The 259,265-nt window shown below is 53.3% G+C and overlaps 79 protein-coding genes and 2 non-coding genes across 81 annotated transcripts; 43 read left to right on the top strand and 38 right to left on the bottom strand.

The window, feature by feature from the left end:
• Positions 1-2,480: 2,480 nt before the first annotated feature.
• On the top strand, positions 2,481-3,259 carry BDP81DRAFT_461451 (uncharacterized protein; the record flags this gene model as incomplete). Its single annotated transcript, XM_060593772.1, has 3 exons — positions 2,481-2,586; positions 2,672-2,760; positions 2,858-3,259. The coding sequence occupies 3 exons, from the start codon at positions 2,481-2,483 to the stop codon at positions 3,257-3,259; spliced, it is 597 nt and encodes a 198-aa protein (XP_060444711.1).
• A 2,615-nt stretch (positions 3,260-5,874) lies between these two features.
• On the top strand, positions 5,875-7,515 carry BDP81DRAFT_321142 (CDP-alcohol phosphatidyltransferase; the record flags this gene model as incomplete). The annotated part of the gene is made up of 4 exons (XM_060584586.1): positions 5,875-5,896; positions 6,065-6,174; positions 6,287-6,412; positions 6,472-7,515. 4 exons carry the CDS (start codon positions 5,875-5,877, stop codon positions 7,513-7,515), a joined length of 1,302 nt encoding a protein of 433 aa, XP_060444710.1.
• A 2,312-nt stretch (positions 7,516-9,827) lies between these two features.
• BDP81DRAFT_450045 (uncharacterized protein) lies at positions 9,828-10,750 on the top strand (the record flags this gene model as incomplete). Its single annotated transcript, XM_060592474.1, has 2 exons — positions 9,828-10,381; positions 10,444-10,750. The coding sequence occupies 2 exons, from the start codon at positions 9,828-9,830 to the stop codon at positions 10,748-10,750; spliced, it is 861 nt and encodes a 286-aa protein (XP_060444709.1).
• Positions 10,751-10,925: 175 nt separating this feature from the next.
• On the bottom strand, positions 10,926-11,904 carry BDP81DRAFT_320778 (peptidase S8/S53 domain-containing protein; the record flags this gene model as incomplete). The annotated part of the gene is made up of 2 exons (XM_060584549.1): positions 10,926-11,525; positions 11,575-11,904. Coding segments are annotated over 2 exons (930 nt in total), but the record flags the coding sequence as incomplete, so codon positions are not given.
• Positions 11,905-13,673: 1,769 nt separating this feature from the next.
• BDP81DRAFT_429036 (uncharacterized protein) lies at positions 13,674-14,677 on the top strand. Its single transcript, XM_060590481.1, has 2 exons — positions 13,674-14,022; positions 14,088-14,677. Exons 1-2 carry the CDS (start codon positions 13,966-13,968, stop codon positions 14,478-14,480), a joined length of 450 nt encoding a protein of 149 aa, XP_060444707.1. The 5' UTR covers positions 13,674-13,965; the 3' UTR covers positions 14,481-14,677.
• A 319-nt stretch (positions 14,678-14,996) lies between these two features.
• On the top strand, positions 14,997-17,692 carry BDP81DRAFT_33517 (von Willebrand factor type A domain-containing protein). The gene is made up of 2 exons (XM_060585832.1): positions 14,997-15,415; positions 15,553-17,692. The coding sequence occupies exons 1-2, from the start codon at positions 15,053-15,055 to the stop codon at positions 17,641-17,643; spliced, it is 2,454 nt and encodes an 817-aa protein (XP_060444706.1). The 5' UTR covers positions 14,997-15,052; the 3' UTR covers positions 17,644-17,692.
• Positions 17,693-21,967: 4,275 nt separating this feature from the next.
• BDP81DRAFT_33502 (something about silencing, SAS, complex subunit 4-domain-containing protein) lies at positions 21,968-23,986 on the top strand. Its single transcript, XM_060585815.1, has 2 exons — positions 21,968-22,792; positions 22,870-23,986. The coding sequence occupies exons 1-2, from the start codon at positions 22,090-22,092 to the stop codon at positions 23,892-23,894; spliced, it is 1,728 nt and encodes a 575-aa protein (XP_060444705.1). The 5' UTR covers positions 21,968-22,089; the 3' UTR covers positions 23,895-23,986.
• A 431-nt stretch (positions 23,987-24,417) lies between these two features.
• Positions 24,418-29,991, top strand: BDP81DRAFT_349812 (uncharacterized protein). Its single transcript, XM_060586186.1, has 2 exons — positions 24,418-28,542; positions 28,601-29,991. The coding sequence occupies exons 1-2, from the start codon at positions 24,841-24,843 to the stop codon at positions 29,570-29,572; spliced, it is 4,674 nt and encodes a 1,557-aa protein (XP_060444704.1). The 5' UTR covers positions 24,418-24,840; the 3' UTR covers positions 29,573-29,991.
• A 1,034-nt stretch (positions 29,992-31,025) lies between these two features.
• Positions 31,026-32,886, bottom strand: BDP81DRAFT_450040 (cation efflux protein; the record flags this gene model as incomplete). The annotated part of the gene is made up of 3 exons (XM_060592473.1): positions 31,026-32,558; positions 32,617-32,700; positions 32,761-32,886. The coding sequence occupies 3 exons, from the start codon at positions 32,884-32,886 to the stop codon at positions 31,026-31,028; spliced, it is 1,743 nt and encodes a 580-aa protein (XP_060444703.1).
• A 1,033-nt stretch (positions 32,887-33,919) lies between these two features.
• Positions 33,920-34,924, bottom strand: BDP81DRAFT_406866 (uncharacterized protein). Its single transcript, XM_060588992.1, has 2 exons — positions 34,406-34,924; positions 33,920-34,345 (listed from the first exon to the last, which is right to left on the bottom strand). The coding sequence occupies exons 1-2, from the start codon at positions 34,743-34,745 to the stop codon at positions 34,257-34,259; spliced, it is 429 nt and encodes a 142-aa protein (XP_060444702.1). The 5' UTR covers positions 34,746-34,924; the 3' UTR covers positions 33,920-34,256.
• Positions 34,925-35,662: 738 nt separating this feature from the next.
• Positions 35,663-36,827, top strand: BDP81DRAFT_406865 (uncharacterized protein). Its single transcript, XM_060588991.1, has 2 exons — positions 35,663-36,135; positions 36,198-36,827. Exons 1-2 carry the CDS (start codon positions 35,901-35,903, stop codon positions 36,365-36,367), a joined length of 405 nt encoding a protein of 134 aa, XP_060444701.1. The 5' UTR covers positions 35,663-35,900; the 3' UTR covers positions 36,368-36,827.
• Positions 36,828-37,251: 424 nt separating this feature from the next.
• BDP81DRAFT_33461 (SCA7, zinc-binding domain-containing protein) lies at positions 37,252-38,210 on the bottom strand. Its single transcript, XM_060585779.1, has 3 exons — positions 37,989-38,210; positions 37,721-37,914; positions 37,252-37,639 (listed from the first exon to the last, which is right to left on the bottom strand). The coding sequence occupies exons 2-3, from the start codon at positions 37,842-37,844 to the stop codon at positions 37,425-37,427; spliced, it is 339 nt and encodes a 112-aa protein (XP_060444700.1). The 5' UTR covers positions 37,845-37,914; positions 37,989-38,210; the 3' UTR covers positions 37,252-37,424.
• An 810-nt stretch (positions 38,211-39,020) lies between these two features.
• Positions 39,021-40,438, bottom strand: BDP81DRAFT_461445 (uncharacterized protein; the record flags this gene model as incomplete). The annotated part of the gene is made up of 3 exons (XM_060593771.1): positions 39,021-39,083; positions 39,161-39,414; positions 40,159-40,438. 3 exons carry the CDS (start codon positions 40,436-40,438, stop codon positions 39,021-39,023), a joined length of 597 nt encoding a protein of 198 aa, XP_060444699.1.
• A 1,135-nt stretch (positions 40,439-41,573) lies between these two features.
• Positions 41,574-42,259, bottom strand: BDP81DRAFT_429020 (uncharacterized protein). The gene has a single exon (XM_060590480.1). The coding sequence runs from the start codon at positions 42,163-42,165 to the stop codon at positions 41,677-41,679; it is 489 nt and encodes a 162-aa protein (XP_060444698.1). The 5' UTR covers positions 42,166-42,259; the 3' UTR covers positions 41,574-41,676.
• A 484-nt stretch (positions 42,260-42,743) lies between these two features.
• BDP81DRAFT_33395 (uncharacterized protein) lies at positions 42,744-43,859 on the top strand. The gene is made up of 2 exons (XM_060585716.1): positions 42,744-43,574; positions 43,638-43,859. The coding sequence occupies exon 1, from the start codon at positions 42,863-42,865 to the stop codon at positions 43,454-43,456; it is 594 nt and encodes a 197-aa protein (XP_060444697.1). The 5' UTR covers positions 42,744-42,862; the 3' UTR covers positions 43,457-43,574; positions 43,638-43,859.
• A 1,098-nt stretch (positions 43,860-44,957) lies between these two features.
• BDP81DRAFT_461444 (glycosyl hydrolase family 3 N terminal domain-containing protein) lies at positions 44,958-47,919 on the top strand (the record flags this gene model as incomplete). Its single annotated transcript, XM_060593770.1, has 7 exons — positions 44,958-45,155; positions 45,212-45,337; positions 45,389-45,647; positions 45,698-45,917; positions 45,976-47,278; positions 47,328-47,818; positions 47,871-47,919. 7 exons carry the CDS (start codon positions 44,958-44,960, stop codon positions 47,917-47,919), a joined length of 2,646 nt encoding a protein of 881 aa, XP_060444696.1.
• A 2,711-nt stretch (positions 47,920-50,630) lies between these two features.
• On the top strand, positions 50,631-52,805 carry BDP81DRAFT_450038 (calcineurin-like phosphoesterase; the record flags this gene model as incomplete). Its single annotated transcript, XM_060592472.1, has 2 exons — positions 50,631-51,005; positions 51,060-52,805. 2 exons carry the CDS (start codon positions 50,631-50,633, stop codon positions 52,803-52,805), a joined length of 2,121 nt encoding a protein of 706 aa, XP_060444695.1.
• Positions 52,806-53,786: 981 nt separating this feature from the next.
• BDP81DRAFT_472012 (uncharacterized protein) lies at positions 53,787-55,785 on the top strand. Its single transcript, XM_060594599.1, has 2 exons — positions 53,787-53,873; positions 53,932-55,785. The coding sequence occupies exon 2, from the start codon at positions 53,972-53,974 to the stop codon at positions 55,556-55,558; it is 1,587 nt and encodes a 528-aa protein (XP_060444694.1). The 5' UTR covers positions 53,787-53,873; positions 53,932-53,971; the 3' UTR covers positions 55,559-55,785.
• Positions 55,786-57,311: 1,526 nt separating this feature from the next.
• BDP81DRAFT_461441 (cytochrome P450) lies at positions 57,312-59,254 on the top strand (the record flags this gene model as incomplete). Its single annotated transcript, XM_060593769.1, has 6 exons — positions 57,312-57,362; positions 57,444-57,730; positions 57,760-58,348; positions 58,439-58,753; positions 58,871-59,037; positions 59,092-59,254. 6 exons carry the CDS (start codon positions 57,312-57,314, stop codon positions 59,252-59,254), a joined length of 1,572 nt encoding a protein of 523 aa, XP_060444693.1.
• Positions 59,255-59,497: 243 nt separating this feature from the next.
• On the bottom strand, positions 59,498-60,557 carry BDP81DRAFT_320974 (uncharacterized protein; the record flags this gene model as incomplete). Its single annotated transcript, XM_060584572.1, has 2 exons — positions 59,498-60,285; positions 60,338-60,557. 2 exons carry the CDS (start codon positions 60,555-60,557, stop codon positions 59,498-59,500), a joined length of 1,008 nt encoding a protein of 335 aa, XP_060444692.1.
• A 380-nt stretch (positions 60,558-60,937) lies between these two features.
• On the bottom strand, positions 60,938-62,322 carry BDP81DRAFT_33364 (methyltransferase domain-containing protein). Its single transcript, XM_060585685.1, has 2 exons — positions 62,255-62,322; positions 60,938-62,171 (listed from the first exon to the last, which is right to left on the bottom strand). The coding sequence occupies exon 2, from the start codon at positions 62,110-62,112 to the stop codon at positions 61,156-61,158; it is 957 nt and encodes a 318-aa protein (XP_060444691.1). The 5' UTR covers positions 62,113-62,171; positions 62,255-62,322; the 3' UTR covers positions 60,938-61,155.
• Positions 62,323-62,618: 296 nt separating this feature from the next.
• BDP81DRAFT_429010 (uncharacterized protein) lies at positions 62,619-64,525 on the top strand. Its single transcript, XM_060590479.1, has 5 exons — positions 62,619-62,818; positions 62,876-63,367; positions 63,416-63,559; positions 63,614-64,145; positions 64,200-64,525. Exons 1-5 carry the CDS (start codon positions 62,759-62,761, stop codon positions 64,349-64,351), a joined length of 1,380 nt encoding a protein of 459 aa, XP_060444690.1. The 5' UTR covers positions 62,619-62,758; the 3' UTR covers positions 64,352-64,525.
• A 684-nt stretch (positions 64,526-65,209) lies between these two features.
• BDP81DRAFT_489165 (vera protein) lies at positions 65,210-66,964 on the top strand (the record flags this gene model as incomplete). Its single annotated transcript, XM_060595254.1, has 4 exons — positions 65,210-65,359; positions 65,410-65,939; positions 65,990-66,787; positions 66,850-66,964. 4 exons carry the CDS (start codon positions 65,210-65,212, stop codon positions 66,962-66,964), a joined length of 1,593 nt encoding a protein of 530 aa, XP_060444689.1.
• Positions 66,965-70,582: 3,618 nt separating this feature from the next.
• Positions 70,583-71,534, bottom strand: BDP81DRAFT_320655 (short-chain dehydrogenase; the record flags this gene model as incomplete). The annotated part of the gene is made up of 4 exons (XM_060584537.1): positions 70,583-70,773; positions 70,823-71,139; positions 71,223-71,329; positions 71,379-71,534. Coding segments are annotated over 4 exons (771 nt in total), but the record flags the coding sequence as incomplete, so codon positions are not given.
• A 4,353-nt stretch (positions 71,535-75,887) lies between these two features.
• Positions 75,888-77,136, top strand: BDP81DRAFT_489145 (uncharacterized protein; the record flags this gene model as incomplete). The annotated part of the gene is made up of 2 exons (XM_060595253.1): positions 75,888-76,607; positions 76,668-77,136. The coding sequence occupies 2 exons, from the start codon at positions 75,888-75,890 to the stop codon at positions 77,004-77,006; spliced, it is 1,059 nt and encodes a 352-aa protein (XP_060444687.1). The 3' UTR covers positions 77,007-77,136.
• A 211-nt stretch (positions 77,137-77,347) lies between these two features.
• On the top strand, positions 77,348-78,789 carry BDP81DRAFT_429007 (uncharacterized protein). The gene is made up of 2 exons (XM_060590478.1): positions 77,348-77,759; positions 77,841-78,789. Exons 1-2 carry the CDS (start codon positions 77,531-77,533, stop codon positions 78,533-78,535), a joined length of 924 nt encoding a protein of 307 aa, XP_060444686.1. The 5' UTR covers positions 77,348-77,530; the 3' UTR covers positions 78,536-78,789.
• Positions 78,790-80,049: 1,260 nt separating this feature from the next.
• Positions 80,050-81,245, top strand: BDP81DRAFT_489139 (uncharacterized protein; the record flags this gene model as incomplete). The annotated part of the gene is made up of 2 exons (XM_060595252.1): positions 80,050-80,272; positions 80,339-81,245. The coding sequence occupies 2 exons, from the start codon at positions 80,050-80,052 to the stop codon at positions 81,145-81,147; spliced, it is 1,032 nt and encodes a 343-aa protein (XP_060444685.1). The 3' UTR covers positions 81,148-81,245.
• A 2,263-nt stretch (positions 81,246-83,508) lies between these two features.
• On the top strand, positions 83,509-85,891 carry BDP81DRAFT_375310 (major facilitator superfamily transporter). Its single transcript, XM_060586716.1, has 2 exons — positions 83,509-84,574; positions 84,632-85,891. Exons 1-2 carry the CDS (start codon positions 83,802-83,804, stop codon positions 85,767-85,769), a joined length of 1,911 nt encoding a protein of 636 aa, XP_060444684.1. The 5' UTR covers positions 83,509-83,801; the 3' UTR covers positions 85,770-85,891.
• A 94-nt stretch (positions 85,892-85,985) lies between these two features.
• Positions 85,986-87,773, bottom strand: BDP81DRAFT_429003 (acetylcholinesterase). Its single transcript, XM_060590477.1, has one exon. The coding sequence runs from the start codon at positions 87,473-87,475 to the stop codon at positions 86,141-86,143; it is 1,335 nt and encodes a 444-aa protein (XP_060444683.1). The 5' UTR covers positions 87,476-87,773; the 3' UTR covers positions 85,986-86,140.
• A 558-nt stretch (positions 87,774-88,331) lies between these two features.
• Positions 88,332-89,186, bottom strand: BDP81DRAFT_375306 (uncharacterized protein; the record flags this gene model as incomplete). The annotated part of the gene is made up of 2 exons (XM_060586715.1): positions 88,647-89,186; positions 88,332-88,526 (listed from the first exon to the last, which is right to left on the bottom strand). The coding sequence occupies exons 1-2, from the start codon at positions 88,857-88,859 to the stop codon at positions 88,332-88,334; spliced, it is 408 nt and encodes a 135-aa protein (XP_060444682.1). The 5' UTR covers positions 88,860-89,186.
• Positions 89,187-97,736: 8,550 nt separating this feature from the next.
• On the top strand, positions 97,737-98,165 carry BDP81DRAFT_33244 (uncharacterized protein). Its single transcript, XM_060585593.1, has one exon. It carries the CDS (start codon positions 97,781-97,783, stop codon positions 98,024-98,026), a length of 246 nt encoding a protein of 81 aa, XP_060444681.1. The 5' UTR covers positions 97,737-97,780; the 3' UTR covers positions 98,027-98,165.
• A 2,860-nt stretch (positions 98,166-101,025) lies between these two features.
• On the top strand, positions 101,026-103,404 carry BDP81DRAFT_394717 (fungal-specific transcription factor domain-containing protein; the record flags this gene model as incomplete). The annotated part of the gene is made up of 5 exons (XM_060587998.1): positions 101,026-101,320; positions 101,398-101,586; positions 101,688-101,956; positions 102,027-102,745; positions 102,801-103,404. 5 exons carry the CDS (start codon positions 101,026-101,028, stop codon positions 103,402-103,404), a joined length of 2,076 nt encoding a protein of 691 aa, XP_060444680.1.
• Positions 103,405-104,790: 1,386 nt separating this feature from the next.
• On the top strand, positions 104,791-106,659 carry BDP81DRAFT_450027 (platelet-activating factor acetylhydrolase; the record flags this gene model as incomplete). The annotated part of the gene is made up of 1 exon (XM_060592471.1): positions 104,791-106,659. The coding sequence occupies one exon, from the start codon at positions 104,791-104,793 to the stop codon at positions 106,657-106,659; it is 1,869 nt and encodes a 622-aa protein (XP_060444679.1).
• A 1,611-nt stretch (positions 106,660-108,270) lies between these two features.
• Positions 108,271-108,500, top strand: BDP81DRAFT_428987 (uncharacterized protein). Its single transcript, XM_060590476.1, has one exon. The coding sequence runs from the start codon at positions 108,290-108,292 to the stop codon at positions 108,470-108,472; it is 183 nt and encodes a 60-aa protein (XP_060444678.1). The 5' UTR covers positions 108,271-108,289; the 3' UTR covers positions 108,473-108,500.
• A 1,171-nt stretch (positions 108,501-109,671) lies between these two features.
• On the top strand, positions 109,672-113,241 carry BDP81DRAFT_33205 (uncharacterized protein). Its single transcript, XM_060585560.1, has 2 exons — positions 109,672-110,009; positions 110,110-113,241. The coding sequence occupies exons 1-2, from the start codon at positions 109,914-109,916 to the stop codon at positions 113,113-113,115; spliced, it is 3,102 nt and encodes a 1,033-aa protein (XP_060444677.1). The 5' UTR covers positions 109,672-109,913; the 3' UTR covers positions 113,116-113,241.
• A 443-nt stretch (positions 113,242-113,684) lies between these two features.
• On the bottom strand, positions 113,685-118,122 carry BDP81DRAFT_349772 (glycosyltransferase family 28 domain-containing protein). Its single transcript, XM_060586185.1, has 4 exons — positions 117,714-118,122; positions 115,977-117,651; positions 115,045-115,919; positions 113,685-114,995 (listed from the first exon to the last, which is right to left on the bottom strand). The coding sequence occupies exons 1-4, from the start codon at positions 117,955-117,957 to the stop codon at positions 113,818-113,820; spliced, it is 3,972 nt and encodes a 1,323-aa protein (XP_060444676.1). The 5' UTR covers positions 117,958-118,122; the 3' UTR covers positions 113,685-113,817.
• A 1,959-nt stretch (positions 118,123-120,081) lies between these two features.
• Positions 120,082-120,169, bottom strand: BDP81DRAFT_t179. Its single transcript has one exon. It is a non-coding gene; the product is annotated as a tRNA-Tyr (tRNA).
• A 1,112-nt stretch (positions 120,170-121,281) lies between these two features.
• Positions 121,282-122,066, bottom strand: BDP81DRAFT_450024 (Sec61beta family-domain-containing protein; the record flags this gene model as incomplete). The annotated part of the gene is made up of 4 exons (XM_060592470.1): positions 121,282-121,316; positions 121,383-121,478; positions 121,625-121,835; positions 122,064-122,066. 4 exons carry the CDS (start codon positions 122,064-122,066, stop codon positions 121,282-121,284), a joined length of 345 nt encoding a protein of 114 aa, XP_060444675.1.
• Positions 122,067-123,396: 1,330 nt separating this feature from the next.
• BDP81DRAFT_461429 (NLI interacting factor-like phosphatase) lies at positions 123,397-125,029 on the bottom strand (the record flags this gene model as incomplete). Its single annotated transcript, XM_060593768.1, has 3 exons — positions 123,397-123,708; positions 123,764-123,913; positions 123,971-125,029. The coding sequence occupies 3 exons, from the start codon at positions 125,027-125,029 to the stop codon at positions 123,397-123,399; spliced, it is 1,521 nt and encodes a 506-aa protein (XP_060444674.1).
• Positions 125,030-128,501: 3,472 nt separating this feature from the next.
• Positions 128,502-128,736, bottom strand: BDP81DRAFT_428972 (uncharacterized protein). The gene has a single exon (XM_060590475.1). It carries the CDS (start codon positions 128,710-128,712, stop codon positions 128,536-128,538), a length of 177 nt encoding a protein of 58 aa, XP_060444673.1. The 5' UTR covers positions 128,713-128,736; the 3' UTR covers positions 128,502-128,535.
• Positions 128,737-128,788: 52 nt separating this feature from the next.
• BDP81DRAFT_33131 (uncharacterized protein) lies at positions 128,789-129,429 on the top strand. Its single transcript, XM_060585493.1, has one exon. It carries the CDS (start codon positions 128,839-128,841, stop codon positions 129,292-129,294), a length of 456 nt encoding a protein of 151 aa, XP_060444672.1. The 5' UTR covers positions 128,789-128,838; the 3' UTR covers positions 129,295-129,429.
• A 911-nt stretch (positions 129,430-130,340) lies between these two features.
• BDP81DRAFT_349764 (uncharacterized protein) lies at positions 130,341-132,089 on the bottom strand. Its single transcript, XM_060586184.1, has 3 exons — positions 131,728-132,089; positions 130,953-131,669; positions 130,341-130,899 (listed from the first exon to the last, which is right to left on the bottom strand). Exons 1-3 carry the CDS (start codon positions 131,985-131,987, stop codon positions 130,710-130,712), a joined length of 1,167 nt encoding a protein of 388 aa, XP_060444671.1. The 5' UTR covers positions 131,988-132,089; the 3' UTR covers positions 130,341-130,709.
• A 1,386-nt stretch (positions 132,090-133,475) lies between these two features.
• On the top strand, positions 133,476-136,127 carry BDP81DRAFT_394711 (ABC transporter transmembrane region 2; the record flags this gene model as incomplete). Its single annotated transcript, XM_060587997.1, has 4 exons — positions 133,476-134,105; positions 134,167-135,222; positions 135,274-135,727; positions 135,778-136,127. The coding sequence occupies 4 exons, from the start codon at positions 133,476-133,478 to the stop codon at positions 136,125-136,127; spliced, it is 2,490 nt and encodes an 829-aa protein (XP_060444670.1).
• A 1,923-nt stretch (positions 136,128-138,050) lies between these two features.
• Positions 138,051-139,312, top strand: BDP81DRAFT_320720 (uncharacterized protein; the record flags this gene model as incomplete). The annotated part of the gene is made up of 2 exons (XM_060584541.1): positions 138,051-138,586; positions 138,643-139,312. The coding sequence occupies 2 exons, from the start codon at positions 138,051-138,053 to the stop codon at positions 139,310-139,312; spliced, it is 1,206 nt and encodes a 401-aa protein (XP_060444669.1).
• Positions 139,313-142,226: 2,914 nt separating this feature from the next.
• Positions 142,227-144,315, bottom strand: BDP81DRAFT_288001 (kinase-like domain-containing protein; the record flags this gene model as incomplete). Its single annotated transcript, XM_060583045.1, has 9 exons — positions 142,227-142,337; positions 142,380-142,769; positions 142,830-142,976; positions 143,038-143,092; positions 143,159-143,220; positions 143,272-143,321; positions 143,374-143,532; positions 143,635-143,890; positions 143,947-144,315. Coding segments are annotated over 9 exons (1,599 nt in total), but the record flags the coding sequence as incomplete, so codon positions are not given.
• A 2,267-nt stretch (positions 144,316-146,582) lies between these two features.
• Positions 146,583-148,841, top strand: BDP81DRAFT_375287 (NAD(P)H-dependent D-xylose reductase xyl1). The gene is made up of 3 exons (XM_060586714.1): positions 146,583-146,956; positions 147,543-148,333; positions 148,395-148,841. Exons 1-3 carry the CDS (start codon positions 146,812-146,814, stop codon positions 148,428-148,430), a joined length of 972 nt encoding a protein of 323 aa, XP_060444667.1. The 5' UTR covers positions 146,583-146,811; the 3' UTR covers positions 148,431-148,841.
• BDP81DRAFT_406843 (protein phosphatase 1 regulatory subunit SDS22) lies at positions 148,788-150,667 on the bottom strand. Its single transcript, XM_060588990.1, has 3 exons — positions 149,998-150,667; positions 149,031-149,909; positions 148,788-148,971 (listed from the first exon to the last, which is right to left on the bottom strand). Exons 1-3 carry the CDS (start codon positions 150,257-150,259, stop codon positions 148,952-148,954), a joined length of 1,161 nt encoding a protein of 386 aa, XP_060444666.1. The 5' UTR covers positions 150,260-150,667; the 3' UTR covers positions 148,788-148,951.
• On the bottom strand, positions 150,656-151,158 carry BDP81DRAFT_428961 (uncharacterized protein). Its single transcript, XM_060590474.1, has one exon. The coding sequence runs from the start codon at positions 151,098-151,100 to the stop codon at positions 150,942-150,944; it is 159 nt and encodes a 52-aa protein (XP_060444665.1). The 5' UTR covers positions 151,101-151,158; the 3' UTR covers positions 150,656-150,941.
• Positions 151,073-151,856, bottom strand: BDP81DRAFT_33061 (uncharacterized protein). The gene has a single exon (XM_060585418.1). It carries the CDS (start codon positions 151,740-151,742, stop codon positions 151,245-151,247), a length of 498 nt encoding a protein of 165 aa, XP_060444664.1. The 5' UTR covers positions 151,743-151,856; the 3' UTR covers positions 151,073-151,244.
• BDP81DRAFT_33077 (Alpha/Beta hydrolase protein) lies at positions 151,857-153,582 on the top strand. Its single transcript, XM_060585445.1, has 2 exons — positions 151,857-152,454; positions 152,551-153,582. Exons 1-2 carry the CDS (start codon positions 151,971-151,973, stop codon positions 153,249-153,251), a joined length of 1,185 nt encoding a protein of 394 aa, XP_060444663.1. The 5' UTR covers positions 151,857-151,970; the 3' UTR covers positions 153,252-153,582.
• A 1,192-nt stretch (positions 153,583-154,774) lies between these two features.
• BDP81DRAFT_33042 (uncharacterized protein) lies at positions 154,775-156,169 on the top strand. Its single transcript, XM_060585397.1, has 4 exons — positions 154,775-155,082; positions 155,186-155,652; positions 155,722-155,950; positions 156,004-156,169. The coding sequence occupies exons 1-4, from the start codon at positions 154,886-154,888 to the stop codon at positions 156,038-156,040; spliced, it is 930 nt and encodes a 309-aa protein (XP_060444662.1). The 5' UTR covers positions 154,775-154,885; the 3' UTR covers positions 156,041-156,169.
• A 2,000-nt stretch (positions 156,170-158,169) lies between these two features.
• BDP81DRAFT_428955 (PCI domain-containing protein) lies at positions 158,170-160,845 on the bottom strand. Its single transcript, XM_060590473.1, has 6 exons — positions 160,241-160,845; positions 159,885-160,174; positions 159,611-159,836; positions 159,496-159,557; positions 159,027-159,438; positions 158,170-158,683 (listed from the first exon to the last, which is right to left on the bottom strand). Exons 1-6 carry the CDS (start codon positions 160,544-160,546, stop codon positions 158,600-158,602), a joined length of 1,380 nt encoding a protein of 459 aa, XP_060444661.1. The 5' UTR covers positions 160,547-160,845; the 3' UTR covers positions 158,170-158,599.
• A 208-nt stretch (positions 160,846-161,053) lies between these two features.
• BDP81DRAFT_428951 (ribosomal L18ae protein family) lies at positions 161,054-162,750 on the top strand. The gene is made up of 4 exons (XM_060590472.1): positions 161,054-161,185; positions 161,631-161,815; positions 161,883-162,059; positions 162,137-162,750. The coding sequence occupies exons 1-4, from the start codon at positions 161,182-161,184 to the stop codon at positions 162,293-162,295; spliced, it is 525 nt and encodes a 174-aa protein (XP_060444660.1). The 5' UTR covers positions 161,054-161,181; the 3' UTR covers positions 162,296-162,750.
• Positions 162,751-163,226: 476 nt separating this feature from the next.
• Positions 163,227-166,048, bottom strand: BDP81DRAFT_394701 (fungal-specific transcription factor domain-containing protein; the record flags this gene model as incomplete). Its single annotated transcript, XM_060587996.1, has 2 exons — positions 163,227-164,888; positions 164,948-166,048. 2 exons carry the CDS (start codon positions 166,046-166,048, stop codon positions 163,227-163,229), a joined length of 2,763 nt encoding a protein of 920 aa, XP_060444659.1.
• Positions 166,049-167,527: 1,479 nt separating this feature from the next.
• Positions 167,528-168,256, top strand: BDP81DRAFT_321218 (acetyltransferase; the record flags this gene model as incomplete). Its single annotated transcript, XM_060584594.1, has 1 exon — positions 167,528-168,256. The coding sequence occupies one exon, from the start codon at positions 167,528-167,530 to the stop codon at positions 168,254-168,256; it is 729 nt and encodes a 242-aa protein (XP_060444658.1).
• A 606-nt stretch (positions 168,257-168,862) lies between these two features.
• On the top strand, positions 168,863-169,444 carry BDP81DRAFT_320463 (uncharacterized protein; the record flags this gene model as incomplete). Its single annotated transcript, XM_060584529.1, has 2 exons — positions 168,863-168,932; positions 169,026-169,444. The coding sequence occupies 2 exons, from the start codon at positions 168,863-168,865 to the stop codon at positions 169,442-169,444; spliced, it is 489 nt and encodes a 162-aa protein (XP_060444657.1).
• Positions 169,445-169,552: 108 nt separating this feature from the next.
• Positions 169,553-170,147, top strand: BDP81DRAFT_32951 (uncharacterized protein). The gene has a single exon (XM_060585319.1). It carries the CDS (start codon positions 169,661-169,663, stop codon positions 170,024-170,026), a length of 366 nt encoding a protein of 121 aa, XP_060444656.1. The 5' UTR covers positions 169,553-169,660; the 3' UTR covers positions 170,027-170,147.
• A 2,016-nt stretch (positions 170,148-172,163) lies between these two features.
• Positions 172,164-174,232, top strand: BDP81DRAFT_461417 (uncharacterized protein; the record flags this gene model as incomplete). Its single annotated transcript, XM_060593767.1, has 3 exons — positions 172,164-172,370; positions 172,472-172,559; positions 172,620-174,232. The coding sequence occupies 3 exons, from the start codon at positions 172,164-172,166 to the stop codon at positions 174,230-174,232; spliced, it is 1,908 nt and encodes a 635-aa protein (XP_060444655.1).
• Positions 174,233-174,605: 373 nt separating this feature from the next.
• On the bottom strand, positions 174,606-175,796 carry BDP81DRAFT_394697 (uncharacterized protein; the record flags this gene model as incomplete). The annotated part of the gene is made up of 1 exon (XM_060587995.1): positions 174,606-175,796. One exon carries the CDS (start codon positions 175,794-175,796, stop codon positions 174,606-174,608), a length of 1,191 nt encoding a protein of 396 aa, XP_060444654.1.
• Positions 175,797-176,447: 651 nt separating this feature from the next.
• BDP81DRAFT_375259 (major facilitator superfamily transporter) lies at positions 176,448-178,557 on the bottom strand. Its single transcript, XM_060586713.1, has 2 exons — positions 177,520-178,557; positions 176,448-177,455 (listed from the first exon to the last, which is right to left on the bottom strand). Exons 1-2 carry the CDS (start codon positions 178,472-178,474, stop codon positions 176,728-176,730), a joined length of 1,683 nt encoding a protein of 560 aa, XP_060444653.1. The 5' UTR covers positions 178,475-178,557; the 3' UTR covers positions 176,448-176,727.
• Positions 178,558-183,573: 5,016 nt separating this feature from the next.
• Positions 183,574-185,373, top strand: BDP81DRAFT_321005 (uncharacterized protein; the record flags this gene model as incomplete). The annotated part of the gene is made up of 3 exons (XM_060584575.1): positions 183,574-184,269; positions 184,320-185,219; positions 185,272-185,373. The coding sequence occupies 3 exons, from the start codon at positions 183,574-183,576 to the stop codon at positions 185,371-185,373; spliced, it is 1,698 nt and encodes a 565-aa protein (XP_060444652.1).
• A 2,531-nt stretch (positions 185,374-187,904) lies between these two features.
• BDP81DRAFT_32877 (uncharacterized protein) lies at positions 187,905-190,599 on the bottom strand. The gene is made up of 2 exons (XM_060585247.1): positions 190,577-190,599; positions 187,905-190,510 (listed from the first exon to the last, which is right to left on the bottom strand). Exon 2 carries the CDS (start codon positions 190,166-190,168, stop codon positions 188,006-188,008), a length of 2,163 nt encoding a protein of 720 aa, XP_060444651.1. The 5' UTR covers positions 190,169-190,510; positions 190,577-190,599; the 3' UTR covers positions 187,905-188,005.
• A 3,762-nt stretch (positions 190,600-194,361) lies between these two features.
• Positions 194,362-195,034, bottom strand: BDP81DRAFT_32857 (uncharacterized protein). Its single transcript, XM_060585229.1, has one exon. The coding sequence runs from the start codon at positions 194,899-194,901 to the stop codon at positions 194,536-194,538; it is 366 nt and encodes a 121-aa protein (XP_060444650.1). The 5' UTR covers positions 194,902-195,034; the 3' UTR covers positions 194,362-194,535.
• A 1,118-nt stretch (positions 195,035-196,152) lies between these two features.
• On the bottom strand, positions 196,153-197,798 carry BDP81DRAFT_375248 (DNA repair exonuclease rad1; the record flags this gene model as incomplete). Its single annotated transcript, XM_060586712.1, has 5 exons — positions 197,517-197,798; positions 197,407-197,461; positions 197,311-197,350; positions 196,993-197,153; positions 196,153-196,963 (listed from the first exon to the last, which is right to left on the bottom strand). Exons 1-5 carry the CDS (start codon positions 197,653-197,655, stop codon positions 196,153-196,155), a joined length of 1,206 nt encoding a protein of 401 aa, XP_060444649.1. The 5' UTR covers positions 197,656-197,798.
• A 249-nt stretch (positions 197,799-198,047) lies between these two features.
• On the top strand, positions 198,048-199,828 carry BDP81DRAFT_349716 (Bromodomain-containing protein). Its single transcript, XM_060586183.1, has 3 exons — positions 198,048-198,074; positions 198,136-198,257; positions 198,373-199,828. Exons 1-3 carry the CDS (start codon positions 198,062-198,064, stop codon positions 199,417-199,419), a joined length of 1,182 nt encoding a protein of 393 aa, XP_060444648.1. The 5' UTR covers positions 198,048-198,061; the 3' UTR covers positions 199,420-199,828.
• Positions 199,829-200,546: 718 nt separating this feature from the next.
• BDP81DRAFT_394688 (uncharacterized protein) lies at positions 200,547-201,566 on the bottom strand (the record flags this gene model as incomplete). Its single annotated transcript, XM_060587994.1, has 1 exon — positions 200,547-201,566. The coding sequence occupies one exon, from the start codon at positions 201,564-201,566 to the stop codon at positions 200,547-200,549; it is 1,020 nt and encodes a 339-aa protein (XP_060444647.1).
• A 4,837-nt stretch (positions 201,567-206,403) lies between these two features.
• Positions 206,404-209,482, bottom strand: BDP81DRAFT_428926 (YSIRK family gram-positive signal peptide). Its single transcript, XM_060590471.1, has one exon. It carries the CDS (start codon positions 209,168-209,170, stop codon positions 206,552-206,554), a length of 2,619 nt encoding a protein of 872 aa, XP_060444646.1. The 5' UTR covers positions 209,171-209,482; the 3' UTR covers positions 206,404-206,551.
• A 116-nt stretch (positions 209,483-209,598) lies between these two features.
• On the bottom strand, positions 209,599-212,296 carry BDP81DRAFT_428925 (Noc2p family protein). Its single transcript, XM_060590470.1, has one exon. The coding sequence runs from the start codon at positions 212,240-212,242 to the stop codon at positions 209,858-209,860; it is 2,385 nt and encodes a 794-aa protein (XP_060444645.1). The 5' UTR covers positions 212,243-212,296; the 3' UTR covers positions 209,599-209,857.
• A 328-nt stretch (positions 212,297-212,624) lies between these two features.
• On the top strand, positions 212,625-213,508 carry BDP81DRAFT_461407 (VPS28 protein; the record flags this gene model as incomplete). Its single annotated transcript, XM_060593766.1, has 3 exons — positions 212,625-212,708; positions 212,810-213,046; positions 213,119-213,508. 3 exons carry the CDS (start codon positions 212,625-212,627, stop codon positions 213,506-213,508), a joined length of 711 nt encoding a protein of 236 aa, XP_060444644.1.
• Positions 213,509-213,722: 214 nt separating this feature from the next.
• On the bottom strand, positions 213,723-215,030 carry BDP81DRAFT_375233 (uncharacterized protein; the record flags this gene model as incomplete). The annotated part of the gene is made up of 1 exon (XM_060586711.1): positions 213,723-215,030. Exon 1 carries the CDS (start codon positions 215,010-215,012, stop codon positions 213,723-213,725), a length of 1,290 nt encoding a protein of 429 aa, XP_060444643.1. The 5' UTR covers positions 215,013-215,030.
• A 592-nt stretch (positions 215,031-215,622) lies between these two features.
• Positions 215,623-223,279, bottom strand: BDP81DRAFT_320957 (phosphatidylinositol-4-phosphate 5-kinase; the record flags this gene model as incomplete). Its single annotated transcript, XM_060584569.1, has 4 exons — positions 215,623-215,722; positions 215,786-216,027; positions 216,078-216,440; positions 216,503-223,279. 4 exons carry the CDS (start codon positions 223,277-223,279, stop codon positions 215,623-215,625), a joined length of 7,482 nt encoding a protein of 2,493 aa, XP_060444642.1.
• Positions 223,280-224,397: 1,118 nt separating this feature from the next.
• BDP81DRAFT_461400 (uncharacterized protein) lies at positions 224,398-227,913 on the top strand (the record flags this gene model as incomplete). The annotated part of the gene is made up of 2 exons (XM_060593765.1): positions 224,398-224,453; positions 224,760-227,913. 2 exons carry the CDS (start codon positions 224,398-224,400, stop codon positions 227,911-227,913), a joined length of 3,210 nt encoding a protein of 1,069 aa, XP_060444641.1.
• Positions 227,914-228,721: 808 nt separating this feature from the next.
• Positions 228,722-229,257, bottom strand: BDP81DRAFT_461399 (bola-like protein; the record flags this gene model as incomplete). Its single annotated transcript, XM_060593764.1, has 3 exons — positions 228,722-228,920; positions 228,987-229,093; positions 229,162-229,257. The coding sequence occupies 3 exons, from the start codon at positions 229,255-229,257 to the stop codon at positions 228,722-228,724; spliced, it is 402 nt and encodes a 133-aa protein (XP_060444640.1).
• A 2,871-nt stretch (positions 229,258-232,128) lies between these two features.
• On the top strand, positions 232,129-234,113 carry BDP81DRAFT_461398 (AMP-binding enzyme; the record flags this gene model as incomplete). The annotated part of the gene is made up of 3 exons (XM_060593763.1): positions 232,129-232,357; positions 232,454-232,749; positions 232,815-234,113. The coding sequence occupies 3 exons, from the start codon at positions 232,129-232,131 to the stop codon at positions 234,111-234,113; spliced, it is 1,824 nt and encodes a 607-aa protein (XP_060444639.1).
• A 597-nt stretch (positions 234,114-234,710) lies between these two features.
• BDP81DRAFT_449993 (eukaryotic initiation factor 4E) lies at positions 234,711-235,593 on the bottom strand (the record flags this gene model as incomplete). The annotated part of the gene is made up of 3 exons (XM_060592469.1): positions 234,711-235,199; positions 235,256-235,327; positions 235,381-235,593. The coding sequence occupies 3 exons, from the start codon at positions 235,591-235,593 to the stop codon at positions 234,711-234,713; spliced, it is 774 nt and encodes a 257-aa protein (XP_060444638.1).
• A 3,022-nt stretch (positions 235,594-238,615) lies between these two features.
• On the top strand, positions 238,616-239,650 carry BDP81DRAFT_428914 (uncharacterized protein). The gene has a single exon (XM_060590469.1). The coding sequence runs from the start codon at positions 238,622-238,624 to the stop codon at positions 239,363-239,365; it is 744 nt and encodes a 247-aa protein (XP_060444637.1). The 5' UTR covers positions 238,616-238,621; the 3' UTR covers positions 239,366-239,650.
• Positions 239,651-239,749: 99 nt separating this feature from the next.
• Positions 239,750-239,830, bottom strand: BDP81DRAFT_t178. The gene has a single exon. It is a non-coding gene; the product is annotated as a tRNA-Gly (tRNA).
• A 1,915-nt stretch (positions 239,831-241,745) lies between these two features.
• On the top strand, positions 241,746-244,091 carry BDP81DRAFT_428911 (hsp70-like protein; the record flags this gene model as incomplete). Its single annotated transcript, XM_060590468.1, has 4 exons — positions 241,746-241,880; positions 242,107-242,214; positions 242,305-243,493; positions 243,549-244,091. Coding segments are annotated over 4 exons (1,701 nt in total), but the record flags the coding sequence as incomplete, so codon positions are not given.
• Positions 244,092-246,816: 2,725 nt separating this feature from the next.
• On the top strand, positions 246,817-248,007 carry BDP81DRAFT_428909 (uncharacterized protein). Its single transcript, XM_060590467.1, has one exon. The coding sequence runs from the start codon at positions 246,942-246,944 to the stop codon at positions 247,686-247,688; it is 747 nt and encodes a 248-aa protein (XP_060444635.1). The 5' UTR covers positions 246,817-246,941; the 3' UTR covers positions 247,689-248,007.
• A 6,024-nt stretch (positions 248,008-254,031) lies between these two features.
• BDP81DRAFT_461393 (uncharacterized protein) lies at positions 254,032-254,286 on the bottom strand (the record flags this gene model as incomplete). The annotated part of the gene is made up of 1 exon (XM_060593762.1): positions 254,032-254,286. One exon carries the CDS (start codon positions 254,284-254,286, stop codon positions 254,032-254,034), a length of 255 nt encoding a protein of 84 aa, XP_060444634.1.
• Positions 254,287-256,935: 2,649 nt separating this feature from the next.
• On the bottom strand, positions 256,936-257,492 carry BDP81DRAFT_32621 (uncharacterized protein). The gene has a single exon (XM_060585044.1). It carries the CDS (start codon positions 257,319-257,321, stop codon positions 256,995-256,997), a length of 327 nt encoding a protein of 108 aa, XP_060444633.1. The 5' UTR covers positions 257,322-257,492; the 3' UTR covers positions 256,936-256,994.
• Positions 257,493-259,265: the final 1,773 nt, after the last annotated feature.

Below are 259,265 nucleotides of genomic sequence, written 5' to 3'. Positions count from 1 at the left end.
GGCAACCTGCACAATACCAGCAGAGGTCGGGGCTGGAATTGAGCCAGGCAAGCCTCAGAGGAGGATTGCCGTGGGATCAGTAAAGATATGGCGAATGGCGATGGACGGACAGGCCGGGCCTTCCAATCTCAAACGGGTCCGGGGCTGCAAATTAACGAGCCAAAAGTCGAGAGAAGTCGTCACCACAACCTCGGCAAGGCTGCAAAGGCTTGTCGCTTGTTGACCATTCCCTGCTCACTTCTAGTACTGACATCTACGGATACACTACGGATACAGAGCATAGGATGGAATAATCAGACCGCTCGTTTCTTGCGGTAAGTTGTAACGATGGGAGATGGGCCCTGGACGGGTTTTCAGTGGGCTCTCGCGGTACGAAGTTGCAGTTTGTGGAGAGGAGATTCATCTCCGGGCAACAATGGACACCCGATCTCGTTAGCGGCATAGGTAAAGAGAGACTAACAATCATTTTAGTGCCATCGGTGCTGCAAGTGCAGACAGTACAGACTGCAGTGTTGCAGCGGCGCCGACGCAAAAAGCCAATTGCCCCGGGCCATGGAATGAATCCATGGATCCCTGCAGAGAGCGGCATGCTCCCACTGAACCCTTCCTCTGCTAAGCCTCAATATCCACCGAATAGAAACACAAGACCAAGACAGACCACGGGAGAGAGCCGCCACCAGAGTCACCCTCGAAGAAGCGTTCACACACCAACCCGCCCGTCAATCCTGCTGTGAACGATATCGACAGTCTACACAGAGAGCTCCTGACTTGCCTGGTTCTGAGGAAAAGACACCCTAGGGCTCCAGAGCCAACCACAACAACCATGCCTCCCTACCATTCAAGCGGGTCAATGGCAAGGGCGGCAAGAGACAGACATGCCAGACGGGCTGCGGCCCACGGCTCAGGCTGGGTTCCCCTCACGTTATCAATATCTGCCCATCAGCAACCCGTGATTTTCGGTCAGACAAAAGTGGTGACTCTTCGTTCTAGAAATGGTGGACTGTGGAGAGGAACGCCGGGCTCAGCGCAGCGATCGCGAGTATCCGTACAGAGTACACTACACAGTACTTGGGCATATTGGGAAGAGGATATTGAAAAGTGAGAAAAAACAAAAAGCCAATGATTCTCCATCCGATCCCCAAGAGCAGGGGAAGAGTTCATCCTGTGATTGGGCACCAGGGGGGGATGCCGATGAACAGACCCCAAACGAACCCTGGCAAATTCTTAGCTCCTTTTCTCGACCCTGGGACCTTTTCTCGAGAAACGGCAGGACCACCACACCATCACGACCACAACCACCAGCAGGAAATACGCCGGGTGGCTGGCGTGGAGAACGTGCTAAACCCAATTCCGCCCGTTTCTCTCCTCGGTCCTCTTCGACAGTCTACCGGCTCCTCTCTATAGACTCCCATGCAAATGCCTGCCTGTGGATTATCGCAAGAGAGCCAGCCCCATGGCGTTGTATATACCTGGGACCCCCGGGTCTCCTTTATTTTGTGCCGTATAGGATACCGCGGATACTTTGATGTGGATTTGCGAATACTTGGTAGAAGCTTCCCGACAAGGCCCTGGTCCGAATGAGCATGCTACCACCTCGAATGTGTGCTAGTCAACCTTAGTGTCCGCTTGGCAAAAGTCGTGCGTCCGGCTCGTCTGCTCCTTCTCGCCTTCCTCCCCACGGCTCTGTGCTCCCGGGGGGGGGTTGAATATGAACCGTCAACTTCTCTGACGACTTCCATTCCGTTTCTCCTCTCATCTCCTCTCTGCCTTTTCCACCTCCCACCTCCCTCCTGAATCCCTCCGCGCGTGTCTGTATCGTCTTGTCTCGGTCTGTCGTTACACAGTTGAATATCGTTTTTGCACATATATTCTCACCCGAACCTCTCATCATCCCCCCCCCCCCCCCCCCCCCGAACTCTTCACAACTCAGTCGCTCCAGCATCATCACTGCCTACATTATACACAAGGCACCAAACAAAACCGATTTTCCAGCCTCACTATCGCTACTAGTACCTTCTCAGTCAAATCAAGTCCACTTTCGTTAGCAACGAAAGGGCTCCATTTTATTATTAGTGCGTAAGTCAAAACCGTCCATTCCTCAACGCCTCGTTCATAACTCGCCCCCCTTGTGCCCGCCCGCCCGACCCAATCAACCTAAACTGGGCCAAAAAGCCATGTGTTGTTGGCCCGAACAGGCGTTGGATAAGTTGCCCCCCCTCGTAGCCTTGGGCTGGCTTGGGGAGAGTTTAGGAATGCAGCAAAAAGACTGAACGGACAGAAAAGGCTGTCCGTAAACATACACAAGACGGGTTGCTGACCAGGAAACGCACTGCAGTCGATATTAATATTTGAATCTTGTCGAATCTTTTCTTGGGAAGCTTTTTTCCTCTTCAACGACAAAAAAACAACTTTGTCCGTACATATACCAAACGGATCTTTCTCGACACCGGTTCTGCATATACACATCCCCGCAAATCACAATGCCTTCGTTCAAGAGCACCGCCTTCGCCGTTGCCGCGGCCTTTGTCGCCACGGCCCAGGCCGACTACTACGTCGATCCCTCAACTGTTCCTCTGGCCACAAGAAGTACGAAAATTTGCCCTCCCCTTCTCCCCCGGGAATACTTACCCGGGGGTTGCTGATTTGGCAGCATGCTAACGAAAACCTGCAGAGGCCTGGTGCGCCGACGAGAAGAACACATGCCCCATCATCTGCCAGCAAGTCGAGCCCCGGACGACCCTGGTGAACGACTGTGACCCTGTAAGTAGCCAATAGCACACACAACTCCAACATCGCAGAACAACCCCCAACCCAATGGAATAACCAGGAAAGCTGACCAGACCTCTTCTCCACACAGGAAACCCTTACCTACGGCTGCATCTGCGGCGACAAGAACCAGCCCAACATGACCGAGTTTTCCCTCACCCTGCCCTATCACGTCTGCCAGGAGTACGGCAACCAGTGCGTCAAGGCCTGCGGCCTCGGCGCCAACAACTGCGCGTCAAACTGCCGCCAAGACAACCCCTGCGGCGCCCAGAACCCCACCCGCCAGAACTCGACCTCCACCGCTGGCACGGCCACCGCCTCGGCCACGGCCAGCGAGACGAGCGGCGCCATCTACACCGGCCTCGGCGACTCCGGCTCCTCCAGCTCCGGCTCGTCTTCCGGCAGCGGCGCCGCGGCTCTGGAAATGGGTCGCAGCGCTGGGCTGGCTATCCTCGTTGGTAGCTTGATTGGCGGTGCTGCTCTCCTGCTTTAAGTGTGAGCACGATGTCCAACGAGTTTTCAGACGAAAGAAAAGAAAAGAAGGAAAGAAGTAGGAGAATAGTGGTGGGAGAAACGTCGTGTATTGCCGTGTGTTCTGTCTCGTCCGCTCTTTTGAATACCCTCTTGCACAAACTTTTTATCACATGCTCGGCGTTTATGGGCGAGGTGTTTGAATCATGGGCCTCTGGATCAACCAAACAAATAATGTCTTTTTAATATTTTCGGACAGAACACACGCAATGGAGCGGGATGATCTGGGTTGAGCAAACTGTCTCTAGCGTTTTGCGTCATCTTTCACGGGGGCAGAGAAGTAGCGGAAGAAAGATTGGAAGAAAAAATGGAATCAGAAGCGAAGCAGTTGAGCTTCATGAACATCAAAGCAGGTCCCGTCACCCATCTTGATATCTTGACTGCCATCCCAACTCGCTAGTGTGCCTGACGCCTCCGGTGAACCGCCATCGAATCCATCAGGTCTTATCTGATGGCTGAGCACGAGACCATCCACCCTATTCATCCCGACTGAGGATCGTTCCCGTGATGTGGATTGTGCTAGATTGCAAGTAACATCAGATTAGTCTGCATAGGCTACCACCGCTAGCAAGAGGCTCGGGATGGAGAACAGCGATATGCGAGCCGTGGCGAAGGCAACATCGGGAATGTACTGGTGCAATTGCATCGCGGGCACCAACCAGAGCCAGACAAACTCAAACACACATGTTCCGAACACCAGTGTGCGTGATTATCGACAAACCAAATCAGTCAGACAGGTAACCAGTAAGGCGCCGTTCAGCCGGCCTGTGCCACATGCAAGTCTGATGCCGCCATACGTACCGGGGCGGGGGTCACGGGGGCCAGCATTCGGTAAGGCGAGCGCAGGCCAGGCCGGCCCCGATCTCGACGGCCTCGATCTGAGGCTGAAGCTACCTGGGGCTGGTCGAGGAGAGGACGAGGCAAGGTTCCTCACATGTCATCGTGCAGGAGTTTCGACCAACCTTCCGGACAAATAGTAAGAGGGCTGCCCAGTGAGATTCCTTGGGGGCCGATAACCAGACGATCTGACACCAAGTTCAGTCAACATCGGCCGGTGCGAGTTCATGTCCTGGCGGGGAAAGTTTATGTGGAGGCGGGCGGGCAGGTTCGGTGTGTTAGTGGGCATGGCCCGGTGCTACCTCGCCGATGTGCGCCGTAACTCTTCCTGGGGCAGCTCCAGAATCCAGAGTCCAGACGGAACGGAGGTTGGTCACTCACATGCTAATTACCGGTCAATGCGCGTACGATGTCGAAACTAAGGTAGGCAGAGTGGGTAGCATCGAGTGCTTGGGTTCCAGAGTCGACTGGTCCAGTGACGGAACAAATAAGTCTGCATCGATTCGACGTCTGGAGGCGGATTTAGGGCCGTCGGAGGAGCCCCCGGATGGTGAATCAATGATATCGATCCAATGGTGTGCAAGGAAGGCGTGGTAAAAAGGCGGTAAACGCGAGGAGAATCCCTGCGTGACCAGGCGTTGATTGGATGTTTCTGTCTCGGGGCCTTTGTGAGCGAAGAAGCGGGTGAGGAGCTTGGGGCGTTTAGGAGCTGGTGTTTTAATAGGGTCCTTTTGAGAATTTTGTTGAACGCCGAGATGGGCGGGGCCGTATGAGCGCAAGTCGGTCGAAGTGGTGCGCTCGTCGCAGTCCGTCAGAGCTCCGATTTGTGCGTGTCGAGATGGGGTGGTCGGTCGCCCTGACCACTACCACAGCACCCATGTGATTTGCTGCAGGGGAAATATGGCGAGAGGACGTGTATGTCTCGGAATTGGGTGCTCTGTGGCTGCTGTAAATGATGTGGTCGCAGACTGATGTAAATGGTGTACGGAATAGTTGAATTGAAAGCGGTGATGGATGACGATGGTAGAGGTGAAGTTGAATGCGTCTTGAAGAATGGAAGGAGCAGACTGTGGTTGGAATCACGAGCTTCCCTTACCGGAGACTTGGGGTACGTATCCGCCGACGTGCTTCTTCCTGCTGCGGCGGTGGGCTGGAGACCTTGACTGACGCACGTCGACGGCCGCGTACCTACGGCAAACTGAGCCTCCCTCCTTCCGCCCCTCGCCCCGGCCGCCCCAGGCCTCTGGACAAAGTTGAGGTGCATCTGATTTGTTCCCGAAAGAGAAGCTTGTGCCTGCGCTGCGTGCCATTTGCTGCTGGTCGCAACCCCAAATCCACTTCATCTGCCTGACCCCGGCCACTTTTCACCCCTAATAGAAAAAAAGGATTAAAAAAAAGAAGAGAGTGGGAGACCTGGACGGGAGCCAACGGCACGGCCTGCCTTATGATGCGAACTCAATAGGTGCGCACACCTTCGATCCCAAGTCCAAAGTCTTTCCTCGCTGCACTTGCACTGCACGTCAACTTGCAGTGGAAGCCGAGCATCCTCTTGTGCCTTCTCCATTTACCTTTGGCCCTCTTCTTAATACCTCCTCCATCCCCTCCTTTCCCCACGGCCGCTGTTACATCCCACTCTCTTGCCTCTGGCACTTCACAACCTTCCCCCTCCATCTCTTTCCCCCCCGCCGCACCCTGAGATTCCAGAACCATTTTGTGTCTCTGACGCAATTCCTCACAGCCATGGGCGCCGCAACTTCAGACAGTAAGCACGAACCTCTTCCCCAATGACACACCTCCTCAAGTGCTAGGGCACCTGGATGGCCTCGGCGTCGCCTGCGAAGTGCGCGCATGCAAGTGATGGCGAGAGAGCTTGTCAAGGAGCTATGGTGGGACCTCAGACATGGGCAACAGCTAATAATCCATCCTACAGGGACGGCCGCTGCCGAATGCATCTCGGACGATGCCCTCATCCACCTCAAGTCCTACAAGTACTCGGCCGTCGACAAGTCGCCCATCTCCAACTACATCCTCCGACCCTACGTGCGTAGCCCTTCCGACCACCTCCCCCTCCTACCCGCCGCTGCCCCGCGCCGTCCGAGCGGCCTCGACCTCAGCATTTCCCCAACGCCTTGCTAACCAAGCCTCATTGTAGTGGAATGCTGCCGTTGAGCTGCTGCCGCTATGGCTGGCACCGAACATGGTCACCCTGCTGGGCTTCTTCATGATCCTTGGAAACATTGGCCTCCTGGTTGTTTTCATGCCTGACTTGGTTGGACCGGTAAGTCAAGATAGTTCCAGGGCAGATATGCGACACTCGGCTAATACACGTGTCAACAGGGCCCGTCATGGCTATACTACAGCTTCGCTTTCGGTCTCTTCATGTACCAGACGATGGACAACCTCGACGGCAAGCAAGCGCGACGCACCGGAACCTCGAGCGGACTCGGAGAGCTCTTCGACCACGGCATTGACTCTCTGAACTGCACCCTGGCCAGTCTTCTCGAGACTGCTGCCATGGGCCTCGGTACTTCCAAGTCTGGCGTCTTCACGGCTCTCGTTCCGTGCCTGCCCATGTTCTTCTCGACTTGGGAGACATACCACACCCACACTTTGTACCTGGGCAGGATCAACGGCCCGACCGAGGGTATCCTGATCGCCTGCAGCGTCATGGTCGTCTCTGGAATCTACGGCCCTGGCATCTGGACCGAGCCCATCATCAACATCCTCGGCGACAAGGCCGAGCAGCACCTCTATGGCTTCCACTACCTGCTGGGAGACTACTCGATTCGGGACATCTGGATTGCAATGATCGTCTTCTCGCTCTTTGCAACCCACATTCCTTTCTGCGTTCTCCACGTTATTCAGGCCCGTCGCTCGCGCGGTGAGCCCGTAGCCCCTGTTTTCCTCGAGTGGACGCCCATGACAGTGTACACCCTCGCTATTGGCGCCTGGGTCTACTCACCGTACTCGGCCATTCGCAGCGACAATCACCTTGTCCTCTTTTGCGTCACCATGGCCTTCGTGTTCGGTCGCTTGACTACCAAGATGATTCTCGCTCACCTCACGAAGCAGCCTTTCCCTTACTGGACCGTCATGCTCGTGCCCCTTGTTGGTGGTGCCGCGCTCGCCAACCTTCCGCGTCTGGGCCTCCCGGGCATCAGTGCTCAGACTGAGCTGTACTACCTGTACGGCTACTTTGTCTTCTCGGCCGTCGTCTACTTCCGCTGGGCATACCTGGTCATCACGAGCATTTGCAATTTCCTCGGCATCAATGCTCTGACTATTCCGAAGGAGAAGCAGCTCGCAAACAAGCAGGCGATTGCTGCCGCCAAGGCACCACCTCTGACCAATGGTCTGATGAACGGCATGAAGAAGGATTAGATCGGAGCAGCTTGAGGTAGCGGGTCATCCGCCCAAGACTTTCAACACCACAACAAAGCAAAGATGTCAAGAGGGCGATGGGTCATAGTCGCGACGTTGCGATGGAGTGAAATGACGGATTTCGAGTAAATGAATTACAGCAAGCCTGATTGCGGCTTTGATGGAAAGGCGCGCTTTTTTTGCATGGATGTCGGCGTTGCTAGAGGCTGATCCACTTTCAACATGGCATGCACTCATTACTGGCGCTTTTTGGGTGAGCAAAGCCATGGAAATCGGCCCGGCTCGATTGAGCCATAGGAACTTTTCTAGTCCAAGGACGTAAGCAGTCCGTTGCATAATATCAACTTCAACTTCATCAGTACGTGCTGATTAGCTTTTCATTGGGTAAAAGGTGACCGTGGAGAGTCGCACCTTGGACCTATTTCTGTCATAAGAACGGACAGTATTGAACATCTTTCGCTGGTCACTTGTCTTCGTTCTGATTATGACCATATCACTTGTGATCAAATAGACAATGCGGTTGAACTCATCCCTAGTCTATTTGTGATCTCAATAGGGTTCGATTCTTGGAGTCCCATCTAGACTTGGACCTCAGTCAATGGAGCTGAATTTAGGAGGTATCTGATGGAATGGTGATTGCTCTACTCTCTGCCCTTCATATAAAATTGGCGTCTTGAAAGATGGTTCTTTGTTCAATGTGCTTGTTCCATGCGGGATCGCCCGATTGTCTGCCTATGAAGCACCCGATGAGCACATGAAGGGTGATCCAAGGATCATGCTAATGTGAGACTTTCAGGACATGGCTCAAGAGGCATGCTTGCCATGGGGGTAACTCGGCCACAGCTTTCATATCGGTCAAGCTTTTATACCGGTCACGCTTTCATATCGGTTACGCTTTCTCAGCGATACCGTATTTCACTGCGAATACGTCCGTCACAACGAACAATGAGGCCCGTTACCAAGCGTATTTTGCCTCACTTCCTCTTTGTTATAGTTTTTGCTTTGGAGAGAACCTGGGACTACCCGACGAAGTGAGTTGGCAGACACAGCCCCACCTTCACTCCAGACTCTCGACTACATTCTACCGCTGACGTCTGGTAGGCATCCACGGCCATCGCCGTCATTTGTCGAAGGGGACTTTGGGTTGGCGCTTGAGAGGCTTTTTATAAGGAATGTTGAAATGACTGGTAGTGCCTAGACTGCTGACGTAATTGTGTACGTTCTGAGGCGGGAAGGGGATCAATGCCCCCATGACTGCTTATGTAAAAAGGCGGTTCATGAGCGTTATCTTGGCACATCAGAGCTGTGGTATATTATATTCGGTATCTGATGCCAATACTGATGCGCGGTGACGGTTTTGATTAAGCCAAAGTTAGACTAGGATCTCTCATGCTTAGTAGTGAACTTCAAGATAATCATATCGTCAATCATTACACTCCATGGGTGGTGCCGTATTAAACTGCGAATACGTTCGTGATGCGAAGTCGTTAGTGTAGATAGCGGACTTGAAAGGGGCTGATTGTTCTGTCGAAATTGCCTGAGGGTATCGGAGTAGCAAAGGGGCTTCACTTGCTCAAGGTTCAGCTCGCATGGGCACAGTTAGCATAACTAAGAGAATGACTCACGAGAAACTTGGCCGTGATATTGTGCTAGAAGAAACGTGAGGCTTGGGAGTGCTTTATACTCTTTGGTGGTTACTGTTGGTTCCACGGGGTCGTATACGACAAATAGTGGTAGCAATTAGCACTCGTCTGTTGGTGATCCTATTGCTTGTTCTTGTTTTTTCTATCTTACATTATAGGCAGGAGTCGGTCGAAGTAGGTAGTGACGGCCTGGGTGGTTGCCCCACCTTTATCCGGCCGTGATGACTAAGCCAGTTGTCCCACTTCGCCCAGGGCAGGTGCCAGCCAGCCCATGGTACCTGCCTATTACTCCTTATCAGCCTTTGCTGTTCCAACAGTTACCTTTACAGGGCGTCTGCGAACCAGATCGCCCTAGCAATGTTTAGGCTGCAGGATCAATTGTTACTTACTTAGCTGAAGTACTTAGCTGAGGTACTTGTATCTAAGTACACTTCAGCTCTCCCTCTCCCTAATTATTTTACTCGGGGCTGAACTTGAGGCAGGCTGTGCCTTGCTGTCAGCTGCTAGCAACGCGCTAGGTAGTTACCTATTAGAGGAGGGTTGCCTCCGATCACCGACCTCACTTGCATCTTCTGTTTTCTGTACACTCCATTGCTGCTTGCTCTTCTAAGGCTCTTAAGACATTGTTTCCATAACACTCAGCTCCTTTCATTGAAACGTACCTGAAAAATGGAAAAGGTTTGGTTCAAGCTCCGTCAGACAGACTACCCGCCTCCAGAAATAAAGTCGATGGGTACGGGGAGTGAGACGGCCCCGCTGTGCCTGGGTCACTTTGTTCCCAACCTGCGCCGCCTCGACTTCCCCATCAACCGCCACGACATCGAACCGTTTCCCCGGAGCATGCCCGTCTATTCCACAAACGCTCTGACATTTTCGTGGAAAGACGGTCGGGCTGTTGAGTACGGTGGTGTGCTCGGCGGGGGCGCCCCCGTCTTGGCTGCTGCGGGGGTACCGGTCACGGCCAAGGCCGATGTGAAGGCCATCTTCAAGGATTCTGTCTCCAACTGCGAGAAGTATGAGAGGCTGGATACGTATTTGATTCAGGTTACCAAGGCGTATATTGCAGATTGCTTGGAGAGAGACACGGTAGCAAAGTATGTGGAGGATAGTTCGACGTTGGGGGCATGGTCCGCATTTGTCATAACTGGGCTGAAGATTGCGCGGGCGGGCTCAAGGTCGACTTCTTCGTCTCATGGGATTGAATATGGTTTTGGTGTTGAAGCGTAAGTTATCCCCGTTCACATGTGCTATCGGAACGAGACAGAGTAGCTAATGTGGACTGCAGGGAACTACCCGCGATTGCATCCATCCGGGCCGAACCCAACGTAGCACGCAGCAAGGATATGACCACGGCGGCCGAAAAGCAGTCTGACTTTGTCTGGGCTATACGACTTGCCAAGGTCCGTAAGGGAATCCTGATGAAGGACTGGTCAGTTGGCCCGTACACGAACAAAGCGACGTTCAACGACCGCGAAGATGAGGTTGATGTTGAGCAAATCGTCTCAGCTGAGGGTGTAACGCCTACACGTGTACTAGAGGACGCCGTGCATGATGAGGCATTCGTTATACTGCCAGAACAGGACCAGTCATAAGAGAGCAATGGCGAGGACTGTGTGTTGGAATGCATTTGTCACGTAATTTAATAAACAAGAACAAAGAAAATTATCCGAATCAACTACATCCCCCCTAAACAGTCCCTCTAACCACTGCCCTTGACCATTGTTTCTGTCGATGACCAGAATCGGAACTCATGTACCCTAGCCATCTTCATTCTACGCGTGCAAGTGCGTCATAGAGGAAACGCCGAACATGAGTCCTACTATCTGCCAGGTCTGGCAAATCAGGGCCTGGAGGCAGCAAGAGTCTCGGCTGCACACAGTCGTATCCCGTACTCTTCCTGACCAGACTCCTGAAGATAGCCGTCATTCCTGCCTTTGACTGAACCATCCATGCTCCCTCGATCTCAGATTTTCTCTCTGTGTGCCGCACAAAGTCGAGTATTCGTGCCGCCATCCCTGCTGCAAGCGCAGTTGCAGCGGATGTTCCGCTCAGGGGCTCAGGATGGGGAGGTAGGTTGATATGTTGTCCAAGTAAGGCAAAGTTGTCGGCTGCCCGGCGTGGCTCAGGGTTGATCTCCGGGACAATCTTCAGAGCACCAGTTGTAGCAAACATGCAAAACACGTGATCCTTGATGCGAGCTGGAAAGGCGACTGAGTTTGTGTTGCCCCAGTTGGAAGCTGCAGCGAATATGAGTATGTTGGCGGCATGTGCGGCGTGGACGGCGGTTCTAAGGGGCTTCGGGCAGGTAGCGAAGCCGGCGGAGATACTGATGATTTCGACTTTCTCTTTGATGGCCCACTCGATAGCCTAGAGTAATGTGAGCATGATACATCGAGAAAAATAGGTAGGAATTCACCTCGGCCATCAAGTACGGCTCCCTCTTCTCATCCGCCTGGTCGTTCTCAAACACCCTTGCGACCACTATCTCGGCCTTGTCGTACATCTTGTAGATGAGATCCACAGACTGCGTTCCATGTTGTGACGTCTCTGGATTGATGCGCTGGTCGGAGTTGTGCTTGCCCGTTTGGACAAAGTCTTTGCAAACTAGGTTCCGACTTGGATCAACAGCGGTGTCTATTACGGCTATACGGATAGGCTTGTACTGGTTATTGTTCTTGGACAAGCTCTTTGGTGTCCGTAGGACAACTTCGACGTCTTCCCAGTCTCGAAACCACCTTGACGAAGACGTGAGACCCTCCCTATAGATCTCATATCTATATTAGCCATTTCGTACCGCGATGGACTATTCGGAATAGAATATTCGCGCATTGAGCGGGAGAGGGCGAGAGAGAGAGAGGTATGGAGTGCAAGAGGGAGGGAGCGGGAGAGTGAGAGAGACAGGCAGGGACCGAGGGAGGGAGGGAAAGGGCGGGGGGGCTTACCTTGCGGCGGCTGTTCCTGCTTGCATGTGGTCTGAGGCAGTCAATAGAGTCCGCGATGTTTGCTTCTCCTTGTTGAAATCTAATAGATCGTTCCACTTCTTGCGCATCATCAGGGAACGGCCTATATCATCATATTGTAAATGCCAGAATGTTTGCTGTGGAATGCCATAGGGTGGTCCCTGTCCTAGAACTTCCAGGAATGACAAGGGCACTACCGGTTGTCAGATTGAGATGCAATCGATCGCATCCGAAGACATCGGGTGGAAGCACGTACCTGAAAGAGAGAGAAAACTGCTACGGGATCGTCTGCGAGATAATAAGATGCGGAGTCCGGTAGTTGTGTTCATCTGCACCGGCGTCTGCACAAGGACCATCCGTAGCCTTGACTGCGGAGGAGTCTCTGAGAGCTGACATTCTCTAGTAGAGAACGACTTCAGTAGCCCTTGAACGGGTGTTTGGAACACAATGTTCTCGCCAGAAACCGGGCCTTGAATGCTCTGTTCAAGCAACATCTCCTTCATACGTTCGATGCATTCGATAAACTCAATCGCTGCTGGTCACAGTGTCAAATTCAAGAGTGTGAGATATCGCAGCGGGTTCACCTACCCTCTTTCTGCCTGAACCTAAACATCACCTCTGTGCACTGAGTCGCCTTCTGTGAACCGTCCTCGGAACATTCCACATCTTCGAGTGTGACTTGAAGGCCGTTCTCTGGAGGTTTGACTACTGTATCCCTGTAGACTTCATCCGATGTCAACGTTAGCTGTGTACGTTGCTCCATCAGATTGACTCACCTTTGACTGTGTAGCTCTGTGAGGCTGAATTGATCCGGTCAAAGAATGCTAGGCTGTCACTGACGAAAACGAGGAAATAGCTCTCTCTAGTGAACGATGAGTGACAAATAGAGCCACAGCCTGCGTCAATTGACTTCTTGTAGGCGTTGGAGCAATAGTGTAGAAGCTGTAGATATACCGGCTTCCACGGAAGATCGAATGACCTCGTTCCCAACGTAAACTTAACGCTGGAAAGGCTCTGTATATATCTGTTGGCATACCTGAGGTATTATTCTGGTATCAGCCTCGACACATCCTCAGGCTGGCAAGCCGATGTCGGCAAATGTCGGATGAAGCGTGGAAACTTACGCTCGTGTACTTAGAACAGATATGCTGTCGGGAGAAGCTCGAAAATATCCAGCAGCAGTGGAGGCCCGTTCCATGTTGTTACCTATTCCAAGAAAAGCACGAGCCAGTCGACTCCACAGCTCGTGAACCGCGGCGTAGTCTTTGCGACGTTGGGCACACAAGTAAGTTTCTAAAATTGCCTGGAGTAGATCGAGATATAATAATGAATACATACCTTGGTACCTCTTCTGGTCGAGACTGAGGCGGACTGATACGAAGTGATTGCGGGAATCCATCGCAATCATGTGCCAAACCCCGTACCGGCCTTTTCTGACCTCTTGAATTGGAAGACCTCGGGGGGAACGCACTTGGTAATACCGTTAGTTGGCCTTGCAGGAACTTGTATCAATACTGGAGTTGAACTTACGTTTAAACTTCAACGATTGAGTGTGGTCGGCATTCTCGCAATGACATTTAAATTCCACATCGAAGACATGTTCAGTCATAATTTCTGGTATGACTTCCGCTCTCCAGCAGATGATGTCATGAGGGAATATGTCCTCATTCATCGGACTGCTCCTTGTAGGGAATGCCAGGTCATGCATGCTCACCTGACACAACCCAGCGATCCTCTCGAGCCTTGGATGTGACAAGGAGGAGGAACCAACCTTGCCATACCTTGGATCTCTTTCGAGGTTCTCAGTAGAAGTGAAGTCGGGAAGAATCTCTTGGTCCAACAACCAAATGCCGAAGGCTTCCATCCTTCTTGACATAGATGTAACATCCTCAAGCTCGATATGCCTTGAAGGCACCCAGCACTCGTCAACGATTTTCTTTCATGCAGCGATATAAAGCCATTAACTTACAACTTAGACTCTAGAGATTGCGCTAAGAGAGCGACCTTGTTTGTGTCGACAGAAAGCTCAAAGAGCGCATTGTCGATGAACTCGATGAGCAGAGCTTCCTTCGATTCAGGTTGCGTTGCAGCTTGGACTCGATCGAATTTGGGACGAAAGACCTCATCAACAGAATCCTGTATTTTGGAAAGAGACTGGAGGCATTGCGAAAGAATCTGGCCAACTGATTCCAAGCTGCCAGAGAAGCCTTCGCGAATGTCCGGGAACGCCCACGTTGCACTCAAGTCCAGCGAGCCGATACGGCGCGATGCATCGTCAAGACGATACAGATCCTGCTCAAAGCTGTACGTATCGGTGCCTGTGAATCTTCTCAGCCGTTTCAAGTTCAACAGCAAAGCTTGAGACTTGGAGGTCAACTCGAGAAGACTGTTGGAAGGACCCTCGAGGTCTATGTCGCTCATGTCTCTGGGCCTACAGTTTCGCTCCCACAATGACTAGGCTCAGTGCTGTCTGCAGGGTTCCGGGCGATTTGATGTGTGTGAAGTTATGTGGCGAAATATCTGTTCAGTACATGCTCAGACACGGCTATCCTGCCAACAGTTCGTCTTCAGGCTACGGCTTAGGTACATGAATTCGACCATGAGAAATTGGGGCTGAACACCATGTCACCTTGTTCAGCTGAGCTTACTGCATCAGCCACCACCAATTGCAGGGCTTGGTATGTTTAGCTTGCTTCTCAGAGCGTCGGAGCCCAATCGTTACCTGCGGGGTTGGATGGCAGATAGATTTGATGCCTTTTGTATCAGCATGCTTCGGTTGCCTTATCTGGGCATGATTCGATGCCATGGCTAATGTGTCACAGTGTCTCTGAGCACCTTCTACATTGATGCTGACATTTATCCCTCTTCTTCCTCCTTCAACACCTTCTCATCCAAAATATCTCATGATATCGAGACTATTCCGTTGTTGCCGCCATGCCTCGATTCCACATCGAAAGAATACCGTCTGGCATCCACTATACAAGGGATTCAACCTCTCAATTCCACTCCGAGGAAACAACGTCCCATGTTCCTCCACAGACTCTGATCTTCACACCGTCAGCCGGAGTAGACCGGCGTCTGAGGGACGGTGGAAAATCGGCGACTAGTCTTCCTGCGCCCCCAATATTCGAAACCGCGTCGAATCACGAACGGAGTGCGTTTCCTGCTTCTCACACACATGTTTTCAACCTGGCAAGCGCGCCAACTGGTTTGCCGCCCGTCGCGAAGCATCAACCATCTCATGAGACCGTTGGTAATGGCCTATCCCATCAACCGCTAGATGGCGTCAATACAAATGTACGTACTTTTGCGTGGGGTAGCAACGAATTATATATTGACCCGACTCTATTTCCCTCTTATCCGTCTATGAATAATCTCAAAGTGAAGCAGAAATGGAGAAAGGCTGGAGACAGATGTACTGACGCCATTAGCAGTTGGTGGGAGATTGCTCTGGAGCGTTTCATCAACCGCAAATACCACCAGAGCCTGCTTTGTATGCAGAATCTGATACGCCGAATGATTGTCTTCCTCTCCTCAATGTAGACATCCAGGTCGCTGTTGACGGTACTGTCGCACGAACAAAGCTGTTTCAACGGTTTAGCAACCCGTCGAAGCAACAAATACCGGAGGCGCGATACACTTTTCCTCTGTATGATGGCTCCGCAGTCATAGCCTTTTCCTGCACTATCGGCGACGAAAGGGAACTGATAGGCACAGTACAGGAGAAGACAAAGGCTGCCAAGGAGTTCAAGAAGGCTGTAGAGAAGCAGCAAACGGCGGCTTTGCTCGAGGAGCACACGCCTGAGATCTTCGAGACGATCATTGGCAACGTTCCTGCCGAAACGGATGTTGTAATCCAGATTGAGTATGTTTGCGAGACCACAGCAATCGTCCTCGACGATGGCAAAGATGTTTTGGAAGTCATCATTCCAATGTCAATTGCGCCACGATATGGAGACATGGATTATCATGGACTACAGAAAAAACCCGACTCGGACGGTCTTCTGATTGAGGTCAGGATTGAAGACGGAGGTAGGATCAAGCAGGTGCATTGCAACCATCGAGCCGACGTTGTGAAGGATGCTCCGATGGACGTTGTCAAAGTCACCAGTCTTTCTGACCTTGACAACAACGTTGGGGAGGTCCGTGCAACTGCCTCACCAGTTCCAACTTATACCGTAGTGAAATACTCCACAGAAACAGCAATCATGGACGAAGATTTCATCGTGTCCATCGAAAGCAGTCTGGAATATCCTATTCGTTCTCGGGCCACCTTATCACCGCCCAATGAGGACGGCCTAGCAGCCCTCATGATCAATCTGAAGCCGGCAGAAATGTTCGAGGATGCGGGTCGTTTGGAAAGCTTTGATGGAGAGATCATCTTCCTCCTGGACCGCAGTGATTCAATGCACTGTTATACAACCAGAAACAAGAGAACCAAGATGTCGACTCTAAGAGAGTCGATGCCACTCTCTCTCGCTAGCTTACCAACGACATGCCATTTCAACATTGTGTCGTTCGGACATAACGCCGAGTTCCTGTGGGAAAGATCGCAGCCGTACAACCAAAACACCCTTGACGACGCCAGGAGTTATGTCCGTGGCCTGGAAGCGAACTTGGGCGGCACAGAATTGCTCCATGCATTGAGAAAAGTGGTCGAATCGAGAAGGCACACAGAGTCATCAACACAGATCGTCATTGTAACTGACGGAGAGGTCGCACCGGAGGAGGTCCTCACATTTGTCTGGGAAACTCGCCAAAAGCTGGGGGACAGTATCAGATTCTTCGCCCTGGGTATTGGCGAGAGAGTTCCTCACCGCATCATCAACAGAATTGGCGAGTTTGGAGGAGGCTATGGAGAGGTCATTGACATTGATGCCAACCCCGAGTGGACCGACAGGCTCAGTCTCATGCTTACATACGGACTCATGCCCAAGACATGGACCTGTAAGGTCGATCTAGGCCCTGGTTTTGCCAGACAGGACCTTTACACCGATGCATTCATGGATAAGCACATTGAAACGGAAATCAGAGACAGTCGGGCTGCTTCTTTTGTTCAAGCTCCTTTTCCAACGCCATGCTTGCACCCTTTTGCATTCTTATCAGTCTTCCTCTTGCTGGATCTACGCTCAAGGGCCGCCCCTACTAAGGTCACATTGAGGGCAGCCTCTCATGGCGGAGACATTGAGTTAAAGCATGAGCTCAACATCGACACAACGTCAAATGACACATCTACGGTCCAGCATCTTGCAGTCCGGGCAAGTCTACTTGATTTGGAAGCTCAGCTGAGCCGCCGAGTCGCAAGCCGAATTCAAGAAGACACTGCCAAAATGAACGCTGTATTACTTGGAAACAAGTTCAAAGTCACGAGCCGATGGACAAGCTTCGTTGCTCTTCAGGGCTCAGATAATGTGGTCGATGAGATAGAGCTATACAAAGCGGAGTTTGTTCAGGGAGCGGCGAAAGAGTTTTTGGGCTCTATGAGCTCTGCCAAGCATCAACCAACAGGAAACATGCCGACGTGACCATGTGATCCTTTTGAACCACGAACCTACGTGGAATCTCTTGGCATCATTTTACGAGCAGCTTACGCTCAAGGGCTGCCTGGCCGAGTAGGTCTCGCTTACCATGACCCTCCACCTAAAAATGTGGTTGGGCCGCCCTTCTGTGAAAAGCTGATGGTCCCGCATAAGTCAGCACACAACTCATCAATCAGAGCGGAAGTTCTTACTCCGATGCCAGATGGTGGTGACCACTCTTCACCATGGCTACACAATGCTTGCCGGGAAGCAGCTGATCTGCAAAGAGCCGATGGCCTCTTCATCCTTGACGACATCTTCAGGCAGAAAATGAGCGACTACTTCAGCAAGGACACGACTGCCTCGATCGAGCGTATCGTGGCAAGTACACCACCCGATACTCCGTACGGGTCCATCAAAATGTTTTGGTCGATCACGAGGATTGCCGAAACACTCATGGTCATCTACCTTTTGCGTACATACGTGGCGCAGAGGCGTGAGGTTTGGAGAATGATGGTCTACAAAGCCATATCAGCGGTACCAGCGACACTAAGGTCAATGAATGAAGACGATGTGAAGAAGCCGAGGTCGCTGAAAAAGTTCCTGGTCGCTTCTTCCATGCATTCGTATTATGGGAAGTGCGCGGAGTTCAAGAAGATGACGAGTGGTTTGCAGGTCTGTCCCTTTTGGCTAGCAGAAGAGCGTTCTACGAAGTGCCCTTACTGTCGTAAGAGAGGTCATTCCGAGGGTACAGGCTATGGAACGAGCAGTGATGGGACTGATGGAGCCAGTACACGCCTTTGTTGTGCCAAGGTTGGTTGTAGCTTCATGGTCGAAGGGTTAGAAAATTTTGGTCAGTTATGGACGCACAAGGTTGATGAAGAGCATCTGGATGGGACACCCACCTTTGCGGCATAATAGAGTCCTGGAGATGTAGTTTTCTCTCGTACTCTCCAAGGACAATCAGTTAATCAATTACGATCGACTGCGTCGTGCGCAGTTATTTAAAGTACCTTACGAGAAACTCGATATGCGTGCCTGAAATTGATCCATATTCAATGAGCCATCGATGCGTACAAAAGGATTTCTGTACAAATTTGAAACTCAATTCCATTCCCTCAATTGTGGAAATAACCCCAACATGAGACAAAGCGCATACGGTGAGTTCGACATCGCAGTCCCCGATCCCACCAGCCTCACGTCGCAGCTTATTTCGCGTTCCGAACAGCCAGCTGCCACTTGTTTCCATGACTTCAAAGCCTCCCTACTCAATGTAAGCTGTCATGTCGCTATCACGGTAAGCAACGGCGAGTCTTTCCGAACGTGATATCTGAGTATGAATCCCTCACCGGCGCCTGGGGCCCATATCTCCATCATCCTAAGTAATGGTATGCGCAACGCTGCCCGGCTCGCCTGAAGAAGCAGGCGTTCCAGCGCTGACGGGCTGGATACCAGGTCTCCAATACATGTCGTCAGGGCTAGGTACCTAAGGGCTGGCCAGGTACGAAGACTCTCTGAATGCTCAAAAGTATTCTCCGGTATATCCCTTGATGAATGCTGAAAAAAGTCTCTAGCATCAACTGCGTGACAGAGAGTCAAATACCGAAGACGATAGCTTGCATGGACCGCTGAAGAGACAAGGTCGTCATTGCAAACCCTAAGAAAACGTGGATTTCCATTCAGTGGAGACTGCGCTTCCCAAATATGGACTGATTTCATCGTGACAATTTCGCTTGCACGGTCGAGTAGCATAACCATCGCCTTATCGCGGGGCGGGGGGCTGTTTAGTTTGAGTAATCGCGTGCCATGGCTCGTAGCTGATGGTCTTGAGGCGGTAAAGGCTACGGAGACATTTCGCAATTAATGCCTTTGACAGAGTTCTGTAGCAATGTTGATTTACGAAAAGCCTCCTGACGACGGGCACCTGAGCAAGCTTAAGCGAGCCAGAGCTGATGCCCAGCAAGTTGCCAAGAAGACGCCGTTTCGAGTTTGAGGAATATATACGGCTCCGATCATGTTGACTTGCGTTGATGCGATGGTTCCAAGGGTGGTCTGAATCGCTCGGAGAGCTGGCGCTCAACCTTAATTTAACGCCATTTTTAGGCGTAGACCATGTTGAAAGAGAAATGAATAAACTTTTCAGCGCCTGGCTGAATATCTTGTTGTTTGTTTGAATCGTGTCTTGGGTTTCTCGTTCGTCAAACTTGTTGACATGATCGTATTCTTGAATGCTGATGTGAAGTGAGATCTCCTTGACGAGATCTCTTCGAGGACCGTAAAGAAAAGAGGTTAAACTGTCAATGTCGGAACCAGGGAACTGGAGCTTCAGGTGTTGAAAAATTGGCAAGTCGAAGAAGGCCTGCCATTCCCTTGAGACGCTTGCTCAGTTCGACAAATCATGCCCCTTTTTTTTCTATCTCAGCTTGTTCCAAAACCATCAGTCGAATCTCCGCAGGCAAGGCTGCCCAGCGAGGACGGCGGTTGTTAACGTCGTCAGACGAGTACGTGATTCCTGAGCGTAGCTTCATTTTACAGCTGGTTTGCTTAAAGACAGTCCGGGTTGTTGAGCTCTGGGATGCTGAAAGTGACAAGAAGAAGTGATAATGGGCTCATGTGTGGCGGGTAGCCTGGCATTATGTTATAGTTGGACATGAACTCTTTCTCCGAAATGCAAATGCGGAGACGCAAACTTAGTTGCCAGGGTTGCACGTTACCAGCGAGAGTTTCTCATTTCTTGAAAATCATTCAGAAGAGACGTGATTCGAAGTCGTGAGACTGCTGAGGCATTCAGGCTCATTCTCATGTTCACTCAACGGCCTCTTGCCCAAGGTATGGGCCTATGAAATCGACTTTGCTCCTGGAAACACAAGACGAGAGTTCGAGTCCTTCATCTTTGGAAGTACTTACTAGTTCAAAACCCCACCCCAGCAACCTTTGTCTAGCAGTTCTTTTGTTACACAAGACAGCTGTTAGTTTTACTATATTTCTTTGAAGAGGTTATGAATATATCTTGCTGGGACACATGAATCCAAACTGGTCTTTAGGTTTCTAGTGCACTGTCACAAAGAGCCGTTCCAATCATTCGTGTAGACAGACAGTTCTCTGACAGGTTCAACCGCTGGACATCAAATCTTACGAGATGCCGAGGCCTGTCGATGGATTCAAAGATGGATGGCGATGAGGCCGAATGTTTCGTCGGGTCAAGAAATCAAATATGAACAGTTTGGGAGGTTGCAGAGAATCAGTGATAGTGGCGTGTTACGACAAAACCTTCTCAAGTTGAAGCTTTGTTCAATGGTTGATTGACGTCGAAAATAATGCCTCATCAGAAGTTTACTTATTGAGACAATTCCAGTGTATTGTTGAGACGCAGTTTGGAATGACTTAACGGCCAAAGAGTTAACCAGCAGTTGCGGATTAGAGGCTGCGAAGTAATTGTTGGGTCCTTCATCGGGATGACGACTCGAAACAGTGGACAGGTTAAACGAAATTCTGTGTTAATTATGTACCTCTGCCAGGCCAACTGACCTCTGTAGGCTAGATCAAGTGCTTTGTACGATTTCCTATTTGAATTGAAACAAGCACATCTAAAGTAAACGAAAAAGTAATCGGAATGTTTACTGCAATTGCACGCCGTCCAACCTTCTTTTCGCTGATAAGCAATATGGACTCTTGAGAGATCAAGCTAATGTCAGAAGTCGTTTAATAAGATTCGGAATAAATACCGCGAAGAACGCGACTTTCTCATGTAAGGTATGATGTAATCGCGACGCGTTTGCTTGACATTAGGAAAGAATGCGTACACTGAATAACATGCTGTTGCCGGTGGTCTGGTAGATAGACTAGTGGCACCTGGCTTATCAATTATTGGATTTCTTTCACTCCAATGCATTGACATCTACGGCAAGGGGAGTCAGGGGTGACTTCTGGCAGGTGGAAAGTGGGAAAAGAGTCAAGGAGTTGGCTGATGTCAGGATCTCTGTTGCCTCCAAATGCGGGAGGGACGGTACATTTGTCTCGCCCAAAAGTTGGCCGACTTTAGATGTACCTCCACCAACGACTCCCGACTCCCCTCCTTCGGAACCGCCGATAGGGAGCCCACCCACAGCGGCCACAGCGGCTGCCCACTGCTTTCAGCAGAGGCAGGCATTCCCGTGGTGTACGCAAACACTGGGCAGGCACTTGCCAGCGTGAGATTCGCCCAGTAAAGGACAGTGCAGAAGGAGGCGACCAGACAGCCCAAGGAAAGCACCTTTGGAGCAAACCACCCGTGCCACACCCCCCTAAATCTAGGCCAGAAGACCACTGCCTGCCTGCCTGCCCTTCCCGCATCGCAATCGACGACGACGACACCCGACCGTGACTCTGCGACCGAGAGAGACCAAGCGGGAAAAAAATTCATCAATCGTCACCATCAATCGCCCTCGCGACGAATCGACCGGAGAACAATGAATGGCTATTCAATCGTCGCCAATGGCCTCCGTTACGCGCTCCACCCGGAGGACCGATACTGAAGGCCTCGTCCAGCAGCAGCTTCACCCCCATCCCCTTCACCATCCCGTCCAGGCCTTCGCCGCTGCCAACACGAACACTGTGACGCGCGCCGCTGCCACCCCCCAAAACATCTCCAGCTACCAGCACACGCTGTCCGGTCGCACCAAGCGGCAGCTCGACCAGACCGATCATATCGTCGATTTCGAACACCAGAAACCCAAGCGACCGCGGACGAGCATCGAAATCCTCATTCGCCCTGCCCTGTTACCGAACAAGCCTGCCGTCGCCAACGCGACACCCACGGCAAACGTCACCCCGACTCCGCATCCGACTACGACCGCGGCCACGAAGCCTCAGGCGGCCGCACCCCTAGCAAAACCCACGCCGAAACCCGCACCGCAACACGTCGCGACGGTGCATCCTCCGAATCCAGCCGCTGCTGCTGCGAATAACAATGCTGCCCAGTTGACCAAACACCAGGAAAAGGTCATTAATGGGATTAAACACGAGCTGGATCGCCTGCAGCCCCGCGAGGCCGATACCCACACAAAGGAGGGGGGCCGCAAACTGCGCTCTCAAGAGGCCACTCGTTTCAGGAGCGAGCTGTCTGCGTATTTTCCCGAGTATGACGAGGTCATTGGAAATGAACCCAAAGAACAGCGTACGCCTCCAATATGTTTTCTGCCCTAGGTTGAGCCAAACACATTGTTGTACACTTACTGACGACTGCCCTTTCAGAGCTTTTCACCCTCGATACCCCGATAGTCATTTTTGACTCGAACCCCACACGCCACCATCCAGTCCCGTGGCACCGAAGTCTAGGCGCGACGCCAGATCCCAGTGTAGTACTCGATGGCTCAGCAAACTCGCATGCCAGGCACAAGGTTCCCGTGCGTGGCTACGGCGATGCTCTATTTGACGAGCTTGTCGATGCCCAGCGGATAGACTTTGATTTCTTGGGCATTTCGCACAAGCGCGAGCCTGTAGAAGATCCTCTTCCCGACGTATCCTTTATATCGTCCCACAAGAGGGCGGAAAGGCTGGAAAAGTCCATCCGTAATACCGAACGGGGACGGGCCCAGCATGAAAAAGACCAGATTGCACGCCTCCTGGACGGTCTCCAGGGTCACGACTGGCTGCGAGTCATGGGTGTTAGTGGTATAACAGAGACAAGAAAAAAGCAGTTCGAGCCAGCGCGGCAGCACTTTGTCAAAGGCTGCCAAGCCATCCTCGACAAGTTCCGCCAGTGGAGCTTGGAGGAAAAGCGTCGCAAGGCTGAGAAGGACCGCGCTCTCGCCGAGAAGGCAGAAGCAGAAGAGTCATCAAGCGGAGATGAGAATTCATCCGCGGAATCCGAAAGCAGCGAGGACGACGTCGAAGGAGATGACGAGACTGGCGATATTAGTGACGGTGATCCACCAGGGTCCGACGACGACGATGATTCTGTGACCAAACAGCTTCGCGAAGAGGCTACGTCAAGAGGGTCGAAGAACAGCAAGAAACGTCCACGTGCGACACCACAGCCACGGCCTCCTCCAAAACCTGAACCCCCAAGGGAATTCAAGTCCTTCTTCAAGAAGAGATACGAGCGTGAGAGCGCTTTGCACCGGCACAGGCGTGCCGGCCGCAAGGTGGTGGCATGGGGACACCCGTTACCAGAGATACCCGAGATCGACTTTGATCTCCCTGAAGAGTTGCGTGACGAGGAGACGCTGAGGGTGCATGCGAGGAAAAGGCGCCGTGATCGCCGCGGCCGAACCTGATCAGAGGTGTTCGGCTGCAGGACTGGGCCATGGTTGTGTAATACCTGGTGTGCCGTGTCTGCTTCTTCTCTTGCATCGGGGTGGCGCGATGTCTAGTTGTAACAATATTATCTGTAGACTGCTGGGTTGGCATAGCTCAAGAATAAGCGTTCGAATTGTCCCATATCGTCGTTGCTGAGTGAATTATGACGCCTTCCGAATGATGTGTCTGAGGCTGAAGTAGGCAGTCGGCATTAAGCGGCACCGGTAGAGTGCTCTCGAAATCATTGCTTCCTTCCCAAAAGAGGGAATGGCGGCTCTGCTTTGAAGGACCTGGTCGGACTTGGGTGCTTGGGAAGGAGCTTCACGTTTGGTGGCTCAAGCAACAAAATGAGTGGAGTGCGTGCACCTTGGGAGTTGGTCTGCTTACATAATCGAGTCCTACCTTGGGTGGGTGTGAGTCGTGACCCGCCCAACGGCCAGGCGCAAGAGCCAAAGGTGGCTCCGGCAGCTCCATCTCAGTCGCGGCGAACCGTGGGACGCGCTGACCTTGGAAGGCCTGAACTGCACCAGCTGCTGCCGACCTCAGATTTTGTGTTTGGTCGCAGCAGAACCTCTCTCAACCTCCTACTTCTCAGCTGGTCGTACCGCCGTCCCGCTGGAGAACGGCATTATTAATATTCTCAGCTGTCGCCGGTCCTTTGCCTAGTCCATTTAATTTCCTCCGCCGCCCTCTCACGACCGATTTCCCCCCAACTTCGCGACGCCGACCGCAGCGACAGGATGATCGTGGCCCTCGTTGCATCCTGCACCTGAGAATCTCGCGCCGGCGCACCTTCTTTGGATCGTATCCGCCGGACCTCCAACCCATCAAAAACAAACGACTGGCCGTTCGACTCGAGCGACTCGAGCTTCTGCTTGATGCCAAACTGCGACATCATACTCTTGAGCGCAAACTGAGCCCACCATGAGCGCCATCGAGGCCGCTGCGGCCGCCCCCGCTGTTGACGAGGTTAACGGCAGCGATTCCGAAGACGATCTTCCCCCTATAAAAGACGAGCCGCCCTACCCGTACTTCGTCCTAAAACAAGATGTCGAGCTCGAGATCAACTTTCGGGCGAAGCGAATCCAAGGAAAATCCCACATCACGTTTGGCATGGTTGGAAATGCCCAGCTTGACGAGTTCGCCATCGATGCGCGGCAGTCCGAGATCGACGTTAAGAACATCACGATCACCGCTCTCAAGGACCAGAACCCCCTCGGCCCACCCAGAAAGGTGTCAGCTACGTACACGGATCCGTATAAGTTACTGGACTATCCGAAATACTATGACTGGAACGCCTCGCATCACGACCTTAGGAAGATCCGGATGCGCCCCCTCATGCACAATCGAAGGAGCGACGTGCCTGCCGAGAATAGAGAGCTGGTAGGCTGTACGCCCGCTGATGGTGCCTTGCGAGTCAGCCTGAGGGATCTTAAGAAGACCAAGGGAGTTGTCAAGGAGGAACTGGTACCCGGAGCGGGAATCACCAAACGGCCGACGCTCAAGATTCGCGTTTCGAGCGTGACGCCAAACTCTGCAGAGCTCCCCGAAAGCGAACTGACGGGCTCAAGGGAGTACCGTGTCACGATACCTTTCAAGACAAAGCTGGTGCGGGATGGCGTTCAGTTTGTTGGCGTTGATGCCGGCGATCTTCGATACCCACACGCATACACTCGACATTCTATCGAGCCGGGCACGGCTTCCTGTATATTCCCCTGCATCGATGACCCTGGCACGCTTCCGACGTGGACCATGGCTGTCAAATGTCCGAGGACGCTGGGCGACGCACTTTGGCAACCCCTGGCCACCCAGCACAGGAATGGAAATGCAAATGGCAACCGCGATCGCGGGGCAAACCAATCCAAGGCTGACAGAGACTTCGCTCTTACCGAGGAAGACAAGCTTCTGGAGATGACAGTCGTATGCTCCGGCATTCTGTCAGACGAGATCGTCGATCCTGAGGACGAGCAAAAGAAGATAATGACTTTTGAGATGGAGAAGCGGGTTGCCGTGCAGAAAATCGGCTTTGCGGTCGGTCCATTCGAGCACGTCGACTTATTCTCAGATTTTCGCACAGAAGAAAATGACGAGAAACTCGGCGCCAGTGCCCTCAAGATCCACGGCTACTGCCTCCCCGGGAGAGCTGCAGAGGTCCAGAACACGTGTGCAGCGCTCGCCGCCGCCGCCGACTTCTTCACCCTGACATTTGCTCGATATCCCTTTGACAACTACAAGATGTGCTTTCTCGATGACATGGTGGACGATACGGTGGCTCTCCAATCACTCTCCTTCGTCAGCACCCGCCTGTTGTTCCCCGAGGACATCATCGACCTAGAGGTAGACGTCACGAGGCAGTTGGTATACAGCCTGGCCTCGCAGTGGAGTGGGATCAACCTTTTCCCCAATACACGCAGAGATCTCTGGGTCGTCATCGGCATCGCCTACTACATGACCGACCTTTTCCTGAAAAAGCTATGCGGCAACAACGACTACAGGTTCAGGATGAAGACAATGTCAGACAAGCTGGTGACAGTTGACATCAAGCGGCCGTCACTGCACAAGCTTGGCCATCTCCTGCACATTGGAGATTTCGAGATGGAATTTATGGCCCTCAAGGCGCCCTTGGTGCTCTTCATTCTCGACAAGCGGTTGATGAAAGCACCTGCCCAGACCAACCTCACGCGCATCATTTCCCGAATTCTCTACAAGGCCAACATCGGAGACAGACAGAGCGAATGGATTATCAACACGGAGTCGTTCCAGAGGGTTTGCGAAAAGAACGCCAGGAACAAACTTGAGGCTTTCTGGAACCAATGGGTGTATGGCTCGGGCTGCCCCAGGTTCGACGTTTTCCAACGATTCAACAAGAAACGACTCTGCGTCGAGATGACAATTAGGCAAGTTCAGGACAAAGCCATGAGTGAAGCTGAGCTCCTGAAGAAGTCGGAATTTCTTCGCGCCATCAAGGAAAAGGCCCACGGCGTCAAGACAGACGAAAAGGCCGGCCTATTTACAGGCCCCATGACGATTAGAATTCACGAAGCCGACGGAACACCCTACGAGCACATAGTAGAAATTCGCGAGGATGCTGCAAAGGCCGCTAAGTTCGAGATCCCTTACAACACCAAGTACAAGCGATTGAAGAGAAAGAGGAGAGCAACGGAAAAGCTCAGCGCGCAGTCTGCTGCTGACCCTGACAATAACGAAGATGCACTCTTGTATTGCCTGGGTGACGTTCTGACCAACCCCGAAGACATGAGGAAGTGGGACTTTTCCGAATGGGAGCCCGAGATCGAAAAGGCCATGGACCAAGAGTCGTACGAGTGGATTCGCATGGACGCCGACTTTGAATGGGCCTGCGAGATGAAGACAAATCTCCAGAGCTACATGTACGTGTCCCAGCTCCAGCAAGATAGGGATGTCGTGGCGCAGCAGGATTCGATGCTGTATCTCAAGAAGAGTCCGCCCCATCCACTGGTGTCGACGTTCCTTACCAGAACCCTTGTCGACCGGCGATACTTCCACGGCATCAGAACAATGGCTGCAGAGATGCTATATCACCACGCCGCGGATAAGGTCTCGATGGCTGGTATGACCCATCTGCTAAAAGCCTTCACCGAGATGTTCTGCTACCCCGATACCTCCATGCCTCGGCCAAACGACTTTTCCGACAAGAAGCAGTACACCGTGCAGAGCGCGCTGCCCATGGCCATTGCAAAGATTCGCGACGCCAGCGGTAGATGTCCCGAAGCCGCACGACGCTTCCTCCTGAACCAAGTTCAATTCAACAACAATGCTAATAACCCGTACTCGGACCACTTCTACGTTGCCAAGCTTCTAGAGGCTCTCGCCCATAGCTTGATTCCAGAGAAGCGACGGGAATCCGATGATGCCATGGATGTGGACATGTCTGCCGAAGAGAAAGGTTTCCTCAAGGAGGCTATCGTTGAGATTGATCGCTTCCGCAGGATGGACGAATGGGCCAATTCTTACCAGAACATCTGGACAACCACCGCGCTCGAGTGCAGACGCAAGCTCATGAAAGCCGGGGTCATTCCTAAAAGTGCCGTGGCCTTTGTTCAGTACTTACAGGACGACACGTGCGACTTGGTTCGACTCAAGGCTTTCGAGGCTCTAGTGGATCTGGGTTATTTGATGGATCTGCCTGTCTTCCGCCTGATTCTTTCCGTTATGAGCACTGACCGGTCTCCATTCGTGCGGGATAAGCTCGTGAAGATCTTCTGTACAGGTCTGGCTAGTCTCGCCTTTGGAGAGCAGTCAAAGGCCAAGGTCGCGCCTGCTGTCCCTAACGGCGGACTCATGATCGTGGACAACACCGAGGCAGAGACGCAGAAGAGGCGGAAAGAATTTGCACGAAAGCAGGATATCAACGTCGCACTCGAGGCTCTGAGGACAGAAATGGAAGAGCAGTTTACAGAGCAAGAAGCGGCACTGGAGCGAGCGTTCTGGAAGGCTATCAATTCTAACCTGATCGGGCGTTCCGAAAAGATCACGCTGCTGGAGCTTTGCGGCACCATAGTCGATGCTGCTGACCGATGGACGATTACCCTGAAGTACCCTAAGCGATGGAGGGTCAATCGTCCCGTCCAGCGTCAACCTGGCAGAGTCAGTCTCTCACTCGGAGTGCCTATTTCTTCGTTCACTTTTGCTAACATACGCGCAGAACATCATCAACTTCAAGGCTTTCTTCAAGACGGGCATACCGCAAAAGATCGAAGAGCCCGAACCGCCAGCACCGGTTTCGGCACCGGTGCCTGCGCCCACGCCTGCTCCTGTGGTTGCACCGTCTCGGCCGCCCGAACCGAAACGACTAATCGTCAACATGAAGAGCGGCGTCGCCAGACCCAGCAAGCCTACGGTCTCCCTCCCACGCCCTGCGTCCACGGCTCCTCGCCCATCGCCGGTCTCTGCCACACAGTCCCCCGTACCGAGTGCGGCACCATCGCCCGTTCCGCGGGAAGCAGACTCTATCGTCGCGCACTCGAACGCCAAGGCGCCTACCCCGAAGCCGTCTTTCTCAAAGCTTCCCGGGTCCAGGCCGCCGAGTGTGAAGCCCGGTATCGTCAAGGCAGGTATCGCCCAATCCGTGGTGTCTTCGGCGTCATCGTCGTCGTCTATGCAGCAAAATGGCCGCTCTACTCCTCAACCCACGCCTGAGCCCGGCAGCAGCAAATCGCAGAAGCGACCTCGGCCCGACAAGGTCCCGGGAGTTGATGAGGCATCACCAGCGCTCAAGAAGGCCAAGCTGACTGTCCGGCCTGACGGCACTGTGGTTAAGAAGCGCAGGATGTTCAAGTTCCGGCACCCCAACCTCAAGAGGATCCTGAAGAAAGCCGGCGTCAAAAGTCAGATGCCCTACAGAGATCCGTCAAAGATACGGAGAACAGGAACACCAATGAGTGTTCGTGCCTCTCCCGCTGGATCACCGGCTCCTCCCCCATCTGAGAGCATCAACGCGAAGCCGGCTCGCAAACCTCTTCCCGGCGCACCGTCCGCAGGTAGTCCTCCACCAGTCCCAGCATCACTACCGCCAAAGCCTCCGCCGCAAGCATCGCCACCCCCTCTTGAGGGTCAGTCCGCTCCGAAGAAGGTGAAGCTTGTCATCAAGAAACCTTCCAGTTCGCTACCCAAATAAACAACCTCGAACCGCTTATTCATGAGATGAGGCGGGAGATATGGGTGGCCAGCAGAAAATTCATGCCCATGCGTCTCCAGGCCCTCGCAAATTGCTTTCTTTCTTCCATCTTCACGGTCATCGTATCATGCTTCCGAAACAGGGTTGCGTGAATTCACATTATTTTTCAGGCGTTCTTTTAGGGCTTGAGACAGCGGAGGCTAGGCGGGATTATACATCATCATTACAATCAGGTCCTAGGGGAAGCGAAACGTTGCAAACCACAGCGAGGGGTTAAAAAAGAATAGGGGCACGAAAGAGGATCGCGGCGAGCGTTCCCAGCGTGCCGTACTTTTTGTTGTATTAGTAAAAAAAAAGAAACACGTTCGGGCAGGAGGAGAGAGAGATGAGGAGAAGATAGTCTCCCCCCAAATCGTAATGATACCTCCTTCAGTCCAGTATGCCTTGCACCACTTATTTTTGCCCATCGGTCCTTTTGACGTTTTTAAGCTTTGGACTGCATGTGTGACTGCAAACACTTTCCTCAGGTGAACGCCGCCGCGGGGCCTTGGGTCCTGTTCACACTCGTCAATTTATGTATTCACACCCCCCCTCCCCCATATAGCTGAAGACGAAGCATGCGATGTAGACTTTTCGTGATGTCTCCCATGATTGAGAAACGGGTTTGCTGGTGGCGGTTGTGCAGCAGGCGGGGCTAGACAGCCACTTGAAGTGTAAGGTAGATATCCCATCGCCAGGGCAGGGTCACAAAGCCACAAAAGCTCGGAATCCCATCCTCATACTGTAATAACCTGAAGGGGAAACCGAGATTGGCGAGGCGGAAGCCCGGCGGAGGGTTCCTCGCAGGAGGTAGTATCGTGGTATTACGGTGCGGGGAGGACGTCAGGCCACCGCACCGGCAAACCGTGTGTACATCAACCAGTTAACATAGCGAATCCATGAGAGTTTAGTCCCCGTGCTTTGGAAGAGAGGATACAAGTCAGGAGATTTTACTGTGAAATTTGTATTTCTTGTTTGCAATGACTGTAAGTGGTTGTACACGCCCCACATCCTGACCGGATCGCGCCGTCTTTGATGATATTAGAGCTTACGGGATATTCTACAAAAGGAAGACGCAGCCGCTCCAAAATGACACAGAAAAGGAAATGAAGGATGGCAAGGGGCTACCGGGCTTTGCAAGTCGTGGCCAAGTTACCACTGCTACACCCGGATCTGGAGTCGCTGTCCCCTTCCTTCTTGGGTTCACGTGCTTGATAAACTTTCACCCTGTCCTCTGTCTTAACCCAGGCCCATAAACGCCAGTCTTTTTGGTAGTTCCAAGTAGCAGGATAAGAAAACAAAAAGCCTCGCCCTTGCGATGAAGAAAAAGGAAAACCCCCATGGATCCTATTCAAGATTTGCCGCGCTCTGTTGAGAAAAGGTGGTATTAGAGAGAGCTATGCCGCGGACCGAATTAATGAGAGTGTCCATGGTCGTCGTGGCTATGACCGTTGCCGTGGTCGTGATCGTGGCCGTGGCCATCATGGCTGTGGGTGGACTGGCTGCGGAGACTTCCGGCAGCTTTTGACTCGGTACAGCAGCCCCCTGCTTCGCAGTTGTCTACGCACTGCAACAAGCAGGTCTGCTTTGGCGAGCCAGCGATGGCAGTGCCATCGTATTGAGCAATGTGCTCGGGCTCGGTAGCATGGTGCTCGTCGTCTCCGCAGAACTCGGGTTGAATGGTGGCCGCGTGGATGCCAAATCCGTGGAGACATCTGCGGGCCGACTTTGCAAGCTTCATGTACTTCTCGCCGTTCTCGGCAGAGATTGGGAAGTTCACGTGGACGTGGAGAGAGGCAACAATCTTGGTATCGGAAAGTTGCCAGACGTGAACGTGGTGGCAGCTGATGACACCTTCCAACTTCTCGATATCCTCGCGGATCTCCTGGAGGTCGATGTTGTCGGGGGTAGCCTGGAGAAGGACCTTGGAGGTTGCCTTGGTGAGAGGAATGGCGGATTTGAGGATAATGAGAGTGATGAAGAGAGAAACCGCGGGATCGGCGTAGAAACGGCCAGGCCAGTCGGTCAGCCAGATGATGAGAGCGGTGACAATCACACCAACGTTGCCCAGAGCATCGCCAATGACGTGAAGAACCATGGCGTTCATTCCCATATCACCGTGGTCGTGGCCGTGGCCACCAGAGGCCTTCTTGCGCTCCTTGTTGTGGTTGTGGTCGACGTGAAGGCTGGACTCGCGTCTCGAGTGCTTGTGGGAGGATCGGCCGCGGGAGTTCTCAATCGTGTAGGAGTGGTCGTTGCCCTTAGACTTGAGCAGGGGCGACTGCTCATCAGGCTCGCCATCCTCGATAACAGTCTCCTCAACCTCGCTCTCGCTCGTGGTCGACCCCTGTCCGTCACGCTGAGAACGGCTGGCGTCGATGATTTCCTGGCGGAAGCTCGAAGGATAGATGCTAATGTCCTCAATGCTAGTGAGACGCGAGTGGTTTCGCGAGCTGTTTCTTCGGTTCTGGCTCTTGGAAGTGGCGGATGTGCGGCTCTGGGCTCGGCCCGACGGGTCGGATTCCCCATCGAACCGAATGCGACGAGGTGTCTCAGGGTTGGCACCGGCGGAGGCTCTAGCGACGATGGCTTCGGGGAGAACATCACCAACGTTACCACCATCGTTGTCGGTAGCGTGCGAGACGTGGGCGCGGCCCTCCTCGGCGGCGTGTTCTGCAGAGTGGGGATGGTCGTATCCGTGGTCGTGCTCGCCGTCGCCGTGATCGTGGTCGTGCTCGCCGCCGTGGGAATGACCGTGGCCGCCGAGAACAAAGAAGCCGACGAGGTTGGAGGTAAGGCCGAGAGCACCAACAATGAGAATGAGAACGGGGTTTTCGATTTCGGGAGGATCAAAGAATCGGGTAATGGCCTCGAGGATGATGGAGACGCAGAGGGCGATGAGGAAGACGGCGTTGAAGAAGGCGCCGAGAATCTCGGCTCGCAACCACTGCACACTCAAGTCAGCTCTACAATATCGTCGATCGAGTGGAAAGGGAAAGACCTACACCGTAAGAGTACTTGTCGGTAGTAGCCTTCCTTGCGACGGCAACGGCCCAGAGTCCGACACAGAGGGAAATGATGTCGTTGAGCTACTTGAGTTAGCGATACGTCGCAAGCGGCGCGGCAGGGTGGTATCGGGGCAAACGCACCATGTGGAAGGCATCGGCAGTCAGGGCCAGCGACTTGACGACCAAACCAACAATCAACTCGACGAGGAAGAAGACGACATCGATGGCCAGCATGATGCTGATCCGCGTCGACTTTGACCACGCCATGATGGGCAAACGTCGATTGACCGCGGACGATCGGAAGAAGAGGAAGAAAAGAGCTCTATAAGCCCTGGACTGTATTGGGTTGGCCCAGTAAGCAGGTTGTGGTGGAAGGTTACGTCGTTGTCGCTGTTGCCCGTTGGTGGTTGAAGATGCGCGGATCGGGGGACAAGGGGGGGGGAGGGGGAAAAGAAGTAAAAAGAGGGAAGGTGGAGGGGCGTTGCCGGAATGATATTTGAGGAAGTGGGAGGGTAAAACAAGATTGAGTTTTGGGGGAGGGTGCGGTAGTGGAGAGTGGCAGAATGAGGACGCGAGTTGAGTTTGGCGCTACGCTGTATCTTGACCTGACGGGGTGGGAATAATATCGCTCTCGCTCTACATTAATTGATTACTTGTTTCCTTTGCAGCTTTGCTAAGTCATGCTCTGCTTTGCTCGTCGGTGCTCAGTGCCCACTGCTCTTGCTGCAGCCACTCTCTGTCACGTTCTCGTCTTTCTCAGATGATGTACGGGATGCCGATAATTAATTGGGATGGGTCAGAGTCTGGGGGTTTAAAGAACTGGAGAAAAAAAGCCGGAACGCGGTCGGACGCGGCGATGGCACAATGCGCAAGCCAACAGCGAACGGTTTGCAGATGTATTGATGTATTCCTCAGTTGAGTGGGTAATATGACGGAATGGGGATTTCTTTCTTTTTTGCACCCCCTCGCCGTAGGTTGTCTCTCCTCTTCCTTCGCCTTATTAGGTGGTGTACGAAGTATTCGTACGAATTTGGATAGAATCCATTTCCCACCTCAGCAGGCGAATAACACGTGCTCGCTGTTGGCTGCTCGCAGCACGCAAAAATCAAACAGATGAGATGGATGCAAAGGGACCAGGGGGCGACTCCAACTGAACGGGAAGGGGAAAGAGCACGGGGCAAGGGGGGCAAATGGCATCTCAGGGCACCGTCACCTCAGACAGAAACATCAGCTCTGCCTTAGTCAGGTAGAAAGGGGACTTTCCAGGGAGATCTAGAGATCTAGTCCGGAGAGGCGTGATGGAAGCAAAGAGAAAGAAGCTCTATATTTCTGTGACGACTAGACTGCAGCTCCAGCTTCCACCAAAAGTGCCAAACGCAAGGTACCCGAGCTGAGGAACAAGTGTTGAAAGACCAGCCTGAGAAGCACCGAGTGCATCGGAAATGCATCGGTCCTCCGCTTCAGCACCGGCCCCATCCCAGCTACCGCCACCGCAACTCAGTGACAGAAAGACCGAGCTTCGGACATGTACAGATATATGCCCGGTGGCCCGTAAGCCTTACAGCCCGAGATCAGACGAGAGAAAGAGCGGTACTCCAAATCTGTCAGAGCTTACAGAGTGAAAGCCACGCTGCAGATTAGACCGTGAAATGCCTAGTCGCCTGCAATGCTCTTCCCTCAGGGCGATGCATAGAGGCTATCTCGCTCTGGAGTTTGAGCGTCTCATCTGCGTTCGCGTCAACTCACGTTCTGGCATTGCAGTATACTTTTTGGGGCAGAAGCTTACGATATTCCCTCAGCCTTGCTCTCAATTCTCGCACCGTCGCCATCATCTCGAGGGCTCTCGGCTCACCTTCATTGCACTGAATTACCAGCATTTCCCATTTTCTCGCAGATTCCTGCAGTGATGTGTCGGTGCTCCGATCAACTAGTCGATCAAGCTTCTCCAACTTCTCCTCCAGGGCTAACACCTCACACTGCAAGTACCAGATGTTGCGGGCGCTTAATCTGTTAAACTTTCGAAAGATGAAGCTTTCGGAATCAACATCGCTAGCCAGCAGCCGAGAAGCTTCCGCGAAGCCTAGGCCGTGGTCTATGATCTCTGTGGGCTTTTCGATGTCGTTCATGATGTCTTGCGTTCAGTCGAGAAGTTGCTGGACCATCTCCATGTCCATACTTGTCTCAATATTGTGCCAGGCAATGGCGAACGGCCTAGTATGAAAGGTTGAGCAGCACCGCTCCAGCCACCAGGAACCACGCGTCCAAAGCCACCCTACTCTGAAGCCTAGCGAGGTGAACGGCGCCCGGATGTGCCGGTCATAGCTAATGGTTTCTAACGAGGCATACTCGCTGTGAGACAGGCAGACTGTTGCGGGGTCGCACCTTTCAGTCTTGACGACGGATCTGTTCCATCCCGTGTCCATGTCTCTGACTTTCTGCTCTCCCTCACATTCAACCCCGGTTGACAGACAGCTTTCCTAATTTTCAAGGCCTTCAGGTTGTTCACGATTCCACCGATTGCTAGGTATACTTAAGAAGCGAATATGAAATCTCCAACATCTGATCTCACCCAGAGATTCATTCAATACCAACGCGCGCGGGAGTCGCAACGAAGGAGCTGTCCGTACTGTGGTGCGCGCGGCCACAGGACCTCCGACTGTAATGAGATCTCGACAAGAGTGTCGAAACCTACTAGCTGGCGTTCAGACAATATTAAGCCGAGAGTTGGGACAGAATACACAGAGGCCTTTCCCGATACAGGAGCACAGATCAACATCATCTCGACCGTCTTAGCTGAAAGGCTGCATCTTCGACCAAAACCCAAAACGGAGTGACTGATTCGACTGCCGACTGGGGGCAGCGTTGCGTCTCTAGGTCTAACGGTGGTACCCTTCAGATTCAAGGGGGAAGAGACAGTAATAGATCTCGACTGCTTCATTCTCCCGCTTAGTGGGCGTGACCTGATTCTATCAGGACCATTTCTTCATGCCACGGAAACGTTGACGAAGTACAAGAACAGGATTGTTACTGCATTTCGTCAAGGCAGCAGACGACTCGGTCTGTATCTCCTTGGTAGCGAGAAGCGACGCCTTCAAGGGCTCATCGACGGTGAGCCTATTGAGGCCCTGCCAGACACCGGTTCAGACGTCATGGTTCTCTCCGAAGAGTATGCTCTCTCTCGCAGGTTCTCGGTCGACAGAGCCCTCGAGCATCAAGTTGACCTTGAGCTAGCTGATGGCTCTGAAGTCTCTACGTGCGGCCTAGTTCGTGGGGTAGACTGAATGTTCGCTGCGTCGCGACGAAGGGTCAAGTGCGACTTCTACGTCCTCAAAGACTTGTGTACGGATGTTGTTCTCAGCAACGACTTTTTATTCGGATATGACGTGTTTTCCACGCAATTCGACTCACTGTCGGAGCCATCGTACAGCGAAGAGGATCCGGAGCTGCTACTTATCAGCCTGAAAAGGAACGGCCGGTCCGAATTGATGCAGCCGGAGAATCCTTCCAACATTGATTGTAAGCTCCACCAACCCCGTTCTCGTTGCAATGCCTCCACTGATATCAATTCTGCGTTGTAGACACCTCTGCGAATGCCTTTAGTCGCCAGCGAGTACTAGCTGAGCTCGATCGCCGTGATAAAATCGACGAGCGAATCACCGCGCGAGGTCCCGACGAGCAAGAAGCTGAGCGGAGAGTCGAACTTGAGAGACGACGGCTATGGGAAGAGCTTCGGCAGAGGCATCGATAACTCCAGGCCACTGCTCGTCTGAATGATGATACTTTTCCCACGCCTACGCCGGCTCCAAACATACACACGGCGACGGAGGCAAAGGTTAAGGGGCGTTTGGGATTCGCATACTTTTTTGCAAGGCTGCGAGTCAAGGCTGTCAGGAGCTAGAAGATGAAGTGTTTTTACTCTTTGCAGGTCTTGGACCTAGGCTTTTTGAAGCATGGCGTCTCAGGATGTCCAGCATTCACGTGCTGGGCGAGGCTTGGTAGTACTGCTCCAGCTCAGTGAACAGAGGCATCGACCACGCAAGGATCATGATAAGAGCAGGCGGAACACTGCAAGAAGGGAGCAGGGGTCCATAGGGAGATATACTACAATCTGGTGGCTTCAATTCTAGGTGAATTTTACGGGTTAACGGCTTAGTGGCATACGTTTCGATTACTGACGTACAAAGTCACACTGGAGGGATAGAGTTCGCAAAAGACTCAGTCAATTTGACATAGTAGATCTTTCAATTGATGTCCAGCTGGACATGGAGTCGTTATGAGTACCTACAAGCTACTTTCCCCACTTGGTGTCTTCGCAAACAATGTAGACGTGGCGTCTCGTAATCCTCGGTGCTACTCGGGCCACCTCCTTAACATGCATACCGGGCGTGAACGTAGTCGGTCGATTTAACAGCAGTCCTAGGCAGTAAAGGACGAAGGTCTCGGTACGAGAGTGTGGCATATCGCCACCAAGGAGTCCCTGACGTGCCCCTTCCTGCCTAATGATGGTCTTCTAAACTGCCCCGTATAGAGCATGTTTAGGCAAGCCTCGCAAGCAGACATGGTGCCATGATTAACCATGGTTTGTGCTTAGCTGCCATCTCAAACTGTGAGAGCTCGGCCCGGAAGGCAAGGCGGACGTTGTTCCTTTGGGCCACTTCCCAGTGGCAGCAAAATCATTGTCAGATCCACATGATTATCAACACCACGATCATCTCTCAACGGCCCGACTCGACCTCGCATATACCAGCAATAACTTAACATCGCACGAGCAACTTCTCGTACCACTCTCAAACTCCCTCTCAAACTCATCTACTAGCCTCTTCCAAGACCCTATTCTCAGCTCGTCTCCTCTCCATAAAGGCAGCAAGCAACTGATCATACGGCGCAGACCTCCCAGCCACCGCGCGTTTCGAGCTCACCGAGTGCCTCTTGCACGTCAGAGACCCCCCACACCGACGACCCTCGGGCAGCGGGACGCTACACTGGCGTTCGACGTCGATGGAACCTAGTGTCAAGAACCCTTAACATCAGCCACCGTGCATGAGGAGATAACGATACTCTTGTAATGCGCCGTGGGGGGTTAAGGTTTTGGATAACATACTTTCTGTTGCCTGGCGCCTCTGGGAAGTCTGAGGCGTCAGTGTGGGACCCGCGTGTTCTTGGAGCGGAGAAGGAGGCGCTCGATCACCTGCATCCGAGACTTCGCCTGAATGGACTGGATCCATGGGGAGTCGAGATGGGTGGAATAGTGCGGCGTTACAGTCGACCCCAAATACGTTGAACAACGACGAGAGACTGAAGATCCCAATATTAGCCTGCACGATATGGTGCTTTTGGTTATTGAGCCTAAGAATGCATATAGTAGGTACCCGCTGTCGCAGAAATATGGGCAATCAAAGGGAGTGGCACCGAGAGGCCGAACCAAAGAATGGTCGGTCCTCTTTGGGCGTTCAAGAATAAAAAGTTCCGAATGTTACGCAGATTGGAGGTGACTGGCGGCTGAGGGGCCTCTGATATTTCCGGATGAAGGCTATTTACGGATAGGAAAGCACGAAAGGTTGGATAAAGTAAGAAACAACTTAAACCCGGCAAGAATTGAGGTGCGCTTGGTCGGCACGTGAGCTTCTGCCTGGAGCGCGGCAGCTCGGACAGGGTACCGACGGAGAGGTATCCACTCAGCTCCGACTCGGTCGCGGGAGGCGTCAGCGGCGACCCACCCAAGGGGCCGATACGTACTGGCTTCAGGCAACCCAACCGGGCTCCGGGCTGCGAAGTAGATCATGCTTTCTCAAACACGATTTCCACAAGTTGTGCATTTAGAAATTGTGGTCTTCTTCTCTAGACTAATGTCCAGGTGCATATTTCGTTCGACCCGGATTGCTCATGATCGGTCACATATTGCATGTTCCAAGTATATCCTACAGTCTATCAAAGATTGGATTCTTCTGGTATCAAATGACATCGATGACCTTTCGATTGTTGGATCATCTGGGGCGAACGGCACTTGATCTTCGCCAAGACACGGCACGGCGGCTTCAATCCCCACTTGTCTGTCCTCATCCCGCGCTTCCAGCCCACAAAGTCTTGAATCTCTACCTCTATCACACTGAAACAGAGAAGCCATGTATCTCCGAGTGGACAGAGAAGACTGGTCAGTCTAGTTCCTGTGTCCATGGAGATCAGCGCGTTGACAATGAGCCGGGAGAATCAAGAACGGGAATCTCTGTATACCTACCCAGCTTGAACGTACTGATAAATCAAGGATGTAGTATCCTCCGGCTATGCAAGAAACTTTCTTATTGACAACCCCACGACGTTCGATTAGCAACGGCGCCAATTTCGCCCAATCGTTTCCCATGACTGCAACCCCCTGACGCACGCAGGTAACATCAAGATGTCAGCTACCCCGACGACTCTTTGACGACATCTAGAGCTATGAGAAAGCCAAAGAAAATGACCGACAGCTATTATAGAGTCAGTAAAAGAGTGCTCTTGCGCTGTCGGGTTACTGAAACGGCGTGATGGTGTCAGGGTAACGTACAGCCAAGAATCCCAACGCGAGCGTTATTAGTTCAAAACCTCCGGCTAATGCCTTTCCGGCAAACATGGCACGCTGGAGTCTCCAGGCTCGGAACGCCCCAAGCGAAACGATGCAGATCGAGAAGCTGTAGCACAGAGTAGCCAGAGGTTTGCCCACCGCCGTATACCCAAAGCCTGTGTCTGACGCCTGTAAAGCAAAGAGTTGCGCTACCACGGTCCCAAGGACTGCCGTGGCCACTGAAGTACGAAGATATCCTAGAAAGGTTCGCTCAATTGCTTTGAAGAACCGGAGAACTCCTGTTAGCTTTCGGCCTATCATCAATCTTCGGCAGCGAAGACGAAAAGCAAGGCTGGTAAAATGGAGATGACGGGACAGCTTCCGACCATGGCAGCCTTCTGGTAAGTGGCACTATGAGGTTATAAGAGCTCGTGTAGCAAGGTTGCAGTCCTGCTGTAGATCGATCCGAAATGACCAGGAGCCCATCAAGCACAACACCATGTATGGAATGCGACCGCTAGTAACCCGGAAAGGATTACTTCTTGGTGAGGGGAGATGTAATATTGAACACTCGCAGAAATGATGATGCCTACATGCAATTGTTGACCACGCAAGAATTGCCATGCAAAGAACGGAGGAAGGTAGACGAACACAGCCGCGACACAAATATCAAGGTTCAGGGTTCGAGCCTTGGTGACAAGGAAAGGAACTTTCGGGACGACCGGGACCATTAAGAAGGACGATCTCGAAGAGGTTCTGAGTACGTAGTAGAGAGGCGTCTGAGGTCACTAAACCATGCAGATTGCTGCTAAACTGACCATCCTGTGCAGAGACATCTGGAACAGTGACATCCCACCCTCTTGCCGTACAATCGGGACAGGATAGCAGAGCATCAGAGAGGATGCGGAGGGGGGTTTCCGGAGTCAAGTTTGAACGACGCTCAACGTGAAACCGTGCGTAAAGAGCAAAAAGACGGTCCTTTGGTTGCGCACAAAACGTACCTAGGTGGTCGCGGCAAGTCTCAAACTCCACTACTACGCTGACTTGCTCGCTCCAAAACCGCTTAATGGCACATTCTTTGCTAGACGACGGCGGGTTCTGGGCCGACGGTTCCGCACTCGACGCCTCGCTGTTGTCCTTGTCTTTTTCAGAAACATCCCGAGCTGTCTCTGGCTGATATTGGGTCGACTGATCGTCATTTTGCTTTTCGTGATGCTGTGTCGGCTCTTGCGATGTGATATCTATGGTGTCCCCCAATGACTGAGGCTCCTGTAACGGCATGTTGTGTTTCCCGTTCGGCAGTTCGCGTAAGGTATCCCGCCTGCTAGACGCTGGAAACAGTCCAGGCCCTGCCAAGTGCCAAGATAAAGCAACAAGCAGACTATTGAGTAGATACAGGCACTCCGACTTGGCTGCGTGATCTCAATGTCGATAAAACTCCGGCTGTGTTGCAGACTTGTTGTGTAAGTAGTGACCAGTATCGCCGCGGGATGTGGTTGGGTCGGCAGCTTGCAGGTGATCGAACAAGTTTAGGTATGATTAGACGAAGCTTCCGTTGTTAGAAGAACAAGAACGATTGTCAAACATCATCAAGGAGCCGAGAGACGAAGTTGCCTATTCTGATGTTCAACTGACCGGCAGCATGAGCTCGGCGACGAAGCCGGGCAGACGGCAGTCGGGAGCGGCAAACCCGCTCGACATAGAGACTAAATGCGGCTGCCGGCGATAGGAACGATGACTGGCGCAGACGTTGAGTTGCCGACAAAGATAGGGCAAATGGTCGCCGATGAAAACGAATGATCCACTAGATAGACAGGGATGGCTAAGTGGTCGGTGACTTGGTGGACGATTTGATGTTGGGGCCAGGAATGCTTGAATCAGTTTGTAAAGGAAGCCCGAAACCAGGACCTCCTCTCGAGTGGAAACTCGCTGCCGTATTCGGACTATTCGATTCTCCAGAGAATACCCGTAGAGCATTGAAAGATATGCTCCATTGGAACTCGCCGTTGTCCTTGGATGTTCCGGAAAGGTCATCGTAGTGTAAAACTGAACAAGGGAATGAGATGGAGACGATGCAGCTCCCAGCACTCCACTGTTCTCCAACTTCTAGATCTGCAACCTAGTGTTAGGAGGAGCATCCACATAGAAATGGCTAACCAGAACAGTGGAGAGCGTAAAAGCAGGTGGTTCCGGTCCGGCGGGTTTGATGGCTGTTGTTTGGGTTGAGGGGCTGAGATGTCGTGATGGGACAGGGAATGTACTAACGAGATTGAGGCCGGGACGAGGCTCAGGTACAGCCGCAATAAGAAAACCTCCGACGGGTGCTCCTGCGCTTTCTATTCCCGCCGGCGGTACGTCCACTCCACGGGTCGCAGATGCTTCCGAACCGAACTCAGGGTCGCATCTTGCCCTGCAACTGCATCTGCTCCGCGACTTCCGTGCCAAAATCATCTATTCTCAGGTAAGGTACCCGAGCTGACCTGCCTCTCGCGGCTCCCTTGACATCACATCGTTGCGTATCACGCGGGGAAGGCATATTGGATCATGGATGGGATCGATGTGACTGCCCGTGCTTGGTTCAACACCGTCCTGTCCAGAACCATCGCTGCTTTCCCACCTTGGCCAAGACAAAACAAAACACCCAACGACATCGTAAACTCCTTACACGATATGCAACCGCAAAGGCCCCCGGGAAGACTTCCACAACAGTCGGGCACCTCACGCCAAGCCCTGACTGTCGTCGATTTACATGTGAAGTCCCAGTGAGAATGGAGTCTTGACAGGCCATGTCGCCATTCCGTCCAGAGTCGCACTACATGAGACGAACGACGACCACTTGAGATGGACAGCCGAAAAAGTGTTGGATTGAATGAGCACTGCGCAAACTTTATCGCCTGATTTTCGAACCGTTGTTGTTCTACTCTAGGCGACGACGTGCCTCTGCAAGGTGCGGATGCAACGCAGCTGTGCACCGCACGCAAGCAAGTATTGTCCGAAAAGCCCTCCATTGGAACCCTTCACTGAATCCAGTCTCAATCTAGCGCAGAGGCCAATACTACACACTCGGTACATGGCAACCTGTGGCTGTAGTACGGCTTGCCCACGAACGCAATGGTCATCGGCAGGGCACGGCTGGTCTGCATCCGACTATACTGCAGTTCTTACACCGACGCAACCTTCCCCGATTATCGACAAATTTAACGGGCGTCTTACGAACCGGGATCTTCAAACCGAATGACAAAACCATATGGCTCGATATCCGGTTCATGGAAAGATGATTTCCCGCATCCCCTGGGGAGTACGGGTACATTCCGCATCGACAGCAGAAGTAACGGGGGGCTACGACACAATTGTGGCTTCTGATAACAGTCTACACCTTGCGACGTATCATTGCAGCCGTTACCTTGGGATTGACTTCAATGGACCAGCTCCGTCTTGCATCAACGACGCAGATATCGCATCTTAGCGTGAGCCCGTCTGACTCTAAGCTTGTCGTGTTCGACTACCTACCTACGAATAGGGCGAATGACCCAGCACGGATAGGGGAGCTTCTCAGGAGTAGCCGCAAGCAACCGGTCGACCAGGGATCTGTCGGTGGGACAGCAGAGACCCAGACGCCGTCCTGTTGGGACTCGGAACCGATCCCCACCTCCCCCAGTCTCGCCGTGCAATTTTGTCTTTCCGGCCAGCCAATCCGGCTCCCTGATGGGCAGGACGGGCCGCCCAGCCGTCGTTCGGTTCCTTCATCATGGATTCTCACCTCGGGTCGCCCTGGATCTCGATAACTTGTCGTCAGCTATGCAGGCTCTCGTCCGCCTTATCCTACTGGATGCTGCTTCGCCGAACGTTATTGCCACTGGGCAATATTCGAAGCGGACACATGCAACCTTTTATATTCCTTACGACCAACACGCTCAGGTTGCCGATCCTTTGCGGTATCGACAAGTTCACTGGGTATCGAACTTGCCCATCATCTCACAACCGACGATGGCATGCCCCTTGCGCTCCTTCGGCGAAGCAGGGGCCGCCGTCAGGCTAGCCCCATGCTCGAATACAGTTGGGGTTCCGTTCAGCGGGTGCACAGGGTGGCCAATTGGGGACGCTGTCGGTTCCGATACTCCGTCTGCACCACGGCGGGTTTCTTTCAATTGCCATGGGACATCGGCTTGCAGGTTCCCCGGACAAGTGCAACGAAGGCCAGTCTGTCCGTCGTCCCTGGATTCCTTGACCACGCGGCGACGACTTCCGATCTGCCGGGAAACTCTTTCTAGCGCTCATGGGCAGCCTTGTGTGGGATGACTTCAGTACTGGCCGGGATACGTGAGCTGGGATCTTGGTTCCTAAACCCGACGCAGCTGGTTCCTCCTCGAATCTCGAGTTCCATGCCATGGGTTTGTGATTGAGAACCTTGACATGCGTATGCAACCAGGCGGAACGTAACTCTCGGCAGCGATGCACCGAATGCTAACGAGATCGATAGCACGATGCTACTACAAAACTCGGGTGCCTGTTGATTGAGCAATGTACTACTTGCCGGCCACCGCCTTGCCATGTTTGGCTCAACTTTCTTGCTGATGCTTCGCGATGTTGCAGGAATGGTAGCCTGGACAATGGTTCGGAAGAAACGGTCTTGACCAGGGAGGGGACCTAACCAGAACAATGCCCCTATCCTCACACCCCTTGGGGAAGCTGACGTGAAGCAAAATAGGTAGCGCAACCCCGATTCTTCCCCACTTGGCCGTTTGCTAGCAGTCATTTGTCCACTAACTTGATGCACTCCCTCAAGAACTCCAACTGCTTTCCCCATAGCCCACCGCTCGAACGGTCCGTTCTTACCGAAGAGCCCATATCGCCCAGAAAGTATCAACGAACAGCAAAGTACGAAGAGCGCCTTTCATAAGCTATGCTTTTGCATGGTTTGGCATGGCACAGCAGCTTGACAGGGAGCTGAAGACCATCTGCTGGTCATGAAGTCAAGTGACTCGACTTGGAGCGCTCGAATCCCACGTTGGCCTTGCTTGTTATCGGCGGCGTTGCGGTGTCCCTCACTTGCAGACATTTGAACACCAATCCGCCTCGCCTGTCCGGGGTGGTGAGAAATCTCCCCATCCCGGCAGCCAATGTTGCCATGCACCACCGGGCTTTCCGTTTCCTATCGATGCTGGACGGAGGATTGCCCACAAACAGCTGACAAGTTGTCATTGAAGCTTCCGTTTAAAACACGTACGTGGGAAAGTCACCCTCCGTTTAGACGTACTAGACCCCATACGTCTGCCCAACTCTTCGGGTTCCCGCTACGTTGTACTTTGTTTCTCACCCCTTCCGTGGCTCTCGTTATCAATCCCGTTTCTTTGCTTCCTTCTGCAACTAGACCCATATTGCCTCATTTTCAGTGATCGTCTGTCATTTAGACGGATAAATGTCGGGCTCATGTGAGCATTCACGCTTGTGGTTTGCCTGCACTTTGAGTCTCATATAAGTCTTACATGCGTCCATCACCAATCTTCTACTTGGCGTGCGCTCTATCCCATAGCCGCTCGTTCTGCCATACCCTCCAAAAGTCAGCCTCTTTGAGAGAGGAACTTCCAAGAGGTTATAACGCCAGCTTTTGAGCCCTTTTGGATTCCCAAATTCGGCCAATCTCCCTTCCGCCAGACACGGCTATCGTCCCAGAAGCCTCCCTGCACCCCGTCCGACGCACTCCATCGCCACTTTGCGTGCTTCACATTGCAGACGTCGCCAGGAATCCGGAACAATAACTCTCTCAAGATAATCTGCTATGCTGGGGACGTTTATCAAGATGAGCACTTTGATAGACAGCCAAGCGGGGCGCGATATTGAGGCACCTGTCTCTCCACCCGAAACCGAGACGAGCAATTCGACGCCGAACACGGTGTTTTCTCCGCCATATAGTCCCCAACAAAAGGTCCAGCAACTTTTGAGAGATACAAGAGTTGCAGCAAGGAAGAAGTTGGATCAGCTAACGCTGGAGGAGAAGGTACGGCCAAAATAGTCACCGCCTCGGACCAGAGGGCTTCCACTAATAGTACGTAGGTCTCGCTGCTTACCGCCGCAGATTTCTGGAGAACAAAGGCTATTCCATCCAAGAACATACCGTCAGTAAAGACATCAGATGGACCCAACGGTGCCCGTGGTGGTATCTTTGTCGGCGGAACCAAGGTTGGTCGCACTAGACGACGATGTCCTCAATTAAGTAGCTAACCTTTGCAGGCTGCTCTTTTCCCCTGCGGAGTCTCCCTGGCGGCAACCTGGAACAAGGACCTGCTCTACGAGGTTGGCCAACACCTGGCCGATGAGGCTAAAGCAAGATCTGCGAACATTCTACTAGCGCCGACGGTCTGCATGCATCGGCATCCATTGGGCGGGCGTAACTTCGAGTCCTTCTCTGAGGACCCTCTTCTAACTGGCAAGCTGGCCGCCCAATATGTCCGTGGCTTGCAGGAGAAGGGCGTGGCCGCAACCATCAAGCGTTTGTGCATTCTGATCTCGAGAAAACTGTCTCTTTCTAACATTGAGTAGACTTCGTTGGCAATGAGCAAGAGACTCACAGGCTGACGATAGACTCTCTGATCCAAGAACGTCCCTTGCGCGAGATTTACCTGCGACCATTTGAGATTGCTGTCCGCGAGGCGAATCCATGGGCTCTTATGTCCTCATACAATCTCGTCAATGGCGTACATGCAGATATGCATAACTTGGTGCTGAGGGACATCCTTCGAGGCGAGTGGGGTTACGATGGGTGAGAAGAACTCGGCCAATACCTACTTTAGGGTTCCTGCATACTAACTTGCGTTTAGAACCGTCGTGTCTGACTGGGGTGGCACAAACTCGACAGCCGAGTCCATCCTCGCAGGGTGCGATGTCGAGTTCCCGTACTCTCCAAATTGGCGTTTCGACAAGGTGATTGAGGCCATGAATGAGGGCAAGGTGGCTCTAGAAGATATCAACCGCGCCGCTGAGAATGTCCTGACCCTTGTCGAGCGACTCAAAGGCGACGACATGTCAGCAGAACTGCCAGAGAGAGAAGACAATCGCGAGTCGACACGCAGTCTCATCCGCACTGCTGGAGCTGAGGGACTGACGCTTCTCAAAAACGATGGTGCAGTCCTTCCCCTGGACCGGAAAACAACCAAGGTTGCCGTCATTGGACCAAACGCAAACCGAGCTATTGCCGGTGGTGGAGGAAGTGCGAGCTTGAACCCCTACTACAGAACACTTCCACTAGACAGTATTCGCGCGACTTCTGAGCAAGAAGTTACTTTCGCCCAAGGCTGCCACATCTACAAATGGCTCCCAGTCGCGTCGCCGTACTGTACCGAGAAGTCAGGCAAGCCCGGCGTCAACATCGATTGGTACTCTGGCGATAAGTTTGAAGGCGAAGTGGTTGTGGTCCAGCGACGAGTGAATACGGATCTGTTTCTCTGGGATTCTGCACCCCTAGCCGAGATCGGCCCCGAATGGTCAGCGGTCGCAACGACTTACCTTACGCCAAAGAGTACAGGAAAGCATACGGTCAGCTTCATGAGCGTTGGTCCTGGCAAGTTGTACGTCGATGGCAAGCTTGCTCTGGATCTTTGGGATTGGACCGAGGAAGGAGAAGCCATGTTTGATGGGTCTGTGGACTACCTCGTCAAGGTCGACATGGAGGCCGGTAAGCCTGTGGAGCTGAAAGTCGAGATGACCAACGAGCTTCGCCCTGTGGCAAAGCAGAAACAGTTCGGCATAACGCACAAGTACGGAGGCTGCCGGATTGGGTTCAAGGAAGAAGACCAGGTCGATTTCCTTCAGGAGGCTGTCGGTGCGGCTAAGGCGGCTGACGTTGCAGTTGTCATTGTTGGTCTGGATGCGGAATGGGAATCGGAAGGATACGACAGACAGACTATGGATCTACCTTCCGACGGTAGTCAGGATCGACTCATCGAAGCAGTGGTCAAAGCGAACCCTCGTACCGTCGTCGTCAACCAGTCCGGCACACCCGTGACTATGCCTTGGGTCGACCAGGTTCCCGCCATTATTCAGGGTTGGTACCAGGGGCAAGAGGCCGGAAATGCCTTAGCCGATGTCTTGTTCGGCATCAAGTCCCCTAGTGGAAAGCTCCCGGTAGGTCATTTGCTCCTTGTATCTGCATGTATGCTGACAGTTGTGGAAGTCAACTTTCCCCAAGCGCATTCAGGACACTCCCGCTTACAACAACTGGCCTGGTGAGAACCTGAAGGTCAACTATGGCGAAGGTCTGTACATTGGGTACCGCCACTACGAGCGTGCCAAAATCGAGCCGCTGTTCCCCTTTGGTCACGGTCTTTCCTACACCACTTTCGAATACGGCCGTCCGTCAAGCAGCACAAAGACACTCACGTCTCGGGGCACAATCGAGGTGGTCTTTGCGATTAGCAACATTGGCTCGGTACATGGCTCCGAGGCTGTGCAGATCTATGTGCGCGATGAAAAGTCCAGGCTACCCCGCCCGGAGAAGGAGCTTGTCGCCTTTGAGAAGGTGTTCTTGGAAGCCGGGGAAACGAAGCACCTCACCATTCGCCTCGACAAGTATGCCGTGGGCTATTATGACACCTCGGTTCCGGGCTGGATCGCGGAGGAGGGTACCTTCAAGATCCTTATCGGCGCATCATCCGCTGATATCAAGTAAGTTGTCCAAATTTAAGCATGATGAAAAGAGACTAACACACCCCTCAAGACACTCCGTCCAGTTCGAAGTCAAAGAGTCATTTAACTGGGTCTTCTAATATGACCTTGATGCTGCTTGATACTCACTATACCATCTCATACCTTCTTTGTCTGTGTATCTGCTCGGAGTACATACTTTGCGTGATCGAGTAGAGAGACGCGTCTGAATGGGAAGGACGCTGATCTATCAAAGTCACGAATAAACTCTGTTTTGAACATAGCTACTTGTCTTGACATTAACTCATATACCTGAGCTTGCGGACAGAGAATGTCCTGTTGACATCGATAAGGACTTTGGGAAAGCTAGCGCGAGACTCAGCTGCAAGATTTCGTCAGCCATGACAGATGTGACTACTGAACCTAGGGTGCAGTGTTAATTCGTACTTCTGTCCATCGATGACCTCGGCTGTCTCTTCAAGACACGCCGGGAGGCTGTCGTTGGAACCAGTCGGCTGGATGATGTGTTGTCGACGGACGGTACGCACCTCCGCTGGCACCGTTTAAGATGGGCTACTGTTAGACGGTGGGGTCCAGAATCTCGGGAGGCTTCTTCCATATTTCCCAGAACGGCTTCGTGGGTGCGGGCTCTCCGAGCCTCTGCCTTACCTTATCTTGCATCGTGAGGCGGGGGAAGGGGGAACCTTGGTTTCACCCGCCTCGCGTGCTTAATCAATATCTCTCTTCCCCCCACGGATACGTGATGCCATACCATAGCTCTCGCAAAAGTCGTCATCAGGTACACCCTCTTCCTTGTCATGCTCACGCGTGACCTTACCCCTGGCCAGCTATCGAGGCCGTCCGAGATACACACGTGGACGCCCACGCCAACCTACAATGAACTGCAAAGTCTTCGAGCTGGAACATTGATGGAAACGTTCAAAACTATCGACCGAAAAGCCATCAGGACCTTGGGTCTTGGGGATAGAACTCAGTGCCATGGAGCTACCACACCCCCTTCGTTCCCCTTTATTACGAATAGGCGGTGTGTATCGGTGATTGCGTGTGGTCGCGTGTGAAGCGTCGTAACCATGGATCTCTTTTCGACGGGAGGGTCGTGTTCAGGAACCTTTGGCTTGGAGGGCTGGATGACTGGGAACGAATCGACGAGTCGTCATGTCACCAATGGCAGCGTCGTAGCAGTATGCAACGTTTCGGTAACCGGATGAATAAGCTGTGATGATCTGGATGGTCACGGGGGAAGGTATTATAGGTGCAACCCCCCTCGCTTGTCTCCGGGGCGTGGAGGTGAAGATGGATAGTTCGGAGACTTGCAAGGGAGAGGCGGGGGAGGTCTCGGGACGGCTAAGATGTTGTCGGAACACGGTATGGCACTTTTGGGTGTATTTGACTTGATGATGTGCCATCGAAAGCCGTAGTGGCATGTACAAGAGAGTGAGAGATTCAAACGTGTGACTGAGTGATGGGTAGGGATGGTGCTGATGGCTTCATCTACACGTCTCGCTGTACTACGTAGCCGGTGCCCGGAACCTCATAAAGGGCAGCATCGTCTGATGTGTCTAGATTTGATTGAGATTACATGATGAGACGAAATTATGACTGATGAGAAGCCTTGAGAAGTCCTAGAATTGGTGCAGTTGAGAACCTATTTGACGATCTCACTCGAGATGTTGCAACGCCACAGCGTCCTGGTTGTAGTGCCGACAACAGACGCCTTGAGAATTGATGCCCCCCGTCGTCGAAGTTCGATATGGGGCATGCTGCAAGATATGCTTCGAGAAGCTTTCCTGCTTGACTGAAGTTCAATTCCCCTGGCAGGGAAACCCTCCAAAGCCGCCCGAATCTCGAGTCTGTTTCTTCGGCTGACTAAGACGGGGAAGCACAAAGGCGCTGGCAGGCACGGCAGGGCAGCACGCGGTTGTCAGAAAAAGTGGCACATATACAAGCAGTTTTAGCTTATACACCGCAGAATATATATTACAATAGATATATAAAATCTAGAAAAACCGCTTAATATACCTTAGATATTTGAAATCTGTTGATATCTATATAAAAATATCTAAACAAAAATTGAATTTGTGAAGGATTTATGAACTTGGTGGTTAAAGTAGATAGCTACCTGAGTGTGCCATTTATTCTGACAACCGCGTGGGCAGGCAGGAAAGGGGGTGGGGCTTCCTCGAGCTGTCAAGGTGGGGCCGCTGTTCAGCGACGTTTCCAGTGCGTGCAAGTCTTCTGGGGCCTCTACAAATAGCAGTCTAGTGGGGGTGCTTTTCTTCTTTCCTGGGGGAAATTGCCGGGGCCATCCTGTTTGAATCCCGTCGTGATTCGTGAATTGATGCAATTGTCGCCACGCGTCGACTTCTCCTTTTCCTAATTGCGACGAGGCATCGCTTTTTCGTTTTGCGGCTTTTCGACAAAGGCGCCTGGTACTTTGTGTGTATTGCTCGTCCGTCAGCCTTCTTTCGAGTTATCTTAATTGGATATCGTTTCTGGAGAGTCTGAACTACAATCTCGTTTTCCCCGTTCATTCTTTCGTTGTACGGATAGTCAAGGCTCTATTATAACCTATTAATCCATCCCCAAACGAAGCTACCAACGACGATCGCGCGCGAGCTCCCGAAGAACCACTCACACGCCCACATACCAGACACTCGCATACGCAAGCCCGCCCACCTTGCACGTTTAGTCGGGATTGCGGCACTGATCCATTCCGGAGGGGGGCCCAGGGGAAGTGGGAAATCAGGTAAGGGATACAGACACGGGGCTGCAGGGGAATGGCAGCAGCCCGGGCTAGCCAAGCACCAGCAGCATGGCTCCGCCTTACAGCAACGGCAATGGCTACGCCTACAAGGGGTCCAAGAAGCCTGCATCCGCGTCTGCATCTCTTCCGTTCCAACATTACTACAATGACGACAGCTTCCGCGCCCGCCTGAGACCGTTGCTCGCGGCCCTACAACGACTACTGAGAACACTCTGGGCCTTTTGGCAAACCCGCGGCCGACGATTGGCGACCGGCATCATGTGGCAGGCTGGCAGGCGGTTGAGGCTGAACCTCACTTCGCGCCGCCTCCTGAGCTTTCCGCACCTGCTGGTGTGTTTCTGGGGCGTCGTGCTTCTCTGGGGTGAGGGCTGGGTTTTCAAGAGTCGAGTCGCAGAATGCAAATGGAGCAACTGGGAAAACTGGGTAGGTCAATTGCCGCGCTGTTGCTGTCAATCGACAATGCTGATTCTTTGGTAGCCGGCCGGATCGAGCCCACACCACCTCGTCTTCGTCGCTGATCCCCAAATAACCGATCCCAAATCCTACCCAGGTCGTCCCTGGCCCTTGGAAGACCTGACGGTCCTCATCACCGACAACTACATCCGCAGAGGCTACAAGCAGCTCCAATCGCAGCTGCGGCCCGACTCCCTCTTCTTCTTGGGCGACCTCTTCGACGGTGGGCGCGAGTGGAAGACTGCGCACAGCGACTTCAAGGACCCACAATGGGCTGTCAACCGACGACCGAAGAACGAGAAAGACCACGTCAAGGGATGGAATGATAACTATGGTCAGAAATACTGGTTGAAGGAATACGAGCGCTTTGGCGACATCTTCTTTGGAAGCTGGGGGCTAGGCGGCACCAAGGCCGGCGACTGGCAGAGGGGTCGCAAGTTGGTGGCGAGCTTGCCAGGGAACCACGACCTTGGCTTCGGAGACCAAGTCAAGGGGTCTGTGAGAGATCGCTTCAACACGTACTTTGGCGACGTGAACCGTGTCGATGTTATCGGCAATCACTCCATCGTCTCTGTCGATGCCTTGTCACTGAGCGCGGTCTCGTCGAAGCAAGCCGAGGTCGATTTGAAGGCGATCCATACGCCTACGGACGTCTTCCTGAAGGACGTTCAATTTACCAAGAGGAAAGTCGTCGAGCGAGAGTTGCGCTTCTGGAGGGGCGAAGTGGAAGTGGTGGCCCAGGACCACAAAGTGGAGGAGCTGGAAACAGCAGATGTCAAGGTGCCGACTATTGCGCCCGGTGAAGAAGGCCCCGACTTCCCTACGATTCTTCTCACCCACGTTCCCTTATATCGAGACCCAGGCACGCCTTGCGGACCCCAGCGAGAGCATTGGCCTCCTACGAAACCACCAAAGGGGGAGAAAGCGCCTATGATGGATCATCGAAATGCCATCTCTGTCTCGGGCGGCTATCAGTATCAGAATGTGCTGAACGAGGACGAGTCTGTCAGGCTCGTGAAGAGCGTTGGCAACATCGTTGGAGTGTTTTCCGGTGATGACCACGACTACTGTGAAGTCATTCACTCCGCGGAGAAGGACAACGTTCGCGAAATCACCGTCAAGAGCATGAGTATGGCCATGGGAGTACCTACACCTGGCTTCCTCATGGTCAGTCTGTACAACCCAATCGACGCCAACGGCAAGCCTCTTCCTGGTGCTCCAGAAAAGACGTTGCAGACTCACCTGTGCCTGCTTCCGAACCAGCTTGCGACTTACGCGAAATATGCCGGGCTTGCGTTTGTCACCCTCGTTGCGATTAGCATAAGATCATCCCTGGTGCCAGTACTGAACCTGACGCCCTTTGCTCTGCATGACGAACAGCCGCAGGGCGCTATACTGCCGACCATCAAGGACAAGGTCGAGGATGACGGCACTTACAGCATGCACTCGACATCGGTGAACTCCGGATCTCGATTCCTCACGGGTCAGTCATCCCGTACCAGGAGCGGATCCATCCGTTCCAACGGCGCTGCCCCCATGCCGCCGCCGAGAACCAAGTTGAAGAAGCAATGGGGAGCGCCACACCGTGCGCCGCGCATCGAAATTTTCGCAGACGAGTACGGAGCTGGGATGCCGCGGTTGACATGGAAGGCAGCATCTCAGCGGTCGAGGACGACAATCGGGCGTGTCGCCCGCGAGATTGGTGCCTCCATGTGGAGGGTTGTGTGGATGGTTGTCTTGTTTTGGGCCTATCTTGCATATAAGGGGTAGCAGGGCTGCGGTCTACTCCCCCTCAAGCGTGTACAATTATGGGAACATGGGGCGGCATTCGGAAAAAGGAGGGACCCCATCAGCATTCAGCGGTTTTGCATTGGTTTGGCTGTCTGACTGGAGGATGCTGGAGAGTTCTTTGGGTTATATAAAAGAAGGTCCGTCGTCTTTGTTCATTTGTGTATCATAGCCCGAGACGTCCGACCAGAGAGTATTGTATCGGTAGTCCAATTTTGATGGATGCTTCTGGAATAAAAAGGCTTTGAGAAATCAGTTGCCCAAGTTCCTGTACCGGTCGTCCCAGTTCCTGCCTCTTCGAATCTGTGACTCTGAGGTTCTAACAGCTGCGAGTTTACGGGTGTAGATACATCCCTTGAGTAGGCTGACTTTCCTTTCGTCTTGGTCTTTCCAACAAACTGAATCGGCTGTGATGAGAGGCCACATATGAAGAGCTTCACTTCATCAAGCCTCCCTGCTCCCCAGCAAGAACGCACTCGTCCACAATTACGATGCGTGGGGCAACGCGAGACCACCTAGGACAGACGAACGCCTGGCAGATATGACAGGACTGTAGTAAGATCGATTGGATTCCAACTCTCACTTAAAACACTACGGCTGGATCTGGTACGTGTCTGGTCGTTATTGGACCATATGATGGGTCGTTTGGTCTTTGCAATGTACTCGAGAATGAGTAACAGCCTTGTGTAGGGGCATGCGTTCAGGTCTCAGCCTTACTTAAGAGTAATCCCAAAGGCAGCACCGTCCCAGCGCCTGTGTCGGATTCAACATCATTGCAGATGCCTGAGGTGCTTCTCTGTCGGCCAGGGGCGGAAGGTACAATGCTGGCATGAGGAAGGAAGTAGCACTTTCCTTTTTCAGATCGTGATTCCTCCTGCCTTCTTGCCCATTCTATAATTCACCAAACCAACCCAGTCAACCCATTCTTTGAACTTTTCTCCCCTCTTCAATTGATGTGTTTGGAAGCTGCACCGAATATTCGCGTCTCACATCAAGACATCCCAACTTCAATCTTCTCGTCCTCCGCATCAGCGCCTGGCATTTTCCCACGTACGTCACCCAACCTCTCATTCTCCAGTCTTTACTAACCGAAGGGAACAAGAAATAGGGTCCATCGCGCCAGATCGGTGCCTGATAGCTGGCAAGCCATGCATCCAGTCGTCAACCTCCCGACCCCGGCTGCCGGCGATGTCTTCACCCACAACGGGAACCTGAACGTCACCAACGCCGCAGCGAACATCTTCGTTGTGTACGACTGCGATGCGAGGGACGCCGAACAACCTTCCTCGAGTCTCACCGTAGACTTTGTCATGGGAAACGTCTATCTCATCGACGCCTCGCTATTCGGCCACTGGGGAAGCAACCGTGTCTTTGGGAATCTCGTCAAAGGCCTCGGACTCCAACTCGAAGGGCGTCTTGAAGGCGATCGCTCTGTCGACACGGTCTACGATGACGTCGTATGCGTTGTTAATGGACAACTCCCTACGTCCTGCGCGATCGGCACCATTGCTGGCAATTTGGTCACCGTTTCTGACCTTACCAGTTCTAGTGGGAACGAGGCAAGCCAGGTTCACAGCGTCACAACCAACTACATTTACGGATGCCACCTCCTCGAATCCCATCTGTCATACGGCGGTGGCCTTCAAAGGGCTTACTCTGCCTGGGCTTCGATGACATTCCTTCCTGTCCGGCCATTCAGCTTGCCTGCGAATGGCATTCCATTCCCCGCCCAGAACAGTACTTCCTACACCAGCCATACTCTCAAGGCTAGCTTAGTGGATCACCATGATACTCTTGGACTTCGAAGTGCCGAACAGGAGGTCAAGCAATTGAGACGAGTCGTGGACGACTTGTTCTTGCGGATTACCTCAGGCCAAGCGACCGCCACGGCAGACCAAGGAAGTCTACAAGCAGGAAGCTCGTACACACAGCAGATATCCAGAGGCCGGACAACTCAGCGCGATGTCGTCTCTGGCTCAGGCTACCAACGCACCATAATGTGTGCAAATTGTTGCAGAGGAGGCCATGAGGTCAAGGACTGCATTGGTCCGGTGGATGTCGACGGCTTCATTTCCGCCTGCCCCATATGCAACGTACGCGATCATCCATTTTCCAGTTGCCACAAACTGAAGGAGACCAAGAAGAAGACCAAGAAAACCCTGGAATTCTTGTATCTCGTCCAGCGTCGACAGAACAAGCCTCCCATTCGATCGACTACTTGCTGGATATCCGTCTGGGCCGCAAGCGACTGCCCTCGAATGCAGCTGCCTCATACGAAGGATTTCGCCCAGAAGATCGGCCAAGGACTGATCCTACAGTACCCTGACTGGCGAACTTATGACTACTCCGCACCCTTGCCACAGCGCGACGCAACCAATGCCGCCTTACTTCGGGACCCAAGTACCGAGTATGAATCCGGAAGACCATGTAGTCTATTCCCAGGAACCCAAGGCATGTCCATAGGCGAAGGATACAACGTGGTCAGAGCCAAGATGCACAGGCTGGGTATCAATCTTTTACCGAATGCCCCGAACCCGGCAACGTTGCAGACCAAGAAGATGAAGAAGCAGGCCAAGCGGAATCAGACCGAAACGGCCTTGAGTCAAGGAGACGGCAGTCGCTTTGCAACAGGGGCAAACTGCACCATTGTTCAGAGGCCTCTTCCAGTCTTGCCACCAAAACCGGTCTTCACCCGCGCCCTGACCATCAATATCAAGCAAGAAGAGGTCGATTGATGTTCAGATCGTTGAGTCTTGTGGTCGATCACCTTGATTCAGGATCCCCTCATTGTGTCACAATCAAGCTCATGGAGAGATGTCACTCCGTGTGGTAACGGGGAGGTGGTCCATCGCACCTGTATTGGAGTTGGGGTATACTGCCTTAACCACGAGTAGCCTGATACGCGCGTGGCTACATCTGAGCATGGCTTAGATAGAGAATATCAAATATGTGCGCTATTCGATCATTCGCATGCTCTTGTACTGTCTCCCGGCCATCTCTTGATTGTCGTAGGGCGTGATCGGGAACCTTTATGCGAGTTTCCAAAAGACGCCGTGAGTTACAATCGTGGTCTTGATATTAGCGCGACCATTAAATGAGAGTGCTCAAAATAGGCTTGGCGACGTTCCTAGCGACGCGTAGCTTACGATGACGTCTAAGTCCAATCGCCTCACTCAGCTACCCACCTCAGAAAAGCTGCATTGGTCTCGTTGAAATGGCACTCTAGGTACATTACGGGCTCAGGTGAAAAAGCGGAAGGTAAAGAGCATTCACAAATCTTCTAGATCCAAACGCTCATTGAAAAAGATGTGTAGAGAAGGGTAATGAGAGCAGCTAGGACCATTGGCAGAAGAGGACTGCTTTCGATGGTAGGTCGGGGACAAAAAAGACGGCGGAAGATGGGTGAACCGAACCCAAGGCCTTTTCAGAGGTTAAGAATTTACCCTGACTTGGAGCAGGATCTATAGCTTCTCTTGGATTGAGCGGGTCCAATTGCATGCCCGAAGGCAATGAAGACTGCAGTCTTGGGACATTACCAAGTGTACGGCAGGCGGAGGGGGACCACAGAGCCTTCCGGGTTACGTAACCTGCCTCATCGTACCTGACTGTGGCACATCCAGGTGTATTCAAGGGCCTCTTGCCGCACTTCAGTCACGATAAAAAGGTACGTCGATACATCTTCATCTCCATGACTGCATTTCGGCTGACCTTATCTCAACAATACAGCCAGCAGGACCTTAGCCTACCAGCATAGCTATCAAAGTCAACCCCAAGACAACTCACTTTCGATCTACGACGCTGTGGCTCAAGCAGTCAAGGTAGATAGATGGTCCTGATGGATATCAAAGTAACGGCAGGCATCCGTTCCAAGATCAGCGAAGCTAATGAGCAATTGGCTAGATACACCAGAAGGCTTGAGTCGCAGGAGAGCACTTCTAGGTTAACATCTGAACAGCCACCATGAAAGGCACGATCCCTTGCGTGTTCGCATTCGTTCGGCACGACAACCGATTCGTGGGCCCTCGTATTGCGGACTGGAGAGACACGCCGATAGCAACGTCAACCCGGGACGACCGTCTGAAAGATAACGGCAGGAATAGACAGCTCTCCCCGGTCCCAGTGGTGTGGTCGCCTGCCGGACCCCTCACGACGTTGACTGCGGGAAGGTTCGTGCCCCTTTTTCGTCTGATTTTTTCAACGGAACCACGATATTATTCAGAGCTATGGCCAAGGTATTCTCGGCCATTGAAACGTTACACGATGGCTTCGACTCAGGGGTTCGTACTCGGCATGACGAACGTATTCAGGATCAGCTGGTTGGATACGCGAACGCGTGGCGCGGCTGGAGGGACAGTCTGCGTGGAGTGATGCTTGCCGAGAAGCTTTAATATCTGAGGCTACCTCGCAAGTATTTCGACATCTTGCTCTTGTTCTCAGTCTCTATCCTCCGCCCTGAACCGACTTGATTCGAAGTTCCGCTTTGGTGACATGGCTATCTTCAACCTCGTTATCCAGGCCTCGTGCCTTGGCTTCGTCTTTGTAAGTTATGTCTCAATTTACACTTGTGATTTGATCGACAGCAAAAGCGCTTGTCAAGTTCATTTCCCTAACGCTTGACAGACCACACTTTACATCGTCTCATACATCATCTACAACCTCTTCTTCCACCCCCTCCGCCGCTTTCCCGGCCCAATCCTTATGCGCACAACACGAGCGACATTCTGCTACCGACTCTGGCGCGGCACCCTCTCCTTCGACATGCTTGATCTCCACAGAAAGTACGGCGACGTGGTGCGCATCGCCCCGGACGAGCTGGCGTACGCGGACCCCGCGGCGTGGAAGGAGATCATGGGCCACCGCGCCGGGAGTGTTGCGAATGGTGGCCAGGCGCCGCTCGAGTTTGAGAAGTCGGAGACGTTTTACAGGCCGATTGCAGATCTGCCGAGGATATCATCACTGCGCCGGGGCCAGAGCACGCTAGGCTGAGGAGGACTTTGAGTCATGGGTTCAGCGATCGGAGTTTGAGGGAGCAGCAGCCTGTGATTATGAAGTATGTTGATATCTTTATCGCCAAACTGCGGGAGCTAGCAGAGGTTCCGGCCCAAAATGCGTACCGAGACGAAGAAGGTGGCGGTGGCTCGGCGGCGGATCTCAGAGAGAAGGGGACAACGGAGGTCGGGGAGCCAGTGAACCTGACGCTGTGGTACAATTACTGCACCTTTGACATCATTGGGGACCTGGCCTTTGGGGAACCGTTTGGGTGCTTGGAGGGAGGGGACCTGCACCCCTGGGTGCGGACGATGTTCGACATGATCCGACTGGGCGTCGCGCTGCAGACGGCGAACCTCTTTTCGGCGCTGAGGCGGTTGATCACGGCGGTGATGTCGACCAGGGCTATGAGAGAGAGGAGATTTGAGCACCAGGCCATGACGATGAATAAGTTGAAGAGGAGGATTGCGTTGGCGGAGAGGGAGGGGCCGAGGGCTGATTTGCTTGAGGGGCTATTGAAGAAGAAGCAGGAGTGGGTGAGTTTGGCCCCCTGAATATCGGCTTCTCTATGTCATCACATACTTGGGGAGAGTGTTTGGAAATAGCAGATGCTGACATGGGAGCAGAACCTTTCGCTGCAACAGCTCGAGGGCAACGCGAGCATCATCATTATCGCTGGATCGGAGACGACAGCGACGCTGCTTTCGGGGATGACGTACCTCCTCTTGAAGAACCCAGAAAAGATGAAGAAGTTGGTGAACGAAGTCAGAACGACGTTTGATAAGGAATCAGACGTCGATCTCACATCTGTGAATAAACTGACGTACATGCTCGCGTGCCTGGATGAGGCGCTGCGGGTGTATCCGCCCGTGCCGACGGGTCTTCCCAGGACGGTGCCAGAGGGTGGGGCTACGATCCGCGGAGAGTTCCTTCCAGAGAATGTGAGTTATTCCACTCAAATCATATCTAGCTTCAGCCTCAAGTTCTGTTCCACGGGCGATGTCTCCCATCTTTACGTCGGAGTATCCCCGCTAATGCGAGAACTCTTACTCACATAGACAACTGTTGCTGTCCACCAGTGGGCCATGTACCATAACGAGACCAATTTCAAGAACCCCTTCCTCTTCCACCCGGAGCGTTTCTTGGGAGACCCGGAGTATGCTTTAGATCGCAGAGAGGCATTCCAGCCCTTCCACATTGGACCTCGGAATTGCTTGGGACGGAAGTAAGTTCCTCCTGACTTCCCTCAGCCCAAACACCTGCTAACCTGGCGTCACAGCCTCGCGTACGTGGAGATGCGGATCATGCTAGCGAGGCTTCTTTGGAACTTTGACCTCGTTCTGGCGGAGGATAGCAAGGCTTGGGTGGAGACCCAGAAGATTTATACCCTGTGGGAAAAGGGGCCGCTGAATGTTTACTTGAAGCCTGTCATACGTGACTGAGGGTCTGAGGGAAGAGTTTCTCAGTTCAGTGCGTGAAGGCCATCGATGGCATGCCAGCTTCTTCTAGCATTGAACCTCTGTTACTGCATGCGCACTTGACTGGTGGTTCTCGTGATTCACATCCATGTCAAAAGTTAACACATCGGAAACTCTTCGTATTTCCTCTGGGAGCTTCCTTCAACCCTCCATATCCAGTCATAAATACATGTCATATCTGAAAATTTACATCACCAATGATCCCAGCTAAGTATCTTGAAAGTAACTACTCCTAGCCGGCTTCTTGGCCTCCACATAACTTTCAGAGGACATATCAGTCCACGGACGGCCTGATGATCCGCTAGAGGCACTAACGACATCGCCATGCAACGGTTGCAAGCCGATCTTCCTGTACGCTTCCCAAAGGCTCTTGGACACAGCTAGAGACTCGTCGTTGTATTCGTCGTCGTTCGCCTTCACCCAGCCCTTGAAGTGGTCGCTCAGCAGACCGGGGAGGGACTCAATGGCCCCTCCCGTCATCATCTCACCCACCCAGAGGAGCATGGCCGTATAGTAGCGCTTTGTCAAATTCATTATCCGAGTGTTTGTCAGCTCTTCGGGGGGAAAGGCAAGAATAGCTGAGCGGTGGGTAGATCCGACGGAGATGCCGAAGCGGATCTCGTGGCTCTGGGGATGTACGAGCCCGGCGCTATCCGCGATCTGGGACCCCTCTGGCCACGAGATGTGCGATAGCATCTCAGCTGCGTAGCCGAATGGTAATGGTACACTCCAGCTTTCGATATCGTGGGCCTCTTGGAACGTTTTGAGATACGGGTTGTACAACGTCCATGGCGCGTGTTGGCGTCCGTACGCTTCAACAACGAGGTGATCGAGGAAGCGGGTAATGGTGTTGTTCGCGTAGGTGAAGAGAAGTTGGGTTTCAGTTTCGAGACGTACCCAGTCTACAAATGGTGGTTGGTTCCAAGCATCCCGAGGATCAATTTGGCCAAGAAAAAGGTATGTTGAAGGAGTAACCTTGGATGTTGTGTCGAAACCTGCAGTATGTCAGCTGGAATACTTATCGTAATGATCACGAACTCCACCTACCAAGCTGTCTGCGGAGCGCATTCATAAGTCTGAACAGAGTCATATCCCAATTGAGAACAGGACCCTCGTCCGACATGGATGGCCTCGTCTGTTGAAAGAACTCGACAATCAACCTATCGATTATGTGGCCCTCCTTGGGGCGAGTGCGGAGTTTCTTGGCATCCCAGTAGAAGAACAGAAAAGCCTCCTTCCAATCAATCCGGCCAGTGTCCATAGCCATAACGCTTCTCCGGGCGGCAGATGTGGCGGCGCTCACATTCGGCTTTTGGGTCATGATTGCGAGTGGAGTTTGAGACCGAGAGGTACGCGATTGTGCAGGTAAGAAGTTGGAGAACATTTTGTTGTGTTTTCGAAGGCGCGCCTGCCTAGGCGGGAGTGGCATAAGTACTCCCCTCTTCCCACTCCACCCCCGGATGATTATCGATGGATTTAAATAGTTCTAGAAGCGGTACAGGCGGGCGAAGTGTCCGAAGGAATGCTGCTTGTTGGGAACCAACACGAAAACGTCCAATTCGGGTAGCCCAAAATCCCTACTCTCACGCAAGTCCCAAACCGGCCAATGAACAAAGAGTCGGCTGTCTATCGTTCGGCAAACAAACAATTAAGCAAACACTTGGAATGTCACCCAAACCGTTGTCCCCATTCAAGATAACAAGTCCGTTTGCTCCACACCGATCCAAGGGTTTGGGTAAAATTGCGTAAACGCTGAGCAGCCTGCCGCATCGCGATTCGACCAATGATTTATATCCCCCCGCAGACGGCCCAGAACCTTGGAATTGGATGAGACTGGACCCTCTACGCGCCTCGTCAGATTGCCATTATTCCTTCTTTTTAATCATGAGCAGGGCCCCTGAAACGCCAGTCGTGATGAGTTCTTTCCCTGGCTGCATCCCCGATTCGTGGAGCAAACTTGCGATCTTCCCAACGGCCATCTTGACCACATCGCGCTCCGTTCCGACGTCGTCAGGGTGCGCCTCACGCCACCTCGTCACCGGGCTGACCGTCTCCAGGAACCTTTCGACGTGGTCCAGGCCCAGCTGCTGCTGACCCAAGAAGAACTCCCCGTCCGGTCCGACTGTGCCGTCCTTGTTCCAGTCTTTGCGCAGGAAAGTGCTCTCGACGAATTCCGTCACCGGCGTTTCGAGGTCCCACGGTAACGGTAGTGTCTCGTACATCTTCTCTGCGATGATGTTACCCGGCGTCATATACGGCTGGATATAATCGTCGCGGAAATCGTGTAGGATCTGCTGCATGCCCGCGGCGTTGGGCATGGACGGGTGAATGTACTTTGAGCTGCTCGTCCAGATAGCAACTGAACCGCCCGGCTTGAGCACGCGGGCGGCGGCGGCCCAGAAGCCGGGCATATCGAACCAGTGCGCCGCCGTCGCGGCTGTGATGAGGTCAACGCTGGCGTCGGCGACGTGCGGGGAGAGGTTGGACCCGAGCTCCTCCGCGGTGGAGACATCGAAACGGATCGGCTCCGAGGCCCCGCCTAGAGCCCGGGCGGCGTCGATCATGCCCACGCTCGGGTCCAGGGCGATCGTCCGTGTAAAGCGTGGGCCGAGCTCGCGGGCAACGGTGCCGGGGCCGCAGCCGACGTCGAGGAGGGAGTCTGTTTGGCCGCCTGTTGAGACGTGGTGGTCGTAAATGTAGTCGTAGATTCTTTGGTGGTAACCTAGCCTGCCTTTGGCGTAAATCGTGCCTTGTTCTTTGGTGTAGGCCCGGAAGGTTTTCTCCACCGAGGCGGGAGTTGGGACGGTTGCGACGTCGGCCATTGTAAATCTAGTGGCGATTTTTTCGAAGCTAGTATCAATAAAATAATGGAAGTGTCTACCTGTTTTCCCACACAAGACGTCAATTTTGATACAAAATAAACAGCGGAAATTTGATGTGGCCAGCCTGATCTTTATAACTCACATGTGCTCGAGCCGAACTCAACATCTGAGGAGGGCGTTTGACGAACGAGCACCAAAGTCTATCGTGATTGGTGAAGGGCCACCGAGAACGGCCCACCAACTTCTTTCCAAAGAGGGATAACCAAGTCCAAGAGAGCCAATCAAAGACCCGAATTATCTCACACTAAACCCGATCCAGGCGACGACTGCGAAGCTGATGCGGTCCCCCGCCGACCCGCTGCCGGTCGGTCCATGACCTTTTGGTGGCTGTAAGCCTTCTCAAATCCTTCAGAATCCCGTGTCCGTGTCCGATCCCCCTTGAAAACCGGCCTACAGACAACGGCCAACGGGATTTCTGACATTTAGTTCGCTTAACCCCCCTCGGCTGGAACGCTCTTTTCGTTGACCGTCGACGAAGCTGACAGAAGGGTGTTTGCCTGCCTAGAAGCCTCTCATCTTACCTTACCTTAGGGCCGGGACCCGGACCCCGGAGAAGTCGTGTTGAGCCGAACTCCTTCATCGCAGCATGGTTTACTATGGTGCGCTGAGTAAGGGTTGTCAGCGCTGTCGTCAACGGAAAGTAAAGGCACGTGCTTTTGAAACCCGATGACCTTCTACTTGCAACTAACATGCATTGAGAAAGTGTGATCAACGCAGACCGGGATGTCTAAAGTGCGAGAAGGGGCAGAAGCCTTGCCCCGGCTATCGGAACTTAACAGACCTTGTCTTTCGGGACGAGCGCCAACGCATCAGAAGGAAGCTTGGTGTCGAAGGGACTTTGTCAAAGCCAAGAAAACTGCCAATCAACTACGCGTTGTGTCTAGACATTGAAGACAGGGCCGTCCCCTTTTTCTTCACCCACTACACCACTACTGGACCGCCGTTCTGCGACTCATACCAATCATGGCTTGCGGAGACGTATCGCGAAGAGTCTCCTCATAACCTAGTCCGACATAGCATCCAAGCAGTAGGCATGGCTGCCATCTCTAATGTTTCCAACGCCCCTGAAGTCGTGTTGCGAGCCAAAGAGCGATATGGGCAGGCCTTGAAAGCTACTAATATGGCTCTGCATGACCCTTCTCAAGCCACGGCAGATACGACTCTCATGGCAATCCTCTTGCTTGGTCTATTTGTTGTATGATTGAATCCCGCCTCTTTTCAAAACCACAGCTAACTTGTTCAGACAATCATGTTTGAAAGCTGGAATGATAGCCATGCGTGGACGGCACATATCGAGGGCGCAACAGCCCTGCTACACCTTCGCGGCAAAGACCAATTCACTAGAGAGCTTGGAATACAGCTTTACATACAATTCAGACAACAAATCGTAAGTCTGAGTGCAAAGTCTCTGAGTGGACCTCACTAAGTTAGTTCCCCGCAGCTCCAAGCCTGCATGCATCGAGGTGTACCCGTACCCCCAGCTTTGGTCGAGATAACCATGCAATTCGAGGCCAGCCGACAAGGAACAGAGTACAACAGTCTACCTCCCGGATCATTGGCAGTACTTGGCTTCAGACTCGTCAATCTCTCTGCAGCCATGAACGCTCAACAAATAACAGACGCCGACGCAATCTGCCGGATAGCCGTTGACATTGATAGTGATCTCAACGCCTGGGCTTCAAGGTCATCGCAGTCTGATCGGAAGTTTCACGAGGCTGAAGCAGATGCACCTGAGAGAGAAAATAGTTTCAACGGGAGACGCCATGTGTATAACAGCGTTTGGGGAGCTCAAGTCTGGAACAACTGGCGGTCGCTGAGCATAGTGACAAACCGCATTGTCCTTGACCATGTCGATAAGCAGAACTTTGACGATGGTGCACTGAAAGAGAGAATGCGCTTCGAAAGTATCTCGATCATCCAGCGTCTTTCGATGGATATATGCATATCCACATCTAGTCTATCGGGGACACCGCGTCAGTCCCACGCATAGTCCTGCAGATAGACCACAGAGCTAACAGTAATTCTAGGAGCACCTTCAATGATCTGGCCGCTGCACATCATCTCTCAAGAAGAAGTCAACTTACCGAATGTGCGATCGTGGGCAGTGGAGCAGCTAGTAGGTATCAGGAAGTCTATGGGCATCAAACAAGCGGCTGTTCTGGCAAACACCATGGGCTGAAACTTGAAAGTGTTGGTTTTAAGGGTATCTATCTTTGGATATTGATAGACAAGGCCCAGTTAGTATTTACAATTGAGCCAACCAAAGCTGCTTTTGAACTAGCAATGTCTTTGCAATAATCTGTCTAATTTATCATAGTTGCAACTCACAACAGCGAGTCACCAGATTAAGCAACTGTGAGAAATTACCACATGATGCATCATCCTGAATTGTCACTGAGTTACTCAAACGATGTTTCCCTGCTTCAACTATGATAACCAAAATAGTGCGGGTTAAAAGGACAAGGTTTGAGAGTGCATAAACTTCAGCTACGAAACAGTCTACAACAGTTTGTTCATGTTGTCAATGCAGAAATCTGTTGTTTGGCTAACGCACTAATTAACGCCGACAGATATTGATCACAACTAAGCTTATTCATAGTGCTTTCGCTTCCATGCACCTGCTATCCACTAGAATAGAGAATTCGGTTCTATCAGCATTGCATTCAGAATATCGGAGAGGACGTACGGTCAATGCTGTTAGTCTCTAACCATACCCCTCACAGCGACAGCTTCGGAGCTTGGGCACAAAGTCTAAACTGCACCACATGGGACCCCTGACTCGTCACCTTCATCCAACGAACCAATCCCCAAATCTTTGAATATTCGGCATAATCCCAAATAGGCGTGTGAGCAACTTACTCTTTTGGGACAGCCCGTGAAGCTCGGTGTGCTTGGTAAAGGGCGTGGCATATTTATAATGCGCGCCCTGGCTCTTCATGAAGCATAGCGTACTGTATTACTGATCATTGTCAGATGAACTTATCTAGCCAGTGAGGTCTTTCTATCAGGCAGTTTGTTACTTACCACTTCAACCAAGATGGGATATACGACGATGTGGACGCCGGCGGCACTCCTGCCACTGCTACTGAAGCTTGCCGTCGTCCTATTAGCGACTGGACTTATGAGAGTCGGCTGGAAGGCCTACACCATCAGGAGAAAGTTTAAAGAAGTAAAGGCATTAGGGATTGTACGTGCACCGCAGTAAAAGATCCTTCACATCAAGCTGACAGCTCACAGCCAATGCTCACCCACTCTTGGATCATGGGTCATCTTCCCGTCATGTTTGAGTTCCGCAAAGAGTACTCAGGAGACATCAACATTGGCAACTTCCACCCATGGATCATCAACAACTATCAAAGACACTTTCCAGAAATGGACCACTGCCCTCCAGTCATTTATCTGGATCTATGGCCTGTCCTAAAGGCACCCATTGTGGCCGCGTACAAGAACACCGTTGGAGCGCAGTTCACACAGATGAAGAATCTCGACAAGCATCAAATCTCACTCGATTTCATGAACCCGTTGACAAAGGGCTTGGACATCGCGACCCTTCAGGGTGACGAGTGGAAGAAATGGCGAGGCTGGTTCAACCCTGGCTTCAGCTCGAGGAATGTTTCGTCCATGGTTCCTGATCTCATTGAAGAGATCAAGGCCTTTGCGGATAACTTGCAACGAGAAACCGGTCCTAATGGATCGTGGGGTCGCATGTTCCAGCTCCACAACATGACGACGGCTCTTACTTTTGACATGATTGTCCGTGCAGTCTTGTAAGCAAGCCTCGTCTCCTCCGGGATTTACAAGGACTAAAGGCTTTCAGTTTCGGCTACTTGTTCCCTTGGCAGAACAAGGCCGTGGATCGTAACAATAGCATTGTCCAACACCAACTTCAACCCAACATTGTCCGATCCCTAGAAGCCGGCCTCAAGCCATCAAAGAAGAAGACGGTGCTCAATCTTGGTCTGATGCATTTGGCGGAAGAGGCGGGTGGACGCCCAATTGACCCGACTACCGACCCGCTCATGATGGACACCATCTTGGGCAACCTAAAGACCTTCCTCGTCGCAGGCCACGAGACAACCGCAAGTGCGCTTTGTTTCATGTTCAAAGTTCTGCAAGACAACCCAGACTGCATGGCCAAGGTCCGCGCCGAACACGACGAGGTACTGGGTCTGGATCCCGACCAAGCTGCTGATATCCTGAGCAAGTCGCCTCAGCTCCTCGGTTCCCTTCGCTATACACACGCCGTGATCAAGGAGACTCTCCGTCTGTATCAACTTGCCTCCACCATGCGAGGAGGGGAGCCGGGATTCTACCTCAGTGATGCCACTACCGGTCTGCAGTACCCGACCGAAGGGTTCCTCGTGTGGGACGGCGGTCCGGGCATGCAGCATGACCCGTCCCTGTGGCCGCACGTCGACAAGTTCATCCCGGACCGCTGGCTTGTTCCTGCCGAAGACCCGCTCCATCCTGTCAAGGACGTTTGGCGGGCATTTGCAAGAGGTCCTCGGGATTGTATCGGTCAAGAGATTGCCCTGGTTGAGATCAAGCTGGTTGCGGCCCTGATTATGAGGAAGTACGATGTCGAGGAGGCCTGGGATGAGTGGGATGCTATTCAGTAAGTTTGGCGATATGCTAGCCACTCCGTTGCCGCATTGTGCTGATCACCATGTTTTACAGAGGGCCCAAAGCTAAGAAGGACATGGTCAGGGGACAAAGACTGTATGTGGCTGGAGATGGAATTGGGCATCCCAAAGAAGGGATGCCTGTTCGCGTGCGCCTTCGACAGAAGTGAAGGATTGGGTAGAAGTCTGGTTTAAACAAAGGAATGGGCATGTTGTGGGTGTGTACAGAGCAACACCATGTTGTGGGTATGTACTTGATGCTTCCAGGAGCCTTGCTCTGCTACCGACTACCGCCTATTTAAGGACCTTCAGTAGTCAGTACATGGTCTCCAAGCCAGCGACGTCCAACTGCGGCTGGCACTTGACGATCTGGAAGATGAGCTCCTCTTCCATGGACCCGAAATTGAGGTCGCCGTCCGCTGGTCTCTGAATACTTTGCCCAGCGATGGGAGCATCCTTCTTCCCGGTTCTCCAACCTCTTCCTTCTATCCACAATCTCTCCTCGTCTTGGTGATATCTTCACTGAATACGCTGCTGCCAGGGGAGGGATAGGGAAGAGGTTGGAGAACCTTGGCCGTAGGGGTTGTTCATTATCAATCAGTTTGCTTTCCCACATTTCTGTTCTACACACTTTCATTCACAACCAGCCTTGCCCAACATCGTCTGTTCTGTCGAAGCCTTAACCATATGTTTCTCCACAACATGTGGGTGTACATCCTCGTCGTAGCTCTTCAGTATGTGTTAGAATATTGGCAGAAAAGGTGGATTTGGAAGGTGGTGTGGGCCGTGCAAACGGCCCCTTCCTACCTACACCCAACGGATAAATCGTGGGCACCAACTTCCTCCTTACACATACATACGCAAAAGATATTATAAGTAGGTATTATAAGTAAAGAAATACGGCATTGAGGTTATTATTTCTCTGAACTTCAGACAGTTTATGAAACGCATTAACTACTAGAAACATAATTTATTAAGACAGTAATTAGAACAGCATGACCTCAACGCCTCATGTTTACTAGCCTCCCTATCATTAGTTAAATCATTGCCCTCGAATTACTTCCAAAACTTCTGAGAGAAGTTTGCTTTGATCTGTTCAGCCTGCTTCTCCATCTCCTCTGTTGTCAAGAGCCTTTGCGAGGCGCCATCCCGATCGGCATTCCCCCAGAACTGATCCCTGTAGAATAGGAGCGGTAGTATGCTACCCTTCCATACGGCCAATTCGCCTCGATAGATAACTGTTAGACTTATCATCCATGAAAGGGCTGAGACTTCAAGGATGAGTAGTACTACAGGAAAGATGAGCCAGCATGGTTTGAAGGCGATGAAGGTAGCGAGTTGGAGAGCTTCACCGTTCACTTTCGACGTAGTTCCTTCTTTCATTCCCATACCAAATCTCATTTGATTGGTCAACGCAGTTGCGAAGTCCGTGAAGAGCTCCGTCAGACTGCTCGATGTTGAATTTCCGTGTGCCCAGAGCCTCGAAAGCCAGATGGCACTCCCACAATTGATCGACTCCCGCTGAGTGGAGTCCCAACTGCAAGTACCATTCAAAAACTCTTCCAAGAAATACTGTGACATCAGGAACTTGAAGGTGTTACCAATGCGGTAGACACACTCTTCAGGAGCCTGAAAAGCAGGGTCAAACTCTGAAGTTCTCCCCGCTTTTGCGTATTGTACCGTCGAAAGGTCGGGTCCTTGCGAGAGGTTTCGATCGGTGTAAATGTTTCCTTTGATGAGGCAAGGAAGCTGTACTGCAGAAAGATTCCGATCTTGTTTGGGTCCTGGTGATTCTTTATCACCCACGTCGTAACGCATCGGGGTCTCCATAACGAGAGTCTCGGCTAACACTCCTCGACTAATGATGGCGGTGTATGTCCGAATACAAGGGTACAGCGAGCAAGTGACGGCTATGGCGTGTTTGGGGTTGTCTGTGTTGATCTTTCCGTCCAGGACCGTACTTGTCAAGACAGTAACATTCGCGAATGAGATAAATGCCAGGTCGAGCGCCTTCGACGGTATAGTACCACCAGCCCACGAGAGATCACCTGATGCAACCCTCATCCCTCCTTCTCTGTCCGAATTGATTATTGACATCCCGTTTCTCAAGCTGTGGTTAGTAGTGTGAAAATTGTCATTCAAGCTCCAATAATCGATCGTTCCTCCAACATCAGTGCAGAAGTTGCAGATGCCAGCGGAAGCATGAGTGACATTGAATCCGGCATTGACGGAGACATTTGAGCCCATACCAATGAAAGTGCAATTTCCCGTTGAACAGATTGGCACAATAGCTGAATTAATGCCGTTGCGGTCCAAGGCGAGAGTCTGAATTGCACCCTTGGTATCTGACTTCAAAGTCATGCCGCCGTTATGACCAATAGGCATTATTATATTCAGGCCGTCGACATGTCGTGTCACCGGTAGTGTTCCAGTGCCGAGTCCAAGAGTTTCGTTTCTGTCGACATGCCCGATAGCTTGCTGGACAAAGGGGCCAATCGCGAACGACGAAACGAGGACAACCACAGCAACGAGGATTGATGGGCTGCGCCAAGTGACAATTCTCATCAGCTTCAACGCCCCCCAAACGCCACGAGTACCGTCATCGAAATGCTGTAGGTCACCCATCCGTCGGTGGGCAGACTTGTCGCACCAGAACCACGTCCATTTGGCTTGCGCAATGAGTTCGGTTGCAATAGATACTAGGATTCCTCGAAATATGGTGGAAAGCAAATTGATGAGAGAGTTCAGAGTAATGATCCGGTCCAGAGGCCAGTCTCGGAAGGGGTGGCCGTTTTGGCTGAAGATAACCGTGATGATCACCGCCAAGAGACATGCGGCAAGAAAAAGGGATAGAATCTCCCAAATCCATAGAAGAAAGACGGATCTGCGGGTTTGGCTGTGTTGTTGAGCCTCGTAAATATCTTCATCCCGAAATCGTTCTCGAGGTGTGCTAGGCCTTCTAAGGCTAGCTGGAACGCAAGGTGATGGGATTCCGGGAATCCCGTACTTGGCTGTGGTCCATTGCTCGAGCTCAGTGGACGCGGAGACTTGGTTGTTCAAGTCGCGGTGTTCTACGAGTGACTGGCTTGTAGAAGTTGCCATTGGCATGTTTTCACTGGCCCCTGTTGCAGAGAGCTCGTATATTTTGACAGTTATTTAGGTTGAAGATAGAAAAATAATTCAACTGATTGGGAAGAGGTATTCAGTTCACGCCATGGTTAATATAGCCATATGCCGCTGGCCATTTCGTGTTGCACCTATTGTGAATCAGGCCGATGAAGCCAGGCTTCCAGTACGACAAGGAACGTGAGGCTCAAAATCTACGTTCCTGCTGACCTGAGAGATGAACATGCGTTAGGTGTCATTTACTCATCCATATTGGACTCAATTCAAATACCCGAGTGGCCCATGCTTGAGCCATTTGTTGAGTTTGTAAGTTGCCTCGTGAGGCTGTGCCGTGTACATATGTCGCACCTGGGCAACAAAACACGGTCATATGAGACATAAGCCCACAATGGTACCACATAAGCTATCAAGACTTAAATCAAAAAGAAAAATAGCCGCATGATCGTCGTTAAATACCGTATGTTAGACTCATTCTTCCGAATGCTCACCGAACTCTGCACTGGGGTAAGTGAGAAGCCGCCTATCAGTAGTAGCTGGGCAAAGCAGTCTTCCACAACGTATCTGCAAGGCAGCTGCGAAGTGATAGCTCACATATTCTATATGCGAACCCGTAGATATCCGTTTGATCGGTGTTGCCGAGATATGGCTGCCTGACATATTCCTCAAATCCATTCTTTGTTTCCATGATGAGATACGAATGATCCACCAAAACCAGCCTCTATGCTGGCTTTGTAGATGACTGACAGCATTTCTTTCACCGAAGACTCTGCAGTCGACGGGCCGGTGAAATGCGGTGCGTAGTTTGCCATCTTGCCAAGCATTGCCATTCCCTTCTTCTTTTCTTCCTCGGTAGCTGCCAGAATGTTAGGTGTGGCGAGAATGAGGTCAGGCACAGTACTTACCGTTGTCATAGAGCCCTGTGTCAATCACCCCGGGGGATATGCTGAAGAAAAGAATGCCTTGACGGGAGTGTTCCGCACTGAATTTGGCCACAGCGGTGTTCAGAGCTGCTTTGCTGATCGAATAAGGGGCTCCGACCTCGATGCCTGACTTGGAGATGAAGTCCAAGTCCGCCATCCCGGATGAGACCGTGACCACTTTCTTCGCATTGCCTCTTAGGATGAGCGGCAGTGCGAGATTGAAGAGATGAACATTACCGACGACGTTCGTACGGAACGAATCGAGCAAGTCCTGTTCTAGCCGCTTCGGTTTCTCTCCCCTATTGATGTACGCTGTTAGCCCCTTGAACCGTACGTGTCGATCATGCTCGTACTGAGACTCCGTGGGTTTGTATTAGCTTACAGAATGCTGATGCCATCATAGGACGACCAGGTTGAAATGAAAGCCGCGTTTGCAATGACATAGTCGATGCTTCCACCAGTGATTTCGGATGCAGCATTTACAGCTTTCTGAAATCAGATATTAGTGCAGATCTTCAGGAGCATGCCCGGCGCTTACCTCTATCGTATCAAAATCATCAAGGTCAGCTTGCAGGACGTGGATATTCTTCCGCTGCAGCTCGGTGTCGACCTTCTGCTCGGTTACCTCGGCGTTTCGGACGATCCCTATGACGATGTTGTCTGGATCGGCGGATAGCTGCCGAAGAAATTCGAACTAGACCGAATCAACATTTTGTATGGCAATTCCTCATGCGATGGACCTACTCCAAGCCCCCGTGAAGCTCCGGTTACCAGGTATGAAGCCATGAGAAACTTAGTGAAGTATGTTCGGGATCACAGCTCTCTTTGCGTAGGAGGATTCAGCGTCAATTCACGAAACAGATTTTGAACGTGGGAGTAGCGATAATGCTGTCTGTATTAATATATCTTGGAGCATCGTTATATATAGGATCTTGATACAGCTATGGAGCGGAATTGAGTTCTGCCGCAAGACGGTAAAAGTAAATACGATTACTAAACTTCGTCCGCAACATTCGGCCGGATCGTCGCACGTTTTTGAACACTGACTTGATTATCAAGCATGAGAAATAGGGAATTTCGTCTGAACCACATCCCTTGGAACTCATTTCAGTAATTAAACGGAGGCGAGGGATCGGAACCTTGCCTTCAACTAATAAGACGCACTTTAGAAGGAAAGAGACTAAGGGCAACCCATTATCGAGTGGCTTCGAATAGAATTAAATAGTATATACCTACAATACCTACTTATAATACCCACTTATAATATCTATATATAATATTTAGCTCTAGGGTACTTGCTCTAAAGTGCTGTTACGACCCAACATGCATAACAAGGCCAGGGCGCCCGCCCTGCAGGCCTGCGGCGGCTATCTACCAGATATATGCAGAGAACCTGGGAACTCAGGTGACTCCTCACGGAACGGAAGAACTATGGAACAAGTTACGTGACGATAAGGAAAGTAAGCATATGATAAGGTGATCATAGTGATCACCTAAAGTGAGCGCTCACTAGTATCTACTTAGTGATCACTAACGAACATGGTGATTAGGCAAACAAAGGATATGTTCGGGATCAGGACTTGTATATAGGATGGACCCGAGCCGGGCTCTAGGACAGACTTCCCATAGCTTCTTTAGCAATTAACTTCGTATTAGATCTCACGATCACTTTTAGCTATCTTCCTTGAGAACCTCTTTGACAAAGACTACAATTGATTACCGAAGCCTTATCTATAGATATAAAGAACCTGAGACTACTTAACCGTATATAATAATCATTTAATTATTATATCTGATTAACTAACGTTAACTATTATATTCGATTATTACTGTTATGTTACGACCCAACATGCATGACCAAGAACAGGGCCTGCCCCGCAGGCTCGCGGCGGTTATAATACACCACATATGCAGGAGATAAGTGATGATGATGATGATGATGATGTATTTAACGTCTGGTAACAAAAGGACGTGCCGGGCGCTATGCCGACATGGTCTATGACTAATCTAAACTATATTACAGGCTACCGTCTTCACCTAACGTTCCTGTTCAATGACTCGGGCAAATTTCGGAAAAGAAATTGGTCTCCTCTATCCATTCGCATAGAAGAGAGGCTCCCTTAGCAGAACCTAACAAGAAATCAATACTTGCTTTGGCCATACGTTGGCGGAGGTAGCGCGGTGTAGCCTTGCGTCCACGCTTGCAGAAGTAGAAATGGACTGGTGTCTTGGGTTTCCCACAGCTGCAGTTGAGCAACGCATCTTGATGAGCGAATCTCTCGTGGTATGCTGCAAAGTCTCCATGATGGGATCTTGCTGCGTATAGCCTTCCTAGTAAGTGCCGAGGGAGGCGGAGTTCGGGCGGCTTGGGGTGAAGAATTATCTCGAGGTCGGCATATTGCCGAGGGCATTGGGACAGCCATTTTCTGGCAAAGGCTTGGAAGGCAGCTGCTTTAGCTTGCCTTTCTAGGTGCGCTAATGAGGGCTGTGGTTGTGATTTTGGGATTAGTTTGCAGGCTTCCTTGGCTAGAGCATCCGCTTCTTCATTTCCTGGTACTCCCGTGTGCCCAGGGCACCACCAAACATAAACCCTGCCGGGGGTTGTCCAGCTCTCTCTTTGTCTCCGAGTCCAGGAGGAAGAGAGCCTATTGAAGGCCCTAAATCTAGCCTGGCTGCTTCCTGTGCTCTGGGAGTATAGTCTAGCCGCGACTGCGAGGTTGTCGAGGCAGATGTGGACGTTATCTGCCATACGAGCCGTAGGAGCCCGGGTGGCTTCCATCAGGCCGTGATACGCAGCATGTGCCTCCGCGTCATACACCTCAGTTTGGGAGCCGAGTGGTTCGGATCCGCGGAAGATCTGCCGTGTAGCTTGGTACCCTACCCAGCCTGCTCCGGCGGAGGTGCTGCTGCCGTCCGACATCTGGGACCCGTCAGTATAGACTATGAGCGCTCATGGCCCCACCATGATCGCTAATGTCTTATCTTATCATCACGTGACTTGTACCATAGTTCTTCCGTTCCGTGAGAGGGTGCCTAGTGTCCCTTATCTCCTGCATATATGGTGTGTTATAACCGCCGCGAGCCTGCGGGGCAGGCCCTGTTCTTGGTCATGCATGTTGGGTCGTAACATCAGCTCTCCCTCTCAAAGGTCTAGTCCCGTAGACCTATAAGTGAGTGGTCGTGACCCAGGTTGGGGTTCGTCAAGTTTGTTGTTTCTTATGCTAACAACATAGGTGGAGAAGTTTCTGCCGACACACTGTCGGTTTCTCATCTGCGTCGCTTACGTCGTTCCTTAAAGATCGCTGACCAAGGTACCGAGGTCATGCCTTGTTCTCGTTGTCATTCTCGCGGTCTTCGTTGTAAGATTTTAGCAGATTCCGCTATCTGTGGGGAGTGCGTTTATTCGGGTAAAACGTCAAAGGAATGTGATGCGTCGAAAGATGCGATTTGTACTCGTAGGTTTTTCTTTTCCCTTTTTGGGTCCTCTGTTGATTTCGGATAGTTGAAAAAATGTTGAATGAATCTCGCCGTCTGGACGATGAAGAGGAGAAGTCTGAGGAGCTTTTTCATAAGCGTATGAAGGCTTTACAAAGGGCTCAGGCGGATGTGAATGAAGTTCTTGCTCGTTTGGAGCGTGTTCGGAAAGAGAAGAGGATGGTGTTTAAGAAAGGTCGTGTTGCCTCGGAGGTAGCCGACGAGGGTTCGCCAGTCGTTATCCCTGATGAATCGTCCTCTGTTCGGGAGGCAGAGTCTATTGGCGCGTTTGGTGTGGCTGACTGGGACGCTGTGATGGTTGGGAGGTCCGATTTTGACTTTGATTTCGGTACTCCTGGAGTAGTTCCCGAGAGTTCTGGAGGTTCGTAATGGGTTCCCATGTATTTTCCTCATGTCCGTAGTTTTTCCATTTGATCAGGAATTCTCGCGTCTCGTTCCTGACTCTGTGGTCGATGATTCGTTCGACTTCATATTCTGGTTGATTTGGTTCCACAACGATGTAATTATTCGTGTGCGAGCCTCGTGGTGCTGGCTCGAGGAGTGAAATGTGGAATACCGGGTGACACTTCATGGTGTCTGGGAGTCTCAGTTCGTAGTTGACTGGTGAGACTTTCTTGACGATTTCGAAGGGTCCAAGCTTTTTGTAGTCTAATTTGTCGCTTGGTCTTTTCGTCTTGATGTTGCGTCGAAGGAGATAGGCGCTATCCCCCTCTTCCAAGTTTGGTCCTCCAATCCTTGATCTGTCGGCGTTTTTCTTCATACGCTGCCGTACGAACTCGAGGTCCTGGGAAGCCTTCTTCTGGAGTTCTCTGAGTTTTGTCACGTCGGCCACGGCTTTTACGGCCTGTGGTCCCTGTCGTGCTTCTCCGTATGCTGTTGGCTAGAATCCGTAGTTAAGATAGAACGGGGATTCTCTCGTGCTTTCGCCAACTGCGCTATTATATACGAATTGGGCCATTGGTAGTAGCGATACCCAATTATTCTGGTCGTAGTTCACATAATAACGAAGGTATGTTTCGAGGATTTGATTAATCCTTTCTATCTATCCGTCGGTCTACGGGTGGAAAGAGGTTGACAGCTAATGGTCTGCACCGAGTTGCGAGATCAGGGATCTCCAAAACTTAGCGGTGAACAGCTTATCTCTGTCAGAGACAATTTCCTTGGGTAGACCGTGGTTGGCAACAATAGTCTTGAGGAAGGTATATGCCAGTTCCTCTGTATTGCTTACTTCTTTGTATGGTACGAAGTAGGCGAACTTGGTAAGTCGATCGACGATGACCAAGATACTGTCGTACAGTACGTTCGTGAGTGGCTCTCTGGACTTTGGTAGTTTGACGATAAAGTCCCATGAGATTGAGTGCCATGCTTCGGGTGGTATCGGAAGCGGTTATAGCTCTCCATAAGGCTTATGGGGGCTGTTCTTGCTTTTCTTACAGATGTCGCAATCCTTGATTGCCTCAGTGACTTCTGCTCGCGTAGCGGATTTATCGTAGTGCTGTCGAATCCGTTTCCATGTTTTTGTGACGCCTTGGTGACCGTGTGCCTTAGCGCTATGAATTTCCATGATGAGTCTTGCGATGAGCTGACGTTTCGTTCTGGCGGGTGGGGCCAGAACGTCACGCTCCGTAAGCTTCTCGATTGGAGCACCGATGTTGGTGTTGAAAGCGGATTCCCAGTCGCCATCTTGGCATCCTCCGCACTTGCTCACTGCACCCGAAGGCTTCTTCACGACCGCAATACCGATGAGACTCCCCCGTGGAACTCAAAGTCGGAGTTTGCATCAATCACGTCACTCCTTCTCCTCGTCGAGTCACGCCTACAAGTCGATCAGCATCCCATCAAGAGTGTTGTCGATACTTATAGGCTTGACGACGGTATCATAGACCACCCCGCGATGGGTCACGTCATCTTTGCACGTACAGGATTCCACGTTTGCTACTGCCTTCTGTACCACCCGTTTCTTGTGCGCGAGCAAGTACGGAAGGTCAAGTGTCAAATTCCATCAAGCTTCATGCGCCTCGCCTCACAGAAGAGCTACGAACATGCTCGAGATCTGGTCAAATTACTGCACGACGCCGAAGAAGTAGGGTGCCACCTGGGTGCGTCGTTCTACGCATATTCGGCGTGCCTAGCTGGCAGCATTCTCTCACTTCACATGCACGCCGAGAAGGATACCGACAGCCAGCGTCACTCGGAACTGTTGAGTGCTACCCAAGACAGCATATCCATACTTGAAGGAATGGCAAAATTTTGGGATCACGCATCCGAAATTGTAAGTTCCCAATTGCGAACGGAGTTGACGCACATGAGCTAACAGTGACATAGCACCGAGCTGCACCGTCGGCTGCTATCTTTCAATGCAAACGCGTATCTTTTCGATTCACTCCTTGACTCGCAGCTGAAATCAGGCATGGATCCAGAGTGGGAAAGGGCCCTCTGGTCGATGATTGACTACGGGGAGATGTGCCGCGAATCCAATCTTTCTATCCCGAGTCCGAAGATACCGGCGTCTTCAGACTCCCCGACGTTTCCGGGACTCGAACTAGGAAGTGAGCAGATGTTGGATTTGGGACTTGACTCACAACAAATACTCGGGGTCGACGACGACATGATGAATTTTGATACTCCGAACATCAAGTGTCTTCTTGAACTGGCTTCTGGTGGAGGCTAGCGTAGCCTTGACTCAATGCAACGGCTCGCCCTGCCTTGCGGACGAGTACCTCCCTAGTTCGGGTCGATGCAGCGTTTGCCATCCCACACATGCACCCCAGATAGCTATCACTGAACCATTTTAAGGAGGTGTTTCAAGCGATGATTGAGGTGATGTGTTCCAAGTCCAGTGATAACACAGCAAAGTGACTGGCTTAGTGATTCGGAAGGCATCAACAAGTAAATTGGCGCTGCAGGGAGAAACTATAATGAACTTCCAGAATGAAGCGCGCCTACCTGAGGTGCCTAGTACCAGGCAGTGGCTTCCTCGATCCACCTTCTTTTGTTTCATCCACCCTTGACTTTCTTCATTTATGCATGCCAACTGCTCCATACCTTCCTTCTCATGGGTGGGCAGGGTTCGAAAGACAGGCAGCATCTTTTTCCGCGAACAGTTAGTTACCTCAGTCAATTTAGCCCCCTTACCCGGCAGTGACTTTTCTTCCCTCCATCACGGCACACCCCATCCACGTCAGATCGCCCATCATGGACCCCAGCACAATCAACTGGAAGGATGCCTTCTGGTTCTTCTACTGGGATCTGCATGAAAAAAATCCGCCTTCTTTCCTCACAGGCGAACATGGCGAGAGCAAGTACGATGAGTTCATCATTGAATTCTTGAAAGGACAGCGTCTGCCTCGCGATACCCTTTGTCGTCCTCGTTCATGGAATCACCTGTTGTGGCATCTCATGAGATCCACCCTGTATCACACAGGTAAGTACACCATTTTACCTTGGAACGCAAGGTCTACCATTTTTTTCCAGTATTTCACTTTTTGACCGGTTGAATATTCAGGTCTACACCTCGACGAGTGTGATATGAGAAATTTCAGTTGGCTGCTCGAGCCTCCTCCCAAAAATGACAAGCCCTTGGTGAACTGGATGGAGCTCCTCGACATTCACAACCAAGAGGTGGACGACAACGTACGACTTAGATACAGCGATGAGCTCGGCGGCCTCTCTGACGACTATGACGGTATCTTCTGGTTTCTCCATTACTTGGAAGAACGCGCATTCGCAAATATTCCCTGTAAACCAACCATGACAGAGGCGTGGGTCAGCAACCCCTATCTCCTGCAATTCGAAGACTTTCAGGGTCATCAGCTTAATTGGGCGGTGTCGCTTCCCTTTAAGAAAGTTCCAACCATCAAACTAGGTTTGCCTTATCTTCTCGAACATGACTTTGTCATCGTACACGAGGTCGATTTCGATTTCGACGTCATTCGTCTTCTTTCTTATAAACACCAGCTGGGAAATCGAGACTTGCTCAGCGAAGCATACTTTCACTACACTACTATGCTTCGATGGGCTTACTGTATGATAAGCGAAGACAGAGTCTCGAGTATCGATGAATTCCTCCAAAGAACTTCTAGCTATCGCCATTTGTCGAAGCAGGCCAACGCCAGTGATAGATTGCGCATCACGAAGGAGCTGTGGGAGGCCATCAGAATGATAAGCCAAGAAAGCCACCAGAGAGCTTCAAAAGCTTAGCGGACTGCTTGGGGGGGAGAATAAGGCAGAGGTTGTTGAATGAGATGAGCCCCGAGATGGCGACTGCTCATAAGGTTTTGGGGAATCTTGGGCGAGACGATTGCTACATTTTTTTAGGGTTGGGATGCTATTCATTTCTGACGAGCACGGTAGCACTACAACGCAGTAGAATAGGAGAACCTTTCCTCATAGGAAGCCAAGCAGGACTTCATGACTATTTTGCCAGAGTGAAGTGTTGTCTCGGGAGTGTTGGCATTTCCTTTGTGGCACAGCTGTTTCCAAAGCGAAGTGAGAGTCCGGCTGGAAATGCATACCTTCCACATCCACGAGCAGCCCAGTGGAAGGCCCCCCAGGTTGTCGAGCACGTGGTCGCTAATTAAGGCAGGTGTGGTCAACGAGCGAGGCGCACTACCTACCCGGCCGTACCTTGCTGAGCGAGGTCTTTTGGATTCCATCTCTTTCCCTCCCGTGACCCGTCCCCAAAGGGCAGGTAACCTGAGGCGTACCTTCCGCACATGCCACAAGAAGCCCTCATATACCCCCACAAGTCCAATTCTGTCACCAGCACAGCAGGCGCCCTCTAGGTCGGGGGTCAGGTCAAACTGTGGCGTGGGTGGTGGAGTGGTTAATGGTCAACAATCACGCCAACCAGCCTACTCGACGACAGGCTTAGCGAGTACCCGAGTTCGAGTCCCAGCATGAGCACCAGAGATGTAGCCCCCAAATCGGCACCGGGGGGGTGAACTCTTTTGTTTTTTTGGTTTTTCATCTTTTGATATGCCTATATAATCGAGACATATAGTATATAGCTAGAGTCTGCGACCCTCCACGCCACATACCCTCCGGGAGGTCTGCCGCAAGGGCGGCTGCGCCCTTGCCGCCATGGCGTTAAATAGAACAACAACAACAAAATATAATCGAGACCTGTGCTATCTATGTATGGTACTCTACCGACGATGTATATCAGTCCCCTCGCACTTCCGTCGAAGATGAAGGAAGGGCCGTCGCTGGCTCGCAGAACAGGCCACCACGGAAACAAAACAACACAATGGAGCCGCGCTTTATATTCTCAACCAGAAGCGCGTCTTGTATGACAAAATGCAACCCCTTTCTCCCTTTCTTAGACGTGAAAGACTAAAGTGGTAGCGGGAAGTTTCAGCTGTGAAAGACAGAGCCGTCTCTGAGCCGACCTCGACGGTCGAAAGCAAATGAATCTTGGCATTAGAGTAGAAGTTCACGGAAACTCGACAATTTGACGGTTTCCCGCAGACCTACAGCTGCATCATGTACATAATCCCCTGTACGGGAAGCATCAAGACCAAGTTACTCCTGACATCAACCTTCGTACCACCCGAATCACTGCCATGCATCTGATGGCACTGGTGCACGTGGTTCTTCTATTCTGCTTTGCTCTTCATCAGGTGTTAAAAAGCATAGCAATTTTTCTAATAACTAACGACCGGCCCAATCTTTGGAGAATCCTCCCACATATCGCAGACGACGCCCTGTCTGACATGTCCGACCGCGAGTTCTCACTCAACTGGGGCGACGAGTTTTCCTTCCTCATCTTCGACTACACTCTCCTCTCCAATGACGAGACTTTGATTCAGCTCTTTCTAGCATGTGTGATGATCAGGCAACAGTCAATCGGAACAGGGGACGAAGAACAGAATGTTGATCCTTCTAACTGGGTGTACTACCCCTGGCGTGTCATCGAGGCCATCAAGCCGCGTTTCGGTATGTCACGGTAATCTCTCAACTTGCCGAGCTTCAGATCAGGCATCACTAATATGTTTGGTGTAGAAGTTCAAGATGAGGGTGGGTTTTCAATCGACCTGAACTCTGAAAGCGCACCGGCTAACCCGGTGCCTATCCCCGGCGCCGGTCATCACTTTGAGCAAGGCAAGTGGCTCACACACCCACCGCACGATGCCGACCTGCCCTCACCACAAGACGATGTGATGCTCGCCTACCTCCGTGAGGAGTTCGACAAGGGGAGCGCAATCACCGGAGAACCATTCAACGTCCGATACGAGCTGGGTCTGTTCCACCGGGACCTCTACCAGCAGCTCACTCTGTATCACTACCGCCGCCTGCACAGTATCGGCCCCATTACAAGACAAGTCGTCGCTGCGCGAGCCAACATCATGTGGGCGAAAAACCCATCCCTACGCCGCTTCGAGCAGCGGCACGAGACCGTGCCATGGGGTGTCCCCGTACCCTTTCTTACCTTTCAGTTCCTCAACTTCCTCCCGGCGCCCATCAGCCCAGACCCGGAACTCGAGCGGTCGTGGGTCAGTCAATTCCAGATCGTCTGTAGTCCCGTCGCCCGCATAGCCTACGTCCGGATCAGGCCGGGCCGTGATACCGTGAACGGGATGACGGTTCAGGAGGCGGAGTGGATGATTGGCGGGATGAGGTTGCTTCACGTGGAGATGCTGCGTGTATGGGGGCTGTGTCGACGTCAACCGATGTTCTGGTCGGGTGAGGATCTGGCCGCGTTTGCGCGGGACGTCTTTGATGGTGCTGCGGCGAGGGAGAGGATTCATTTGGATCCGATTTTGAGTGCCAAGGAGCATTGGAGGTTCATACGGGAGACGGGGGGTGTTTGACCGGCCGTTGTGGGCTTCTTGGGCGGACTGCGGGAGAGGGTCATGGGAGGCGTATTGTCATTTGTTGGTTTCTAAGATTTAGGTGCATTTCTTTTGGTTTGCTAGGTGGGACAGGCTATTTTGTCACCTACTCGGGTACCTTGGGTAGTGGTAGATGACAAACAGATGAATCGAACTGGAGGTTGAAATTCCAACATGGAATCGTTTTCAACCCCTGTCGCCAATGCCGGACGGATCGCTTTGGCATCGGTGATCGTCCGTCGGCCAAGGAGGTCAAGCTCCGGAACATCGAGAGTCGTCCGCTTGGCGAAACGGGGCCGACCGTCGTGGGGATCCCCTTTGCGACCAATCCGTTCAAAGTGAGCCGACCCGGACCGTAAGTCCGAAGGGCTGACAGGCCAAATGAAGCGGGCAAAGATTTAAGATGATTCTTTGCTCGAATTCCTGTCTGAAAGATTGAAAGACTCACCGCAACTACACACTTGCGATTGCTTTTGGGGGTCGTGCGAGATTGTTGTTCCTCTCCTTCGCGACGGATTACCTATTCAGGTTCTTTGCATTCGGCAGCTGGAGAACCAGTGGGTATGCCCGTACGATTGGCCGTTGCGACGAATTAGGACAGGAGAATCGTATTTTACATTCACGTGGACTCGTGGAGGTGGATAAAATGGAGGAAAAGGTGGAGGATGGGAAGACTGAAAAAAGTGTTACATAATCCCTCATCCAAATTCTCGGGCTCAATCGGAGGATTCAGGGCCCTCTCTACGGGACTGGATGCTTCATTGGCTCATCTTGCAGGATTATCTGGATCTGAAATACTGAACGACCATAATACTGGGGAGATTGAGGAGGGGAAAGGTAACGTTGACTACAGGCGTACGCGAGTCGTGAGGCGATGTCGTACGAGGCATCCACATGCAATGAACCTGAATGGCGGCTGCAATAACCTTGGTGAAAAGAGAGAAAATGAAGGGGTTGATTGAATGGTTGGTTGATAATGGGCTCGGAATGCTTCGGTTGACTGCGTTTCATCGACATTCGGGCTGTCAGGGGGGATCCGGATCTTGACAGCGTCCAGGCGCCGGTTGAGGCTGCGGGAGTGGCTGATCATCTGGTATTTTTTTGCTTCCCCTTAACTTGGCTGGCTGAGTAAGAGTCTCGTTGTGCATATGATGTCGTTAAAATACGAACAAAGCAAGGGTTAAGCTGGCATCGCTCATCCCAAAAACTGTTTTGTGTTTATCTTTCCTCATGCCATTGTCGCTGCATCGCTACCTTAGTATGGTAGTCGCGCATCAAACAGATGGTGTAGCGGGGAGTGACTGAATAACTGGAGATGGGATGGGCATGTGCGAGCGTCCCGTGGAGAGAGAAACAAAGGCTGGAGAGAAGCTGGAGAGAAGCTGGAGAGAAAAGACTGGAGATTCGATACACAGAACGGCTGGAGACGGCCTGCGAGGGCGAGTTCGGGCCCACCGGTCCAACGACGTCATACTGTGTGTCCGTTGGTGCTATGCATCCCGCTTTGCCCAGTTTGGTAGCCCGAAAAGGTGACTGCTTGCTGGTGTCATTGGGGAGACAAGAACAGAGAAATGGAGACTTCCCAGAGCAGCTAGGGTGACTGTTTTTAGTGGAAGACGGCAAAGGTGGGAAATAAGAACTCGGGGAGAAGGTAAAAGTTTACGACCATGGATCGTCATAACTAGAATCCTTGCGGGTCTTTCTTTCTTTTGATGTGCCAATCATGGTGTTCCTTGACTTTGCCAGGTACAGCTGAGGGTCGCCTGCCACTCGTGAACTGCGACGCCACCAGAGCCGCGAAGGAACAGGGTACATACAGTAGATAGGTACGCAAAGGTGGAAGGTATTTTCCACGGGAAACAAGCTTTGGAAGCCGCCCTTCGCCAAGTCGCCTGCCGCTCTGCCGCAACTTGGCACCAGCCTCAACTACGTACCTCTCACCTCTGACGCCTCTCTGGCAGGAGCCGAAGCGCGAACTTTCACACATCACCAAATCCTGTGTCCGGATGGGCAACGTGACTGGAATTTGACAGCACAGAATCGGTGTCGACGGATTCAACCATCAAAAATCTCACTAGAAGAAAACGTTTCCAAGGGCAGCGTCAAACTCAATTACTCCACAGATTGGCTCTAGACTGGCACAGCTACGGTACCCTTCTGCCCTTCTTTCACCTCGCCCGCGCCCGTATCCCACACACACGCCCCTCCAACGCTGCTGCGTCTTGTTTAAGTGGGAGGTGCTGCGCTAGGGGTTGCCTGTTTCGCGCCACCAATAATGGACGGTGATGTCACGGGTGGGCGACTGCACGTCTGGGGAGCGGACTGTGGACGGCTCGACGTCTACAGCAACAGGCGCGTTGGGTCATGGCGGTAGGGTCTGCGTCCCTCGGCTTCCGCCCGAAGTTGACCGCCCCATTGATATATCTCGAATCGCTCCCAGGCACTCAAGGTTCGCCGATCCCTTGGTTCTCCCGAATCATCCGGAGTTTTGGTCTCTAGAGGTTGTCCATACGCCTAATCCTATCTCTTCTCCTCCTCCATCATCGGCTGGTTTCCTTCATAACAGGAGGTAGCCGCACTGCAAACCTCTCTCGACCATCCTCCACCTTATACCTGCATGACAACAGCTCAACATGGCTGGCACACGATTTGCTGAGGAACCGCCTCAGGTCATTAATCAAGCCGACCTCGAAGTCGCCAACGAGAAGCTCGAGTCCCGCGACGAGCGCAACGCTAATGGCGACACTAGCGCCAGCGACACAGCAGCTTCAAAAGAGCACGACCCGACCATTGATCACTCGGAGCACCTGAACGGCAATGGCGCCCTGAATGGCAACGGTAAAGGGGCCAAGCTTGAGAAGCTGGGCACCCACGACAAGTACGAAATCACCGAGGATGACTGCTACGAAGAGCTGGGCTTCTGCTTCCCCAAGTGGAAGAAGTGGTACATCCTCACCGTCATCTTCTGGGTTCAGGTCTCGATGAACTTCAACACGTCCCTCTACTCCAATGCCATTGGCGGCATCTCGGAGGAGTTCAACGTGAGCGCCCAGGCCGGCCGCTGCGGCGCCATGATCTTCCTCGTCCTCTACGCCTTTGGCTGCGAGCTTTGGGCTCCGTGGTCTGAGGAATTTGGTCGCTGGCCGGTTCTCCAGCTTTCACTTCTCCTCGTCAACATTTGGCAGATCCCCGTAGCACTGGCACCCAACTTTGCCACCATCATGGTCGGTCGCGCCTTGGGTGGATTGTCGTCTGCTGGTGGCTCCGTCACGCTCGGTATGATTGCCGATTTATTCGAGTCCGACAAGCAGCAGTATGCCGTCGCATATGTTGTCTTTTCCTCGGTCGGCGGGTCCGTTCTGGGACCTATCGTGGGCGGCTTCACTGAGGAATACCTACACTGGAGGTATGTAACAAGAGACTAACACCCCCCTCATTAACACCACCTAAGAAATTTTACTAGATGGTCCATTTGGGTCCAGCTCATTTTCGGAGTTGCTGTTCAGGCCCTCCATGCCTTCACCGTCCCCGAGACACGCACCACTATCATGATGAACCGCATCGCCAAGAGACGCAGAAAGGAGGGCAACCCTAACATCTGGGGTCCTGACGAGCTCGTCCCCTTCAAGGACCGCTTCTCGGCCAAGGAAGTCATTTCTACCTGGATCCGTCCCTTCAAGATGTTCCTCACCGAGCCGATCGTGCTGGTGCTGTCACTTCTCTCCGGTTTCTCCGACGCCCTCATCTTCATGTTCATCCAGTCCTTCGTCCTCGTCTACGGTCAGTGGGGATTCAGCACCGTTCAGGTTGGATTGGCTTTCATTCCTATCGGTATTGGTTACGTTCTCGCCTGGCTTCTCTTCATCCCCGCCATCAAGCGCAACATCAAGGAGCGTGCGGCCAAGCCCAACGATGATAGAGCGCAGTACGAGTCTCGTCTTTGGTTCCTATTGTACACCGCACCTTGCTTGCCCATTGGCTTGATTGGCTTCGCATGGACCATCCAAGGACCTCCCATTCACTGGATCGGCTCCATGGTTTTCGCGGCCATTGTCGGTATCGCCAACTACGCCATTTACATGGCCACCATCGACTACATGATTTGCGCCTACGGACCCTACTCCGCCTCGGCAACTGGCGGCAACGGCTGGGCTCGTGACTTCCTCGCGGGTGTCCTTACCGTCCCTGCCACACCTTTCTTCACCAACATTGGCGCGAGTACCGGAAAGAACCTCGAGTACGCTTGCACGATTCTCTTCTGCATCTCCTTTATCCTCGTCATCGCCGTCTATGTTATCTACTGGAAGGGCCCGACCCTTCGCGCCCGCTCGCCGTTTGCTCAGAAGCTGGCCGGAGCCAGAGACGACGCGGGCGATCGTCGCATCAGTCATGTCGGAGGAGGTGCAGACAGGCGCGCGAGTGTTGCCTCTGGCGCTTCTGACGCCGAGCGTCCGGATCGTCCCGCGTACGGGCGTTCGTACAGCCAGAATTCGCGCTTCTTTGGCGAGAACCGTGTCACCCCCCGCGGCACTCCCAGAGGTACTCCCTCTGCCAGCAGGCGCAACAGTTATGTTGGTACTAGACGCCAGGTCGCAAAGTAATGTCTGTTGCATGCGGCGCTCCCGGGCTTTATCTAAGCTCCAAAAGTTGACTTCACGATCTTTAATAACCCTACACCTAGTCTTATCTAGTTAGACATAGTCATAATAAAGTCAATCATGAATAATGCAGTATATTTTTCAGGACTCCGTCATCGGATCCAGATCCTTAATTACGCAGTCGACATTGCTAATCATGTCGAAGCTTTCGCATGATAGCATGATACCGCACACCAACCTGGCCAGGGCACCCACGGATCGAAACCTTTCATAAGCCTTGAGCAGTTACGCCTAACCTGTGAGTATTCTCTTGTGTGTTTCGCGAAGCCACTAATACCGACAGCATGGTGCCAGCTCTTTATTATCACAAGTATCTACGGGAAAGGATCATACTCACCCAACCCTGTACACACCCCATCCATCTCAACGCCATCAATCCGCTCCACCACTTTCCCACCTGCTCCAAACCGAAGGACATAACCCCCATTCGCCTCACTCACAACCCGCGGCTCCCATCCGAACTTCTTCTGCGGGCCATGATACGGATCCTCAGCAAATGCCATGATGCGATCCTGCATCGCCCGGCTCACCTCGACTTGGAACTCCGTCGTCGGTGCAATATGATCCAATAGCTCATACGTCCCAAACACCAACGGCGTCTCGCTGTTGTGGTACGCACCAAGCCAGTCATACACATTCAGATTGGGGAACTCGGCTGCATACTGGAATCGGAACACGGGGGCTTCAGACGTGCTTAGCTGGTTACGCGCAACGGTAGCATTGTACGCCGCGCACACCCACACGACGTCCGCTTCTGTGACCAGCGGCTGCCAGGGTCCTTCTGTCAGGTTATCTTTTGGCCAGGGGACCAGAGAGGAGAATTCGTTGGCTGTAAGAGAGATGAGGACCGGACGGCGGGCGAGTTTGCCTTCTGCTGCGCGGGCCTCGTAGTCTTGGAAGATGATGCGTTCATCCTGGACCAAGGAGAAGAATATGGCGGGTGTCTCGCCCCGGTCGGTGTATTGTCCGACAAAGTTGCTGATTTGCGTAGGAGATACCCGGCGCATGCAGTCCAGCTCCGCCGTGCCGTCTTCGTCCTCACAGTCGGCGCCACAGGGGGATCCGCAGCCTACGTTCTGCGCGACAAAGGTGAAGTTGGAGTACGTCAGGTCCGCTTCGATGCCGGACTGCACAACGCCGGACTCCATGTAATACGACTGTGCGATCGGGTCGTCGTAGTACGCGTAGGCGTGGATATCTGCACCAATAGACCCCGCCGACCGGCCCCAATGCATGATGCGGCCCGGGTCGCCGCCAAAGGCAGCAATGTTTTCCTGTACCCATTCCAGAGCGGCACGCTGGTCTAGGATGCCGAGATTCTGTGAGATTCCGTCAGTGGCCAACCCGCGCGCATTAGGGAAGCCAAAGATGTTGACGCGGTAGTTAATCGTCACAATGATGGCCGACTGCGAGCGCTCAACCCACGATGTCGGGATTTGCCAGGGCAGATCTATCCCGCCCATAACAAACCCACCGCCCGTCATGAAGAAGAGCACGGGGAAGCCCTCCTTTGTGGGCGGCGGGGTCGTGGGTGCCCAGATTGCGAGGTAGAGGCAGTCTTCGGAGGTTGCTTCGCCCACCAGGCCCGAGGTATCGTTTTGGGCGCCGTTGTAGATGAGGTTTCCCTTTGTGAGGGGCAGGTTCCACATTGATTCTACGGCGGATACGAATTGAGGGCATGAGGGCGGGAATTTGATGGCGTATTGGGGTTTGGTGATGTTGTGGGGTTGGAGTTTTGCGGGGGGCAGCCAGCGGCGGGAGGCGATGGGGGGTTCGGCGAAGGGGATGGAGCGCCATTGGAGGGTGTTTGGGGCGTCTGGGTCGATGAGGCCTGTGTATGTACCGGTTGAGGTTTTCACTGTGAGGGGGTTGGAGGGGTGTGAGGTGTTGGTGTTGCTGGCTGCTGAGCGGACGCTCGCGACCGAAGCGAGGAGGGAGACGATGGCGAGCTTCATTTTGAGATTTGGCATGTTGCTAGTAGAGCTGCAAGCACCCTGAAGTTGAGCACTTTGAGCGTAGATATATCATCTTGATACCCTTATCTGCACTTTGATTTCGGTTGCCCCGCCTCGCCCGGCTTGGGTGATCTTGATCTCTTTCTAGAAGGTAGCAGCGAGGTGCATGTGGTCAGCAATCCTTCGAGAGTGAGAAGACGCAATCTCAGAGAGCTTTCTGACAGATTCCAAGCCTTGGCTATAAGCATTTGACCTTGGAGTGGAATCTCGAGTTGAATGAATTGTTACTTGCTCAACACTCTTTCGAAATTTCCTTCTCTTATTTTCAACAGCTGGTCGTCTTGATAAGCCCAAAGGTTGTAGGAGGTCAGGCTAAGCCGAAGCTTCTTAGCATTCCGAATTGGGCTCAGCATCAGAAACATTTCCTTATTGATCCTTTTCTTTTCTTTTCGTAAACGAGAAATACCAAGTCCCATTTCCAGATAAGTAACCATAATCAGCATGTTGATTCAATGATTCTTGCCATGTCTCAGTCCACCTTTCATTGCGATTAGCACCTGTACCAGCACAAGAAGCTATGCCCAGTCCTCCCGCTCGGAGGCGTGTAACACTTCCCGCCGCCAACTATAGCGTTCCCAGTCTCGCCAATCTGGTTCTGGCAGTTGTTGTCATAGTACAGGTGACAGTTGGTCCCGTAGGTCCCGTCGCCGACGGCTCTGAGGCTGGCGATGGCGTCGGAGGAGTACTAGCATTGTCCGCTGCATCTCTGTTGCAAGAAGTATTCAAGGTCAGCCTTTCTTTAAGTAGTCTTTGTCTTGAGAAATGCCCAGAGAGGAGGCGCGGGGTCAAAGAGGTCAAGACGTACGCCGGGTCCGATCGCTTCGATCTGGTCGCTGCAGCCGGTGCCGCGGTAGTACCGGCCGCACTGGCCGTTGACGACCCCGGCCGCGGCACAAGCGGTGCGGCGCTGGAGGTCCGTGGCGTCGAGGTTGATCACATCTGATGAGGTGCCCACGGCGACAGCAGCGCCTGTGGCAAGGTTTGCGGCCAGGAGAACTACGATATTGCTGAAGAGCATCTTGAGAGATTTTGACTCGGACAAGGGATTCGGAGTGGTCGATGGGATTGCTTAAAGACCATTAGAACAGAGGTCTTGGTCTTCTTTATATACTAGATCCAGTATGTTGAATCCAGCCATGCTACTCATTAGTCTTTTGCGAAGACAGCCTCTTTTCGCGAGGTACCAAAACCTGTCTTCTGACCTCGCATAAAAGTTCCACTGTCCAAAGTCTCACGGCCTTGCCCATCGGTTTCATTCCCGCGACTCTACGCCTACGCTGCAACATTCCAGCCAACTTCGAAGCGGTGTAGGCCAGGTCTCACAACGTCTCCCCCGCTTCCCGTTCCTGGTTGTATCAATCGAACAGACAAAGGTAACTGTGGGAACAAACGGCAATCGCTAGGTATACACGGAGCCGAGCTATGTCACGTGTCTTCGGCACGTGACACACCTCAGCTCCCTCCTTCCATATCACGAGCCTTCGCGTTTAGATACTCTCCTTAAGAACAACAACAGAACACCAGATTAACCCAACGATATTGCTACCGATCGCGATACCAGGAATACCTGTGTGACTAACCTGTGGTACACGCAAACCAACACTGATCAGTGGTTTTTTCAATCACAGATTAGCCAGGTATTTGCATTACCTACAGAAGAGACGTTTACGACCCCTAGGTCCTTTACGTGCTAATCAAGGCATCGTCGGCCCCTTGGCCCACGAGACCTTCACTTTTCCTTCCGACCCAGCGGTCCGTCGGAAAAGGCGTCCTCAACGCTGCCATCGTTGGCCTCGCGAAAAAGCTCTTTCTTACGCGCCAGTGCGCCTTTGGAAGAGGCCTCGCCCAACGTGGTATTCCTTTCACCTACTACCTCGAGACGCGAAGTACGCGTCTATTTGTTTTTATCTTCGAATCCAACAAGCCTCATATTACATTACTATCGCTAAAGTATAAGCAACCAAGATGGCGCAACGACCACCATTATCGTCATCACCAGATGTTCTTCCAGTCCCCGATGGATTCTACCGCTTCATCGATGACGCCAACTGGGGCATCTACGACCAAGAAAACTCCCTCCTCCTTGACGAGCGCGACAGCAAAACAATATGCTCCTACATGGCCTACAAGATCGCCACTTGGCTCCACGATGGCCTCTTGGGCCATGAGCTCTGGGAGGCGTTCCAGAAGGACTTCGCGGACTGGGACGAAGCCCTCTTCAACGCCGTTGATACCAGACCTCTGGGAATCCTCCGCGATCACCTTCTCCATCACGGCGTCTACATCAGCAAGGGACACAGGGACCAGAAGATTGCTCCCAACCTCGTGGGGATCCTGGAAGAAGAACACTTCCATCCCTGGACCGACGATGAAGTCGAGAGCCTGAGAGCCAAGTCCTCATACTTCGACAAGCTAGTTGACAGCAATGACGAGTTCCTCAAAGATATCCAGCGAGGATATATCACTCCTGAACAACGCCGCCAGATGCGCGAAGAGCAGCAAAGACAACATATCAAGAAGGAGCCGGAATTCGACCCTGAACTGGATTTACAACTCCAACAGATGGTCCAGAAGCAACTTGCCAGGAACGACCGTATCAGAGAGCTTACAGAAAAGAGCAAGAGCCGCTGTTCGTCGCCTCATCTTTCTCCCCGTCAATCACTGCTTCACCAAACGATACCTCGTCCATCTTCGTCACAACAGCCTCGCTTCCAGCAAGGCCGAACCGGCTTTCAGAACGACCTTCCGCCCATTACCGGCTTCCTACCGACTCACGAGCTTCCCAAAGAACCGAAACACACACAGCGCACCCCTTTCCAACCGCAATCCCATAGCGACGACTTCCATCGGGAGCGGCAATGGTTACATGAGAAACCCCCGTCCCGCCCTGCCCAGAATCAGCTTCCACAGCTGCTTGCTAACCTCACAAAGATAACCACTGACGACATGAAATTCAGCGGCGAAATGTACGATGTATTTGACCTGAAGTTGAATATCTTCCGCGATAACTGCGATAAAGTGGGTATATCGACCCATCACGACCTTAGCCTTGCCTTCTCGACGATGCTTCGCGGAAAGGCCGCAACATTCTACTTCCATCGAATTTGCAACAACGGCCCCCGTGACTTTACTGTCATGGTCGACAAGGTCCGGCAGCACTTCGAGGGGCAGGAAAGCCACCAGAATTACCTCATGGAGTGGCAGTCGACCACTTTTCACCGCATGGAGCAAACTAACATAGGCAAGACCAAGCTTCAAGTGTTGGAAGCCCTCATCACCCGCCTGACGACAATTCAGTACGCCCTTCCCCGGGAGTACCATACTGACGAGGCTCTACGTCTTACCCTTCTCAACGCGTGCGCAGACGTCCCCGAATGCAAGCTGTGCTTGTATAACCCATCATTGACGCTCGAAGGAGTCGTCCATCAGCTTCGTGCTGCAATCAGCACTGAACTGAGGATCCAACAACGACCCGACCAACAATACGCTGCTAACCAGACCGATAACCAGCATTGGGTCGACCGTACCTACCAAGGCAACGGCAGGAGCAACAGATTCGGCCGTGGCAGCAGCGGCCCTCCACGAGGCAAATACACCTCTGACCGCAAGTGCTATATATGCAAGAAACCCGGTTGCTGGTCGACAAAGCACACAAAGGAGGAACGAAAAGTTGCATATGGCAAGTTCGAGAAGAGTCAATACGTAACTGACAACTCCTTGGCTGCGTACAGCAGCTTCCTTACGCAATATGAGGGCAACGAGCCCTTTGACGACGATGATGATCAACCTTATCACAGTGAAGACGAGGACCTTCGTCAATACCTCCAGACCACGACTATTGACGAAGACCACACAACCCACGATACCTTCCACATCAGTACCACATTCTTCGGCGAATCGGACTTCAATGGAAAGACCATTACTTATTTCCTTGCGAACCTGCTAGAGAGGCAGCCCATCAATTCACACTCGACCGATACTCCTCTGACATCTTTCAAGGTATCTTGCCGGATACTGGAGCAGCCGGCCACTCCACGGCTGGTCACCTCCAAGTCTTGGCCCTTCGTCGCATATACCCAAGCGTACGAATTGACCCATCACGGGCCGGTGAAGCAAACATTCGCTTCGGTAGTGGTGATCCCATCGCCTCGAGTGGTACTATCATGGTCCCTACACCATTCGGACCCATCGACTTCCACGTGGTGCCCGTCAACACCCCTTTTCTCCTCTGCTTGAGAGATATGGACCGGCTTTTCGTCCATTTCAATAACCTTACTAACCAACTCATCCAGGGTAACGTCGTCGTACCTGTTGTTCGCAAATGGGGGCACCCATTTATGCTACTTGGCCCTTCTGCCGCCGAGCAGACCATCGCCCATTGTCACCTGACCGGCATCGAGCTGCGGCGCCTTCACCGCCGTTTTGGTCACCCATCTGTTCTGCGACTCTACAAAGTTCTCCATGAAGCCGGCCATGACGTGGAAATGTCAGCTCTTGAGCACCTAGTCAAGTACTGCCACCAATGTCAAATGAACGGGAAGTCGCCCAACCGCTTCAGATTCTCCCTCTGCGACCATGACAACGGTGCCTTCAACTACGAAATCATCGCCGACATCGTGTACCTTGACAGCAAACCAGTGCTCCACATTATTGACTCTGCAACCGCCTTCAACGCCGGCCGATGGCTGAAGGACATCTCTGCCAAAACAACATGGGAAGCCTTGCGCCTTTGCTGGATCGATGTCTACCAAGGACCTCCCGACTGGATTGTGGCAGACGCTGGGCGCAACTTTACGTCCGCAGAGTTCCGCCGCGAGGCTCGCGCAATGTCAATTGAAATCAAAATCGTACCCGTGGAGTCACACCACAGCATTGGCAAAGTGGAAAGATACCATGCAGTACTCCGACGAGCGTACGAAGTCATCACAAAAGACTGTCCGTTGCTACCAAAGGACGTAGCTTTGCAGGCAGCATTCAAGGCAATCAATGACACAGCCGGTCCCCAGGGCATTGTCCCAACCTTACTTGTCTTCGGCGCTTACCCGCGTATGGCTGATGACTCACCCCCATCGCCAGACATCGTCCAACGCGCTGCGGCAGTGCGCAAGGCCAGCGAAGCTATTCGCAAATACCACGCGACCAGGCAGGTCAACGAGGCACTGGCGACACGCAACGGCCCCGATACGGCTGCGCAGAAGGCGCTTCCAATCGGCTCACAAGTCCGCGTCTGGCGCGAAAGGGATGGCTGGACTGGACCGTTCACACTGCTCACTGTCAACGGCGAAGACCTCACGGTTGATGTCAACGGACCTCGGACCTTCCGGTCTACAGTGGTTAAACCATACCATCACGAGGAGGTCACCGACGGGCCAGAACCTGACGCCGGCGCCGTCGCTGAGCTCACCACTGGTCCCCCCCACCCCTCTGGCGAATCCCCCGTCGATACGTCCCCTGGAGAAGAGCCCTCTGACGATGTCGCTAACGCTGAAGACCATACAGAAGATACCATCGTCGTAGCTATTGGTCCACGGAAGTCACTCCTAGCTACTACGTTACCGCTACCGCGTAAACGCGGCCGCCCCTATAAGCACTACGTATCTGCTGAACGTACCTTTCTACAAGAAACCGACGCCCATATCGATGAAGACCCTGATACTGCTTTTATCTCCGCTAAAGAGAAGTCTGACCTTGACCTTGCGATCAAACTACGCAGGGAAGGCGTGCTGACTACGCCCGGCGAGCCATTCGAAGCTTCGGCAAAAGCCGAGATCGAATCTCTGGTCAGCCGCGGCGTATTCGAATTCATACCTCGCAATTCCATCGCACATACCAGCCGAATATTCAAATCGCGCCTGGTCAACGAAGTCAAGGGCAAGGGCACCGATCAGCCCTATGAGAAGTCCCGACTTGTAGTCCAGGGCTACGCTGACGACGAAAAGTTGACGATACTTACACAGTCGCCCACTATTCAACGCGCTAGCCAGCGTCTCATTCTCGCATTGGCGCCGTCTTTGCTCCATAACGACCGCCACGTACTCTGGCTCCGCGATATCACTCAGGCCTACGTACAATCGACTTCACCTCTTAACCGCGCTATATACGCGCACTTGCCGCAGCAAATTCGCCACCAATACCCCAATGGCACCATCATGAGGGTTGTAAAGCCCCTGTATGGAATTGCAGAGGCAGGAACCCATTGGTGGTCCACCTACCATCATCACCACAGAGAAGCTCTCCAGATGGATACGTCCACATACGACCCTTGTCTTCTCCTTTCATCGCCAACTAATCCAGACTTTGCTCTCATTGGAATGCAAACTGACGACACAATTGGTCTCACAACTCAACCCTTTTCCATTAGAGAGGATACTGAGCTGCAGGAGGCAGAGTTCACTGCCAAACCAAAGCAGCACTTGACTCATGATAACCCCCTCATCTTTAATGGCGGCATCATCACAATGACAGGCACATCCCTCGTTCTTCGACAAAAGGGACAAGGCAGCAAGCTGCAACTTATAGACAGCAAGTCGCCGACGGCCCAGCAAGACTACGTCCAACAACGTGCTCGAGGAGCATACATTGCCTCCATCTGCCAACCAGAGGCCTGCTATGATATGTCAGCAGCCGCTCAACACAAAGACCCAACCGAGGGTGATATCGAGAATCTCAATCGGCGCCTACAATGGCAGATGAATTCGCTTGACCGTGGTCTCACCTTTATCCCATTGGATCTCTCAACGTCCAAGCTCTTCGTCTTTGTTGATGGATCATTTGCCAACAACCAAGACCTCACTTCGCAACTCGGCTTCCTTATTGTATTAGGCAACGAGACCTCTACCCCTGACCTGGACAACGACCACTTTACGTTGGACGCCAACATTATCCACTTCTCGTCAACCAAATCAAAGCGTGTGACTCGCAGCGTGCTTGCCTCCGAGGTTTACGGCATGGTCGCGGGCGTGGATATGGCATACGCGCTCTCGTCGACACTGGCGATGATCATGGACAAACTGGGCCACCCAAAGATACACACGGTGGCATGTACCGACTCATACTCACTATACGAGTGCCTTGTCAAGCTCGGAACCACCCAGGAGAAGCGGTTGATGGTCGATATCATGGCGCTTCGGCAATCGTACGAGCGACGAGAACTTACAGAGATACGATGGATACGTGGCAGTGATAATCCAGCAGACGGACTTACCAAGGCGTCGCCAAACAAAGCCCTGGAGAGACTTATTTCCACAAATACCATTACGATCAAAATGGAGGGATGGGTGACACGCACCTAGGCAAGGTGAGGGTATCTGGAAGATAGAGAGCATAGTGAACGCGCTAGAGATATGGGGGTTGGGAGGAACCGCATGTGCGCGATCAATACGTCTTATTGTCGCCTAGATATCTACAGACCCTTTTCTTCCACAAAAGAAAAGATTGCCAGTGTGGGAACAAACGGCAATCGCTAGGTATACACGGAGCCGAGCTATGTCACGTGTCTTCGGCACGTGACACACCTCAGCTCCCTCCTTCCATATCACGAGCCTTCGCGTTTAGATACTCTCCTTAAGAACAACAACAGAACACCAGATTAACCCAACGATATTGCTACCGATCGCGATACCAGGAATACCTGTGTGACTAACCTGTGGTACACGCAAACCAACAGTAACAGTAAGCCCTAGTCGATGGTGGCACTACTATCTTTCTATACCTTGAGGCAACACAGTAACGCTGTGCAACAGGACAATAGCTTATTGAATTCCACGTGAGAGGATATTACTTGGTCAAACTACCGGTCTCACACCTATTCAGTGAGCCTACCTTGGCCAGACTATACACTACTCCTGTGAGAGCTGAGACACATGGCTGTTCACATTGGGGTGTCAAGTAATGCAACATGATCCCGACCAAAGTTGTCATTCTGTTGGTACTGTTGGTAAGCCGCTATTTTCACTCTATGCAGGCCGTCTCTCAGCTATTGAGGTGCATGATTGGGTATCGAGGCGTCAGTCTAGACTCTGTCTCACATGACCGGTCCGTTGAAGTGACGAAGGGAGTCGATTTGATAGGCTACGTCTGATAGCCTAGGCAAGAACTTTGCTACCGGTGAGACAACACTATAACGTGACGGATGGGGATTTAGGAAATATGTTTCGACAATTCCTCTGCTTTGGTCAATAAACCAACTCACGCTATAGCGCTGGATATTGAAGTTAACCGAGAACCTCAGGCTCTAAGATGCTTTCCAGCTCTAATTATCATACATGTAACATGGGGCAGGCGGCATGTCAGCGAGAAGTTTTGCAGACCTACGGAGCATGTTTTTCAACATTACAAAACGCTATCCACTGATAAAGAGGATCTGCTTTTTACCTTGGTTATTGCTATATTTCCAAGCAGGAGTGGATCTTCTCCGAATTGAAGGATGTTCCTTCCACAGGTACGGAGAAGTTGTCTCAACATCAGCCCATGGGTGACCTGGACCCGGTACCATACATGAGAGGATGATAGAAAGACCAGCTCATGGTTTACCTCGTTGAGAGACTCTGCGTTCTTTTTATGTGTTCATATCCAAACGCGTATCAAAGAAAGCTGCGCCCTGCATACGTGTCTTGCGGCCACGACCAGCGGCAAGCTACCGGGCAAGACACGTCATACGACGTGTCTTGTGTGCAATCGTGTCTCGCCTGACTACTTTGTCTCTTTTCAGAAACGACTTGAGTCTCTTTCGGTCGATTTCCATACTTTTATGCCTTAGCTCTTGCTGAAGGCGCGGGATCTCGGCCGGACTTACACGACCTACCACCACAAAGCTTCTTGCTTCCTGTACATGATCCCGAGGAACCTATCGGGACCGTGATTGACAGAGAATCTAGAATCGAGCCATCAAAACAGCATAGAGTCTAATTTGTGGGATCCGCGGGGCAAAATCTGGATCATAATTCCGCTGCCTGGATGATGGGTCAGATGGATCATGGATGTCTAGAAGAGCTGTCAGCTTTTAGAGCCGGGCCTGCCAAGTCATCTCACATCCCGACCTGTCCTTTGGTATCGGAAACATGGTAAGGTCATCAAACTGCATTGGAATACGATCCATTCACCTTGTATGAGTTTCTCTAGCCCTTCAATACCGGCGGATTCCGCCGTCTTCGCCGAACCTGCCGAAAGCTTGATCGTCGGAATTACCTCCCGAACACCGGACCATTGATCCGGACCTTCCTCGCTGGATGATTGTCGATGGCACACAAGTTTAGATCATGCTGTATCCCAGAGCCGGATGACCCGGTTATCGTGAAATATCAGAGAGAGCAAACTCCCAATGATCATGCGCCCACAATCTCCAAGGCTTTCGTTGATGATCGTGGCAAAATCTCCAGCTTCGCCACGGGTCTGGATGCTGTTGAGTTCCTCATGATCTATCCGATGACTCCGGCCGGAAGATGGATAGGCCGCCGCGAAGCGCCTGTGTGACCCGCGTCCCGCCGGAACCGAGAAACTCTCTCGTTTGACGGGTTAAAAGATCCAGATCCCGCGGCGTTTGCCACAAAGTCGCCACGTAGAACGTTAAACCTCACAGAAATAGATCGAGACGCTCGTGGAGTAAGATGGGGGTTGAAGGCTCGGAGAAGTCCATGGAGTTGGAGAAGTTGCTCCTTGGCTCCTGCCTTCAGGCGACTGGGAAGTTGGAGCATGTGATGTGCCAAGAGTCATATGTTGCCCTATCAATGTTGCCCTATCGTCTGCACAACCTCGGAGTTTGCCGTAATCTCTTTGGTGAGACACCAGTTTAGACTCATCAGTGACGACAGAAGCTCAGACAGAACGATGCGGCTTCTAAGACTCGTTCAAGTTCAAGGATATTGTTCAACACCCTCAAGTCATATGTTAGAGAACCCGGAACATCACTGGTTGGATGCATGGCGCTTCCATCTGCTGGACATGAGCACTTGGATTGCTTGGGGAGTCTACACATGTTGGATGTTGCTATTAGGAGCTCAAGACCAAGCCCTGAAAAGGCTACTACAGTGCGTGGGGCAAGGGAGAATGGGGACTAGGACTGTATTTGGTAGTTTTTGGCGCTTCTACCCAAGCCCACAGGCGGAATACTCCAGCTTCTTACAAGTAGATCGATTTACGGTTATTGCCTTGACTTGCCTCAGAACGGACGCCAATCACGCCAAATGAGGCTGCCACGTGCCCTGAGACTTTCGACTCTCGGGTCATAAATATCAATCTAAAGATACGGGATACTGCAAGGGGGAGTGTTGCTCGAGGTGCATACGGAATATTTACCTCGTAAACGGCTACTCTGTACGCTCTGTACGGCTGCATGGCTTACTCCGTAGAATGGTCTCGTCGGCAGGCTCTTCCGGAGCGGTTTGTCCGCGTTTGTTCAGAGTCTGATAAGTGGAACAGAGTGTCACAGACAAGCATAAAGGCATAGGTAATAGAACGACTAGTCGAAACTCTCTTAGATCAAGTTGTAAAGCAATTGGCCCCAATTGGCCCGCCCCGCAGAATCGCGCTTCGTAGAGACTCTTCATAACGCTGGCTGAAACTCCCGTCGGAGTTTTCTGCTTGATGTTGGAGAGTAATATCAGTTATGCTGTCGTTTGGGATTTGATGCCCTTGGGCCTCGGCATGGCGTTCATGGAGGACATCTGTGCGCAAGTCTTTCATGTTTTGCAGGCCGACTACGGATACCAACAGTTGCATTCTTCTTATACCAGAAGTAATTCTTGCAGGTTATGCCTTCATCAATTTGAACTTGGATCGCCGATTCCTCTTGGTGATGGCGGGGGTTCCGCCTCAAGATTTCATTAGTTTGTTTTTCCGGAGCCGAAGTCTACCGGAGAGTAATGTGCCTAGAGCAGTGCTGCATGGATCACCGCTGTATAATTAACTGACATTGCACCTCGTTGCTCAGTACTATGAAGGCAGCAGGCCGTTGTCGCAGATAGGAAAACGGCGCGTCGGAGTAATTATGTAGTGAAGGTATCTCGATCAATAATGTGTTGGCGAGATGCGTAATCCTGATTTCTGTGGCCGAACCTACGCTCACAGAGACACACAGTGACAGTGCTTCACTCGGGGCAGTCGATGCCGATCAGTATCACGGCCATAGCCGGTGGTTGAGGCGATGTTGGCGGTGCTGGCGGCGTAATGCAGTGATGAGATTACGGTATTCGTCCGCAAAGTGACATCCCATTTGTGAGCTAGGCGGTTAGTGGAAATGCAACATGACTCGTGGAGGAGATTGATGGTGGAGATGGCTAGATTGATAAAGTCGCAGCCGTTTGAATTTTCCAAAGTGAAGGTTTTGCCCATTGTCATTTGGAAGAGTCTGGGATGATGAAAGATCAGACGCAGGACCGTGACTATGGATGCAGGGTTGGATAGGGTTATACATTGGTTGTTGCAGTTTTGGAAGAGGATGAGGTAGTGGTCCGTATTCTTCGTATTGTAATTACTGCTGCTCAAACCCCCGGTGAGAGCATCATTTCGTTGTAAATCGCGGTCCGACCTTCGGTGACGCACCCCAATACATCCCCCACCCGCCCGGAAGGACGACCCAAAAAAGAGAAGGGCCAGAGATTAGAGTTGGGCGATTAAGCTTCGCCCCTAAAACATCAGACAAGCATCAGGATGCGTCGCGGCCAGAGGCAGACAATCACTCATTATAACCACGGATGCACCCCTTGAACCCGCGCACTCCGACGGACTACGATTATTTCCGCGCCAGCCGCCCGGTACCAGAACACTCATTACACTCATACACACTTTCATCTCCGTACGCTCAATCATTGCAACGCCTGCTCCAAGACTTACAACGGCATCGAGGAAAAGGAAAGAGAGAGAGAAACCAACAGACAAAGGGAAGAGGATCGAGGCCAGAGGCACCCGTGGACCGAGGCGGGCTCCTTGCCCCGGTGCGAAGAAGAGGCGTGCGTTAGGGCGTAGGAAAAACTAGCCGCAGGAAAAGCAGGCACGCCGCACGCTGAGCCGACAAAGGGAAAGAGAACCTGACGCCAGGCAAGCACGCAAGGTGAGAGAAAAGAAGAGAGTTGGAAGGGACTCTTGGCCCTTGGGTCCTTGGGGGAAGGGACCTCTGCACTTTGCAGGTCTGCGGCACATCCATGACACATTTGCACATGCATCCCGTCTCACACACCCCACCACGGTCACCACCCACCACACTCACAGAACACACCCATTCCGGCCCCCAAACCTACCTAACCATTCCCTGCCCCCTCCCCTGAGAGGAGAGCCTCAAGCCCAAACACGCACCGGAGCACCACCCTTCTCGCTCGGCGATCCTCGCAGGAGAGAGAAAAGAAAACCGCTTTGTTGGCATTTTTTCCCATCCTCCTACGAGTCAATTGGTCCCAACAATCCGGTTCATTGTTGTCGGCTCCCATTTAATCCAAGAAAGACTGAAAGAAAGTTGTCCCTACATACGGGACACGGAGCTTTATTATTCTATTTTTTCCCCCCTACCTACCCTCTCGCACTTGTATCAGTCCGTCTTCTTTAGACGCCAAGCACCAAAGTTATGGAGCAGAGCCCCGAAGACCATCAGTCACCGCCAGACGGACAAGCGGCCAACCACGGGTCCGACGCACTTCCGAGACCGCGTCCGTTGGCTTGCACTCCATGCCGGCGCCGCAAGGTAAGGGTCCAATCTCTTGTCCCGGTGGGCTGGTTCGCCCTCGCTCTCAGGAAGGATGCTGGATACCGTTAATCTTCACGCCTATCAGCGCGAGGATACCAACCCCCAGCAGGCATTCGAGAGATAGAGAGCGAGACCGAGCAACTAAGCGCGTGGGGTTCATCTTGGGCTAACCGGCGGGACGGCTCGTCGTTGCAACTGCAGATTAGATGCGACCACAAGACGCCAATCTGTTCAAACTGTGTCAGGTATGGCTTGGAATGTGCCTGGCCCGAAGGACGACGGTCATCGGGACGTCGCCAGAGACCGTGAGTGAACCTCCTCATCTCCTACCGGCGAATCACTCGCTGCCTCATCCTCAACCTCAACTCACTAGTTGCTGTTGAGGAGAAGGGGGGGGGCCGATGTGACCCTTATCTCCGATATTCTTTGCTGGCTTATGGATGGCTGACACACTTACTTTGGTGTTGCGTTCAACAGACTATATGAAGATGTAGTTTCCAGACTGGCTCAGATGGAGAGGCTGGTGGAGGAGCTGCAAAAACCAGACCAGGGGCCGACACCTCCACAGCAATATGTCCCGACCGCCAGTGAGGCGGCAAAGGCAAGTGCTCCAAATACCTCGCCCATGGCGACGACGTCGTCAAACAACCCATCGCCCCTGTCAAGGCGGAAGGCTAGCAGCCCCAGCCCGTCTGCTGGAAACCCTGACACCTACCCATCGCCGCCGTCAGCTACCTCGTCGGCCTCGACCGGGGCAAGGCCGTATTACGCCGGTGCCCCTGACGAAAGTACGGTAATCGCAGCAGGTACGTAATGATAGATTCTTCTTGTCCATGCCATTGGTCCTCCAAGATCATGGTCGCTGACAGTGCTCACTTGCCAGGTGCTTGCTCCCTGCTCTCGCCGCAAGGCTTGAGTCAAATCGAGCTTCTCATTGGGGATTCGAGGTTCAGCAATGCCTTGAAAGCTATGCAACCAAAGGCCGTAGATGGCTATGTACAGCCGTATCTTGAACATGCCGACACCAACCATCCTCTGCCTCCAAATCATGTCATTATGGACTGTGTCAATGGTGAGTTTAGTCTGTCGATGCGAGCGATTTTGACAGTTCGCGGGGCCTCAAGTGGGACCCCAGCATCACAATGGGACAGTCACTGATTCGGTCCAATGTAGATTATTTCGTGACCATGAACGCTGCCATACGACTATTCCAAGAGCACGAGGTACGAGCAGCTCTACGGTCCTACTTCCAGGGCCAGCCGCCCGCGGATCCAGGTTGGCGCATGGCCGTCAACGTCATTATCGCCTATACCTTGCGCAAGAGGAATGGCATGCGGAATAGGGAAGAGTATCAAAAGTACATTCATAATGCGCTGGGAATGGTACCCAACATCATCTTGCGCACACCATCGGCTCTGGCGATTGGGGCATTACTCTCAACAGTGGGTTCCCCTACGCTGCTAACATCCTAATGAGGTACTATGAGGTCCCAAAAACTGACCCCTTGCGCAGGTCCTTTACTTCAGCTTCACGTCTGAGAACCACATCGCGCTCACCCTCATGGGCCTCACAGTTCAGCTCCTCTTGATGGCAGGTTACCATCGGTCAGAGCCGGACATGGCTTTTGCCCGCCCTCAGCAGCTCATCCCCACGGAGCACCTTCACCGCCGTCGCCTCTTCTGGCACGCGTACGTGATTGACCACGACCTCATGCTACGGATTGGAAAACCTGCCCTCATTAACGATGACTTCCTCCTGGACCTCCCCGAAGAGCATCCGTCCGATGGATACAGCATGTACTACTACCCCAACGACGTGACGCTCAACTTCTTCCTCGAGCAGGTCCGCCTCGCCCAGATTCAGGGCCGCATCTCCACGACGCTGTACTCCCGTAGCGGCGTTCCTGCGGCTGAGCTCGAGGCCGAGATCCGCCGGCTCGATAATGAGCTGACGGAATGGCGTCAAAGTATCCCGCCGATGATTCGCGCAGACAACGTCGATGCCCTACTTGACGGTGACTACTCTAGGCTGGTGTGCCTGACGACGTTGCACTTCACCTACTTCCAACTTGTTGTCGCCATCCATTCGGCTGCTTTTAGGCTGCCCACATTGGAAGACCAGGAGGGGGTAGAGTCTGGGGACATAGGCCCTAGTCTGGCGCTGTGTGTGAGCGCATCGCGTGCGGCCATCTCCCTGTTGAACTACCATCAGATCGAACACCCATACACGCCGTAAGTGTTCTCATCTTATCAATGTGACGAATGATGCAGCTCACAACTTCTCTAGGTACCTCCTCTATCAAATTGCGTGGAGCGTTGACATTTTGTTCGTCAACATTCTCCAGAACAAAAACAATCCCCGAGCTCGCCGCGATCTCGACCTAATCCGCACCGTCATCTCCTTCTTTGAAAAGTACGACCCGTACCACCAGACCGTCATCTCGTACCAAATCATCAAGGTGATCGCCGACGTTGCGGCTACGGTCCTCGCAAACACGCCAACCCTGCCTCCGCACATGCTCCCCGTCGGCCCGGCGGCCACTCAGCAAGTTCCACTCCCGGGCCCGAATATGCCAATGATGCCCAGCTCCGCGGGTGCGATGCAGGGAGCTTTCTCTCCCCAGATGTCCGGACCAGGAACGACCCGCAGCGGTAGCAAAAACGGAAGCACGCCCGATGTCCTGGGTTCCATGACGAGCCTTTCCATGGCAGACCAGCAACAACAGCCGTCGCCATTCATGGATTTGTCGGCAGGACTAGCGCCGCCCAACGACGGTCAGCTCTTCCCCGGATTTATGGATATGGCCGACTGGAGGCTACCGATGGATTACCAGCCAGAGCTGTGGCAATACGACAACCTTCTGGACAATCGGTTTCCCAACCAAGATTAAGCCGTAGTCGGACCGGATCTAAGCATCCGTAGAGGAACAAGTCTCGGCGTCATCGGATCCACTCCCATGGCGGCGACGGCGGATTACTTCCGGCCATCCGGCGGTATCCGGCGATAAGTCCGCAGCCCGTCACATCGTGGGCCCACCTTCTCCGGTTGCGTCGCCGAAAGAGAGACTACCCGATATCGCGCATTCTAGCGCCGCCATCAGAGGCGAATCGGGATCGGCCACGATCGCCAGGCACGCGAGCTTATACCCAAAAGCACCATTTGGAATCGCTCATCCACGGCTGCAGTGACAAATTTCGCCGAGGTCGCGTGCCTAGTCGTGAACGTCGCCAGAGAAGGAGGGCTAGGAAGGAGAGAGAAGCAGAGGAGGAAAACAACAAGAAGCCGACGATGCCATCCGGGCTCGCGTCGCGACGAAGGATTGAGCCCGAGCCGTCCGGACGATGACCGGACGGACGGTGCGCCTCACCGTAGGCCTAGGACCGTCGAGCGAGGGAGAAGCATGTGGGAGAGGCAGAGAGAAAGAGATGGATTGCAATACCCGAGCGCCGAGGCATCCAGCAATTTGTCTCAACCCTACAGAGTACAGCCAATTGTAATTGACTTTTTTGGATTTCACGCCGAGTCCCTTTTTTTTTTTTGGCGCATTCCTGTGTCCCGATCGAGTGAGAGACAATCGAATTGCGTGCGCATGCCCAACGTGCCAACACACGGATCAAAAAATACAATGTCTCGCTGAGTGAAACCGCACGTCGCCCTACGAACGGGAATCAAAGCAAACCACGTTGCGAATACGGTCATCTTCCAATGGAAAATGGAAAGCTCCCTGCCGCTCAAATTCTGGGATCTGGATTTCTGGAGTTCAACCCTGGTCAACAATTACCGCCCCCTGCCTGTCCACAAGTGATGTGCAAGAGCCTGGACTGAACAGTGGAATCCGGGGTTAATTGTCAATGGCAGTTTTTCCCATGACGTCAGGCGTCACTTCCGGACTCTTCGGTTTCACGTTTTCAATCTCTCAGCCCCCTTTGACCACCGAGCGAACAGAAACGTCAAGCGCGACGCGCAATCTGCTCTGCTCCCTTCCCGTCTAATTCTTATTTGTTTTCTCTCTTCCTGCAAAGAATGCATTGAGCCAAGGCTTCAATTCCACACCTATCTTTAACTCCCCGGGACTTCCCTCCCAACTGTGTGCCTTTGTCTCCACGCTTACCCGCACCGCCATGACATCCAAATTCCACACCAGCCCACGTCCTCTCGTTCGACTTCCCCGTCAACGGGCATAGGATATCCCCTGTACCACCTTCAATCCTCAACTTTTTGAGGTTGCTGCATCCTGTCAACAAATCTCGCAGGGGCAGAGCAGCTTCTCCCGACAATGACTTCGGAAGCCAAGAAAAAGGCTTCGACGGAGGACAGGAAACGGCGATCCGACACGAACCCGCCAAAGACGCTAAGAGAGCGTTTCCTGCACTCCCTCCCCTATTACACGGGGCCCTACGGCGTGGGATTCCTCGAGATTGAAGCACCGGTCCGTCAACCGCGCACCTTTTCGGAGCTCAGGCGCGACAACGTCCCGCTTCTGAGGCTTGACACCGTCCTCTTCGCCGTCTACTACCCGTGCACCGTGAAGACCCAGACAGACGATCACGCCGCTCCCGATCACCATCAGCATCACGGCAAGAAGAATGGGGAAAAGGCACGCCGCGGCGGCGCCAAGAAGCCGAAGCTCTCCCGGGTCGGATGGCTTCCGCGTCCGCGAGTCCTCACTTGTAAGGGCTACGCCAAGGAATTCAGCATCCCGCATCTCCCGGTCACGGCCTACATCGCCGCCACCTCCATGTTCACCAAACTTCCCGCGCTGAGGAACGCGAAGCTGGCGGAGCATTGGCCAGAAGAGATGCTGGGCGACGAAGGCCCGACGGGTCAGACGGCGAGGAACGAGGAGTCGAGCTCGCGCAAGAAGCCAAAATTTCCAGTCATCATCTTCAGCCACGGCCTAGGCGGCTCGAGAATGAGCTACAGCTCCATCTGCGGAGAATTGGCGAGCTACGGCTTCATTGTTGTGGCCGTCGAGCACAGGGATGGCAGCGGTGCGAGGACTTATGTTAACCTCCCGGAACATCGAGAGGCGTCCGACAGCGAATCTTCCCTGGAGACGGTCAACGCCAAGAAGATCAAGAACAAGAAGAATGGGAAAGAATCCGGACAGCACTACTGCGTCGACTATCTTTTCCCCAAGAACAACGAGCAGGACACGGCGCCGAACAACGAACAGGGCGTTGACATGCAACTACGCGCTGCGCAGATAGAAATGAGAATGACGGAAATCGAGGAGGCCTTCCGCATCATCGGATATATCGACAGTGGCCGCGGGCACGAAGTTGAAGCCATGAACCTAAGAAGGAAAGGCAACGTGGCGTCCAGCTCCAAGGGACTCACAGGCATCGTATGGGAGGACTGGCAAGACAGGATGTTCCTCGAAAACGTGACGATAATGGGACACTCGTTTGGCGGAGCAACGACGGTCGAAGCTTTGAGGACCGAATCGCTTAGCTGGGTTGGTCAAGGCATCATTCTCGACGCCTGGGGCCCGGCGACGCCTCGAGCGGGAGAGAACCCCAGTCACCGCGTCAAGAAGCCGCTTCTTTCGATCGGGTCGGAGGCCTTTATGCACTGGCAAGAAAACTTTAACAGACTTGTCGACGTCTGCAACGAGGCGAGGGACGAGAACGCACTAACCTGGATGATGACGATCCGGGGGTCAACTCATCTTTCCCAGACAGACTTTGCAGTACTGTACTCGACTTGGACAGACTTGTTCATGAAGACGTTGGTAAACCCTCTGAGAGCCATCTACCTGACGATATCACCGTCGCTCGAGTTTTTGAAGATCACACTGCCTCCGGAGCAGACCAAGTACAACACCTGGGTTGATGAGGAAATCTTGAAAACAACAGAGCCACCAACAGAACCACTCGCCGTGGTGACGCACGATCACCGACCGGACGACCAATGGATCGCAATCCGCCTCAAGGTGGAAAACGAAGCGACTCTGCGGTTGAAGAGGTGGTTTCGGCACAAGAATCGGGTCTTGCTGGGGAAAGGCGATGGATCGGGCATGCCCTCGGGGCTGATCAACTGGGAGAAGGGCAATGAGGTTTGGATGCACGTGAGCCCGGACCCTGAGTCCGTGGAGGAGCAAATGCAACGGAACGAGCGGACGACGAGCCGGAATGCAGCGTAGATGGCTCGATTATCGACGCGATGCGCTTTGTAGATCTGCATGTTCTTTGTGGACTGGTTTTATTGGGTAGCGACTTTGGTTGTTGGCGTTCAAGAGGCGTAACCACATCCATGGTATTGGGATGCTTTGACCACTTGTCGTGTCATTGTGTAAGTAGGGTAGCAGGCTAGCTAGAAAGGACAGCCTGCGGGCGTCTACCAAATTCGATACAAGCGATATCTTGCTACAAATGGCTTGTGTATTTGCGCGGAAAAATTGTATATTGGCCATTGATCCAGAAACGCGATTCCAAAGTCGGCCATAACTGGGCAACAGCTCTGCAGGCCATCGGGCGGTCGGACGGCCAAGCCATTGACGATCCAAAGACGGGCTGGTAGAGTGCCTTTCGGCTTCAGCAACAACGTCCTGAAGCTTGCTCCTAACCGAAGCCTGTGCGCAACACGCTTTGTCGTGAGAAGAGGGCAGCTTTGGTTTGAAGTATAAGGCGATGCTCGGACTCCCTTGCCGAAACGGACTAGCTCCAGGGACGTCGATGAACAGCAACTTTGATCGATTGAGCCAGGGGTTGCCCGGTACGGTGACATGTGGAGAGCGATGGTGCCGCAACGAGGAGGACCAGGATTATGAAATCCGCAGACTGAATTGTTGTTTGCCCATCATATCTGGCTGTGGATAGTGTCGACGGTAGATGTCGTTGAGGCTAGCATTGTGTTGTCATTTTGGCGTGGGCGTATGCCACAATCTCTCCAAAACTATTTTTTGTCTCTTTGGTTCGTTTCTCGGTTGCGTGTCGGCACCTTCTTTTCGGACAAATTCGTTGTGTGAGGGCTTTGAGGCGAGCCAAGAATGCAAGACAGGGAGCCCATCGATCAGGGAGGGCATGCAGGTCGGGGTCAGCGGTGGTGGTGTGGGAGTGGTTGTGAGTGGACAGTATGCAGGTGTCAGTTGATGGGACGATGCAAAATACGAATTGTGCTGTCAGGGACTATCGAATTGTGCGTGATGGTTTGTGCCGATGAAGTGGTCTTGGTTCTGTTGCAGTAAATCATAAACCTTGATGACGAGAGACAGGTCGGACGAAGGATTGGTAGGTATTCGGAAAAGGTCTGTGATGGAAGTTTAACGGGCAGAATAGTCGCCAAGATGTCGTCGGCTTGGTCGGGTTCACATGGTCGTCCACAGCTTCAAGTTCAGGTGAGGCGAAGGAATGGGATTAAGGTCGGCGGGGCGGGGTGGGCAAAAGCCAAAAAGGACGCTACGCCAACGGCCGGGGATGCCCTGACTGCCTTGTTTCTCAGGAATGGAAGGGTCAAACGATTGTGTGATGTGTGGGGGAAACAATGAACGCCCAGTGACCAGCGTTCCTGCTTGCTTCTTTTTGCTGCAAACAAAACGTCCAGTGGCCCCCGCTTGCTCCTTCTCAAAATAGCCAGTTGGTGTTAAGCTAGCCATGTCCCGGTGCCGATCGCCAGGATAAAATCGCTGGTGGTCGCTAACAGTGGATACCAAGGGGTGGCGTCACTGGCGTCTGCAGCGGTCCCCGGTCCAGCCGGAGCTCCTCAGGTTCCAAGTTCCAACAGGACCAACGCACCTCAAAGCTCGTATCGAGCGTCGCAACTCAAAAATTCCCATGTGTCTACACTCTATGGAAAGGGAACGATCCCGAATCCCACCTCGCAACAGGGCCTCGCATGGCAAGCGGCATGAGAATCAGCAATCGAGGACACCTTCTACGGGTCGCCATTGGACAAGTCGCTCACTCTCGCCGCCACATCCATTGCTCCACCGTGTAACACCACCCGCCAACGGATAGATGACATGCAACACGCCGATGGCTGAGGCTCTCCTTTGTATTAGGCAATATGACCATCATGACATGGCACGGCAAGGTACATTGTTCTAGCTGCCTGCTGCTAACGTGCCTGCTACGGGTTCCGTTCCCGTCCTCAAGCAACAATATGCGCTGAGCAGGTCCTGCCGAGCCCTAGTTGCCAAGTTCCTGGCGCATCCCGTCCTGTCTCTTTGGTAGCTTATGTTAGCCCTCTTCCTTTGCTGCTGGTTTTTTACCTACATCATGCAGCTCCTCTCCAGTCCGGCTGAACCTGTGCCGGGACCTCTGCCCTGCTGCACCTGTTCTCAACCCCGACCCTCAACTCAGACGTGCTCTGGGTAGGGAAAGGGCTGATCACCATCCCATCTCACGTTGCCTTGACCTCTATGGGGTAGGCCGTCTGGTTTGGCCTGCACGCTGTCGGGATGGGAGCTGCTTACCTTAGCTAATATGCGCGTTGGCTACCTCACACTCACTCCAATTGCCTGTTGAGAAGGCATCCCCATGGTACCCATCTCATCCCGCCAGTCCGTGTCCCGCTCAATGGCCATGGCCCTTCCCGGTTGTCGTGCAGACGAGACCTGATAGAATCTGACCATGATTTGACTTCACTTGTTGTGCCCGTTCTTGATGGTCCAAGGTGGTTGCCCAACGTCTGTGGTGTCGTTGCGATCTTGTTGGTCTTGCCCTCGCAGATACATTGCCTTGGGTCAAGGTGCTTGTGTTATAAACAAGCTCCAGCTCTGCAGTCTGCATAAGGTGCCTCCGATGACTGGGATCCAGCTTATCCCGATCTGCAGTTACTTCTATTTCTTTTTCTCTTACCAGCATCAGCAAGCATCCCGCATTCGAGAACCCCTCTTAGTCTCAGCGAACCCCGGCTCCTTCCCAAATATCAACCCCTACCCTGCTCTTTCCTCCCGAATTCCCTTTCGTGACTACCCCTCGCTGGACAATTCACAATTTTCCCTTTCCTTTGGTTTCACGACGACAACGTTACTTTGTCGCACTTTCTCTCGTTGGCCTTGGCCTCTCCGATACCTAATTCGACCGTGTGTTGATTCTTCCGTCTCAACTTCTCCGAATACGCGCCCGTCTTTCACCGTCTTTTTCTGGGCTACGCCTCCAACCGCGCGACGACCTCTTTCACAACACCAATTCACTGCCGCGCCCTGGGGGTTTTTCGGCCACAATTACACTTCGACAAACTGTTTATTGCATCACTTTCCTAGTCTATCACTCTCAGCAAACGCCATATCAGCACCACGAAGAAATGACAACGCAGAAACGCCTCCATTAGCAACGCCTCATCGTCTTTCCACCATCTGCCAACACTAGCTGGCTATCCTCTTCCACTTTTGACGCCACGGCTCCACTTACGAGAATCCACCTCCAAACACGCCTCGAGACAAGATATCCAAGAATGACTGCAACGGGCGCTCAACGCGAGTCGACCAAGCCGCAACGCGGCAGGTCTGACAGTCTTCAGAAGATGTTGGAGCTGGAACATATTCGGAAGGTAGGCCAATCCCACCCTAACCTGACGCCTCCTACTACGTCGCATCCACACCCAATTTGGCTATGTTAGCTCCCACCCACTAACACGCTTCATCTTGTAGCTCGAGCGTCTTCAGGGGCATCACTCCATGCCCGCGGCGACCCATCCCTCTCACCTGGCGTTTCAGCAGGTTCTTCAGCAACAGCTTAATCATGGCCGACCTGCCCAGTCACCTCCGAAACTGAAACCTTTTCCCACCGTTCATCCCGCTCCGCCTGTAAAGCCTATCGCTCCTCTCCAGTCTCGTCGGAGGGAGTCATCTGCCCAACTTCCCACACAGAAACCTGAGCTACCACCCTCTGCCATGAAAGCGGTCCGCCGAGCAACAGCGTTGCCTTCGCTTTCCATTTCCGTTCCACCACCCTCCAACGTCAAATCGGAAATCGATCGCGGGTCGGAGCGCAAAGAATCGGTGGAGCACAAGCACAAGACAGTGACGTTCCTCGACGTTGATACCGTTGACGAACCAACTGCCGACGACGCATCCTCTATCTGCTACTCACCAAGTTGGGAATCTTTTGGCCAGAACAAAAAGAAGGAAAAGAAAATCGAAGCCAAAATGCGCAAGAAGGAGAAGGAACAAGCCGAGAAGCAAGCAGAGAAGGAGGCCAAGTCTGTGAAGAAGAAGTTGGCAGCTAAGCTTAGCAAAGCTGGACCGAACACCAAAGCTTCCCCGCCGAGACCTCCAAATGCATCGAGGTCAATCTCCAGCCCAACCGTGTTCGTCAATGAGCACCTTCGGTCAGCCAGCGCCCAGGCCTTCTATGAGCCTCCGCCTCCAATTCGTCCCCAGCATGCCAGGCAACGATCAGACTCGGTAGCCATGCAGCTGAAAGCTGCTTTGACAGGCCACAAGACTCAGAATCAGTCTCATCACAGCGATGACCAAGGCTTCATTGGAGGCTTGAAGCTGGAGCAGAAAAGACAGGTCGACGCGGGCATCCCCTTCAGAAAGCCCAACCCACCAGCTTTCCTGACTGGTCAGAGGTCTCACTCATTTGGACCCGAAGTGAGGGTAACACCTCCAGCCATGACGCCTTCAGCATTACCACGTTCCTTCTCATTCGATCCGCAAGGAGAAAGGCCCGATGAATACGACGAAGGCTTGTACGAGCCCAAGACTCCGCGATCTGCTTCTATCAACACCCCTTCTTGGTCTCAGCCTTTGGTTTCGTCCACGGCGCCGCCTGTACCAGATGTGAGCAATTTCCAACAATGGATGAACGACACGAAGCAATCGCAAGTGCCTGCCGACGACGACGACTTGGAGATCCATAACGGACTCAGCGAGGTTGTGGTTGAGCAAGAACGAGGCCGCAGACGAGAAAGTTACGTTCACCAGTCTCGCCAACAAAGCAGAGAACGGTCTATCAACGGCTACAGAGAGGAAGTTCGTGTCACGTCTGCCAAATCTCACTACCCTCCAGCTTCCAATCGGCCACTTCAATCCCGAGTATACTCCTCTTCCTCGGACAGCAGCTCAATGGGTTCCAACTTCCCACCACGCAACGGATCGCTTTCTAGCCTCGGTGGTTACAAAGATCAGCCAACACCAGGTGAAGATTTCACGCTCACATTCCGGCTTCCTTATACGCCGCCAGCAGGCAGCCCGGGACAGCCATCGTTCGATCGGTCTACGTCTCAGGGACCACCCATGTCTAGAATGATGTCTAGAGAAATACCCCTGCCTCCCGAAAGATCGGCATCGCGTGAGAGGCATCCGCCTACCCCAGGAGCAGCCATCAGAAGTTTCAAGGATGCTGCCAAAGCAGCCTTCCAGAGAGTGTCACCCTCGGGATCATCCAAACCACCTGTATCCAACTATTTCACTAGAGCGGCGCGCGATACCACAATGACACCCGATTCGACGTCAAGCTCTAGGTACTCAACTGACGAACCGTCCCCTTTCACGGCCCCACCTCGTCCGTTTGCCGAGTCTACTGAGTCGACTTCAAGAGACTCGTCAGCACGCCCTACCCACAGGTCCTCAATGTCTTCCTGTGACGAGTCCTTGCCTTCTCCGTCACCCGCCACTACTCCTGATTCCTCAAGACCGCAATCCGAGAAAGGGTTGCCACCTTTGGACGGAGAACTCGGTCGGGTCGATAGCGAGACAGTGGTTGTTACAAACGACACACGATCGTATAGGCTTTCTCACAAGGCAGCGATGCAGACAGCCTCACCAATTGCCACGAATCAACGAATCAGCCTGCCCCCTCAAATCCCGGTCCAAAATCATGAGGCTCATCTCAGCGAGCTTGAAGCGTTGGTGACGGAGAAGTTTGGCAGAAAGGCTAGCGTTGCTGATGCCGAGGAGAGCGACTCGTCACTGAGCTATCCTACTCCAACACACACCGACAGTTCGAAGACATCCGCAATGGCAACTCCTCTCACATCAGCCTCCTTGACGAGTCCCTTCGATTATGGGAAGAATGGGCCCGTTCAGGAGGTTAGCAATAGCATTGAAACGGTACAAGAGGAAGTCCACAACGTCGTTCAGCGTCATCCGAGCTTGACTAAGAGCCGCTCGAGTCCTGACCTCGCACTTGACACGAGTTTCCTTCCGAAGCTGAAGCACCAACCTCTGGTGCCTCGGTCTCTTGTTCCGCCACCACCGCCGCGCTCATCAAAGCGTGGCTCTGTTACTAACTTACACGCCAAAGCAGCCTCGCAGTCTTCATTCCCTGTGGACGCAGCCTCCAGGAAGTCGATCGTGTCCACTAAAGCGCCTTCGAATCCCTCAAGTTACCTCGAAGAAGCCCGCAAATCAATGCCGCCACCGCGTTCCAGCCGCGTCTCGCGCGCGTCCATTGTACCTCCCAGCGGTGTCCCTGAGCCTGTTGCCAAGATGCTTGTGGAATGCTGCAGCTGCAAGTTCTTGCACGACATGCCGAGCAAGGTCTACGAATGCATGGCAAAACCCGACAGCATGGTGGAGGACCGGAAGCTGGGAGTCAGCGGGCTCATCTCTACGACAGTGAAGTGCCCATGGTGCGCTCACGGAATGACGACAAACTGTTGCGCAGGATATGCGGCAGTGATCTATTTGAAGGAGAAGTTGCACTAGATGGAAGGGCAAAAGGAACACGAAATAATGCAAAGTTTGAAAAGGATAATGTGATGATCTGGCTATACACTTGCTCGTTTGCGATTGAGCTCCTACTGAGCCAGAAGAAAATCAGGAACGAAAGGAGACGACAGGAAAAGGAGGGTAATCATACTTGCTTAGCAAGTTTGTGCAGAGAATTGTATCATTAGGAGACTACATATCATCAGCCAGCTCTATGGGTGGAGACTGACTCGAGAACCAATACATCCATCAGCTGTAATACTCTGGGAACCGCGTGAGTGACTCCGTTGAGACCCCTGTATGCCTGTGCAAATGATGCACATATGGCCAATATGGTCCAAAGTTTGCACATCGCTGTTCTCTTCCCTTCATCCCACTTTGGCCATGCCTGGGCAAGTCACCCGACCAATCATGCCGTATCGTTGAGGACGTCAATTGCCCGATCGGGCCGTCATCCCAGAGACGAGAACCGCCCCCGCTTCGTTTCGCTTCTCTTTGAAGGTGTGTCCCGCAGATATACCTGGCAGAGACAGAGGGAATGTCTCTAGGCAAGTCGTGAGGAAAGGGTTAGAATGTAGATCGGATTATACTCGGGAAAACTAAAATGGTATCTCGGATGTGCTGGTGCCATCATATCTATCCCCCCCCTCCCCTAAACCCATCATTGCAAAAAGAGAAGACAAGAAAACCGAGAAAAGATCACTGGTAGGAACTCGACCCGCCAGGTCGCCCACTCATCTTCAAACTCTCCTCCACCGCCCTCCTCAGCTCCTCGTCCTCATCATCGTCAGCATCCGTCGCAACATCGCGCGCCTTACCCTTTGACGCATTCCGCCGGAACTCCTCCTCGGCGAGACTCTGCTTCTTGACATACTCCATCACGACATCCTCCTCTGTCCGTGCCGCGGCGTCCTTGTTCTGTTGCTCCCTGTGCGCAGCCTCCGACGCCTCAATCGCCTTGCGCAGTTCCTCTTCCTCGTTTGTGTTTCCCTCTGCGTGGTGCCTCTTGGACTCTTCCAAGATTCGCCGCAGCTCCTCGTCGTCTTCGTGTGCCGGGGGCTGCTGCTGCTGCTGGGCAATCTTGGATTGCTCAAGGGCACGCTGGAATTCTTCGTCGTCGCCGTGCGATCCTTCGCCTGGTTGTACACCCGCAGCTTTAAGGGACATGCTTTGGTTGATGGCCTGCTCGATGAGGCGCTGGTATTCCTCGTCCGTGATCTCCAGCTCGGCACTCGTGAATGGGTCTTGGTCCAGGTTCTTTTCGTCTCTGGTGTGAGACGCAGCCTTTTCGGCCCGTATGTCTGGAACTCCGGAACTGCGGAAGTGGTTAACGCTTGCGCGGATGGCCTGCTCGACCGCAGCGTCTTCTTCGGGGTTGCCACGCGAAGTCTCGGCGACAGATACACGGATAGCGCGCTCAAACTCTTCGTCCTCGGCGGCACTCATTGAGCTAGGCTCCGAGAGCGACAGATCAGACCTCGAGGCAGGGACGATGGCCTCGACATGACCCTTCTTCCACGCTTCTTTCCGGGCATGGAGCTGTTTCCTCTCCTCAAAGGACAACTTTCTCGTGTGGGCCCAGCCCGTGACCGGAGCCGTGAGACTCTTCTCGGGTTGTCCGTAGGGTCCTTCGCCTTCAGCCCTCTGCTTCTCTCGCTGTTCCTTCAACTTCATGGCCTGGAAGTTTTTCAGGTCGAACTTGACATTGTTCCAACGCGCAACGACGTCTTCGCGTTCCGCGACGCCGGCACTGTCCATGTCCATTTGCCCCTGCTTCATGCGAGACGCAATGATGTAGTTCTGGACACTACTCGAAAAGGCGTTGCGGAGGGTAGCATGGACACCTTGCATGGTATACGCGGGGACAGACCATACAGCTGTACAGGTTAGTAACAGTCATCCATACCATGGCACGGGTCAACTCACCAGATGCAGGCTTGAGAATCAAGCCACCAATGCCCTTGCCGAAGCCCTTGATGAGACCTATCCCGCCCTCCTTCTCGGCACCCTTCAGCGGCTGAGTGACCAGTCCACCGATGCCGTCAAACATACCGTAGCCGAATTCCTTGGCGGCGATCCTGATACCGCTTGCCAAGTCCGTCACCTTCTCGGGCGGTCGGACGGTGTCATCGTTGTACAATCGAGGGGCATTCCGGAAACCCCGTGCCAAGCCGAGACACACATTCATCGGTGTCTTCACACCGGTAGTAACGATGCGACTAACACTCGTCCCAGCTGCCACGGCGGCATCGACACCCACATTCGCAGGCATCGATTCTTTGAACGTCCTCTTTCCCGGACTGTTGGGTGGCCTCACTGATTGAGTCGTCGACGCATGTTCTGAAGGCGTGGTCTCGCTACGAGCAATCGACGCACCATCAGGGGGGCTGAAGACCATAGAGGGAGCTGTAGAAGCCGTTTGCGATTGCGTTAAAGACGCCGTATCCGGCTGTGGAGATTGCGGCAACGTCGGGGTAGAGCCCTCCATTTCCATGAGGCCTAGTTGCGTCGAAGACTCCGAAGCGTGCGTGCTTGGAGCCGCAATCGATGCCTTATCACTCTGATGTAGAGATTGCTTGCTTGAGGTCTGGTGCAGAGACTGCTTGCTTGAGGAAGCTTCCGTTAGGGCAGGCGTAGTAGGCTCAGGCGTCTTGTCTCCTTTGCTACGGCTCTTGAACAGCTCTCGAGGGAAATCGGCCACAGCCATACCGATACTGCTAATATCTGCGACCAGCGATGTTGAGACCGCAGAAATAGGATCCCACGGCTGGCCCTCCGTGATGTATTCCTTGGGCCGGTAGCTGTGATTTGTCAGTTGTCATTCTACATTATGTCGCCAAACGAGCACGGGTACTCACAGCTTAAGATCGGAGTACTTGATCAAGCCTCTTTCCACCAACACCGCGGCAGCCATGGGGCTCAGACGGACCTTTGTCCTTCTTACACGCCAAGCAGCTGCCCGGCTAGGCTCGATAGAGCACCTAAGTTCGTCGGTGTCCAAGTGATCGTGGAAACTCTTGCCACCTAAATCAGTACCCTTCTCCTCGCGAATCTTGTGCCCAAGCTCCTGTGCTCTAGCTTGGGTTTCGGGCTTGATGGCAAATGTGATGGCTTCGCCAAGCTTGTCTCCAGTGAGTTCCTTGTAGGGAATGGGGTCCGGACCAGCACCGGCCCTCGAGACCATGGCTCCCCAGAACGGCTGGTCACCAAAGAATGGCACAATGATGGTAGGCTTGCCTGCCTGGATACCTGCGGCAGTAGTACCTGCACCGCCATGATGGCAAACAGCGGACACGTGCTTGAACAGCCAGTCGTGGGGTACATTGCCCAGCATGAAGACACCTTCCGGAAGTCCAACATCTTCCGCGCCTAGGCCGCCCCAGCCCTTGGAGACTAGTGCGCGCACACCCGTCTGATGAACAGCGTCGAAGATCATCCTGGTCAGGGCGTTCGGGTCATCAACTACGATAGAGCCGAATCCGATGTAAACGGGAGGAGGCCCAGCAGCCAAGAATGCTGCCAAATCAGGTTCCGGGGTGAATGCCGAGGCCAGGTTCAAAAAGTAGAATCCCGAGATATCGATCTCGCGGCCCCAGTCATTCGGCTTGGGAATCAGTGCCGGGGACCAGCAATACGTATAGGGGATCCTCAATCTCGTCAACACACCCGGGGCCCAAATGAGTGACATGGGCTCCAAGTCCAGCGCTTTATCTCTGAACCGGTTGATGACGTCGCCCAGGCCCTGCCATGTCATCATCTCAACCAGCGCGTAGGAAACATAGTTGGTCATGACCGTGTCGGTGTTTGTCGACTGAATGTTGGCCAGCGGGTGAGGAAAGGCGCGCGTAGGCGTCCACGGCATGGTGAACATCAAGTGCAAAGGAATTCCCATCTTCTCCGCGATATGGATATGCGCGAAGCTCGGTGGGTTCGCAATGATGGCATCGGCCACAAAGGGCTTCTGCGTGGGGTCGCCAGGTATTCCATAGTGCTCGTCCAACGGTTGATCCTTGGCATGCGGTTTCGGCGGCGGTCCCAACCCGTTGCCCGCCTCGATACACGAGCGCCAGCACCCGAGAAGGATGTCCTGGATTCCCCTACGGCGCTTGCTAACCTCTCCGCTCTTGAGCGTGTCGAAGCCGGGCATCAGACCGGGGTTCTTGACCATGAAGGCCATGAGCTCGGCGGGGTCGCCACCGATGCAAAAGAACTCCAGCCCATTCTCCTCGACAAACTTTTGAAACGTCGCGTGTGTGGCTATCCGCACGCGGTGGCCGTAGGTATCTTTCAGCACCTTGCCGAGGGCGACAAAGGGCTGGACGTCGCCTCGTGAGCCGACAATCTGTATAACGACGTTGAGCTGCGGGGGAGGGGTCTGGCCCGGCTGGCCTCCGAGGCTCGGGGGGATGTAGGCGGGAGGCAGGGGCGCCTGGGGTCGCTTGTCGGCGAGGAGTTGGTTTCGTAGCGTCGGGGCGAGGATCTCGGCCAGGCGGTTGCCGCTCTGGTTGATGTTGATGTTGACTCGGCCATCGCCTAGTATCACTCGTCAGCGGGACCTCGCAATGTAGGTGTTGGTGGGAGAAGGTGAAAGTTACCTGTGACATTGGCGCCGGCTTCGAAGCCCGCCTGGTTGAACTGCAGCTGGTCGGGAAGGTCGCCATAGGCCGGTGGGGCCTCGGTCTCGGCCTCCAGCGAAGGCAAACTGAATCCATCAGACACGAGGGCGTCGGGAACTTCTTGGCTGTCCGTCCTGTCGAGGTTCAAATCGCTAGGCCGTCGTGGTGGCGGGGGAGGGGCAGACGAGCTCGCGCCCGCTTCTGGGTTCTTGACGACCGTCATTGCGGGGAAGGTCAACTTGTCGACTCGTCAAGCGAGGGATGCGAAGACCAGTGACGATGTCAAGGGGTACTAAGATTGTTTCCAATAGTTCAGGTCATCACGGTGAGGTGGATTGCAGGTAGAAGCGGCGATGTTCGTGACTGTTGTTGTTGTTGTTGTTGTTGTTGTTGTTGGAGAGTGTGGACGTTTGAGAGCTTTCGACCGAAAAGGGCGCCGTCTCAACAGCGCAACAAGCTTAATGACACAAAAGAGGGGCAAGCAGGAGTGGCAAGATGGGAAGATGTGGGTGTGTACAATTATATTGCTTGACAGGATTATTCCTGAGCCCGGACGTGGAAAATAGAGACTGGGTAGAAAGCAGGATCTAGACGTGCAGTGACAAACGAGGTGCTGGAGCGAAGGCGGGCAGCGTAAGTATTCAGCCCCGTTTCACCATCGGAGCCAAAAGCTGAGATGATCAAGCTCGTGAGAAAGACCCTGGAGCTTCAGTGGGTTCGAGGGACAGATTAGAGGTGGGGTGGGGTGGGTGCGGATAAGAGGTCACTAGCGACATCTCCGCCAGGATTCCCAGATACCTACGCAGGGCCTCCACCCACTGCCCTGCCCTGCCATAAGGTAATGGAGAAGAGGGAGGTAGCCAACAGCACCGCCCTACACAACCATCCGAAGAGTCGCATCAACAAGTTCAACGCCTCAGTTCAAGCGAACTGGACTGGGCGACTGGCACGGGGCGCTCCCGGCTTGAATTTGCATGGGACGGGGGGACAGAGCTATGACGTCCACCTCCCTCCCGCAACTTCATTCGTCCAATGGCTTGACGACGTGGGGGGGAGAGGAGGCGTTGAAGATCCTCCAAGAAAGATGGCATCGAGTGAGCCAATGACGGGATGTTTTGATGGGACGATTCAGAAGAGGGCCAGCTGGGCCTGGTTCTGGAACCCCGCACGGCCACAAGACTCAAGACCGAGAGAATATGAGTTTGGAGGAACAAGGGGGGCCCGTCTCTTTAACACACGCGTCTCAAACAAGGGAGAATATCTAGGTGAGGTTCTAGGTAATATTTACAAAGTCTGAACAGCAGGCCTAGGTCGACCGTTAGGCAGCGACTATAAGTCGTCTTCCGGTTCGCTGGTCCGTTGTAGTCGCGGTAGGACACTTTCAGGAGGACCAAATAAAGCTGGACCAGGGTCCAGGGTTGGGTCTAGGGGACGCGTGGAAGCGTGGAGCTTTGGCTGTAAGGTTATGACCCTATTACCCGTTCCTAGGGCAGCTCGGAGGTTGCTTCCGTCGAGGCAACAGCCATGTGAGACATCAAGGCTCAACGGTGTTGGGAACCTGCTTCAATGTCAAACCCATGGGAAAGGCTTGTCGAGAGTGTCATGTTCATCTCCCGCCTCAAGTTCCTTCAGGCCTGCGGTAGGCTTGGTTAATGAAGTTCTCTTGTGTTGGAGGGGACTATCGTCATTATCCAACTTGACGTGCCGATCATCACTGCATCGATCAGATCTTCTGCTTGCTCGTCGTTTGCCAGCTTCTGAATGTGTATCATTGTCTCCTAGTAAGGCTCTGTATCCATCTTGTTGGGTACGGTAGCGTAGCCGGCTTGTCGTCGGTGTCAGTTGACCTCATGAACTCAACTTCTTCACAAAAGGTGGATTCCGGGCAGATTCTGAATGGCGACGACGCGAGTTGAAATGGTTAGTGGAAACGCCAGGCAGTCAATGTCGACTGGGTTGATTCTTGACACAAGCTCCTGACTCAGCTGAGATTTGAGTCGACCAGCGACGACAACTCGAGTAACCTCCTTCGTACTTCGCCAGTCTATTCAAGTATACCCAGGTGAATACAATGAGAGTACGTGATGAAGGCAACGGAAAGCCTAGCAAAGGCCTAGCCACCGGGAACAAAAGCAGCAACAGCGCAGATTTCCAGTACAAACCCCACCCCTCCCTGGACTTAGCAGGTGGCTATCGTCCCTCTTGTTGACGAAGGTGCGGGCTTCTCGGCGCTTCAAAATGTCTTAATATCCCGCCAGCAAGCACGAAAGCAGACAAGAGAAGACAGGCGACAAGTTAAAGATAGCAAAAAACAACTTCTGCAGCTAAACTGCGAAAAGCTTGGTTTTCTCTCCTTCCAGAATCGAACTAGAGACCTTTCGATGACAACGTAACCATTACAGTCGAACGTGATAAACCAACTACACCAAGGAGAGGAGAAGACAGCTAAGCTGCTCTCGGTGGATCGTTGTAATTTCCGCTAATTTTTGGATATAAGTATCTATTGTAGAAAATCCTGTTGTGTGTGTGTGGAACTGTGGATGAACATGAAAGCCATAGTGGCCAACCGACAACGAGAATATGGGGAGATGCCAAGGTACGTGCTCCGTGCTCCGTAATAAGATAAGGGTTGGTGGGGATGGACATTTCCTCCAATTGGAACTTACCGTGGGCACGCGCGCGGAACGTCTCTGGTCACCCAAAAGGGTTCGGATATCTACTGCTAGGTGTTACTGGCTTCCACTCACGTGTCCTATGCAGCTCTACTACTTTTTGAGCAGCAACTGGATTCAACTAAGCTCAATTCCTGCTAACTCAGGACGGTAGCAAGAAAACTTTGTTCCTCTCCTTTGTGTTATGTTCCTCCTAGGCACTGTGGGTTTGGAAAGACTCTTGACTATCCTCAAGGGTGACCCGTCTATCCGTACTCCACGGCACAATTCAGTTGCCTCCACCTCTCCTCCAGTCGCCATTGTGGGACGGTGGATCGGCCTTCTCACACCTGCCCATAGAGCTCAGGGTCGCCGCCAGGGTGAGATGGGCAGTCTGGGCAAAGTCGTAATCGAACTTGCTGGAACTTCGAGGTCTATACCCTTCTTAACAAGCTCGAAGACCACAGTTCTAGAGGCAAACGTCGCCTTCTGTCAGAAACAGCATAATGTTGGGTTCCAGAAGTCATGTTGGACCATCTAGACTAGAAGCGTAATAAAGTAAAAAGAGGTATAATACAGCGGCGCGCATCAGTCATGCTCTCTGCCTCCTTGACCAAGTTGCCTCCCCTCTCGGGCACAAGCAGGCAACTCCACTGTCCATTATCGTCAAAAGGTTGCTTTTGTGTTGTTTTTGATGTCAGATGCCACTCCTCGCATATCCCAAAAGGAGTCTGTGTCTATGCAGGCACAGTTCTTGCTTTCTTTCCCACTGCCATGGCGTCCCTTTGGTGTGGGTTACGGTAGCATCATTCTGGCGTTTGCGGTTCCTCACAAAGCCTTGTGAGCTCCGTCCAAGGCTATCTTTTGCATCTCCCCCGTGTGTCTTCCCAAGTCGCTTAAGAGGAGAACTTGCGGGTGAGCTTGGCAATGACTGTTGCGCAGTTCGGTTAGCTGAGTGCTCATCTCAAGGAGCAATGTGTCCATAGTTCAAACTTACTGTGAAGGGCAACAACGCTGAAAATGAAAACAAGGGAAAGAACGAGGACGACAACGGGGTCGACCTTGAGGCCGGGAGACTCGTCGGTGTAGAGTCCTAAACCATCCACACGTTAGCATCCAATTCCCAATGATGAAACTACGAAGCTTCTTCGCCTCAAATCCTCCCCGATTTCAACCAATTCACCATATCCGCCACACCATCTCTAAAGGTTGAAGGACACGTCAGGGGTAAGAACGTACTCAGCATGGTGCTGCTGCTACCGCCAGCACCGGCAGCTCTCGTGCTGTTCGGCCGCGCATTCGCAATCTTCTCCTTCTGGTCGGCAGCCGCGCGGCGACGGATGGCGGTTCTGGGGCCGCCAGGGGGGGTAGGCGAAGACGGACGCGCGACGCTGGCGCCAGAGGCGGCGGCGCCGGCTCCGTTAACGGGCGAGGAAGGGCGAGGGGAAGACTGCGATGCCACAAATTCAATGTCAGCGATTTGTTCCCGTCAATCTGTAGGTATCGCGGCTGTGGCGCGCGCGCATTGACTGATCACAATGAGGCGCATACTCCAAGTACACATCTCGTCCTCAATGCTCCAGCAAGTCGCGTACGACATGGTAGAGTAAGGCCACGACGTGCAATTCGGCAAGGGGAGCTCGGAGTGACCAACAGCGGCCAAAGGAAATTAACTAACCATTGTGAAGGAGTGTGACGAGGGACAAGATCCAAGATCGCTGCAGGATACTCGGAAACCAGGGAAATTCGTTTGAAAAAGTCGACGCGGGAGAGAAGAATCGAAGTTCGGAAGGGTGGTGTGGGATGTGGATGGTCGGTCGGGAGGGCGTGATGATGGGAACTCGAGCTCTCTAGAGGTTCGGGGGTGCACCTGCGCTCAAAAGTGGCAGAGTTGAGGCCACAGTTTTGGAAAGGGGACCAGCTACCGCCCAGGGGATTTTCCGACCCGACGTTCCAGACCTCCCTGGGGCGGCGAACATACCTTAATGGGTGGCTGCTCAGCATAGCGGGCTAGCGGCTCCCAAAAACTCCACTGACCCCCTAATCCTGGCACGACCAGTCAAGTTCACCACCGGAGGGCATGGCATACATGGTCATCCTGTCATTGCAAGATGCAGATGCATCAATTCGTCGCAGCACATGCTTTATTTTCCCTTCTCTCCGCCATTCAGGAAACGCACTTGTGCACTGATGACCTTGTTAATGCTTTCAATGGAATTTCGAGGGTACTGTATATCTAGGAAGCAGCCGCGCTCTGCAGCTAAAAGCTTCCATGTGACGGCGCCAGCTTATGCAGCACATGGTGAAATACAACACAACGCAACGCTTTCCTGCAATAGCTCTCTCCTTCTCGACAATTGCCGGCTATAATGGCAGGAAGATGAAATGTCTGCTTGCAGACTCCCGGAGAAATGTGGTAGTAGGGGGTAGTGTTAGTGGTGGTGGTGGTGGTGGAGTGTACGATTTAGACATAGAAAATGAACAAAGGGAAAAACAATATCCTGCCACGTAGAGGGCATCATCCCCTTCAGATTCCAACACGAGGACCCATGGTATCCCTAGCCGCCTTTTTTGTTCTTCATGATGACTGATCTTCGACAGACAGGTATCTTTCGTTGGGTTCCTCGACCGCATTATTCGAACAATGCCGACGAAGAAGCACCAGGTGACAGAAAAGCCCCAGCTGCCCCAGTTTGGCCATCCCAAGCACCAAAGTGCCCTGACTTTTTTTTTCCCTTTCCGATCCCGAGGTTCTTCGATGGAAATTGTCATCCTCGCGGTCCTTTGAAATGCGGCCATCGAGCTTTTGCTGCATGAAAGCCGCCGTGAGCTGGCTCAGTGGTCTGGTACCTCCACCATGCTCATTATAAGGTAAGATTAGACAGTGATACATCTACACCTGCTGGAAACGAACCATCTCAACCCAAACGCCTGCCGCTATGATGGGACACGCGGTCCTGCAAATTTCTTCGGAGGTGATGAACGAAGAAAAGAAATTGGTATCTTTAGCTTCAAAGTGTAACGTCGAGAACCAGGCTGACGTCCTGGACATCCGACTTTGCGAGGTCTTCTAGAACGGGAATCAAGTCCAGCAGCTCATTATCGTGCGCGTCTGAAAACCAACTGCTGATGGGAACGGCATGCTGGGGATGGAAAATGTACGACGTGGGAGAGTTGTCGATGATGATGGTGTCCTTCAAGTCTCTTCCCACCTGGGAAAGATCCTTGACGTAGTTTCCTTGGTGGTTGTAGCAGCTCTCGCGGAAAAGCCTGTGGTGAACGACCTTGTGGATATCGAGCTGGTCTAGCAGCGGGTCGCCATACTTTGGATGAATTAGCACACGAAGTCAAGTGGCAGGGTCGGGAGGTCGATCTTACCTTTGAGACTGACGCAGTAAAGACCACCACTTCATAAAGCTCGCCAACACGCTTCATGAACTGATCTACTCCTGGTCTTTTGATAACATAGACATTATGATAATTGCCCTCGATTTCAACGGGGATAGTGAAGTCGGCTTGGTGGAGAATCTACAGATTTGTGAGCAACGGTGTGGGATAGGGCCGGGCGCCAGCTTCTAGGCATACCTTGAATGAACTGTGGACCAAGGTCTCGTCCAGATCAAGCACGAGACATTTCTTGCCCTTGAACTCGGGCGCAATGGGAGGCAGCAAGAACTTTTGCTCCGGAACGGCCTCAGCAGACTCGACGGGAACTGATACCGGCAGAGGCGGAGGCGGCGGCAGCTGGCTAGTAGGCGCATCTTCTACTGGGGGAGGTATTTGGTGCTTCTCTTCGGGTTCGGGCGTCGCATCGGGCATTGCCTCGTCTCCCTCCGCATCCTTCCTGTCTGCTTCCAGCACTGGCGCCTCCTTGGTCTTTTCACCGGTGGTCGACTCTACCGTGATCGCGGGCGCGGCGCTGCTAGCTCCAGCATTGCTGATGACGTTTTGCTTGGATTCGCCGGCTTCTCCGCCAACAGTAGAATCGTCGGCAGTGGTTGCGCCGGACACACGCTTGCCTTTGGCCTCGGTTGCCGTCATTGGCTGCTCGGGCTGGGGCTGCTTCTCCTGGATTTGCGGCTTGTTCGAAGGGACTTGTTGATCCTGCGGGGTGGGCTGTCGGGACTTGGCGGTAGTCGGTCTCGCGGGCAGCTTGTCGAGCTTATGGACGGCGTCGTCGCCGTTCTCAATCGCGTTGGCGTTGTCGGGGACACCGCAGCACCCAAGCAGGGCGAAAAGACCGCCTTTCTTCTTCTTCTGAGGGGGGTTCACGGGAGAATTCGGTTGCGTGTTGCCGGGGGTGTTGGTAGGTTCGGTTTCGATGCCGGATCGGTGGCTGCCGACGCTGCCATTTCGATGGCGTCCTAGAAAGCTACCCTTGGACTCTTTCGAGCGTCCGCCGATGCTGTTTCTCGAATCGCTGACTGTTGCTCCGCTCAGCCCTGTCGACGTGGGAGAGGATTGATTGCGCTGCGAGGAAGACCGAGACGGTACATGCAGGAAGCCCCTACCCTTCTTTGAATTTCCACCCTCCTCTGGCGCCAGAAGCACCTTTTCCTTGGACATTTCTTGACTTGACTGGCCGTTTTGCTGGATCTGTGGTGTGATTTCGTCTGGGTTGGATGGTTGTGGTCTCTCGGACATGATGCTGTCCAACTAGAGCAGGAGGTGGTTAGTCAAGACCATCAAAGCAAGATCAACAGTTTACATGAATCAAGCGACGATGCCCAGGAGGGGCTGGCGAGCACCAGTGGGCACATCTAGATCAACCATGACACTACCGCCTCTGCCTCTCATTCCAAGGTCCAAGACATGACCGAGGTCGTTTTTGTCGACTTGTGGGCGCCCGAGATGAAGCAAGCAGTGCGCGTGAAAGTGGGCTAGGACCAAAAGACGAACGAGCATGCCTCCTCCCTCGGTGAGGCGGTGTGTCGCGCGAGCATGGCATTGATGGCAGACAGGGTGCGTCGTGGACTCGGGCAGAGTTGAAAATGAAGTGTCGTCACTCACCTCCTTTCTTCTTGGGGTCCGGCAAGCCTTCCCAAAATCCTCAACCCCTTAACTGAGCTATTGTCGGCCGTAAAAGGCCGATTCGCAAAGCTCGTCGCGCGGTCCGAGGTAAAAGAGAATTGTCGGAAAGTAAAAGATCGACGCGGGTGGGCGATGGATGGAATGGAAGAGGAGGAAAGGCGACGTCCCGGTGAGGTTGTCGGTCGAACGCGGAGAATGGAAGATGGTTTGGGCTCAGTCGCGCAAGAAGCGGCGCCAATGGAATGACTAGGTGGGCGAGGCAAAGTGGCTGGGCCTTGGGGGGGGGGGGGCAATGGTTTACGGCGGCGGCCAGTGTCAGTTGGAGTCGGTCCCAAGGCAAGGTCGTAATGGTTGGCGGTGGTGGTGCTCGAATCAGATGAGAAGAAAAGTGGGCGAGAAGAAAGCGAGCGAGCGGTTGCAGGGTACAGCAAGGTACGTCGCGGAAGAAATTAAGGTTCGCTGGTAACAAGTGAATGGGTTGGCCTTTTTGGAAAGGAAAAAAAGAGATAGGTATCGAATATCACTCGAATGGGGGGTTTTTTTTTGGGGGGGACGAGGCCGGCCGAAGAGGTCGGGAACGATGAATTTGGCGAGTTTGATGATGCGTGAAAGAGGACGAGGGACGAAGAATGGAGCAACGGCAAGGCGTGCAAGGAGATTGGAAAATCGGGGGGAGGGGGGGTTAGTGAAAGAGAGGATGAGAGAGACGGGAGAGTGAGAGCCCAGGAGAGCAAGCGAGAGGAAGAACGAGAGCAAGAGCAGCAGAGCCAAAAAAGCAAAGCTAACAACCCAAATGGCCAGTAGAAAGACAAGGCGTCGGCGGCGAGAGGAAGAGGAAGAGAGCAGATGGCAGCCCAGGGCCCGGGGGTGAGAATTGAGGAAGACGGGCAAGAGGACGTATCAGAGGCTGAAAGAGCGTGAAAGGCACAAGCGAAATGATTTGCCTTTGAAAGCAACACTTGGATGGGGTTTGCTGGGGGCCAGGGGCTGGCCCGTGTCTACAGGTGCAGATGAAGCTGGGGGGCTGCAGCTTCAAGGGAAATGGAGACTGAGCAGAGTGAGAGAGAGAGAGAGAGAGAGAGAGGATGGATCATGGAAGAGAGGAGACTGGGGGTGCTACGAGCAGCAGCGAGCTAGTACGAAGTACAATTGGATTACACCAGAAAACGCCCACCGAGAGAGAGAGAGAGCAAGAGACCTGGAAGGGTGTGGGTGGGTTTCCCGGTGAGATTAGCCCGTCCCGTCCTGGTTAAGCAGAGGCCGGGCCTGAGAAATGGGGCGCGATAGGGGCTCTAAGAAATCACAGTTAACAAGATGTCTTCATACTGTTGAAGACAGTTGAAGCTTGTGCAGCGGATAATACAACTAATGTAACTTGAGCCAGCTTGACATGGATGATAATGGCAGGAAGTGAGTCCGAGTGACGTCTTCTTGCCGTGCCTGCGTCGAGATTGAGAGTGGGGCCTCGGCCTGCACTGACCATGTGAATGGATCCGCACTGTGCCCTACACCAGACGACTATCACGCCGCATCAGACGCCATGTCTCATCTCCCATTTCTCTCCCATTGCCGTGCCGCCAAGCTCATATTACAGAAATCTCCATGGTGGGAACACAAGCAGAGTCCATCCCGGCCCATCACACGCTTCGCAAGGAGCTAGAGCCTGAATTGGTCCAATTCGTAAAGTGAGATGGGCGACCGCGATACCCTCTTGGACCTAGACCGATGGGTCTGCTATTCGCTTTGGGAAGCTATTCAGCCAATGCACCAGCACAAGACATCTCTCCGACTCTCTCATCTTGAGTCTGACCTTGGGAGATACGGTATACTTACATCGTGGATTCCGGGGTCTCGAGTCGACCAGGAGCTTCGAAGCTGCTGGCACTGGCGCGGTAACCGTTCCTGGCAACCCCCCCCAAGGGCCGTGAAAGAAGCTGCGTCTGTCCCAGAGATTACCTCGTGTCCTTGGCTCTTTGTTGAGCCCATCACTCGGCATCCCAGTGCCGTCATTTCGTTTTCTCACAGTCTAACTAACTCTTTCCTCAAGAGCAGGCACCAAAAAACAGATAGGACGGACAAGCAAAGATAGGACCCGTAAATTACGCCCCCAGGGCCCAGGAACGATTCCAACGACGACAGAAACATCAGAAAACCCACAACCCGGTCTGTGAGGTAAAGAGAAGAACAACATCCCTGACACACCTATCCGAACTGGCTCCATGATCCATCGCGCTCACAGAGAAAGACATTCTGAGGGGATTTTGTCTGACTGAGCCTGAGTCTCACTGGACCCAACCTGAGTCTGTTGCGTACGAAATACTTCCTCCGGAGTAATACCCACGAGTCTTGCCCCCTTCGTCGCATCAGATGCCTCTTGGCTTATTACATTACCACGCCTGACGCCTCAAGGTGCCGCCTGCCTGGCTTGAATTAGCTTCCAGAGTAAGCACCGCGCGCAAGTGCCAAGGGCAAAGTGGGTGCTGCCGCCGCCGTCGTCTCCTGCTTGGGGCCTTTGGGCCCTTGGGGGAGTAGTATGGTCTAACGCTGGACCAGTGCAGGGTAAACTCAGCCGGGCGGCCGTTCTCCTTTAATGCGTGCGCCGCCCGGGTCCCTCGTCAAATAAGACAATTGGAATAAAATACAAGAAAACAACAGTCTCGATCTCGTCCCGATGCGCGACACCACCATCCATCTGCCAGCCCCAGCATCCCCCTCCACCTTTTCCGATACGGGTAGCAGATGGAGAGCTCTTCTGAGATGAGTGGAAGGTAGTTTCCAGACTGCAGACTCCAGAGTCCAGCGACACTGGGACAGAGAGCTCGAGGCACTGCTGGGCGAATGCCAGCTGCCATTTGCTTAGTGCATGAGGATATTGGGCGGTTGGAGTTTGCCTCATCCATGTCGCCTTCCGTCTGATAATTCCCCGCGCATTTATTGTACTCAGAGTTGAGAATTTCATCTGAGTGAGGGTGAGTATCCGTATGAGAGTGAGAACACCTTCGGTGAGGTGGGCTCCCTCCCGAACCCTCACGCAACTGCACTACTTCTTACTCACTCGTCCTACCAAACTCCCCCAAAAGCCCGCCCCCCTCGCAAGCCTCGCGATGACGGTTGGACAATCACTTCACTTTGAAGCGCTCATCGAAAAGAACCCAGACATTCCAGAACCCCATCACCCCGAATCGATTCACAGCCGCAAAAGAACGTCCCCGACCAACCAGCATCCGTACATGCTTACGGGGGCAAAGATCCAGACATCCCAGACAAACTGCCCCCCTGGACCGCTCTATCCTCATTGGCCATGTTACCGCCCGATTGAGTGACGGATCTGGTTGGGCGGGCACACACTCTCCTCTCAGTTGCTCACTCACACTCCATTCACACACTCGCATACAACCAACCTTGGCCTCTCTGCCTTTCTCATGCATCTCCATCCCACAAGGTCGCCAAAAGTGAACAGAGTTGAGCAAGGAACAAATAAAAGAGAAGAGTCCCCCAAGTCACCCAACTTTTCCAAGGTTAGGTATGTAGGACGCAGGTTTGGGCCACTCACGCACCGCGCAGCAGGGGTGTTCTCATGCAAAGAGGGAAATACCGCCGCCAGGGGAAGGGCTTCCCGATTCCGCACCCGCTGCGACCTGGACTTTGACAAGAAATCCAACCGGGATGACCCCCCGAAAGGTTCCCAAAGCAACGTTTTCCCAACGTGGATGTCTTCGCGCCGGATTCTGTGTTACGGAGGAGAGGGTCCACCACCGCAAAAGTCGCAACCCGCAACAGCTCTTCACTCTAACAGTAAAATGAGAGATCTCTTCCAGAGATGTGTTTCCCGTATCTCATTCACCCCCCGTTCATCCGTTGAGCAGCTTGAGCCTTGAGCCTTGAGGTATCCTCACAGAGCCCTCACTTCAAACCCCCTAGTCTTCCTCTCCTCCCCTGCTGGCCAAAATGTCCAACTGTCGAGTGTCGACGAGTTCCAACTTCCCAGGCGTTGAATTTTCCTAAGAAAAAGAGTGTATCCGTAAAAAGAAACAAAACCACACACGGTGCGCCTGCATTAACCAGAAATGGTCTCGGTACGCATCTCCCGCCGCGCGTAAATATGGGATGACAGACTGCTTGACTCTTGAACAGTAAACTTGAGCTCTATGGAACAAAGCGTTAGAGGTTCCAGAACCCAAAAGGCATTGGCCGGACACCACTTCAGTCCTTCAGGGCACCACCATACCCTACATACTGTACGGTGTACCTACTCCAAGTCCAAGGCACGCAGGCAAGCCTCCCCGGAGCAAACATCCTGAACAAAAAAAAAAAAAAAAAAGAGGCTCGTGTGGCGGAGGCTCATGTGGGTGTGTTGCGCGCAATAACGCCGGCGGCATCGGGACGTGTGGGGCCCACCATGCCGTGCCGCCGGTGTACGAGTAAACTTCCCATTCAACCTAATGCAATGCTCCTTTTTGTGCGGGGATGAGCCCGTGAGCTCCCGTGTGTCTGCAGACTGCATCTTACCTTCTCATCAGGGTAGATACTACACTGGTGTCTATCATACTTGATTATTTCAATGAAACATGGCAACCAATATGACTGGTCGCGAGTGTGTCCCTTACTTCAGTCCCAAGTAGACTGCCTGCCCACGGGAGAGCAACTTGCTTTTTCCTTCAACGCCTCCCGCCTTTATGTGGTCATTGTGCAGAGGACAACCTGGACCGGGTTCCAAGTGACAAGTTGACAACCGTCTCGATGAGGCACGCAGGACAGGAACCGCAGAGTAAAATACCTATTGGTGTCGATGGTTTGACTAGCATGTCGGGATACACGCACTGCTGCTGGGTGGTTCATCTTTTCAGCAAGAAAGTTTAGTGTTTCTATGGCATGGCACCAACAGCTTATATGCGAGAATGGGTAGTTGTGGACTGGTGATCCGAACATCATCCTCAAATTCCCTGAGGATTTCGGAGCTGGCATTCTACCCCTCCATCGACTTGTCCCGCAAACCTGATGTTGGAAAGTCTAGTAGAAAGGTGTTTATCTCTTCTGTTCTTGTTCGCGCGGCCCTCTAGTTATTACCCCATCAAAACCTAAGCATACAATGATACCATGCCGTATCGAAACAAACCACCACTCTAACCTGTCAAAACCCAGCTTCATCTCCTCTCACCGTCTTCCAGCTTTTACAGCCACTCTGTATCCATGTTCATTCTTCTAAAGACCTCCCTCAGTGAACTGCATTCGCTACGGTGCTTCCTCTACGCTTCATTAAGCGTCGTTCATTCAAGATACAGCATTTGATGGCTCAGAGAAGTGTGCCCGCTGTCGCTCCTCCTATCTGGAGGGCGCTACCACCAGTCATTGTATTGGCGGGCTGTCGTATATGGATATCAAGCGGTCCAAAGTTCAGCACATCTCCGGGAAACGGACCCGAGGCATATTCGTATCTCAGCATATTTCTTGTGCGTGATGAATCAGGATCGACTCCATAAGGGCTAAGGAAATCAGTCGTGCTCGAAAGTTCGATGCAATTATTCATCAAACTTACCTTTGCCAATATTGACTCCCATCACGAGTCAACAACTGCCACTTGTCTGGGTTCCCTTCATCAGGGTCCCTTTCATCGCCATCCATAGCATCCCAGATTATCACTGCTGGCCTTGCCAGCTCGGTAATGATTTGCTTGACTGGAACGGCCGGTTTGATCGAAAGAACGAGTGTCTTGTCATCAACTTCGAGGAAACCTTTGTGGCCATCGACAACAATGATGCCCATGTCTCGTAAAATAGTTCTGCATTCTGGCGAATATTCTGGCTCCTGCGAGAAGCATTGTAAGTGGGGATTCTGCTGACGCAACATGAGCATCATGCTGACAGCGGCGGCATGTTGTGTGAAGGTTCTCGACCTAGTTGTTTTGTGTATCTGGCAATGGACACCATTTAGGCATAACCCACACGTCCGACAGATGTTTGGCAAGAGCGCGCCGAGACCGAAGCACAAAATCTTTGTTACTTGACAGTGTGGCGGTAGTTGGCCGATTATTTCCATAAGGACTGAGCGGGTTTGACTTTGCTGCCATAGTTTTTGATACATATCCCACAATCTTTTGATTGATGACAATGAGGCTCGAGATGAGGGTGCTGTGTGTCTGGGGAAACAGGCGACACGATAGGAGCTGAGGGCCCCGCAGGTGCGCATTCGGCCATCAGGAGGGACTCCGTTGATCATATTTTGGATGGTACGGAAGCCGATTCTTGGCTCGTAGCTGGCGATTACGCAGTTAGTTAGTCATGATGCTGCAGACGTGTTGTGGTTTGGCCTACTGCGTCTCAAAGGAAACCCAATCAGGTCTCGAAACAGACATGTTCCCGTCCACACCGACCAAGTTCATGATTGCATGTCTTCCACAGATCGCTGTATCAAGGGTGGCGATGACTGTTTTGTCGAAGAGTGGGACTCCAGTAGAGTAGAAACGCTGGATCGCCCGGACGACATCGGCTTGCGCCGTCTTCGACAAGACTTTGCCGGCACGGTCTTGCTCCTCGAAGCATGTACAACGCTCAGGGAATGGTCGGTTCTCCATGACGTTGCAGGAGCAGTGAACATGTACGGGCTGATTTGGTTATGTTGAGGTTTGTTAAAGTTCGTTCCGGCGGTTACTCTAACCAAGCCTGTACATAGAGATCGATGATAAAAGGGGGATGCTTTGTGATGGCGGACTGTTTTTGACCGGATGTCGTTGGTTGAAGTCATGGCAACAAGACGCGGTATTCTGCAAAACAAAACCCTTTAGACGTTGATTCAGGAAGCAAGGGCTGACTTTCGTTGTTAGACCCCTCAAGGTAGCTGTCTGTCTCTTGACTGCCCGTTTGAGAACCCAAGGCTGTATGCAAAGAAGGTGTGCCTGCGTCGTATGTGGCCTTCGCCATTCTCATCTCGGCGGCTGCATCTCAAGTTCCTACAAAACATTGCACACAGGTGCGACTGCTCAAGAGTTCAAGTTCATTGCTGTCGTGCCTGCCCGGCGATGAAGAGAGCAAGAGGCAGGGAGTGATGCTATTTAAGGCGTCCAGTAGACGGATCAAGAAAGGAAACAACACAGGCTTGCCTTCCCAGACCACGATCCTCTTCCCGGAAGGTCAATACGTTTTGTTTCAAGGTAACTTGGGAGATCATGACAGGTAGAGTTCGCTGTCCTCGCCAGTACTGTTAGTCCACAAACATTCTCAATAGCTCAATAAGAAGCATTCCCTTCGTGCGTGTGAGTTAAGACCATACAACAAAACTCCAGCTAGAATACAGCTTAGCACGGTTCAAGTCCATAGCATGGAAGAATGCTGGCCGTTGAATCTTGGGCTCTCTGACCACTGAATCAAGCAGCCAAGGTACCCAAGTGCCACCAAGGTACCATGGTACCTACCCCGGACCCCTCAAGTTCAAGCTCAAAAAGGTGCATCATGTGACTGGAAACTGGGATTTGACATCAGGCATGTCATTGGCTCAGTCCCTCCGGATCCTGTAGGGTTAGCGTCATTCCCGCCGGAACCAGCCACTCATAGGTCCAGGTGTCTCGGGCTCTCAGCGGCACGATCCCCATTCTCAGTGGAGACTCTTGAGAGCCCCGGCCCCCAGAGACGTGAACCTGTCCGCCCGCAGCTTTCCCCAAGTTATCCACCGCTTCGGGTACTGGGTGCCTCGGAACTCCACTGCCCGCCGGCATTCACATGTCGTAATGCGATCACGAGCCAGCGTCTGCTCCCCAAACTCGCCGCTTCTCCAACAACAAACGACTCAGCCTGCCAATGCGACCACGTGCTTGGTTTGAGCCTTTTCGAACTACCTCACCACCTTTATACACGCACAGTCAGAAGAGTCTATCAGCGATCCCGAGACACAACATCAATCGCGTCCTAAAGCCTAGTACCGCTCAGCTCGTTCCTCTCTATCATTCCCGCCCTGTGATGGCTGCGCATCTGCAGTAGCACCTTAACCGTGGCGAGCCTGCGCGACTCGACCTCACAACGACTTCGCAAGTCTTGAAAGGCAATTCCCACTTCCTATCACCATTGCGATGGCAGAACAATCGACACTTCGCCAGTCGGCCGCAGAGGAGGCTCTCGCCGCCTTCTTCGAGAAGCATACGACTCTGATCCGCAATCGCCTCCGAAATACCTCTCGCACAACCCGACTGCTCGGAACACTTGCCCTCGCTGCATCCATAGTCTTCAGCGCCGCTGGAGGCAGACGCTGGTGGAGGCAACGGCGCGAGGAGAAGGAACAAGGCAGCAAGCTTGTCCGCACGAATTCGTGGCTACACAACAAGGATGGCTCACGTACGATCTACGTCCCGTATAAGGATGGCACCTCCAAGGTTGTCATCCAGACTACGAAGCCGCTGACATTCGAGGCGCATCGCCGGCTCTTCCTCAACCCTCCGCGGGTATCTGGCCTCGGTGACGGCACCGTTCCCTCAGCACAGACGAAGCCGGGCTTGAACCTGGCATTCCTACATCAATTCCTCAGTCTCATGAGTATCATGATCCCGAGATGGTCGAGTAAAGAAGCCGGTCTGCTCCTAAGTCACAGCGTTTTCTTGATGCTTCGCACCTACCTATCCCTCGTTGTCGCTCGACTTGACGGTGAAATTGTGCGGGATCTGGTAGCCGGACAAGGGAAGCCATTCTTCTGGGGCTTAGTGAAGGTGAGTGGTGTTCCAAAACCCCCAGCTACCAACCCTCAGCCCTTGCTAATGAAATTCACAGTGGTGTGGTCTCGGTGGCTTTGCGTCATACACGAATGCGATGATCAAATTCCTCGAGTCCAAGGTGTCCATTGCCTTCAGAACCCGCCTTACACGATACATCCACGATCTATACCTGAACAACAACCTCAACTACTATAAGCTTTCCAACTTGGATGGAGGTGTCGGCCAGGGTGCGGACCAGTTCATCACACAAGATCTGACACTGTTCTGTGCTGCCGCTGCGAACCTCTACTCATCGCTTGGCAAACCGTTCGTAGATCTTTGCGTCTTCAACTACCAGCTATTCCGATCTCTGGGCCCATTGGCTCTGACGGGTCTGTTGAGCAACTATTTCCTGACAGCGAGCATCCTGCGCCGGCTGTCACCTCCCTTTGGCAAACTCAAGGCAGTTGAGGGTCGCAAGGAGGGAGACTTCAGGGGGCTGCATGCGCGACTAATCGCCAATGCCGAGGAGATCGCCTTTTACGGAGGTGCCGACATGGAGAAGACTTTCCTCAACAAGGAGTTCAAGTCTTTGAAAAACTGGATGGAGGGTATCTACATGCTCAAGATTCGGTACAACATGCTTGAGGATTTCATACTCAAGTACAGCTGGAGTGCGTACGGCTACCTTCTATCCTCATTACCAGTATTCCTTCCAGCATGGGGAGGTCTGGGCGGCGCTGCTGAGCTCGCCGAAAATGCTGCAAAGGGAAGCAGGGAGCGCGGGCGCATGAAGGAGTTCATTACGAACAAGCGTCTCATGCTTTCACTTGCGGATGCTGGCGGTAGGATGATGTACTCTATCAAGGACCTCTCCGAGCTTGCCGGGTACACCAGCCGAGTCTACACCCTGATATCGACGCTACATCGCGTCCACGCCGATGCGTATTTCTTGCGAGGGCAACAGAACGAACTCTACTCCCTTTCGGACGTTCAAGGAACAATCCAGAAGGGCTTCGACGGCGTACGATTCGAGAACGTGCCTGTTGTGGCTCCATCATTGTGGCCCAACGGTGGCGAGGAGCTGATGGACTCCCTCTCAATGGTTGTCAGGAGAGGAGAGCATCTTCTGGTGAGTTGTTAAACATCTATGGACGAAGAATGATTGTACTGACGTGCTCAGATCTCTGGCCCCAACGGTGTGGGTAAGACTTCTATTGCTCGTATCCTTGCAGGCCTTTGGCCAGTCTACAGAGGACTCGTCAGTCGACCGAAGGATATTGGTCAGGATGGCATCATGTTTTTGCCGCAACGACCCTACCTCAGTATCGGTACTTTACGCGACCAGGTCATCTACCCAGACGGGCATCACGACATGCGCGAGAAGAGGAAGTCCGAGGACGACTTGAGGCGCATCCTGGAGGATGCTCGTCTTGGCTACCTTCCCGATCGTGAAGGCGGTTGGGACACCCGCAAGGAATGGAAAGATGTTCTTAGCGGTGGAGAGAAACAGCGGATGGGTTTCGCCCGCGTGTTGTACCATGAGCCTCAATTCGCCATCCTTGACGAGGGTACTAGCGCCGTGTCTCAAGATGTTGAGGGTCTGCTCTACGAAGTGTGCAAGGAGAAAGGAATCAGTAAGTTGAAAAGCCATTCTACGTCCCACACATCTCCTGACATTTAACAGCTCTCATCACCATTTCCACACGCGCCTCGCTCAAGAAGTATCACACGTACAACCTCATTCTCGGAGGCGGAGAACGTGGCGATGAGTGGGAGTTTGAGAGAATCGGAACAGAGCATGAGAAGATGCAGGTCGAGAAGGAGCTCCAGGACCTTCGTGAACGCCTTGAACAGGTTGAGAATTGGAAGGCAAGACGCCAGGAAATCGAGGAAGAGCTTTCCAAGGTGTGGGTGGCTGGCGGGGACGAGTTAGATCCTCCTTCCTATGCCGAGAGTGAGAGTGACTCTTCCAAGGGAAAGGGCAAGGAGACGGCGTCGCTGTCTTCAACGCAGGAGATTTTGGGTGATGCTTGAAATGGAAAGTTTGGTCGGCACTGCCTTGTACGGATACGACTACAGGATATACAGAGTACCTGGACATGTGGGAGGGAAGGATGATTTGCGTCATTGTTGATCAAGAGTAAGAGCCATCATACCAGTAATCTGTTCATAGAAACTACGATATTAGTGGCTTTAGCATCGATCTGAGTTTTCTACAGATGCCCCTCATCCAACGGTGTTTCTCGTTACCGTGCAATCTGCACATCTGCACACGACGCTGATCGCCATTTCGGCTCCTGTCTTTTTGAGCCTCTTTATCAGCCCCCCACGGCATTCCTCACTTCCACACTTCAACCTAGATGGCTCGTTGTATTCGCCAGTTGGTCCCTTTCCCCGTTCAGTATTGAACGCCGACGAAAAAGTATCGCTGTCAGCACACCTACTACTCATTCAGACACAAGCTCCCGTGTCCGAATTTGAAGGCCCTTGGCGCAGTCAAACTCCTTCTCGTGCAACCCCGCGCTGACAGATCAAGGCCCTGCAAAATTTGGTTCTGGTCAGACGTGCTCTGGTGCTGTTTACCTATGTACTCAACCCCCGCTGGCATCTGGGCTAAGTTTTGGGGGCTTGACGCCGTCAAGTGGTTCCTGACAACTTGCTGCGAGTTTCCTTGTCTTCCATGGCTTGAAGTGGTTAGCGGTGTCTTAGTCTGGTGCCAACAACCAATGATGGCCCGACCAGACTGACGCTATCGTCGAGACTATTTGCTGGGCCGCCGCGAGCTGGACTTCTAAAGGATATTCTCGACGTCGACGACTCCTCTTCATCCCATTGTTCTCTGCAGCCGTTCCATCGACCGTGGATGTGTGTCTGCAGTTTCCCGACCACCCCGTTTTGCCCGCTACTTCCTAGCGTCGCAATGTCGATGAACATCGACATACCCGGGTAGCCACCGTCGCTGACATCCCGCCAAAGTCTGCCAGATCGAGAACCCCTGTTACATCGTGCCCGCGATCCTTGCTCGGAATGAAGCCGTTCCTGTTGCCGATCACAGAGCAGCACGTCGGACTGCGAACGCTTCCAGACTGGCGAGTGCCAGAACCCAGCTGAAATGCAAGCACATGGGATTGCCACGCATCGTGCGCCCTGATCCCATATGTTGTGTGCTCAGCCTTCGGATATGCCATGCGACGAGATAGGACCCCTCTCGGGGGAATCTAGACGAAGTCGTTCATTGTCCGGAGCCAAGAAGTGGCTTCAAACTGCGGCAAAAGGTGGGCTGTCGACTCTTGTTAAGTCAAGCTTCTCAAGGCACAAAATCTCAAACGCAGCATTCTTTGCTCTTGTTGCCCCCTCTCCCCACCCGTCCTTTGTCTGCCGGGACTCGGTTCATTGTCGTTGACCATCACCCCGTAAACCGTCCGACATTCTTTGTTCCTTGGACGTTAGCTGAATCGCCAGCCAGAGAAAAACAAACGAGGACTGCTGCCACGCGATATTCTCGATAGCCGACTTTTCCGGCATGCTGAAGTCTTATATGAAGCCGCATGTCTGAGATCATTGAACGGGTACCACGACTCTAGATCTCGACATCACTGCCTTGTGAACCCGGATCCTTGGTTTACTCAGCCGCATCCGTTTTCACCTTCTACAAGTCCGATTCCTTGAAATTTGGTAGTTTCGAGTCCGTGTAATCCCATTCTTTCCTAGTATCACGACTCATATCATTCTCTACGCCCGCTTTACACACTTGAAATTTGACGCCATCTGCAATCGACAACGCCAAGGCAGTAAACACCAAGAGTGACGACATTATAACAATTTCGTTATTGTACACCCATTTCAGCGACTTGAAAGTAATCTTACGCCGATTTTCAGTCTTGTATAACAGCAGTCGGGCTGTTGCACATAAGAACCATCTACACTATCGCTGTGTAATTTAGACTCGACGACAAGATGCCCAAGTCACCCTTCTCTCCGGGCTCAAGCCGTACATTCTCATCCGTTGGTCGCATGCCCGTCATCGCGGAGGACGACTCACTCCCCGCCATTACGCACCCAAAAGCTGCTGCCCTCCCTCCACCACCGCCATGCCGTAGCACGAAACCGAAATACTACGGCCGCTCGCCAGTACCACGAGCTATCAACCCGCACCCGTCCTACCCTCCTCCGGCCTACTCTCGCAGCTCGTCTCGCGACAGCACCCTCAGCACTCTGAGCACACGCAGCCTACTCAGCGGAGGCAGCTTTGGCAGCCGTCCGAGCTCGGGCACATCAACCCCCAGGCTTTCTCCCAGGAATTCTCTCAAGGACAAGTCTCAGCTCCTCCCCATCATTACGCCCGTAGGGCCATCATCGGCTGCAGAGAAGAACAAGAAGGGGCCCTGGATCGCCCGCCGCGGCAACAGATACCGCATGATAGTTGTCCTTATCCTTGGAATTAGCCTGATTGTTGGTCTGTCAGTTGGCCTGACTGTTGGAAAGCGTAGTCCGTATGTCACATCCTTCCATTCTTAATCCACTTACACCACCACTAACACTTTGCAAGACCTCCTTCAACATCGCCAGCTCCCACGAACTCGACAAACCTATACCCCTCCGGCTCTTTCGCCTTCAACACGGCTCTGTTGGAATCCAACACCGGATGTACCGCCAACCCATCGACATGGCGCTGCTTCCCTTACCAAAACTACTCGCAATCCGCGAACGACTCTCTCGCATCCTTTTTCTGGACAATTTCCCCAAAGAACTCGTACACCTACCAGATATCATCCTCCTCCAACCCCTTTGCTCCGCAGTTCACAAACCAGACAATGGTGCTGCTCGAAGGAAACACACTAAACGAGCGCCTCGTCTTCAACTTTTCCCTTCCCAAGACCGTGGTCCCGTCCGAGGCCATCACCGAAGACGGACGCGCTGCAACCTGCACATTCTCCGATACCGCATTCCGCGCGACCCTCTGGACGAGACGCAACACGACCACGCCGCTCGGCACTGTTGCGTCTGGAACGAACGCGAATAGCACTGATGGAAACGTCAAGTGGGGAGCATGGACCGGTCAAGTCGAGATCGTGCAAATCAAGAAGGGGGGCCCGGATTGTCAGGACAAAGCTGGTAATGCCGTCACCGTCGCGGCGGGAAGAGAGCAGTGTAAGTGCCGGTACGCCAATTACGACTTCAGCTCGCAGAAAAAGACGAAGAGGGATTGGCAGGCATAAGAAAAGTTCGGGGGTCTTTGCTTCAGGCGTTTTTGGGTTGGCGTTGGGTTTTGGAAACGATGAAATGTACATACCATTTGGAGTTTTGGATGACAAAGGCATTACTACTAGACTTTTGAAAAGATACCCTACATTGGAAGATATATCTCTTTTGTGTCACAGCTTCTTTCATAATCTCGCGATACAAAGACCGCGTCTACTTCCATCTACCTCATGGCTTCCGGGTAAAAGCCTAAGGTTTAAACAGAGTTCATAACTATGATAGGCCCAGATAAGTTGCCAAAAAAGCCTAATGCGGGGGACGAACTCCGATATATGGCCTTGCAATCCAGTCGAGCGAGTCCTTTGGCGAATAGCTAGGTGATGATCTATAGTATAAATTGTGCCCCTGAACGCGATAGACCTTAAGATTTTGCCGAAGACTGATGCGGAGGACGAACTCTGGTGCATTGTTCTGGTAGCTGTTTGCTGTACCCGTTCATCATAGTTTCCCAACAAGACCAGGCATGAGAACAGTCCGTGTATGTATGTTAACCAAACTTTTCAACGTTCACATAGGTTCCTTTCACCGTTTATAAGCTCTGCTCGTTCATTCGCCCGTCATACGTCACGAACCAAGCGGGGTAACGGACTGATTTGTTTAATATGCCTTCTTGATAAAGAGTGCAGAAGATAGTTGATCACATTGGCCTGAAAAAAAGGTTCCGTCAGCGTCTTAGATTTTGCTAGTACCGCTAGGAGTAGTCTCGTACAGAACCTCTGCTCGTGAGCCATTTCGTCCACTATGAATGCGTTAGGGACTAAGCGAGCTGACGGACCGATTCATTCATGCCTTTCATAAAAAGAGTGTAGAAGACAGTTGATCATATTGGCTCGAACAAAGCTTCCGGAAATCAGCAGCTTAGAGTCTACTAACGCTATCAAGGGTGGTTCTATCGAGGACTTCTGCTCGTCGTTCATTTGGCACATCACGAATACGTCACGGACCAAGCGAGGTGACGGACCAACGTGTTCATACCTTGTAGACAAAGTGTGAAGAAGACAGTTGAATGGGTGTCTTGAACAAAGCTTTCCATCAGCACCTTGATTTCCATGAGCAGGTGTGATCTCGTTGAGGACCATCGAATGGCTCGCTTCCACTGCCAAGCGGCCCCTGCAGTGTCGATACATCGGAACTCAAGTTGTCCGACGGCTCTTTTTAAATACTACGTATGTTGAGGTTGGCTCTGACTTATTCTTCTGAGTGCCCAGACGAAGGAAATGACCGCCGAGTATAAGAGTGGTAGTGAAGTCGTCCCTTATTGTGGGCGCAAAGTAGCTTGGCTGTGTGCGTCCGGGAGCAATACACGTCATAGGAGATTGAAGCGATCCGTTGACTAGGTCGGCCACCTTCTTCTAATGTTGTCCTCTATTATTATGTTTCATATGTTCATACCTCTATATACTATTCACTTTCCCGAACGCTATATCCGTCGACGAATACGTTAACGACAGAGAGTTAATAAGAGAGGCGGATTGCTTAAAGGTGAGCAAGCATTCCTTGCCAGGGCGCCTTGTCCCCCACCAGATCAACAAAGACATGAGAAGTCCGCATGGGCGAACAGCCGGGTGGTGACTTACGGGAGCTCAATCACCTTCTCTGGAATAATGCAGAGCAATTTGTCCTCTCACCTCTTGCTGTAGATCGGCGCAAGCAGTCATACCTTAGTAAAAGGGCAGGTTGTGCATGGGTTTAGGGCGATGGCGATGGCTCAGGTTATAAGCCACCCAAAGAGGTTAATTGTCAGCTATTGCCGAGGATGCATCAGATGGAATCGAAATGCGACAGTGTTCTTTTTTTAACGAACATGGCATAACTCTTGTCTATCGTCTTATCTCTTATCTATGCGGAATTGTCCAACACCAGACGCCGGCTCGAAGCAAAACCAAAGCAAATCTGAATCTAGTAACATACAAGCCAACAACTCACCTTGTCAAGAAACACCTAAAGACCCTTGTTTCATTACCGACTCCTCATTTGAGGATACATGACCGTGGGCCAAGACGGGGCCAGCCGTCACTGTCTTCATCCACACCATACGCCATTCGCCACTCTGGATCCGTTACAATTCTTCAGGGAAGGCAAGGCTATGACAAACCAGATGACTATAACTTACAAACTCACTGCTGCTTCTTTGCATTAATCCTGGTCCATGGCATCAGGGTCATTGATAAACTCATTAAAGAGATTCGTGCCATTATAGACATCCCCAATGTTGTGTTCCTGAGCATCCTGGAGAAGATGCTGCACCCGCATTTGAGGGTGCTGGGAAGGGCCAGCCTCCGCAGAGATATGAACCTGTTGCTGCTGCTGCTGCTGCCGGCGAGAAGAAGCGCTCAGTTGCCCGACTTGAGCATACGGGGCAGGATCGACAGTATGCTGGTGAACAGAGTTGAAACGCCAGGCTCCACCAAACGGGTTAGGGTCGACAGTATGCTGGTGAACAGAATTGAACCGCCAGGCTTCACCATACGGGTTATAATCAGCAGCTGGCACAACCGGAGGCTCCATAGCGTCAGGCGGAGGAGGCTGGATATTCGGCACTGGCTGGTGAAGAAAGGGCTGACCTGGCGGGACGTACGCGTTCCACGGAATCGGTCCCGCGCCCCGAATCGCCTGCGCTTGACGATATGCTGCTAGGCCTGCTTCTGGATCTGGGTTTTGGTTCTGTGCTACGGGATTTGGCGGGGCAAAGTTGAAGATGTAGTTGTTATTGGGCGGCATGACTTCCTCAAAGACTCTCGCGTCAAGGCCGGCAGGCGGGTTGTTAGCTGCAGGTCGGTTGTACTGGCTTTCGAGGCCGACAAAGACAGGCGCGGCAGCCTGAGACTCCTCCTTTACAACGGGCATTGGGATTAGGGGCGGGAAGCCTGGGGCGACGGGGCCGATCCTGACTGCTGGCCTGGGCTGGTTGTTTCCCTGCATCAACTGAGGCTGGACCGGGGGCTGGAACGCGTTGAAGAGCAACGGTTCGGCTTGCACCCTCTGGACGTTCTGTGCAACGGCCTCGCCGTTGACGTTGCCAACCCTACGCCGGGCTGCGCCCCTTGCGGCATCGCCTTCCTGGTCGTCTCCGTCGTCCTCGCGTTCGCGCTTGACTGGAGGGGGTTCATCACCGGGGACGCGAGGGGTTGTGAAGAAATCCCGGGACCACGCACTCAGAACCTCGTCCGATTCCAAGTCGTTCCTGGCGAGACGATGGTTGATCACGGCAACCAGCTCTTGCAGAGTTGGGCGATCAGAGGGGCAATGGGCCAGGCATCTCTGTACCAAACCTGTGAGCTCGGGATCAACGTCGCGGAATCGCGTATTCTGCAGGGCGCCTCCATAGGTGACGATCTTTCGTCCCCAAGCGTCCCTGTAGGGTAAACCAAAAGCACGGTCTGAGAATGAGGAGAGAGTGATGGCGCACCAAATCTGTCAAGCTTGTTAGTCTCGGATAGCGTGGTAAAGTGGAGCTCATGGTGATCAACTTACAATGGCGCCCACCTGGTAGATGTTCGTATGCATTCCGTAGTTGCCAGCAACTGGCGGCTTCGTTCCATCTGTGGCCACGAAGTGGTTGACACCGTCGTCGTTGATGAGGTCATTATCCATGAACTCCCAATCGCCAGCAAATTGTTCCTATACATTGCATATTAGTAAACGCGATCGGCAAATACACGTAATGTGAGGGTTAACTTACGGGCGTGTAGTAAACGGGCTTTCCTCTGAGACGACAATGCCAGAAGTACTCTTTGCTATTGGTAGAAAGAAGAGATGTCAGTTACGTCAAACTCACAGTAGTTTTTTGGGCGTTGACTTACTTGAAGTATGCGGGGTTACCCTCTTGCTCGCTGAAGAACTCGGTTAGTCCGAAGTCGGCAATCTGAAAACTGTCAGTATATCTTTTCAAGAGGGGGTGAGAGGTTATAAATACCTTGAAGGTAGGCAGATTGCCAAAAAGCATGCTTCTGTTCGCCAAAAGAACTGCGAAAGTTAGCTCCCTGTAACCAAGAGATAGATGCGCCCAAGGACTTACCGTTTCTGGGGTCAAGATCGAAGTGCACTGTTTCTTGGAGTTTGAAATTCGGATCATCGGGGAACACCTCGTCAATGGGACTCTGGTACTTCCAATCTGGATGCGAAGGTTCGTAATGTTCCCTCAGAGGATAACCCATACCAACTAGACCAAGGATGACTATTAAGACAGAGTTAGTAACACAATCTAAAGATAATGAGGCAGAGCGGTTCAAAAACTTACGACTTTGGAAGAGCATCCAGATGGCTCTCTCAGGCCAACGCCGCCCAAGACGGCTAGACTTGCTGAGCCACAAGCCTAGGTCACCAAGATTGGCATTCTCGAGAATGACAAAGTTGCGAATGGGTTGGGTTTGGAAGTTCTTGAGGGTCCAATTCTTGTCTTGGACCTCTGGGTGGGGAAGTCTGGCCCCGGCTGGATGGCTATTCTGGAATTCAGTCAGGTCAGCAGCCCTTTGTGCTTTGATTTCTTCAGTGATATCCGATATCTGCAGGATATGTTTTGCTCCTACGAATTTCTGCAACACGTTAGAAAGATAACCGTAAACATAGGTCAGGGCGGGGAAGTACTTACCCAGAGAGCCCTCTCCTCCCGTGCCAGCGCCGAATTGGCATGGTGACGAGACTTTTCAACCTTAATCACGCAGTCAGTGTTGAATCCGTTGGCGGGGCTCTTGTGTGAGATGTGAGCTGCTATCCCGTAGCCCCCTGCTCCCAAGATACTCTTCAGACGGATGTTGTAGCCCTTGGGGTTCCTTTGGCCCCCGTACTTTGCTTGTGCCTCATCTAGATGTCTTGAGTCGAAGTAGCGGGGAGCGTACTTGATCGTTGGTTCTTGGATTCTTGGGTCAGCAAGCGGCTGGGGTGGAGTGCCGTAACGCCAAGGATGGCAGTTGCCGTTCTGGTCGTATTGTAGATAACCCTGAGCCCTCTCGTGACCCATTTTTGCTGCGATCCTGTTCGCCAGCCTTATTCTATGTTCCCTCGCTGCCCGCTGCGCGGCCTGGCCAAGGCGAGGGCCATTATTGTTCCCGACTGCCTGAGCCTGATAAATAGGGCTCTGTGCCATGCTGATGATTCTTGATTGGATATAGTCCCGCGATGGTACTTGCCTCGTTTGCCTCGATGTGGTGAAATTGAAAGTGTAAGTGATGATGCTGATGTGTTTGATGAATATGTCTCTATTTCTCGTGATCAAATGCCAGTGGCAGTCGATTGCATATATACGTGTTTTCCCCTCAAAAGTTTCTTCATCATTCGTTCAATAAAGGAATGATGTAAAGGCAAGACAAGAAGCTAATCCCTGTGGTTGTCTTCGAGAACAATGTGTATCGCATACTTACGAGAGCATGACTTTGGGAGCGCCGTCTTCCAGAGCAGTCAATACATCAACGTGCCCTGCCACTTGAAATCAAAGTATTTGAAAACCTTGGCTCATTGTGTCTTTGCTGGCGTACAAGTGTTTCATTAGCAGCGTGAACAATCCCGCTTTACCGGTCTTCCCAAGGCAGAGAACAATTTGGACGCAGGCACTCGATCGAGGCCACGAGACAAAGGTCATTGTAAAGCCTCTGGACTATTTTCGTCACGAATTCGACAAAGGTTTGGGAGAACACAGTTGAAGTTGAAAGCAGGAGAGCTTCAGGTCTTCCATTCGGTCACTTCGGGCGCAAAGGCAGTTTTGGTCAACAAGAGAGCAGCGGGATGAGGCTCAGATTCATCTCGTGGTGGGATCCACCCGGATGAAGTGCAGAGAGGGTCTCAGGCCCGGAATGACCCCACGCGCCCGCCCACGTGGATACGAGGCGCTCCGGCAAATGGGCCGAGGATGCATTGAAGGAGGCGACGGGATATGCGACATTCCGCGTGAAGATTCGGGTCGAGTCTGATGTGAATTAGTGTTATCTGACGCCAGCCACCGTGCAACTCGGAGATCTGACATCTCAGTGGCGTCCAAGAAGAGGTATGATTGGTGTGGTTAGCAATCGAGGTAGCGGCGGCTTGACTAATGCGCTGTGTAGTATTCAGTAGCGTTGATGAATCGGAACTCGGGAGCATACAGATATTTTCTATGCCGGGCTCTGCGGGTGAAGTTCTGCGGATAGAAGTCCAGCAAGTCGTTGACGATGGAAGAAGAGAAGCCAATTAGCCGCGCCGGACAGCATTCAGGCTAAATGCAAAATAAAACGGGTCTCAGCGAAATCGATTCTCCACAATAGCACCTCGTGCGGGCCCTTGGGGAAAGTTGGAAACAGCAATGCTCGTTGAGAGGCCCAGGCCAGGAACATGCAGATACGGTACTTACGCTTGTGATGGACAGAGAAAACGAGAACCAAAAAGAAGCAGCTTCTCTCGTTCGAAATACAGACACACCTAGGGGGGGGAGCAGTGACACGTACGAAAACCTGTCAGAATACAGTATTATGCGTACCCCATGCCGTCTTTCACACGCTTCTCATTGTCAACGAGGCACAGCGTTAGCTGGTCGCGGTTCTTACAGAGCAGGAACGGAGTAGAGTCGAAGGGAACCAGTGGCAGAGCAGGAAAACCGCCCTGAATCAACACCAAAGGAAGGGCTGCTAAAGTCACAATTCCCATGCATCTTGGCCTCCATCCAGCAAAACTTTGCAAAATGGGGCCCTGACCTTGACAGCCAGCAGCGGGAAGCTTGAACTCCAATTTACCCCAATGGAAGTCTCCTGGGTCGACCGTCGCTCAAGTCCTCAGGCTGATTTAAACGCACAAATGGGCGCGTGTCGTTCTGTAGCAGCGACCACACCCCCATGTCCACATGAAGCCCGGCCGGCTTATCCACGCCTCTCCGTCTGAGGTGCCTTTTCCTGCCCGTAACATTACCCGGCCACTACACGTATGGATATTTCATATCGTCCAATGTCGACGTGCCACGGGCTCGGAATGAGCAGCTAGCTTTCTACCCTCCAGCGGGGACCCCCTGGCTGGTTGGTTGGCTCTGGGGAAGGCGATCTGTGTGTCACTTTTTATCCTATCGGTCCCTTTTCACCCCGCCAGCCTCTTGAGCCCTAGATATCGCCCCAAATCTGTACGGTGACGGCACCATGGGGTGTCTGAAGGCGCGCAGCCGGCCGGGTACAGGTGGAGGTTATCGACGCGGGCAGGGAAAAGCCAGGAAGTTGTAACTGGTCTACTTACCCTAGGATTCAGTGAGCTTGCCTTCCCGGCCAGACGATTGTCCAATTTGTTCTACATTGCCTGGCAACCAGGTATCAGAGCACCTGACGTACCACGGTTATAAATACGTACATTGTCTCTCTTCCTGACCTCGAGCGCCGTCCTTGCTCTTCTTCTCTCCCTCTCCTCTTCTCTCTCTCAAGTTTTACCACGCTTGGTTTGAACTTGGCACCCTCGAACCTGTTCTCCTACGGCCTACTCCCCAGAAGAACGACAGCTACCATCCATCATGGCCGTTCCCAACATCAAGCTGAACAGCGGCTTTGACATGCCCCAAGTGGGCTTCGGTCTGTGGAAGGTTGACAACGCCATTGCCGCCGACACCGTCTACGAGGCCATCAAGGCCGGATACCGTCTGTTTGACGGCGCCTGCGGTAAGTGAACAAATTACGAGCACAAGCATACACTGTCATGGTGGCGCGAGAGCGAGAGCAAGAGGTAGAATGCCGCAGCGCATCCAACTCAGCTTCAATGACAAGCAGCAACTGTGTGGCAATAGAGAAGCAATTGGACAGATTCTTCTTTGGAAAAAACGCGTTGCGCGCTGCCACTGACGCTGGTGTTGGTGGTCTGCTTCGTTTCTCCCCCTCCATAATTCTTCTTGGGAAGCCTGAACTACCCCTCCTCAACCCCACCATGGATGATCGGTGCGAATTTCTGCAGTGCACCGATGGGGGGTTTTCCCCCATGCGCTACAACTTCACCCGGAAAGCTCTCCGCAGACACCCCTGCACTTCATCCGGGATTAGCACCCCTCGCCCCCCCCCCCCCCCCCCCCCCCGACCTACCCTGTCACTCGTCACTCCCCTCACTGCCCTCACCAATGCCATCCACCTACACTCGGGGCTACACTCCCGTATTCCCCGAATTACATATGTACAAATCATGCAACCTGTGAATCGCTACAATCGCAATTCTTGCCACAGGAGAAACATGTCACTGACGTTGTCAACTATTCAGATTACGGCAATGAAGTCGAGTGTGGCCAGGGTGTTGCCCGCGCCATCAAGGAGGGTCTCGTCAAGCGTGAGGAGCTCTTCATCGTTTCCAAGCTCTGGAACACCTTCCACGATGGTGAGCGCGTAGAGCCCATCGTCAAGAAGCAGCTCGCCGACTGGGGCGTCGACTACTTCGACCTCTACCTCATCCACTTCCCCGTCGCCCTCGAGTACGTCGACCCCTCCGTCAGATACCCTCCCGGCTGGCACTACGATGGCAAGACCGAGATCCGCCCCTCCAAGGCCTCCATCCAGGAGACCTGGACCGCCATGGAGAGCCTCGTTGAGAGCAAGCTCTCCAAGAGCATCGGTGTCTCCAACTTCCAGGGCCAGCTCCTCTACGACCTCCTCCGCTACGCCAAGATCCCTCCTGCTACCCTGCAGATCGAGCACCACCCCTACCTCGTCCAGCCTGACCTGATCAAGCTGGCTGCCAACGAGGGTATCGCCGTTACCGCCTACTCCTCATTCGGCCCTGCCTCCTTCAAGGAGTTCAACATGGAGCACGCCACCGACTTTGTTCCTCTCTTTGAGGAGCCTACCGTCACGGCCATTGCCAAGAAGCACAACAAGGAGCCTTCCCAGGTCCTTCTCCGCTGGGCTACCCAGCGCGGTCTTGCTGTCATTCCCAAGACCAGCCGCAAGCACGTCCTTGCCCAAAACCTGTCTGTCACCGACTTCGACCTCGAGCAGTCCGAGATCGACAAGATCAGCTCCCTTGACAGGAAGACCCGCTTCAACCAGCCCGCAAACGTGAGTTCATTCATCATCAAGGTGCTGTTGTGTAATGAATGTCAGCTAACAGATATATCAGTACTTCCCCACTGAGAAGCTTTGGATCTTTGGTTAAATGGGTCACATTCCACATCCCATCCATCTTGCCTGATTTATCGTACTTCATAACCACCCGCACCACCCCTTTGAGAGCGGCCTTTTGGTAGTCTGCAACTGGCGGTGTGCATGGGAGCTCTGTCCAACATGTGTCAAACCACGTACAGCGTACGTCAATTGTATCTAGATACCCTCTCCCTCGGCAAGACTATGATCTGCCGCTAAAATACAACGAAAGCCATGAACAAGCCAGGTTGGAAATCCCGCTCGCCCGTGACATGCAGTGTTTACACACCCAAAGTCAGAAAAAGCCGCCTGCCCATGAACAAAGCATCACACCAGGCAACATGCACAGTGCGGCTTTGTGTATGTGTGTGTGTGTGTGTGTGTGTGTGTGTGTACCGAGAATTATCTCGTGTGGTGAAGAAAGGCCCTTATATGTCCACTGATTTCTGCCTTTACACCCAGATCTCTAATCAAACGCCATTGTAACGCCACGCCAGCCTCATAGGTCTCATGCAAAAATGCTGTGCCTGAAAATCATGATGTCTTGACAAAGGCTAGAAGGATTTGTCAGCATGTGATTCCGCGATAATTGGGGTTCTCTCAATGTACTCACTTGCGTCGATCTGAGATAGTTGGGGCAATGCCAGACGGACTTTGTTGCGATACACCGCGGGCCCTCTAAGCTGCAGCGGGTTGCCCTCAAAGTAGACCGTTGTCAGGTGCTCCTTGTCCTTGAGCTCCTTCTCGACCTCGTTGAAGTCACCAATCTGGTTGTAACTGGCCCAGAGCTCCTCAAGGTTCTTGAGGGGAGCGAGGCCCTTTACGCTTGCGACAGCGTTGTTGGAGATGTCGAGCACGCGCAGCTTCTCGTTCTTCTCGATACCGGCGAGGGAGGTGAGGGCGTTGTGGGAGATGTAAAGTTCCTCGAGACCGGGCACCTCGGCGAGGGGCGCCAGATCGCGGATACGGTTCGACTGGATGCTGAGGAGGCGGAGGTTGGTGAGGCCGCCTAGCCCCGTGAGCTCGGTGATCTTGTTCTTGGCGACCCAGAGCTCGTCGAGCTTCTTCAAAGAATCGAGGTTTTGGAGGACGCGGATCCGGTTGGAGCCGAGTTCGAGGGAGGTGAGGTTATCCAGACCCTCGAGGTTTTCGATTGTGGAAATCTTGTTGGCGACGAGGAAGAGCTCTTTGAGTTTGGTCAGGTGGTTTACGCGCTTGATGTGCTTGATCTTGTTGAAACTAAGGTCGAGGGAGGTGAGGTTGACGAGGTCGTCGAGGCCACGGATGTGGGAGATGAGGTTGTCGTAAAAGTCGAGGTCCTCGAGGGTGGGCGCGAGGGCGGCGAGGCCGTCGATGGACTGGATCGAATTCTGGCGGAGGCAGAGGCGGACGACTTTTTGAAAGCGTTCGAGGCGTAGGGCGGGGATGGAGGAGACGCGGGCGTGGGAGACGATGAGTTCGTCTGTTTCTGGGTCTTCGCCGTCGAGGAGATCTGTGGGAGGGTATGTGTTAGTTCCCATGCATACGTCTCGCTTCATTCTTCTAGCCTAACGAAGAGAGCGCGCCAGAGGGAGACTTGCCTTCGTCAGCGGGTAGTTCTTCGCCCGGAAGGACGTTCTCGTCGTCTGATTCCGGATCGGAGAGAATCTCGGGGTTGGCGAGAACAGCGGTGCGCTGGACCCTGAGCTTGCCGTCCCATCCTTTGCTGTTCCTTAGGCCTGGGCTGGTCTGGCCGTCCGTCCGCGGGGAGGCGCTGGCGTCTTCTTCAGGGAGCTCGATGCGCGGAGAGTGCTTCGGCGACGAGGGTTCTGTCGGAGTGGTGGGATCTACGGGGCCGGGCATGATGGGCGGATTTCGATTCGGTTCGGGGGGTTTCGCGGTGGCTGTTGTTGGAGGATAAGGTTTCTTTTGTTCGGTCGTGGCTCCGAGTGATGTTGGAGATTTAAGAGTGGCGGGGCGAGAATGAGCAAACGGGAAAAAAGGCAGTTGCTGAAAGTCGGCAGTGAATTCTCGGCGGGGCGGGGTGGGAGGATCTGATCAAGAAAGTGGGATGCTTTGGGGGACCTGGAGGAAATGGACACGGCGGCAGATCGAAGTGGGATTGGGAAAATGGAGGGGTTGTTTGGTGAGGGATCGAAAATCAAGATCTAGTGTCACACATGCTGGGATACGGGATATGGGGGAAGGATGTGCGATTTCGCGGTGTAAAGCAAGGCAACGTCTAGTATCGAGGGGGCGGGCTGATTGATTATTTATTACTCCGTATGGAGTACGGATAGTTACGCCCGCTTTCTCGCACACCTCACACGTGGACGCCTTTCCCCCGAATGCCTGGTGTGCAGGTGTTGGATTTGGGCAGGGGGAGGAGAACAGCACAGCACATGCCCCTGGGGATTTGGGAACACCTGCAATGAGGTAAGGCGAGAAGTGACGGGATGGCTGGGCTTGTCGTGTATCCGTAGGTAGGTACTCCGTACGGTTCATCCCCCTCTCCTGTGCCTGCCTTCCATTTCCATTCGACCTACTAGATATTTCGCGAGCGTAGGATTGGCGGGCTGGTTCCAGCAATCCATGAGGGCCGTTTGGCGCTAGAGTATGACGTCCCAATGGACCAGGAAGGCGGGCAGGAACTGACGAAGTACCCGAGTAGCAGTGAAGGCGGGGGTATTACTAGGTCTACCATTGTAGTATACTCGGTAAGGTACCGGGCTGGATGGACCCAGAAAGCGAGAATCACGCCGTGGAATGAGATGATGATTCTTTAGAAGGGAACGGATATCGAAGCGGCAGATAGAGCAGCGCCAGGCAGTCTTTAATGACTGTCTTACTACCTGGATCGAGACCACCCTCTAGAAAGCCATTGTTGCAGCCTGTCATCATGAAGTTTGTCTTGCCTGGTGTCACAGAGTGGCCTTGTCTCAGACGCAGCACATGTCTTGACCATCTCCCATCTTACACAGCGGAACACACACCCAACACCACACACAGACACAGACACACCTCGTGCCAATGGCGGAAGCCCGCCTATTGTCCATTCCTCCTCGATCCTGTCAATTACAGTATCCAAAGAGGACGCACTAGACCCCTCAAGAGGAGAAGGAATCACCGTTGCAATTGATGGACGAATGCAGACCGCCGACCATTGGGCTGGAATCTTGGGACCCCGACCTGCAATCCTTGTGCTGAATAAGTCCGTCTTCGTTTGCCGCCAAACGCCGAATTCGAACGTTGCCTCCGAAGCTGTCTGGACGGAATAGGACCGCCTGCATGCCCGGCCATAGTGAACCCAGTCGCGTTCGAACACGACCACTGCGCACCATGTCATGACCCGTCACTCTAAAGTCCACGATATCTTCTCCGAACAAACGTCCCCGTGTCGTTTTCTTGCGCAAGCAGCAGCCAGGAACCGCCCCTCTTTCCCAGGGTACCTAACGCTTCTGTTTAAGGTAATCCGCGTCTCAGGGTCTTCTTCCGTTACCTTAGACCCAACAACTGGGCCACATCATCTCACCCCACGCCCGATTCGCGCCTCCATGTCTCGCGAGCAACCGTGATGCATGCTATCCGCGCATCCTCGATTGGACAGCTCCTACATCATCCTCGCCGTCTGCAAGCACTTCTCATCACGGCACCATGGCGAGCCACGTCTCAGCGGCAGTCGATGCCGACGCTACCTCTGACGCCGCACCTCGGCCTCACACACAAGCGGCACTTCAATGCTCAAGCACTCTATGTACCGCCCCTCGTCTTTACCGGCCTATTGGTCGTTCTGTGGACGCAAAAGTGTCTCGCAATGATCGTCTTCCAGAACAAGATCATTTACATGCCAGGCCTGCCACCCAATGCACGTAGGGAGCGCATCGAAGACTACGCGAAGCAGTGTTGGGGTGTACAGTGGGAGGAGAAGAGGATCCGCGCCGCCGACGGGACGGATCTAGCCCTCTGCGTGGCCTCGGCGACATCGACTGGTGACAGGAAGACCACGTCGCTCGACGATACTCTATCGGTGCCGTCCATCTACATCCTCTACTTTCAGGGTCCGCCTCGTCCCCGTCCCCATACCCCGGCAGGCACATAGCTTTTCCCCTTGTGCCTCTCCAAACGAACAAAGGCTCATGCTCTGGGGAACATAGGAAACGCCTCGTCCATTCCCCCACGTTTGCCCGACCTATCATGGGTCCTGCGATCGTTGCAGCAGAGCAAACGGCCGGCGCGATACACCTTTGTGTGTCTAAGCTACCGCGGGTACTGGACGTCGAGGGGTCGTCCCTCCGAGAAGGGTATCAATATAGACGCGCAGGCGGCTCTGCATTGGATTGGGCGAATGCACAGCGAGCACGATGTCCACAGGCACCGCCCAACGCCGGAGGTCATACTCTGGGGTCAGAGCATCGGCGCTGGGGTCGCCACGAACCTCGCCGCGTGGGAGGCGTTCCCGCCCACGTTGCGGCTACGGTCGCTGATCCTCGAGACACCTTTCACGTCCGTCAAGGACATGCTGGCGACGCTGTACCCCCAGAAATGGGTGCCATACCGTCATCTCTGGCCGTTTCTCCGGAATCACCTGGACAGCTGGACGAACCTAGCTGCGATCGCCGGGAACTGGTCCGGGTCGAGGAGCTGTGAGAGACCTCGCATTACGATCGTGGAAGCTGGCAGGGACGAGCTAGTGCCGGCCGGGCACGGCGCGAAGCTGGTCCGGCGCTGCGAAGAGGTCGGGCTCGAGGTAGAGAAGAAGACGGTGCAGGGCGCTTTCCACAACGATGCCGTCGTCAGGCTAGAGGGACGCAGAACCGTCGTCGCCTGCATTGAGCAGGTCGCTGCTAAAATCTGATGGACACTAACAATGACATCAAGTGAAGTCTGTCTAGCTGAGCAGTAAATTCACACGAAGCTGTCACGGTGACAGTTCAAAGCTGTAGATGTTGGTCATCCTGAAGTGGGCAAACCTGATTGGCGAATTGAATGAGTCTATTGCACTGCCGGGGGAGCTGCTTCGGCTTTCGAGTTCGGTTTGGATTTCGGACTGGGAAGCTAGGAACCGCTCCCCGGGCCCCGGCAAACCACCTCAGTGCAGGTTTATTAGAGAGATAAGTGATGGTCAGGGGTTAAATTGCCTTGCCTCTTTTTGCAGAAAACCGAGCCGGGTGGATGGATGGTACCATCCCTCACGGTCCAACGCCATGTGCGCCATCTCCAAAGCCTTTCTCTGAATGTCAGGCTTTTTAAGATAGAGCAAAACAGTACATTGAATTACTGGTAGATCAGTTCATCTCCAAACTGATGCTTCAAATCATCAGTAGATTCCTTTGATCCCATCAACTATTCCTGTTACTTGACTGAAAGTCTTCGCCCCTTGTACAACGGCAATGAAGCCAGATTGAGTATCTGCTCCTAACATTTCTTATTCCGGCCAAGTGATGGGCACAGAAGCTTGGACGCGGCCATGCCGTCTCAACGTGGATCATCTCAGGCTTTTTCCACTGTCCCAGGCACCTAGGCAGCTTTTCGCGTGAACTGTGAACCGTGGGAGAACCACAGATGTGTGCTCGGCAGCCCGCAAACTCCCGGACATAAGTACCCTTTGGGCTGTTGAGTCACCGCGGAGTGACCTGTCGACAGGAGCGAGGAATCAGCCAGCCCCCCTGACTTGAGCACAGTGGCACCGAACCAACTGCACCAAAGCCAACCCGACGCAAGCTTGCACACACTTCTCTTTCTTCCTAGACTCGGCTCCTTGTTAGGTTGTTCCCCCTGCGGATGGCTTGGACATGGCGCAGTTTTAGGACCGGGTTCGGCCTGGTTCTCAGTACCTGCCAGTGTCCGCCAACTTTCCCAAGAGTGCCACCACAGAGGCAGCCAAGCAGAACCCGGCGCGCCCCCCACTTTAACATCAGCGAAGTACCCTGCTGTCGTGCACGTGATATCGCATCCGAGGCGTGCGTCCCTCCGACCCACCGACGCGTCCCCCTTGATCCCCCAGACGCGTCCAATGAGGACGTTCTCACCACTTCTTTTTATCAGTCCGCCCCCCTCTCCCCAGGCACAGAGTCTCGGTGTATCCTGTTCAAAAGCAGCCGGTGCAAGGCAATCACTACAACGTACTTCAGGTAGGGGAGGGATCTCGGGGGACCGTGCCAGGAACTCAGGCTGTATATATTAGAATCCGGTTGCCCATCCCCCATGGATTTTTCTTGACTTCTCTCTCTCTTCTGTATTCACGCATCTCGGAAACGGCGCTTTAGGTAGTTCAAACACATTTTTCCATCAGGATCAATCTTTCCGTCCATCCCATAGTCATCGATAATCAATTATTCCATCCACCACCTACCTTTTTTTTTCTCCATCTCTTGAGATTTCCCCCAACGACGTTCCTTGGGCATTCGAGGTGTGATATCTGATCTCTACACTTGATTCTTTCCTACTCGGCAAAATCGATCCCGACCGGTCCAGGAGTCATCAGTCAAAATGTTCAGCAGACGCTACGAACCGCCACAGACCGTTAACAAGAGTTTCTCAAAGAGCCACAAGGCATCCAAATCAAGCTCGTCATTCAGCAAATCCAGCGGCGTTTCGAAACATCGCCATGAATCCCGCCACAGCCGACGACCAACGACCGCCACTACCACAACAAGCACTGCGACCGAGGATACTTCCATGAGCAAGTAAGTCTTCACCTCATTTACCCTATATTCCCCGTCGACTGGATGCATGTCGTTTCGAAAGAGATAAAAGGAACCAAACACTGACAACCCCACCCAACAACAGCAACCTCACCTCCGCAATCGTAACCCTCGTCGTCGGCACAGAACAACGCCTCTTCGCCGCCCACGAAGACGTCCTCTGCGCTTCGCCCTTTTTCCAAAACGCCCTCCGCGCCAACCTATACGGCAGCCCCGCCGACGTCGTCGGCTCCCCGGCCTCGGCTTCCTCGTCGGCCGCCCCGACCAAGCGCATCGCCTTGCCCGATGAGGAGCCCGAGATCTTCTCGTCCGTGCTGGAGTACCTCTACAAGGGCGACTACTACCCGCGTCTGGTACACAACAAGCGCCGTAACTCGTGGGAGATTGAGGCCCTCGACAGGACCGCTGACAACGGCAGAGGCGGCGTCGAGTCGACCGTCTACCACCACGGTGTCGACGGCGATTTGCTCAAGGACACGGTGATTTACTGTGCCGCAGAGAAGTATGGTCTTGAGGAGCTGAAGAGGGTTTCGCTGAGGAAGCAGGGTCTTCGTGAGTTTCTCATCCTGGTGTTTTCACCTCTTTTCATTTTGACGTATCTCACTAACATGTGGCTTATAGAATCCGGCATCCAGTGCAGCACCATCCTGGCGTCTGCCCGGTATGCCTATGCAAACACACCCGACAGCGACTCGAAGCTGCGAGCGCACTACCTCGCCCTCATCATCCGCAGCCGGAGCACCTTTAAGCGGAGCGGTACGATGCAGCTGGAGATGTTCAATGGCGGCACCCCGCTCTTCTTCGACCTCTTTGTCGCGCTTTGCAACCACGTCGATGACATCTCGACTGTGTAAGTCGCCCTCTACCCGAAACACCACCGCTTCTTTGCTGATGATTATACAGAAACTCTCCTCGCACGCCCCGTGGTGGCCGTTTCTAAGGGGCATACCCCGACCCTTTCCCCATTTCCTACAACATCCAAATCTTCTCATCTCAGCCAAGGACGAAGGAATACCCGGCTCACCATAACTAATGACTTTACGTTCTCACGCAATCTTGTCTTTATTTTTCTCACCTATTTCTCGCTGTTGCTACTGACTGTTGTTGAAACGGGCTACATGAAGCCTGCTGGACTTGCAAAAACCGCAAAATACCATAAAGATCAAGGCGTTTGAAAATCCATCCCACTGGATAGGGATGGTCATGGCGTTTGGAGACAACATATGTATTATTTCTGCAATCTCCTTGGCATTTCATACTTCAATGTTTCTTCTTCTCTTTCTTGACTTCTCACGAGAAATCCTTGTACATTTATTTCTTACTTTGAGCGCGACGATATTTCTCCCTAAGAGGAGGAGATTCTTGACAGGCAGTTTTGATGAAGACAGGAGACCTGTTCCTTATTTGTCGTCCGTTAAGAGACGACTGAGAAAACGACAGCAAGATATTCTGGCTGTAGTAGAGCGAAAAGGACTGGAAAAGAGACGAAAGAATTGGGACAAATTGCGTCTTTTACGAAGAGATCGAATCATTAATTGTAAAATTATCATTCTTCACACTCGCTTTCTAGTTTTGAGAATCTACAGGAGTTGCTGCTGTGATTTTTGAGTCTCTGTTCGATATTAACGAAAATACCCCGTCGTTGGAACACCGGCGATATCCAACGAGTGATTTGATGGAAGTCTCCTAGTGCTCTCTGCTTGTTTCCCCCTAGTGATCTGAAACATAGCCAGCATCCCAAGATACCTCACCTGCCGAAGTCTCCGGTCCCAAGAGTCCTACGTGAATAACCGTGAATGCCCAAGGCACACAACTTCACAGACCCGATCCAGGCGAACCATCCCTGCCTATCTCAACCGCATTCATCGCCCCCGGTCCGCCCTCCCCCGGTAGAGTGTCCCGGTTCCTGGTCCGCCCGCCGCGGCGACCATGGGCTCGCCTAGCGTAAGGTAGCGTAGCGGCCGTGTTTTCTTGCCCCCTCCGTACAAGCTTGGCCTGTGAGTCATATTGCTAGCATCACCGAGGCTGACTCTTACCAACACTATCACCGATTCACGCACATCACCACGGCCCAACCCCACCCTCATCGGGAACACACACACACACACACACACACACTCTTCCAGACCCCGGCTTTTCCCTTTGCTTCTCCTGACTAAGTACCTTATCACGCTACTTATGCAAGCACTTAAACTAAACTCAACCACACCCTCTTCGCTTACTTGGGTAGGCCGTTCGTAGCAGAGAAGGCTGTGACGCTTGGGAGGGGGTTTAAGTCAGACGTTAGTCACCGATACACCTCCGCTGTCCATTGAGTCGCCATAGGAGAGGATCTTTCCGAAAGGAAGGATGAGAGGTGGAGATGGGTGCGGTAGAGGTGTGTGTGGAGTAACCTGGAAGGTGTTATAGGAAGGACTGGAATTGAGGGTGGTTTCCTGCATACAGAGAAATGGTGTTTGACTGGTCTTGCGTGACTGACTACATGTGAATAGTATGGATTGTGAAACTACAAAAGAAACTGCCTACCTTGGGTGAAAGGTTACTGGTGGACTAGATATCAGACATGGGGTATAACACAGGTACGCACCAAATACTTCGATAGACGGCCCCGTCCTATCCATGTTCTGCTAGATTGTATTTTTAACCGGAATAGTTGGTAACTCCTACCAATTCATTGATTGAACGCCAGCTTGTCATTCTCTCCCGTCACTGAATCACGAGGCCACGAGAGATTTCTTGCCTGAGGTGGTCCGTCTTGGAAGGCGCAAGCCGTACCCACGGCACCTACCTTCCCAGTATCAAACCTACCTTACATTCATCCGATGACCTTGCCACCACCAACGAACGACCTGGATGAATACACACAACAAGAAGCCCATATAGACCCCCTCAACTCCAAATCTGTCACCAGCACAGCAGGCGCCCCCTAGGTCGGGGGTCAGGTCAAACTGTGGCGTGGGTGGTGGAATTGGTTAATGATCAACGTCAATTATCTTCGCCAACCAGCCTACTCGACGACAGGCTCAGCGCATACGAGTTCGAATCCCGGCTTGAGCACCCAAAAATTTCCCAGCATGAGCACCAAGAGATGTAGCCCCCAGTTCAGCACCGGGGGGGTGAACTCTTTTGCCATTTTTGGTGCTTTGGGTCTTTGGATATGCTTATGTAATTCTAGTTGGCTTACGCAGTTGTCGAATATTGATGAATTTGATCCCATCAAACGGCGTCGAGATAGACTTTTGCTTTTTTAATTGCCTGTTATCACTAGTAGGGTGACCATGCATCCATCCTTCCTCGCACCAATGCATGCTGCCAGGTTTGCTCACACCTTATACGAGGCCGGTAAGTCCAGCAAGGCTGTGTCGCCTATGCCTATTGGGTAGAATGTGTCTCGCTGCTTTTATACGCACGAAGGTGTGGTATCAAGGCTGTATTATCTCAGGCCCTCAGGCCGGTCTAAAGTCTCATGCGGTCGGAGTCCCCACCCCACCATCTCCGTCTAAACCCCTGTTCCGGGGAACGCCCCGTTCTTGGAGAGGACGACGATGCCGCGCTCGCGGGCGATGTAGCCCTTCATGAGGTTCTGCATAGAGATGAAGTGTTAGTCATGTACTCGACGAATGACTGGAGGGCTATGGAGCTCTGCGAAGCAAGCGGGCCTTTGTGGAAGCCATCACGACACTTGAGTTGCCTTGAGCACGCAATGTCGGCCCCGTGAAGATGTTGCCTACAAGGCAACTGGAGTTCACGGGGGTAATGAGGAAAGCTCGAAGAGGCAGATCAACGCGCGTCGAGATCTCAGCATCATTTTGAACCGACTGTATGAAAGATTGAGGAACGTCTGCACTGCAGACGGAGGTCGCTCACAACTCAGGCCACCAAAAGACCAGGCCAAAAAGCACGACGAAAGAAAAGCTGCCACGTACCTTGTAGATCATGTTGGCCAACAGGCACTCAACCTCGTCCGGATCAACAGTCTCCTGGCTACCGAGGCTAATAGCAGCTGTGAACTCGGCGACTGGGACTCTGGACCGACGGACGGGAGCGGCGCCGGCTTCTTTCGCCTCCTCGAAGCCGCCGACGACAAAGACCTTGCGCAAGAGGTTGCGCAGCGCGATATCGCGACCGCGCTCTAGCGTGAGGTAGATTCTGCGGCGGACGAACTCCTCCTCGCCTTCTTGCAGAGCTATATCAAAGTTGCGCAAATCGCCCTTGCGGATGCATTGCGACAGTGGGAGGAAGAGCTTCTGCAGCCGCGGGTAAGGCTCGAGGAGTTTGCTGCTGGGCAGGGTGTGTGTGGTGAGAAGATGGCATGGGATCAGGTAGGTAAGGATTCTCCTATGATGCTTGTTAGTGGCTGGGAAGTGCGTTGTGGGGTATCTCAAGATGACTTACTCTTGGTTGCTCTTTGCGTCCTTGTGACACAGTGACCATGCCTCAGTGAGGTGCTTTTCTGCCTAAATTTCGTCAGATTCGCATTGGAGAACCGGCAGACTCTGGGGAATTTTACCTCGACATAGTTCTCCTCCAAGAAGAAGAGCACGCCTTCGTAGTACTTGAAAGTCACCCGCTGTGACTTGGGGAATGCTTCCAGTGGAGGCATATCTCCACGGTTCGTAGACAACGCCTTTAGGATTGTCCGGCTCAAACTTGCCGAGTTGAGTTTGAAGTAGGTCTTGAAAAGTAGGTTGATGATGTAGTAGATAGCCCACTTTCTTGATTCTTCGAGAGGTGCTCTGTCCACAGTCAGAACTAGCTAACGGCCTTCGGGTTTCTCGACATACCTATCGCTCAAACACAGTGTGAAAATACGCTTGAGCTGCTGTTCGCAGTCGCGCAGCTGCTTCTGCTTTTCCAAGTCCGGATCGTAGTCGTCAGCAAGATCCATTGCGTCAGCAGTGGCATCGGTGATGTTCCGCTCCTCGTCTGAGCTGATGGCGAAGAGACGCAAATGCTTGCCAGCAAGGTAGAGACAGGGAATTGTCCACGCCTCGAAGCCATAATTAGTGTAGCCTCGGATGAGAGCGGTGGTGAATTCCTTCCAAGACTCATACACCTTGGTCCATGATGAAGTCTATTGTCGGTGTTAGTGATGAAGCCAAAGGAGGGGCACGGGGAGGCGTATTGCGCGAGAGCTCACCCTACCTCCAGCACCGGAGTCGCCCTCTACTTTGAGGATCTCGCCAATGGCCTTCCAGTACGCCGTGTATACTTCCACCCAGCCTGTGGTCTCCTCATGGTCAAGCTTGAATTTCTTAGATCCTGGGCCCCGACCGAGGAGCATGTACTTGATGTCGTTCTTGGCTTCTTGGACGTTGGTGCTCAGGTAGATGGACCGTAGCCTGTCCGGCTTGTTGACTGGGCTGAAGGACTGAAGTGTCTGCGCAAGAGAGTACCCAGACCGAGTCTTGTAGGCATTGCGAAACTCCTCAAAAAGAGGCTCCATCCTGTCTCTTTAAGCCCTTGTCGTGTGTATGTTGGAAGGTGAGTAAGTTGAGTGATGGAGGAGCTGAAGAGCGAACGCTCTGTAGACTGTTGTTGGAAGGTGACGCAAGTTTTATCAGAGGAGCCTGCCAAATGTATTCAGAAGACAATCCACCTGCAAGTCTTATGATGAAAGCGATCAACGTCTAACATCGGCCGGCGTATGTGGTTTTCTTTGTGATGCTGTTGCTCATCGGAGGGCAGTCTGCGCTGTGATTGGTCGAAAACCAGCGACTTTGGGATACACCAGAGGCAGCTCCTCCCTCTGATCATTCTGGTGGACACCGACTGTTCTGCGCCTGACATGCAAGGCAGGAATGCATTGACAGACCTTCTCGAAAAACTGGGCAGTTTGAAGTGGATCCCCACCAGCCGCAGAAAGGTGGGGTCCGGTCGCTTAGGAAAGTGTGGCGCTGACACATAGGGTTCTCGCCCTTTTTTTCATTTACCCAACTTTTTTGTTTTCCAATTCGGCTTCAGACCCAGCAGCAACCACCACGATATCGGATAATCGACGACCATCGGCCAGCTCTTCAAAGTAAGTCACCAATTACTCAAGTACGCGGGGGATCTTCAGTTTCTAACAAATTATTCAAGATGGGTAAGCACAACTCCTCTCTCCTCCCCTGGATCTGGATCTTGGATGCGAACGCCTGCTGCGAAATTTTCGAACCCGACCGCGACGAACAAAACTTTTTCACGGCCACTTGAGACATCACGAAGATGTTGTAACTCGGGATGACAGCCGTGGGTACGCTTGGATCTTGGATACAACAGCACCGGATTTCAGTTGCCCACATGTCGAGCGAGATCACCACACCCTCCCGACCGACGAATGGGTTAGGGCTTGGCTTTGGAGGAACGAGAAGGGGGGAAATGAGCGCAAGACCTGGCATTGCCTGACGACGCAACGCGATTCCGGCATTCTTTCGAAACCGATCGACCAGAAAATTCGCAGCAGCTCGGAACGACACAGCGATTCGCATCCTTGCATCCAGAGATAGTGTGGCTCCAGGACGACGCATAACTAATTATCTTCGCTACAGGTCGTCTTACGGAATACGAGGTCATCGGCCGCCACTTGCCCACCGAGTCCAACCCGACTCCGGCGTTGTACCGCATGATCATCTTCGCTCCCAACGTCACGGTTGCGAAGTCCCGTTACTGGTACTTCTTGCGTGGCCTGAAGAAGGTCAAGAAGGCCACCGGTGAGATCGTCAGCGTCAAGGAGGTACGTCACCGAAAACTTGAATACTCAACAGCGCACCCAAGTCAGAAACTGACTTTGTCCGCTACAGATCCAGGAAAAGCACCCCCTCAAGGTCAAGAACTTCGGTGTCTGGCTCCGCTACGACTCCCGCTCCGGCACCCACAACATGTACAAGGAGTACCGTGAGATGTCCCGCACCGATGCCGTCGAGGCTCTCTACTCCGACATGGCCGCCCGTCACCGTGCCCGCTTCAGGTCCATCCACGTATGTGCCCTCACGCCGGACATTTGGTCGCCCCCTGACCGGAAACCCGAACCTCTCACTAACAAAATCTACCACAGATCCTCAAGGTCGTCGAGCTCGAGAAGGGCGACGATGTCAAGCGCCCTTACATCAAGCAGCTCATCACCAAGGACCTCAGCTTCCCCCTCCCCCACCGCGTCTCCAAGCTCAACAACCAGAAGATCTTCAGCGCGAAGCGTCCCACCACCTTCGCATAAAGTGTTGGCTGTTGTGCGGCGTTGTTTCTCTGGTTTTCGACAAATGGAGGGGCGGGCTACTACTACTTGGCAGGTGTTCATTAGGTCTATGGAACTATCACGTGCATTTGCTCTCTGAAGGCGGGGGCCACCAAAAGAAATGAAATCAATTCAAAACATCATCTTTTCGCGAGCATGGCCAAAAAAAGCAGCAGGGGAGGGAGGGAAACCTACTCAAACCACATTTTGATAGATGGACGAATGATACCTGAGTACGAAGCTGTGAATTACGACTTCTTGATGAGACGATGCGGTTTACCTTAGATCTGCTCGGCCAGAAGAGGGATGTCAAGACGTCCGGCTTCGTCTACGTAGACAAATGCCAACTCACCCCGCGTCGGTTGTCGAACTATTGTCCGTGCCGTGATGCCGTGTTTGCGTCTTCTTTCTGAGGTATGAAGAATGAATTATCCCTCACTCCCGCAATCACGTCCAAGCCGCTCTGCCTTACCACATAATTGTCAAGGCGGCGTCTGCAACTGTCTTTCCTCTGGCTATTCTTTGCCCCGTAGACATTGGAGTACCGTTAATTTTACAGTGGTGACGTAACCCCTGCAGTTTGTGGTTGCTGTATTCATGTGAAGTGACATACTTGTCGCGGGCACAGGAACCGGCGACGAGCCTCCGTTTTCCCGGCATGATTCCCTTGATGGATGAGACGACATATTGGCCGTATGTCACGGACAGCAAGATCTATAACATATCAGGCGCGACAACACTGGCTTCTTATTGAGGGTTCAAGACATCTCTTCCATTCTCTAGGATTGATCGGCGTGATTCATCATCCCTATCGTACAAGCATCGCCGTTTCGCTCATTCCTTTCCTTTTCCATGTTATACATCACCCCAGTCCATCCCACGCGAGCCCTCACGCTTTCCTCCTCTTTCAGAATCACCCGTCATCACCAGGTGACCTCTCCATATTCGCGTCAACGACAAACTCGTCCCACGAACTCGGATCCCACCCAAAGTCCCCGGCATCCATCTGGATCCCGAAGTGCGCAATCAGGTCATGCGGGTTACTAAACAGCGGCGTGCCCCCAAACATGGCCATGTCCTCCGGCGTCAGTCCGAACGGTGGGTTCATGGGCGCTGACGTTGAAGGAGGCAGTGATGTCGCAGGCAACCCTGCCGCCGCCATCGATGGGTCGACGGCCATTGGCGTAGGGCCGCCCAAGCCGACAGTGTTTGTCGTCGCAAACGGCGCGCCCGTGGGAGGAAGCGTAGAGCCGCCTCCGTGCCAAGCAGCAGCGGCGGCGGCGGCACCACCGATTCGATCTGTCCTGAAGGCCGGGTGTAGTGTCCCCGTACTCACACCGTGGCCCCCTACCGCCGCCGATGATTCCTGAACATCCGTAACATCCACGTCTCCGTCCCCATCCTCATCACCATCTTCATCATCATCGTCGTCGTCATCATCCTCCTCTTCCTCATTCTGCGGCACCTCCACCGTCCGCCTTGCAGCCTCCTTCTGCTCCGTCGCGGCCGCACTCGCAGGCCCCCTACTACCATGAGCACGAGCATGGCTATGGCCACCGCCATCCCCACCTAACTTCAACTCCCCCATCATAGCCTCCGCCCTCGCAGCCCTCGCCCGCCTCAAAAGCTTCTTCAGCGGCCTCCACAACGTCCCCCGTCTCGTATCCGCAATCCGCTCCCTCATCCCGTGGAAATTCCGATCCACCACCCGCCAGCCCCTCTCGACCAGCTCCCCGCGCGTCTGCACGCACAACTCCGCCAGCGCGACAGCAAGCGGATGCCACTGCACGTAGCTGTCGATCCACCACCCGAACCGCTCGCGGTACGTTGCCGAGCTGTACTCGACGAGCTCGATGGTGTTCACCGCCGTGCGGAGCATCGTCTCCCGCGCGACGCGGGGCTTCGCTGTCGCCGTGGACGCGCGCGGGGTAAAGGGGTATTGTGCCGACAGCCACATTTTGAGAATGATGATGCGTACCGTTACGGCGGCGTGGTTGGCGGGTAGGTGCCGCGTGTCCTGGTCCCCGTCACTGCCGCCGCCGCCGCCGCCGCCGCCGCCGGAGCCGGAGCCGGAGCCGTCTGATGCAGGGGTCTTGGGCGGTGCGGTGCCGAAGAGGGCCTCAAGACGCTGCGCATGCGCCATAATCTCGTCCTCTGACGTCGTCGGCTCCGGCGTGCCGTCATTATCGAGCGCGAGCTGCGGGTGCCGCGGCCGGAGGTTTCCAAAGATACCCGACGACATGCTCGTGCACAGGCAAAACGTCATCTCCGTCGGGCCCGTCCTGTCCTCGAGTGGGTTTGTCGTCGCGGGGCCAAAGTCGTCGTCGTCGAGGTTGAAGGGTAAGCGGGTGTTGTAGGACTGCCGGGGGATGGCGGCTTCGGTGCCGCGGTCCTCGGCGGCGCGGATGTCGAGGACGACAATCATCCACCACAGTCGGCGGCGCATTTCGGCCTCGAAGGGCGGGAGAGTGGGGTTGATGCCGTCGCGGTGGAGGTGGAGGGCCTGGGCGAGGCGGACGACGAGGGGGATGAGGGCCCATGAGGCACGGCTGGCGTTGTGGGAGCGGAGGAAGCACTGTGAGATGGTTAGATATTGAATGGTTCTCGCATGAAGTTAAGTAAAACTAGACTCACCACGTAGTACGTCAGCGCTTGAAGGGTCCTGATCTCACTGCTGTTGAGATAATCCGCATTATGAAGCGCCCTCTCAACGCCCTCCCGATACCTCTGCGCAAGAACACTCTTCTCCTCCCCCAAATTCTTCAAACAAGCCTCGTTCGTCAAGGTCGTGATGGCGCCAAAGTACATGGAAAAGAACAAGGCCTCCGTCGCATCGTCAATATGCTTATTCACAGCGTTCGCGAACCCTTCCAGCTCCACCGAGACCGTCGGCCGGTGAATCACCTTGAACGCCGGATCGACATTCGAAAAGAAGATGCCGCACATGTACATGATGTGATCCCGCGGCGGGTGCCTCAACGGCTCGTCCCCGCCCGTGACGAAGCTGGAAATCAGTCCGGACAGCGCGGGCGGCGTCTGGCCCTTGTTGGCGATGGATGACTCGGGGCTCGTCGTGCTATGCTGCTGCTGCTGCTGCCCCTGCCCCTGCCCCTGGCCTCCATCCTCATCACCGGACCCCTCGCTGTCGGATGGTTGGTCCAGTGCCTGTCTCATACCCTCGACCTCTTGGCACAGGTTCTCCCAGAACTCGGCGCTCATGTAGTTGGTCGGCGGGGCGGGCTGGGGGTCCCATCCCGCGCCGGGCGATGACGGCTCCGCGTCATTCATGCCCGTGACTGAGTCGCCACCAACACCCCTCCGGCCCGCCGCCGATATAGAATGCGGCGTCGAGGCGGCGGCAGCAGCCAGGGAAGAGGCCGCTGTGGCAGCTGTCCCCGAGCCGGCTGCGGTACCACCGCTTCTGGCAGCCCCATCCACATTACCGGAGTCGACTTTGCTTACAATGCTCTCTAGACGAGTGATGCGGTTCAACAGCTCATTCTGCCTCCCCTGGCGTGGCTTGCGATTTCGCTTCCGGGAAGGGAAAACGCAGTCAAGATCGGAGCGCTCGCACTGCTTGCACCGGGGCTGTAATTTATCGCATTTTATCTTGCGATGGCGGCAGTTTGCGCAGCTGAGCTGTTGTTTACTGCTGCCGCCGCTGTTGCCAGTAGCGGCGCTGGTTTGGTCGAATTGTTGTCGGGCTGCGGTCGCCGATGATGCCGGCGGTGTCATTGTTTAGTGAGATTTCGATGAGTGTATGACAAGTCAAGGGTGGTGTGGGTGAGTGAGTATGTCGTGAAGGGTGTAAGCGACCCCAAAGTGAGTGAGTGGGAAGCTCAAGTGAAGCTCAGGTTGTGAGAAAGTGTGTGTGTGACGTCGGCTGTTGCTGACGTTGACGATTTTGAGCGTTTCCCCGCTAAGCTCGCGCTTGCATTCCTTTTAAGTTAAGAGCGAACGGGCGATCTACGTTCTTGTAACTCCTAAGCCCGGACTGACGTTCGTCCGCCGTACGGATATGTCAAAAGTATTTAGGTTTCCATCCAGAATGAAAGGGCGGGGAGGGGGGAGGTGTAATGAAGAGGCAATGATTTATTAGAATGAACTTATTCGCGAGTCGGTTTCCGAGGGTTTTGCTTGATGATGGATAGTGTTCTGCTTTGTGAGCAAAAAGATCAGGGTTGTGAGTGAGACAGGATGAATTGAAGCGCGGGGGGAAATATACCTATGAGGATTTGACGGTGGGCTGTAAGCCTGTAGCTTGTGTGGTTAGGTTCCCCACTGTCCACCCCCAGACCCCGAGATCTGCGTTCAGACGTAAAAATTTCCCAGGGGGTTTGCCCGAAACTAGGTACCTTACCACCCCGCTGCAGCAGGCGTAAAAAACCTTAAAAAACAAAGACTAGGTGGCACACGCAGTAAAGGTGCGACTATTTCGTAGATTTGGGTAGAAGAACTGATATGTCAGCACGTTCTGTATTCGTAGAAGCGTAAATTCCTAGTCGTGATTTGCTCGGTCTCGCTAGAGATGGAGGTCCCATCCGTTCTGTACCCTGGGGAAAGTAAAGTTTCTTGTCCGGTAGCATGCCGCGATTAGGAAGGATTCGACGAACTACCTCAACACATCGTGAACCGTAATTATAATTCTATAATTTTGGGGTTTCTTGGATTCTGGCCCAACTCCAGGCACCTACGGCAGTGATGCTTGTTTTTTTGACCAGTGCACCGCGAGAGCCAAGTCTGTCCAAGAGATGGATCAAAGACCTAGACCATCACACATCGGCGCGGCGTGGCGCTCGGAAGATCGCCGAGTGCGAGTTAATAATGGGAATTGCGGAGCTTTCCGTCCCTTACTACTTTAGCCCGCAGCCCCCAGGCCCTCGTCGTATTTACGTATCGTCGTACTTTCGGTAGGTATTCGTAAGCTAAAGCGACGATGCTGGAATAGTGATAGCGCGCTTGCGTACTTTATTCCGGGGACCCTCACTCTCAGCATGAACAGTCATTCAACTCATTTGAGGTTCCTGGGCCCGGTGAGATGACTCAAACCCAAAAATCCTTCATGACAATGTTACAGAGAGAGAGAAAGGAAAAGTAAATGAGATGAACAGAACACACAACCTTGCCTCTTTCTTCAGTCCAAGACACAAGCGTTGAAACCTCACACATCGGTAACAGTAAGGGAAGAGGGGAAAAGAAAAAACAATGACAGAAATGGACGAACAACTGGACTTCATCACGGTGAACACCACCCTCCCAACCCTTCCCCTTCCCCCCCTCGCCACACGCCAACCCGTCCTCACCAAGCGTCTCATCCTCAAACCCGTCAGCCAAGACGACCTGCACGCAGTGCACGCCATGCGCTCGCAGCCAGAGGTGATGAGGTGGGCAGTCGCCGGCTGCCCCGACGCGGACCTGCAAGAAACACAGGCCTGGCTGGACGACAACCTCCCGCCCAACGACGCCCACAACTACAACTTCACAATCTGCCTCCGGTCGACGGGCGAGTTCGTCGGTCTCGGCGGCGTCAAACGTATCAGCCACGGCTCCATCAGCAGCGGCCCCGGCGGCGAGCTGGGCTGGCCCGAGATTGGGTACCTCCTCCGTCAAGAGGCCTGGGGCAAAGGGTACGCCACCGAGTTCCTGCGGGGCTTCATCGGGGCCTGGTGGTCCCTGCCCCGCTCTGCCGCGCGTGCGCTCCGGGTTGAGAAGAGCGTCATCGGGGAGACCCGGCCGGTTCAGGACACGGAGCAGCCCGGGTCCGAGGAGGTGGCGGCGGCGGCGGGAGAAATGCTCACCGCCGTGACGGAGCTGGACAACTTTCCCAGTCAGAAAGTCTTGGACAAGACGGGCTTTCGAGAATTCAAGGTCTGGACGGAAGTCGATAAAAAGACACGGGAGACGACGACGCTTGTCGGCTATGGCATCGCTGCGCCGAAATAGGAAACTCAGCACGACGATGGAACAGAGCGGGCACTTACGATGAATGAGGAGATGTGGAAGGAAAGAATTTTACACTGACCATGTGTCGTTCGATTAAACCGCTCATCCCCGGGCTCTAAACCTTATTGGTCTACGGATACCTTTTTAAGTTGGCCAAGAGATTTCTGGGAGGCTCAGCACCACCTCAACAGGGGACATACTCGAGTTTTCTAGCTCTGGGGAGGGCGGTAGCGATGGGGCCAGTGCGGTTAGCCGTCACGGCTCGGAGGTCGCAACGAGGACGGCACCGGGTGTGCAAGACTCGGGGTGGGGAACCCAGCTTCGGACAATTTGCGTCTGTCCGTGATTCCTCCGATCTCACATCGGGGGCTAGCACCGCCGATGTTTGCGGGACTCGTTCTTCTACATATAAGAGAACAGATAACGCCAAGAAGTCAAATACATCTCATCCTAGCATAGAACCATAGACATAAGCTCTATAGACGAAACCATATTACATTGCCTCATCTCAGCCGACCTGATCTCGAGTTTTGCCTTCGCAAGATATTCACTGTCGTCACCCCTACCACACCAACTGCTACCCTAAAAAGAGCCATTGAGACCGACATGTCGCGACTCGGGCTGGCCAACACCATCGCCACTGCCACCGGCATCTTAGGGTGCGCGTGGTGGGCAGGTAAGCAAGCTCTCATTTCCCTTCACTCGCATGCTCTCTCGCTCTCTTCTTGCCATCAGCGGGGTCGACGTCAATTGCTGACTCTTAGGCCAGGCGCGGCGGCATCGTTGTCCATGTTCAGCATCCCCGCCATTATTCAAACCAGCGCCGAGCCAGGTCATGCACTGAAGCTGTGGCAACACATATTTTTGAACGGCGCGTCGACCGGCCCAAAAGTAGCGCTCGCCATTACGCTCTCGCTGGCCTACTCGGCATACGATCGCTACGACCAGGGTGTTGCATGGAAGCCGTTTGTTGCCGCTGGAGCTTTGAGTCTCGCCATCGTGCCCTATACCATCATCTTCATGTCGTCAACGAACAATGCGCTCATGTCCGGTGCACGGGGCATCGCAACGCTGGGTCTGTCCGAGACCACGGAGTTGTTAAAGAGGTGGCAGGCACTCAACGCCGTAAGAAGCATCATTTCCCTGGCGGGCGCCGCTATCGGGTTGTGGTATACCGCTTTCCAATGAGCGTGAGATGGTTTGATTCCTATCCAAGACATGTCGATCGTTTCTGTATAGACAGGGAACCGAGACGACGGAACGGCGACAGATTCATGTAAGATAAAGATAGCGCCCGAGGTGTGCTGACCAGGCGGATGGTTGGCGGTCAGTGCAACAACAGTTGGTCATCTCGTTGGTTGCTGCAGTGCCAGGAAGTGGTAGAAATGGTACTTGGTCAACGCAATGTACAACAGCAGGTCCCTGCAAGCCTTGTTCGTAACCTTTGCTCCTGTGTTCACCGCCAGATTACTATGTCCCAAAACCTTGGCTGCAACTGCATCATACATGGCTGCCGCAACGATTAGATTTAGATGGACACGCCGAGTCACCATGGTAAGCCGGGGTAGAGACACTGTGCCATGTATTCGTAAGGATGTGCGATGCGCCGCCGCGGATCACTTTCCGGATGCTAGCAGTGTTTCTGGAAGTCTGGAAGATGGGGCGGGAGTAGCGAAAAGATTGGGTGGATTGTCGAACCGGATCTTTGGTGTTTTACAAAAGCGCTCGCCGGGTTCCAGCCTGCTGGGGAAGCAGATGGCCACGGCTTAGGTGGACATGGTGACGTTGTCTTGGAGGTTAGTGACTCTGAAGTCTGGAAAAAGTAGCTTCCTAGAAGTTGTGTGGTGGAGGGTCGGGGAAAGAGATGAGACGGAGCAGAATTCGAGCAGCTCAACGGCGTGTGGCTGGGCGGTTCCTCTTCAGCGTCTGCTGAACCTTTAACTCTCTTGATTTGCGTACAAAGTACGGATAGTTAACCCAGACCAGACGGGCCAACCTGTCGGCTTGAACGGGTTGCCTCTAGAATAGAGGGTTGCGTGGCTAGGGCCGGCTGGCGGCTGAACGGGCACCAGCCTCCGCAACAAGGCACATCGCAGCTGGGCATGTCCAGCAGACGGCTCACCTGGGCAGACTTTCAGGCTGCATCCTGGGGGCCGAGGGAACTGGGCATCCATCGCTTTCGACGGGCCTCTTTGGTCATCTGGATCATCCGGATAGTCGGGTCCGTTTTGCTGCCCAGCCTCACTTTGCCTTATCTTCTGGAGCCTGGAGGATACGGATGCCAAATCATGTTGATCAGCTGGTGGGGGAGTCGGGACATGATAGTCGAGATATTAGATTAGGCGTAACCTCGGGAGTTGAACCCAAAACGACGACAGAAGATCAAGGTCGGACAAGCCGAGTACGGGTGCATCGAGATGCCGTAGGTTGGTGCTGGTGACTGGTGAGAGAGTGTGTGTGTGAGGTAAGGTATTTCGGGAGGAATGTGTGCCTATGCAAGTCAGAGGGGGAGCGGTGATGTTCCCAACTAACGGTCGTGAAGAGGTGAGATTGCCATGGGGAGAAAAGGTACATCGTGAGAAATGGAAGCAGCGAGAGGGCACCCTAAGGCGGTACGTACCTAACGGTTGGAGATGGAAGCAAGTGGGAGGAAAAGGTAAAGATACTTGGAAATATTGCCGAACCACCTAGAAAAAGCATGTATCTCTCGAAAGGCAGCCGACGGTCCGGCCCAAATTTGTCCCCGCAAGGGAAGCTGCGCCAGGGTGCACGTGTCAGCCCAACAGCCAAACGTTTTCCCTGTTTGATCGCTATTCTTACCTGCCACTGCCTTGCCTGCCTTGTCCTTCCCTGTCTTGCGCAGCGCGTGCTGCATGTAGGTATGTAGGTATTGAAGCTGCGAAAGAGCCCAGTTGCGTACCTAAGGTAAGTTGGTAAGGTAGGAAGAACCAGGCAGTTGCTTTCCCGCAGCTCGGTTCTGCCTGACGGGATGGAAAGTTCATGTCCATGTCCCTCCTTCCTCCCTTGAGAGTCCCTTCCCCCCCGGTCCCCCGTCCCCGTCCATCTTACCACGAAAACAATTCAGAGCCCCAGAGCGGCGGCGATCTTGAACCCCCGAAAAATGCCCATCCGTCCTATCGTGCGTCTTTGACCCCTCCAACCCCCAGCAGCAACAAGGCCCAAGTACCCTGTCCACATCAAGTTACAGTCCGAGTACATTAGTTACATCATCAGCTCGCTGCCCGCCCAATCCTCCATCAACCAGCTGCACCGCACTCTCCCGTCGTCGCCTTCAACTCTTTCGACCTTGGACTTGTGTTTCTCACACATCCATCCCCCTTCGCCCACGCTTCACACCCACTAGACGTCGTCGACCCGGATATTTCTCTCCTGCCCACCGGCTACCCTCGCGCGCACCCTCTCGCTCCTCTGGCGCGCATATTGACCGAGTTCTGATCCTGCGCCTCCCAGCCTCGACTTGCATCCGCACGTATCCATCCGGTATTGACTCACGTCTTGGCTTCAGCCTACTTCTGCCTCGCATCTCTGTCTCTCTCGTATGACGATGCTGTGGCGGCGGCCCGCACCCAAAGTACCTTAAGTTATTAGTAGCCGTTGAACCCTCAACTCAACCTCGCCCGCGCTCGCAGTCCAACGCTAGCAACTTGAACTCTTCCCAAAGCCTTTCAACAACAACCGAGCTGGACGATAATTTGCGCTCCAAGTCGTTCACAGTCCAGCGCCAGCTCGTTACAGCCACTGCCTGCGAAGCCCGAACCCTTTGCTTGTCAGCAGCACACGCCACCAAAAACCGTTATATCTCTCCATCCCGTCCCATCTCCACACTTTTGTCCCGGGACATTCCTGCCCACAAAAACGCACCGTTTGATGTAGACTTCGGCCCCGAATGGCGACGGCGACCGCAGAGGCCGACTCCAAAGAGTCCTCTGCTCATCCTCAACCTCAACCTCAACCTCAACCTCAACCGCAGGCCCAGTCACAATCCCAGAACCCCGATCCAAAGCCATCCTCCTCTTACGGTTATCTGTTCGGCCCAGACAAGGCTCCAACACTGATTCTCGATGCTCTCCTTCGCGCCATCGCCCTACACATTGTACGTCCGCGCCAGTCTTCCCCGACACCTCAAACCCTGGCTTCCTCCACCCCGCTTCCACCCCCATGGCCAAATACTAACCGAACCCCGCCTATCTACAGATTCGCGATGTTGGCGATAGACATGTTCAAGCCTTGACCCCTCAAAAGCTGGCTGCCTTCTACAAGGCCGTTGGTGGTAACTATGACTGTAAGCCTGAATCCTCACCCCGCATGCAAAGCACCCCATGCTGACAGCTCGTCATTATAGCCCTATTTGTCGATATGCCATTTCCCGCCATATCCTACATTTGGCAGGTTACCGGCTGCCAGCACTCCATGCAGCCCTCCGACAACGATTTCGACGCGCCCTCCGTTCCGGCCTTGACTCTTCGCGGTTTTGTTCGATGGGAGTCGATCGAGATACTGCTGAGCCCCGAGGAACATGTACCTTTCATCCAACAGGCCGTCAAGAGCTGGAACCTGAAGCATCCCGAGACGGGCGAACCTTTTCCCCCAGACCTACCCGCCGATGCTCTGCCCAGCGAGCCAGACGCCGGAATCGAGAAATGGCACAAGAAGTGCGCTGAGAAACTGAGGAAGGCCGCAGTGCCAGACGAGGAGCCGGCATCACCAAAGACTGCCCCTAGTCGACCAGCAGAAAGAGACGAGCCGAGAGTGAAGGCAGCATACGTGCACGTCCGGAATCCCTACCCTCCGAAGGGATCACCGAAACCCTCACCTCCGCCTCGTGGTCCTCAAGCAGACTACTTTGTTCCGCCAGGCCGGCCACCAGTTGCTTACAGCCATGTTCCTGGGGGTCACTCCGCGAATCGGTACCCCCCGTCTCGCCTCAATATTCCCCAGAGGACCCCGGACCAAGATCGATTCCGAGGACAAAACTCTCCTGACGACCGTCGACGCCGTAGCTTTTCTGACTACCCATCCCCTCCACAGGATCCACTGCACGCCAACGCCGAGCACCTGCATCCCAATCGACCACCCATGCAACCTCGCCGACACAGCCAACCTCGACACTATTCTTCGTCCTCAACGTCTGACTCTGAGGACGCGGGGAGTCCACGATCCAAACGCCGGCCTCATACACATCATTCAAACGAGCCCCCGCCACCTGGCTTCCGTCGCATGGGTGCTCCCTCGGTACCCCAGCCGCCACCAGTCACTCGTGTACATCGTGCGGAGCTGAGACCAGAAGACGCAAGGCGTCGTAGTATACCAGTGGTAGATGGCATCCGGGAGAAAATTAGTGAGAAAGTGGCGTCTATCCTTCCTACTGGTCGATCGCCAGAAAGACATCGAAGCACCTCCGGTCGCCGAAGCGATCCGCCATCTCGCCGTAGCCGAGAGCACTTGCCTTCTTCTAAGCTCAACCGCAGTTGGCCTGACATAGCGTCGGAAGACTCGGAGGCTTCGGACTCAGAAGAAGACCGCCGCCGCCGATTCAAAGCCCGAGAACGTAAAGAACTGGAGGAAAGAGAGCAACGAGAGAGGGAGAGAGCCAGAGAGAGAGATCGCGGTCGAGACCGAGATCGTAGACGCGAAAGAGAAAGAGAGAGAGACCGTGAAAGGGTCCCGGAACGCGAGCGTGACCGCGTCGTGAACTGGGAGAGAGAAGAAGATATGGAGGCTCGTAAGCGAAGAGAACGACCGGTCGTACGGCCCGAAGCGACACGCCGAACGAGTAGTCATGCCGACGTGGATCGCATGCGAGGAAGGCCCGAGCCCCCATGGGACCCTCGGGATCCCCGCGATCGGGAACTGAGAGACGATAGAGATAGAAAGCGGTGGAGAGAACGCGGGGAAAGCCCGGTCATCTCTGGCGTCGGGGGACGACAATACCCAGCTCCGCCGATTCGGAACTAATCCCATCATGAGGCGTACTGAGTTTAGCGGGTTGTTTTGAGCGACTTGAGGAGATTTGGATTTTGGCTGGGTAATTTAACTTGGGATATAACGGCATTTTCGCTTCCACGTATGTATAACTTGTTCCTCTGCAGACTGAAAGTCGGAAGAGTGCACACAGGGCAATGAGACATGAAATCACTACATCGTTTGAGATTTGCAACAGCCTCTTGGTCATCAATACAGGTGACAGCTTAGGTACACATACAAGACGCCTAGACCATTCTGGCGGTTGTTTTTATTGCCTTTCCCAATGCCATCATTTCATCATAACTCTCCTCATCCCCAAGAAACCTTGGTGTCTTCCGTCAGAGTTCTCCAAGTCGGATACCTTTCAGTTCCAATCATCGATAATCGCGGCGGCGCGGCGGGGGATTCCACTCATATACTTGAGCTTGGAGGTCCACTCAACCCCAGTGGGAGGCCAGGTAGGCTCCGGGACGTAGTCTCCATCATCATCCTCATCGGCATCGGGCATATCCGAGTCTTCGCTGTCGTAATCAGACTCATCTTCAGCTTCCTCAACTTCAGTCTCCTCGTCTTCAGTCTCTCCACCCTCTCCCATGTTGCGATCAGAGTTCTCGGGAGGCGTGTTCCACGAGAGATCCGCATAGAGAGCGCCATTGCGCTGCACCAGGCGCGGAATCGTAGACATCATGTGACCGTGGTCCGAATCGCTGTTGCTGCTCTTGGGGACGACACTGTCATCTCCCTGGTCGGAATCCAGGCTCGACGACGAAGGATGAACATCACCCGTATCCGACGACTCGTTGCTCTCGGAGACGTCGCCTTCATTGTCATTGTTGAAGTACGGACTCAAGCTCATCGGCGAAGGATACATGTCACCCGGGTCCGTATAGCTGCTGCTGTCGGAGACGTCATTGTCATCGCCGCAGTCGGAGCTCATGAACTCGTCGCTCAAGTCGAAGGGCGCCTTCTTCTTCTCGTTTGCGCGGGCGAAGGCGCGGAACTCCTTCTCAAGACGCTCGCGTCGAATGCGGCGGGCGATGGCGTTGTCGTTCTCGTCGTCGTCGGTCCAGTCTGACCAGCCGGCGAGGGGGGAGAGTTCGGGGCTCACTTTCTTGTCCTTGGGCTGTTCGTTCTTTCCCATTTGCTTCAGCTTCTGCTCGGGCTGAGACTCGGTCGGGGTCTCATTCTCAGGCTCCGACAACTTCTTCAGGAACGTGTCGAGGTCTTTGGTGAAGAACTGGAAGTCGCCCAGCTTGTGGCGGTCCTCGGGCTTCGTGGGAGTGATCTCCGTGCCGGTGCCGGTGAAAGTGAAGGGATCCTCGATGGACATGCGGATTTCCTCCGAGTCTTGGGTTCCTCCATTAGCTTGGCGGCGGCGGCGGTCTTGACGGCGGGCGACGCGGGTGTGGTAGGGGCACGTCTCGCCGTTGCGGGTGACGATGCCGGTTGTCTTCTGGCAGAGGGGCGAGGCCGGGCCGCGGACGCACTTGTCGTAAAAGAGGGCGTTGAGGACGCAGCCGCAGGCTGTGTAGTGCTTGTAGACGCGGCGACACATCTTGGTCTTTTGGTACGTAAGGTATGCTGCAGTACTTGTGTCAAGGGGCGAGGGGTGCCTGTTTGGTGAATCGAAACTCCTTTTTTTTGTTCTTCTTTTTTTTCTGTCTCTTGGTTTCGTCGGCCTTGTTTCGTACGCTGCTCCGTATCTTCTTTACAGAATTTTTCGTAGCTAGGCAATTTGTTTCGTTTTGCTGAAGTGAACAAAGTGAAGCTATCGTGAGCAAAGGCCGAGGTGAAGGCTAGCAAGATCTAGAAGCGGTGAGCTACTTCCCTTTCTAACAAACAAATATTGTTCCACACCTGGTATTGACTTACCTTGGATTTGGCAAAGCCTAGAACAAGACAAAAAAAAAAGGAGGGTAGAAGTGAATCACACTTTGTTGCTCTGCCCCTGGAGCAAGTTGGTTCAGCTTCGAGTTGGTGCTTGGATCACCACTGCTGCCCTTTTCTGAAGGTGAAGAGGAGAGTGGTGAAGTGGACAAGTAAAAGGGAGATCAAATTCGAGAGGTGGAAGGAAATAGGGCACAAAGTTGGATATGAGCCCTCTTTTGCGCTCGGAGAAGCTTCTTACGATCGGGGGACGCGGGTCCATTGTGACCAAGGGGGCGCTCAAAGGTTTGGAAGGTGGTATCGTAGTACGTCCGTGAGACGGGGTGAAGCAGAGTACTTCTACTCACTCTCTCATTAGGTATTACGTAGAAGAAGTATGATGTGAAAGATCTAAGACATATCCTCTCTAGGATCAAGGCTATACCCAAATCTCTAGAACTCTGATAACCATGGCCCAACTCTGGTGATGTCTAATATTCAACCTTCAAAGAGATTAAGTAAGTGAAAGGAGAGGCGATATCCAGCTCCCAAACTGGTAGAACCCATATAGAAAAAACTTCCAGCACCCCTTTCTTGGGGACCAAACCCATCTCAAGATCTCACCTTCTGCCCCCTTTCCAGATCCCCCCTTGGCTCTCCTCATCTTCCTTACTTGTGTCGTCGCTCGTGACCAGCCCTTGCTGCGTAACATGCTCCTGGTCCAAGCTGTACTTCTTTACCGTCACGCTGATGAGCATGCAAAACCCGCCAAACGCAATCAAGCTGATCCAAATCGCCCGTAGCGCATCGCAATACGCCTCCACCAGCTCCGTCCTCGTAGGGTCGCCCTTTGGCATCCGCTTAATCACCTCCACCACAATCGTCGCGTCACGCGAGTACTCCTCCGCAACATCCGCCAGCGAGGGGATATCGAGCAACCTATTCCGAAACGCATTCTGGAAAATGACGCCCGAGACGGCAACGCCAACGGATTGCCCAAAGGTGCGCAGGAACGAGTAAAAGGCGGCGGCTTGCCCGTTGAGGGCGGGTTCGCAGGCGGCTTGGATCGAGAGCGCCATGGCGGGGAAGAGCATGCCCGTGCCGATGCCGATGGGGATGTTGAGCCAGATCCAGGCGGGGACGGTGGTGCCGGGACGCATGAGGCACATGAGGCCTGCGCCGAGGGTCGTCAGGGCCCAGCCGGCCCACAAGGACCAGCGGTACCGGCCTGTGACGCCGGCGATGAGGCCGACCGCCATGGCGGATGGTGCGACTGTTAGACTTTCTGGGAGGGCGCCGACGGCGGAGATGACGACGGAGTAGTCCTTGACGGCTTGGTAGTAGAGGACTACGAGGTGTAAGTTAGCTGTGAAGGGTCTCCAAAGTGTTGAGGCTGCCAGGAGAAGGCTTACCAAGGAAGTAGAGAATCGACCAGAGAACCATGCCATGGAAGACAGTCATGATGTAGTTGGCGACCATGGTCCAGTTGCTAAAGATACCCTTGTCGATCATGGGCTCCTGCGCAAACTTAAGCTCCCAGATCCCAAAGGCCACAAGAACGAAGACACCCAGGATCATCGGCAGCAGACACCTGAAGGAAGTCCACTCGTACATGACACCGCCTGTCGAGATACCAAACAGGAAACTCGTCGAACCCGCCGTGAACAGGAAGCTACCGAGCCAGTCGACCCTCTTGAGCTTGGTGCCTATCTGGCCCGGCACTTTAGCTTGCTTGAGGAAAAAGAAAATCATGACCACGCCAATGGCAATGATGGGGAGGTTGATCCAGAATATCCACCGCCAGGAGATATTCTGCGCGAACCCAGCGCCGATCAGGGGCCCCGTGACGGTACCGACGGACCAGACGACCGACAGCAGGGAAAACCACTGGCCCCGCACCGCGAGCGGGACGAGGTCCGTGATGATGACCTCGGTGAGGGCGAGGATCCCGCCGCCGCCAACGCCCTGGATGGCCCGCCCCGCGATGACGACGTAGAAGTTGCTGGCAACGGCGCCGACGATGGAGCCCGCGGCGAAGAAGGCGGCCGAGACGTAGACGAGGGCCTTCCGCCCAAAAATGCTACTCAGCCCGGCGACAGTGGGCTGTAGGACGGCGCTCGCCAGGAGGAAACTCGTGCCGGACCAGAAGGCTTCGAGGGCGGTTCCGCCGAGGGCGAGGCTCATTGTTGGTAGAGCGACGGATAGGGTTGTTGCGTCAAAGGCGACGGCTAGTGCGACGGCGCAGAGGGCGCCGAAGGCGAGGAGGAACTCCCTTGAGGGTTTGAAGACGACTTTGCCATTTTGGTCGATTTGTGTGGTTTGTTTCTCCAGCACCACTGCTGGTGTTTCTGTTTGTGTTGTAGTCATTTATAGAAGGGTGATTGTGTTCAAGATTGGGGGTAAAGAGGGTCAAGACTGGATCTAATTTGTGTTCAACCAGTGGTATATTTCCTTGTTTTGAACTGTGATAGTAAGATGAGTCCTCTTCAACCATCTCGTGAATCAGTGACGGGCCTTTTTCATAGCCTTATATGGCATTCACTATGCCCAAGCCAAGGCTAAGTCGGTCACAAGAGACATTTCACCCAACAGGCCCGCTCCGTTGGTAAGCCTTACGCCGGTGCGGCTCAACCACCGTCGAGGGCACGTTGGCAGGGCGCCGTGAATGGCATCATGGGCGACCGAGTGCGAGCCGGTCGCCCTATCATTACAAAAGTCCTGATTCACCACCTACGGTACGCAAAGTCCCAGCAAGTCATAGTCCGCCGCCGACGAGCCAAGTCCGCAAGACACGAGGGTAGTCCGACTGGTTACGTACGACCGGATTAAGAACCGGCTTAGAGGAAATTGCGATGTTTGCTTGCGCAAGTTTTCTTCGTCTAGACGTGCTATTGGGGTGCACCGGGTTGAGTCGGCCGAAATGTTATGCCGAAGGGAGCGGGAGGCTGACCGGCATAACGTTCGGGGCGTTGTGGGGCCTAACCCGGCCGAAGGATTCGGTGCACTGGCCAGCACCTTAAGGTCATGGTGCTCATATGTTCTTTTCCCATACGGGTACATTAGTAAACGATTGAGAAGGGACAGAAGAGTCTTGAGGTAATGGACGAGATAAGATCTGCGAATGATCAGCGGAGTTGCGCCATTGAAAGTGATTCCGATCCACTGCTTCCAACATCCCAAGCAACATTTGAGGTGGCGCGTCGGATGCTCTCGTAACTTGTAAGTCAGACTTGCTCAATCGTCTTCGCATCCGGCCCCACCCGAGTCTTATCCGCAACATCTCGTGAGTTCTTCGTGTCGGTCTTTTGGGCGAAGAAGAGCTCGGGTGGTGCTGATTTACCTCCTGATCTTCTGCGCCCAGGCGACTTTGAGGCGTGTACACGTCCGGCTTGTGGCCGGCTATCTCCGAACCAGCACGGTCATGAAAGATGATTGGTCTGCCAGATCAGAAATCGGGATTTGCATCAAGCTGTCCCAGCTCGGGCTTTTCAGGAACAAGAAGAATTCACCGAGTAGCCGAAAGTTGAAAAATTCACCAAACAAGATGGGTTCCTCTCACAAATGATGGCCGATGTAGTGACTGGGCGACAGATGCCGCGCTTGCACAAGTGACACCGAGACAGCAGTTCTCGAAGCTTCAACAATGACATGAGCGCTCAAAGCTCGTTTTCGGAGATCGGAATTGGTCGACAATGTCAAGGCTCGCTTGTCCGGAAAGTCAATGGGATCACCCTGCCAGCCAGGCAGCCGTTTACCCGAAAGACTGGGATAGTGAGCGCCCGCTGTGAAAGTTGCCCAAATCCCGAACGGCTTGTCCTGACTGGCTGTGTGTTCTCGACAGCCTTGGAACCTGATGGGCAACGCTCCTCTAACACAAGCCGGGTAACGACGAAAGCGATGGTATATCTTCATCGTGCCAAGCAGGCGAGTGATGTTCGTTCGGAAGAGAAGACAGGTCGCTAGCCTCATTGCCGTAGATTTGATTTGTTGACGAACTGGCATATTTCCCCAGAGCTCTTTTTGAGCCGCCTTGGTTGTTGTTGTTGTTGTTGTTGTATTTTAACGCCCTTGCGGCAGACCTCCCGAAGGGTATATGGCGTGGAGGGCCGTAGGCCTATAGCTATCACTAGATACAGTCCAGCTCGTCCTCCAAATCGTGCCCAAAGGCAACTATGTGTTTAACCTGTCTCTGGGTGCCGCTGGCTTGCCCGAGACAGTGCTATGGTCGTCCCTAGAACGCAATTCCGCCAGTATCTCCTATCCTTCGACCCAGAGCCCGCAGGCTTCTGGTTTACACAAAGTTCCAGTAACCGTCCGGAGTATATCGTAATAGGTAATACCGCCACAAGGGAAACCACAAGGGGCAAAACCTCGTAAGACTAGGTTGTAGGGCTTGCTGTTAGGTTCTGTAACGAGCATAGCTGTATATAGCCGTGGCTATACATCGCTACCCAATGGTCGTTTCGTGTCTTCGAGGGAGTCTTCGATCGTTTAAGGGGCAAAGGTGCTGAGAGAGCGAAGTCGAAAAGTCGGTCGGTGATGTTCAACTTGGGCCCGGAAGCGCCACTTGCGCCGGGAAAGAAAGTCGCCCGTCTCCTTCGGGAGGCTAGATGGAACCTCTGCTCCCTGCCCTACCAGGAAGACTTCGTCTAGCCTGCGGAAGGCGAATTCGAGTCGACGGCGGCTCGTTAGGTTGAATAATCGTCGGCTCGATTCGAGGGGAAAATGTGCGTTGTTAAGGGTTTGATTAGCGTATAGCTAATCCACCCCAGCGCGCAGCGGCAGACCGCGGGGACTGGGGCCCCTCCTTAGCATGGCACTAACAGCCCGTGCCAAGCTGGAGAGATGTTTTGTGGAGGTTGAGCCGCCTTGGTTATCCTAGTAGGATCGTCCGATTTATGGGGGAAAGTATAATCAAAGGTAAATTGCCGAGAGCCACAGAGGCAACAGAGGGCAAAAACTAAGTGTCAAACTTGTCAGAGAGAAAGTTGTCTGGGCGAAATTCTCCGCGCATCCCAGCGGCGTTTTGGCAAGTCAAGTCAAATGGGCAACTCCCGAAGTTTTGACACAAGGAAGACCCAGCCACGCCCTCGAATATCAATTTCTGAGAGCGCAATCACATTCCATGGGAGCTCACTCTGCGCTTATTTTGACAAGCTTCATACTAGGCGAAGAAACTGCGCAATTCTGAACTGAGATGCTCGGTTTCCTTCGTAACCCATCGACGCGGTTTTTCAGTTGGAAATATGCGTCGAAAGGTCGGTTCGACAGGATCCGGAGAAGGCTGCCATGGACCCCTAAGCCCGGGAATTCCTGGTAAACTTGCGCATCCTCGTAAACATCGATGACCCTGACAGATTGACAACGACAGCTGAAAGAAGGACTTGAGCATCAGAGGCCTTGAACCCCGCCGGCGGGTCGTTCGTTTGCGGGTTTCTCGGAACGAATTTGATAGATGTCTTGGCGCCGTGTTCCTGTCGATATGTAGACTTTGAGACTACAGCTGTCTAGACTGGCGGATCACAGCCGCACTCAAGGCCCATATTGCAATGCAGCTAGAAGGCTTTGACGGTGCTTGCAGACCGGGCCTCATCCCATTCAGGGTTTCGATAGTGTGTCCGCCAACTTGATCACATTATCCAATTCCTCGCTACACTTGGTTGATGAAAAAAAGAGCGCATTGAAGATCCGCCAAAGTCGCCCTCGGACCCTCAGGTAAGAAACCAATAGCGTATAGATGTCAAACGGCGTAGACAGGTTGACAGCCCCGAATACGGAATACGGGATAAAGAGAGTTGCCGCATCAGTGCATATTTTGATGCATGTCAGTCTGTGAGACTATCCAAGTGCACCGTCAGGCTGGTGACCATTGAAATGGATGAAATGGATGAAATGGATGAAAGGTGACAGTTCGTTGAAGTCAGAAATAAGCTCGCCGCTTCCCCGACGTTGAAGTGGAGAACTGGTAGATCATCGTGGAGGTCCACTAAAGCTGAGAGAACGTCAAATGGATCGTCCTCGCTTCCACTAGTGCCACTTATATAAGCAAGCTGGTCGGTCATGTACTCCGTACATATACCTCAGTGGATCTCGACTGGGAACTTCAACATCCGTCCATACTTGCCCAAGACAATCAAAACGCAACACCAGTGTCACATCCCTCACGACTCTTGATAGACTAAGAGAAATCTCTTTCGGGCATCGCCGTAATCGATTTTGCCAGACCAAGTCGACGTATTAGTGTGGATCGAGTGAACGCGTCGACGTTCTGTTAGGGCGCTGCTCAGACTGGACAATGATCACCACGCAAGATGCCGAACGGGTTTCTGTGTCATTCGACGGACTTCAATAATTGGGTTGGAGCCCGTTTCCATCACTAGATTCACTTCTGGAATTTCCCGTAAAGGCCGACACCCACGACCGAATTTCCTCTTTGGGAGGTCCACGATCGGATGAAACGATCCCATCAGCCACGATGACGAATGGATCTGCCGTTACTTCAACCTGCTTCCATTCTCGAGCCGGGGTCGGAGCCGGAGCCGAGTGCAGTATGCCAGAGCAAGAACCCTTGCATCATGGTCAGCGGTAGTCGATACCAGCGGCGGCGCGTCATGGCGATCAGACTCTGCCGACTTCTTGGTATGAACCATTTACGTTTGATTGTTTAGATTGACAGTACTCTCAACGGCTTTCTAGTGGCCCGTCACGCAAACCTTTCGCACGGCAGTTGGTGAAAGTGTCCTACAAGGCCACCACCACGATGCAGCGCACATACGCACACGCAGTCCCTGACACCTGTCTGAGGTGCCATCCATCGACCGGCTTGCCGAAGAGCCGGGTTCTTCCCTACATGATCAACACAAGGACCCCAGCCGTTGTTACCCTCTCACGGTACATTTCGTTTGCCGTCTCAAACAATGTACGCACGAGCGGATGGGGCCACCCTTGATCACCATCATCGACGAATCGTCAGGGCTTAGCAGTGCATGAAACAAACCTTCCGAAAGACCAGACAGCATAGGCTACAAGCTGCCCAATGTTAAGACTACCGAGATCGTCCTCCACCAACGGCGCGGTACCGTTTGATCATTTCGAACTCTTGTTATTCGCCAGCGCGTCGAGTTGCTGCCACAGAGTTTCGTAGAGCGTCCCATCGGTGATCCAGCCCTTCCGCTGTTCTTTTTCCGAGCAGGCATACAGCATGTTGACTCAGCCTTAGAGGACCCGTATTCAATGAAGGAAATGTGGTTCTTCGCTATGACATAGGAGCTTCTACCCCTCTATCCCGCTCACTTTCTCTGTTGTCTTCTCTCGTATGTGACTCTACAATCGGCCTCGGGAACTTATGCTTTTGTTCCGAAAACTTGTGAAAAAGAGCTTGACCCCTCACAGCCCCCCTTCGGAACGACCTCCTACGCCTTGTTCTACAAACCTGCTTTGCAGTGCCAACACTGCCCAATACGATTATGGTGAACACGGGAAAGCCTTCGGGCGGCTGCAAGCTGTGTAGAGCCAGGAGGATCAAGTGCGATGAGGGGAAGCCGTTCTGCATGAGGTGCAAGAAGTCGCGGCGGCAATGTCCAGGTTACCGAGATCCGTTCGAGGCCAACATTCGCGACGAAACGCAAGCGACCATCAAGAGGTTCAAAAAGTCGAGAGGCGAGGAGAGTTCCGACGAGGAAGGCAAAGACATTGCGCCCGTTTGCAACAAGCAGTGCTTGAAGACGGTTGCTGGTCCGAAATACAAAACGTTCGATTACTCGAATCCCGCCGCTTTCCCTTACTACAATGACGACGATACAACCGAAGAAGACGAAGACATTCCAGCGTCTATGTTCAATTCGCTGGATGAGCAGGCCTCTTGCTACTTCCTTTCGGAATTCATCATTGTCCCGTTTACGCCCACGGCCCGAGGGTACTACCGCTTCCTTCCTCGGTTCCTCAGCGGAACGAACGTCTCCAAATGTCTCTCTCAGGCTTACAAGGCTGTCTCTCTGGCTGCATTGGCCGGCCGGCGTACGGTCAATGCCAGTGCTGCTCTGTTTCACGCACAAGGTCACTATCTACGGGCGGTTCGGGCCGTCAACAAAGCTATAATGGACCCTGGAGAGGTGCTCAATGACCAAACTCTAGGGGCCGTCCTGATGTTGGCCTTCTACGAGGTAAGTCTGTTGATCTGAACTTTTGAGAACTACGAGCTAACAAGTGACAGATTTTAACATCTTCTCGAGACTCTATCGCCGAGTACACGAACCACATGAAAGGTGCGGCAATCATTGTCAAACTCCGGGGCCAAAAGGGACTCGAGACACCGGAAGGCGAAGAGATGTTTGCAATTACCCGAAACCAGTGCCTCTCTATTCACTGTCTCCCAAACTCCCCTGAGGTGTCCGAATTCACATGGCTTCTGCACCACGAATGCCGGGGTCGGATGCAGCATGCTATTGCTAGCATGGACATCCAGAGCAGTCAGATTCGGCAAGACGTCGATCGAGTTCTCGGAGCGGGGGACCGCAATCCGGAGACAATCCAGAAGGTTCTCGATGCTCTCAAGCGTGCTCAGGCGTTGGAGGCCAAATTTCGCAAACTCAACAACGAACCAAGCCCGCAGTGGAAAGTCGATACCGTGGAGTGGATACTGGAGCGATCCGACGACGAACTCGATACGACGTACACTTTCCCAGGGCCTGTGTACGGATTCTTCAACTTGCCTCTCGCAATCTTGCACGTCGCCACCTGGTGCTGCCATCTGATGCTCACCACGACCATTCTGCGGTGCATGGCCTGGCTTGTGTCTCCCGACGACTACCGGATGGGCGAGGAGTATGAAGAGCTGAAACGCTCGGCTATCCTGCGAATCGAAGATACCATCGCTTCGACCCCTTTCTTTTGCAGGTGGAATGGCTACGGCGTGGTTATGGCTCAGTTCCCATGCGGCAACACCAAGCCAGATGACCCTTTGAAGGGTGCTGCTGGACTGATGGTCTTGTGGCCCATGGTCACGGCCTGCAGCAGCGACTTTGCGACTCCCAGACAGAGAAGGTTCTTGAGGGGTCGTCTTAAATATCTGGCAGAGGTTGCTGGTATTAGGCAAGCCAACGTCTTCTACAACGTAAGTAGTAGATCATGTCTCGACGGCGATGACGAATGCTAAAACTTGACAGATGCACGATATATCTTCTCCATCCCGAGAGATCGAGCGAGACCGCAGATCCGGAGTCCATTCATCTTCTGGGGCGGACGCTTTGCTTGGTATGCCCTTCTGATCACACACATACATACAGACGAGATGAAACGGTCATTTCCTTCCTCCAGCGAGACGAGACCAAGCGACTGTTTCCATCTTTCCATCTCCTTCGTTCGATTCACATACTTTTGCAGCGCCAGCGTCAGCGACTTACACAATTTTCTTGGACTTCAAACTGTACAGAACTTCTTTCACGTTTCTACATACGACTGTTACGGCCAAAGTTGCATTTGGTACGGTGTACATCATCCGAGAGGCGGCCTCTGGAGGCTCCGTCTCCCGCGCGGTGTTGGTTTTCCAAAAGACAGATGTTGTTTTCTCTCTCGGTTCTGGGTTAAGGGGAGATTTCTTTCAAATTATCAAGCGCTCGTTTATATCTTCATTTTGTTCATTATCTTTCAACTGCAAGCGAGAAGCGTGGAATTTGTCTTGGTGTATTTCTTTTCGTCTTTCTTGAGCAAATTGATTTGAACGGGCTAGGTATGCTGGGAAAGGGTTGGTCTTAGATCACCGGGCACGACTTGACGATGATGCGCATGAGTTTGATGTAGGGGTTACTTTTTCTTACCATCCAGAAGACTGAGATCCCTCAGAAAATTACAGATGAACATATTTTGCCCGAGACGTATCCCGAGCGTGACGTTCCAAGTTCTCCATGATTCTAGTCCCAAATGAACGTCGCGGAAACCAACATGACAAACCACATGGAAAGGCGTGTCCGCGGAAAATAACATTCCAAAGCGCCAACCGTTCTCCTATCCAACAACGATGAAATGTACCGTATGTCACCAATCCTCGGCGATATCCTTTCATAAGTCTCTACCTCCCACGCCGCCCAACACCGATCCTCTCCTCCCTCGTCCGTCCCCCACGGCCCCCATCCCCCGGCGTAGGTGTAGTCTGCACCCCGCTGCCGCCGCGCCCTCCCTGGCCCCTCTGCGCCCTCATCATCTCCTGCTGCCTCCGAAGCAGCTCCCGCTGCTGCACCTCGTCGTACTCCAAGCTCTCGTCCACATCCACGTCCGCCGTGAGCATACTTTCGTCGTCTAGGCCCTGTCGCTGCTGCTGCTGCTGCTGCTGCTGCATCTGTTGCTGTTGCTGGAGGCGTTGCATCTGTTGCAGCTGGTGGATCTGGGCTTGCGTGTACCTCTGCTGCTGGGGATGCTGCGGCGACGATTGCTGTTGCGGTACGGGTGAGGAGAAGGGGTGCTGCTGCTGTTGCGCGGCCAGGACGGCTTGGTGTCGCTGTTGCTGTTGCTGCTGGGCTTGTTGCTGGGCCTGGACGAGGACCTGCCGTTCTCGGACGATGGCTTCGCGGGCACGGCGGTCTTCGTAGGAGGCGATGTCCTCTGCCGTTATGGCGAGGGTTGTTGCGGGGCGGCGGAGCATAGTTTGTGTGTGTGTGTGTGTAAGATGGGGCCGGTGTTTTTCTGCTGCTGTTCTGCGCGGCCTTTCTTTGTGTGCGTGTGGCGGTAGGTGTTGACCGGTGATGCGCGAAGCGGGGGGATCAAAGGGGCGAGTAAGTGAGTGAGTGAGTGAGTGACAGGCACCCTGTTTGAGTTGGGTGCGGGATTGTGGGGGCGGGAGGTGATTTAGGGTGATTTAGGGTGTGTGTGTGTGATGGGATGTGATGGGATAAGGTAAGATGTGATGAGTGATGTGATGCCGGTGGATGATGGAGCTGTAGCCTAGCGGGAGGAGGGGTGTCTGCCTCGATCCTTTCTTCGGAATGAAGGGTAGTAGATTGACGTCCCGGGGTTGAGATTTCGGGAGCGTTGTATTCGGGAGGAATGACAGTTCGTAAGAGGCGATGGTTGATAGCCTAGAGTCGTGGAGTGTAATGAGTGATGGAGTGAGCGTCGGATGAGTCCGTCAGGGTGAGTTCGCGGCACAGGGTACAGCTGAAAGACGACGACAGGCCTGAATAGTGCAGCACGAGGCGGGATTTCTGCAACGGGATGCGATGCGATGCTATGCAAGGTACGGAGTACGTAAACTCGGTGAACGGTTTGTGGGGGTGGTCTCTCTGGCCGAAAATATCGTGGGTCGTCTGGAAAGAGGCTGGAGCTGATATGCAAGTTGAGAGTCGTTGCGCTTTTTGGTTGTCCCTTTTCCGTTAAGGTTCAGCGCGACCCTGGCGGGACAGGCGACGGCGCACGCGAGAAAAAAAAAGAAAAAAAAAAACATCCATGGATGGTGCGGGCGGATCAAGCCGGGGCGATCCGTGGTGGTGGTGGGGGATGCGTGGGTGTCTGCCATGGGGGCCGGCGTTCGCTGCGGCGTTCGCTGCGGCGAGGGAGGGTCCACTATCCGGCTCAGGGCGGGGGCCCGTGTTGGAAGCTGCACCTATGAGGGGTGGGAGAGCGGCGGCACTGTAACTGCATGCAAGTCAGCCCTAGAGGATCCGAAATACCCATCTCGTTGCGACGTTGCGATGTTGGACTGTTGGTGCCTGTTTGACAGAAGTCCGCTCCGCTGGTTTGGCTAGGCAGAAGGACGTGTCGAACTTCGTGGGATACAGACAGTATCAGAGGGAGATAGAGAGAAAGAGTTGACGCGCCATCTGAGTTGATTGTAACATTACAATACTAGATACCTAGGTAGTTATTCAATTTTTATTTTAATCATAAATCCACGCGAGCCAATACCGCTCAGTAAACGCCCGTAGCATAGACATTCTCCGCCTCCCATCGCAGGAAGTCCCCGAGGTCGTGTCCCAGATTATACCCCATAGGCACCACCTCGGGCTCCCCATCAGAGCCCCTCATCATGACTAGATCCATCATCGGACTAGGCGGCAGGCTCCCGATGCTCTCGCGGTTCTGCCGCTTTGGGTGCTGCTGCTGCCCCTCCATCGTCCACCGTCGAATGTTGCACCCTTGTGTCAAAAACTTGGACACGTTGACGTTGCCTTCGTTCCAGAACCCAGTGGGGTGCTCGGCCTTCACGGGGATGGGCAGGTCGCTGTCCCGTGGCGCGACTCTGCCAAAGGACCTTGGCGAGCAATCTAGAGTAGACGCGCGGGACCTAAGCTGCAGCCGGCTCGTCGACTCATCGGCGTCGCTGGTGAGCAGGCGGCCGTGGCTGTCGAAGCCGAAGTCGTCGAACCACGCTGCCAGGTCGGCGGTCTCTTCGGCCTCTGTCCTCTGTGAAAAGTCCGCGGGATCTGAGAAGAGGTCGCCCGCGCCACCGAGGATGGCCATCTGAAAGGCCGTCCAGTCTAGCGTGTCATCGGGGTCGATTTTCAGCCCCTTGACCACTTCTGACTTGGGAAAGCGTATGTTGCCATGTTTGAACGCAGAGTGATTGAAGGTGAACGGCGTTGATTGGAAAAAGATAAAGTCGTCTTCATCCACGGGCGCGAAAGTTCGTGGAGTCCTGTTGCTGTGCTTTGTCGAATGTCCTCCCACGTCGGGTGTGGTGACGACGACTTCGGGAATCGTTGGTAACAGCGGCGCCTGCGGTCTAGGCAGAAACCTTGCCGGGTTCTTTGCTGGTGGAGGAGGAACGACTTGCGTCGGATCCTCCGCCTCGTACTCATCCTTGGTAACAGGCTTCTTCCTCCGCGGCGACTTTTCTCTAAAGGGCAAGTCTCGTAGTATACTTGGGTCGAGAAGCTCGGGTGGAGTCATGGCTTCAGAAGGTGTCACGGAGGTCTTTGCCCCGGCTGCTCCAATCCGAGAAAGGAGGTCTTGGAGGTGAAAAGGCTCAACCGGCGTCTCGCTTCCATCGGTGCTAACAGTCCTTAGAGTATCGCTTGATCGGCGCGGTTGTCCTTGAGACTCCCTCTCCATTCGTAGCGCATGGAGGCGGTCTGGTGTAAGAAGCTCATCGACTTCTACTTTACGGAAGAATTGTCCGGTGAGGATGTCGGCTACATCCTCTCCCAGTTGCCACCGGGCAGACTTCTTGCATCTCATCTTGACCCGTTTGGACTTCTTTGACTTTTTTCTTCTGGGCTTTGAGGCAGATGATACCGAAGTGCTCGATGATGGAGGTGGCAGCGCTGGTGTGCTGTTTCGAGATTGTAGCCTCAAGAGTGGAAGGCTTGGTGAGTCGGGCTTCGCCATGTTAGGAGGGGGTGTTGGTGACGAAGACGCGGACCCGGTCTTGATATGTGACGGAAAAGTCGACACGGCCATCTTCGCCTCTTCGATGGCTGTTCCTACGGCCTTGAAGGCTTCGTCGGTTTCTCGGATGAGCTCCTGAACGTTGAGGGACCAGCGGTCCAAACCGTCGTCTTCTGGGGTAGGTGGAGGGGTCATGGTCTCTCTTAGTGCGGGATGTTCTGATAGTTCTATGTCGCCAGCTTCTTGAGCCTTGATGTCCGCTTCTGTCGACATCGGTCTGGGCTTTCTGCTAGGAGGTGGTGATAGAGGAGAGATGCAGAGGTGTCGACGCTCCGCGAGACGTTTCGGGGCCGTTGATCGAGAGGGCCTCTCTTGGAGTCGACGGGAACAAAGAGTGCCATAGCTGGTGTTGGTCGAGGCGGTGTCTGTATGACACTCGCAACTGCACAAAGAACTCGACGACGAATGTGGTGATCCCTGTGGGCAAGATGGGCTTTCTGCTGGTATCCTCTTGATGCTTTGTGTCCTTCGTACGAGGGTCTCCTCCCTCGAGGGTCTTCTGGGCTTAGGATTGGATGGGCGTCTGGCCGGCGCCCAAGACTTTGATTTTTGTTGTTTCCTTCGAGACTTGAACAGTGAAATATCCTCGCTTCCAACAGAGTCTCCGGAACGACGGCGCTCATCTATCGTCTGAGAGCGGCGAGGTGAGATGAGCCTCCGTATGCTGAAGCTCGACCGAGACATCCTGTCGAAGACTTGGGCGTACAAAGGGGATTCATGCAGCAGTTCAAGGACAGTATGGGTTCACCACGTCTAGTACATGCCATATATGAAAATACGAAGGGGAGGGGAGGAATATCTTGCAGTGCTTAGCGAGTGACGTGACTGGGAAGGAGATCCATGACCGGGGGAACGAGCCCAAGGACAAAGGGGAAAGGAGTAATGGATGCCATCTGGAGACATGGGCAGAGGCCGAGGGCTGGCTTGTATGTATGTTGTTCTGGATCTGCGTGTAGGACAAACAAAAGCAAGCGAGTCGGGGCTATCTTGGACCAGCTGATGATTGTGCCCGTACCAATACAGTACCTATCATGGTCGGATTGGGGCTGTTAGTCAGGGAGACTATCAGCTTGGATGGGCAGATCTACTTACCCATGGACAATGACAGGTGGAGGGTGGTAATGGAAGTGGTCGTGTGTGTGTGTGTGTGTGTGTGTGTGTGTGTGTGTGTGTGGTGCGTTGCGGTGCTGTGTATGCATGTTGCGGCGGTGCAAAAAGCCAAACTGGCCCCTGTCTGGTCGTGCAGGCAAACTGCGTGAGAGCGGAGGCTGCAGAGTCGTGTCTTGTCAGTCCGGCCGGGGGTTGCTCGCTGCCCGGCTCCCGTTATTTTGGTATTCAGCCATTGGCTGTGTCTGTCGGTTGCTATTACTGGCCTTTGTGCCTTTCAAAAGTACAATTCTTCTCGAGGGGGGATACTTCTCCGGAGGGATCTTGGGGTGGTAGGCGGTCCCAAAGGGAGGGTGGCATCGCGCATCTGTTCATCGCCGGCCCTTCCAGCATGGGAGATGTGATTGTTGCGAACAGATGAATCCATATTGCTTTGCTGTTATGTTTGGAACACCTTGTCGCCCTCTACAATCTTGTCTTCCATGTTTCTCCCCCCAATTCCCTCAAGCATCGTGCAGTCAGCCTTATGAAGTGATCAAATTGACAGCGAAGCCATCGAGACAATATGGAACATCGTGGCCGGCGCAGAGCGCGGGATTCGGCAGGATTCGCTCCATCTTACTATTGGAGCTGGCCGGCGTACTAAACGACAAACCATCGGTCAGCTGCATTCTAGAGCGAGATGCAACTCGATAAAAGTCCTCGCCGTACGACGACGCGGGCGGCGACGTGCAGAGAGGAGCAACCAGTTGGATCTAATCCGGCCCGTCACCCTGGCACCGACCTGCCAGCCACGACTGAGGGTTTTGCGAGAGCTCCAAAGCAGGAGAAATCGCAAGCTGTTCAGCGTCCTGACAAAGAAGACGGCTGGTGCCCAGAGAGCACGACATATTGCCAGCGGAAAACGTCGAAACGGTGACAGCTCGCTCCCAGGGGAGAGCCATGGAACCGGGCCGTGCCCTGCTCGCCTGGGGGAGCTGGAGCTGGGATTGACTGGCGATGCCGCGATCTCGAGAACGAAAAGCCGGCGGTTGCCAACGAACTGCTGACCGACGACGATCTTCCAAATGGGGATTCTCAAGTGCCGAGTCTCACCTCACTCTCACCGAGCGGTAAGCACTTGCTTGACCGCAGTTGAGACAGCAGCAACTCGCTGCTTCCAATGGGTGACTATTCCCGTATCTTCTAGGTTGGTGCGGGCAGCGCCAGCCCTCGAGAACAAGCTGCCGGAAATCGGTCCCTCATTGAGAGGCCCTGAACCCGAGCAATCCAGACAGGAAACTGACGGGGCGAGGCAATCCCCAGGCTTGCCAGTGTCAATCATTCGGCATTACCCGCATCCACCGGACGCAGGTCGAGGAGATGCAGAGCCTCTAGTACCAAACGAGGGGTAGGACGCGAATCGATACTGCCGGGGGATACGACTCGGAACTTGGAAAAAAGGAGACATTGGCCCCCGGACCACGTTCTCCTGCGTATTCCCGCTGACGCAATGTGGGAATGGATGAGTACTGAGAGGGGCTTGTTTCAGAAACAGCATGCGTTCGAAGGACAGGTGGAGAATCTTCACCCATCACAGGCTGAGATGGGGATATGTGGATGTCCTCGAGTCTGCGCTCTGCATAGTCTTCCCTTCACCGTTTGTTAGTCAGACAAGCCAAGCGGGCGTGACCAAGCTGACGAAGGGGGCCGGAAGACTGCTTCTCGTAGTCTTTCCCTCCTTCCCCTTCCCCGGCGGCCGTAAACGGGCAAGCAGAATATCGACCGGTGACGTCCATCGTACATGATGTACCGCTGTTGGTTGGCCGGCTCGTCGGCCAAGGCGGTGATAAAGAAGCAAAGGGTTCGTGTTCGATACCGCCCGCCCAGTGCCCAGCAGCTGATGTGTGGTGGCTAAGTTGCGTGGTTGCGAAGGTTCAGATGCGTTGCGGATAAGTTGGGCATGGGCTGTTAGCGGCCGCTCTTAAGGTAAGGTGCCCCCACAGTTGCCCGCCAGCTGACATCTAAACTGAGTTGAACTTGCCAGGGCGCCCTGCTCTCTCTCTCTCTTTCTGGATCTTGACATGCTGGTAAACACCAACACAAAGTCACAAGCACAGACAGAGACAGAGGCACAGAGACACCATTAACCTTCCTGGCCCTTGCAGGATTCCCATATTTGTGCCCTGAACTAGCAAGTCGGTTTGGGGGCCCGTAAAGGTTGCGGAGGGCTGTCACCGTTGGTCTTGAATCCCCAACATCCTCGTTGGAAACTCGACTGTTGTGAGAAGAATCAGGCGAGCCTACTGCCCATTTTCCACTCTCGCCAACCAACCAGCACCACGGCTTCAAACAAAGAAAACGTTTGCTCTTTTCTTCTACCGATTTCAAGGCCACTGAACAACCCATGTCTCGTCTCGATCTCTGCTATTTCCCCTCTCAGTCCCACCTGACGCGATTCCCGCACAATTCCAGCCCTCGACGACTCTGCCTAGTCAATTATTCACTTTTGACTTCGCTTCTTGGGAAAAGGCCTTGATTGGCCATGCCGACGAGGCCGTTGAGAGTCAGGAACCGAGTAATACACCTAAACTCTACCAGGCCACGGCCAAGACAAGACAGCCTTAGAAGGCTAGCCGTTCTATTTTCAACCTCACGAATGGCACCTTGGGCCAGCAGCTTCTGCAAAATCACCCCCCCCCCCTGTCCCTCTGAATCCCCCTGCCGCCCGCCCGCCCGCATTACATTGCCCCTCGAGGTTCGCTGTTCGGATTACAGCAACGAGCTGAGACATCGTGGTTCGTTCTCTCCAACTTTCTCGAGGCAGCCTTGCTTTTTTCCTTCTCGAGTCTTTTTTTCTATTTCATGTAGAAAAGCTGTCGGTCTCGGTGATTTACTGGCCCCATGTTCCACCCCTTTGGTGACCCCATATCTATTGTCTGCCGTCCGTCCGTATCTTCCATGGGTTTCCCTTGATCCTCACATCCTGTTCTGTCCAGTACGGTGCCCGCGGAGTGCCCCAGAGTCCGTACGGACGTAATCGCGCACAAAGCCCCAACTTGACATCAGTCGATTATGCTCGCAGTTCAGCAGCTCAGGACGCCCTCTAGTCTTTGGGTACCCTCCTAGGTCCGATCCTGCCGAGAAAAGGTCCGCAATAGAAGTAATAGAACAATTCTTAAGGGTGGGGACTCTATACGCACGTACAATATTACAGATCGACGCGCGCGAGGCACGACGAGGTCGGCAGCGGCGGGTAACAGGCCTGCTTTTCCCATTGCCAATTAAAGGTACGGTTCCAATTAGACCCTCGTCTTTTCGGCCGGTCAGCGTCGGATTCGCGAGCCGCTTCCAAGTCTGGCACTGAGTTGAATTATTGTAGACGGTGATATGTAAGCACGGGAAAGGGAGAGAGTCACATTGAAAGGTGTTGATGTCAAGGTATTGATATTAATCTGATTGGCTCAGGCTGCCGAGTCTAATCTTGCTATTAGTTGCGCGCGATGTTGCGTCGCCAGCATCCCATCCTTCTACTTCATCCCGATTCTGCGGCCCTTGGGTTGGCCTTTTTTTCTGGTAGGTGATGATTTCCTTGTACAAAAGAGAATATAGGCTCATTTCGTGAGCCTATTCCTGGACGTCTCCCAACCGCCCATAACTTCTATCCTTGCCAAGTGGCAAAAAGCGAGCAAGCGCCGTTGATTGATGACTGCATGGAAATGCGTCGATAATCAATTCGAAATAGGAACATATGAGTAAATAATGTTGTTTTGACTCAAGGGAAGAAGATGGTAGTCAGGTGGTGTAGTCTGCCATCTCAATGGACTCTTCTTTGGTCGTCATAGTCTGACTATTTGGTGCCTCTTGGAGCAGGCTGAGTCGAAGAATGGTGACTTTCCGGGTATCGAGTGTTGTAGTTTTTGGTGTTTTGTTTTTGAAATGATTGAGTATCAAAGCTGAGCTCTTCACATGATCTCGCTTTGCTTGCGAATCTCCTTGGAGGTAGTCGTCTTCATATACGACTTGGCCGCGTGGCGAGGCACATAAGCGGCCCGCTTCGGCTGGTCGCCCATGAGAGACTCCTGCTCCTCCATGGTGCCCATTGACGTTATAGAGGCCAAGGAGCCGCTTCGGCTGTTGGAACCAATGCGCGAGGACAAGGAGAAGGTGGCGGACCGAGGCGAGGACGGGGCCGATGACGAAGCAGTAGAGGAGGAAGAGGTGGAGGAGCGGCGGCCGGGCTTGAAGGCATCGAGCCAGGAACCGACGTGCTTCTTGGACCACATTGGGAATGAGTAATCGACAATTCCGAAGGATCCAGGGGTGTTCATTGAAGGTTTTGGGAGATAGTAGTCGACAAGGACTATTGTTTGAATGTTGATTGTTGGAAAGGCGTTGAGAGCGTTGCGATGCTGAGAAAGGAGATCGAGATGGATGGACGGGATGGACCACGAGGTTTTAAAGACACGAGAGCAAAGAGATGAGTCTGACTTTGTCGATGCTGGACAAAAGAGGAGCCACGCGGGACGTGAATCGAACTGTCAGATGGACACGATAGATCGGGAGCCGGATAGGATGTGGGATTTTCGAGAGGCGTTCAAAGGAAAGTCGAGAAAAAGCGCAGCAGGAAAAAATAAGATGGAGCTATAACCACCACAAGTTGAAGGATAGGATACTTTAGTTCAGGACCGGTTCGCGATGGTACGTCCGCAAATCGTAGAGGCGGAGCAGGATGCTTCCGCAAGCGGACGAGAGATATATCTACCGGGTGGGAAGAGGAGAGCGGGGAGGGCGACGTGGGCAAAAAGTGGCCGCTGGCTGTCAACACACACACACACACACACACTGACAACGCCCATGATGGGCTCAGGAACGACAAAGATTCCAGCCAATATGCCCACGCATACCCTCCGCGCAGCCCGCGCAGCCTCTGCGCATACCTCAGCCCGACTGAGACATCAACAAGTCCGTCGCAACGCCCCGTCAACGCCCTTGCCGTTTGCGAACAAATTCCTCACGGCCACATTCCTGCCTCGGCCAGCCCATTGTGTAAGCCCCGGCCTGCTGGGAATCAGTCTTGTCAGTTCTCGCTGCCCAGCTCCACGGTGGCTTGACCAATGGCTGGAATGCTCCGCGAGGAATGGACGTCCACTGGACACCGAGCGCGTCATATTCTCTGAAGTGCCCATCACATCCACAGCTGTCCACAGGACAGGCCACCTGCTGCCTCTGCCGGAGTCAAGAGCCACAAAGCTCCCACGATCGATGCTGGAGGCACCAGGCCGGCGTGAAGACCGTGGGTCAACAGCCGAGCTGTCATTCTCAAGGGAGGCGCACACGGCGTATATGCGGACTGGGAGCCAAATTCTTCAAGGAAAGGCTAGCGCCGCACATTGTTCGCCCTAGCCTCGGGAATGCAGCACGGTCTATTGTCAAAGTTGACGCAAGCGGAAGGTATGCGAAAAGCCAGAGATAGCAACGGAAAACTCGAACTCGGTGCGATGCCGGTAGCCCTGAGGAAGTTCCATTATCATTCATCTGCGTACTAAGCTAAGGTAGATAGAGCACCATGTTGCCTTGTATTACTCATCCTCATCCTGTCCCTCTTCGTCCTCATCGTCCTCGTGCGTGATGAATGGCACAAACCGGAAGTCCAAAAAGCTGACTCCGCCGCCCTCTACCTCAACCATGAATTGCAAGCTCAGAACGCCCTGGGCGTCGCCGCGGAAGCTAATTTTGCTAGCGATCCTCATCGCCTCGCTCGAAGACTTAATCAGATCGAATTTGTAGGTCTGGGTCCATCGGTCCTGGATTGAAAAGGTCTCCAGTAGCTCGCGGCCTTTGGCGAAGTCCACGGTGGAAGACCCCAGGTCGCCGGCACCGGAAAGGGAAAGGTAGGGTTGGTTCTTCGAGGCCGATATGGTTAGGCGGCTGGGGCCGGTAGGTGCCAGCTCGGCCAAGGCGTCAAGAAGGTAGCGCGCCTGCATAATGATTTTGAAAGACAGGTTCTCCCGGTCAAAGGGTATCTCCTCTGGGATTTCCGGCAGATAGGTTGTGAGGCTGGCGGTAGTTTTGACCCCGCTTTCCTCAATGATAATGTTGAATTGGCCGCCCTCTTCGGTATATACCAGGCTGCAAGTCCCGCCAATCCCCAGAGTTTGGTTACTAAACGCATCTGGTCGGTAGTTGCGGAGATTGCTGCGGTACGGGTCTTGCTCGGCCTTTTGCGTGCGTGTTGCAACGTCCACTGCGCCGAAAATTTGAAGCGTCTCGAGAAGTGCTGGGAGAGTAATTTGAAAGTTGGGCAAGGGCTCGTCATCTGCAAGGTTCAGAGAGTACGACGTAAAGAGCTTCTTGTCGAGGAAGGCAGTACCTAGACGATGGTCAGTCATCCTGCCCACAACCAACATCGGTCGTCAAACTTGCCTTGCATGACCCTAGATAGATCCGCGGCGAACCTGATGCCATCTTCCTGGAGTTGAACATGGACCTTATTGGAGAAGCTGATGGTCCTCAGTAACTGATACAGCGGTCTCGTCGAGCTCGCCACAGCACGGAACAGCGGCTGCGGTACCGCACTGGGCTGGGGAAGAGCAGCTGCCATAACTTCTACTGATGCTGCAGATCTGTATATGTGGAAGGTCACCCGATATGGAGAGATTGGTGAAATGGAAGTTCTTGGTTGTTTCTAAAGTACAAGGTCGCCGCCGACTCGAAAAGCTTCTTGGGGTATCTTAGACGTAGACTCCGACCGCGCAGAACATGTAAACCGTGCCGAATCTAGAGTCATTATTAGTACAGGGCCTCGACTGGGGAACGGAGGCCGTCTGGCTTACGCAATTGCTGCTGAGGCAGGCACGCCAAGCGCTGGGATGTTGATGAAGGACCGGTCTGTATTGAAAATTAGGCGATGGATTTCGAATGGAGGTTTTCGAGTGGAGCTTACTAAAAGCAAAGAAACCAGTGATAGCAACACCAATGAGGAGAAGAAGGAACGCAATGAAGAATTGGGAATCCTTGGCGACGGCGGGTTGGAACGGCGTGCTAGCAGCAGCTTGCCAGACCTCAAGCAACGAGGAGTCCATCTGCTGATCGAGGAGAAGACAATTGATTGTTCTGTTATATCTGAGTCGTTTGCGTCGATGTCGCAAAAGGTGGTCCGGACCGTTGAACAAGGCTTGCACAGAATCGTGAATCTCCAGATGTATCCGGAAAGTGCTGTCAATGGAAGATCATGAAGCGCGGGTTGTAGCTTCCCCCAAACGTGTTCTGAGCTCCAAAGGGTCCCACCGTGAATTGTGGCCTGAACCAGAAAGGGCTTAGCTCTATCCCACTTTCCCCTTGTGCATCGACCCACTTGGCGCCATCCGGCAACGGAGAAACGGCAGAGCCTAGCGCGGCATGTCATCAACCGCCCAGGCACCACTTCGACATCATTCATCGACAAGGTTCATCGAAATAGGCCTGCGAAGGCTCGCGATCGAGGTCAAGATGAAGGAAGAGAGTAAGTCGCATGGCCGTTATTCATCATATGACTTCAGACACGGACTAACATCGCGCCGCAGCCACGAAGCGCAAGGCTGAGGAGGAGCCGTCCTCCCCGATCGCGAATAAACGGGTCAAGCACAATGAGTCGGCCGAACCAGAAAAGAAGCCGGCGATGAAGCCCATCCCCTTCCCTGAAAAGGTGAGTTCTACTCTCCAAAGCTGCGTCGCGACCATCGCGCAGTTGATGCTCGCTACGCGCTCTCCATGCGCGTCCTCCACTCGGACCCGCTGAAGCTGACCACGACTTGCGACAGCCCGCCGTCATCGAAGAGCGCACCGGCGAGATCGAGTTCCGGGTAGTCAACAACGATAACGAGCGCGAATCCCTCATCATCCTCACCGGTCTAAAATGCATTTTCCAAAAACAGCTCCCCAAGATGCCGAAAGACTACATCGCGCGACTCGTCTACGACCGGACCCACTTGTCCATCGCGATCGTCAAGAAGCCCCTCGAGGTCGTCGGCGGCATCACCTACCGTCCCTTCAAGGGCCGTCAGTTCGCCGAAATCGTCTTCTGCGCCATTAGTTCTGACCAGCAGGTTAAGGGATACGGAGCGCATCTCATGTCCCATTTAAAGGACTACGTCAAGGCAACGAGCGACGTAATGCACTTCCTCACGTACGCTGATAACTACGCCATCGGATACTTCAAGAAACAAGGTTTCACCAAAGAGATCACGCTAGATAAGAGTGTATGGATGGGATACATCAAGGATTACGAGGGCGGTACGATTATGCAGTGTTCAATGCTGCCCCGCATCAGATATCTCGAAATGGGTCGCATGCTCTTGAAGCAAAAGGAGTGCGTCCAGGCCAAGATTCGCGCCTACTCGAAATCGCACATCGTTCACGCTCCGCCAAAGGAATGGAAGTCTGGTGCAAAGCCAATTGACCCGCTCAGCATCAGCGCCATCCGGGCATCAGGCTGGTCCCCCGATATGGACGAGCTCGCCCGCCAGCCCCGCCATGGACCCAACTACAACCAGCTTCTCCACCTCCTCAACGACCTGCAGAACCACCAGTCCGCCTGGCCCTTCCTCGTGCCCGTCAACAAGGACGATGTCGCCGACTACTACGAAGTTATCAAGGAACCCATGGATCTTAGTACGATGGAGACCAAGCTCGAAGCAGATCAGTACGCCACGCCAGAGGACTTTATCCGGGATGCTAAGCTCGTCTTCGACAACTGTCGCAAGTACAATAACGAATCTACGCCATATGCGAAGAGCGCCAATAAGCTGGAGAAATACATGTGGCAGCAGATCAAGGCCATCCCCGAATGGTCTCACCTCGAGCCGTAGAAGGGCTCGATGAGACCCGAGAAGGGCGATCCAAGAAAGGAAACGCCGCCGCAGGAAACTCCAAAGGTTACCGATACTCCTTCGGGGGGGTTGAGGCGGCGGTCGCATAGGGTGCGTCGTGTGTCGTAGGCTTGGTTGGTCACGAAGTAAGTGCAACGAAAAAGAAAACATCGGGTTGAGTGGGTTTTGAAGCTTTAAGGAGTTAGTTGGCGTTGGGTGGCGACTGTAATTTCTCTATTTGATAAGGTACTATCGGATAGAGCTTTCAGGAAGATTACCAGCAGGGTGCTTCTAGTCGGGTCTGGTCGTGGCGTTTGGGGGGGACGCCGCGAGGCTGTTATCAAGCCAACGACTGAATTGAGATATTTTACCAAAAGTCGCACCTAAAATTGCATTTGATTTGTCTTCACGAGCATGACACGTTTGTTGACACGACACGTTGCACAAATAAAAAGTTGCTCAGGGTTATCGCCAAAATTAGCACTTTTATAACTAAGGGCTCTTAGTTAGATACATACGGCCTCGTTGGATGCGGGCCTCGAAATGCAGAGAGTTCTCGTTTCCTCGTAAGCTCTTGTGCTCGCTCATCCAATCCCTTGCAAATCCCACAGAAACATAAGAGCAATCCTTCCAACGCCATATGGGGGAATAACCGAGTGATGTGTAGTAAAGCTGTCGCTCCAATAGAGCGATCCTCCCTTTGCCCAAAAACTCAAGAAACTCTAGTAAGAAAGTAGAATCAGACTGAGAAATCGCCTCTTCGACTGGAGATGCGGGTCGAGGCACTTGTGGAAATGGCGCGTCACACCCGTTGCCGAGAGTCGAGACTACGGAAATCGCAGATCTTCTAAGGATGACAACGGGGCCCAGTTCCACATTGCGCTCCAAGTGCCTGGGTCGGTGTATGGGTAACTCGGTGGCCAAGGTCCCACGAATTCAGCATGGTAGGCATCGACATCGAACTCGCCGGTGAGCGGGTCTATGATCGGTCGGTCTATGGTCGGTGGGCGTCTGCTCGGCACCATGATTTCATGCACAGTTCGAGACAGCTCTTCCGCGCTGATCACATGCGGTCGGTCAACAAATGTCTCAGGCCCACGAGAGGAGAGTTCAGGCGCCGAAACTTCCTAGGCGCCGGGTGCCTGTGCCGTCCTCTGCAAATTTGGGCTAGCTGCGCTGTCGCCGACAGGGAGTCGCAGATCCGAATATGTACGTCTCCAGTTCGTGATTCCGCCAATGTGATGTTCGTCAGTGCCTCTTCGTTCGCGCACCGCATTGCGACTTGAGATAGAGGGCAAGCGGGGAGGTGCTGCAGTCTCCTCGCCACTGCTGGCGTTCTGGTTCTCAAGAGTACGGCGGATAATGTCGTGAAGGAAGTCGGGTATGTCTTGCCACTGACCAGCGCGGGCAGCGCTCAGCATGCGAGGGGGGAAGAGTGCTTGCGGCACAACTGCAACGGCTGCCGCATCGGCTCTCGATGGCGAGATGTCGTCGTTTGAGAGATATGGCAGCTCGCCATTCTCAATGACGTTCTTCAGCCACTGCTCCCATTCCTCGTCCAAGACGGTGGACATGTCTCCGGCCTCTCGTCGTGCTGCCCCCTCTCTCAATCGCTGATTCAGAGCAACACCGACGCTCTCAAGTTCCTCTTCACTCTCTTCGCCGTCCATGTCCTCGTCTCCAGGGTCAGTGGCATCGTCCATATCCACAGACCTTGATCGAGGGTTTCGAACCGGGGCCGCTGGACGGTCCTCTGGCTCAATCCAGTCAGGGAAGCCATCTCCCGCGGTGTCTCTGATGGAGATGCCTTGCTCCTTCTCATAGCGCTCCTTGGCCCATCGTGTGCCCTCCCACTTGGTCAGACCCGCAATCTCGTTGGGGGTCAGACGGAGATTATCAAACGCTCGGAATAAGCGGCGGTGCCAGGTCCAACGACTCAGACGGATACGATGGATAGGGTTGCAGTAATCCAAGCCCGGGTACTTGGCTTCTTGGGTGTCGAGATGGCCGTAGAAGGAGTGGACCTCTTGACGAACCTCCAGAATCAGGCTGCGCTGCAGGAGAGCATGGAAGTTCTGAGGATCGCTTGCGCGAGGCTTGGGAAACATGTGCTCGTAAACGAGCTGGTCGATGGGGCGGCCCTTCATTTTCGGTATCGGCTGAGAAGGGTGGAATCTGTAGCTGAATTTGGCGCAACAGGCGTGCAATCGGATGGGATATTTGTAGCAGCCCGCAACCAGGAGGACAGGCGTTGGGAACGCAGCCTCTGTATCGTGCTGTTGGTCCGCTCACAAGTTGTCTATGTATGGTGGGCACTGATAGCGGCCGTAGAAGAAGTCGAGGCGTCTTCGTCAAGTTGGCGGAGAGGAGTCGTCAAATTTTTGGTCGACCGATTTATTGAATCGTACGTCACGGCCAGGGAGAGAGGGGGGGTTCGGGAAGGAGCTAGGGGCCGATCTGTCGCTGTGTCGTCCGAAGAAGGGAGTTTGAAAGGTGAAGCGGTCTGCGCTTCAACGTAAGTTGTCGTGTTCGTGTGGAGGGTAGAGGCCGATTTTTTCTTGTTCAACGAGGGGCAGTCGAAGAAGAGAGGAAATCGTGAACATGGGAGAGTGTAAACGGGAAGAAGTCGGAAGTCAGCGGCGAGAGGCGGGTAGGGTGGGAGGGCGAGGCGAGGCGAGGGCGTGTTGCGTGAGCGTTGGTGAGTTGTGATGGGGAATCCAGGTATAGGGTGTGGATATTTGATCGTGGGCCCTGTCGGGTGGGACATGGACGTGGGACGGGGATTCGGGCGCGGGCTCCTTCAGAAGGAGGTACAAAGACGAAGTACGTAAGGCCCAGAGTAAGGTAGGTAGGTATGCGTACAGAGTAGGTACCCCGACCTTAATTATTAACTGAGATGGTGGTGCCCTTTCTCCGGGTACATAGAGTGAGTGCAGCGGCGACTGCGGCGACTGCGGTTGGAGTATCCCAAGGAGAAAAAAAAAAAAAAAGGGACTGGACGGGGAATGCCTTGGCTGACAAAAATAACACAGGAGGCACCACCCATCATCTCCTTCCCATCCTTCAAGAAAAACAAGCGACCAGCACCTTCCATTTCTCGAGAGTTCCCATCTCTTGATATTACTGGACCGTGCTAAATATTTGGTGCCTGCTTCATATGCTACGCCTCATGGTTGGTAGCGCCTTCCCACCGTGCGTGCGTGCCTACCTTACCGCAAGGCACCTTGCCGTATTCTCACGTACATAACCCGAAATGGTAGCTCAGGGAAGGAACTGTCTGCACGCACGCACCTTTTATGGCTGGCAGCTTCCTATGATTGACTTTTTTGAGATCAAGTTACGGATACCCTCAGACATTCTTGAGGTTGAGTCTTGCAAGGTCCCCGTCCCAAATCATACATGTCAATATGTCGGGCCAATTCGCGGACTTTGAGGTATAAAAAAAAAAGAGCCCCGCACTTCTCTCTGTCGCTGCCGCGCCCGGTACTTGGACCCCTAAAGGTATCTTTCCTCCCGCCGCTTCCCTCGAGGTACCTCCACCCAACCACGGGTAAGCCAAGGTATATTTCCTTCTTCGGACTGAACATACCGGAGCAAACTGCACTACCAGTGACTACTACAGTACAACAACGGTCACTGATTCGCTCTACAGCTTGAAAGAGTCCATTGGTCGTGCAGGGCCTGGAACACGCGATCGTCGACCTCGATTCCGCCGTTGGGATGGTGGGTGCCTCGTTTTCTCGCAACCGGTCCTGCCTCTCCCAAGTTTCACGCTGTCGCTTTCCCTACCGATACTCGGTGACTCGGTAACAAAGGTGGTGGAATTTGGACTTGGGGAGTCAAAACAAGGCAAATAGGCCCCTCTGCCTCTCTGGGTCTGTCAAAAGTCAGCACCTGTCGCACAGGGGGCGCCCGAGTCATTTCCATCACACGCTTGAGCGACAATCCTTGGCCTATGACATCCTCATCGAGCCAACTTTGTCGCTCAGTCCAGGAAACCGCAACATGACGGACCGAAATGGCGAACCCGGACATCATGGGTGCCTATGCTTTAGCGACCGACGAAGGTTGCTCCTCTGCTTCTCAAGGTAAGGTAGGCTTCATCACTTCCCCTCTCTCACAAAACCCTCGCCGCATCACAGCATCCTACAAGGATTGAGGCCACCAAAGGTCAGATTGAGACCTCGACTAAGACCTGCTGGACCTGACACAGGAGGAACCCGAGCCAACGGCGCGCTTCTTCGGTTGTCCTTCGCAAACACACACTTCCATTTCGCGACGGCCAACGCACTTTGAACTTCCTATCAGCCTCCTTGTAATACCGCTTGCCCTATGGCCGCAAACCCCTCCGGCCATGGGCTCATCTGACCTCGACTGACCGCCTCGACTACACAACCCAACAGCCGCCTTACAAGCCGTCCCCTACCGTCTCAGGAACAGGGGTCCTTTTCATCGCAGCCAATCACATACTCAAAGCCTCCCATCCCTGCGGTCATCCCGCCCTTCCCTGCCTCCGCTTCATGCATTCAGGCCAAAATCTTCTCCTTCGCCCCGTCCACAGCCATCCGCAATCTCACTGGTTCCATTCTTCTTCTTCAACGACCCCCAAGGCTTGGACCTCAATCTGCTCGGTGCAGCAAGAAAAAAGGCATAGCTGCCCTCCTAATTCTCGACTCGATGGATATCTGCATCATGTTATCTCCGTCAAAAACCGTACCGTGGAGCGGGTCCCGTTCGGCTGCATGTCACTCCCGAAGGATGCATGACGCTACATCTCCGAACGGGTTGCCGCTTTTCGGCGGAGATTTTCGTCGCAAATAATTATTTTCGGGTCCGTCTAAACCTCGTCAGCGAGAGGTAACTTTACACAATACCAGACCGATACAAGACCCAGAAGAATCCCATAACTCAGCACCACCAGGGGCCCATTAGTCTCAAGTGGCCTTGGTTCAAGCACAAACCTACAATCACTACACCCACAACGGTACTGCCGTGGCATTTGGCAGATCCCTTCGTTGTGGAATGCTTCCAATCCTGCCCCACACATGTCTTGTTGCGTAAGGTAGCTTCGTCGGAACTTTGAGCGGGGGAACAGCAGACGATCACTGGAAAGCAGAACCCAATGGAATGGCTGGTAGGCCTCGTGATCGCCAATGTGCCGGCCTCTCCATCTTAACTTCGTCGGCCGCGAACCGTAAGCTCTTCAATGCAAGTTTTGCCTCAGACGTGACAGGGCTTACGCTTTTGAACATGGCACGTTGTGCCTGTGTAAGGTCATCATGGCTGTGGCTGGCTGACTAGTCAATTTAACTCAGCCTTACATAGCAAAGGCAATATCACTCGAAGACAACCTCTGCCTCCTGCTGGGTCAAGAGTCTAAATCAAGTTGAATATGTTCAATGGGCCGGCGTCTGCCATAACATCATGCGGCCTGCTAAGCACCGAGGTCCCCAGATTGATGATCATCGTCATGCTCGTGAACATGTACACGTCAAGACGATGAAGGAAAGACATTGACATGCTATCATTCATGACATGATCAATCAAGTGTTGGATTGCCTGATATTTTGAGTAACTGAGCACAACCCAATCAATTTTACGGCCGATGCAGTTCAAGCATACACATCCATGAAATCTAATGAATAAGGGGGGACTGAAGGCTAGACAGCTTTCTCAACTGGCTTGCGTTTCACTTCTCTCGAAGTATGAACAGCGCATCTACGTCTGCTGCTTGAGATAAGATTGCAATCTGCCAGTGAGGCATCAACATGTGACGGATAATGGGTTAATGCAGGCTAGGTGGCTTCTTGCCAGCGTATTTGCTATGAGATGACTTGATAAACGATACGGAAAATCAGCGATTCCAGCCCGTAACGTGTCTTCGTGATCGAGGCTGATTAGCTAGCAACGATCACATAAACCTAACAAAGAACAGAACTTGAGGGCGTAGGAGGTCAAGGTACCGAGCCAGACACTGTTGGAAATGACTGTACCTTTGAATTCCATGCCTAGTTCTGATAACCATTCTATGCAGTACTGACACATTCAAGAGAACAATAGATTCATGTTAAATAGTTATTTGAGATGAGAGCAAAACAGTTCTGATAGGAGGTGGAGAACTACTATGGTTTATAGGAGCTGGGAATGAAGGGGGAGTCGGACAGTGATGAGGGAAGACTAAACATCGACACCTTCGACCTCAACAAAATTCCCTACTCAGTGCTATCCCAATAAGTGCAGCCTACACTATACGCGATGGATGCTTCAGGCTTCGCAAAGATCTTGAGGGTTTGACGCGATTGGGTTATTCATCATAATAGATAGGATACTAAATCTAGAAAGATGCTCAAGATCCCAGAGATTGGACCGCTCTCTCTTTCTCTTTCTCTTTAGAACTCTGAAGAGGCTATATATAGCGAAGGACCGATTCCTCAACACTTCTTCCAGCCAAGGCAGACCCAACCTCAGAATATCTCTCGTCATTGCAGAGCAAGCCTCGGGTGAGAGGACAAGGAGTAGCCGCTTTGCAGACTCCCGCAGTTCTGCTGATCTTATCCACATCGAAAGCGACGTGTTATCAATGCTGGCCGGAGACTGTCGCCCATCTTCTCTGGATGCTTCATTTCAGAGTACAAAGGCGACGACGAACAGTAACGAACGGTTCCTACCTGAAATGTGCCGCAGAAATGTTCCTTGTGGTTGGGTTGGTGGGATGATGATACTGCAGGTCATCTTGAGCCATCCAACAGGGATCAACTACCGGGCTGGGAGTTCAAGCCGCACTTAATTGCCGACGACCTCAACGAGCTGGAGGCTGCTGAAGAGGAGGCATCATTCCGTGCGCGGAGAGTGGATTTAAATAGACAACACTCGGTACACGTGAGGAGGACTCTTTCAGAGCGAGCCGTCTTCAGTGGCTTGCTTACATTTACAACCCTGGCCAGATAGGATAACCGTTCTGGCAAAGCTCTGTAGATACGCATGGGACATTAATACCTAAAAGCAGTAGAATCCCCGTCGAAGTACTTGCATTTAGAAGACTAGTGTGTGAAATCAGAATATCTTGGCTTAAGAAGTACTGTATTCCTAGTAAACGGCCAATTTAGCGCATTGTCTCTGCACTACATCTAGTCTAATCGGCTCTCAGGGGCTCCGAGTAACTCGTCATGTCTTCATTGTCAACCAACTGAATTCCCTTTAAGCTCTCGTCGTCGCTATCGTCCTCCTCTTCCTGGACAGGGACGGGAAAGGTCTTGGGCCTGATTGGCAGTTCCAGACGATGGTGTGAGTCTATAGCACCATCACTCTGGAATGAGTGGATAGCAGAAGGCCTGGGAGGAAGTTCCGGCTCCTTGGTAGGCTGACTGGCATCCTTTCCGGCAGCAGTGGGAGCTGCGCTTTCGTTCTTTGCTCCCAGAGCACTGAGATTCAGAGGATCAGCAGGCTGAGAGCTTCGCGACTCTTGTTCCTCGGGAGGTGGGGAGCCTAGACTGCGGAGCTCCTCGTGGTGAGGCGAGCGCGGTCCCTGCTTCGCCTGCCCAAGACTTGCCAAGTTCAAGGGGTCACCACCGCCACCTCCCAAAGGATCGAAAGATCCAGAAACAGCTGCGCCACCAGATCTAGAGACCTTGTCCCTGTTCGGATTCTTCTTCTTCTTCTGTTCAGGCGGGACGGGATGCAACGGGTGCCGCAGCTCGTTCGGAAACCTCGCAGTCTGCTTGGACCTGATCGGCTGCGGCTCCGACTCTGGATCAGGCTGGGCCTCGAGCTGGATAAGCTCGCCCATTTGCGAACCCGCCTCCTCATCCGTGATCTTGATATCGAGGTCTTCGTCTTTTTCTATTACGCCCTCGCCACCTTTTACATTGGGGAAGCCGCACCTTGTGAGAATCTTGGCGATCAAGCTCGGGTAGCGGAGGTGCCCACTGACTTCCGCGCTGAGGTTCAGATTCTCGACTCGCTCGATGTTCTTGACTTCCTGAAGGCCTGCAATGCCTAGCTGGAGGGAGGTAGTGCGGTACAGGAATCCGAGAATGTAGTCCGTCTCCGAGTATACGTTAACGATGCGACCCGAGACCACGGACCGAAGGACCTGCCAGTGTTCCCGGTTGGACGGCACAGGGGCACCGATGAGCACCACGGTATCGACGAGCCCGAAAGCTTGACGCTCGGCAAGTGATCGCAGACACGAGTAGATGACGCGGGCACCGAGTGAATATCCGACCAGCGTCACGGGTCTTTCTCCCTGGACCTTGGCGATGAGAGCGTCAGCAAGCACGCGGCCAGCCTTGTCTGAACGGTTGCGGGCCAAATTAAAGGGGTTGTCAATCTTGGAAGCGGCGCTGATGAGATAGGCAGGCCACAGAGCGGCCCAGAGGGAAGCCAAGACGGTGCGCTTGAGGATCTCAATCTTGACATAGTTCCAAGCGTACGACGAGACAAGACCCTCGAGCTCGGCGCCGAGGGCGAGGAGCGACTTCATCTCGTAGCGCAAGGCAAAGACCTCAGACTCGTCGCCCAAGCTGCGCCACGGCTTCGTCACGTCGCCTTCGTCGTTGAGCCAGCCATTGATGCCAATCGTCACGCGCAGGCGGGCATTCTGCTTCCCATCGGGGTCAGCGCGTTTATAGTCCTTGCCCCATTCGTCCTTGAGCGGGAGGAAACGGAAATCCTCAACCTCCTTGGCGTAGGTGTCCATCATCTCGCCCGTCATCTTGGCCCCGAAGGCACCGAATAGAGTCCCGACAAGGGCACCATTCATCCAAAAGATTCCGAGAAAGCTCGCCACACCTCCGAGTCCGACACTTCCCATGATGCCGCCGATTGCGCCGGCGACCACCGGCGCCGCGAGACCACCCGTGATACCGATGACTGCGGCCCCCGCCACGGAAGCCAGACCGACTTTCCAGAAGCGGCTCTTCTGGTTCTCCTGCCGTCGCTTTGCGGCCTCGGCCTCGGCGGACATGCTGGCCTTTTGACCCTCGGAAGAAGTCGCGGATTCAACCAGAGACTTTGCGATTTCCGTCTCCTCAGCGATGAGGGCTGAGAGCGGCAGACCGAACGCAGACGTGAGGTAAAGGGCCAAGACTCTAGAGTGTGCTGAGTAGATACCAGTAGACAAGACGAGGACCAGGAGGCAGCTCAGCACCTCTTTCCTATCATTCGCTGGAATCGTAGTAAATCGGCTCGGGATGGGATGATAATGCTCCTGCAGTGCAGCAACCTCCTCATCGGCCTTGTTCGCCGCCGACGAAGAAGAAGGCTGAGTGGCATCTCCAAAGTTGATCAAATCCTCACCGACACCGGGAGACTCGGCTTGCAGCTTCTCTTGCTCGTCCAAGCGCTTCTTCCTGGCTTCGAGGATCTTATCATCGTCCCTAACCGAGACAATTTCCTTGACCTTTTCCAGAACCTCCTTCCGCCACCCGTCAAAGTGCTTCAGCGCCGCCCTCCTCAGAGCCCGCAGCTGAGCGCTGTGCACGCCGGAACCGCCGCGGTCCGGGTGACTAGGGCTGCTGCTACGTCCGCTGCCGCTCTGGCTGGCATCCGGGACGAAGAGCGGGGCGTTCCTGTCCTGGAGTGACGGCGAGGCCGGATTGCCGCCCGAGTCAGCTGTTTGGTCGCCGTCTTTGAGCTCGAGCTGCGAGCGCATGTAGCCCGTGATGTCGAAGAGGAGGGTGTAGAACGCTTTGCGGCGGGCCGGGTTGAGCACCACCACGAGCTGGCGGGGGTCTGCGGCCAGGGGAGCCATGATTGCGGAATGGCTCACCGCATCCAATGAGAGACTTGTGAATGCGGGTGACCGGATTAGAGAGATGGTCTGGGATCAAATCACAATTTGGAGAGAAGTATTGAGTCGGGTTGAGAGGCGGAAAAGATGTAAAACCAAGGACACGTATGAAGAGATGTAGTTGATGTAGTTGAAGTTACTCGAAGTGAGCCGAGGGTGTGAATTAGGTGTTGATCTGGAGTTAGGCAGACGTTTACTGGAAAGATCAACAGGGACTGTCAGCAGCCTGTGTCGCCGCACAGAGATTCCCTACAGACAATGCATCCTACCGAAGTTTAGGTGTTGATGTAAGCCCCCAATCCTTCCCCAGCAAAGGGCGGTCTCAGTATTCGGTCCGTGCTAATTCTCCAGTCTCCATCCTTGCATGTTCCATGTGTAAATGCCCCGGGGTGTATATTTCGTCTGGAAACGGCTCGTAAGCAAGCACTTCTCTCAGCCTGATCCTGCGATGGCCAAGGATGTGAGACATGATCATATACAGTAAAAATACGTATGAGACGCAGTGGTGCAATGAGGACGCTAGATTTGAGGGCTACAAGCCTCCGGGATTATTTGCAAATGCCTCCATGATATAACCTAACACCAGCGTATCTGGATTACGCCGTAAAAACACTTCTGTATCTCAAATCTTCCTCGATAGCCGCATCTCTACTCATCGTCCTCCATATCGTCGTCTTCATCTTCCTCCTCCTCATCCTCGTCAACCTCATCGTCATCCTCAGCCTTGTCGTCCATCAACTCGTCAGCATATTCCTCCTCAGAGTCGTCGTCCGCGGCGTTCTCTGCGAGCGCATCCTTCTCCTCCTCCTTGCGCTTCTTCTCGTCCTCTTTCCTCGCGTCCTCGAGCGCCTTGGCCTTCTGTTCTCTAATCTTGCGCTGCACGACAACGTACGCGCCGAGCGGCGTCTTCTCCCACTCGAAATCGCGCAGGAAGGCATCCACCTGCGCGCGATCCTTGGGCGCGAACTCCACCTTGGCACGCTTCTCCTCGATGAACTTGGCGTTGGTCTCGAGCTTCTGTACCAGCAGCACGATCTGCGAGATGACCTTGTTGTTCTTGTTACCGGTCTTGATCTTGCGCGCTCCCTTGAGCCAGCGCTTCAGCTGGATAAGGACCGGCAGGGTGAACTCGGGGAAGGCAATGTTCTTGCACCAGATGGTGAAGTACTCGCTGAAGAGCTCGACGACCTGCTCGGCGACGCCGTCCTGGTAGACGCGGGTGCGGAGATACGACTTGGGCGCCTTGTAGGCAACGTGGAAGTCGAGGGGCTTGATGGACGAGGCCTTCGGGAACCGTCTCATGTCGGCGGACTCAAGAACCTCAATCAGAGCTGAGGCGAGGGGAATGTAGGTGTTGGTTGCGCGGGAGAGACGGAGGATGGAGCGGATCAAGTGGAAACGCAGGGGGAAGAACGTCGGCGAGGGGATGAGACGCATCGCTCCCAGAGTAACTTGCACAAGGGGGTAGATCAGGAGCTTGAGCTGACCCTCCTTGCCAGTCTCCGCCTCCTTGAGGGGGCTGCAGTGCTCCGAGAGCACGCATGACCAGAAGTCGAGCGAGTGGGTGTATTGCCAGTTGTAGATGATCTTGTGGGCGTCCTTCTCCTTCTTGACAATGCTATTTCTGAGGTGGATGGCGAGTTGGCGGATGAAGGTGAAGGCAGTCGTGTAACCGACGTTTTGGTCGATGCCCCAAAGCTCAGCAGCGGAGTTCTTCAACAAGTTGATGCCCTGGATGGTGTTGGCGTTTGTTGTCCTGCAACCGGAGACGAGTCCCTGGTACACCGTCTTGAGCACGGTCTCGCGAAGGCCCTTGTCACCGATGACAACCATTTTCCGCAGGACAAGGAAAGAGGTGATCTTTGTTGTTTCTGAGCTGGCCGGTCTGGCCCAGTAGTTGACAACAGTCTTGATAAGAGCCTTGAGAAGCTTGCGGAAGGACATGAGGTAGGGAACGAGAGGCTCTAATGAGCCGATGGTGAGCTTAAGAGTAGCATCGTCGGACAGTGTGCCGAGAAGATGGATGATGGACGCAGTGAAGGTCTTGATCATGATGGACAGGGTGTGGAACTTCTTCGAGTCGGTAGGCACGTAGATCTTGCCAGACGCAGACTCCTTGATGGGCAAGTGGTGTGAGATGATCTCAGGTATTTGCTTCAAGGCAACGATCAAGATGTCGTGGAAGACCTCGGGGCTGGAGACGGTGTATCTCTGCGGGGTCGAGTCGTCGGCATCGTCCTCGTTGAGATGCGCGGCGCAGCGGAAAGCCAGGACAACCTGACGGGCAGCACGCAAGCTCTGCTTCTCCGCGAGAAGCTTCTTCCACTTGCCCACCATCTCGCGCGTGAGCTCATTATCCGCGGCGACCACCTCCTCGACCTCGGCCTTCTTGGAAGCCTTCTTGCGCTTCTTCTTCGGTTGTTCCTCCTCTTCCTCCTCGTCGGACTGGTCGCTGCCGGCGCTGAGCTCGTCCACTTCAGCGAGGTCGGCATTCTCGTCAAAGTCGAGGGCTTCCGGGTCGTTGTCCTTGAGGAACTTGTAGAATTCGGGGTCGTTTTGAGCGAGCTTGTCCATGGCCTCCTTGGTCATGCCGAGGTTCTCGTCGTCGTCGTCGTCACCCTCGCCGTCTTCGCTATCGCTTCCAATGGGCTCCTCCTCGACGGAGAATTCCGACCCGCTGCCCTCTTCAGAGTCTTCTTCCTCGGCCTTCTTGGCGGGCGCATCGCGCTTCCGCTTGCCGAGCTTCTTTGTCGCATTCTTGTCGATGATATCCTCGAAGCCGCCCTGGAAGAAGTCGTCCACACTCATGGCGCTGACCTTGGTATCCTTCTTGTGGCCATTGGCCTTTGCCTTGGCGGCGGCCTCGTCATTCTTGAAGAATTCGGAATCCTTGGTCTTCTTGGTCGCCTTCTTGGCCTTGACCTGGTGGCGCTGCTTGATCTTTGCCGTCTCCTTCCTCTTATCCAAAACGCCCTTGAGCTTGGTCTTTTCAAACTTCTTGGTCGCCTTGAGGTTCTTCTTCTGGGAACCCATGATGAAGTATGGAGCCGGGGGGGTATTCGGTCCTGTGTTGGGGGGGTAAAAAAAGAAGTTTTGGCTGCAGGGACTATGGGAAGTGGACGCGGGAACTTCGAGACTTTCTCAATGGCAGCAATTGCACGGCGCCCGTCCAAATTTTTTCTGAACGCTTATCTTATCAGAAAAGCACGCTAAGCCCCCTTTGGCGCTGGTCCTCGAAGGTTTGCCCCACGTTGTACCTTGGGCGTGGGAACCACCACACCCATGTCTTACGTCCTTGGCTGTGGCTCTGCTACACACCTGTTTGCACCAGCATTTACTTCCTGAGAGCTCGACGACAGCTCAAAAGCTATCTGACGACCATGAAGTCGACCACGATCCAAATACAGCTGCAAAGATGATGCCCCGGCAACCCTATGCGCCGACACCGCATAGCTATATCCCGAATACCACATTATCGGCAACCATCAATCTCGATGAGGCAAGTCGATTCGAATGTTCACTCGCCGTCACCCATCCCCTCCAACAACTGCCCCGCCCCCGCAGGCAACATCTAGCTAACATGACGATGCGTCACAACAGGAGGTGAAGCTAGCCGACACCCGCGCCGAGCGCGATCTGCAAGACTCGCTCGCCGAGATCTTCAGCATCATCGTAACCCTCGACGAGCTCGAGAAGGCTTTCCTGAAAGATGCGATCCCCGAGGCCGATTACACCGAGATTTGCGAGCGCTCCCTGAAGCAATACAAGTCCATTTTGGCAGACGAAACAGTAGCAAAGGCCTTTAGGGGCCTGGAGGAGTTCAAGGCGGAATGGGATGTTCGTATATCCTTTCTCTCTACTAGCCACCATAGTACACCTTGCTGACCCTGTTGCCCACCCTAACAACAGCTCGAAGTCCCCCGCGCAACAGAGCGCATCCGCGTCGGCATGCCCTCGACGACCGTGACAGCCTCATCAAGCGCCGCCCCGGCCCCCGCAGCCGCCGGCAACACGAGCGGCACGCTCATCCTGGAAGCGACGCAGGAGTTCATCACCTTCCTCGACGCCGTCAAGCTGGGCCTGCTCTCCAAGGACCAGCTGCACCCCTTGCTGTCCGACGTCATCCAGTCCGTCAACAAGGTCACGGATCGCGACTTTGACAACAGGGGCAAGATTGTGCAGTGGCTCATCACGTTGAATCAGATGAAGGCCACGGACGAGCTGAGCGAGCAGCAGGCCCGCGAGCTTGAGATGGACATCCAGCAGGCTTACCAGGGGTTCAAGAGCACTCTCACGTAAAAAGGGGGGAAGATGACAAAAGAAGGGGAAGGATGTGTTGAGAGGAACTTTCTGTTTTTCTCTGTGGATAGATACCAATGCAGAGCGAAACCCACCAGCTCTTGATTTTTGACCAGCCATTCTACTTTTTCCCCTATTTGCCTGTGAAGACTGCATGTCATACCTCGTGAAGAACGCCAGGTCAATCAACCATCCCGTCCCGTTCGTCATCTCCCTAGACCAAAAACGTCCAGAAGCTGGGATACACAAACTCATTCTCAAATATTCTCCTCACCTGCTCCAACACAAACCTCTCCACCTTGCCCACATTCTTCAAGCTCTGCTTCCCTCCGTCCCGCAGACCAATCTCGCTCTCAACCTGTATCTCCTGCAGCAGCCCGCCAAACCTCTTACCAGGCTCGCTAGGGCCCGCATCATCCGCGCCCACGGCCGTGACCGCGTCCTCGGGGCTCAAGAAGCAAAACTGCACCCTCTTGCGGATATGCGCCATCACGCCCACGCCATCAAACGTCAGGCCCGTGACGCTCAGCTGCACGGGGATCCCTACGAAGCTCGGCATCGGGTAGTCGAGCAAAATCTCCGCCGTCAGCCGAAGCCTCACGTCGCCGGCGTACCGTATGCGGAACACGGCCTGCAGGTCCTCGGGCCTCGGCTCCCGAAACCGCGGCGCGTTGCCGTTGTGATTGTTGCTGCCGTCGTCGCCCTCTTCCTCTTCTGGGAGAACCTCCTCGTCTTCCTCCTGGATCGCCGATCCCGCGAGATGCGTGTCCCGCGTCGGCGGCCTCGACGCCCCCGCCGACGTGGGCGCCAACGTCGACACGCTCGACTTCTCCCTCAGCTGCGCCAGCGCCGGGTTGAAGTCGCTCACGGAGATGGAGCTCTGCGAGGGGTTCCGGCTGTGACTCGGCGAGAAGCCGTTCGCCGGCGGCGAGCCGACGGGGGATAGCACGGCCGAGGTGTCTAGCCTGTTACCCATGTGCGCGCCCGCCACCGCGGCGAGGGGCGTCTGCGTGCCCGACCACCCAGTCCCGAGATGCGACTGGAAATAATGCAGATTCGACGTCCCACCGAGAATCCCCGGCGTCGAAACACCCAAAAACGGACTGGGGAAATCCCCCGACTGGCCCCGGAGCGCATGCGTGCTCAGCCGTGGCGGCATCGACGCCTCCTCCCTCTGCCTCCTCCTCTCGCCGGCGCTCAGCTGACTCCGGGGCCCATGCTGCTGCTGCTGTGCCTGCTCCTCGAGGATAGCCTGCTCCTCTTCCTCGTCGTCCTCAATGTCGGAGTTCTCCTCGTAGAACTCTGGCAGCGGGTCGGTGATGTCTTTGAGTTCTAGTTCCGGGGCGATGGTGCCGAATTCAAAGTCGTGTACTTTGACGGACTTTATGAAGCGCGGCAGAGGCACGGCCTGAAATTTGGTGTGAATGAAGTCACGGATGCGGAGGGCCAGAGCCTCTCCGTCCGGGCCCGTCGTGAGCGTTTCCCAGTTGAGGTCTATTGACATTAGAGCTTTTGTTTTGTGTGAGAGGAGGAAAGAGAAGTGAGTGCCGAGTTGTTGAATAATTGAGGTAGTGAACTCAGGTAAGGTGTGGTAGGCACTGTGCATACAGGGTCGACGATGGATACCTTACCCTTAGGTTGTTCAGTTTGCCCTGTGCTGCGACTCAGTGACTTCCAGGTTACGCTAGGCGGGGTGAGAACGGCAGCATTTGGCGCTAAATTGGCATTTCAGTGGACCGAGTTGCTCGTTTCCACAGGTTGAGCTCACGGACAGCACAAGGTGCTTATGGCCTCGCCATTACCTTTCACCACGCCTGCTCGATCATTATGGAGGGCTTCATTCGTCATTTATATGTCATTGGAGGGTATCTGAATTGTGAAGGCCGTGATTCATCAACGCCGTAATGCTACCTTGGGTTGTTTCTTTTGCGGACTCTAACAGTACCGTCCACTCCATCAGACTAGAATGCCTCCATACTCATCAATCCATCCATCCAGGTTAATAAAGGAAAACGCCAGCAATGCAATGCTCTTCTCGCTCTCAGTGCTATAGCAGTTCATGTAATTACAGTCCACGAGCCCGTAACAGACAATGTTCATGGGTAGCCAGGGCATTAATCGGCCTTGGCATCCGATTCGAATCGTGGCCTCATGGTGTTGTTGAGTTGAGGCACGCCGAATTGATGCCAGCAATTTGGCGCTTGGAGGATGTATCTGGACAGCCTATTAGCCAATGATCACAAAGAACATGTCGAAGGATATCCAGTGAACACATACCTTGCCATCGCCTCCCGGAAACGAGACTTGTATTCCTTCGGACTGGTCACTGTCGGGCGATTTCTGCCACCGCCAGCAAATCCTCGATCTTTGATCCAACTCTCGAGTTTCTTGTCCCACGTGTACGTCCGAATGCAGTCAATGATACCAACAACCAACTCCTTCTTAGCTTCGTCCACTGCGATCATCAACGAGTAGTCCATCACGTTCTGTCTTGCGAGGAACAGGGTGTCGTTCCAAACCTGAGCTTTTGTCAGTATCAAGCCTATAACGCCTTGTCTAGGCAACTTACGGATGCTCTCAGAAGCTTCTTGGAATGCTCGCGCGCGAATAAAGGAGACTCATAGATGAATTCAACCATGTTCTCGTCGAGGAGCACCTCGTTCTGCTCGCCTGTGGACTGGATCTTGCGATTGCGCATTGATCCTTTCAAGTCGAAAAGACGGGTCGGGCCACGGTCGTAAAAGAGGTTCTCCATCAGGAGAAGATCAAGCTTGATCTCGACGCCAGTGACTGGATTCTTGATAATGAGTTGGAAGAAACCCAGCATCTTGGCAATGACAGAGGGCAAATCATGGAATAGAGCCTCTGCCATGATGCCGAAGTAGGCTGGAGCGAATCGCAGGAAAGCCGACGTCTCAATCGGCGACAGGCCCTACTTGTACGTTAGCTCATGAGCTGCAGCATGGAAATCTAGATAATAGGGTGTCATCTTACCTTCAGAACCAATCGATCATCAAGGGTCTTGAGAAACACCGACTTTGTTTTCCCGCCCTTCGAGTCCCATTTCAAGCAGCGAGAAAGAGACTCGACAATGCGATCTGCAACACCGCACTTCCGGCGAAGCGCATCGAATTGCTCGGCATAGAAGATCTTGCAGAGCATTGTCGCGGAACCTTCCTTGAATTGGTACTTGAGATGAGTGCCCGTGGCCCTGAGCAGACTCTTCTCCAGGTCGCCCTCTTCCATCATGAATTCACCGCCAGTGTCAGACATACCCGAAGACTTGCCCTCAAGATTCGATGCCTCATAATCCTTTTGTATGGCCATCCGCTCTTGACGGCGAATATCAGCCAGCTTCGTGCGGTAGTCATCAGAGCTTAGGGCAAAAGCAATGACGGAGGAAGGCTCGTCCTCTCGTACAATCACGTCCGAGTCGAGGAAAATATGATCGCTGGCATTGACCGGGTAATCCAACTGAGGCCAGCCGCTCGCAGATCGCTCGGCCCAGAAGTTTGTGAGCATCTTCATCAAGCTAGTCTTTTGATGCTTGGGCAGTTCCAACGGAATCTCCGTGCTGGGCTCAAGAGAATCTGCAAGCTCCTTCACATCGGGCAGTAGGTCGCCTAATATGGATTCTTCGTTATCGCTTTGCCCCTCGTCATCGGATCCACCGTGACTGGCAGTTACTGTCGCAGTGTCATCAGTCTCTCCGCCGACATGGTGCTCTTCGGATGCGGCCGGAGCTTCTGTTGCGGGATGTGGTTCCCCCACGGGCGGCATTGTGTCAGGTTCCGTGCGCACAACACCTGGAGGTGCCGGGGTAACGGGCGCAGTCTTCGGCTCGAGAATCTTGATCTCGTTGTTTTGTTCCGTGTTTGACGGTCCGGCCTCCTGGACGGCATTGTCAATGTTGTGATAGACCTCCACAATGGCCTTGGTAGCCGAGCGTGGCAGTCCGGCACGAGGCTGGTGTTTCATAAGGCGCTTTCTGCGATCTTCCCTTTGCCTTTCCTTCTCGAATTCACGGCTCAGTTGTTCAAAGTGCTTGGCAATCCTAGATACCTGAGACGACACATGCGTATCCTTCTTCTTGGTGATCAGCCGAGGGATTGAGGAGGGACCGGCCTTTCTATGGCTCTTCATTCCCAACGCCATGAACGGTTTCTTTTCCACTTTGAAGGATGTCTCGCTGGAGTTTTCGCTGGGCCCTGCACTATCCTTTGGCAAGATTGACTTGGCAAAGCTTGGTTGGGATCTCGGTAGCGTTTGGGCGGGCTGAGATAGAGTTCTAATCATCGGAGCCCTGCGAGCCAAAGTTCGCTCCGGGTTTGTTTTCGGTGCCTCGGCGGGCTCGTTGGCTGGGGGCAACTCGTTACCCATGACCTGTTGCTCACGTCGAAGTTGCTCAACTTTCTCTGAAAGAGAAATTCCGGTCGAGGTCGTAGTCAGTGGCGGTCTGGCAGTTGGTGAAGTCGCCTCGATAGCACCCGAAACGCTCGAAAGTTCTCCAGCTTCGTCGATGGCAGCAAAGGAGAAAGGACTCTTCCCCTTCGGTGAGCTTGGGGTAGCCAAGTCCAGTGGCTCTACTCTCTCCAGGACGGACTCGGCCAGCGTACTGATTTTGCTGGTTTCCGAGGACTCAGGATTCTCGTCTCCGGCGGCAGGCTTGTCCTTGGCATCAGGTCCAGATTCTTGGTCTTGAGATGGCTCTGGCTCTGGAATGGGCTCCTTTTCCTTAAACTCCTCAGGCTCGTTCTCCGGCTCGCCTTCATTCTTGGTCGTCTCCGAGACACCTTCCTCACTAGGTTCAGTTGGGTCCGTTGGTTGAGTGGAAGACTTCTCATCAGCATCATCCGAGAAAGTTTGAGACGGCGGTTCCCCAGAGTCCACAGTGGAGTTTCCATCTGTGGAGGGAAGAGACTCTCTTGATTCGTTGTCTGAGAATATCTTCTTGAGCTGGAGCATCGTCAATTGTCGCAAATCTTTGTCCGGCAAGAAGTCGGTCTCGAATTTGGTGAAGGAAGCATCCCAATCTCCAGCCTTCTCCAGCATCTCTCTGACAATGGCATTGAACGGAATGACTTCGTAGTACTTGGAATTGACGTAAGTTTCCTGAAGTCTGCGGGTCAACGCGACTTGATCATCCTGCGCTTTCTTGGCAAGTCGGTCAACTTCAGTCTTACACGCATCGGCCTTTTCAGGTAGGACGCTATCGATGCGGATACTCTTGAGCCTGAACTTGACAGAGTTGATGAAGCGCGCCCATCGTTCTTCGATTTTGTTAAAAATCTCGTTCTTGAGCTTTAGGTCGTTTTCGACCTTCCACGTAATCCGAGCTCTGGGAACGACAATTTCGAGAAGATCGATGGGATCGTAATGAATCCTCACCCAGGTGTCGCGGTAATGGAAGTAACGGATGTGGTCGCGGTGATGGTCGTGCGGGCAGCCAGAGAACTCGTGGAGCCGCAGGCCCCTGCTCCAAAAGAGAAGCTCAAGGTACTTGCCAAAAGAGTATTTCCATGTGCTGTCAGACATCCCCATCTCAGGAGAATCCTTCTTGCATGTTTTGCAGTAGCTCCACATGGTTATGCCGTCCAAGTTGCGTCTTTTCGCCGCCGGCTCAACAAAGATAGTGACTCGCGACTCATCGTGGACGTAAGTGCGATGATGCGCCGTCATCTTCCGGTCACATCCATTGGCTGTGCATATCGAGTCCTTACTGATGCACAGGTCTTCAATGTACTGACCGAGAGTGCAGTCCGGATCCATGCTTCCGCTCTCGTCGACATGCTCATCGTAGAACGCAATCGCGATCAATCCAGGTTCCGAGCACGGAATTTTCGTCTCTGTACAAATGACTGAGTACAGAACGACAATGTTCTGGTGGGAATAGGGATCGAAAAGGTCGAGGTTGCCCTGGATGTAGTTTTCCCATTGCCGGGTCTGAAGCTGGTAGTTGTACAGCGCCTTGTCATATTCGGCATCGTGGACGGCGTGCAGGATTTCCATAACCTGGCGTGGCGCCTTCTGTCCAATAGCATGTACCATTTCAGGCTTGATGAGCTGGAACTTTTGCGACTTTGATTTTTCGGCATCAATCTGTTCTTCAACAACATCTTGATCTCTCAGGCGCTTCAAGTAGACCAATCTCCGTTCTTGCTCTCGCGCCTTCATGAGCAAGTAAGGCTGCGCAAACTTGACGAATGGAGAGGCCGACAGAATCTTGGTCTCGTATCTCGCAACCATATCGCTATAGTATGTTGGCATCGGCACGTCTTCTGGCACTTGAGACTCAGGAGACGTGGGTGGAACGTGAGAGGCATGAAGAGATACAAGCGGAGGTCGTTCTTCTGCAACAGGCTCTTCAGTCTGATCTGATGAAACGGTCCCCTCAGCAGTGACCAGCGACGTGCCGTCACTTGTTTGTGTAGGGAGTTCAGACTCAGGGGGCGAGGTCTTCAATATCTGTGGTCCCGTCTCTGCGAGTTCAGTTGATGCGCTGAGTGATTTAGGACCATCCTCAGGATTGTGGCGGAGAGATGATGACAGGGAGGACGATTCCTCGGGCTCTGCTGGTAGTTGGATGTACTCGTCTCTCATTAAGCACGTCTCCAGCTTCAAGTTGTAGACAACATAGACCATGAACTCTGTGATCTTCTTCATTTTCGAGAGGACTTCAGTTGAGTCGCCACGAAGAGCGATCGTACAACCAAGCTTCTCAGAACACCCTGAAAGGAAGATGTACGTCTTCTTCTTTCCGGGATAGTTTTTGTTGACATAGGTCTTGACTTCGAAGCCGCCAGATCTCCCTACCTGGACTTGTAAGGCCAGCATATCGAGAGAGGAGATGATGTCCGTTTCCGCACATCTTGATACGGCTTCGATAACAGATGGCTTGACGTTGTACGCGACAGCTATGCCCGCCTCAGAGAGATATTGTAACGCAACACCAGACACGGATTTTTCGCAAAGAAGTAATTGTGGGCGCAAATTGATAATGCGATTGACGACAATTCGTAAGAACTCTTTCTCCTGCTCGATGACTGGTTGCAGGCTCATGAAGTGTTGCTGGTGACGCTGGTACTCTATTGGGAAAGAGACAATGACGATACGAGGATTCAGAATGCGGCGTGGCATGCTCTTGAGAGCAAGGTTCTTTGTGAAAATGACACCTGAGGCGTAGCTCGTGTCACCCGGTTTTCCGCCTGGTATTTTCTTCAGCTTGACGTAATGGCGAATGTCCATGTCATCTCCCACTCTAATATCGGGGGTAACGTCGTCGGTGCACTGGAGCAAAATGGGGACTAGAGCCTTTTCCCACGCTGGCACATTGGGTATGCCGGAATCTTCGAGCAACTGATGTAAGAGTCTCTTGACGTGCAGCATGCTGGATGGATTGAGCTCCACCTGTGGCTGCTTGTCCGCTTGCATCGAATCGCTTCTAGTCAATTTCGTAGCTTCAATAGCAGGATTCTCAATGGTGAAAACATTCTCGTTGGATGCAGAGGGACCCTTGAAGATGCCAGATTTGGGGCGTGGGGACCTCATCTGATGGCTCACATTGCTGAGATTGCGTCTTCTCGCGGGGCGGCCATGGCCGATAAGACTTCCAGAGCCAGCATTGTCATCCATTCCGCGGCTTGTGAAGCTCAACCCGCTGACACTCTTCTCTCCTCTCCCAAGTCGGTGTCTCCTTCCCGTGCTCAAGAACGGTCCGAAACTTGACTTCTCATGGTCGTAGCTTGACGGTTGCAGATCGGCATTTGACATGGTGGCAAATATGCTCATCTGTTCGTCGCCGCTGGACTCGTCTGACATGTAGGCAGCCAGTTCAGGGTCGATAATATTGTCGTCATGGAAAGCCGGATATTTCGGTTTCTTCGCCATCTCCTCGGTGATTCCCTTGCGGAACGGGGCTCTATCGTCTGGCATTGGTTTGAACCTCGACATGAAATTGTTGTGATGCTTCGAATGGTGTCGTCTGTGACCTGACGATTGTGGCCGGTTTGCGGATGTTAGTGACCTCAGAGAACGTGAGGAACTCGGACGGCTGAGCTGCGGTGCATCTATTTCAAGAATGGCCGAGTTTCGGTTAGAGTCGTTGATCCTTCTGGTCGCGGGTATTGCCATCATGGGTGTCTGGACAGATCTTGCGTCGCCCAAGTCCTCCATGCGATCAGCAAAGCTCGGCTCTTCAACCTCGGCCTCTGCCTGCGTGACCTTGGGGGTCGCCTTAGTTTGACGGAAAAGGGCTGGCAAAAACGAGTCGTCCCCGGAGTCGTCAGAGCCGCTCCCTTCATATAGTCGCTGATTAATGACTTTTAGGCAAGTTTTGCAAACTCGAAGAGTCCCGGTCATTCCGAATTTTGAGGCTGGGATGATGGAAGTGCACTTGGAATCAAAGATACACCCGCAGGTTCGACAATGGTGCTTTCTCCTGAAGGCCGAGAACGGCTGACCGCATATAAAACATTCTTTGCACGTTTCATCGGCCATCCAGAATTCTTTACTCAGAACCTGACGCCGCATCCTATCAAGCCTAGCGTTGACTTGTTCAGGGGCACCTTCGTTGGTCGTTGTACCAGGAATGCGCAAAGCCCCCGTCCTCCCATGTATGGGCTGAGCGGCGTGGGCAAAAGAGTCATGATGCACAGAGTCGTGGGCAGTCGTACTGATGGGGCTGGGTTCTGCGGTGACATGCTCCATGGAAGAAGACCTTGATGGGGTATAGCCGGGTGACCGGGAACGACTAATGCGATCGATAACTGCTGGTCGCTTGGGAACTAGCATCATCGACGACGTCGATAATGTAGGCGACCGGGGATCCGCAGTCTGCAGCTTAGGCAGCTGCGGTGCGCTGGTTTTGATCGGGCTCAGAGGCTTATCCGAAGGACCGTCGACAGCCGCGTCTTCACGTCTGGGCCGGGGAATAATTCCATGGGCTCGCTCGGGGAGGATTGCGCTGGGTTTTGGCTCTAGAACATCAAACTTGTGCTCATGTCCGATCCCAAATAGCCGAGGATCAGGGTGTTTGCTGATGCTCCTCCTCCCAGAGGATCGAACTGGGCCATCCTCCATGCGGACTACGCTTCTTGGTGCTGTGGCCGGAGCGACCTCTGGATTGATAGCCGTGACCGCCGAGGCTTTGGCCACGCTTGGCAAACTTTGCCTGCTGGCGGCGCTCGATTTAGACGCCGTCATGGCGGAAATGGATGTCGCTTTCGATGACTGAGGGGGATGTGACTGGCTATCAGACATGACGGTGTTCATTCCTGACGAGGAAGTGCCTGTCATGGGACCGTCGTGCGTGGTCCCCGAGTTGAACGAGGAGCTTGTGGCGGCGGTTTCTACGCGGGTGAGAGAAGCGATGGGTATTTTCGGGGTTGTAGCCGTGGTGCTAGTGCTGCGTTTCGACGCAGCATCGAAGCTATCGCCATCGTCGAGGTCTTGCTGCCTCGCTCCGCCAGCGCCCACCGCCTCCTTCAGCCGACTGTAGAGCCCGCTGAGGCCATTTTGAACCAGCTCTCCAGCCAAAACCTTTGTTTCTGTCGCCGGAAGAGACGAGGGAGGAGGAGCGAAGTCGTTGAATGTCGTCAAAGAGTCGGACTGGCTCGCCGATGTGTGGATCCTGTTCAGAGCATGGGCTAGCTGGTCCTTATCGGCCTGCGAAGCGGTGGATATGGAGTTGATAGAATCATGGCGGCTCCTAAAGCCTGGGGGCGTGGACAGAACTGCCGGAGAGTTTGGTTTCGATGGGTTGTTGCTCGCCATCTTGCGCGGGCACGAATGCGACGAGTGGATGACTGAGCTCGATGGTGTCTATAACGTGTGTAGCGCTAGCATCTTTTCATCTCAGGTTGACATGATGGACGGTCGGTGGATGCAGTGATTCGTGAGGTATCTTGAAAGATCGAAAGCTTCTCCTCGTAGTCAACCTCCGCCTAATCGGACCAAGTCTAGCTTATGTACTCGTGGGTCGTAGAAGCGAGGGGTTCGCTGTCGTCGGTAGGGGTTTCTTTGTCGATGTCTATTTCAGGACTCGAGCGTGGTGTATATATCGGCGTAGTCTCGGAAAGAACGCGGGCAAGATCAAGGATCTAAGAAGGGCACAGGTGACGAGGAGGAGAATCGACGTGGCGAATATCAGGCTCTAGGTGGATGGATGTGTCAGTGTGTGTTCGGGCGAAGAAGATGGAGCGCGGGATGTCGTGTTAGGTCCACGCCTAAGGTCGTCTGTAGAGCTGCAGAACAAGCAGTCTTGGAGACGGTGCTGATGGATTTTAGAGGGCGGACTATCCGTAGACTACTAGTCAAGGTCTAGGCCCGCGTGGCCCTGCGATGACCAAGTCGGCACAATCGTCAAACGTACCTAGGTGGGATGACACAGCGACGCAACGAAGTTGGGGTTTGGTTGAGCTGGCAGTTGGCAAGTCCCGGGGGAGGGTTGCTGCACAACGCAGCAGGTACTCCAACGTTTCGCAGAAAAGTAGGCGTTAGTGTTGTCTACGATACCTCGGGAATGGCTGACTTTGAGACGCCCTCAGGCAGTTCCATATGAGAGCCCGTTGCAATGCAAGCTGGGCAAAGGCAAATGGCGGTACGGATACCTATCGGGGCTTAAGGTACTTGACCTTACCTCATCCGTTACAACACATGTGGATGGTACCCGGTACCCGTTGCCGTCCCCCGACACCAGCAATACCTACTGGACCTAAGCACCGTAGCACCTTAGATACCTAAGGTAGATAGCTGACCCACCCACACCCTTAGCACCTGGGTCGCATTTGGGGACTTTCAGGTTCCGAAGCTCGGACCACTGTCCTGCCTTTTACAGCAGCACCCAGGAACCCCGCACCGCAGTTGCTGCCACTTTACCTTGGACACCGAGCATGGGAATTCAACAGGGAACCAGGGACACACCCAAAAACGCGTTTTCTCAAAGTAGGTAAGGTACCTTGGTAACTTTGTCGCGTCTATCACTGAGCTCTTTTGGTGTTCACAACTCACAGAAGCCTTGTTCCTGCCATTGATTACAACCGTCAACAAAAATCATACTGATTCATAATCATTCATTCCAAGATTCTCAATCTTCCCTTGAAGGCATTGTCTGTCACCCTATCAATCGACACCACATCAAACGCCTCGTCTTTATGCCGAATACTTCTCGGTACACCTGCTAGCAACCCAATCCCGGATGCGGATCTTCACGATCACAGCTCAAAGCTGCGATCCTCACCACCACCATGACTAGTCCATCGAGTAGCTCGGAACAGTCCATAACATCTACTCCCTTTGGTATTCGCAATGGAGCTCCTATTTCTCGGAAGCTTGTGAAAATTCCCAAGGATCAACAAGCAATATTTTCAGACCCTGAAGGCCCGTGGATCTCAGCTCTCAAGAACAACTCACAGCAGAATACCGCCAGAGTCCCGCCAAAGGTCCTTGAACAAATTAAATATTTTCATACCTCTCGGACACTGCCGCCACCTGCTCAGAAGCCGAATGTGCCTCTTTCCAGTGGGCCAACTGCATCAGTCTCAGTCTCCGAGAACACATCCAACGATCAGCAGGAAGATGAATCAGACTCTGAGCCAGAAGTGCCCGTCAGCTCCTGGGCGGAGTCTCCTCCACGACCACCCCGAAGAGAGCTGCAAGAGACTCCCTCTCCAGCGCCATCCATCAGGTCACAGATTATGACCCAAGACCAGTCTGGTATAGGAAGAATTATCTCCCAGTCTCCACCACCTCAGACACGAAGCAGCCCTCAGATACAGTCTTCACCACCGATTGTCCCAGCAACTAAGCGACAGACATCGCCTCCTACAGGCGTTAAACGTCGCCTCCAGCTTGACGCATTCCCGTCCAGCAGTGCCGGTGTGGAAGACGAGCTGGAAATCGCTATCCCTGAGGCTCTTTGCGAAGCAACACCGCCTATCAACAGAAGAGCCGCGCGTTTGACTCCTGCATCCCAGGCCGCCACCAGTCCTCCCTGTGGCCAAGGCAGCATGGTTCCGTCTACCTACAAAGACATTAAGAGCTCCGACAAGGTGGAAGAACCAGTCTACAAGAAAAGACGGATGAAGGCAGTCAATATGAGCCAGAGCTCCCAAGAAGTTGAACAGGAGGACACTTCTGCAGAAATCGACCGACAATCTGTAGCACCGCTTCCTCAAACCCGTCAAGGGGCTCTACAGACATCTTCAGGCTCTCCACTTACGTCAGCACCTCTTGTCACTGACGAGCAACCGAAACTGGGAACAGCCAAGGTCGTCAAAGATACCCCGAGTCTTTCTGGAACTGCCAGTCTTGTTCACAGGGCAGACGAGACGTCTCACCCAGATCCTAAGCCCTCGGGAGCACACGTTCGAGCAACTCTCGAGAGTGGGAGGAAGGTGCAAGGCAATGTTTCTCTGACCACACTTGGAGTCTCGACTGCGCCTTCGGAAGCACACATTCAACCATCCATCGAAAAGAGGAGCAAGGTGAACGACGATGTTTCACTGGCCACGCGTGGAGTATCGTCTGAGGGCGGTAGCCTGAAATTCTCAAAGGAAGAGGTCCAGCGGCAGAAGGCAATATCGTATCTCAACGAAGCTTGGAAACAGCATGGTCTCGATTGGATCCCGACCGCTTTCCAGCACCTCCGGTCAACTCTGACGGTTCAGAGCCTTCGGGTTTTGATAAACGTCACTCATCAGGCATCAAAGAACGGTATACAACTCTCAGAGCTGTGGTCGAAGCCTGATGGCCCGCTTTATAAAGCGGCTTCGAACCTTGCAGACGGCAAACTCATCTTCTCCGAAGAAGTCGCCGAGGCATCGCTTTCTTTGTTCGAGGCAGAGAAGTCGAAAGCGGCAAAGGCTCGAGGCACAGCCTCGGGTGAAGGGAGGCCAGCACCCGCCGAGGGCTCATCAAGGCCCGCAAGCCGTCAGGGAACAGTATCCCAAGTGGCACCCGTCAATCCCTCGCCTCCAACATCACCCAGCGCAATGCAAGGCGTACAGCCGACTGCTAGTCCGCAGGTGCTTCAAGACAGTCGATATCAAACATTCGATGCCCATCACCGACCGCAGGGCTTAGTCGCGAGGCCCTCTTTTGCACAGGGGCCGTTGGAAGCCTTCCGCTACGCATACCCCTCCTTCTCGGGCAGCGTAGGTGACTTTGTGAAGGCTTGTTTCACGATCAAAGACCTGCGTCGGAAACGGCTGCTTCCCAAGTGGCTCTACGACGACTTCATCCGCGCCTTCGTGGACGGCTTCGTCCCTTACATCCAAACCCTGGACGACGACGAGGAGCCGCTCTCGGCATATCAGTGGTACGTCGAGTACGTGGACCGGCCAGCATATCAGGGCGGCGTCGTGACACGCGAAAACCTGTACCTAGTCCTGAAGATCTACAACAGCGGATTCAAATCGGCAAGGGAGTCTGTGTTGGAGAGCGGAACCCCGTTTCCAGAAGTTGCACAGAGGCGTCTCTCTGAGCAATCAGCAGCGTTGAACATGAGCGTGGGTCCCGATACGCCAGTTGCGCAGAAGAGCAACCCCACCCCGAAACCTCATCTGGAGACTCGCGCCTCGGGCGGCACGCCCAGCAAGCGCGCCCTCTCTGCGGCGCATGCATCCCCTGCGGAACAGCTGATTCCGTCAAAGACAAACGTCAGCGGCCATGGTGGCCAGCAGCCTGTTGATGAAGCTCATACTCACAATGCCGCGCCTCCTGCGCCGAACTTGCCCCTTGCGAATGGGGACAAGGGCAAACAGCGAGCGACAAACAACGCGGCATCAAGCCCTCGGAACCCTCCGGCATCTGCCCCGGCCATTCAACGACACACAAACGCTCTGCAGGACGACGAAGACGTCACATTCCTATCTAGTACCCCGCGCCCTCGTACCGCAAACCCTTTGAAGGAAACCATCAAGAAGGAAACCAACACTAACGGCACCACCACCACCACCACCACGCCGTTGCCGCAGAAGGCAGCACCCAACCCACTACTGTCCGAGCAGCAGAGAGTCCCTTCATCCTCGAAGCCCACCAAGGACGCCATCATCGCAGAGACCCCGCCGCGCAAGACAGCCGGCCCGCCCAAACGGACTACCCAGCACCCAGCGGTACGCCGGAGCCTGCCGGCCTCGTTCTCCGACGGCCTCCGCCCGCCTCCCGCTTCGATGCCGATCAAGGCCTCAGTACCACTGACAACCAGCCCGGCGGCGAGTCCGGCGCCGAGCGGCACACCAAAGAGCTCGTTGACTTCCTTTTTCCAAGAGAGCCGCGTGAAGAAACCCAAACAGAAGACGGCCGTGACGGAGCAGGAGAGAAGGAAGTTGGCCGTGGCCAAGATGGAGAGGATGGCCAGGGAAGGACGGTATAAGTCACCGTCCAGCACGATGCCTCCCAGGTCTTGAGATAGTGAAAGCCAGGGGGTGGGATGTCCTTCACTAACAGACTTTGATTCGTGCAATGCTATGGGTACAGGCGAGAACATAGGCATCCCAGGTCGATTCGGTGTCGGGCAAATGGGTTGACCAATGTGGTTCCATAGTAGCTGTCATTTGAGGTTCACTTTGTGCTGACCAGCATTCTCTCGGTCTGCAACATGGAAATGGAAATGGAAATGAAGCATAACGACACACACTGGGCGGAGGGCGGAAGACTTGATTTGAGTATAATACCCCTTTTTGTAGCGAGTTTGGTAGAAAGCATCGATTGTATTAGACCACGAGTGCGATGAGGCCACAAGTGGGCAAGCTGATACTACTCTCCAAAATAACAAGGCTAAGGTCTAAATTGCTCTGGCAATCAATCTGTCTAGACTGGATCTAGTTGTGCTTTTTTCGTGCCCGGCTCTCTGGAGAGTCTTGAAGGTGTTCTATGTCCCCTTGGAAAAAGCATTTCGCCAAACCCAAAAATGCTTCCCGTCGTATCCTAGTCGCAAATAACTTGAGGGTGGTGGGTAGGTTGAAGGCGGGGGTGGTGTTATTTGGGTTTTCGTGTCGCAGCAAAAATCCATGAGCCGACTCCATATAGGTAGTGTTCACAAGAAGAAAAAAACCCTTCCTCTCTCCAGTGTTCCCCCATAGTTGCCCTGTGATTTCCCAATATTCCGTCATGTCTCAAAGGTCGTATCTCTCGTGTCATTACACCCCCCCGAGGTCGCCCCCGGGGTAATGTTGTGTGGTGGGTATATGGTTTTTATGGTATCTGTAATGGGACTCAGGTCGAATCCTCGGAAGCCTGGGCCTCGGCGGCCTTCTTGGCCTTTTGTCTCTCTTCCTCTTCGGGGGTGAGGGTCTTGAGCTGGAGGGCGTGAATGCCTCCCTCGCGGGCCATCTCCTCGCGCAGAAGGGCGTAGACCATACGGTGGCGGGCGGACTGCATCTTGGACTTGAAAGAATCGGAGGTAATGACAAGTCTGTGCGACGTGTGTTAGCCAAAGGGTCTTCCGGTTTGAGAAATAACAGAGTCGGTTTTCTCGTACCTAAAGTGTGTTTCCTTGGAGGTGCTACCGGCCATAGCTTTGTGGTGGCTGTGGAGGTGGGAGTCGTTGTAGATTTCGAGGGTGGTGGGGGAGAAGGCCGCGTTCACCTAAAGATATTCGGTCAGCAAGGTTGGCTCGTGGACATTGAGACTGTCTCAAGGGCAAGATATCGTACCTTGGAGCGGATGGCGTCCTCAACGGGGTTGGTGGAAGCCATGGTTCCGTGGGGTCTGGCAGCGCCCGAGAAGCCGAGGGCGTATCTTCGCAACATTGGTGTGTGTAGGTGTGTAGTTCCTCCGGTCAAGCTACTCCCAATCCTGCCGACAATGGGGCGGAATGTGTTCATGGGGAGTAGAAGGAGGGAGGAAAGAAGAGAAGAAGGGAAGGAGGTTTTCAAGTAAAATAAAAAAAACAAGAGTAGGATGCGACGGCGTGCGGCGTGCGGCGTGCGGCTTGCGGCAGCGTGCGTCGACCGAGAAGCGGTAAGGAGGTGTAGGAACTGGACAGGGGAGAATAAGAAAGCTGCCCTTGCGCTGGTGTGTAGTGTACGGATACCGGTGTGCGGTGTGGGTTGTGGTTTGCTGTGATTTGCTAGCCCAATAACTTTTTTCGGTTTAGGTAGAGAGCGACGAGAGCGGGAAGCAGAGGAATGGAGCCGCTGCGCTGCTGCGTATGCAAAAGGTACGGTGTGCAAAAAGTGTGACCCTGGAACTTGGGACTGGGAACCGAAGCATGGATGATGGGAGATGGGGGTGGCACTGGTGGGTTGACAGAGGGAGCGAAAGAGAGGAGAGGAGAGAGAGAGGAACGAGGAGAAGAGAGGATGAGTGGATGATGGAGACGAGCCCAAAGCACAATGGAGGCAGACAAGCAAATGGGATGGCAAGCAGCAGATTTTCCTCAAGAGTCAAGGTTCCCCCCGGCCCAGGTACGTTGTGGAAAAAAGAAGGTAGAGAAGGTTCGGTGTATCGGTGAGAAAAGAGCGGACATGCGGGATGGTCTTGGCAGGCAACATGGCACATGCATCCCGGCCAATCAGCGGACCGGGGGCCTTGTCTCTGTCCTTCCGGTTGGTAACCGGCGGACCCGCACCGGGGACGCAGTTCCAAACTTCCACCAGACACCAGCGGTGCGATGAGAAGGAACTTGGGACATGCTGGCCATGGGTACTACCTCACTGTGCTGCACTGCAATTCACCAAGGTACGGAGGACAAAGAACTTTCCTCGTAAGGTAGGCAAACCTTGCTTACGGACGCCTCTTTTTCCTCTCTCGTGTTTTCAGCACTTTCCTCCACGGGCACTCGCACAATGCTACAAGCAAGTAAGATGGCAATGGGAGAAGAGTCAGCCGTTGCCACTCATCTTCCCGGTTGGGTTGTATTTTTGGCCTCTCATGTCTTGGAGAGATGACTGACTTCCAACTTCCTCCCAAAATTTCCCCGCCGACCTCGTGTCAGTGGTGAGGTGGTCGACCAAGTTAGCTTTGCTTTTGCAGTAAGTGCGTGTCAGTGACTCTGTCTCTCTCTGTGTGTGTTATGCCCACCGCCCTTTTTTAAAAAAAATCTTTTTTTTTTTTTTTGCTTCTTGGAACCAGCCCAGCTTGCTAGACCCCGGACGGCCTTACAGTCCCATGTTTCTCAGTCACCAGTGGTCCAAAGACGCTAACGCGCGGTGGAATTAGGTGGACCAACAAGAACACCTAGAACAACTGGGGAACGACGGAACACAGAGTGACGGAGCAAGCAGCAACAAGAACAACAACAAAACACATGGGCACCCGACACACCTTGGATGACTCCTCCGCCCTCGTGCCCTGCCTGCTGGCTCCATTCTGCTCACCGCGTGTTTCCTGAACAATACCACAGATGCCCATCCATGATCCGTATCCGTACCCGACCCCCAACCCTCGGCAACCACCCATCACAAAAGCCCAGGACACCCACCATTGGGCACCTGATCATCTAGATCTCTCGGTTCCAGAATACCAGCTGTTCGCTCACAATGTCGCCAATGCATGCGGGCGGGGAAACCAAGAAGACACTTTGGGGAAAGCTTCCAGGCACATTGCATGGATATCGAATGTAGTGACGTGTGGTACGGTAACATTGTCGGTCGGCAGTGGGCAGAGATGCAGCAGAGTCACCACATCCACATCCACATCCACATCCGCCCAGTGAAGCAGCAGAAACGTCTAGAGGGCCACAGCTATTTCTACCTTGGCACACATGAGTTCCTTACCTATATCAACCTCGGAGGTTTACCCAGACGCTATACGATGGAGGGACGGATAGATAAGGTAGGCAGAGGTAGGTGCCGCTTGGGAAACGTCGGCCGCTTCGAACGGTTCTCCCCCACTAGATATCCCTAGGGCCAGGTACGGATACATCCATGGATTGAACGTGGACCGATGCATCACGGCATCTGAACACACTACTTACTCCCAGGGCGCTGGGTGAAAGTGCACCAACAACCCACGGTGCCACGGTCCAATATCCACGCACGCGCACACACCATCTGACGGGTTTCCTCTCCGCGTCTCTGGTGTTCACACCTTCAACTCCGGAGCTCCATTAAAAGAGTCAAGCCTCGACTAGAGGGGCGTGAGAGGGGGGAGGAAGCGGCTAGGGTGTCCGGGCAAGCCACACTCGTCGACCCAAGTTTTCCGTCCGGTCTTCGGCAAATCCTGCCGGTGGTCCTGCAGGGAGAAGTCCGATCCGGGACCTGACAGAAGCCAAAAAATATTACCAGTTTACCGCACACACACATACGCACCCAATGTCCTAAACTGCACTCCTACGCCAACAGCTGCCGCAACCAGATCCGAGAGCAACCATTCGCGACTCCCGGGGTCCGTTCCCTCCTCCCCCCAATATCCACTCCGTCACAGCGCCGTGTTCCCGATCCTCCTTTAATCATAACGCAACTGATAACGACGCATATCTATTCCCCCCCACCCCTATGTTGGTCTCCGGTTGGCGGAATGTAGCTCGACGGCCCGGCTGCTGCTACTGCTGCCGAATATCCCCCTTCTCAGCCTTCGCCGCCGTCGGCGTCGCCGGTACATCAGCTCCCGCAAGCTTCAACTTCTCCCGTCCCGCATCCCGATCCTTTGCTGCCGCGCGCGCATCACAATCCTCAAGAATGGCTTCAACAACGTCCCTCCCAAGGATCCCCCTCTTCGAGGCCATTTCCCGGCATGATCCCGAGTCCACGGCCGTAATTCACTCCTTGTCCGGCCGCCGCTTCAAGTACGGAGAGCTTCTCGGCGATGTGCGCCGCGCGCGGAACAAGCTCTTGGACTCGGCTGGCAAGTCGGATCTTAATGGCGAGCGCATCGCATTCTTGGTAGAGAACAGTTACGACTATGTAGGTAAGCCGTGTCGCATGCCCCTCACTCAGCTCTGAGGCCTCTTTTGGCCATAGCCCAAGCAATGCGCCTCCGCTCTAACACTTGCTTGATTCCTAGTGACCCTCCTCGCTGCCTTCGCCGCGCGATCTATCGCCGTACCCCTTTCTCCGGCCTTCCCCGCCGCCGAGCTCCAATACATCCTAAACCAGAGTGAAGCGTCCTTGCTGGTGTCCTCGGCCAAGTTTGCCGCAAAAGCAAAGGAGGTCCTCGCCACGGAGCTCATCTCAAGCCCTACGCAAGTCGAGCTCCAGAAGCACCTCGGTGGCAGCGCGCATGAACAAGTTGAGCTCGACAATGCCGATGCCGACGGCGCGGGTATGATGCTGTATACTTCCGGCACTACTAACAGACCGGTTCGTTAGCCCCCTTTCTGAACTCAATTGGCGGCTGTGGGCATACTCTCTGACAATCTACTTAGAAAGGCGTCCTCCTTCCTCAGTCCGTCCTCACGGCGCAATCCAAATCCTTAATCGAAGCATGGAACTATACCCCCGCGGATCACCTCCTCCACGTCCTCCCCTTACACCACATCCACGGCACGGTCAACGCCGTCCTTACGCCTCTCCTGTCCGGTTCCACCATCGAGTTCATGTTCCCCTTCAACGCCGACGCGGTCTGGAAGCGCCTTGCCGCGCCCTACATCACCTCGAACGGCACAAACGGTGTGAATGGTACCAACGGTACCAACGGTACCAACGGTACCAACGGTACCAACGGGGTCAATGGAAGTAATGGCACAAACGGCGCCCATGGGACACACAACAACATTCCCAAGGAGAAAATCACCTTCTTCACCGTCGTGCCAACGGTCTACTCCCGCCTCATCGCCACCCACAAACTCCTCCCCCTCGACCCCGCCGAGCCCACTCGCGAAGCCGTCTCCCCCCGCAACATGCGCCTCGCCATCTCCGGCTCAGCCGCCCTCCCGACGCCCATCAAAGAGGCCTGGAAGACCCTGTCGAAAGGCAACGTCCTCCTCGAGCGCTACGGCATGACAGAGGTCGGCATGGCCCTCTCCTGCGGCCTCGACTTCGCAGACCGCGTCGACGGCAGCGTCGGCTGGCCCTTGCCCGGCGTCGAAGCCCGCCTCGTCGACATGGACACCGGCCTCGTCATCCCCCCCGGCCAAGACGTCGACACCCAAACGGGCCGCGAACGCTCCGGCGAAATCCAGCTCCGCGGTCCCACAATCTTTACAGAGTACTGGCGCAACCCAGAGGCGACGGCCAAGGAATTCGTCCAGGGCGAGGACGGCAAGGGGAAATGGTTCAAGACGGGCGACGTCGCCGTCCGGAGACCGGTTCCCAACGCGGGGCTCAACGCCGCGCAGGCGTCCTGGGCAAAGGGCGACATGTACTTCATCCAGGGCCGCAAGAGCGCCGACATCATCAAGACGGGCGGCGAAAAGGTCAGCGCCCTCGAGGTCGAGCGCGAGCTGCTCTCCCTCCCCGAGGTGGCCGAGGCCGCCGTCGTCTCCGTCCCCTCGGGCAAGTGGGGCTCCAAGGTCGGCGCCGTCGTCATCCTCAACACGGACGTCGTCCCACACTGGTCCCCGATGGCCATGCGGAGGGCCCTCCGGGATCGGCTCGTCAACTACAAGATTCCCCAAGTGCTCAAGGTCGTCGACCACATCCCGCGCAACGCCATGGGTAAGATCAACAAGAAGCAGTTGGTCCAGGCCGTCTTTGAGGACCAGTTTAGCGGCGATGAATTGTAAGAATACATAGTTACTGATACTGCGTGGGCACTGCTCCATTCACATTGTGAGATACACATATACCTGTATGAATAGGACATGAAGAGACGTTGCATAGAATTTAGACACAGTATACCTTATTAAGAAGAAAGAGCATAATTAACCCCCTCACTTCGTAAAGGGTGACATGCACACCAGGGCATTCTGGCCTAAACCTAGGTATCTATTCCGGATATTCGCATCCGCCTATGTACTATCGATCATGGCCGTCTAGAAGTTCCATAAAACCCATTGATCTCTTTTTTTCGTTCTCAGCAAACGCCTTCGTCAAGAGCTCCAAGGACTGTCATAAGAGAGAACTTTTTCCGCCCCAGAGATGCGTTATCATCGATGCATAGCGTAGCATTGCCCCCGTATTCCCCCCACTGGCATCAGGCAAAAAAAAAAAAAAAAGAAGTCGGCTGAGAAAGTGCGGCGAGAAGTGATATCGTGCAGACGTAAGTCGGCCTTCTCGGTAGGTAGAGGAGCCCGTTGGTTCCAAAAATATGCGTTGGTGAGCATCAGTTGTAAGCGTGTGTAATTCGTTTCTGTGGTTTTTCAAAGGCTGTGTCCGTCGCTTTAGACAGTGTGCTTGGCCTTTGCACGGCTACTTCCGCTGTGTGCGCTGTCCGTATGACCAGAGAACTCGACGACCTCGTTGGCCGGGAGGGCCAGGATGTCCTTGAAGCGCTTGCCGATGTTCAGGAGGATGTCACGGCCCTTATCCTGCGAACGTCCCTTGCCACCAGCCACGTCTCCGTCACCACGGCCAGGAATGCTCTTGCCAATGGTACGGGTCCAGACACCGATACGGAAGAAAGCCTTGCGGACGTTGACGACAACACCCATGACCTCTCCGTCGTCCTCAGCCTCAAGGGTCTCGCCAATAGCGGCCAACATGACGTGAAGCCAGAGATCGTCGATGGGGATGCTGCGCTTCTCCTTGAACTGGTAGGACCACTTGCCGCCGTGCTTGTTCTGGGCATCCTCCCACTCGGGGCGGACGCCGGCCTTGAAGAGATGGTAATCGGACTTGAGGGCAAGCTCGGAGACAGGGGCGATATTGTTCTGGTCAATGGTTAGCGAGCGATAAGAGGGGCCGCGGGGAAGGAAGGTGCACGTACATAGACACCCCAAAACTCCTCGACAGAGTTGAAGGTGATGACCTCCTTCAGAAGGTCATTCCAGTTGTCACCCTACGCCACGTTAATATGAAGTCGCTTGCCGTGTACATCCGGGATAGACGGACCTTGCCAGAGGGGGGCTTGGTGAACCAGAGAGTCCACTTGTTCTGCAGAGGGTGCTTGACGTTGAAGTTCTCCTTGTCATGGAAAACAGTAACGGGCTTCTCCGAATCGTTCTCCTTGGTCTCGCTCTTCTCACCACCCTCGGGGGAGATGGGAATGGTGGAGAGGTCGACCTGCTGGTCGGGGTTCGTGGGTGTTTGCACAGAAGTCGCCATCGTGAAGGGGTTTGTTGTGGTGTTTTCGGGCTGATTACGGATCGGACCGATGAGGGGTAGAATAGGTCGTCAGAGGCGCTGAAAAGCAATCTCTGGAAGAAAATACGAGGTAGGCTGTCTCGAAGGTCGAAGAAGCCGAGGGGAAAAGAGGTCGCTGGTCGCGGTTGTAGGGTGGAAGAGTTGGAAAGTGGGAGGGTTCCGCACGAAAGTGGCTGAAGGTGGTGGTGACGACGGTTGCTCGCTTCACTATTGGGAAAGTACTGGAGGGCGATTGCTTCCTTCCAGATATTCGGATGTGGGGGAGATTCCGACGTTGCGCCAGGCAAGTCAGCAAGGATCGGAAAGGGCGGATTAGAGGAAAGATCAGAACGGGCGGTGACGTTCTATTTTTTTCGTGGGTAGACGACGAGGTCGAGAATTGGGAAGTTGCGATGGGTTTTGCACTTTGCGAGGGATTGCGCGCAGCAAGCAGAAGTCTGAGAGAGAGAGAGAGAGTGAGAGCCTTTCCAGTCGCAAAAAAATGCCCAAGCGGGCTTGGCCAACGGGAGGGGAGCAAGGCTTCGGAAAAGTGGGTTTTAACAAGGTGTACGGAGTACCTCAGTACCTTTCTTGGTGGGCGAGGCCTAGGTTTTTTTTATTTTTTGCGCAGGGCACCTTACAATTACGACCTAGCACAACTGCCACAACAAGCACGTAAGGCAGATGCCACCCACTCAGTGCGGTCCCGGGGTGCTAGTTAGGGCGAAGGAAAGCCCCGACATCAGTGGAATCCTGGGTGAGCCCAGTCCGATGGATACGGTCACCTCAGGTTCCTCAAGAAGCAAAGCTACGAAGGAGAAGAAAAATCCAAGGTCGGCCTGGTCCCGTTCAAGACCAGGTTTGCGGACGTTTAAGCAGCCCAGTGGATGTCGACTGCTCCAATAGTAGCACTTGTCAGCCTACAAACCTTGTAACTCCGTGTCGTGTTGTGAGGCTTGTTGATTGTCTGTCTTCAACGCCATGCAATCCGTTTCGCTGGTGTTGAGTTACTTTTCTTCCCTCTTTCTCTTCAGGGCTAGCGGTCTAATCACAGTGTAGACTGTTGACTTTTGGCTTACGTTGCCTGTGGTTGCTCAAGGCTGATAAGTCGGGTAACTTTTCTTTCCTGCCTTTAGATTCGACCATGTCCAACAGCTCAGACGAAGCTTCCGGCTACTAGGGTTGTGCTTGCTGCTTTCCTACTCCTGTCATCCGGATTGTTCCTTCTTTCCTGTTCATGCAATCCCGAAGGTCCTCTCCGTACTCGGCCTGAACCGAGCGCCGCCTCCTGACCCCTTCTCCTTGCCCCTTCCTACGCCAAAAGACACATCCTTGTTTCGACATCATGCTTTCTTCTAGCCTCGAAGCACCGTCTTCGTATTTTTGGCTTCAACTTACGGAGACCTTTCCAGAAGCTTTCTCTCCCGTTGCCCGTTGCACCCAATGACCTGAAAAGCTATGCTTTCCTCCTAGTCTCCTACCCCTCTAGGATTAGGTGGCTTGATCAAAATCCCTCCATTTTGAGTCAACCAACAAGCAAGCTAGGCATCTTTTCCGTCATCCTCTGCCACCCTCTCCTGCACTCGAGAACTCAAGCGAGTCGAGTCCGGCTTGAAGCGGTGATGGCTCTGGGGTTCGTTTCGGCCAGGCCGCTCTGCTCGTTTCAGTCATTGCACACTCCGCCCCACATGCAACGAGGCTCTATTGACGTCGTCTCAATGGGCAGGGGTACTATCATCCCCGAGGAGCTGCATTGTGCTCATCAACATTGAGTGAAAGAAACAAGACACTTGCTCTACTCACTCTCATCCTTCTACATTACACCATCGTCCGCTTCCGCGGCAAGAGCCAGGATGGGAATGCAGTGTGAAAGAGGGATAAGCTGTCTTTGTTCCGCTACGTAGCTGCCAAGCGGCTGTATACATCGCATGTATCTCGTTGGACTTTCTATATTAGGTTGACGGCATCAGGTGTCAACCCGTTGGAGACAAACAACAATGGCATCGATGACAATGGCCGTATGTCTTTTGTCACTCGTTTTCCCTTGAGTTCTCACAAAGAGGGCGACCGAAACGATGGAACAACCAGCGGGCCGTTTAGGTTGCAGAGCATCCTCGTATGACAAGGCAGTTAAGCAAGCAGTGTGATACTCATAAAGCCGAGCTAGCGCTGCAAAAGACGCGGCCGCGATGTACAGATAGATATGACCATCAACAGGAAGTTAGCAGCGACGTTTCCTAAACAACCCGTAACCATTTGGCAGCTTCCGACCATCTAGAGTTTCATCAACCGATCCTCATCCACCCATCGAACCTTTCGAGCGATACAAAACGTTTAGGTCGATATTCAGATCACCACAGATGGCACCACAGCACCCGGCATCACATAACTGGACTTGTGGCGATGCTTGCAGATCAAAGGCACAGTGGGACCGGAAGCACAAGAGAGCAGTTCCATCAGCAACCAGAGCATTCGCCTCCAAAGACCTCAAAGAATTGGAAGGATTCAGCCCCGAGCGACTCTTCCTCCAATGGGGCCTTCCACGTTCTTCACTCACAGACGACTTCTTTACACATCACTATGCGGCCATCATATCAAACATCAATCTCCACGCCAAGCAGATTTTCAAAGTTGGCGATATCCCACCCGAGGGACCCGTATGGTCCGTGGTTACTGGCGACAAGAGCTTGGAACTGGAACGTACCATTGAGAAAATTGCTCGGCCAGATCCCCGGGACCATAGCCCTTGGGACGACTTGATCGCCTGTAATTACAAACGCATACTCGTCATGAGAGCCTTCTTTTTGAAGCTTTTCGGGGATCAAATATTTTCACTTCAGCTATTCGGCGCAGATAACCAACAGCGGCTTTCACTACTCCACCAAGACAAGCAGTTCATCAAGCATGAAGGTAGGTTTCTCCCCTGTATTCAAGGAGCCACGAACACGACGCAGCAACTGATTGCCTCTTAGGTTTCAAGCGATCGGAATTGAGAGCAAGAACAGTGGAAATGCTATTAGAAGAGAATCATGGCTTGCCACCTCTGTTTTGGAAGCAAGTGGACCATTATGCCATGAAGACCTTCTTGCTCATCAGGCCAGTCCTGACCTGGGTGAGAATGACCTGGCCCGAGAATGGCCCGAATCCATCTATTCGGTCAATCTTCCAGATGATCCATCATGACGTGGCCTACGCGGCTTGGCTCTCTGTCAACATTCGTCTGTCTCCCGAGGTTCTTGACTTCGAATGGCGCCAGCCTGGCGACCACTACGTCCCGGGCCAATTTGAGATCCCCGATCCAGGAGTAATGCCGATATCGTCCCCCGCCTTACAGAGCCCAACGTCTGATGGGTTCGTCACTACTTCATATTCATCCAGACTAGTAATGTCGCAACTACCGACATCGAGGGTAATGGTTTCCTTCGTCCCTCTCGTTCAGAGAATCTTGCTTCTCGAGGGTGCCAATGGAGAAGAGCCCATTGGTAGCCAGAGGACGAGGTTGTTGGAGTCTCGAACGGCCTATTACACCCTCTTTGGCCGCACGGATGAGATTGATCGACGAACCCCCGGATCGCTTGCGGACCACGCATGTGAGATGCGGCGAACTAAACCAACATTTATCTCTGAGGTCTTTGGGTTCTTCCGTCCGTTACTCTGGCAGCTTTTTGTGTTGACTGTGATTTATCAACTCCTAAAATACACGTACCTACTGCGGGAAGAGACAGCAGGCGAGGAGGCAATGAGGGCGGGATAGGTTCGGTATAAGATCCGTTGTCTGATCATTGAGGAGTTTGCTGTTACTAGGTAGCTTTTGACTAGGTCTGAGGCGGTGGTTTTCCGGCGTTGGCGACGTGGCTTGAACGTCAGAATCAGGTGGACTTTCACTTGAGTCGGAAATTGAGCGAGCAATGGAATTCAAGATACCAAATATCACTCAAAGGGATAGACAAGCATGTGAGGTGTAGTAGTTGATGTAGGGTAGCCTGAAGGAGGCTCGTGAAGATGCTCTCTTGCAGAGCCTGAGAATGAAAACTGAAGAGTCCCCCAGGAGCTTCAGTTGTTCAGCACTCTCGTTATTTCATGGAATAGACCAAAAATGAACGTCCAGACTGATGATGAAGCAGATGCAGCAAAAGATTGCGTCGAGGGGGAATCGAACCCCCGGCTCCCCGACGCTGCTGGATGGCAACGGAGAATTTTACCACTAAACCATCGACGCAGATGATCAGATCCGGACATTGAAGCCTGAAGAGCTGGTTGGAAGCTGGACGACGAAAAGGTGATTATATTCCGGAGTTGATGCTGTTGTGTGTGGGGGGAGAGGGTTCGTGCATGAGGGTTTCGGTGGCTCGCGAGCTGCAGTCACCGGGGCGACTAGCAGTTGCGGCGGCGGCGGCTCCACCCGTTCTTGGAACTTTGAAAACGTTGTAAACTGCCCGACGAAGAGACAGATTGCCGCGGGTAGAGTGACCTGTCCCGAGAATTGCTCAGATTCATTCTCGGCCGATGGCATCGGGTTGTTTTTCATGCGAGAAAGACGTCGGCCGTTCGTCTGAATGGGCAAGCGAGAGCCAATCGTTTGGCAGGCATTGGCAAGTTGTGAAGGACCCCTCCAGGAACAACTCAATGAGGGGCTACCTACACGTGCATGGGGAGTTGGAGACAGTGTCGCGGCCAAAAAAAAAAAAAGGGACTCTTTTTCTGGCTGGGCAACCGACTTCGGGGAGCCCGACATATCTGCATGAAGGCTCCTTTGGCTGAGCAGTCACAGTCTCCAGAGACAGAAAAACAGTTGAGCATACCACGGCAACTTGAGACTGGTTTGCCGCTGGGAGGAAGGGGTCTCCCGTGGGATTGCCACAGAAAGCCGGGAGTCCACTGCCAGGCATCTGGGTTGCTTGTCCAAGTCGAGTCAGGCGGTGAGGAAAGCAATGTCATGGACCAAAGTACTTGAAATGGTGTTAAGCGCCGGTACCTGCACGAGGGACTCGGAGAGGACGAGGAGTAAGCCCAACAAGGCATGTGGACGAGAGGGGGATGAGTTGCAGGCTGTTGAAAGTCAGGATGGGTGGATGGGTATTCTGGTATTAATGACGGCGTTCTTTGTTCAAGTTGGCAAACTATTACTTGAAGGCAAAGACGACAATGTCACAAAAGTAACAAAAGTAGCACAGTACCCGAATGAGCAGTACCTGACCCGAATACAGCCAGCCACCATCAAGAGGCTCTCAAACAGTTCCCCGAGTCGGGTGCAGAGCAAGTGGTTGCATCTTGCATTCAACTCAACTCACACTACCTACTCCGTAGGTACGGAGTATTACCTTACCTCAAGGTAGGTAGGTAGGTACAATTGGAAGTGCACACGGGCAGTGATAGCGAAGCGAGAAAATGGCGGGCCGGGGTGCGATAAGATAAGAGACAGCCCACCAGCAAGGGCCACAGCGGGATGGAAATGGCAAAAAAATTGCTTCGCCGCCCTTTGAATCTCTCGAATTTTTGTGGCATGGCCCGGGCGCTAGTAGCACGGTCTCAGCGCTGGAGGGGGGGTTGGTGGGGCTAGGGGGACCCAGAAAAAAAAAAAGTCGAAATTGATTTTTTTTTTGCGGCCTTCACAAAAATCCTGTGTTGAGTGAGACTGGAGCGAGAGAAATTCTTCTTGAAAGGACCCCACGTCGCCCGCCCGCCCTCCTTCACATATCTTTCTCCTCCGCGCAAACCTCCCAACTTCAATCCTCCCCCCTCCCTCCCCCATTCACACAGGCCGTTTTTTTGTCTTTGTGCATATCAAATCTCTCAAAATGGCGGACGAGGTCTACGATGGTGCCATTGGCATCGACTTGGGTAAGTTTTCTTTATTTTCCTGTTGCTGATTGATGATGGGTTTTTGGGGGGGTGTTGTTTTTGTGGCGATGCCGGTCGCCGCTCGCTTGAGGGGTTCAGTCTCTCTTGAGCATCACGAACAACATCGCTTCCACCAACCCAGCAAAATATCACCAAACATCAATCAACTATCGCGGATGGGAGACTCGACGAAGAGTCTGCCACTATGGAAAAAAGAGCATCCAAGCTGACCGAGTCTTCTCACCACAGGAACTACCTACTCTTGCGTTGCCACGTACGAGGGTACCAATGTCGAAATCATTGCCAACGAGCAGGGTTCGTTCACCACACCCTCTTTCGTCTCCTTCACCGACAAGGAGCGTCTGATCGGTGAGGCTGCCAAGAACCAGGCTGCCATGAACCCCATCAACACCGTCTTCGATGTCAAGTGAGTAGCCCTCGCCGTTCTCCGTCCGCTTTTGCTCTGCGATTCCTACTTTCGCCGGGGTGGGTGAGAATTTTCCCCACCCGAGGAGGGGTAATCCGGAGCAAAAAGTGCAAGGCGGAAAAGATAATTCCACAACCACACAGATCGCTGACCATGCCTCCGTTTCCAGGCGTCTTATCGGTCGCCGCTTCGATGACCCTACCGTCAAGAAGGATATCGAGACCTGGCCCTTCAAGGTCGTCGACGAGGGTGGCAACCCCAAGGTCCAGGTTGAGTACCTCAACGAGACCAAGACCTTCTCCCCCCAGGAGGTCTCCTCCATGGTCCTCCTCAAGGTGCGCTTTTTCCCCTTAGTGATGAGACCGGAAATGATAGCCGGCATCACATATTTCCTGCGATGCGCAGTATGCTGACCCCCTCAACAGATGAAGGAGATTGCCGAGGTCAAGCTTGGCAAGAAGGTCGAGAAGGCTGTCATCACCGTCCCTGCCTACTTCAACGACAACCAGCGTCAGGCCACCAAGGACGCCGGTGCCATCGCCGGTCTTAACGTCCTCCGTATCATCAACGAGCCCACCGCTGCCGCCATTGCCTACGGTCTTGGTGCCGGCAAGTCTGGCAAGGAGCGCAACGTCCTCATCTACGACTTGGGTGGTGGTACTTTCGATGTGTCCCTCCTTAACATCCAGGGTGGTGTCTTCACCGTCAAGGCCACCGCTGGTGACACCCACTTGGGAGGTCAGGACTTCGACACCAACCTTCTGGACCACTGCAAGAAGGACTTCCAGCGCAAGACCAAGAAGGACCTCTCTGGCGACCCCCGTGCCCTCCGCCGTCTCCGTACTGCTTGCGAGCGTGCCAAGCGTACCCTTTCCAGCGGTGCCCAGACCACCATTGAGATCGACTCTCTCTTCGATGGCGAGGACTACACCACCCAGATCACCCGTGCTCGTTTCGAGGATCTGAACGCCAAGGCTTTCAACGGTACCCTCGAGCCCGTTGCCCAGGTTCTCAAGGATGCCTCCATGGAGAAGACCGGCGTTGACGAGATCGTCCTCGTTGGTGGCTCCACCCGTATCCCCCGCATTCAGAAGCTTCTGTCCGAGTTCTTCGACGGCAAGAAGCTCGAGAAGAGCATCAACCCCGATGAGGCCGTTGCCTACGGTGCCGCCGTCCAGGCCGGTATCCTCTCCGGAAAGGCCACCTCCGCCGAGACCGCCGACCTTCTCCTTCTCGATGTCTGCCCCCTGTCTCTTGGTGTCGCCATGGAGGGTAACATCTTCGCTCCCGTCGTCACTCGCGGGCAAAACGTTCCTTGCTTGAAGAAGAGAACTTTCACCACTGTTGCCGACAACCAGCAGACCGTTCAGTTCCCCGTTTTCCAGGGTGAGCGTGTCAACTGCGAGGACAACACCTCCCTCGGTGAATTCACCCTTGCTCCCATTCCTCCCATGAGAGCCGGTGAGGCCGTCCTTGAGGTCGTCTTCGAGGTCGATGTCAACGGTATCCTCAAGGTCACCGCCACCGAGAAGACCTCCGGCCGCAGCGCCAACATCACCATCTCCAACTCTGTTGGCAAGCTCTCCTCCTCCGAGATCGAGAACATGATCAACGGTAAGCCCCTCTTGACAATCACTCCATGACAAATCAATGCTAATTCCTTCCCTAGACGCCGAGAAGTTCAAGACCAACGATGAGGCTTTCAGCAAGCGCTTCGAGGCCAAGCAGCAGCTTGAGTCCTACATTGGCCGTGTTGAGGAGATCATCTCCGACCCCACGCTGTCCCTCAAGCTCAAGCGTGGCCAGAAGGACAAGATCGAGCAGCAGGTCTCCGAGGCCATGGCTGCCCTCGAGATCACCGACGCCGGTGCCGATGAGCTGAAGAAGCAGGAGCTCGCTCTCAAGCGTCTCGTGACCAAGGCTATGTCCTCCCGATAAATGCTTCAAAACATTTGAGAAAAATCTATAGTGTTTTGTTCGCGCGGAGGATGTTTACGGCTTTGATGAGGCCGCTTTAATGCGGTGTATCTGGTTCATCTTCCTTGCGTTTGGGTGGCCGAACAGATTACGGCCAGGCAGGATGCGAATAATTTGGGTCAGGTGATATCAAAAGGCACTTAAAAGTTCCTCCTTTTTTCCAGCCGCCTTCCTCCCCATATACCTCCACAACCCCCTCACACACACACACACACACACACACACACACACACACGACACGACACTGGCATGACTCTCGGGCGAGTATGATTGCCTTCCGGGTGCCGTCTTCTACGGCTTTCATAGAACTGTAGAAAGGATCAGGGCGACATGAAATGAAATTACGTCTTACTTCAATTTTGTTCGATATGATAAATGATGCAATGTGAAGTCGACGTCAAGCCAAAGCCCCCTATTGAATTGCGCCGTATCCCCACCACGAAAGACAACCGCCTACTGGAGTTGAACCCTGACGACGTCAATCTGTTGGCGACGACGTCACTCTACTGGCAGCGATGTCAATCTACTGGCAGCGACTCCGATAACTCGGAAAATGATGGGCGGTACCACAAGCGCGACTGTAAGCCAGACAAAACAACACCGTCTAGATGATCCACTACGTCGAATCAATAGTCAGTTGGGAAACGACGGGCGACGACGGGCGACGACAGCTTGTGTCCTGCTGCAAAAGGACCATCACTATTACACCAAAATGTAGGACCAATGGCTCTCTACGCGGCTGACCAGCACCATCGCCTTCACTATGTCCCCTGTTATCGCCGCCCTCATCACCGTCCTTAGGTGTATATTGCAATCATCGCTAGTAATGTATTCAAAAGGGAATACCCATCGATATGAAGATGCGCATTGGAACCGGCTACTTGCGAGCTGACGTTTAAGTGTTAATCTAGGTACCGGGACGCTTTTACTACGCAGCGGCACTGAAGCCTATGACGCTCTTGAAGAGGCTTCCTATTGAGTGGGCGTTAATGGACACACTCCACAAACAAGTCTTTGAAATCGTGAAAAACATGTTTTCGCGCTCATCTCTGGGATATATATGCAGGTTCAAGGGTTCTAGATCCTACTAAACTTTCGAGCATAATAGGAAGGGGGTGGCAGTAAAGGGGACTACATTGGGCTCGATTAACTTGACATAAGAGATGAACCTCCGCCATGGACTTCCAAAGACTACTGCTACTTTGTGCCGCAATTAAAAGGCCATACAATTTTTTTCATTTCACTTCTCTATCTAAGTGCCATCGCGGCGGCTTCACTTGCACTACCTCTACCTAGGTAGGATTAAATGCATAGCAAGTGCGTCTGTCTTCGGTGGGGATGTGGGGCAGGAGGTGATGCTAGATGCGGATGAAGCAACTCCATTGCTATTCATGTTCCTTCCAGAGATACAATTTCAGAACAAGTATCGAGTTAAACGGCCTTCTCGTAAACCCGCTCGACCCTTGCTGGATATCACACGACACAGGCTCCTAGACGATATCCATTACAGGTGAGTCGAAGTACTACCAAGAAAGAACATGAGCCCGGTGTTTGGAATCTCTTATCCACGTGGACTACCTTAGACACATCAGTTGGAAGGTATTTCACAGGTCAAGTCGCACATACACAAAAAAAGATGTAAAGATGCCCTGCTCTGACAGATCACAAAGACAAACGCGCATTTGCGGCCTATAAAGCATTTAGTGGCTAATCGGTGAAGACTTATTGAGAGAGTGATATACGGAGGGATTTTCGAAAAGGGCAGTGTAGTGCGCGTCTACACTAACGAGGAGTTTGGCGGCTCTGGTCAAAGGGATTCTGGCAGGAACGCTGACGCAGAGCTCATCAATTTCAATGCAGCGGACTCAGAGGTGAGTAGCATGTGCATGAAATCTGTTAAACTTCGATATCACGACTGACGGGGATTCTCACGAGGTGGGAGATGCCCGCATGTGCGACGACGACGACGACGACGACGACCTGTTGGTATCGGCGGATTACTCTCTGCCTGAATCTGATGCCATCTGCGTATCCAGCGGGATCGATGTGATGTATCTCGCCGGGAGACTTCTATGTGTTTGGTAATACTTTTCATAGGAACTTGTATACTGTTATGGTAGGAATGAAAACGGACGAGGGAAATAGCGACGCCATTCCGACCAAGGGCTTCTTTCCTTGGAATCCCAAGCCAAAAGTTTAATCCCCTTAAGAGGTCATTGTCAGCTCACATCAGGGAACTTATGACTGATGCTACCTACTCATAGGACTCTAGCCATACCACTCCATGCCTCAGGCGACGCAGGAAGGGCCATAGGGACCAAAAATGCTTCCTCTGTCACCGATCACGGGTCGAGATGCTTGACCGGGTGACTGACTCGGTGATGATCATGTGGTTGATTAAATTTTTTTCCTTTCCACTCTCTTCTTTAACTTTTTGCAGGAGGAAGGTGCCCCCGAGATCTTGGTATGTTTGCACCACTTGCCTCACTCATCCTATCCAAGAACCTATTGACATAATGCGAATAGCCGGCAGTTGAAGTTATTTAAAGATGCGCCTGGGTCAGTTGCTGGCAGAGGATACCACCGTATGCGTGAAGCTCTCTTACTCTACGTCTCGAATTTTGGTTGCATCGACACCGTCTTATACGACGATGTGTTCCTCAAATCCTCAATCGAAGCATAGTGCTCTTTTTACCTCAAGACGTCAAGAGATGAGCATGTCATATTAATCCCACCTGCGTTACCACCAGCTTCCTACCTATCCTAGCTTTAACAATGACATGCCAGAGAAGATGGTGTGAAGTCGAAATAGAACTGACCAGGGCAGAAGTACGATGGCATGGAGTTCGATCGCCACAGTGGGGCCAGCTGCCATCGCAGCCAATCACGTAATCAACAACTCCACCTTCTCTCACTCTCCGTCACTACTACTTCTCATTCCTCATCCACACCACTACCAGTCTTTAAGTTGCTGTCTGCAGATCTGATGTGATGGAAAGGGTTGCTACCAGAAGTCTTTCGTAAGACGATAGCACATCACTCCTTGATCATTTCTTGTCATCGACAATGTCGGTATCCCATCGAGATGGCCACCCGCACCTTCGACCAGTTCTTTGACCTTCCCGTCGAGATCCGGGACCAAATCATCTCCCACCTCTGCGTACTCCCAAACCCGATCCAGATTGGTCCCACAGAGTTCTCCGAGATCCCCTTCCCGCACGACCTGCTCCTCTCTCACCCTCTTCTCTACGCCGCCGGCTCCGCCCTCTTCTATGAACAGAACCGCTTCATCCTCAACCTCCAAAACGGGCCCCGCGCCGCCGTCGAGCGCGCCATCTGCGACGGCAGCCCCTGGCTCCTCGGCAACTCCCAGGCCCGCCGCCGCGTAAAGTACCTCGAGCTCTCGCCAGGCCGCCTGGGTAATGTCTTCCAGACCCACGTCTCCCCGGCCGTGGCCGACATGATTCTGAACGGCTCCCTGCGGCATCTCAGGCTCGTGCTATATCCGACGAGCGCCGACAAGATCGTCTTTAACCAGAGTGCCGCCGACGCCCAGTCGCGGAGAGCCGCCATCACGCGGCGCGATGATGCGTTTGCTCATTCTAGGCCGTTTCAGGCTCTGTTGCGGCTGCTGGCTGATCCGGACTTGGAGACGGCTGATCTTTACGTTGATCCCATTCACCGCGACTTTTGGTGTGAATTCCACGAGGGCGTGGCGTGTTGTAAGGGACAGAGGAAGGGACCGTGGCAACTTATTCCGATTGACTGGAGGAGGCTTGCCGCTAGTTACGGCCAGGATCACGAACTCAGCATCGTTCGGGTGGTGGTTTGATTGCTCAGTGGCCTTGAGGGAATTTTTATTCTCATGTCTGGGAAGTGTGTAGCGGCTAACACCGCGTGTAGTCTTTCAAATGCATTGGCATCGCGGCGCAAGACGTCGTCAGCAATCACAAGACTCGCCCATTGACTCCAATATCATCAGTCCCATCATTAGGCGCGAACTCCGTTCAATAGAATGTAGTCTGGCAATAACATCTCAAAGCTATCTTGCTTACGGTACCTTGAAAACACTCAAAGGAGTTATGCTTGCTGGAGCTTTCAACCATTTGCACCAAACAGTCTATAGTACATCAACAGAAATTTGAACCCACCTTGAGGTAGTAACTGGAAACAAAAAAAAAGAAACAGAAAAGGGGCTGGGGGTAACTGACCTTAGAACTCACGCCCCTGTGCGGATTCGAACAGCGCGCCCCTCAGTCAACCCGAACTCTGACTTCATTGGAGTATTTGTTTATTTTAACCACTCGACCACCTCGCACACAGCTTGACCTGGCCTCGCCGACCTAGACGGGCGCTGCTGTGCTGGTGACGGGAACGACGTTGAGGGGGCATATGTACCCTTGAGGCAGGCACCACTGCGTTGAGCTTCTCATCTATACGGGTGCAAAAAGTGAGCGTGTCACGGGGCGGACTCCTTTTCCTCACCACGTTCCAACAATCCACGGAGATGTTATTGGATCCGCTGCTCATTCTAGGTATCGGAGCCGAGTTAGATGGCAACCGAGAATGCAGGATCTTGTGGACGGTATGCGTTCACTCAGCAATACGTTATACGTAATCTTTCAGGGACATACCGATTGATGTCCCAGGACCTGACCACGAATGATTCTGGAAAGATACATGCATTATTGAGATTGACGAATACTTTCCAGAACAAGCTCGAGTGTATGGAGTTGAGCCGTGACGCCAGTGTATCGACTCTGCGATCGTTAGCTACACAATTCTGTTGAGATATCGACCCCAGACCTGCCCGACCTCACTCGATGTACCTTTGCCTGAAGACAAGTTGTCTCTGGCCCGCGTTGCAACTTGTGTGTCATCGAAGAGGCGGACGTTTTCCATACCGATGAATTACACATAGAAGATCCTCGAAACTTATTTATTGACATCGGGGCTTCACGCGATAACTTACCGCTCGTTGGCAAACGGAAACAGAGCTCTTCGAACTTTAGTGATGGCTTGAACGTAACAAGAATCCAGATGACGAAGCACTGACACTGTTAGAAGTCCATGGATGCACGTTTGAATACCGCGCTACCACTCTGTTTCGCTGGATAGACGACCACAGACATGGAATTACAAGCCTAGTGATCGAGTTCTTTGAGCGAAAAAGGGGCTCGTCAGCAGGCTTGAATATTGACACGTAGCTCGGGAGTCTATGTACCCGTTACCAGTTCTCTAACGTGAAGTGAGCTCGACGCGAGCGATGTACGAGCTCGAGAATGAAGGACGATTGTCTTAGAGCGGTAAGCAAGCTCTTGGATCAGCCGTGAGTATCTATTTGCTTTCCAAAAATGTGTTTCGGGAAACTTGCGGGCGCCACCCGGAACCATGAGACGGAGCATTGGAACGTTCGCAGCGATTGGAATTCAGCTTGGTTAAATATTCCGCCTACAGTACGAGGTAGAAGCGGCCACAGGACTAGCACGTTACCCACCGCTACTCCGTAGATACTTATATGCGCCCCCGCCGATCTAGCTTCCTTACACCAAGTGTTCTCTTCCACTGATCTTCCGTCGAAATCTCGGCTGCTCACCCAACCTTTCCTTCAACTTCCTGCCCATGGTCTGGGGTCAACGACCTCGCCAAGGACGGAAACCTTTCTCTTCGCCTCTCTAGCAACTACCCTTCCCTGGGGTATTCATACCAGATCAAGCACATGACGACGATTGAATAATGATCGTGCCAACTTCGCGCAGTGTGTGGGTAATGGAGTGCTATAGAGAATGCATGAAACTGTAAGTGGCTGCTTGAATGCTCCTCGAAGATGCCGGGTGTCACCTTGGCCGAATTCATCTTGTCCCAAATCAATCCGTCTAGGATCTTGATGGATTTATGTAAAGAAGTAACCGATCTGAGACAATAATGGAGAGTTTCGCACTTCTAGACACACATAGGATTTATGGGCGTGAGTTGAAATGTTGAGCCTCTTCATTGAGTATGTATTTCAAGCAATACTTTAACATATCGGAGAAAGCTCGCTCATGTGTCGATCAAATTGAAATGCTGGATGTAAAGGGTTCGTAAAGCGTTGAGAGTTCGCAGCGCGTAGACTTTACTGAGACTTAGCTGATGCCAAACTTCATGTAGATTTTACTGCTATACGTGGTACCCGCGGCATAAATCTGGTCTAGGGGATAGAAGTCCGGGCCCATTATGAAGTCGCCGACGAGCTTTGCATGGCCGGTGAAAGGCCATGTCGGTGCGTCCGAGGAGCGCAAGGCTTAGAGACCTGGCGGTTAGTATGCTTCTTCACCACCACCAAGATCATCCACATGTCATTCAGGGACTTGAGGTATAAGTACCTTACCTTACTAGATAGGTTGCGATAAGGTAGGTAGGCTAGTTACGAGCGAACATTGCTCCCCATGCTTTGAATAATCTCAGCCCTCCTTCGTCTTTCCGGTTCCAGCAGTGCTAGTCACTTCTCGGAAAGTTTACTTGGACTGGATCTTTTACACATGTGCCCAGGAGAGATGGCTGGTGTATTGTGCTGGTGACTTCACCGACGGCCGCGGGCCCATACCCCGGCCCCGGCGTCACCCCCGAGTGGGGCCGTAAATATTCCCGGGACGGGCTATTTCGTCCATAGCCTTGGCCACGGGCCACTTCTTCCCCTTCCCCCGTCTCCAAAAACACCAGAAGCCCCCCGACCCCCCGAATCCACAGCTTCCCTGCCTCAGGTCCTAGAATGGCCCCCGAAACGAGGGCGCGAGCCTCACGCCGTGTCCGAATGCTACGTTATCTCCTCCCCAAGACGGGAAGATCTTTACATAGAAACAAGTCTCCTCCAATGCTCCCCCTTTGTTGCACCGCAAGGACCGTTTCGCAGAGGCCAGCGCATCCAAACCGCCAAGAAGATAGATTGCTTCCAAACCTTGTGGATCAGCAACGCATCCCCCCCCCAATAAAAAAAAGGCCCCCCACGCTCGCGGTGACATTTTTTAGGTACTCAGTGTTTGGGGCCCCAATTGTCTTGGTGGCTCGAACAATAAGTCAGCTTGGCGTGGAACCTCACGAATCGGCTGCTGTTCCGGGGGGGCCATGATCAGTGGTTGTAGCGTCTTTTCTGCCATCGCGCTTCAGCTTAGGTTCAATCCACCGGCTGTAACCCGTACGGACGGACTACCGTGCACTAAACGCTTGCTACCATTTCGATATATCATCAGACAAGGAGGCAGACACGCAGATCAAAGTTGGGACGACAAGCGGCCGGCATTGCACATCTTTTCGTCCCCGTCCAATCTTGGCGCGTGTCGGAGGGCCGGGCCCGGCCCGCCCGCCACTCGAGTTTGCCTGCTTACCCACGTTGCCTTGCCCCCGTTCCGCATCTCAGGTACCGTGGAAGCAAGCCCCTTCTTCGACTTGCAAACTGCGTGCTTCCTTTCAGCATCTCTGCGCTCGTTCAAGAGGCTCCTTGGAATAGAAACCCAAGTGCCAGGTAAGAGGCCACATGTCAATGGGCACCAGCACATGTCTGGACAAGCAAGCAAGCAGGCACATAACTCGTCTCATCATCCTCTGTGACGTCAACAGAGGCTCATATTGTATCACCCACGGGAAATCCGTAGAGTCGTCGCCCTCTCTCTCTCTCTCTCTCTCTCTCTCTCTCTTCTTTCTCTTCTCTCTCTTCTCTCTCTCGTCTATGGTGGCCTTGGTGCCGAACCGCAACTCGACTCAGTCGCAATTGTATCGAGTTGAAGCCCAAGGGCTTTCCAGAAGCGGTAATTGCGAAGCAGGGTTGAAGGCTCGGCAGGCCTGCCAAGGGCGGTCACATGCCAGATGCAACGGGCCCCGTCGATCTTCCTTCTTGTCCCACCCGCGGCCACCTAACCCTTTTTTTGCTTCTTGCATTTATTTACCTGACAACTAGTGACAAGTGACCAGCGTGTCGGAGATTGAGCGAAAAGCCGGCAAACAAAACCAAAGGTGCTGGTAAAAAAGACGTGCGTGTGCGTACTGCGAAAGGGTAAGGTAGATGGGCGCGCGTCCCAAACACTCCAGCCAGAACGAAAGATGTAGTGGTGGTGTAGAGCAAGGTAAAACCCCCGACTTGGTCACGCAAGATAAGAGCTTGACTCGCAGATGGGCGAACCGCGGATATGACGTCTGCATAAGTGCCAGAGTCGTCTCCGAAACTCTCTCAGTTGTATCTGGCACTCTACAGGACCCCTCCCATTGGAGTTTGCGAACCAAGTCCGAGTCTCTTGCGCGACTGCGATTAAACTCCAGCTGCCAGCAACCTCCCCTCCCCCCCCCCTTTCACGGAGAAACTCTAGACTAGACAAGACTTTAATACAACCCTCTCTATCCACGCACAAGTTACACGTCATAATTACACCCACAACAACACCAAGCAAATAGCATATCGTGAAATTTGAGAAGAATCAAAGAGAGAGATAGAGGGAAAACTAGTCTTGAAACCATCGAACCCGCTCAGCCTCGGCATAGACTAGAAATCAACGCACCCCGGTCGTGATACCCAGTCTCTACCCCACGTGCGTCTCGTCGAAAGCAGTTGTCTCCCCCGCCTACTTACCAGGTAATCTTGAATCGAACCCTCGGTGCAGCAGCAAGCCAGTCCCTCCCCCTCCATTCCACTCGCCATCTTTCTCGTCCTGACAACACAGCCCAAGTACCAACAGGCAGAAACACTCGATAGCAACAACGTTTGCGTTGCGTGGAATGACAGCGAACGAACAAAACGCAAGCGTCGCGAAAGTCGCAAAAAAATTAAATTCAAGGCAAAATCGTTCCGGCTTACTCCAATCAGCAACATCACCCCACACCCTTTTGAAGGGGGTTGACAATGAGTTGTCTCTGTGTCTCCGTGTCTCTCCTTGTCCCCCCCAACCCCTCCTCCCCAGACTTGTGTGTGTTTTTTAATTTTTTTTTTAATTTTTTTTTACACGATCAGCAATCACCTCAGCTCCCAATCCGCCAGCCCGGATTAACAAGACACGACGCGTTCTACGGCATTCCGCGCCCAACTCTCTCTCTCTCTCTCTCTCTCTCTCTCCCCCCCCCCCCAGTCAGTCAGTCTTATCCCACTTTGATCAGCGGGGTGGACGGTTTAGCATGTCAGATCATTGCATGAAGCCGGCCCACATCACAGAAGCTTGGTCTTACCGTCTTGCTCATTTGCCCTCCCCTCTTTGCTGGTGCTCTCTCTCTCTCCCACTCTTTCTCTTCTCTGTCTGCAAACTTGTAAGTGCCCGTAAAATACAGGCAGGTTGCAATAACTGTATTTCCAAGCAACCTTCCGCGAGCAGCAGGGAAAGCACAAAGTCTCGGAGAGTTTGGGTCCCCCGAGTTCTTGACAGCTCTACCTACCTAGCCTATTGCCATCCCCCCCCCCCCCCATCCCCAATATCGCTCTCGCTCCCGTCCTGCTGCTGTCGTCGTCGCTTCTCAAGTCCCTCCTTCCCTTGATCCGCGTAGCCCGGCAATGTGTGATGTACTCGTAGGCTCCCGAGAATGTGGCACAGCCCGAAGGAGACTGATGTGATGTGCCAACCAACCACACCACCACCACCACCACCACCTTGCATGCCGATTTTTTTCTTCATCCGCTTGTTGCCGACTTGTGTGCCTAGTAAGAGACCGGACCGGTCGAAGTGGCTTTTTGGTATCGTACCAGACTCACATCATAGGATTCTCAGCACATGCAGACATCACAAATATTCATACGATCAAAAGTAAGTAGTGCCGTCGAGAACTCCAATTTGGTATTTTTTTTTTCTCCTGTGATGAAAAAGACGAGACCTGTTTTTTCATCTTTCTGATTTGGTTCCTTTGTCCCATTCCCGTTTCCCCCAAGACTCTATGATAAACGACCCAAGAGACAATCTGCCCTTACTTTCTTCAGGTGATGTACTCGATGATTTCGCGCCCTTGATGATGTTAAAAAGAAAAGATCCAGCGCCTATCGCTCATCCTCCTTGAGCTTCCCGGCTCGTCTAATCGCTTGTTTTTTGGGCACAAACTGCCTTGTGGTTTCCTGCACCCTTTGGTATCCAGACTTGAATGGCGTGATGGCAAAATTCATGACTTGGGCTTGCTTCAATGATGTAAAAGAAAACAATTCAAAAAACAGGAGAAAATCGGCATCAAATCTAGCCCAGGAGAGCAGGGTGCCAGTCAGACTTGTGCTCGTCGGGGTGCTCGCCGTAGTGAACGGGACCAAGCTTGAGGAAGCGAAGGCCGGTGGCGGCGCCGCCCTCCTTGCTGCCGTCGCTGCTCATGCTCGAGGTGCGGCGCTTGAGGGGCGCCGGCTCGGCGGCGGTCTGTTGCTGTTTTCTGAAGGGGTAGGAGGACGAAGTGGTGGGGGCGAGGGAGAGGAAGACGGAGTTGTCGACGGGAGAAGACATTTTGTGGTTTGGTTTGGTTTTTGGTGTGGGTTGGTTTTGGTTGTGAGAGTTGGCAATCGGCTTGTGGGAAAACAGATCAACTGCTTTAAAAAAAAAAAAGAGATTGAGACTTTGTTGGAGATGAGACGGTCGGTTGAGTCAAGGAAGGATGAGAGCGTTGGGATACAGATAGAGGGGGATGTGAAGGAGGAAGGGGGAGACGGCCGTCCAACTTTATAAGTTTGGATGTTCGGAGGATACGGGAGGGGAGGAGCTTGGCTGACCTGGTCGCAGACCACCACCACCACCACCACGGGCAAATGCCAGAGTCGAAGGTAAGGTGACAGGTAGGTAGCTTGCCGGTCACACGGTGGGTTGGTGCCGTCTCAAGCCGGGTTGCTCACAAAGAAAAAGGTTGATACTGGGGGTCCTCGGTCGCAGATGGCACTGGGGGGGGGGGGGGGGGGGGGCAGGGGAGAAGGGGGACCGGGAAGGGGAGACATGGACATGGACATGGAGGGAGGGGGAGGGGCAATATCGCACGCTGCCTATCGTACTTCTGTCGAGAAATGAGGAATTGTGTACTGCGTATGGCGCGCGTCGCACCGAGGGTGCATCTCCCGGATCAGCCGTCTGGGCAAAAGGGCGAATGTGTTTGGACGACGCAGGCTCAGACACAGACGCAGAGACACATGTTACGGTAACGCCATCGTTAGAGGAGAGCGTGATTGAGATTGGGGTGAGTGAAAAAGTCACAGGTCCAGAACAGGCATTGCACAAAATAGACAATGCCGGGATCTGGCGTTTCCAGAGACACTCCATTGGAAAAAGCCATGACACATGCACGGGCAAAATGATGTGCTATTGCTATCTCCGTATCTGTTGTTCAGAAGTTGCGCTTGTTCTCGACTCTTGGAGAGCCTCTTTGCGGTGGGTATCAACAACCTACCTTAGGGTAACTACGAAAGGTAGCGAGTAAACTTGCGCGCGGGGCCGAAGATGGTGTTGTATTTTGGTTTCCAAAACATACTTTGCCAGCCAAGAGATCTATATTTTGATATGCTGAAGGGTGTTTCTATGCGAATTACTCCGCTTTCCACCTTATCGCGCTTGATTGTTCTGCAACAGATGGATGGGGGAATATCCGAGCGTCTCAACCACCTCACACCCGGGGGCGGGGGGGGGGGGGGGGGGGGGGGCGTATTGCGACTTTGCTCACGCTTTTAGATCAGAGAGATTCCAAACCGCCAAGAAGCATGAGATTTTCGGATTCGAGATATCATGTCCAGGTCCAGACAGAAGGAACACAAAATGGGACAAAAATAAAGAGGAAATACGGGCCTTCACGGTCTTCTACTGCGGTCGCTTCTGAAACCCTTATCAACCAAGTATCAAATCGGCCCTTGAGTTTTGCTATTTTATTTTGGTGGCTTTTCTGGAGAGACTTGACGTAGACCCAGACGGATCTATTCTGAACCTCTAAAGGTTCCAAAGCGGGAACGTTGTGCACGTGGGCCCGTAATTGGCTGAGCTCCATGTCGCGACATCAGCGCTGGAGAATCTGTGATGAGAGAAATGCTCAAGTCCCTTCCTTATCCGCAGCTGACGCGGGGTTGGTGCGCTTGAGAAAACGCGAGACACCCGCCGCCGCGGCGAAAAAAGCAAACTTGCTGAAGGAAGAAATAAAGATAAATAAAGCAGAAAAGCGCAGGGGGTTGGTGCAGAGTGTGGATACTGAGTGGGCGTGGGGACAAGCGTGAAGTGCTTGCCGCAATGAAAGATGATGAAGTTTGGTTGTGAATGCCCTCCCCATCACCAGATCTGATATCAAGATACCTCGAAATGTCCGGGGAAAGTGGAGAACCTCGGTCGGCCCCAATTGAGGCTCTTTCCCATACTCCAACGTCGTTCGAAAAGTTTAAAAAAAGAAAAAAAAAAAAAAAAAAAAAAGGAAAAGGAAGCCGAACGGAAGGGGGCCAAGGTTGCTTGCCCCCGGGTGCCGGGGCGGCAGGTGGCTCCTCATTGGCCGCGTCGGGGACGGCAAGAGGATTTATCGGAAGGACCACGAGAACCGGCGCTGGGGCCTTCCCTTCCTTCCAAGTTCCATGGGCAACTGCTAACAACGAACGGAACGACCCAGACCACACCATCGCAAGAACAACCCGACCACAATTTTCCCAATCTCATGATCCGGGGAAAAGGAAACCTACATCACTGGAAGGGGTGCCTCTTCGGGTGCGACGCCGAGGTGGAGAAGGGGGAAAAACGCGGGGAACTCCGGGGACGTTCAACGCCGTGACTTTCCTCATCCTTCCGCATCCGCGAACCTTCGGCAACACCCTCTCCTTCCCCCGCATATGGTACCTACCTTAAGGTAAGTAACCAAGGTAAGGTAGGGACGAATACCTACACTACCTCAGTCTTCCTCTTGGCCTCGGTACAGGGTATCCAACCTCAGCATACCAAGGTAGATAGATACCTACACCTCAGCGCGTGCACGGCCGGGCAACAGTTTGCGGCAAAGTGGGACACCACGCCCCGAGTCTAGCCGGCCCGCTGCCCGCCGCCGTGCCACTGGCTTGACCCACCCGTTGGTTCCTGCTGTGCCCCGGCGGGAAAGCACACGCGCCGTACGTAGCACGGCAAGGCGCGGCGCGGCGCGGCGCGGCGCGGGATTTCCAAATCCTTTGGCTGTGTCTTTGTCTTTGCCCCTTCAGCCATGTGGCGTACTAGTTCGTAGGATTCAACGGGCATTTCGGGAGGGAACGAGGCAAAATCCTGAGATCGCCTTTGCTTGCATATTCTCTAAAACAGCGTTTTGATCCTTCCGCGGGGTGCAGTCCACTGAGTGCCTTGCTCATTGTTCGGTGTTGTTTCGCTCCCCGCAAATCAAGTTTGACTTCAACGTTTCTTCCTGGCAGTCTCGGTGATATTCTGATCCCGCTTGGGCAGACACGGACTTTTCGAAAAGAGGAAGAAGAGGAGGAGCAAAGAATGAAAAGGAAAAGGAGGGGAATAGGGAGGAAATGCTGAAGGGGAATGATACACAACGGCATCCTATCTTCTGGAAGATGACAGGAAACGAAACTGAGAAGTTTCCTACCATTTCTTGCCCGCCATCGACGAACAGACGTCACCTCGTTTGATTCACTCGCTCATCTTGTTTCGTTAGACTTTCTTTTTCACAATAAGGGGGACAAACACCGACGTATTTCAAACAAGACGCCTTTCTGGACAATGCCTTGTTCTCTGCTGCGTTCAAACGCAGCCTGGGTCTTGGAGACAAATATTATGCCGACGTTGGCCTCAGAGTCAGGCAAACCTTCCTCGGGCAACCCAATGCCTCGCTTTCCTTCCTCCTTTTCGTCTCTCTTCTCTCGCCTGGGCCGAAGGCCCTCTCACACCCTCTTCCGCTTCGCAAACCGTGTCCTTTCCCTCTTCGACCGCAGCTCAGGAAGGCAAATCATTTCCCCAAAAGGTCCAATCCGTTGCGCAATATCTTTCTGCAATCTCTGAGGGGGTGTTCCCACAAGGCTCGTCGTACCAGAGCAAGAGAGCCAGGATGCACCAAAGTCACCGGCCGTGACTCCGCTTCTCGATCGAGGTTCAAGCCAAGCCATCGAAGGTAGTTGGCGGAGGAGGGTGGTGAAGCCCGCCTCGTATGCGACCGGCGGGCCGCCCGCAGAACTCATCGTGAACCCTGGCGTGGAGGGGGAGGTGATTGCGGTGCGTGAGGTAGCACGGCATGGTCTGCGGTGGTGTGTATGGCGTGTATGGCGTGTGCAAGAAGCGGTGATGGGAGGGAGGCATCGAGACGTTGCATGAGAAGAGCAAGTGTTGCAACCAACACGAGGAGGCATCTCACTGCCTGCTGCTGCTTTCCCCCTCGAATCTTCGTCACAAATGCGCCGCAGTCCGGGTGATTCCAACTTGCATTAGTGGACACATGATGCGAAAGTTGCTTGTGGATGGCCAAAGTACTGTACGAAGAAAGGGACTTCGCAAGAATCGTCCCAGGGTATGGTGGCAGTCCAGCTATCTTTCCGCTCTTAGAAGGTGTGTGGAAACCTTCGTCAGGGGGAGAGGTATATCCATTCGTGGGCTGTGATGAATGATATCCACCCTTGATCAAGGTTAGTACCATGTTGATGTGGTCTTGGTACGGATAGGGGGCAGGAGAATCGAGGTAATTTCCATCGGAATCAACGGCCCATAGAACGTTTCTTACCGCTACAACTTCCGCAGTCCGTCTCCTACGGAAAGGTCGTTCCGCATATGCTTCTCAACGCTAGGCTCCTGGTGCCTAGCTCATGGCATTCGGTTGGTGACGGGCACCGACGAGGTGCAGATGTCATCTGAGCCATGCCCGCATGCCTGGTCAAGACCTACGGAGTCCTTGACCTTTCCTGATCTTTCCTGATCTTCCCTCCATCTTGTCCTGTCGAGGAGACTAACACCCAAGCACCCCTGTCGAGTGACCGCTTTCGAAGTATTGCGTTGCAACTTGACCGTCCGCAGCAGTGGGAAGGGTACGCTTTCCGCGTGAGATTCGCCGGTGCCACTGGCAAGAAGTTGAAAAATGGTCGATTCTTGCGGCAAAAAAGCGTATGAGTCTGGCCGAACGCTATTGAACTTGAGCCGCCGTCGTGGGCGGCTACCGGAAGAATGAGTGGTCGTCGGTCGAGTCGGGCCAAGCCGCGAGTCCCACGAAGCGCTTATAACAGGAGGGTTCGAAATCGTGATTGGCTGGCATGCGACTCAATCACACCTCGCCCGCTTCGTCGAGGGACAGTCCAACAACAACATCTGCGCCATGCTCGACTTCGTGGGGCATTCTGCTTATTTTCCCGCGATGAACCTGTTGGAACGGTCGACAAGGGCGCCTGATGGTGCCCTCTTGCTCTCATACCGCGACAATGTCCTAGTTGGTTGCGAATGGCGGCACCTGCAATCATAGACGAGCTCTGCCCAGCCGCCACCTGCATGCTCACTCGCGCAGG

This window comes from Colletotrichum phormii, assembly GCF_030913505.1.
Source record: "Colletotrichum phormii strain CBS 102054 chromosome Unknown BDP81scaffold_11, whole genome shotgun sequence".
Lineage (NCBI taxonomy): Eukaryota > Fungi > Ascomycota > Sordariomycetes > Glomerellales > Glomerellaceae > Colletotrichum > Colletotrichum phormii.
Note: the sequence above shows the minus strand (reverse complement) of the source record. Positions and strands in the feature narration are given on the sequence as shown.

Excerpts from the sequence above, each read along its gene's own strand:
- BDP81DRAFT_33395 (XM_060585716.1), top strand. The coding sequence starts at position 42,863 with ATGGGCAGGACGGGCCGCCCAGCCGTCGTTCGGTTCCTTCATCATGGA.
- BDP81DRAFT_406866 (XM_060588992.1), bottom strand. The coding sequence starts at position 34,745 with ATGAACGACATCGAAAAGCCCACAGAGATCATAGACCACGGCCTAGGC. Across the intron at positions 34,346-34,405 it reads AGCAAGGCTGAGGGAATATC|ATGAGACGCTCAAACTCCAG; the intron begins GTAAGCTTCTGC and ends ACGCGAACGCAG.
- BDP81DRAFT_428961 (XM_060590474.1), bottom strand. The coding sequence starts at position 151,100 with ATGGTAGACCTAGTAATACCCCCGCCTTCACTGCTACTCGGGTACTTC.
- BDP81DRAFT_375287 (XM_060586714.1), top strand. The coding sequence starts at position 146,812 with ATGGCCGTTCCCAACATCAAGCTGAACAGCGGCTTTGACATGCCCCAA. Across the intron at positions 146,957-147,542 it reads TCTGTTTGACGGCGCCTGCG|ATTACGGCAATGAAGTCGAG; the intron begins GTAAGTGAACAA and ends TCAACTATTCAG. Across the intron at positions 148,334-148,394 it reads GCTTCAACCAGCCCGCAAAC|TACTTCCCCACTGAGAAGCT; the intron begins GTGAGTTCATTC and ends CAGATATATCAG.
- BDP81DRAFT_472012 (XM_060594599.1), top strand. The coding sequence starts at position 53,972 with ATGCATCCAGTCGTCAACCTCCCGACCCCGGCTGCCGGCGATGTCTTC.
- BDP81DRAFT_429036 (XM_060590481.1), top strand. The coding sequence starts at position 13,966 with ATGCCGAAGGCTTCCATCCTTCTTGACATAGATGTAACATCCTCAAGC. Across the intron at positions 14,023-14,087 it reads CATCCTCAAGCTCGATATGC|AACTTAGACTCTAGAGATTG; the intron begins CTTGAAGGCACC and ends CCATTAACTTAC.
- BDP81DRAFT_33364 (XM_060585685.1), bottom strand. The coding sequence starts at position 62,112 with ATGGCCGACGTCGCAACCGTCCCAACTCCCGCCTCGGTGGAGAAAACC.
- BDP81DRAFT_32877 (XM_060585247.1), bottom strand. The coding sequence starts at position 190,168 with ATGTCTCGGTCGAGCTTCAGCATACGGAGGCTCATCTCACCTCGCCGC.
- BDP81DRAFT_428955 (XM_060590473.1), bottom strand. The coding sequence starts at position 160,546 with ATGGAGCCTCTTTTTGAGGAGTTTCGCAATGCCTACAAGACTCGGTCT. Across the intron at positions 159,837-159,884 it reads ACACTGTGTTTGAGCGATAG|AGCACCTCTCGAAGAATCAA; the intron begins GTATGTCGAGAA and ends GACTGTGGACAG. Across the intron at positions 159,558-159,610 it reads TGGAGGAGAACTATGTCGAG|GCAGAAAAGCACCTCACTGA; the intron begins GTAAAATTCCCC and ends GACGAAATTTAG.
- BDP81DRAFT_375259 (XM_060586713.1), bottom strand. The coding sequence starts at position 178,474 with ATGACTACAACACAAACAGAAACACCAGCAGTGGTGCTGGAGAAACAA. Across the intron at positions 177,456-177,519 it reads GTCGATTCTCTACTTCCTTG|TCCTCTACTACCAAGCCGTC; the intron begins GTAAGCCTTCTC and ends TACACCTCGTAG.
- BDP81DRAFT_429003 (XM_060590477.1), bottom strand. The coding sequence starts at position 87,475 with ATGTGGAACCTGCCCCTCACAAAGGGAAACCTCATCTACAACGGCGCC.
- BDP81DRAFT_429010 (XM_060590479.1), top strand. The coding sequence starts at position 62,759 with ATGGTTTACTATGGTGCGCTGAGTAAGGGTTGTCAGCGCTGTCGTCAA. Across the intron at positions 63,560-63,613 it reads TACAATTCAGACAACAAATC|CTCCAAGCCTGCATGCATCG; the intron begins GTAAGTCTGAGT and ends AGTTCCCCGCAG. Across the intron at positions 64,146-64,199 it reads TAGTCTATCGGGGACACCGC|GAGCACCTTCAATGATCTGG; the intron begins GTCAGTCCCACG and ends CAGTAATTCTAG.
- BDP81DRAFT_429007 (XM_060590478.1), top strand. The coding sequence starts at position 77,531 with ATGGACCCCAGCACAATCAACTGGAAGGATGCCTTCTGGTTCTTCTAC. Across the intron at positions 77,760-77,840 it reads ATCCACCCTGTATCACACAG|GTCTACACCTCGACGAGTGT; the intron begins GTAAGTACACCA and ends TTGAATATTCAG.
- BDP81DRAFT_349764 (XM_060586184.1), bottom strand. The coding sequence starts at position 131,987 with ATGGAGAACCGACCATTCCCTGAGCGTTGTACATGCTTCGAGGAGCAA. Across the intron at positions 131,670-131,727 it reads TGGGTTTCCTTTGAGACGCA|CTACGAGCCAAGAATCGGCT; the intron begins GTAGGCCAAACC and ends CGTAATCGCCAG. Across the intron at positions 130,900-130,952 it reads GGGAGTCAATATTGGCAAAG|CCCTTATGGAGTCGATCCTG; the intron begins GTAAGTTTGATG and ends TGATTTCCTTAG.
- BDP81DRAFT_33061 (XM_060585418.1), bottom strand. The coding sequence starts at position 151,742 with ATGACATGGTGCGCAGTGGTCGTGTTCGAACGCGACTGGGTTCACTAT.
- BDP81DRAFT_33502 (XM_060585815.1), top strand. The coding sequence starts at position 22,090 with ATGGCTATTCAATCGTCGCCAATGGCCTCCGTTACGCGCTCCACCCGG. Across the intron at positions 22,793-22,869 it reads AAATGAACCCAAAGAACAGC|AGCTTTTCACCCTCGATACC; the intron begins GTACGCCTCCAA and ends CTGCCCTTTCAG.
- BDP81DRAFT_429020 (XM_060590480.1), bottom strand. The coding sequence starts at position 42,165 with ATGGAGGGCTTTTCGGACAATACTTGCTTGCGTGCGGTGCACAGCTGC.
- BDP81DRAFT_33205 (XM_060585560.1), top strand. The coding sequence starts at position 109,914 with ATGACTGCAACGGGCGCTCAACGCGAGTCGACCAAGCCGCAACGCGGC. Across the intron at positions 110,010-110,109 it reads AGCTGGAACATATTCGGAAG|CTCGAGCGTCTTCAGGGGCA; the intron begins GTAGGCCAATCC and ends TTCATCTTGTAG.
- BDP81DRAFT_349716 (XM_060586183.1), top strand. Across the intron at positions 198,258-198,372 it reads CCATCCCCTTCCCTGAAAAG|CCCGCCGTCATCGAAGAGCG; the intron begins GTGAGTTCTACT and ends GACTTGCGACAG.
- BDP81DRAFT_406865 (XM_060588991.1), top strand. The coding sequence starts at position 35,901 with ATGTTCGCTGCGTCGCGACGAAGGGTCAAGTGCGACTTCTACGTCCTC. Across the intron at positions 36,136-36,197 it reads GAATCCTTCCAACATTGATT|ACACCTCTGCGAATGCCTTT; the intron begins GTAAGCTCCACC and ends TCTGCGTTGTAG.
- BDP81DRAFT_428925 (XM_060590470.1), bottom strand. The coding sequence starts at position 212,242 with ATGGGTTCCCAGAAGAAGAACCTCAAGGCGACCAAGAAGTTTGAAAAG.
- BDP81DRAFT_33131 (XM_060585493.1), top strand. The coding sequence starts at position 128,839 with ATGCATCTCCATCCCACAAGGTCGCCAAAAGTGAACAGAGTTGAGCAA.
- BDP81DRAFT_33461 (XM_060585779.1), bottom strand. The coding sequence starts at position 37,844 with ATGGATCCAGTCCATTCAGGCGAAGTCTCGGATGCAGGTGATCGAGCG. Across the intron at positions 37,640-37,720 it reads GAGGCGCCAGGCAACAGAAA|GGTTCTTGACACTAGGTTCC; the intron begins GTATGTTATCCA and ends GCTGATGTTAAG.
- BDP81DRAFT_428987 (XM_060590476.1), top strand. The coding sequence starts at position 108,290 with ATGTGTCTACACTCTATGGAAAGGGAACGATCCCGAATCCCACCTCGC.
- BDP81DRAFT_428926 (XM_060590471.1), bottom strand. The coding sequence starts at position 209,170 with ATGGCTCCCCTGGCCGCAGACCCCCGCCAGCTCGTGGTGGTGCTCAAC.
- BDP81DRAFT_33077 (XM_060585445.1), top strand. The coding sequence starts at position 151,971 with ATGCATGCTATCCGCGCATCCTCGATTGGACAGCTCCTACATCATCCT. Across the intron at positions 152,455-152,550 it reads CTACATCCTCTACTTTCAGG|GAAACGCCTCGTCCATTCCC; the intron begins GTCCGCCTCGTC and ends TGGGGAACATAG.
- BDP81DRAFT_428972 (XM_060590475.1), bottom strand. The coding sequence starts at position 128,712 with ATGAGGATAGAGCGGTCCAGGGGGGCAGTTTGTCTGGGATGTCTGGAT.
- BDP81DRAFT_32857 (XM_060585229.1), bottom strand. The coding sequence starts at position 194,901 with ATGAACACCCCTGGATCCTTCGGAATTGTCGATTACTCATTCCCAATG.
- BDP81DRAFT_428909 (XM_060590467.1), top strand. The coding sequence starts at position 246,942 with ATGGCCACCCGCACCTTCGACCAGTTCTTTGACCTTCCCGTCGAGATC.
- BDP81DRAFT_375310 (XM_060586716.1), top strand. The coding sequence starts at position 83,802 with ATGGCTGGCACACGATTTGCTGAGGAACCGCCTCAGGTCATTAATCAA. Across the intron at positions 84,575-84,631 it reads GAGGAATACCTACACTGGAG|ATGGTCCATTTGGGTCCAGC; the intron begins GTATGTAACAAG and ends AAATTTTACTAG.
- BDP81DRAFT_33517 (XM_060585832.1), top strand. The coding sequence starts at position 15,053 with ATGCCTCGATTCCACATCGAAAGAATACCGTCTGGCATCCACTATACA. Across the intron at positions 15,416-15,552 it reads TAGATGGCGTCAATACAAAT|TTGGTGGGAGATTGCTCTGG; the intron begins GTACGTACTTTT and ends CGCCATTAGCAG.
- BDP81DRAFT_32951 (XM_060585319.1), top strand. The coding sequence starts at position 169,661 with ATGTACAACAGCAGGTCCCTGCAAGCCTTGTTCGTAACCTTTGCTCCT.
- BDP81DRAFT_32621 (XM_060585044.1), bottom strand. The coding sequence starts at position 257,321 with ATGCCGTTGTGTATCATTCCCCTTCAGCATTTCCTCCCTATTCCCCTC.
- BDP81DRAFT_33244 (XM_060585593.1), top strand. The coding sequence starts at position 97,781 with ATGAGCACTTGGATTGCTTGGGGAGTCTACACATGTTGGATGTTGCTA.
- BDP81DRAFT_428914 (XM_060590469.1), top strand. The coding sequence starts at position 238,622 with ATGCTATTAGAAGAGAATCATGGCTTGCCACCTCTGTTTTGGAAGCAA.
- BDP81DRAFT_349772 (XM_060586185.1), bottom strand. The coding sequence starts at position 117,957 with ATGACGGTCGTCAAGAACCCAGAAGCGGGCGCGAGCTCGTCTGCCCCT. Across the intron at positions 117,652-117,713 it reads AGCCGGCGCCAATGTCACAG|GCGATGGCCGAGTCAACATC; the intron begins GTAACTTTCACC and ends GAGTGATACTAG. Across the intron at positions 115,920-115,976 it reads AAGTACTCCGATCTTAAGCT|CTACCGGCCCAAGGAATACA; the intron begins GTGAGTACCCGT and ends GACAAATCACAG.
- BDP81DRAFT_428951 (XM_060590472.1), top strand. Across the intron at positions 161,816-161,882 it reads AGATCGTCAGCGTCAAGGAG|ATCCAGGAAAAGCACCCCCT; the intron begins GTACGTCACCGA and ends TGTCCGCTACAG. Across the intron at positions 162,060-162,136 it reads CCCGCTTCAGGTCCATCCAC|ATCCTCAAGGTCGTCGAGCT; the intron begins GTATGTGCCCTC and ends AATCTACCACAG.
- BDP81DRAFT_406843 (XM_060588990.1), bottom strand. The coding sequence starts at position 150,259 with ATGCCCGGCCCCGTAGATCCCACCACTCCGACAGAACCCTCGTCGCCG. Across the intron at positions 149,910-149,997 it reads AGAACTACCCGCTGACGAAG|ATCTCCTCGACGGCGAAGAC; the intron begins GCAAGTCTCCCT and ends ACCCTCCCACAG. Across the intron at positions 148,972-149,030 it reads ACTATCTCAGATCGACGCAA|CCTTTGTCAAGACATCATGA; the intron begins GTGAGTACATTG and ends AAATCCTTCTAG.
- BDP81DRAFT_349812 (XM_060586186.1), top strand. The coding sequence starts at position 24,841 with ATGAGCGCCATCGAGGCCGCTGCGGCCGCCCCCGCTGTTGACGAGGTT. Across the intron at positions 28,543-28,600 it reads TCCAGCGTCAACCTGGCAGA|AACATCATCAACTTCAAGGC; the intron begins GTCAGTCTCTCA and ends ACATACGCGCAG.
- BDP81DRAFT_33042 (XM_060585397.1), top strand. The coding sequence starts at position 154,886 with ATGTTCAGCAGACGCTACGAACCGCCACAGACCGTTAACAAGAGTTTC. Across the intron at positions 155,083-155,185 it reads GAGGATACTTCCATGAGCAA|CAACCTCACCTCCGCAATCG; the intron begins GTAAGTCTTCAC and ends ACCCAACAACAG. Across the intron at positions 155,951-156,003 it reads GTCGATGACATCTCGACTGT|AAACTCTCCTCGCACGCCCC; the intron begins GTAAGTCGCCCT and ends ATGATTATACAG.